A 268954-nucleotide genomic window follows, 5' to 3' on the forward strand; every position below is an offset into this window, starting at 1 on the left:
GTACGAGGAGATCCTCTACCCAGGGCTCAGGACAAAATGTTGATGGGTTTTTAAAAAATCTTATTAGAATCTTATGTATTTTACGTGTTTATCAGAAATCATGTAAATAAAATACTCTTCTTAAATAATAATACAAATTATCTACAAAAATTTCTACCTGCCAAAAAGATTCATTTAAAATGTTCCCTTTCAGGATTTTCACATCAACACATTAAGAGAAGAAAGGTTTTTCAGAGCATGAACCATCTTGATTTTGCATCTGTCCAAATGAAAACAGTGTCAGTAAATCTTTTGTGAAAAGCACAGAGAGGCTGTGAAGACAAAGAGATGAGTTGATCACAGATCTTAGACAGCATAAAATCAGTTTAGTCTTTAGAGAAATGACTATTAGTGATCTGATGTGATGGCGTGAACATGTAGGAACAGTTAATCATGTCAATGCATGGTTTCACTCACACTTTGCATAACTGTCATTTTTTCCAATGGGCACTCTTAAAAATAAAGGTGCTTCATGATGTCATAGAAGAACCCTTTATTCTAAATCAGGGGTGGGGAACGTTGATCCTGGAGGGCCTGTGTCCCTGCAGAGTTTAGCTCCAACCCTAATCAAACACACCTGAACAAACTAATCATCAAGGTCTTCAGGATACAGGTAGTTGTTTTTTTTCTTTTTTCTCAAGGTTGAAGCTAAACTCTGCAGGGACACAGGCCCTCCAGGATCAACGTTCCCCACCCCTGTTCTAAATGGTTCTATAAAGAACCCTTAACATCTAAAGAACCTTTTTGTTTGACAAAAGGTTCTTCAGATAATAAAAAGTTAAGAAAGAGATGGTTCTTTAGAGAACCTTTGACTGAATGGTTATTTGTGAAACCAAAAATGGTTATTCTATGGCATCGCTTGAAGAACCTTTTGTAGCACCTTTATTTTTAAGAGTGTGGTGCCTTTCTTCACACCACCACCTCTGGAAAATGCATCAAAACCACACTGAAATATCCAGAAGGTTCCTTGACTCTGGCGCTATCTTTAGGACTAGAGCAATTTTGTAGCTTGGTGTTTCTCTGCACCAAAAATAATATTTAGCACAGGAAGTTATGGGAAGAGTTTTTTTTATTATTATTTATAAAATAAATCAGGATGAGTTGAATATAAAATGCTTCCGATTCACAGACGGATATGCAAAATCTTGCAATGAAGTTGGATTAAAATAATTGCTTTACATAAATACCATATAAAAACAGAGACCTTGCAAGGACTCATGGAACCCCAGATCTTCCAGGTTTGTGTTTAATCGAGGATGAGCAGTACTAAAGATTATAAAGAAAGAACCTCAAAGCAGAACTACATGGCCACAAAGAAAAGCACAACAGTTTTTAAACTGATTTTAAGCCTGGCATGCATATACCTTACATCCTACGGATGCAAGAGTGAGCTGGCATGCTTCTCTGACATATTTTAGATTTCTGGTGGCAGAATTCTGGGGGGTTTCATGTGTGGCAGTCTCAAAAAATAACTCTCAGAAAAGTGGGTTAGTGCTTTTAATGTTCCTATGAAATTTTACAAATTGGTTCATTTGAAAAATTGGGAAAATATACAACAAGAGGACTTGATTAAAAAAAAACTTGATAGCAACCTGTGAATACTGAATTGTAAGGACGTTCTGACACATTGAGTGCACACAACAATATTCAGTAACCTAATGGCATCTGATGCTGGAATCAAGAAGCAAATGCCTCGTTTGAATATTAATAAAGCAATACTGGGAAAAATCAATGTTACAATTTACTAGCACTTTGAAGTCCCTGGACAGGTTTAAAATACAATTGACAGTGCTTTCAAAGATCAGATAAGGTGATTGGCAAAGAAAATCTTGCCACAAAATAACCTTTTGAAACTCCACACTTTTAAATGAAACCGCTTTCTTGAAAAAGTCAGTTACCTGTTGACCCAGCTGTACAGATGATTCTACACTTTTTTTCTGCTTAGAGAGCTGATGATAAAGCATGCAAATATTACAGAGTCTCTCTCTCCAGTCTGTGTACATTCTGACATCAAAGTAATGGTGCCATCTAAAATAAGATTCATAACGCTCTCTATTGTCAGTCCCTTGACTTAAGAATGTAGCCAGTGCCTTAATGCTGCTGAAGTCCTTTACATGAATGAATGACTCTGGTGAAATTGATAGTTCATAAATGTTCCTGGGTGGGCTGAGCACCACCGGCACACTCCCTGCCTAAAGCGAGTTTCTCCACAGCTTCTCTGTTATATACTGTAGTCTGTGGATATTGAGTTTTCAAAGGCAAGGTAGATTTAATGCACTAACAAATACCTTCAATAACGACCGCGGCTACAGGTAAGTGTAGTTCTCAGCAGAGCAGTGATCTTTTTTCACTTATATTATTACATTATAATTATTTTACAGGAACGACATGTAGAGAGCATGCACAGCTGTTGTAGCCTGTTGAAGTAATGTTATCTACAGCAAGGGGCTATAATATTTTAGGTCAATATTTTCCTAATGAGAACTTTATGATTGGTTTATAAAGGCTACTATGAGCTCTTTTCCCCCCCATTTTTATCACAAACTAAGGCAGTAAGTTCTATACTAAACGACATGTCAATCAATATTGCATCATATAGTTTATTTATTTAGTACCTGGAGATAACTTGAAAAAACAACAACATATAAACCATCTGTTTTCTCAATAGTGTTTTTATTGTCTTCATGTTTCATCAGTAAAAAAGTTTTTGCTTTTTATTCAGCTCAGCAACAGCGATAGCTGGATATTTTTGTCCAGATTTCCTGCATCTCATAAGTTATTACTTCTATGAGTCTGATTTTGGACTTTATGCGCGAGAGCACCCTCCAGCTTCGAGTATGAATGAAACATACACTGCATGAGAGTGCAGTCCTCATTTTGGATACAAATAAAACTAGGCCATGCATAGATTATCAAACTGTCTCTTTGAATTTAAATCTAGATTTAAATCTAGAAACTTCTGTGTGAACACACCAGCCCAAATAAAGTGCGGGGGACGAATTTACATTTTATTAAAATTAAATATTTATTAAATATAAAAAAGCAGCTAACATAGTTCTACACACAGCAATATAAACAAAGGTGTCTGTTCTCTTTCATTCTTGCTGTTTGATTGGGAAAAGTTTAAAGGAAGTCAAGGGGTCTTGTCTTTTTTTATCGGACTAAAAACTATTCATACTTTGAACTATTATTGTTACAGTATTTATTTAAAAAAACGTAAAGTGCATTAAAATAATTATAACAACACTGGTAAACCGGCTTATACTGATTTTCTGATCTTTCAAATTATACTTAATCCTGTTTTAATTACTATTCAAAAAATGTATAAATTCAGAAGAGGATTAGAATATAATTCTATTTTAAATAGAAACAGCAACAGTAGCCTAGTGTTTACAACAGCAAAGCCACCATACCCTGTAAACTCAATAAAAATAATAACAATATCAATAGTACAATTCAGTTTCTAATTCTAGAGTATTTAAGATGTCCAAAGAAAAAACGATCTTTAACTTTTAAACTTAAAATGCTCTTTTCTGTTTTGTGTTTCTTCTTCAAAACTGTGTCACAGCATTTGCTGCTGTATCAATAAAGATTTCAATACAAATATCAGCAAAGGAGCACAGCCCTATTAAAAGCTGTGTTACATGCAGACATGGGGACTTGTGACTTGGTGACTTGGACTCGAGTCGACTCGAGTCGCTTTTTTTATGACTTGTGACTTGACTTGACAAAAAATAAAATACTTGAGACTTGACTCGTACTTGGAAGTTAAAGACTCGGGACTTGACTTGACTTGAGACAGGATGACTTGAATGACTTGAGTGTTAATCACATTATGTTTTCAGTTTGAATATAAAATATATAAATTATTTTTTTTAAATAAAATTGATTACTCCGCTGGAGCGCAGGCTGAGAATCGCGTTGTCATGTCATGACATCATCAGTCATGCCCTCTCTACCTTACGCAGACCACGCCCACTTAGATCAGATATCACATTACATCAACATCTCAGCTTGAGGGGTACCGAGGGTCATCGCTTTTGTCGTCAATAATTCGCGCCTAAAACGCGTGGAAATCGCTAGTTGCGCCGCTTCCACGCCGCTTTTTTAGTAATTAAAGGTTGTAACAGAAATATAGATATAATCAATGAATATTTTAAATATAAGAACAAGTATAAGGACAATACGGAGATTTATACAGATGGGTCAAAGGACCTACAAACAGATGCGACAGGGTCTGCGGTATACATCCCTAAATATGAGATAGGAATTAGCAAAAGAACATCTGACAGCATAAATGTTTATGCAGTTGAATTATGTGCTATACTTGTTACATTAGAATGGATTGAACAATGCAGGGATATTAACATTCTAGTATGCAGTGACTCAGTATCAGCTCTTATGAGTATGAAGACTGGAAAAGCTAGTAGTCATCAAGAAATATTATATGAAATCTTGTTTTTAAATTCAAGGGTATGTAGACAAGGGAAAAATATAACATATATGTGGATACCAGCACATGTGGGCATACAGGGAAATGAGAAAGTTGATAAATTGGCAAAAAAGGCAACAAAAAAAGAACATGTTGACATGGAAATTAAATTGTCAAAATCAGAAGGGAAGAGTCTAGTGTGGAAAAAGATAATGGAAATATGGCAACATCAATGGGATCATGAAAGTAAAGGAAGACAACTATACATGATTCAAAATAAAGTAGGCAGTATAAGAGAGATGTCAAATAGAAGGACAGAACAAGTGGTAATAACAAGACTTAGGATTGGGCATTGTAAGTTAAGTGGAACTCTTCATATGTTAGGAAAACATCCCACAGGCCAATGCGATGAATGCCAAGAGGAAGAAACAGTTAGTCACATTTTTATGTCGTGCAGGAAATTTATAAAAGAAAGACAAGAGTTGAAATATAGCTTACAAGAAATTGGTATAGGACAGTACAATTTAAAAAGTATATTAGGATGTGGAAAGAGTGAGCAAGGAAAGAAATATTTGTTTTATTTTTTAAAGAGGACTGGATTGGAAAAAAGAATATAATAAAAAAGTGACATGGTAATAGACAACAGATGGCAGTAATGTAACATATTGGATACCAACTGCCTTAAAAACCCAAGGAAGAAGAAGAAGAAGTTGCGCCGCTTTCTCCTTGTTTGCAAAGCGCTCGGACAGTTGCGCCCCTGAGGCGTCGAGCGTGTCGCACCGCGTGCGCGTCGCGACCGCGTTGCTTCCATTGTGAGCGCGCATACCGGTGGCGCATACATGGTGGGATAGGCCACATCGTGCTCGGCTTGCAGACAAGACTCTCGAATCTTATATTTTGCAAGTGCAATACCTTGTAATAGAGGTAATGACTTACGGATGTACTCTGAGAGAGAGATTGTGTGTGTGACAGAGAGAGAGAGAGAGAGAGAGAAACACACTCGTGCTTCACCTGATGAAGGAAACCCAAACTGATTCTGACTCCAATCACAACCCCAACATTCAGAAACTAGTTGACAAAAATCTGAAGTATAATTATGATAAAAAATGAATTTGAGCTCCAAACCAAACTCCAGTGTTATTCGGCCCTAAACAGAACCACAAAACTGGCAAATTACTTATCACTCAAGCAATTAAAAGAAAGACAAATCCTTTAAAAATATCGACTCAGTGATCATGATTTGGAAATAGAGATTGGTAGACATAAAAGATCCTGGCTACCGAGAGAAGAGAGGCAAACACTGTGAGCTGAATCAAACAGAGGATGAGAAACACTTCCTTCTTGTCTGTCCCAAATAGAGCACTACAAGAGAAACATTCTTCTCACAGTTTGAAGCTTTGAATTGTTCATTCTTGTCTCTAAATGACTCAGAGAAACTACTCTATATACTTGGAGAGAATGAGACGGCAGTCACAATAGCTGCTAAATATTTATACACCATACACACCATACAAAAGGGATAATTTATTATATTCAACTGTTTTATTTGATATTCTTAATTGTATATAATTACTATTATTAATATTAGAAATATTATCTGCTGCTGCTATTTTTATTGTATTGTATTTTATTGTAATCATATTTTATTCTGTATCTAAATGCTAAATTTGGCAATACTGTAACTCAAATGTCATGCCAATAAAGCAACATGAACTTGAACTTGAGAGAGAGAGAGAGAGAGAGAGAAGAAATGTAAGAAAGTTTAATGTTGTATGTAAACTGTGTTTGAGGGGAAGTCGTGGCCTAATGGTTAGAGAGTCGGACTTGCAATCGAAGGGTTGTGAGTTCGAGTCTCGGGCCGGCAGGAATTGTGGGTGTGTGCATGTAAAGTTCTCTCTCCACCTTCAATACCATGACTTAGGTGCCGTTGAGCAAGGCATCGAACCCCCAACTGCTCCCCGGGCGCCGCAGCATAAATGGCTGCCCACTGCTCTGGGTGTGTGTTCACAGTGTGTGTGTGTGTTCACTGCTCTGTGTGTGTGCACTTCGGATGGGTTAAATGCAGAGCACAAATTCTGAGTATGGGTCACCATACTTGGCCAAATGTCATGTCATGTCACGTCGTTTGAGAGAGAGAGGGGGGGGGTGTTCAGAGAGGAGTCTGTTGGATGTTTAGCTGTTATTTGTTTTATGGACTCAATGTTGAAAATGTAAAACATTTCTGTTGGCAGAAGTGAAAAATAAATAATTTTATGAAGTTACAATTTTGTTTGATTCCATGATGTATTTTACTGAACATGAGTATTTACAATGCAAATCCAAATTATTTGAATTTACTGTTACTTATATCTTGTCTTTTAACTTTATTAAGATCAGATTCTGCAGGTAAAATTACAATAAAAAGGTGACTTGACTTACTACAGGACTTGACTTGACTTGACTTGACATAACTTGTGACTTGACTTGACTTGACTTGCCCAAGAAAAAAATACTTGGGACTTACTTGAGACTTGAAGGTTAAGACTTGAGACTTACTTGAGACTTGCACATGTGTGACTTGGTCCCATCTCTGGTTACATGTGCCTCTTTAATACTTTAAGCACCTGTCCCTCAAAGGTCTCTGCACGGCCCGGCCACTGTCATTGCCTCTGGAAATATTTATAATCCTTCAGTTAATGGTGTCCCACAGAGTTGCCCCACAACTAGCCTTGATGTGTGTCTAATGGGTGCTTTTACCATTAGACAATATTTGTTATATGTCATGTTTTTTTCTTTATAAATCGTGCTGCCTGTGGTAACTGGTCACTCGAGCTCTGTTTTTTCTCCACCGAACTGGTGAAACCAGTGCTATGCTACAGAGGGTGCTATTTGCTTTCCTCACTCAACTCTTTTCAAGGGTAACTAGCTAGAATTACATTCAGTACTCTGATCAAAGATCATAGACATGCAATCCACGACAGCCACAAAATAAAATGTAATCTCTGTGAAGTCTGTCCAGCTCGGTCCACATTACCTCAATCCCAGAAGTAAAGCTAAAGATGGTGAGGTTAAAATGTTCTCACATCGATGGAGTTTCTATAAATAGCCAGGCGTCGCAGAATGATGAGGATTCAGCAGCGCATCAGTAATCCACCTGAGGCAGCCGCTAGATTATCTTAAAAATCACATCTGATCTACCTGACACATCGGTCGCGCGCTCAATGCGCTCAAATTACTATAGAAATAATAGACGTTCGTTCGCTTGGCTGAAGCTGACAGGAGTATCTCCGCCCATTGCTCAATGAGATGCGAATATCTACATCTGCTGCTACCAAAAGAGCAGTTTGTTCACAAACCCAGCCATCTTAATTCAGGATGTTTGGCTTTGTCACACACCGGGGAGGGCAAAATGCAGACAGAGCGGAATCTCAAAACCACAACAACACTGTGATGAATATAGTATAATTTGCGACTTCATTCTCCAACTCGTCGAAAATGGGATTTCTACACCAGCTACACCTTCTCCTGTGGAAAAACGTGACTTTAAAGCGCAGAGGACCGGTAAGAGTGTTTCTGTTTACGTGTCGCGCGTATTTTTTATTTTAATTTAGGCCTTTTTGGGTTGAACACGTCGCGACAGATGCACGAGCAGGGCGTCAGTCACGTTGAGGTAACGTATTGCAAAACATTGAGCCTACAGGCGAAATTATATGGTACTCCGCTGACTTCAGTGATAGTGTTTCAACATGATCTGGCCTTTTAAATGTTACACAAATTCCACATCTTCTGAAACAGCGTGGGCGGAACAACTTAACTGAAAGGAAGTTGTGTTGTCAGTCGATCACCTGCTAACAGGTCGTTGCCTGAACAACCTGTTAGTTCGACTATAACCACACATCTCTAGCAAGTTGAGGTGCCGCTATACAACCAATTAGCTGGGTGATAGATTGTTACCTGCTTCTGATGTTAAGAAAAACTATCAGATTTATCCCTGAAGTGTGTATCAGTGTTTTCCTGTGTACTGAATCAAGCTCAACCCATTTTAACGCTCAGATGCACTTAAACAAATATGACATGCAAAATCTCTGGCTTATGACATGTCACTGGCCTTATAAGGAAACTATAAGGAAATATCATTCTGTTGCTTTAAGGACTGAAGTACTGCACAGCAGTCTTATACCAGATGACAAAAGAATATTCTTACTGAAAGAAAGTGTAATCATGTAGTTCTTTCATTTTTAGAATTGCATTAGTCCACACCACAACTATAACGACAATGGAGGAACACCGTTGTTGGAATCACTTTAACAATTATTATAAAAAATGTACAGCTTCAAAGAGCTTGACAAAACTGCAGTGTGCGTTTACAGTGTAATAAACAGAACATTATGGTGCATTGGGGTGGATGCAAATATGGTTATCTTTATGTATCTTTATAGATATCGTTCTTGAGGTGAACAGGCCTTTAGAGCAAACTGGCTCATAACTGGGAGTTTTTGTGAGTGATATATTGTATGACTAAATCTAGCAGCATTTTAAGAATGCTTGCCACTTAATCCTTATCTTTATCATATCAACTTTATGTGAATGTGAATCCAAATCTGGTGTTGAACAGAAGTGGGCTCTCAAGAACCTTGTCCTAACACTCAATTAGGAAATAAACCACAGTACATTGAGTAGAGTTTTGACCTTAAAAAGATACTTAATTACTAAGCATTGTGCCTATCTTTACAAGCCAGATACTTGCTGCTCTGTTATGTTATTTTTAGAAGCACCATTTTACAATACGTTTGCAGCAGACGTCAAGCTCCCTGGAGGTAAGGATCACCCTGTAAGAATAGTAACAGTTACGTCACTGGGCCAGTTTGATCACATAGGGCCAATTTCAGGGGGAGTTTGAAGACTTTGTAGATTGATGGGACTCTGGGAAGTGGCTAGTCAGCGAAAGTTTCAGCCTACTCTGTCCTTCAGATGCTAAATGAATGAGGTCCAGTGAGTTCAGCTCTCCACTGGCTGCCTGCCTTTATTGGTTACTCACTGCTGATATGTCAGTGGTAAATGCTGTCAGCCTTTTGTCAAGAAAGAGTGTGTGGTTCGATAGTGGTGGAGTGCAGGTGTGTTCAGAAGTTTGTCAGAGACAGTGCATCTATAAGAGATGTTTTTGCTGATTTTCTAATGTAGTTTTGATTTACTGGGCTGTTGATGGGGATGCAGTTGGTGGCTAACAGCTTTATTTAGGTCAGTTCCCCAATTCATGTTTGCTATCTAAGACTGATATGTTGATTTCATAGTGAGGATGCAGTTATATTCAAAGCACTCTCATAAAATCCCTCACAGCTAAATTACAGCTTGTTTGCTTCTCCATATCCCATTCAAAATATTTGATCAAGCATAAATGGGTATCCATACTAAAAAAAAAATATCTCTGAACCCAGCTCCTAAAATTAGAACTAAACAACCAAATCGCTCAGCTTAGATAAAGTAAAATAGTGCATTGACTTTACATGATACTTTGCTACAGTGAATTAAATTTAAATTTAAATGCTTATTTCTATCACTATGTTTGGTTATTTAAACTAGCAAGTTTTCCTAATTATTATGATTAGATTTCCCAGTGATTATGACTGTATTTGTGTGTTTTGTAACTTATGGAGCCCCACACATGGCATTCCGAAAAAAAATAGTAGGCTAAATCGTGTGCACTATTAACTATTTCGTTTCCTCGATTTATAAATTGTGCACACAATTTATAAATCGAGAGAACGAATTAGTAAATTGTGTGCACAATTTAGCAAATTGAGGGAACAAATTAGCCAAGTGTTCATTTTTTAGATAGAGACTCATTCTTTAATAAAAATCAGGCAATAAGGGCACGAATCATGGATTGGTCTGTGTTGTGTGATGCCAATGAGATGCTGTTACAATTGTTATTAATATTATTTATTTATATTTTGCCACATTTGTGACTGTTTTAGTCACAATAGACTGGGTAATTTTTTTTTTTACAAAGCGATTTCTCCACCTCAAACCCCATCAAAAATATAAAACACATTCCATAGTCTGTTTTATAAATTGTTTTATGGTCCCTGTTTGAAGATTAGATGAATATTAACCCAAAATTGGTCTTTTAATGCAACGGCTGCCTTTACCTTATGCCAAGTGCAACACAGACTGGCCTACTTCCTGCCTGCAAGCTTCAATCCCTGAACAATTGGTTGAGGCAGGGATGGGTAAAACTGTCTGCGTATCTATGGAGAAATAGATAGAAAGAGGGATAGATAGATAAAGCAAGTTCGAGAAAGAGTCAAGATACAGACAGCAGTCTGATAACCTGACAGTCAATGCGAGAGCGAATTATTGTAATGCCAGGTGTCTGAATTATGCATGCAGACTGTAAGTTAATGGAATCACAGTATGTGCTCTGTGAGCTGGTTTTATGCTGTGATCTCACTAGTAGTGAAATCACAAATGCAGATGCTCTACCATTCAATCATTCAGTTTATGTATGTGGAGATGATGGTGTTACACATTTATTTCCATTAAGAACATTTACTAAAACGCTAGCTAAATGTGGGCCTCAAATTTTCTAAGATGACATCATAGATTTGTGCAATAATTATATTTTATAATATATAAGATGTATTAACATAAGCGTTATAAGACACGTAAATATAAGATATGTAAATATGACATTTACTGTAGCATTACAGAAAGCCCTATTCCTTTTACATTATTGCATTAGATTCCTTTCAGTGCTGTGAGGAATATAGAGTACGTCAGTGCTCCTCTAGTTTGGCAGAAATGCAATCTGAGTTTGGCAAACTAATAAAGGGTTCCATTTTTGTGATGAAAATTAAATGGGAAGACTTAAATATTAAGTGTTCAAAGACTGTTGATTCAGCAAGCAATACATTTATGCTGCACTAGCGAGCACCTTTTGAGATTGAGCCTGTATCACTGGAAGACAAATCATATATGCAAGCACAAAATTATTCTATTACATTAAAGGAATTTCATTGAGAAGCAGTATGTTTTTGAGATCCATTGGATTGTAATTAGAAATGACATTGTGGAATGTGTTGTAATATGGTGATATGGCAGCAGAGAAATTACGGTCCTTGTATGGATATTTTTCATACTACTTTAATTATTTCTTCTCTTCTCAGTAATTTCTGCAATTAATTCAGCCCAACTTGCTTACAACTTCACTCTAAGTTTAGTTTGTACTTAATTGTAATATTGATTGAATAACAACACACAATATATTGGTAACATATATATAAAGTATTACTTTTCATTAAAATAATGTTGGATATTTAATAGTGCATGGCATGCTGATTTACCATATGTTAATATTTTCAGATAGATTTCTTTTGCTGCTTATTTAAAGAGAATCTTAAAAATCTCTAATAATTTAATAACATTGTAATCTTTAGCAAATTTCAAAATCAATATCCATTTTTCATGATGTACTTTGTTTTTATTCCTAAGTTCACTTGTAGTGTTTATATTTTTATTAGAAGTTTTAAATCTGTGCATTCCTAATTCCATGTCATCATAATATTTGCATATGCAATTTTTTTTAAGACCTGTTTGTTTACTAATTTATGATTATGGTTTTTCCTGTCCTGCATCTATTAAACCTACAGCACTTGTACACTGCAAAGAAACTGTCATTTTTAAACAAATTTTATGTAGAACCACAGCCTCCCACCTTTTCTAAAACTTTCGCCTGGTGAATTTGTGCACTGATATGTGCAAATCTAGTTTTTGTATTAGTTATACGTTTGCAAGAAGATTAATATGATTAGATGTAAAATGGTTTCTGTGGGAGTGCAGTAAACCAGTACATTAAACTGACGTGCACCGTAACATTTACTAGGATGATTTTGTGACGTGAATGCTGTTAACATTTTGTGTGATTATGGAGCTTTGTGACTCATCCACCAGTTGCATAAAGAAAAAGCGGCATTAAGGATAGCATAGATGTTCATGGACAGTTTACTGTAGATCATAGTGATCGGGTCAGTGGAAAGCCGTGTGTTGGAGCAATATTGATGACCATCAGTCTGCTTGTGAAGTAAGTGGGGCACTGAAAGTTCCTCGTTTCCAGTGATTGTTGTCCTGCTAGCCCAGCATAGCTCAGACAGCCTCCTGAATTATTGAGATCTCTCCGTACTCCTGGGAGAAAAGTGGCACCGAAGGAAGATTGGATTAAATAAACATGAGATGGAGGAGAAAAGGAATGAGGCAGAGAGTACTATAATGGTCAACCATTCTGGGGGAGCAGGATTTAGGTAGGAGAGAGTTGATGGATGGAAATGTCTTTTGTCAGTGCGGTGCTGACAAGCGAGAGTTAATGACATGAGTGCTGGAGTGAGAGAGGACTGTAATGAGGACAGGGCAGTGTGTTAAAAGAGGATCCAGTGAGAAAATAGAGGTTTTAGAAAGAGTGTGTTTGGAGAAGGTGATAGAGAGATGTGGAGGGGGCATGAAGACAAGATAGAAATGAAATGATGTAATACAGGAAAGAGGGATTGTGGATTACAGAACTGGCGAGGCAATGAGTTATACTTTACTTTGGCAACAAGATCAGCTAAATCCCTGATCTTTAAGCCTTTCAATGTGTGCCTGTCTTGAATGGAATTTAAGGCAGGGACGGTCCCTCTTAAATGATAATTATTGCAGCAGTGTTGACCTTGTAAATCCAAGCTCAGGCAGGGAGCCATAAATTGGGGCAGAGAGAGAGATGGAGAGAACTGGGTTAGTTTTGGAGATAAATACAAGTTTTCCACCAAAATAGTTCTTATTCTTATGCTGGAGCAAAGTGTCTGAACCTCATTCAGAACCGGCCTGTATTTCCACTGATTCGAGAGCTGAAAGATGATTTAGGCTAACTGTCTCAAACTACATAATGTACCCTTCACACAAGAAAATACCCGATGTCAATCCTTAAAGGGGTCCTAATTGTTCTCTTTCACGAAGTCTTGATTTTGTTTTGGGGGTGTACTGTAACAGGCTCTCATACTAGGTTGTTGGAAAAACACATTATTTTTCACATATTTTACATTATTACAACACCTCTCTCCTCATTCTGGCTTGAATAGTTCAAGTATCAAATAAAGGTCCACCTTCTGAAATACGAAATGTGCTGTGATTGGTTAGCTGGGCCAGTGTGTGTTGTGATTGGCAGCACTCTGCACCTCTCTGTCGGGAAATGTCTTGATCCTTATCATAGCCACCTGCGAGCTTCTGTGTAAATATTGCATCAAAATCAAATCAATTTGAGCGGGATTTCAACTCGGATAATTGTAACCACTCTAAGCTTGTCTGCCTTGACAACTCAGACTAACTCTCTATGCCTTCTCTAATGTAGCTCAACCAGGTCTCGTCCCATTTTTCGATATTTGTGATATCACAAAACTTGGAAAATATGCGTTGTAGTTCAAACGACTCATTTGTTGTAGTTTTTGAAAAGTATTTTTTGTTAAATAAATTAGATCTTTCTGCAGATCTGCAGATCTTTTTTATTCTCAAACAGCAACATTACAAACTAATTAAAGTTGAAAAAGTGAAAACGCATAATAGGACCCCTTTAACCATATTTCGTTATGCCATCACAAGCTACTTCTTGATGATTTAAGTTTTGATAGTAAACTAAAAACATAAAAAATCCACAAATGATTTTTGTTAATATCATAAAGTGAAACAGAACTGTTCTAAAGTTTGGGTTCTAAAGTCTCTTATGCTCACCAAGACTGCATGTATTTGATCAAAAAGTTACAAAAAAAATTATTACAATTTAAAACTCTTTTCTATTTTAACATTAACAAATTTAATTAATTTCTGAGATGGCAACATTGAATTTTCAGCAGCAATTTTCAGCAGCCACATGATCCATTAGAGATACATTTAATATGCTAATTTGGTGCTCAAGAAACATTTCTTGTTATCAGTGTTGAAAACAACTGCTTAGTAGTTTTGTGGGAAAATGATTAATTATTTTCCTGATTCTTAGATGAACAGTTTAAAAGAACAGCATTTATTTGACATGTTTTGTAACACCATATCTTTGCTGTCGCTTTTGGTCAGTTTAATGTGTCCTTGCTGAATGTTTGTCAGCTAAACACACATTGCATCTCCACATTAATGTGACATCTTTTAAATATCAATGAGAGAACAGGTTAAGTTATCTGTGTTTGTTACGAGCCCTTGCTCTTTCTCTTTTCCCTTCCTGAGTGCAGCTGCTAATTGGATGTGGGCGGAGACTATTACAAACACCTGAAGCCTCTACCTATTTAAGAACTGCTGGCACTTCAATGGCGACTTGCCCTGGGAACTCTGTTTTGTGTTTGTGTTTAGTCTTGTTTCGCATTCTCTTTTGTTTAAGGATGGTGAGTAGAGTGACTGCCTGTTTAGTTACCACAGAGTACATAGAAAGCATGGGTAAGTGAGCTGACCCGGAAGACTTTTGCTGTTTTCCAATTTTTTCTATATATTTTACCTGTATAATGAAACTTAAACTTTTGCCCTGGCCACTGTGGTGTTTGTTGCCTTTAGAATGGCTTTCTTATGTTGGTCCCTAAACAGGGTCGTAACAGTGTTCTAGTGTGTTTTGTCTCTGGCTTGTGACTTCAGTGGTTCAGTACACAACCTTTCTGTCTTTTCTGAGTTCTAAACCTATGGAATGATTCCATAATCGGTAGGGCTGCACGATGTGTCGTTTAAGCATCGATATCGCGATGTACGAATCCACGATAGTCCCATCGCAGGATGTGCGATGTAGGCTGTCGTAGTTGATCTGTATGGGCCAGAGAGAGAGAGAGAGAGAGAGAGAGAGCGCGCGCGCGAGAGAGAGCGAGCCCCGGCCGCACGCTCAACGTCTTCAAACAACACGAGCGCTGTCTTGCTCTCTCTCCCTCGCACATATTAAACAATTGACACGGTGTCGATGTTAAAATCATTTAAAATGAGAATGTAAGTGTGCTCACCACATTTTTGTTTGTAAGAAAAAAAATAGATTAGATTTCATATCGCAATATTATATCGCAGAAAAATAAAATATCGCAATGTAATTTTTTCCCAATATCGTGCAGCCCTACGGACATCAGGAGTCTACTTTGTGTTAATTTATAAAGGTAAATATCAAAACTAAACAAGTTGATTTGAGTTGATGTTCATGCTCTTAGCTCAAATATTACAGGAAGTTTAAGTAATTTATGCACTTAAATGTAATTTTATAGACTTGTTTTATAGACTTGCCTTACCCTACTGTGAACAGAAGTTAAAGTGAGGCACTATAGTAAGACAGTAATAGTATAGTAGTAAAAAGGAACACAAAAGGAACACCTATGATGTTTGTTACCATTGAGATCTCTATTAGTATATTAAGTTACTATTGAGACTATTTCATCTCATTCTTTTTGTTTAGTTAACACAATGAGGAAGTACAGTTACTTCAGATTTACCTTTTAACACTGAAATAATCGAAATAACCTTGAACTTGTGAAAATGGACAATTGTGCTATATACTGAAGATACAAAATATAAAATCTCTTACAAAATAAAATCTTTTAAATTTGTATTTTCCTTTTAACCTGTGTATACTGGGTTTAAATTCTCTTAAAAATCAATTAACGTTTTTTTTTTTAACCCCAGTTATCTTGTGTGACAGTTAATCATGACACAAAAAAATAATGAAGAATCCCAACCCTTTTTTCTTTGCTTCATTTCTTTTAAATGCTTCAAAATGCCACTCTCTTACTGTCACCCGCCCCAGTTCCTGGAAAATGAGAGAAATGAATCAAAGCCATCCTGTGTCAAGAAAGCATCTAATTGATCTGTTTTTGTGTTTGTGAGATTATGATGGATATCAAGAGTTTTTGTGTGTGTGTGTGTGTGTGTGTGTGTCTCCTAGTCCTGCTGTATGAGTCACCTGTTATCCATCTCAAAGAAAGAAAGTCTGCTTTTTAAGAGTGGATCTGTTTGCTTTCGTTGTAAAGCCAGATTCGGACAGTAATTGTTTCTCATGGGCATGTAAGCTATTTTCAGCATTTACATGAGTCGGTGATTTGATGACCGAAATCCAGAATGTCAGTGTTTTTCTCCCACTGTTACAACCCTGGCTCTAGGGATGCAACATAAAGGACACTACAACAAAGTTTGCCAATCAAAATTAAGTTTATTTAATATTAAAAGAAAAAAGGGGACTGTAGAAGCAGAAACACTACTGCTGCAGTGCTGGCTGCAAGACGACAGAGAGAGTGAGAGCATGTGTCCAAGACTTTAAGTGGCTCCCTTCAGGTGGCACCAATTAACCCATTGATTGCAGGTAAGCTACCAGGGAAACTGCAACAAATCACAGATTAGAACACTCCCACATAACACTCCCACCCTTAAAACATTGCTATGGAATAACATATGGCAAAGTCAACAAGTACATGAAATATAAACAAGCACTTACGACCTTGAGAAAGCATACGCCAAAACATTGTCCTTTCCAGGAATGTGGCAGACTGAAAGGTCATATCCCTGCAAGAACAGGCTCCATCGCATTAAGCGCTGGTTAGAGTTTCTCATACTATGGAGGAACACTAGGGGATTATGATCAGTGTCGCAATCAGTGAAACACTGGATGAAACATACACATCAAAATGGTTCAGAGCAAGAATAAGGGCCAAAGCTTCCTTTTCAAATGGTAGAATAGTGCTTCTGATGGATATCAAATTTCTTTGAACAATAGCACACAGGGTGCTCAACTTCCTCTGAATCATCTTGAAGAACTGCACCCACACCGAAGTCACTAGCGTCCACAGCTAGCTTGAAAGGTCTGTTAAAATCAGGGGCAGCAAGAATAGGAGAACTGCTCAACAAGGCCTTTAGATTGTCAAAGGCCACCTGGCATGACTCCGACCAAACAAAAGGAACCTTAGGACTAAGCAGGTTCGTTAAAGGTGTAGCAACAGTGGCATCCTGCCATACCCAGGAAACGTTTTAGTTCCCGCCGAGATGATGGTACAGCAAAGTTCACGATGGCCTCCACTTTTGCTCCCACTGGAGACACATGACCGTGGCCAACAACTTTACCCAAGTAAGTTACTGTGGCCTGCCCAAACTCGCACTTGGAGAGGTTCAATGTCAAATTTGCAGCCTTTAACCGTTTGAAAACATCCCTGAGCTGGGCCAAGTGTTGAGACCAGGTAGAACTATAAATAACTAAATCATCAAGGTAAGCCTCACATCCTGCAACTCCTTCCAACACCCTATTCACCAGACGCTGGAAAGTAGCAGGTGCATTTCGCATTCCAAATGCCATAACCTTATAATGACAGAAGTTGTCCGGCGTCACAAAAGCAGAGAACTCACGGGCTTGCTGGCTGAGTGGAACCTGCCAGTAGCCTTTTAAAAGATCTAACTTTGAAACAAAAGATGCAGAACCTACTTGGTCAATACAGTCGTCTAGCCGTGGAAGAGGATAGGAGTCAGGCTTAGTGATAGCATTTACCTTACGAAAATCGGTACAAAACCGAAACGAACCATCATGTTTCTCAACTAGTAAACATGGTGAACTCCAAGCACTAAAAGTCGGTTTAGCTATGTTATGTTCCAACATATACTCTACCTCTTTACGCAAAAGCTGCCGTTTAACAGGATTCACCCTATACGGGTGCTGCTTAATAGGGTTAGCTTGGCCTACATCAATGTCATGCTCTAACACATTGGTACAAGATGGAACATCAGAAAACAAGGCCAAGTCTTGACCAATTAACTGAATAATATCAGAGCGCTCAGAGAGATTTAGATACGACAACTGAATGTCTAAATCAGCCAAGATTTTAGAATTTGGCAATCTACTCTGAGCAATCTCAGAGACCGCAACACCTTCTACGGTCTCAGCAGATGGAGCATTCAGTGTAGCCAAGGCCTTGATCTCTGTAGACCCTGTTTGATTACGGTCAAAGTAAGCCTTGAGTAAATTCACATGACACAAGCGGATTTTCCTTTTACGATCTGGAGTCTTAACCAAGTAGTCACACTCACCAACTTTCCGATCAATGGTATATGGACCGCTATATTGAGCTCAGTATTGGTAAGAGCACCAGCACTTGGTCTCCTGAACAAAACACCCGATGTTTAGCCTTTCGATCATACCAAGTCTTCATCTTTTCCTGAGCTGCTTTCAAATTCTCTTTGGCCAGTTCACAAGCTCGGCTAAGCCTAAGACGAAAGTTAGACACATAGTCCAAAAGGTTAGTAGGAGTAGAATGCTCAACATCTAACCATTTCTCCTTTACCAATTTCAAGGGCCCCCTCACAGTGTGGCCAAACACAAGTTCAGCTGGACTGAAACCAAGGGATTCCTGAACCACCTCTCTAACTGCAAAGAGGAGTATAGGAATGCCATCATCATCCCAGTCTCTCTCAAACTCTTTGCAGTAGGTCTTCAGCATAGTCTTGAGAGTTTGATGGAATCTCTCAAGTGCACCTTGAGATTCTGGATGATACGCTGATGAAATATTATGCCGAATAGACATCTGCTTCAACACCTGGGAGAAAAGGCGAGACATAAAATTAGACCCTTGATCAGACTGAACAACTCTTGGTAGCCCAAACACTGAAAAACTTAATAAGGGCTTTGGAAATAGCAGGGGCTGTGACCTTGCGCAAAGGAACAGCTTCAGGAAATCTTGTAGCAGCACACATAATTGTGAGAAGATATTGATTACCTGACTTGGTACGAGAAAGAGGTCCAACACAATCAATCAAGACATGTTCAAATGGCTCTCCAATGGCAGGAATGGGATGTAATGGAGCTGCAGGAATAGACTGGTTGGGTTTGCCTACAACCTGACAAACATGACATGATCTACAATACTGAGCCACATCGGACCTCACCCCAGGCCAGAAGAAATGCCTTAACAAACGATCCAAAGTTTTCTTGACCCCCAAATGGCCAGACAGACAATGATCATGGGCAAGACACAATATGTAAGATCGATAAACTTCTGGAACCACCACTTGAAACACACTACTCCAGCCATCCCCACATGGTATTTTTGGATCGGTCCACTTTCTCATCAAAACCCAATCACTAACAAAATAGCCAGAAACAACATTTGATAGCACTTCGTCAGACACTAAATCTTCAAACATGGATGATAAAGTGGGATCTTGTTTTTGCTCAAGTATTAACTGTTCATGGGATGGAAACATCTTTCCACTCCCTGCCAAGTTCATGTCACCTTGGGCCATGAAAGTATCATAAAGTGGAATCACAGATTGACTGTTGAAAGGTTTGGCTTCAACTTGCCTCTTAGCAGACATAGCACGAGTAGTTGCACAGACAGGAAAAGTTTCTGGAAATGCCAATTCAAGTTCGTCTGGACCATCTGACTTGAGGACAGTAGAGGTTACTTCAGGGACAGCAAGAACTTTCCCACCAGCTAAATCATTCCCTAGAATAAAGGACACCCCATCTATGGGAATCTGGGAACTAAGTGCCACAACAACATTGCCAGAGATTAAATCTGATTGGAGATTAATGTTATGTAAAGGCATAGACAAAAATCCCCCACCAAAACGTTTAACAATTACCTCTGAACCTTGAGCTGACTTTTCATTGAAGGACAAGACATCACATCAAATCACAGATTGAAAAGCTCCAGTATCTCTCCAGATCTTGATAGCTTGCCTGTGTTCAGGGTCAGAAGACAGATGCACAAAACCATCCATCAGAAATGATGATGAGCCAGCTAACTCACCTTTCTTGCATGAAACATCAGCAACTGAAGATGTCAATGGAAGGCTTGGCACAGGGCTTACAAAGGCTACAGTCTTTGCAGACTTCTGTTTCTTACTTAGAACAGGACAATCTGCGATAAGATGGCCTGGTCTCTTACAATAAAAACAAGCCCTTTCTGAAATCAAACCGTCAGTAGTCATTTTATTGGAAGGTGATGAGGCAAGGGGCACAGACTCTACAAACCGAGACCTATTGTACTTAATCCGGTCCTGAAACTCAGCTTGTTTGTCACCAAAATGTACCTTATGGGTTAAGACAAACTCATCTGCCAAGATGGCAGCTTGTTCTAAAGTCACTGCCTTCTGCTCATTCAAATAAACAGAAACAGCCTCAGGCAGACAGTTTTTAAATTCCTCAAGCAAAATGAGTTGTCTAAGATGTTCCTTACTTTCCACCCTCTGAGATTTACACCACCGATCAAACAGATTCTCCTTCTGTTTTGCAAACTCAACATAAGTGTCGTGAGCAAGTTTTGTACAACCTCGAAAGCGCTGGCGGTAAGCTTCAGCAACCAACTCGTATGCCCTCAATATAGCTGCTTTAACCTCATCATAATTAGCACTCTTCTCAAGGCTTAGAGCGGAATAAGCTTCCTGAGCTTTACCTACCAAGATACTTTGTAAAAGCAAAGTCCACATAGTTCTAGGCCACTTTGATGTGGTTGCCACACGTTCAAAATGAGAAAAATATCTCTCAACATCTTTCTCAGAAAAAGGAGGTACTAACTTAATATGTCTACCAACATCAAATGGAGAAACATCACCTCTTGGAGTTAAAGCAGCCGCTTTTAATTCCAACTCTTTAAGAGACCGTTCATGTGCAAGAAGCATTTCTTTCTCTCTTAATTTTGTATTAACTTCTAGCTGTTTCTCCTGGAAAGCTAGCTCTCGGAGCCTAAGCTCAATTGCAGCTTCAGACAAAGGAGCAGTCATGGATTGTGGGGAAATCTGCTTAACTTTCAAGATACCATTGTCAATCAAAACACTTCTAATGATTTCCTTCACACTATCCTTCAGTCGTTTCTCACTACTTGTGATGGGAATATCATAATGAGAGGACAACTGCAAAAGTTGATCCTTTGTGAAAAACTCAAGTAACTCTTCTGAAGGTTGCTTTAGGAAGTCTTCTAAAGAAGCCATTACTAAACTCAACACTAACTACACTTAAGTAGTAACACTACTTCTTACATAGAAGTTCAGCAAACACAACAGGTCCAACAGCACACAGCTACAAAAATGACAAATAGCAGCAAAAATGCTCTCAAACAAAGCTTTAAACAAAGTAGAACTAACCCAACCACAGAAGATTACTCACCCCCAAACAATCACGAATATCTAAAGGCAATACTGGGCATTAGTCTACACTAAAGTCCACAAAGGAACTTCACACAACACTGCTAACACACTAAAGTTAGGATCATGGACCAAATAAACATTACAGTTCTTAAAAAAAATGTTTAACTCACCTAGCTTAAGTATTCCTCTTTCACTTCCATCAAAAAGTGAGCATGGTTGCTGAGCTCAAAACACATGAGATCCACCCGGATACCTGCCTAACACTTCTAACTCCTATCTATCTTCTGAGGTGTACCGGGCACGAGGCGACTTTAAAAGCAAAACCTCAGCAACTGTGAACCAATTAATCAATGGTCACAGTTCTGAAATGCTTACCCCCGACAGAGAACAAGTCTCCACCCAGAATAACCTCGAAAACAAAAAAGGAAAAAATAACAAGAGTGAACCGATGGAAGGATCGAATAATCAACCCAGCTGGAACTCTCACCCTTCCTAACCGGGAAAACTCATGCATATACTCAAAAATACTCAAACAACCATACTCACCAAATGATCTCAATCAAAGGGAACAAACGAATACAGTCCCCAAAATATCAAAAGAAAACCAATGCTTTTTACCAACCAAATTGGACGAGCCCCCATTATGTTACAACCCTGGCTCTAGGGATGCAACATAAAGGACACTACAACAAAGTTTGCCAATCAAAATTAAGTTTATTTAATATTAAAAGAAAAAAGGGGACTGTAGAAGCAGAAACACTACTGCTGGCTGCAAGACGAGAGAGAGAGTGAGAGCATGTGTCCAAGACTTTAAGTGGCTCCCTTCAGGTGGCACCTATTAACCCATTGATTGCAGGTAAGCTACCAGGAAAACTGCAACAAATCACAGATTAGAACACTCCCACATAACACCCACCACCTGCATAAAAATCCCTGGCCAAATTACCTACTGTTTTTTTGACAAACAGCAAGGTTATGTGGTAATGTAATTGATGACCAAATTCTCATCTCTGAATAAATCGATTAAAAATTCACTGTCATCCTTTTTGACCACTGCCGAACACCGTACGGTAACTGTTGCTGTAATTTGCATGCATATATTTTTTTTACTGATAAGCCATGGGGAAAGTGTGAGCTCTGTGACTGGCCTCTCACTCTCAAGAACACTTGCTCTGTTTCTCTTTTCCCACAGCTCAACTGCTCTTTCAACTCTTTTCTTCCTTTCTTCTTCCTGCTCTCATATTCTGTCTCTCTCCTACTTACCCTCCTCATAAGGATAAATAGTGTATTCTTATTGAAATGAGGTGCAGTTGCTCTCAGCCTGAGCTAATTTTGTCCTCATGTAAAGCAAATCAAGACATATTTAGCGCTTTGATAAACATGAAATATTAATCTATTATAAATGTACTTTTCACCTAAAGTATTTGATTTGTCATGCAAAGACCTCAGAGACAATAAGAAATTTTTAAATATTAGAAAGATGTTATTAAATATTAGCAGATCTTGTAAGCTTGAAAGTATTATTCTTCCCAGCCATCACACATCAAAAATGAGCTAATGAATCATGATATTCCTGGCTCATTCAAACTCTTCTGGCTACTTAAGTATCCATTTTGTTTCTGTGCTTTTCTCTGCAGAGCATGTTTATGTGCCAAGATGTTCTCCTTTCACAGCCTAGCAATCAGAATTAGAGAGAACAGTGGAAAAGAAGACTGCAGTTTCCCTTTAATCAAGTCAGATACAAAGTGAACATGCTGAATGAAATTAGTGGAGAAGAGAACATTTGAAGGAGGGAGATTACAGAGTCAGAAAAGAGAGAAATGTTATATGGAGGACAGTCTACTTTCAAGGGTTTGTAACTGATCCTGTCATCTTCATTCACAGTCAGTATCCTTTTTGTAAGATGATACATTTTCTCAGGATAGTCATGTTGGTGCAGGTGTAATGGGAGGACAATGGTAACCACACAGGAACACAGGCTGAAATTATTTAATCATAAATATAATACAAATAGTACTATTGTGAAATATTATTACAATTTAAAAGAACACTTTTCTATTTAAATATATTTTACAATGTAATGTACTCCTGTGATGGCAAAACTGAATTTTCAGTGATTACTCTAGTCTTCAGTGTCATAAATCATTTCAACCACAGCTTCAGCATCTATTTATAGTGTAGGGGGCGGGACAATTTAGAATCTAGAGAGCATTTGATTGGGCAGAATGTTTGACGGGAAGCTGAAGTGCAAGGTGATGTCATCAAAATCTTTGATCAGTATTAGCAGAATTGAGACTGTAAAGCTGCGACCCAAATGACATACTATGCACTCATACATTATATACGTGTTCACTATGCATTCAAGCATGTAGTTTATGAATTATAGGTTTATTTTATGAATTAAAGGTTATTTTGTCATTCTTAATCCGAGTCTGGTAGCCCCTCCCCCTTCGCTACTTAATTATAACTGCGACAGTTATGACCATGAAGTGTCCAACATTCCAAACTTTGTTGTTGTTTTTTTCCAGTTATTTAAGTGCATCATCCGAGTATTTAAAGTGCACTTTTTCTTTTGGGATTTTCAGTGTGAACGAACTACCTGCACAATTTATACAAAAAAAAACCCCATCATAGAATAGTGCGTAAGTACACCATTAAAATAAATGATGCTACTCTAATTAGGCTTACCTTTCTGTGGCATGAGGTTTAATTTGTGCCTATGACAGCTGCTGTTTTCACTGCTGTCTCCATCATGCACTTGCAGAGTCGGAAACAGCCTTGAGGGACTAATGTGTCAACAGCACAGATGTTCTAGACACAAACCAGAACAATGCAGTTGACTTCCCATAGGCAAAAAAATGATAGTTAGATCTGTCTTCTGCTGTCGACAGCTTACAGAGATACGATGGACATTGTTCATTTTTGTGAGTAGATACTAGGTCATTTTATTGAGGGTTTAGTATGTACGAAATGTATCCTACATGGATCAATACAGAAACTAAATAGATTAAAACTAAGTTTCAACAAAGTATTAAGAATCTTTCTTTACTTTTGCCTGTCACCTTTATTTGTTTCAAAATGGAAATAAGATTTGTTGAGTTGCTCCTACGTCCAAAATCCTGTTCTCATTGTGTTTGAATCCTGTGAGGACAGATGTATGATTGCACTTAGTGCAGCCTAGCCTATGCTCTGTAGGCCGTAGAGCCATTAGAATAAAAACTAATTACCAAAGGGAAAGGAGGTTTTGAAACTCTTCTGTCCTCCAAGAGACTCCTATTCTACATGAGACGATCTCAAGCTCTGCCTGATAGAGGGATTACCTCCGTCGGTGGTGTTGAATGATGGAGAAAGGGAAGGAATGTGCTTAAGGACAACAAGAGACCAAAATGGTCTGCAATCTCAAGAATGCCGTGTGGGAGAGACTAGGACAGACTTTTGTTTTACACAGAAATAAGGCCTTGAATTGGAGAAAGAAAAGGACAGAGTTGCTTGGATAGAAAAATAAAAATAAATTAACATGGATTGATTGTAGTAATTTTACAATAAATGTATATAATTAAAGTCTACTGTTTCATAGCCAACACGTGGCTTTTTGGCTAGGTTTAAAACCAGGAAAAGTGCACCTTTAGATAAGGCAACATAATAGATGCACTTGTGGTGATAGAAAAGCAAACTTAACATTTTTTAAGAGCTGCGGGATTGCTTATAATAAAAATTTAAATGCAAAATAAAAAAAGGCACGAGGGTCGACTGTTTCTTTCAGTGGTGAGTTTTAATTTAAAATGTTTCTGATAGCCTACTTTTAACGTAAGAAAAGGAAATAGAATAGGCTGTATTCTGTGTTTAAATGTGTTGGCACTTGCTTGAGCAACTTATACAGGCCTAGAAGTCAAATTCATGAATAATAGCCTACATTGTTTATAGCTATTTTTTGAGTTTATGAAACATTGTTACTGTACTGTGATAAAAGAGGATCACAATGCTGAAAAAGCATTTTCAGGAACAGCAACTGCAAACGTGTCCTGTGTGAAAGCATAATGAGTCTGTGCTGCTTCTGCACCACATACATAATGCACATGGACCACATACGCACTGCATTACATTTACATTTAATCATTTAGCAGACACTTTTATCCAAAGCGACTTACAAATGAGAACAATAGAAGCAGTCAGGTCAACAAGAGAACAACAACAGTATACAAGTGCCATGACAAGTCTCAGTTAGTCTAGTATAGAACGCATAGCCAGGTTTTTTTTGTTTTTTTTTTAATAAATGAAAAGACAAGAAAAGGAAAAGTGCTAGTATTAGTTGGTTAAGTGCTGTCGAAAAAGATGAGTCTTTAGATGTTTCTTGAAAATGAGTAAAGACTCTGAGTAAAGAATTGAGATTGGGAGGTCATTCCACCAGCTGGGCACAGTCCAGGAAAAGGTCTGTGAGAGTGACTTTGAACTTCTTTGGGATGGCACCACAAGGCGTCGTTCACTTGCAGAGCGCAAACTTCTGGAGGGCACATAAGATTTAACCAGTGAGTTTAGGTAAGTTGGTGCCGTGCCAGTGGTCGTCTTGTAGGCAAGCATCAGTACCTTGAATTTGATGCGAGCGGCTACTGGTAGCCAGTGTAACCTGATGAGGAGAGGAGTAACGTGAGCTTTTTTTGGCTCATTGAAGACAACCCTGCAGATGGAGTATGTGTGAAACAGGCATAAGGCAGTGCTACATTGTAGTTTATATACATTTAGGGGCAGTGCTTAGAAATCAAAAAGTCAAAACACCTAGGAGACAATCTTAAATCATGCAAATAAAGTATTCAGGTATAGCAACCTTCCCCATTTCACCAGTCCTAATCCAGTCACCATAAATATTTAAAGAATGGGACAGGGGCATCAAGAGTATTAACGACAAAAGGTGAGTGTTTCAGTAATCTGTCTTATTTGACTTACAATAAAACGAACAGGAACTGACTGGAACCTCTTTATACAAACTTTAACAGAAGCATTTATTTGATTTCATCCATAAATCCTAAATACAATGTATTTCGCCTTAGTTTTTCATATGATGTTATGTCACCTCAGAAAATGAAATAGGGATGCACAATATATTGGCCACCATATCGATATCGGCCAATAAATGTTAATTTTTCTGTTATAGTTACTGATAAAAGAATTTGGCCGATATCTTAGAGCCGATAAATAATGCATTATTTCCTGCAGAGACACTTCAGATGTGCACTGTTCACCATGATGGTTTTTCACTGCTTGAAATATCATTGGAAACACTTCTAAAATAATGTGATGGAATCTTTGTTCGCCCGTGTTTTAGCATGTTGTTAAGGGAAGAGCGCATCCACAACAGATCCACACGACTAGCACAGTTAAGTTCGCTTGTTCATTTGTATGTTGTAATATTGTGTTTATTTATGCATATAAATCAGATTTTCTCATATACAATGTGTTTGGTTAAGCTATAGCCTATAACCTATAGAGGGTTAATAGAGTGCTTCAGTTTACTGGTGATCATATTTAGCTCAGCACACGCAGCTTAAACAGCAACTTACAACATTAATAACTAAGATTGAGATTGCTATATATATATATATAACTGTTTAAATTTATTTCTTTAATGTTTTTCTTGTGGCCCGAACATAGTGAAAACAATGAGAAGAAACGTATTTCGTGTTGAACAGGTTGTTTTTGGAAATCGTGCATAAAATAAAGCTGTTCTTTTGTTTCATTGATAAAGTGTTACTGAAGTGTAAAAGTTTTATTTAGGCTATAGGCTTATAATTCATAAAATAGGATATAATAAACCTGTTTTAGAAAAAGACATTTTTTAAACATTTTCATTGAGGAGTAGGCTAAGCTAATAGCCTCATTTATTTTTTTCCTCACAGGCTGCGAGTCACAGCGTGTCAGTTATACGGTGATGCGCTATGAAATTGTTGCGAAGCAAATTAATTGTAATATTAATTTAATAATAAAAGTAACCTAATAATAATCATAACCAGAAAATAACAGGTCTACATTAATTGGAAATGCCAAATACTCTTAATAATGACAATATTTAATGATTTTGACAATATCTCTGGCTATAGTCCTTACATGATTGTCCTCTTTCAACACACTCCATCGTCTTATCGCCTTATTTATTTATTTTTTTACACGTAAGTAATGTTGTCCAGTAACTTGTTTCGATTAAGCATTATTTTATTTATTTGTAAGGCTGCTTTATGTTTGATTTATGTTGAAGTGTTTAATGCCTTTTAAAGGTGAGACTTTTTTGGTAATCAGGCTCTCAAAAATTATGTACAAATATGGATTTAGATTTATCGGCCAACATATCGGTTATCGGCTTTCATATTTAAGGAATTATCATTATCAGCCAAAATTTTCATATTGGGGTATCCCTAAAATGAAGAACATCAAAAGCTTACAGTCATCCTAAACTTGCCAAGGTACCAGCTCAATAACACCCTCCTCAAAATGCTGTCTAATTATCGCTATCAACAAAAATTGACAATTGGTTTGCTCTCTCTCCCATTCTTTTTCATAGTTAAATATATAGTTAGTTTCATAGGGCTCTGGGCCTTGAGCTGTGGTAAGAGTTACATATCTATTCATCTTCTCTCGGCTGTGCATAATTCATGATGGGATTGACATGCTGTCCTTCACCCTTTATCGTCTCTCCCTAAAAGGAAGTGGCACAGTTTGGTTCCGTTTTCCCCTTTCTAGAAAATATGCCCTTTCTCAACCTTACACCTGTCATAGTACAAAAGACTGAATGCCCACTGGAATTTCATGAATGGCTGCCTTATTTTGTATTCTCTTTTTCACTGTTTCTTGCTGTCGATGTCCATTTTCCCTCACACTGTGTAAAAAAAGTCAAGTTAAATTTATATAGCACATTATACAATACATATGGTTTCAAAGCAGCTTCACAGTTATAAAAGAAAGAAAATAACAGTATTAATGTTGAAAGTTCTTCAATTATGAAACAAATTTCAGAGGTTGGTTATGAAGTGAGTGAATAGAGTTCAACTATAAAGCAGCTCTACAGATGCTTATAGTGTCTATATTTAGCTTACATCAGTTCAGTGTCGATTCAGTTTAAAAGTGCAGAGTTTATTCAATTAAAAAGATTAATTGAGCTGTAAGCTCAGACAAAATATCATGATAATTTTCATTAAAGATATTCAAATATTTTAAGGAGAACAGACCTGAACATGTGTAGAGGTTCAATTAATGTAACAATTAATGGTAGCGGGGTCTGTCACAGTGAGCGCTGATGTTATGATAACGGCAAATTCTCTGACTGGACCCGCTTCAGTATTGTGGTTAGAGCAGTTTTTACCCATGTTTTGGTCATTAAAATGTTTCTTTATTATTGTTATTTTAACAATGTAGAAACCATAATGGCAGATTTGACTAAATTAACACTACTGTAAATGTATGAGTATGTGCAGTTGCAGTTTATTGCATCTATTATCGTGTGTCTTTTTAATTAGTTCCCACATCGCTGCTACCCACTTGTTTTATTTAATAGTGCATCCTTCACTTTGTTTAGAAATATTTCTATATGTTCTTTATTGCACTTCTTGGATGTTCATTAAACCGTTATTTGCATTGTGTATTATCTTGTTTTATGGGTGTGCTGAGTGACAGGAAGCTGTTGTAAAGGTAGTTAACAAATATAAAATACATCACCTACCAATGACCTGTACTTAACCCTTCCTCTCTCTCTCTCTCTCTGTCTCGCTCACAATCTCCAGCCTTCTGTTTAAATCCTGTTGACTCCCACTCTGTTTATTTCACATGCACAGTGATCCCACAGAGAGGGAAGTCTACATACAATTTTAAACACATGCATGTAGATGTCTTGTCTCATTCCACCTCTTTTCTGACTCCTGTATTCAGAAGCTTTTTATAGCCAATGGGTTCATCTGTAATGACTCTCTGCTCAGTCATTACACTGAGATGAATTAGCAACTGAAAGAACACCGAGGTTAATTAACCTTTAAATTAGGTGAGCCGTTTTCTGTAAAGCTGCCATCTACGTAACTGGCCTCCAGACACAGGCCCAGTGCATTTTAACATATACAGTGTGTAAATCTAACATACTGTATCATTTGTTTTACAGTATTTGTACATTTCCACTTTTCTGAGCAATTACATTTGTATATATTTTGTGTGTAATTTTTACATTTTATTTCCATTTTTCTGAGCAAATAATTGATAGCTTTGTTAATCAATTCTAAGCAGGTCTGTCAAAATAATTAGCTGTCACAAATTCGTAAGTGAAGCAGACACGCTTCATACTCAATAAGGTTAAGCACTGTCCTGCCTTTGTGAGTAAAAAGAAACCGGATCTCTGAATAGAGCCTAACGTCATAGTAGATGAAGAACAGAGGCTTTTGATGGTGTATTCTGCTAGTTTACTTTATTTGGTCCGTACCAAATACAATGTTAATTTCTTTTGTTAGTTTGGTGCGGTTCGCTTTCACAGAGCCAGAAATTGTTAACAAAACCACATGTGTGCTAAGGTCATCCATTAATTGGACACAAATTCTCAAGCATGGAAAAGCAGGAAGTTCGAGAACAGGCTAATCGTGGAGATTTTTCATAGTGCAATTGTTATAATTTTACTGATTTTCTGTTATCAAGTACAAATGCAAACAGATATAAAGAAAAACACCAACCCCTGCCCAATCAACATAATTTTTTTTGCTGTATTCACACATGCCAAAAAGATCCGCACCAAAGGGGAAAACGAAACCGAGTTTGTTTCAATCGAAGCAAACAAGACAGGCGTGAATACACCCTGAGTGTGATACCTTAAGCACTGCTGTGTGAGACGTGTGCAGGATCACAGGGTCAAGAGGAAAGAGGATCCCTTTTTTCCAGTGTCTATCGGAGTTCATACAATAATGGATAACATTAGGGATAACCCATTATTACAGTTCTGGGCCCTACCCATAAATGGGGATTTTGTCTAAATAAAGTCATGTCAATTCAGTTCACATCCAATGTATTTATATATTGCTTTTCAAAATGCCCATTGTTTCAGAGCAGCTCAATGAAAGTATACTGAATATATTATGATAAAGTTAGAAATACTTATCTATCCAACTTTATATAAAGAGCTGGGTGATATAGTTACATTTTGCAAGGAACTCAAAAAGACATTTACATCCGACCAGGAAACTTAGAACAGGGAACGCAAATATACAGGACAAGGAACACCTGGGACTAATAAAACAACATAGGATGCACCTGGGACAAATGAATACGCCGGGGACAGAAACTGGGTTACAGAGAGAAAAGCAAACACAAAACACGGAGCAGAGTCTGACAATAATATCATTTATAATAGGGCTGCACGATATTGGGAAAAAATGACATTGCGATATTATATTTTTCCTCGATATATATTGCGATATGAAATCTAATCTAATTTTTTCTTACAAACAAAAATGGGGTGAGCCCCATTACATTCTCATTTGAAATGATTTAAACATCAGAGTATTATTTAAATTAGAGTAAATTATTTGTTAGTAACTTTAGGATATGGTTTGAATTGTTAACATATTAACTAACATGAACTTACCACGAGCAATACTTTTGTTACTATATTTATTAATCTTTGTTTATCTTAGTTTATAAAATCACAGCTGTTCATTGTTTGGTAATGTTACTTCACAGTGCGTTAACTATGTTAACAAATACTGTACAACTTTTGATTTCAACAATGAAGGCTATAGCCTAAATGTTGAAATTAACAATGTTTTAGAAGTGCAGTTTAGTAATAGTAAATGTTAAATAATGTAGTTATTTAGTGTAATAAATAGAACATTATTGTAAAGTGTTACAGATTTTTTTTTTATACACCAATTCAGACGTCTCGTGAGACCAGTGTTGGACTGGTCAGTTGTTTAAACCATTCATTAAATTGAATCGGTTCAAAGGAATCATTAGTTCGCGAATCAGGTGTATGGCACGCGTTGTGTAATTATCTCTGCAGTTTAGGATAGTTTTTTTTTTTTTTTCAGCGCTCGTTTTGTATGAAGACAGTGAAGGTGAGCGTGGCCAGGGCTCGCTCGCTCTCTCTCTCTCTAAAGGAGCTGCACTGTGAAATGTACAAAGATCTTTGTTAGTGAAGAACAATACAAGTTACATTAGCAAGAAGTTGGAACCATTTCAACTTTAAAGCTTTCAGCTCTTAATGCACTTGTTAATCACTTTTGAATGTGCTGTTGTAATGAGATTTGAACAAATCCATAAATGTTTATTCAGCTTTCTTTGTCGGTGACTGACTGAAATGGGTTTAATTTTAGGATAAACTTTCATGATCTTCACTCAGAACTTGAAATATTATATCCGGGTATTATCTAGTCGAGTTATTCATATGAAAAACAAAGCATTGCATGTTGTATTGCGGTCCCTTGTCCTTTGTTGTTGTCCGGATGGAATGGTTTCTGTATAACCTGCTCGGGATGGAAATGCAGCAATGTCCCGGTGAGTCTCAGGAGAAATATGTCTATAGCCTGGAGCTGTTAGATATTAAAAGAGTAATCAATCCAGTGTGAATGACCACAAATCTGTTCTTCAAGCCCTGGCTGCCTGGAGTGTGAGGCTAGAGTTGAGGAACGAGAAACTGCATTACCTTTAAGATGAAGCACATTCAACACGCTTGCCATTAATACACCTTACTCATTTTAGTTCAGTTTATTTGTATTGCGCTGATTTATTTGTATTTTATTGGTACAGTTGCATTTGTCTAAAGCAGCTTTACGTAGTTTGTGGCCTAACGTCGAGGTCTTGCACTTACAAGCAGATACAGATAGAAGAACAGGGATGGGCCATAAAATGGCTAAAAGTGTTGCTAAAGTGATTGATTACTACATTACATACTGCATCAGTAATTATTCCAATAATTGTTAATAATAAATGTAACTTCATTTTCATTGGACAATGGTGCTATTGCTGCCATTTTAAGCAATAAATACACCCTCACTGAAACACGCAGACTTTCTGATCATGCACACTATAATAATTCCGAAACATACCCATTTCTAAAACACAGCTCACACAAACACAAATAGTGCTCTGTGTCTCGATCCCGGGTGTCTGTGGGGCCTGTTTGCATGCGCTGGTTAGTAGAATGTAATTATGAATTCTAAATTATGTTTTGTGCATGTGAGTTTTGTCTGATTATGCAGGCTCTGTTCATATGAGCTGTCTGGGGAGAGACGGCTTGAACGGAGGTTTATATGAGCTGTACTTCAGTTCTCGCACAGTAAAAACAATTACATTATCTCAAATTTACTTGACAGAAAACCTCATATCTCTAAGCATGCATTGTTATTGGAGGATAAGTGTTTTAGCTTGCATTATTTGCCTGTTGGTTGGTGATGGATGCTGTGCTTGGTGGACAGTGGCACAAAGATTTAATTCAGTCATTTGGTGAATGGAAAGTGTGTTTTAGCAGATAAAGTATAAAGAGGGGACAGCTGAAAGACACTGACTGGACGTTGGTCGTATGAATAAGATTCAGAAAGAGCTTTATTGCCAAGTGTGAGTACACACACATGGAATTTGTCTTGGTGACAGAATCTTCAGTACACAGTCAGGATGTGATAAGATACAGATAGATAACAAAATAAAAATAAGTGAGTAATAATAAATATGTAAAAAAAACAATAAACACCAGACAAAGAGACTGTAAACAGTATCTTGTATGTACAGATATATTGTATGTGCTATAGACAAATTATTCAAGGGAATGTGGATAGATGTAAGATATATATATACATATATGTATACAGTATATACATACGGTTAATAAATATAAGTATGACGCTGAAGACTGGAGAAATGGCTGCTGAAAATGCATCTTTGTCATCACATGAATAAATTACATTTTTTTATTTATTTTTATTTTTTTATATTACTGTTCTTAATGTATTTTTGATTAAATAAATGCAGCTTTGGTGAACACTTATAAAAACGTACAAAAATCTTACCAGTCTGTGAAGATGGTGATATCGGTTTTATACAATAGTTCTAGAAGTAAGTTAGAATTACCTCTAAAATGTACATGTTCGACAAATTTGACCAGTTCAATACATCAGGTAGTCCTCAAATTTAATTGGCTGAGCAGCATTCCAGGAGATGTTGAAATGGAGTCCAACAGCACAAAACATTTCACTGTTTATGTAGAAACTATGTTGCTATAACGTGTTCTGAAATCGGCTCAAAATATCAAGCTATATATATAAATATATATAGATATATATATATAAATATCAACATGTTTCATATCCTCCGACTGAGTGGAAAATCTAACCGTTGGCTATTCCACCATTTTATCTGAACATGGAAAAGCAGTTATAGTCTGAAGCTAAACCATCATACACTATAGTGACCCTCATACACTATGCAACGACTGTAAATCGGTGCAAAAATCTGGGTCGTGTAGTGTAACTGTTATTGCATATTTATATTAGACAAATTAGATTATTACCAAAACTAAAGACGTTTAAGGTTTCTCCACCGCAATAATCCATCACTTTCATAAGGTTGTTGAAAAAAACGGTTCGATTTCGATTTTGGTCTCCAATTATCATGAAAATACAAAAATCGAGATAAAATGATTATTGCGCCCCAATCCACCACCTTTTTATTATCGTTCCTCCATAAAAACCCAATTTCCCGTGCAAATCAGTAAAATCAGGTTACATGATATTTACATAATGGGACATGCTTTATTTATAAAAGTTTATTTATTCATGTTTTTAAAAGCGTGAAAGAGAACTTTCTCTGTTCCTCAGGAAGAGATATGCGCTTAGAGACGGATCAGAACACGGACATGTAAAGTCATCATTTAGCCCAAGGTGCGCGCCTAAACGCTCACCTTATACACGCACAAATGTGTCAAAATGCAGCTTAGTGATTCATGTATACCTTCGTCGGTCATGTAATAAATAAACGTAAAGAGTTGAGAATGAAAATACGTGTGTTAAGGTAATTTGGATCCATGTGGCTCTTAAAGTAACAGCGGGCTATTTTCCAGCTGCGACTGTGTGTTTATTAATCAAACAACAAAAGACAAATCTATAATCACACACTGCTCTTGATTGAAGGACTTTTGTAGCTTTAAGAAACAAAAAAAGTTTAATTCTTACAGTGAAGACTGCTGTTTTATTTTACATTTGATTATTAATTTCTGTAGTAGGCTGTAAACTGCTTGAGACTTGCATAAAATAAACATTAAAGCACAGTTTGTATCTTTTTATTCTATTGTATTTATCCTTTGCTTTTATTACTTAGTTTAATTATTTTCAATTATTTTCAATTATATTGTGGACTTTTTGTTTGTTTGTTTGAAATTTCGCTGGTCTCTACAATGTAGATGTCGTAGCAACCTTATTTACAGAAAATACATATTTGATATCTATCACTTTCTTTAAATAAATCACTCATATAAAGTTTTGGTCATATGGCCCCCTAATAATCGTGTTAAATAATCGTGATTACAGTATTGACCGAAATAATCGTGATTATGATTTTTGTCATAATCGAGCAGCCCTACTGTCATAACTCAATTATTGATTGTTTGCATGCCCTTTCTGTCTTCCACATTTAAATTATGTAAACATTTCTAGCAGAACAGTGGGTGATATATGACCAAAATCTTGTACCATGAGATGTGTCATGGTAAAGATATATATCAGAATAAAGTAGTTCGATCTGTAGAGCTGCAATGAAACAATGTGTATTGTGAAAAGCGCTATACAAATACACTTGACTTCACTTCAGAATAGGAGCAGTGCTCATAGGCAGACACAATAGCTCCATTCATAATAGATGAACAGACTCTAACATACAAATTATAATTTAAAACTGACTGTTAGTGAAGCAATCTTTCTTTGCCCCTTTAATAAGCCACAGGACTTTCTAAAAAGAAACAAGCAGTCTTTGGCTGGTGTTTACAACTCCCGTGCTCAGCACTGAGGGTCTCGTAAGCTAAGCTTTGTGTGCTGTGTCAGATGCGGCTTTGTGTATTGAGAGATGCATGTAAAAGGAGCTTCTTGTTTGTTGTGACCTTCAGAAATGGCAGAGATGGGGAGAATGTCTAGCAGCAAGAGAAAAACCTCTGCACCTTCTCTTGTCACTTGTCAACAGAGACAGGATGTGGGGTCAGTGTTGTTGTGGTGATGTTGCAGTGAAAGTCACATTGTGGTCAGGACAGGATGACCTTAGATACTGATCTGAGATCAGGCTCTCTCGGTCAAGCACAGATGGCAGCTGCAAGCATTCTTAGAGGGATGAAGAGTAAAAGGCTGATCTCAGTTCAGCTATAAATAACATCCTAAGCTATAACCCTGTGAGTTCCTAATCACAGTGTACACTTCAACCAAAAGCTTATTTCTCAGTAACTTCAGTTCAGATTTGTCCAAAGATGAGCCTCCTGCAGAGAGAGAGAGAGAGAGAGAGAGAGAGAGAGAGAGAGAGAGAGAGAGAGAGAGAGAGAGAGAGAGAGAGAGAGAGAGAGAGAGAGAGAGAGAGAGAGAGAGAGAGAGAGAGAGAGAGAGAGAGAGAGAGAGAGAGAGAGAGAGAACAAATAAGGAAGTAGTGGAAATAATTCAGGGGTAAATATTGGAAGATGCAGCTTTTTTCTGCTGTACTTTGCACACTTTAAAAACCGTGCCTAACAGCAGCCACCTGCTGTGGAGTGTGTGTGTGTGTGTGTGTGTGTGTGTGTCTATATACAATATCCTCCTTCACCTCTTTTAATAATTGTTGGAACGGGCTGTTTGGAAGCACTAGCAGGTGTGTTAGCCAACACACTAGCAAATATTGCACGTCAAGCAAACTCTCGAATTGGCCAGTCTGTTTTTACCAGATCAATCCCTGACACTGGACTCAATCAGAGTTCAACCTTGGGATTTTTTTCTTGCTTATCTTCTTGAGCCAACCAACAATTTTACTGACCTCATTATGAAAAAATGAAATGTATTTTTATATTTACTACTGTATTTTATTTGATCAAAAATGACTTCAGTCTTCAGTGTCACATGATCCTTCATTTATCTTTCTAATATGCTGATTTGGTGCTCAAGAAATATTAAAATAAAAAAAATCCAGAAAATACAAAAAAGCAATTTTTGTGGAAACTACACTACATTTCAGATATATTTTAATAGAAAGTTTAAACAAACTTGCCCCTGGTCCAGTGGGCTATTTTTATTGATGAGCCCTAGTTGAACTGTGTGACACTTCAGATGTTCAGTCAAAGAGGTTCAGACCAACCGTGAATTAACTATGCAGTATGTATATAACCACCAGCAGCCTCTGTGGCTAGTGTGGCTTTCATAACCTGTTTCTCTGTATGTTTATCTCTACAGTGGGTTCTTGCGTTTGAGATATTCATCCCCCTGGTGCTCTTCTTCATACTCCTGGGCTTGCGGCAGAAGAAGCCGGCCATTCCAGTGAAAGAAGGTAAGTTTCAACACAGTGCAGAGAGAGAAGAATATGAAGAAGAATATGAGTATGATGTGACGGAAAGAAAGGAAGGAAGAGTAAGTTGGCTCTTACCCCAGCCCAGCTCATTCTCGCCATCCAGAGGTCAGATTCCTTCAATTGTCACCTGGGGTTCCTAAGAAGTTCACATACCTACTGTACTGCAATAATGTTCTGTGTGCCTGAATTAGTTAGACTGGGTCCTTTAACCTTTATCAGTAAATAAATGGACAGTTCATTCAAAAGTAAAAATTCTGTCATCATTTGCCCACCCTCGTGTTGTTTTAAACCTGTGTGGGTTTTTTTCTTCTGCAGAAGACCAAAGGAAATACTTTGCAGAACGTCCTGGCCCTTCTTTTCTATGCAATTTGAAGATTTCAAACTCAAAAAAAAGCATCATAAAAGTAGTCCACAGTAACTTCTCCATTATATTCTGAAGCAATGAGATAGATTTGTGTGTTTAGTTTAGTTGTAGTTTGACTCCTAACCCTAAGGTTGTGGGTTCGAGTCTCGGGCCAGCAATACCACGACTGAGGTGCCCTTGAGCAAGGCATCGGACCCCTAACTGCTTCCCGGGCACTGCAGCGTAAATTGCTGCCCACTGCTCCGGGTGTGTGCTCACAGTGTGTGTGTGTGTGTGTGTGTGTGTTCACTGCTGTGTGTGTGCACTTTGGATGAGTTAAACACAGAGCACAAATTCTGAGTATGGGTCACCATACTTGGCTGTATGTCACGTCACTCTCACTTTTTTTTCACTTTTTAAATCTTATTCTAGCTCTTAAATCTTGTGCTCATTCATGTACATTCAGATTGCAGGTTTTACCAACTGTGAATGTTGAACTTTCGTTTGTATGGAAAAGGGAGAACATTCTGGCTTATATAACCTTTCGTGTTCCACTGAAGACAAGAAATACATACAGGTTTGGAACGACACAAAGATAATAAAATGATGACATATTTTTAATTTTTGGGGTGAACTATACTTTAAGTGTTGTTTGTGGTATATCATTTTTCTATATGGTTCATACAACTTTGCCAATCTGTCATTGATTGCAAAGATTTTTGGCTGTTAGACAGAGCTTTAGCCATGTAGTATTTTTTTATTCATAGAACATCCTCATTTGCATGTCATCACAATGTCTGTTATTTTCAGTGCTGAAATCATACCATGTTTTGTTTTATTTTTTTCTTCTTTCTGTCGTCTGTCCTCAATACTTTTGTATCTCTCTCTCTCTCTCTACTTCTGTCTTTCATTCTTTTTTTCCCTCACCATGCATGTTAACTGCATGCTGGACCAGTGTGTAAGTCAAAATGTTTTTTGTGTGTGTGTGTTGCTGAATTCTTTTGAGTTTGTGGGATCATTTCACTGTGTGTCCTTTAATTGTGAGTGGGTGTTTTTTCATGGATTCTATGTGGACTCTATTAAATGTGTTTAATGTGCTGCTGTTGTGTATTTGTCATATCAACTCTCATGCATCGATCTAATTCTAAAGGGGCACATATGACTCAATCAGTAATGACTGGAGACTGGAGCCTTCCCATATGTCAACATACATGCCAACAACGCATACACATGATGTATAAAAAAAAATAATAATAATAACATTGTGACATAACCAGGTGTGATGCATCAAGATTCCAGCAATATGAAATTTGTACATCTGCACTGAAGGCTCATGTAAGCACCAAAAGTTTAGAAATGCACTACTAGCATAAATCCTCCATTTCTTGGCATAAATGCATTAAAGTAACTGCTTATTATTGAAGACCAGTAATAATGCTTTTTTTTTTGTATTCCATAATAATGGCAAAATACAGTAACAACGTCAAAGTCTGACAAGCCCCTTTTTATTTAGTATTGTTTTACACTCCTGTTCAGACATTTGGAGTCAGTAAGAGTTCTTTTTATTAATACTTTTATTCAGCAAGCACGAGACTGACAGTAAAGACATTTATAATGTTATGAAAGATTTATATTTCTGAAGGATCATTTTACACTTTTGAAAACTTGGCTGCTAAAAAATCAACAAAACATTTGAAATTGTAAAAAAATTTCACAGTATCACATTGTCCAGAACCCCATTGCACCTAGAGTGTTTTTAAACATTAGTCACAGTGCTGTTCTTGTCATTATCATGGCTGATTTCAGAAACTAGGATTAGCATAGCTTTTATCGCTTGCCATTTTATTGCATCATGCCTGGTGTAAGAGGTTTAGGTGTTGGGCCCCCATATGTCTCTCTGAACACTAACATAATCCACAATCCACTGTGAATGAAAGATCTTTCTTACAACAACAAGTTATTCAAACACCTCGTCTTCACACATTTGTATTCCTCAACCAATAAGCTGTTATAATAATTGTCTGAGACTCTCGCGCTCTCTCACACACTTACTGAATTCATCCACTTACTGAGCCATCAGGTTATTTCCCTTGACTGATCTTTGCTCTTTTAATCCTCAACTGTGTTTGTGGAGCGGGAGCAGATGTCAGATATATAAAAGTTAGGAAACCGAGGCCATAAACACAGCTACCTCTTGTGAGCAGACAACCTGTCACTGGAACAGCAGAAATATAACATGCCTCAGTGTTAATGTCAATCGGGGTATGTTTTTTGCAGAGTCGTCAGATGCTGATGGCAAGCGGTGTTTAGCTAACGCTGCTGCTTCTGGGTGAAGTGACGTGGCATGTTGCGGCAGAGCTCTTTTCTTTTCTTTTTTTTATCATATAGGAAGCAAGTTAGTACTGTTGGGATATATATTGTTTTATTCAGCTGGGATGCATTAAGTTAATCAAAAGTGACAGTAAAGACATTTTATAATATTACAAATGATGAGAGTTTGGATTCTTCTTACAGTTAAAGATTTCGATTTCCAATAATTGCTCAATCAAGCAGCATAACTGTTTCCAACACTAATATGAAATGTTTCTTGAGCACCGAATTGAAATTAGAACATTTTCTGAAGGATCATGTCACACTGAAGACTGAAGGCTGGTAAAAAAAAATCAGCTTTGCCATCACTGGAATAAATTACATTTGAAAATATATTAAAATAGAAAAGTTTAAATAAAAAAATAAAAATAAAAAAACACTGACTGAATACTGAGCCGAAACTTTTGAATGGTAGTGTTTGCTGCTTTAAAAAGAACGGTTTATTTAGGCATTACCAAACTACACTTCCCATCATTCTCTGGACTGGAGCAATTTTCCCTTTGCTATAAAATATGAAATTTTCAGTGAGCATTTGAATCACTCACATCATGACGTAATTATAATCTCTGAACTCGTCCTGATCCACAGTTGTCACTCCTAAAGTGTTTTTGGCCTTTGAGAGACTAGTATGATCATTAACCCATCCCTGAGATTTGACTCCATATCAAGTGTACACAGGAGCAGCTTGCAGTGAGGAAGTGAGTCATCTAAACACCGTGTTCTAAAAGACGTGACTGGCGGCAGCATGTGGGTGTAGAATAACCAGGCAACACAGCAATACTAGTTTTTCTCTGCTTCAGTGACAGCTTGTCCAGTAAACCTCTGTGTGTGTGTGTGTGTGTGTGTGTGTGTGTGAGAAGTTTATCGGAGCGATCTGACATCTGAAACCCTCTCTGACCCTGTGTTTGCTCTCTGATATGTGACGGCTGCTACTTTTTCTCTTCCCATCTTTTAATCTCTCCCTAAATCTTTGATCCATGGACCCTGGGAAAATATCGTTGCCATTGTTTGTTCTATTATCCCACATCCTACGATCCCGCTCATTTATTAACATTCTCACATTCCATCCATACACTGCTCTGTTTTATGTTCCTCTCCAATTCTTCATCTGAACACAACTGCACCTTCGTCAAAACCATTTAAACATCTGTGCCATACTGGATTTCAATTTTCTGTCACCTCCATCCTCTCCGTCCCTCCATCCTGGTGGTCTGGTTTCCCCCGGTTCTGTCCAGCCTTCTACAGCGCGGCCCCTCTCACCTCGGCGGGCATCATTCCCATCATGCAGTCCTTGTGTCCGGATGGTCAGAGGGATGAGTTTGGCTTCCTGCAGTATAAAAACTCCACGTGAGTCCACCTACTGTACGCTCTGTTTCTGATTTTGTCCTCTCTCGATGACTAAGATGGGCTCTGATGGTTTCTGTTTTCATTATATGGTGTGTAGAGCAGTCACTATCACAACCTGTATTAGTGATCTTACGAGCTGTTTGATTGTGTAATGGATCTTATCTTTGTGCTTTGATATGATTTTATCTTTTGGTAGATTGATGTAACTATGACCTCTGCATGACATTTCTTGGGTTTTGAAAATCCTTGATCAGTTTTACTACAGGTGTTAGGGTTAGGGTTAGGGTTAGGGTTAGGCATGGCTATTCTCATACACCAGCCACACCAGCACAAAACTTTCACTCAGGGGTTTCTAGTCATTTGACAAATGATTACAAGGAAACAGCAAGTAACGCTCTGAATTAAACAGGACATTTTGAAGCAGAAAGACTGAAATAGTATTTCCTTTAATTTGTAACTTAGGAAAATCATCAGCATATCACATCTCCAAAAACCCTGTGTTATCAAAACAAAAAGTGTTTAAAATTGTTTTTATTTATTAATTAAAATATATAACCAGAAGAAATGTATCATTGGTGTGAGATATAAATATAGAATTTTGAAGTAAAATACATATATATGTTTTCCCCCTCTCATCTGTAATCAAAATTCTTTAAACGGTATAGGCCAGTTTGGACCACACTAGTCTAAGCTATATTTTTTATTTTCGGTTGGTTACTCTGCTCATATGATTTGCCCCTCTCTTCTTAGTATAGTCCTCTCTACTTATTTTTTGTCCTCCCGTTTTTCAGTGTGACTCAGCTGTTAGAAAGGATCAGCGAAGTCGTGGAGCAGAATCACTTGTTTACGTCAGACAGGTCCAGTCTGGGAGAGGAGCTGGAGTCACTGCAGCAGCACCTTGAAAGTCTGAGCTCAGCACAAGGCCCTCTAGAGAACCACTGCAACAATAGCCACGGTCAGGAAATACATGCATACATACATACCTACACCATCTTTGACCATAACCGTAGATGCAAATTAGAAATCAGAACACTACAGGTGAAGTTGAAGTTGGAGTTTCCTACCAAAATTCGATGTAACCTGCATATTTACATAGTTTAAACACATATGACTAAAAGACGTGCTAAATGATCACATTGATTGCTTTATACTGTACCTGCATATAGAATGTTGAACTCAAGAATCAATCATCTTACATTACCATTCAACTGAGGTTGGTAATATATATATATTTTTTAAGTTTTTGTAAGAGTCTCTTGCATTCTCAAAAATACAGTAAAAACTAATATTTTAAAATATTAAAAATAACTTTTGTCTTTATTAATAGATTTATTTTTGTAATGGCAAAGTAGCAGCCATTATTCTAGTCTTCAGTATCTTCGGTATCAGTCCTCAGAATGTTAAGTGATACTTAAAGAAATGTTCTTATATGCTGATTGGGTGTTCAAGAAATTTTGTACTGCTCAATATTTTAGTTGAAACCTAAATTATTTATTTATTAAATAATTTTTAACCTATTAATCTTTTTTTTCATTATTCTTTAATGAATAGCAAGCAAGTTCAAAATAGACATTTGTGTAACAATGTAAAAGTCTTTACTGTCATTTTTAGTCAATTTAATGCAACCCTGCTAAGTATTAATTTCTTAATACTTAAAAAAAAATACTGACCTCAAACATTTACAGGTGCATCTCAATAAATTAGAATGTCGTGAAAAAGTTCATTTATTTCAGTAATTAAACTCAAATAGTGAAACTCGTGTATTAAATAAATTCAGTGCACACAGACTGAAGTAGTTTAAGTCTTTGGTTCTGTTTATTGTGATGATTTTGGCTCACATTTAACAAAAAACCACCAATTCTCAAAATCTCAACAAATTAGAATATGGTGACATGCCAATCAGCTAATCAACTCAAAACACCTGCAAAGGTTTCCTGAGCCTTCAAAATGGTCTCTCAGATTGGTTCACTAGGCTTCACAATCATGGGGAAGTTGATCTGAAAGTTTTCCAGAAGATGATCATTGACACCCTTCACAAGGAGGGTAAGCCACAAACATTCATTGCCAAAGAAGCTGGCTGTTCACAGAGTGCTGTGTCCAAGCATGTTAACAGAAAGTGGAAGAAAAACGTGTGAAAGAAAAAGATGCACAACAACCGAGAGAACTGCAGCCTTATGTCAAACAAAATCGAATCAAGATTTTTAATGGACTTCACAAGGAGTAGACTGAGGCTGGGGTCAAGCCATCAAGAGCCACCACACACAGACGTGTCAAGGAATTAACTGAACCACAGACAACGTCAGAGGCGTCTTACCTGGGCTAAGGAGAATAACTGGACTGTTGCACAGTGGTCCAAAGTCATCTTTTCAGATGAGAGCAAGTTTTGTATTTCATTTGCAAACCAAGGCTTAGAGTCTGGAGAAAGGGTGGAGAAGCTCATAGCCCAAGTTACTTGAAGCCCAGTGTTAAGTTTCCACAGTCTGTGATGATTTGGGGTACAATGTCATCTGCTGGTGTTGGTCCATTTGAGTTTTTTGAAAACCAAAGTCACTGCACCTATTTACCAAGAAACTTTGGAGCCCTTCATGCTTCCTTCTGCTGACCAGCTTTTTGAAGATGCTGATTTCATTTTCCAGCAGGATTTTTCACCTGAAGTATTCTAATTTGTTGAGAGTGAATTGATGGGTTTTTGTTAAATGTGAGCTAAAATCATCACAATTAAAGGAACTAAAGACTTAAACTACTTCAGTCTGTGTGCATTGAATTTATTTACTACATGAGTTTCACAATTTGAGTTGAATTACTGAAATAAATGAACTTTTCCACGACATTCTAATTTATTGAGATGCACCTGTAAATGGTAGTGTACATTTGACAACTGCAGCAATTAAAAAATTATTTTGATGAAAAATTTAGTGTGCATGTCCCCGCTTTAGGTTTTACTGTGGGAAGTGTCCTCAGGAACCAGTCGATGTTCCAGCAGTTTCTGATCAGAAACCTTTCCCTGCCAAACGACACCGCCAGTCTGCTGCTCTCCTCCCCCATCAACCTGAAAGAGGTCTGTTTTCCCACCTCAACTTCCTTTTTCCTCCAACCCAGGTCAGACAGCAGTGCTTTTGAAGTCCAAATCATGACTCAGCGTCATGCTCCTCTGAGCTTTCTTCCTCTTTCATCCTCTTTGGAGTCTCATCTCGAGTTTGCAGCACCATTAATGATTCTGCTCCATGAAAACAGAGAGAGAAAATGTGAGATAGAATCTAATGCTTTAGGGCAGATGAGCTCCAGCGTAACACCCTCTAATGTGTTGGGATAACGTTCTGTAGTGTTGAGATTTTCTCTTGTGAGTTTCCGAATGAAATGTTAATTTTCCTGAGGGAGTTTTCTTTCTTCTTTTCTCTGGCTATTTTAAGCATATGTGTGAGACTGGAGTTTCTAAATCTGTGCTTGTGTATGTGTGTGTACTCTGTTCAGGTGTATAATCTCATCTTTGGGACGTATCCTAAAGTGGGCTCAAAGGTAGGAGAAAAAGATGAAGGACAGCATGAACTCCACAGTCCTGGAGAGAAGCTTGTACAGCTGGAGGTACAGAATGGCAAAAACACACACATTTCCTTGTGCATGCGTGTATATACATTACTGTTCAAAAGTTTGGGGTCAAATTTTGTATAACAGTAACTGCTAATTGAATAAATATAAAAATAAATGTGGTTTAAAAATAACAAACATTAGTTCTTTATTTCTTTAAAACATAAGTGCATACAATAAACCTACAGTAATGCAAGTCTCCAATAATATAATAATTCTCCCACACTTTACTTAATGCACTGCCAGTGCTGCTGCAGTACCTTTCTCATTCATATTTTATACTTGTTGAGCTGCTGTAAGCAACCTTTTTGAATACCACACACATAATGTACCTACTAATTGACAGATAGTCCTGAGAAACCACCTGTCTGTGTCCCAGCCCTTGTTTTTTTTTTTTTTTTTTTTTTTGTAGTATCAGCAACGCTTTCTGCCTGTAAATCATTTGCTCTGTTTTCTGATTTGTTGATATGTCTATGTGTTAGTGATTTTGGAGAGAGGTTGTGAGGTTGAGATATCGGATATCAGATTTTTATAATGCTTAATGGATGGAAAATGTTAAATATAATATGTGTTATACAATATTTATTTTGACAGCCATGAAAATTAAATCTGAAAACTAATACTTTTCATTTAGATTCAGTAGATGGTTAGGTGTGATCTCACAATGCATCATTGGTGTATAGCAAATTTGTATTTATTTATTTTATTTTATTTTATTTTTTTTTGTGGGGTGTGTTCATATCTTCATAAATTCTTAGGTTCCGGTTACATTTCATGATGCTGGGCCAAATGAAATCATTTATGCATATTAATGTCACACCAGTATTGTCAAGTTTGAGCATTTTTTAAATAATATAAAAAAATTTAATAAAAGTAAATTTAGACTGTTGATTATTTTCTTGTGCCAATTTGTTTTGCAAAGACATGGCATACTCAAAACGGGAACAAAACATCCCTGCTATGTATAGATAGTAGTATAGTTAGTCATTTGCTGTAAAGGACTTCAAATTAGGGCACGCAATTTCTTATAACCTTGCAATTATAAAACATACTCAGAAGCAGTTACTTGGAGGCTGGCATAGTCTGGAGGGTGGTCTGATTCAGAAGGCGTTGAGCGACCCCAGTAAAGCTGCTGGCCGTCAAGCGCTGCTCAGAGTCCTGTCCCAGGCTCTGGGGATCACTGGAGGTAGAGGAGGCCAAAAATTTGATCCTCAAGCTCTGCGTGAGATGGAGGTCAGTCTGCAACTTCACTTTTAAAAGCGTTTTAAATGTCTAATACATTTTTTTGCAATTTCATTCCGCAGAAATCATAATCGTCAGTTTAATGACGACACCTCATAAATCTTCTTAATTTTTTTTCAGGGAATTCTGTTGACTGGTGCAGTGCTTGAAACACTCACTTGTGGGGAAGGAGAGAACAGTGAGCTAAGCAAAATCCTATTGGTCCCTGAGAAACAACAAGCAGTTTTACAGGCCTATCGAACGACTGTTTGTGGTGGAAAGGCAGAGCACAGGGCCGAGCTGTTTAAGGAGATGAGTGAAGAATTGAGAGATCAGATTGATACACAGAGAGTCTTTGATCAGGTACATGGAAGAACAGCACATCTTCTTAAAGGGACACAACATGGTATTTGCATTTCATGTCTTAGGGGTTAATTTTGATTAAAGGTAACCTATACATGCATACATATACATAAAAAAATTAACAATTAATTAAATTATTTAATTTTCCAAAAATTACAACTGTCCAAGTTGTAGTGTAATTTATATTACACCAAACAATTGTGCCTTTTTTTTCTCTATAATATAAGTGTGTTTGTTGTAGCAGGTAGACCACAATGTCAGCGAAAAGCATGTTTGAGAAGTCTGAAAAAAGAAAAATCACTGATAATTGATTTTACTAGTGAGAACTTATTTCTAATTTTTTATTTAATTTTTAATAAAATCTATTTTATTAAATTATGCAAATATTGCCTACTTTTTTATAGTGTGTTTTAGAATATAGAAATGCTAACTGTGAAACTAGCTTTTAGAAAGGCACAGGAAACTGTAATTTATCACATTTATTATTGTTAAAATGTAATTTCCACTGTAATTTAAAAAAAGTCACAGAGTTCTGTTAAACACATGGAATTTGAGATGTGCTGGAAATTACACTGTGGTAGGAATTTTCATTACTTTCAGGAAAAAAAGACTTCTCCCATCTAGTAAGACATAAGTGGACAAATTAGTCTATTAAAAGTACAAAAAAAGTATTTAATACACTTTATAAGTCTCTAAAAGTAGTTGAAGAAACACTGATACTGTACATTTTACTGATTCCGATTAAGTATTTCTCCTCTTTCCTTTCTCTGTATGGCATTGTTTCCTGTCCTCCTTCCTCAGCTGCGTCTGGAGCAGTCTAACATGTCTGGTCTCTTGGATCAATCCCATCTCGGCGCTCTGCTGAAGAACCTGGCGGATGTAGAACGGCTCCTGAGGGATGTGGATTTGCTGTCAGGTCTGGCCAGACTGCTCCCTAAAGGGGCCTGTGCAGGCCACCAGCCTCCTCCTATAGCCAACACCACTTCCTGGAGCTCCAACACAACAACATGGGGTCTCAACACAACCGACAGCCCTGTGGAGGAAGGAGACAGATCCGCAAGAAATGAAGCCGAGGCTGAAAACCCTAAATCACAGTTTTCTGCCTTTGTTCAGCTGTGGGCAGGTCTTCAGCCCATTCTTTGTGGGAATAACAGGTGTGTGTATGAGTGTTACAATGCTTTAACTTTCTGAATTTCAAATATTTATTTATTTTTCAAAAATCTTTATTGTTTTATCAGGATTATTGAGCCAGAAGCTCTGAAACAGGGCAATATGAGTTCCCTGGGCTTTACCAGCAAAGAACAAAGAAATTTGGGATTACTTGTCCATCTCATGACTACAAATCCCAAAATCCTCTACTCTCCCATTGGCTCAGAGGTGGACAAGGTCATACAAAAGGTAAGTCCAGACAAGTCTAAGGTGTTTCAAGGCTGAAAAAAATAATGTAGCAACTGGGTTTGCAGCCCAAACTCTTCTGCAAAAAAAAAATGCTGCTTAATTAATCCTGAATCCAAATGACCTTCTAAAACTTTGTGCTGGGCATTGTTTCATTAGATTTAGGTTGTACACAATTAATAGAGAACCATTTGGGATAGCTGTAAAGATTTTGATCGGATTGTTTTTGTTTTCTCTTTAGGCTAATGAGACGTTTGCTTTTGTGGGGAATGTGACTCATTATGCCAGAGTGTGGCTCAACATCTCAGCTGAATTAAGGGCCTTCCTGGAGGAGGGTAAATTGCACAATCACCTGATGTGGCTCCAGCAGGTAACATTCTGTCTTTCAACTGCTAATTTAAGCGCTTTTAGTTTGAAAAGCACTTTGTTGTGCATGTGCTTGATGTCTTTTGTTTTGTCCATATGTCGTAGTTCATTGCAGACCTGAAGAGGCACCATGAACTGCTGAACGTCTCAGACAGTGAGCTGATGAACAGTCTGCTGGAAGAGAACTTCACCCTGCCAAACACAACCACACTACTGGAGCAGCTGCACACCATCGATAATGCTGCTTGTGGCTGGACAAATTTTATGTCAAAGGTCAGGAGAACAATTCAATTTAACTAGTTCTATCTTATATATCTTATATAAAAAAACTTGTGTAATGTATTTTGAGGTGGAATTCGAATGAACATGAAAACAACTATTTCATTATTTTAATTTCAACATTTTTCTAAAAACTAAAGCTTGTTTTAAATGCCTCAGGTCAGTGTGGATATCTTCAGAGGCTTCCCTGATGAAGAGAGCATTGTCAATTACACGCTGAACCAGGCCTACCAGGACAACGTCTCAGTCTTTGCAAGTGAGTAATCACTGGATCTCATAAAAGTTTTTGTGGAAAAAAAGTGATTGTAACAACTTGTTAAGTTCCCTCCCAAATCTAAACAAAGAAATAAAAAATTATATTTTGCTTAGAAAATGAAATAACAATTAAGCCATTTTTATGACTGATACAATTGGTTGTATACATGCTTGCATATTGGATGTGTACATATATATTCACACACACACATATACAGAAATATAGACATTTATAACATAGACATACATAAACAACAGACTATTTCATAATCGAAAACATAAAAAAAAATAAAGGGCTGCAAACCCATTTGTTTCGGCCACAAGTGCCTTCCTCAGTGTTCACTTTAAAAAGTTTCTATCATGAAAGAGCCAGTTGAAGGATTAAGTTTGCAGTTGATTTTTTTTTTTTTATAGATTTCAATTTGTCCATGCCAAAGAGCACCTTCAAACATATCTTACAGAACGTCTTAGCTTATCATAATATTCCTTGTTTTTTTATAAAAAATCATGCAACTGTACATTTTAGTAATATTTATTGTGATAATGAGAAGCATAATTGAAAATACGTTTAAATATATGCATTTATTGTGATGAGAATTTGGGGAGATAAAATTGTCCTGAAGATATCACAATGCAATGAAGGCTTAATTTGTTATGTGAACGATTTTTCATGTAAGTTTGGGGTGAAATATGACTCATTCACTCAGCTAATTCTTAACAAGGTTTGAGACACTGACTCATCCATTTACCTTAAAACTACATTTTCATGATTCATTTAGCCCTTAGTCATACCTTGTTAAAGCCAGTAGCCAGTAGCCAATAGCCATATGCTAATCTGTGCTTTCTCTCTAGGTGTGATTTTCCAGACCAATAAAGATGGATCTTTGCCACCCCATGTTATGTATAAGATTCGTCAGAACTCCAGCTTCACAGAGAAAACAAATGAAATCCGCCGAGCTTATTGGCGCCCTGGGCCGAACACGGGTGGCAAATTCTACTTCCTTTATGGTTTTGTTTGGATCCAAGGTATGATAAAAAGCAGGAATTTGTCTTTTCCCAAAAAATACAATTTGATGTTTTATTCAAAATGAAATATGTATGGCTTGGTGCAACAGTCAATAAAGTGCTGGCTTAGTGTTTCTGGAAGCTGCACTTATTTAAGAGCTCAGAAAAAGCAGGAGGATCAAAGCTTTCTCGCAGCGTAAAGCTGCTGTGTGTAAATTCAGCTTCAGCATGTTTACTTGATGGGGTGTTGGTTGCTGATTTTCCATGTTTCTTCCTCTTTTAGATATGATTGAGCGAGCAATCATTAATACGTTTGTGGGCCATGATGTTGTTGAGCCTGGAAACTACGTGCAGATGTTTCCCTATCCATGCTACACTAGAGACGAGTGAGAGTGGTCTTTACATTTTTGTATATTTTGTGTAAATTATTTTTTCCGTCTGACTGCTCATAGCCTAAAACACTGTGTTTAAGACATTGTGAATCGCAGATGTTCAGTTCCATTGCATTAATCGCAGATGTTCAGTTGCATCACGTTAATGTGTGTTATAAACATTATGGAGTGGTATCTGAATGATTTCGGAGCCAGAAAGAACACAGATGCTTATAAATAAATAAAAAAAGCATCCCTCGCTCCAGGTAAATTTGCAAAAGCTCTGCTTCCACTCCGCATTAAATTTGCAAATGACACAGCATTAGTCAGTTTTCAGGGGAAAGAAGACAATCATAAACTCATTTTAGGGCAGTTTACTATGTGCTGTGATGCTTCTGATGCCAAGCAGATGTGGGTATATTTTATGTGTGTGTTACTACTATTGGAGACAATACTGTGGGGGGAAAAGCAGCTGCAAGCTAACTTTTAGGTATACTTAAATCTAATCTAATCTAAGAACTTCTCCTAGATCAGCAGCATTCACTTTACCCAGAATTGGTTTCTACCTCAAGGTTGCAGGTTTAGGTTGCCAGTATATATATATATATATATATATATATATATATATATATATATATATATATATATATATATATATATATATATATATGGAGGTGAGGAGTTGTAACAGGTGTTTCCATTTGCAAACAGTTTCCTGTTTGTTATCGAGCACATGATGCCTCTGTGCATGGTCATATCCTGGGTCTACTCTGTGGCCATGATGATCCAGCATATCGTAGCAGAAAAGGAGCAAAGACTGAAAGAGGTGAGAGACTGAACTTTCTTTTAAAACAAACTAATTCCTTTGCTGAGAAACTTCAGAGAGATCAAGAGTGGTGCCCTGGTTGATGCAAGGTGTTTTTCCACAGGTGATGAAGATGATGGGCTTGAATAACGCAGTGCACTGGGTGGCCTGGTTCATCACAGGCTTTGTGCAGCTTTCGATCTCAGTGACAGCCCTCACTTTCATACTGAAATATGGCAAGGTCCTCCTCCACAGCGATCCCTTTATCATTTGGCTCTTCCTCACAGTTTATGCCATCGCCACCATCATGTTCTGGTACCGGAGCCATAATATGATTTTTACTTGCTCACTACCTGGTTTCATTTAATTTACATAGTTTTTCAACAAAGAAAAGTAGTCAAAAAGTTGTTAATGTTATGTAAATGTTCTTTCTTTTTGAGAAGTTTCCTAGTGTCTGTGTTGTACTCTAAAGCCAAACTGGCTTCAGCATGTGGAGGAATCATCTACTTTCTGAACTATGTGCCATACATGTACGTGGCCATAAGAGAAGAGGTGGCTCATGACAAAATCACTGCCTTTGAGAAGTGTATAGCGGTATGAAGACATCCCACGGATCCTTTTCATGTTCCATTTTGATAGTCTATTGATCTTCAGTAAACATTTCTCATAAGTGATTCTTCCTCTGTGTGTGTGCAGTCTTTAATGTCTACCACAGCATTCGGTCTGGGATCGAAGTACTTTGCACTGTATGAAGTTGCTGGGGTTGGAATCCAGTGGCGCACTATCAACCAGTCACCTGTAGAGGGCGATGACTTTAACCTCCTGTTGTCTATGGTTATGCTCACCATTGATGCCATTGTATATGGTGTGCTGACCTGGTATATAGAGGCTGTGCATCCAGGTAAGCTGCAGTGATGTCATTATTGTACAGTGCAAACAGTGCCCACTTTCTTCTTGCACAACATCAAGATTAAAGTATATGCTTTTGGTTTTTCCATAATGTTTTTTTTCCCTCAGGAATGTATGGACTGCCCAGGCCATGGTATTTTCCCTTGCAGAAATCCTATTGGTTGGGAAGTGGCCGCATTGAGACGTGGGAGTGGCCATGGGGTGGCAGCACCAGACTGAGCGTGATGGAGGAGGACCAAGCTTGTGCTATGGAACACAGACGCTCAGGTACACTTTGTTCCATATCCATCTATCCATCCTAGAGCTGTAATCGGGCCATAAAAGTTAGGCCTGACAGGACCCGAGCCTGACAAGTACGTTTTGATTGACAGCTTTTTAAAAGCCCGAACCCGTTTACAGCCCGACATTATTCAAATGTGCGCACACACACAGCTCTTTTGCCTTCTGTCAAGAATGAGTTATTTATACATGTTTTAACATAATTTATTCATAACTAACATAGATTGGACCACTTGGAAGTTGGAATAAAGAAATAAAATAATTCCTCTGTGACATCTTAACATCTCAGCACTCTAGACATAGGCTCATTTAACCTTTAAATAGACCAACGCACCAATAAAAACAAGTCTTTTTTTGAACAAATTAAATTAAGATAAATTTTTAATTAAGATGGGTATTTGGCAATAATGAAATTAGGATAAAGGCTTCGCCGGATTTGCTTTGCACTAGCAGATGATATTTAATAAAAGAATAATGCCAACATTAGCGTAAATACTCTGTCCACATTATGCATTTAAGACTCAATTAATATTTATTTATCATTTGAAAAACCTTTACTCAAAGAGATTAGGCTAAGCCTACATGTTTTTTGGAGGAAATGATTGAATCCACTGTAGATGTCTTCAGCGCGTTCCTGCACTCACTGATGGTGCGTCATTATTCACTAATTTTTCTCAATATAAACACGGTCAAAACTTTTCCACACCTCAGACTTTTTTTTTAGTTGCTGGTGCAACCAAAACGTAATCGCCAGAGGCAAGCCTCCGTTACAACTACTCAGAATCCATTTTCGCATCTTTCTCGCGCTAATCGAAACGCATCACATGACCGCTCGTTTACCTCGCAAACTGAAGCGCAAGCACGAGACTGACCCGAGCCAGCGTAAGATGATATAAATTAAGCCCGAACCCATCGGGTCCCGGCAAAGATCTTCAGCTCTAATCATCCATCGTATTATCAGCTTGCACTCTTTGTTAAAGTTAGCTATGTTTTGTGATTAAATGTAATTTGTTAAGCTATTTTTAGGCATGTTACTAAATTTATGTCTGTTTGTTGCTTAGAGGAAACTCGTGGAATTGAAGAAGAACCCAGTCACTTGCCGCTGGTGGTGTGCATAGACAAACTGACCAAAGTCTACAAGACAGGCAGCAAACTGGCCCTAAACAAGCTGAGTCTAAACCTGCATGAAAACCAGGTTGTCTCCTTCTTGGGACACAATGGGGCTGGCAAGACCACCACCATGTGAGTGTTAGGATATTGTGTTTCTTAATGTGTGTTAGGGTGGTTCTGGAACCATACTGTGCTTGTTATTGGCTGATAATGGCACACTACAACTGTAAAATTGGATGTATGTATGAAACTAATGTTTCCTGCAGAAAATGAATTTAGTATATAATGAATCTCTTATAGGTCTATACTCACGGGACTGTTTCCACCCACCTCTGGCTCTGCCACTATATACGGCCATGACATCCGCACAGAGATGGAGCGCATCAGGCAGAATTTGGGCATGTGTCCCCAGCACAACGTCCTGTTTGACAAGCTCAGTGTGGAGGAACACCTGTGGTTCTACTCGCGTCTGAAGGGCATGGCTGAAGAAGATATCCGGAAGGAGATGGACAAGTGGGTTTACACACTCATATTTTGCTAACACTTTCTCAATTGTACCCATACCTGAGTTCATCAAGGCTGTATGTTGGAATTCACAGGATGATAGAGGATCTCGAATTGTCTAACAAGCGTCACAGTCTGGTTCAGACTCTGTCTGGGGGGATGAAGAGAAAGTTGTCAGTGGCAATTGCGTTTGTAGGTGGGTCCCGGGCGGTGATTTTGGATGAACCCACTGCAGGAGTCGACCCGTATGCCCGCCGAGCAATCTGGGACCTCATTCTTAAATATAAACAAGGTGATCCTATCATTACTAATCACAAAAACAATACTGTTTAAAAGTTTGGGTTTGATAATCAGTTAACAAATATATGATCAGTCCCAATCTAGAATGTGTGTGTGTGAGCAGGTCGTACCATCCTGCTCTCCACTCACCACATGGATGAGGCGGATTTGCTGGGAGACCGAATTGCCATCATCTCTAATGGCAAACTCAAGTGCTGCGGTTCCCCCCTGTTCCTCAAGAGCACATATGGAGACGGCTACAAACTTACACTTGTCAAGAAACAGAGTGACTCACACACTGCAGGTATATGTGCAGATACGCGTCTTCTCATTGGTGGACTTGCACATTTTCAATTATTAATGTCAGAGATGGCATGTTGGCATTTTGAGTTTGAGTTTAGCTCACATCGTTTACCTGTCTGATTCCCTATTATTATATTAAAATATTATAAATAAGGGTTATTAAACTGAAACTATAATTTTTTTTATATATAATGCTGAAATAAAATCTAAATGTTAGATGATGAAAAACTTAAACTAAATGAAAATGTGAAATTTTGTCTTTGTAAACAACTGAAATAAGTTGATGCTGTAACATTAACTGGAAATATTTTTTAACTAAAATAAACTTAACTTGAAGGGGTCATATGATAAAAAGAACATTATTTTGTGTATTTGGTGTAATGAAATGTTCATGTGGTTTAAGGTTCAAAAAAGACATTATTTTCACATACTGTACATTATTGTTTCTCCTCTATGCCCCTTTCTGAAAAGCGTTAATTTTTACAAAGCTCATCGGTCTGTGATTAAAACCCATTGTAAACGAGGCATTTGCATTATCCCGTGGGGACATAATTACTGATTGTAATGACTTATACTGTCTTTAACATGTTGCGTTGCGTATCGCACAGTGTAAACAAAATAACATGTCTGCATTTGTGATCGGAGAATTGACAAACAACAAGTGCTGATTCACACCGCTCAAAACTCACTTTTGAATCATCAGTGTCAAATTCTTTAAATATAAAAAACTTACATGCTGAGAGTCAGAATAGCCGGCATTCTAGTCTAATCGTTGAACTGTTCTGGAGCATGTGTTGTAAATACAACTTAACCACTGATTTCTAGTTGTGTCCACTTTGGAAGGCCAAACAAAGTAGTTTGCTTTCACTACGGAACACAGCATCACTCACTGCGGGCTAGAGTGTGTAGAGGCCGGCTTTTTTGTGAGCAGAGGTGGGCTTGAGAACGGCCCGGCCAGCAGATTCGACGAAGGAGCGGCCGATGGTCTTGTGGCAACCATATGTGACGACCCAGGGCTGGACTACTCTTCGTCCACGGTGAAAGCCAATGAAACAGACCGTGTCTCCATAACACAGCGGGCGCGGCATTGACAATACTACAGCGAGAATAAAAGTTATGCCTTCTTTCTTTGCGTGAACATTTGGGCAGTGTTATGTAAATCTTCCCACATCATGATGAGAGATGTGGGGGCGTGTTAGAATGAGCCGTTTTAAGTAGGTGTGGTTGACTCTTTAACTTTTATAATGAATATCTCTTTGGATTTGAGACTTTAGTCTTTGCAACTTTACAGATCCTCTTTATGCACCAAGATCTTGTAACACTCCAAAGAGAAAGGAAAAATTTAAATCGAATCATATGAACCCTTTAAATAGTGAAAAAAATAATAAAAAAACAAGAAGAAACCTTAACACCACTACTAAAAAAGTATCTAAAATTAAAATGGAAATGGAAAATATAAAACTAAAAGCTAATTTTAAATATTAATAAAAATGATAATAGTTTATAAATAATAATAAAATAACATTATTCTAAATATATAAAATAATTTATTTAAATTTTTTTTATCTCAATATATTGGTAAATATCTGTTTTACACTGTAAAATACAGGTTGTTTTTGGGTTATCTCTGTATAAAGAATATATATATATATATATATATATATATATATGGTTCTTCTGTTCCTCATTTCATTTTTCAGATGAAAAATCTCCTAGTTTTTCTTCTGCCGTTTCATCTGCCATGACCCAACATCATGTTTCTGTTTGTTCTTAGATCAGTCAAGCCAGTCTTCGATATCTCCATGTTCAGAGAGCAGAGTGACACAGTTCATCCGTCAGTACGTTGCCTCCTGTCTGCTGGTGTCTGACTCCAACACTGAGCTCTCTTATGTCCTACCTTCTGAGGCTGTCAGGAAAGGCTGTTTCGAGAGGCTGTTTCAGGTACACACAAACATTTTAGACCACTGGAAAAACAATCCGATTTCAGTAAAATCTTTAGGAAATTGAATATGAGGCGTTTAGTGATGAGCACTTGTGTGGGGTGCATTTTCTTCAGGCTCTGGAACAGAGTTTGGACAGCTTGGCCTTGACCAGCTTTGGTGTAATGGACACCACACTGGAGGAGGTCTTTCTGAAGGTATCAGAAGAAGATCTGTCACTGGAGAACAGCGATGCAGGTTAGATGGTCAGATAGATCTGCTGAAGAATGCTGTAGACATGCATCTAAAGCCGTGAAATTTTATTTATTATTGTTTACATTTCATATGTATCCCTATCGTTTCCTCTGTCAGATATGAAGGACTCTCCTGGTGGAGCATCAACTGGGAAGCCTTCTAATCTGTTAGGAGGGTCGCAGTGTGAGGGGGCACCAGCTGCTGCTGTGATCCGCCCAGAGGTGGAGCTCAGTAACCTGATGATGTGCTCCGGGCTGAGCCCAAGCCAAGCGTCCCTACAATCCAGTTCTTCTCTGGGCTCAATAAGAGGGGATGAAGGGGGCCTTTATTCTGACTTCTATGGAGATTATTGCCCACTATTTGACAATGGCCCGGACCCTGATTCAGCCAGTCTCAGAGGTCAGGAAAATAGTATATAGATTATTATTATTTAATCAAATTAATTGAATGATTATTTTATGATATTTAGACCTTTATTAAATTAGACATTGTAACGGTATCATTGTGCTGTGTGATTTCTAAAAACTGACATTCAGAAGTGATTAGAACTGATCATTAGAAAGAAATTATTAACATAGTTAACTTTTTTTGTTGATTATAAACATATATTAACACACACGTTATTTAGTTTTTTTTCCACGTTATTTCTTTCCTTATAAAAAAAAACTAAATGCAATAACGTTTATTAAATATTGTTTAATGTTTTATCCAGTGAGAGCCATAATTCTCTACTATTATTATTATTATTTTATTATTTGTATCATTATTATTATTATTCAGTGTTGGTCATTTTATCTTATTAGCATACATTTTTATTCCGTTTTTATTATGGTCTGTAAGAGTTCTAAAAGGTCAACAAAAAAAATGAACAAAACTTATTAGACAGTTAAATATTAATTAATTGTTAATTACAGATAATTTGTATTCAATATTTGTAAATGTTTTATCAACTTTTGATGATTATTTAATAATCTTTTTATTATTATGTATTTAATTACTTGAAATGTGTAGACACTTTTCTTCATTAATAGCTCAGTTGGTAGTTTGTAGACTGTGAAGGAACAAACTAGTAAACCGCTCTTTTTATAGTTATACCTTTAAGGCTTTTAAAAAGAACATTTTGTGCATTCTAGTGCTGTTTGCCACCTCTGGTAATTTAAGGAGGAAGTCTGTCACAGACAAGTGCATCTCTGAAAGGCCTGGAGGTAACAGATAAAGATAAGATGCTTACCTACCACTCAGTGTACTATATACCCTCTGTGCTCCAGGTGAAGAGTCCTCTCCGGAGCGGACCATACAGGAGGGCCAGGGCAGCTTTAAGCTTGAGGGCTGGTGGCTGAAACTCCGGCAGTTTCACGGGCTGATAGTGAAAAGGTTTCACTGTGCGAAGAGGAACACCAAGGGCATTTTCTCACAGATCCTGCTGCCTGCATTCTTTGTCTGCGTGGCAATGACTGTAGCTCTATCTGTGCCTGAGATTGGTAAGAAGGACACAGAGCAGTTGAATTGTGATTGTTGTATGTGCTGTTTTTGTAGTGAATGTTAGAATATATAGATATATAAAGGTACATATTATGGTAAACAGTGTATATACCACAACATTATTGATGGACATTTTTTTATATACACTTCTGTTTCAAATTTTGGGATCAATAAGATTTTATACATCAAAGTATCATGGATAAATTAATAAGGAACATGGATAAGGAATGTTTCTTAAGCACCAAATTGGCATATTAAAATGATTTCTGAAGGAGCATGTGACACTGAAGACTGGAGTAATGACTGCTGAAAATTCAGCTTTGCATTCACAAGACTAAATGACATGGTTGCTTCAAATTGTAATAATTCACAATATTAAAAATTGTTATAAAATTTCCAAATATTTCTGTTTTTACTGTAGTTTTGATCAAATAAATGCAGCCTAGTTGACACTGAAAATATTTCATACCCCAAACTTTTGAACAGAAGTGTATACGATATACATTTTTATTTGTTTAATTAGATTTCATATTAAATATTTTTCCAATTAAAGTTACAGTACTACTAATGCTAAAGCTACTAACAAAGAACCACTAACTCTCAATTAAACTAATCTACTAGGCAATATCTTTTTAAAAATATAAGATATTATATAATTGAATCAGAGCAGTGTTTATCAGTTTATGATGCAGATCTTAATTAGACCTAAGTGAAGGATGTTCTAATGGTCTCTCTTTGGCTCTTAGGTGACCTCCCTCCCCTGATTCTTTCTCCATCTCAGTATCACAACTACACACAGCCTCGTGGAAACTTCATCCCTTATGCCAATGAAGACAGGCTTCAGTTCAGGTCAGCCACAAGGTCAATGTACAGCAAAATAACACTTTAAATATCTACAGGCTTCTTTTGCATTATTACACAGACGTTTTCGCTGTCAATCCCTATCAACCTTTCTTTGCCCCAGAAGTAAACTGTCTCCAGATTCCAGTCCACAGAGGATCGTTAACACCCTGCGTTTACCCTCTGGAGTTGGTGCGACGTGTGTATTGAAGACTCCCTTCAACAGCACTCTGGACCAACTGGCCCAATCCCTGAATCCATATGCCAACAACTCCAAAACCCTGGCAGCCCGCTACTTTGACTCTATGTGTCTGGATTCCTTCACACAGGGTGTGCCTTTGTCAAATTTTGTGCCCCCTCCACCATCTCCTGCCCCCTCAGATGACCCAGACCCACATTTTGAAGATGGTCTTTGGAACTACACTGCTGCTCCTCCCACTACCGTCCGAGGTCAGAGTTCACAGACTGGTGTATGGTTAAAAATGCTTGGGTTTGTTTCAACAAAGCTCAGCACAAAACTGATCAAATGTAGATACACCTGTACCTTCACTTTAAATTCACAATTTAAAATAACAGTTTCTTATTTTAATACATTTTAAAATATAATTAATTTCTATGATGGCAAAGCTGAATTTTCAGCAGTCATTACTCCCGTCTTCAGTGTCACATGATCCTTCAGAAATCATTCGAATATGTAGAATTGGTGCTCAAGAAGTGTTGAAAATAGTTGTACTGCTATATAATTTTTTGTTGTTATTTTTTTACATCTTACAGCAGTGTAAGAACAAAATAAATACCTAATACTATAATTAATATCTAAAAATTAATCCATCCATCCATCATCTTCCGCTTGTCCGGGGCCGGGTCACGGGGGCAACAGTCTAAGCAGAGACGCCCAGACTTCCCTCTCCCTAGCCACTTCTTCCAGCTCTTCCGGGGGGACCCCAAGGCGTTCCCAGGCCAGCCGGGAGACATAGTCCCTCCAGCGTGTCCTAGGTCTTCCCCGGGGCCTCCTCCCGGTGAGACGTGCCTGGAACACCTCCCTAGGAAGGCGTCCACGAGGCATCCGAAATAGATGCCCGAGCCACCTCAGCTGGCTCCTCTCGATGTGGAGGAGCAACGGCTCTACTCTGAGCTCCTCCTGAGTGACCGAGCTTCTCACCCTATCTCTAAGGGAGCGCCCAGCCACCCAACGGAGAAAGCTCATTTCGGCCGCCTGTATCCAGGATCTTGTCCTTTTGGTCATGACCCACAGCTCATGACCATAGGTGAGAGTAGGAACGTAGATTGACCGGTAAATCGAGAGCTTTGTCCTACAGCTCAGCTCCTTCTTAACCACGACAGACCGGTTCAGCGACCGCATTACTGCAAAAGCTGCACCGATCCGTCTGTCAATCTCACGTTCCATCCTTCCCTCACTCGTGAACAAGACCCCAAGATACCTGAACTCCTCCACTTGAGGCAGGAACTCTCCACCAACCTGAAGTGGGCAATCCACCCTTTTCCGACTGAGAACCATGGCCTTGGACTTGGAGGTGCTGATTCTCATACCAGCCGCTTCACACTCGGCTGCAAACCGTCCCAGTGCACGCTGAAGGTCCTGGTCGGAGGAGGCCAACACGACAACATCATCCGCAAAAAGCAGCGACGAAATCGCATGGTCCCCAAACCGGACACTCTCCGGCCCTTGGCTGCGCCTAGAAATTCTGTCCATAAAAATGGCCTCTCCTCGAACTGTCACCTTATCGTGGTGGAGAGGTTTGAGTACCCGAATGATCCTGGGAGCTATGTTGTCTGGGGCTATATGCTCCTGGTAGGGTCTACCAAGGCAAACAGGTCCTTGGTGACGGGCCAGACTAAGAACAGTTCACAAACCCCTCATGTTAACATTTACATCAAGGACCGAGACGTCCCCAGCATGGCGCAGGCGGGGCCCCACCCTGGAGCCAGGCCCGGGGTTGGGGCTCGTATGCGAGCGCCTGGTGGCCGGGCCTTCCCCCATGGGGCCCGGCCGGGCTCAGCCCGAAGGAGTGACGTGGGGCCGCCCTCCTGTGGGCTCACCACCTGCAGGAGGGAGCGTAAGGGGCCGGTGCATAGAGGATCGGGCGACAGTCGAAGGCGAGACCCCCGACGACCCGATCTCTGGACACGAAATCTGGCTAAAAATTAATATTTGGTTTAATTTAGCATTTTTTTAAATCAAATATATTGTAATTTTCTGGACTAAAATTAGATGTCATTCTAGTAACGGAGTAAAGTTAAATGAATATAACATGATAAAACTAAATTTAATAAAAAAATTCATCACAAGACAAAAAACTGACTACTGTTGTATGACTACAACAAAAGATAACATTCACTGGCAGCCAAGAGATATAAAAGGAATAAAAACTGTGATTGATACTGTAAGTTATGCACCTTTGGATATGATATTAGGAAAGACTGAAAATAACTCCTGTGCCGCACACCGGCTGACTATTGCTAAAAGTAAAAAATGTATTTCTTAGCATAATGTAGATTATTCTAAAACATCCTGGGTGCCGACTCTGTCTTTTTCCATTAAGATGTGTAATATGTATTCTTCCACTCATTTGTTATCGCACCTCTCACCTTGCTGTGTTCCCACAGAAATGGCAACGTCTCCCCCGACTCTGCCCTTGACCATCCGGGAGCCAGTACGCTGTATCTGCTCCATGCAGGGCACAGGCTTCTCCTGCCCCAGTGGAGTCGGGGGCCGACCGCCCCTTATGAAGGTAGTAACTGGAGACATCTTGGTGGACATCACAGGTCGCAATGTGTCAGAATATCTCCTGTACACCTCTGATCATCTCAGATTACACAGGTAATCTTCTGGAAGGCATATTTGAGTGAATTTCCTAATTGTTTTAATTCATTTCATAATTCATAAGTAACATAGTAACCAAGATGGCTGTTTTTCTACTGTACCTTTAAGATTTTATATAAAAAGTATTGCATGTGAAATGCTTACTCTGAATTGGTGGGTTTGCTGCCAAGCAATGCCAGCAAAGTGATGGAGCAGACCAATTTGCTGAATACTGAATATTTTGTAGTCCGAGTCAGAGTTGAAACTGATTATCAAAATAGAAAAGAATCTATGGTGATTTTGTTTCAACCCATTGGTTTTTAATTGAATGAAGGAAAAAAAAAAATAAATATATATATATATATATATATATATATATATGTATATATATATATATATATATATATATAAATAAATATACAGTGTGTGTGTGTATATATATATATATATATATAGTACAGACCAAAAGTTTTGACACACCTCTATATATATATATATATATATATATATATATGTATGTGTGTGTGTGTGTGTGTGTATATATATATATATATATATATATATATATATATATATATATATATATATATATATATATATATATATATATATATATATATATATATATATATTGCTGTTAATATTTATATATATATATATATATATATATAATATTTATTTATTTATTTATTTATTTTTTTATTTTTTAACAAGAACTCAAAAACTTCATGATTTTTGTCTTGTCCTGTAGATATGGAGGCTTTACTGTAGGAAACATTCAGAAATCTGTCCCAGCATCCTTTGGGAGAAAAACTCCACCCATGGTGCGCAAAATAGCAGTGAGGCGATCCTCACAGGCAAGTCAGAGCATCCTTACTCTTTATAGCTGATATATTGTTTTAGCTAATATTTCGTCCCAAGTTTAATGTTTTTGTCTTCCTCTAAAGGTGCTTTACAATAACAAAGGGTATCATAGTATGCCCACTTACCTAAATGTCCTGAACAATGCCATCCTCAGAGCCAATCTGCCCAGTAGTAAAGGAAACCCTGCTGCATATGGTGAGTCTGAATTAGCTGCAGGTAACTATCTAGGAAACACTGACTAAAAACTTTGATCGACTATGTCTTTACTCTAAAACTGTGCACATTTCATATTCATTCTATCATTTTCTTTCAGGAAAGATTGTTTAATTGCACTAAAAATATTGTTTGTGTTCACAGGCATCACAGTGACCAATCATCCAATGAACAGAACCAGTGCCAGTCTTTCCTTGGATTATCTGTAAGTCCTACTCTCCTCTCTTCTTCCTGTTCCAACGCTCGAGCACTCATAGCTTATTTCTGATTTCATATCCGCTCTTCATCTTCTTCTAGGCTTCAGGGCACTGATGTGGTTATTGCCATCTTCATCATAGTAGCCATGTCCTTTGTGCCAGCAAGCTTCGTGGTCTTCCTGGTAGCAGAAAAATCCACCAAAGCCAAACACCTGCAGTTTGTCAGTGGATGTGACCCTGTCACTTACTGGCTAGCAAACTACATATGGGACATGGTAAGATGAAGGAGAGACTATGTGGGATTTGGTTTTATTGAGGGCTGTTTTTTTCACACAGATTTCTTTTGTCCTTTCTTCGCTAGCTGAACTACCTGGTTCCAGCAACGTGCTGTGTCCTCATTTTGTTTGTATTTGACCTTCCTGCGTACACCTCACCTACAAATTTCCCAGCAGTGCTCTCTCTCTTCCTCCTCTATGGGTAAGCTCTTTCTGTATGAAGACTCAATCAGACAGTGTTACAGTAACTACAGTTTTTCTTTTCTTTTATCAGTTTTATTCAGGACTTAAAATAAACAATTCACTTTCTCTTTTTAGCTGGTCTATAACCCCCATTATGTATCCGGCCTCTTTCTGGTTTGAGGTGCCCAGCACTGCTTATGTTTTCCTCATAGTCATCAATCTCTTCATTGGCATAACAGCCACGGTGGCCACTTTCCTTCTACAGCTGTTCGAACATGACAAGGTAGGTCAGACAGAGAAGGTTTAATGTGTATAAACAGGGATTTTTTTGGTTATTTAAATAGGTAACTAATTTACCTTTATAACTATAGGGGAGCTACAAATATACTGTACATTTATTTGCAAATGTATTTTTTGATGTATTATTTTGATGGTTTGATGCTCTATTAAAGAAATGATTTCAATGATGGCCTGTCCCACATCAATGTTCTCGATCTTTTCGACTGTATTCAATTTTATAAATGATATACCTTTTATTTTTATGTTTTACCTCACAGGATCTGAAGTTGGTAAACAGCTATTTGAAGTCCTGTTTTCTCATCTTTCCTAACTATAACCTTGGTCATGGATTGATGGAGATGGCCTATAATGAGTATATCAATGAGTATTACGCCAAGATCGGTGTGTTTATGTGTTCTCCATCTCAAGGCCCTGTTGATGACTGTTCTTTGCTGTTTTCAGATGGTTAAATGCATTTTCTTCCCTGCAGGCCAGTTTGATAAGGTGAAGTCTCCATTTGAATGGGACATTGTGACACGGGGACTGGTGGCAATGACCATTGAGGGTTTCGTTGGCTTTCTCATTACAATTCTATGCCAGTACAACTTCCTCAGGAAAGCCCAGTGAGTGGCATATTGTATACAGTATGTGTGTGAGCGTATCAAATGAAAGTGTTCTAAAGGTCACCGTTTTGATCTGTTTGAAGGAGAATGCCTGTCAACAGTCAGCCAGTTGAGGATGATGATGTTGATGTGGCCTGTGAGAGACGCCGAGTGCTGAGGGGAGACGCTGACAGTGACATGCTGAAGATCGACAACCTAACCAAGGTCAGACACTCCATGACATTTGAAAACTTTCCCTTAACCCTGTCTGTCTGAGCTGAACGCATCGTTCTGTCCTCAAACGATCCTCAGAGCTTGTGTTTCCTCACAGGTGTACAAGTCTCGCAAGATGGGCCGGATCCTGGCGGTGGACCGCTTGTGTCTGGGGGTCCGTCCTGGGGAATGCTTCGGGCTGCTGGGAGTGAACGGGGCAGGGAAGACCACCACCTTCAAAATGCTGACAGGAGATGAGAGCACAACAGGGGGAGAGGCCTTTATTCAGGAACACAGGTGCTGAAATCTTTCTTCACCATTCTCTATTTTTTTGGCCAGAATATGTATAATTTATATATATATATGTATAATTTATATATATATATATAATACTAAGTATAAGTATTTTTTGGCAGAATGTAGAGTAAATCTTGAAATATGTTTATTGATTTTACCCTACTTGTAATTCTTAAAGCATAAACCTCCAACAAATGTTAATAAATAAGCACCATCTTATGCTATTTAGTTTTATTGAGGAAGTTTTGCTGTTATATGTTGCTATGCTAACAGCACTACTGATTATTTATCAGTGTTAAAAATACAAAGCATTTTTCGACAGAATATAGAATACGTTTTGAGTTCAAGTGATTGTTTTTTTACCCTATTGGTAATTTTATTAAGCATAAAACTCCAAAATGTTCTTATTACCACTTAACCCTAATACATTTCTGTGTTGTTTATTTAAAGCTTCTTTATATTTCCTTGTTGTTCTTTATTTTGTGTATATACTGGTAATGTGAATGGCTTGGTCAGTACAATTCTCTCATTGTCCTGCAGTATCTTGCGGGAGGTTTTCCACGTGCAGCAGAGCATTGGTTACTGTCCTCAGTTTGACGCTCTGTTTGATGAACTGACTGCTCGAGAACATCTGGAGCTGTACACACGCCTCCGCGGCATCCCCTGGAAAGATGAGGAACGGGTGAGCACACTCTGTGAAGTCACAAGGCATTCTGTAAAAGGTTCTGTAAAAAATGCACTTATCTGTGATAGTCAAGTGTGGATAAGAGCTCCTGAAAGCTCTCTTGAAATAAGTTTTAAAAATGTGCAAGAGCACTTAGCAATCTATAATTGTCAACTGCAGTTTGAATATCATTGCTCTTGCTGTTAAAAATAAATGATCACATTTTTATGTCTCGCTCTGAAGGTGGTTCAGTGGGCTCTGGAGAAGTTGGAGTTGTCCAAGTATGCTGACAAACCTGCTGGCACCTACAGTGGAGGCAACAAACGCAAACTCTCCACAGCTATTGCTCTGATTGGATACCCCTCACTCATCTTTCTGGTTAGATCTGCCTGTCACACTTTTCTTTCGTCCTGTTCCACACACACTGCTGCAAAACAAAATCATTTTTACATGACCTTGTCTGTTGTTTGTCATTATAGGATGAACCCACCACAGGTATGGACCCAAAGGCTCGTCGTTTCTTATGGAATCTGATTCTTGACATCATCAAGACCGGACGCTCTGTGGTGTTGACATCACACAGGTGTGGGAACTATATAAATCTTGTTTTCTGTTTAATTATTTGAATAGCACTGATATAATAATGCATTTGTTTGCAGTATGGAGGAGTGTGAAGCCTTGTGTACGAGACTAGGCATCATGGTTAACGGCAGGTTCAAGTGTCTGGGTAGCATCCAGCATCTCAAAAACAGGTTTGAAAAGTCTCAGCCACTCAAATGTGTGACGCAGGAGTGCAGTGCTCTTTTAAAATGTCAATTCACTTTTCTTTTCTCTTTTTTTTTCAGATTTGGGGATGGATACATGATAACAGTACGAACTAAGAACACCGCTAACATCAAGGAAGTGATACGGTTTTTCAACAGGAATTTTCCAGAGGCCATCCTAAAGGTAAGTTTAAGGACAAGAGTTTGACTGGAAATGTATATTACATATTTGCTGTGCATCAGCTCAGATTTCTCCAAAACAGATGGTCATAGTATACAAGTACATTTATGTTGTCAGTTTGGACTGTAATATATAAGATGATGAGTATTCTAAAATGCAAGCAGCTCTCGCAAGGTGTTTTTGTGCAGTGCTGACAAAACTAAGTGTACATGTGAGTATATTTTGAGCTTGCTTCACTTGCAGTTAAAAATTGTAAACTTCTGCATATTCTTTCACATAAGGAGAGGCACCACACAAAGATTCAGTACCAGCTGAAGTCTGAGAACATCTCTCTGGCTCAGGTCTTCAGCAGAATGGAGCAGGTGGTGGAGGTGCTGAGTATCGAAGATTATTCTGTCAGCCAGACAACTTTAGACAACGTAAGTATACATCAGTGACTTGAAGCATGTCATTATTAAAAGTGAATATTAGTTTACTTGGCTGAATTTACGTTCAATGATTCAGTTGGTCAAAATCTAAATGATTAACTAAATGTATGGAACATGAATCCAAAAAGTACAAACTGTAACAAGGAAAAGTAGTCATTTCTTCCTGTCTGTTCTTTTCTTAGGTATTTGTCAACTTTGCAAAAAAGCAAAGTGATAACTTAGAACAGCAAGAAAGTTCCCCATCTAGTGCTGGTCAGTCACCACTGCAGCATCTGCTCAGCATCCTCAGGCCTGGTCCTACTAACACAGAACTCAACGCCCTCGTAAGTGAAGAGCCAGAAGAACTTGAGACTGATGATGATGAAGGGCTGATCAGTTTTGAGGAAGAGAGGGTAAGACTTGGGACACAGGCACATATAAACTACATTTCGGTTGATTAGATAATTCAATTAAATCAGCTTGGCACGGTCTGCATAAGACTTATTACTCTTACTCTTAATACCAGCCCACTTGAGTTGTGATTTATAAAGACATCTATTATTAGAAAGCTTTCTTTTATTAAAAAATAAATAAATAAAATATGGAACAAATCAAGTGAGCTGCTTATGGATTCAGAATCAGGCTGTGGCTGCTGGAATGTCAAAAAAAGTAAAGTGAATAAAAAATGGATTCAAGTTTTTTATGAATCTCACAAGTTAACATTAACATTTGCAAAACAAAGGAAGACAAAAATGGGGCAAGATAAATATATATACTACATACTAAAAATACTACACTACAGGTCAAAGGTTAAGAGATTTTTCTTTTATGTTTTTGAAAGGAGATTCTTGTCCTCACGAAGGCTTCTTTTATTTGATCAAAAATAAATGAATATATAACAATAAATCCGTAATATTATTGCAATTTAAAATAACTGTTTTCTATTGTATTATATTTTGAAATGTAATTTATTCCTCAGATGAATTTCCAGCTGCCATTACTCCCGATTTCAATTTCACAACATCCTTAAATCATTCTAATTCTAATTATACGGTACTCAAGAAATATTTTCTATGATCAGAACTGAAATGGTTTTGCTGCTTTCTTTCAGGATTCTTGGATGAGTAAGAAGATCAAAAGAACAGCAGTTATTACAAGACTATTAAACAACCTTATTTAAATTTTTCTCTAATCATTTTCATTCTGCTTTCTCACAGGTGCAGTTGTCTTTTAATACAGACACTCTGTGTTGAAACATCTGTTCATCTCACAGCCGGAGAAATGGTAAAAAACGTGTCTGTATGGTGAAAGACATTAGTGTGTTTTTTCTAGCTGGAGAGGATCCATCTCTTTGGCCCAGTGAGTGGATTGTTCTTGTTTCCATTTGCACTTCAGGAGAGAACGGCTCTTCTGGGAACTCTAAACAGAGATGCGGACACAGTCGGTGCCTGAACTTGACTGGGCCTGAGAGGTACTCCGTCCACGGCCTCCCCTCCTGTGTTTCGGAGATGATGGTTTATGGAATCATGTATTACTGTACTTTATATTCAAGCCTGCTGGATGGGAATTAAAGAGAATGTATTTCTTAGATACGACCCGGCCGTGTGGTTTATTTTGATATCTCTCAAAATTTAAATATGGTCATACTATCTTTAAACTGATCACATGTTGAATTGTTTTAACTTTAGTGTTGCATAATCATCCCTCAAAGAATAGGACTTGTATGGGTTCAGCCTTTGCAACTTTTTCTTTCTATGACTGTTTATCCTCACGTTGAGGTGAAACCAATCTTTTTTTCTGTACTCGGACCTACTTTGTTTATTTGTACCTGCATTGAGTGAGCATGCTATAAAAGACAAGCCTGTTGTGTTGTGGGTTGAAGAAATTTTACTATGCTTACATGTGTTGAACAGACCTGTTGTTCTTGTTGAAAAATGCAAATGTACCTGTGCACTTTTATTAAAAATGTTAAATCGGACATTCAATAGTGAATGGCTTGTGACCGATTCAAAGGCCTTTAGTGGAACCGGACTGAACCAGCCCTGCTATGGAGATGTTTATGGTCTTGTGATTGAATGGCATAAGTTTTTTTTTTTTTGATGGTTGAATTCTGAAATTAATTTGAAGTTCGCCTCTGTGGTAAATTTCTGTTGCATTGTTGCTAATGGTTAAAAGCTGCATAAAACCAGATGTCAGTAGAAATATTCATAATAATTTTGATGCTATCACTGTGAAGCCAAAGGTGAACTTTGAATCACTGTTATAACAGATAGACAGAAATCAGGTCATTGCTCTTGATTATTGTATTTATGAGAACCCTTGAAATGTTTCTTGAATAGCAGGAGGTTTTGACTCTGTCGTTTGCACTGTAATGTTACACAAGTGTAAATGTTGCATTTTTTTGGTCTGAAATTAGTCGATTATATTTTTTGTTTGAAATGAAATTCTCCTTCATGTCAGTGATGTAGATGATGGTTAGGTCCTATCGCTCAGAGAAAGTCTAACCGTGCTTAATCTCTGACTCTTGCACAGTTGTCGGCACTTAATAATATAATGGTCTTATTTTTCTGACATTGCTGCATAAAAGAGTATGATCTATATTTTTGAGTTTAAAGAGAGGAAAGCATTTTCCTGTATGATGTCCAAAGGGAAATGAAGCATAGTTTTTGAAACGTGTAAATGAATTGTGACCAGCTATGTGAAAACTGACCTAATGAACACGTATTTACACAATGATCAAAAGTCTTGCTTTGATTATTAAGGCGTCTGGGCCACTTAGACTATATTTCCTGCTAATGGAGAAGAACCTCAACAGCCTAACTGAAGATCAGTGCAAGCTGCTTTTCACTTTGGAAATTTACAGTGCAGTGATTTAAGACACCAGCAAACTTGAGTGTGGTTCTGTATCATATAAAATAGCATTATGGATAAGGGGTGATTTAGTTTTATCTTTCTAGTCAGTGCTTTGGAATGTTATTTCAGTACATGTGAATATGATTTAATATTTATGAATGTTGTTATTATTTTTTTTTTTTATCCAGTAATACCTATGTTCAGGTGGATTCCCTTGTAACAAGATTGACTGGACCGTTTCAGCTTGTTTTCAATTACTTTTGCTGTTTCCATAATCTTGTGCTAACTGGGGTGAACTGATGTTTTTCATAACAGGGAGAAAAGAGAATCAATAAATTGTTAAATTGAATTTCTGACTGTTTTTATTATAAGTATTATTTGAGCCTACTGATTTAAATAATTTCAGTGAACACGATTATTTAAAAATACAATTTTTATTAGCAAAAAAATTAAGAAATCATTTAGCAATGTTATTAAATAAAGCCTTAAACGGATACATGATGATGTAAAACAGCTCATATTGTGATTTGTGTGCGAGTTGCATTTTAAAAACCGATAGTGTTGAGTTGGTTAAAAAGCTACAGTTCATGTGGTTGTGTTGACATCATTCATCGTCAAAGGCCACACCTGTTGCAGGTTTCTTTCTGTAAAATAAACCGAAATGGTCAGTGAGCAGAATACCCTCTGTAAGGTGTTGCCAGATTTTTGTTTTATTTATTCTGGAATGTAAAGTCAATTAAAATATTCACCTTTTGGTTCCTGGGTTGATGAGAGAATCCCCAGGAAAACGTTTTCTAACTGCTACTACTGGACCCTTATGCTGTTTCCTAGGTTCAAATTCTAAAACAAAAACATGTCATCACTCATTTTAAATGAGCTTAACTATTTTTTTACTTGTGATATAACTCTGATGTACAGTATACAGCTGGTACTGCTGTAATAAAATAAACTTAAAAAAAAACTCAAAAATATAATGTCATATTTTAGCATTTTAAATAAGAATGTTAATATAACAAAATAATTGTAAGACTTCTTAGGCCCCCCGGATGTTTAAACCAGTGATTTAAATCCATTTGACAACTAACAAGCTTAAAAGGTGCTGCCTTAACTTACCAGTACTCCTCTTCTGAGGGCTCTTGACTGGATTAAATGAGGATGTAGAACCTAAAAATGATAAAACAGTGAACATTTAGAAAAGCAAGGTTTTGTTACTTAAAATTTGAAAAAATGAGCGAGTATATTAATTGAAAACATCTTTGCTTGCCTTGACTTTCTAGCTGTTGCAGGCTGTCTGCCATTTTAAAAAGCAGATCCTTGACTTCTGTCTTTCCCTCGGAGTCAGTGAGTTTTAACAGTGACAGACTGAGGTCTGTGGGCTCCGCTCCTAAATGCAGCGCGGCACTGTCCTCCTGCAGCTTCACAAATGCTCTGCCAGCTTTGCACGCACATCTGTCCACATACACAAGAGACGGTTCTCAGAGAGGACACAAGATCTTGTCAACCAAGAAATCAGATTATTGATTTATTAATTGCTCATCAAGTTGCAACTCACTTGAGTTTGAAGGTATAATCCTCTGTGGATTTTAATGAAAACTTCTTAAACTGTAAAGAAATAAAAGCAGTGTATGATTGTTATAAAAGAAGAATATCTGTCATACAGAAAGACTCCATAAAAAAAAATAAAAACTCCTTACAAGCTGAGACAAATTCTCCTCTGAATGACATGTTTTCCAAACATCTTCACCATTGGTAAATCTACAGGATTTAGGACATCATGATATACATATATAGTTATATACAACCACAATATGTACAACTATAAACAATATATACAATGTATAATATTATGTATTATTGTTATTATTATGACAAATGTTGTAGTCAATTGTAATTTAATTTAGTGTTTTTATTGTTAACAAAAAAAACTTATATATATATATATATATATATATATATATATATATATATATATATATATAAACCGAAATATATCATTTATATATTTATATAACTGTTAGATAAAAAAAGTCTTAGCAACCACGTGAAGTAAATTTAAGTTGAGCAACTATAATTACAAAAACTAACTAAACTAAATTAAATTAAAGCTAAATATTAATATTTTAAATAATAATCAATTAAAAAAATGCGTAAAAATACTAAAATTAAAAAATATTAAAACATCAATAAAACATTATATGTAAATACTATAGCAGTATGTTCTACTAAAATAACCGTAGTGCAATTAACCTGAATTTATAATAATTACACATAAAATAAAACATGTAGACTATGTATTATTTAAAGTATTTTTAGATGGAATATAGCACATCAAACTACTGTCACTGTTTGACATTTCCTGTCTACTCACCCTATGCTTACGTCTCCTGCTGATCGCTTCTGCGTAAAAAACACATACTTGGACTGATCGTTTTTATCCAGCAGTGTGCAAAGGACAGATTTGGACTCGGAGTCTTGTTCCATACTGATTTAACGTAAAATTACATAAAAATTTAAAACTGCATGCTTCTCAGTCAGGAACCGCTCATCATAAACAGCAAGGGCACGATTTAAACGCTCAGCCAGTCAGACTTCAGCCACCCGGAAGTTCTTACTACATTCACGTCCTGTTTACCTCGTAAAAACGATAAAAGGCGAAGTTTCACGAAAATGTTTATGAACTGGAATGTATTATTTAGTTTAATTAATATTTGACACGTTTAAAATAAATGATATCAATTTAAATTTATAAATAAAATATTTACTGACAGCTGGTCTAGAGTGCTGCATGTATGTAATTTACGTGTCACAGACTGACACTTACAGCGTGATTATCCGTTCTAAGTTGCTTCATGTTATGCTGAGCCGCTTAAATGGGTTGGCAGTTTCGAACCCGAACCCTGCAAGTGTTTGACACGGAGTTAAGCGCTGATACCGTGGAGTGGTGCCCATTACCACAGTTCTCTCATGTTCTGGCTTGTGGGACCTACCAACTTCAAAAAGGCAATGATAAGATAACGCAAAAATATTGTTCGACTTTAGTTTGTGGAATTGTGTGGACTAAACTGGTCATTTTTAGATTGAAACGGTGTTTTCTATTTGCAGCAAACCGCATTAGACTCTACAGCCCCGAGCAGAATCGGTCGACTTTATCTGTTTGACTGTAATCCGCGCGCGTCGTTCATCCCTCCACTGACTGAGACTCAGCGGATAGACACTCCTGCTCTACTCGATCTCAAATGGTAAGTCAAGCTCACTGTTCATTCTGCTTAATACATTACATCACACACTCAGTATGTAAACTACTGTATTTTGTGCATTCTATTATGTGTATTGTTTATTGTATGTGATGACATTCATCAAAGTCCTTTCAGGACTTATAAACTGTCTCTGCATTCATCGATTTTCCAGACCGCTATGTAGGCCGAGGCAGAGAAAAGACCCTTGACAGATCGCCAGTAATGGTGTGGGTGCTGATTCAAATGCTTTATGTAACGGACCTGGCCAATACACGTGAATTTTGAGTGTTTCCATTTATTTGTATCTTATTTTATTTTTTTATTCTCAGGTGTCACGTGCCGATATCAGAGCGCCCAGTGTTGGGTTTGGCCACAGCAAGTGGAGAAATCCAGATGTACAAGCTTATGGAATCTCAGGTGACAAATCACACTCATGCTGCATGAGGAATTGCAAATTCAAGGACTGTTCTAGATGTAATAAAAGTCTAGAATCTCTTTTTACACCTATTATTATTTCAACTTACAATTACTAAAGAATGCCACTGAAATTATGTTGGAAATGTATAACCTGAACTCCTGAATGTACAGCCTAGTTATTTGAATTAATATCAAGCAATGTAAAAAAATAAATAAATAAAATGAATAAAAGGAAATATTATTTCAGTTTTTTTAAGCATTTTTAATTAAGTAAAAAAATAATTAATATTAAAGTGATCAATAATTAAAATATGTATAATATTGTTTATGGCATTTTATTAATTATTATTTTAAAAGAATAGTTCACCTAAAAACAGCAATTCTGTCATCATTTACTCACCCCCAAAGTTGTTTCAAATTTGTATGAATTGTTTTCATTTGCTGAAAAAAAATCAAGTACAGTACTGTGCAAAAGTCTTAGGCCACTAGAATTTCCACCAATAAATAGTTTTTTTATGTCAGTTATTTCTATCTTTTGGTGTAGTGTGTCAGTATTAAATATTAGTTTACATTTTTGCCACTAATTGTAATAATCCAGTGAGATTTTTGTTTGCACAAGGAGTCTGACAGCAGCCAGTGCTGCACACAGAGATCTGATCTAATCATCATCAGTCTGTCTGGAATGACATGAAGAAACATAAAAAACTGAGACAGACTCAGTCCAGAAGAGCAATGTCTCCAAAACACTTCAAGAAACCTATCTGCAAAGCTACCTAAAAAACAATGTGCAAGTGCACCTTGGACAAAAGCTTTTTTTTAACACATAGTGTGGTCACACCAAATGTTGGTTTAATTTAGTTAAGTTAATAGAAATTAATTAATATTATGTATTTATGGAATTATTTTAATGGCATCCTCACGTTACAGCATTTTTACACAAGTGCCTAAAACTTTGCACTGTACTGTAGCTTTGCAGGATTCTTGAAGCATTTTGCAGACATTGCTACAGTTCTTCTGGATTTATTCTGTCTCAGTTTGTTCTGTTTCATCATGTCATGATGGAATGGATGATGATGAGATCAGATCTCTGTGTGGCTGTTGTCAGACTCCTTGTGCATACATAAATCTCACTGGATTACAATTTATGGCAAAAAATAATGTTTGGAAATGTAAACTGATATTTCCTAATGACACACTACACTAAAAGATAGAAATAACTGACTTAAAAAAAAATTGTTGGTAAAAATAATAGTGGCCTAAGACTTTTGCACAGTACTGTATATTGTTATCCAAGCTGTTTCTGGTCCCCACTGACTTAATATTACCCCACTGTAATATTTTTTCATACTATGAAAGTCAATGGGGGCCGACAGCTGTTTGGTTACCCACATTCTTCAAAATATCTTCTTTTATATTCAACAGAAGAAAGAAACTTGTACAGGTTTGGAACAACCTGAGAGTGAGTAAATGATGTCAGAATTTAAGTTTTTGGGTGAATTATTCCTTTAAATATATTAATAATACTATATATATATTTTATGGTCAGAACCAGAAAATAACTTTTACAGATTATTTCAAAAGTAAACTTACAAAATCTTAAAATAATTTATTTTATGTAGTAATGTGTACTGCTCTATTGTTTTTCTAATGTATAATCTTCAATAAACTTAAATTGAAGTGTAAATTATAATTTAATTCTGAAGCCTCCTTGGAGGTTTGCTGAGGTACTCTGGTTGAGAACCACTGCTTTAAACACTGTAGGGATTGGACACTGTGTTAAGATGTTTTACTGCTGACTGTATTTGTACTTCATTAAGTGTCTTCTGCCTGTCTGGACTGTGTCTCCAGTAGCAGGGCACCTGTGTTCTGGAGTGTGAGTTGAGCACAGAGTTGGGTCCTGACAGACTGGCCTTGTCTTTAGACTGGTCCACAGGGAGAGGTGAGAGGTAAAGTGTGCTTGTCGTCGATGGATTGTTGATTTGGCATTGTATCGTCTCTGTATGTAATGGTTACTGTTGTGTTTTTGCAGCAGTGATGTGCGTGTGGTGTCCAGTGACTCGAGTGGCTCTCTCACAGTGCTGTCTCTGGGGGAAGCCAGTTTAACTGCTGTGTGTCAATGGAAAGCTCATGATTTCGAAGCCTGGATCTCAGCATTTAGTTACTGGGATACACAGATTGTTTATTCAGGTATGAGGGTAAAGAGCAAGCAAAAGGAACTGTTTGTAGAGCTGTTGCCTGTATTGTCATTGATTCAGTGTTGTTAATTTATATACTACTAAAATTATTTTGATTCTTTGTGACATTCATGGTGACTCTTATTCAGAATTTGTGCTCTGCATATAACCCATCCAAAGTGCACACATAAATAGCAGTGAACACACACCCAGAACAGTGGGCAGCCATTTATGCTGCGGTGCCCGGGGAGCAGTTGGGGGTTCAGTGCCTTGCTCAAGGGCACCTCAGTCGTGGTATTGCCGGCCTGAGACTCGAACCCACAAACCTAGGGTTAGGAGTCAAAAGCTCTAACCACTAGGCCACGACTTCCCATGTACAGAGAGTACAGCAGTGGGCCCAGCACGGAGCCTTGTGGGGAGCCAGTGTTGAGTGTAAGAGTGGTGGAGAGATGGGAGTCGTTCTTGACAGATTGTGGACGATATGTTAGAAAGTCCATAATCTATGTACAGATGTTAGTTGAAAGGCCAAGGTGTAGCAGTTTCCTGATCAGTATGTCTGGTAATATGGTGTTAAAAGAATAACCGTAATCGATGAAAATCATTTGAACATTGTCCATGGTTTTTGATTTGACCATCTTAACCTTTGTGTACCTGCTGTCCCAGGTGGTGATGACTGCAAACTTAAGGGCTGGGATCTGAGAATGGGTCCCTCTTCCCCTTTCTTCACCAGCAAGAGGTCAGACAATAGCTATGTTTTTGTTTTATCCACCAACATTACATTTAGTCTAAATTAAGTTACTGTTTAACTTCATTATGATTTATATGAAAGTTTCATGGTGTTTATTCAGTCATTGTGAGTAAATACTGCTCTCCTGTCACAGACACACTATGGGAGTATGCAGCATACACAGTAATCCTCATTGCGAGCACATACTAGCCACAGGAAGGTAAGTGCTGCTCCAACCCTTTGAACAACTTTTGAACAGCTGTGTAAATAATTATTGATATTGAATTCTACTCTTTATGCTTTGTTTTTCTCCCTAATATTCATGTTTGTAGAGGGACAAGATGCACCATGCCCAGTTCTGGCCTCTTATATTCTACACAACTCATTAGCATATGGAGCAGATTGGTCCAGACTCCCCTTAAGCAACTCCACACCCCCCCTCTCCTCAAGAACTTCCCCAAACCAGCATTGGGCTCACAGAATCTGGAGGTCATCTCAGGATCCAGTATGAATCGTCCACTGCCAGCTTTGACACCTCTTTGGAGGATGACTCGGGGCGGTACATACCCGAGCAGTGTTCATTACCAGAAAAAAGTTCAATTCCAGACCCCTTCACCAGCCCTGCTAGAGACTCCCAGTCTCTGTCCTGCCTAATGGCTACCTGCTCCTTCTTCGACCACATGATGCATGTGTGGAGATGGGACTGGAGCCCAGAGGAAAAACAGAAGCCGCCTGAACCCGTCCCCTCTTCCTGAGCATAGGCGATATTATGGGCTTTAAAAACCTTTTAAGTTGAGGTTATTTGGACCTGCACATTTCAATGCATTGTGTTGCTGAAACATCTTAGCATTCAGTATATGCAATTTTGAGATACTCTCTTTATTTCAACTTAGTGCCGTTTGTTTTGACTATATATTTTTGCTAGAAAATGTAAAGGACCTTTTCTAGTTTTACACTGAGAACCAGACAAAGACGTTTTATAACAAATAAACCATAACCATATTAATAATTACAAGTGTTTACATTCCTTTCTTTTGTAAAATTGTGTTTTTTCTGAGGTAGGGGTTTTAAATTTTTTAAATACCCCAAAATATGATTAAATCTTTGCAAGAGACCCCCATCCTCAAATTCAAGAGGCTTCTATATAGTTTCTACTTACGTTATGAAAAAAATGTATTATTATATATCCAAAATATCATTTGGACAATATTTAGTTTCTATTTAGGTACACCATTGTTTTCTTTTTCTAATCTCCATAGTACTGTTTATTAATTTACTCCATTTAATCAAAAGGTTTTTTTTTAAGTCTATTTTATATTTTAATGTTTTTATTATGTAATCTATGATCTAATGTATAATTATATATATTTTTAACACCATATGTCTAAAGTATTATTTGGAAAATCTTCAGTTTCTTGCAAGTTGCATAGTTATGTTTTCCTTATCATAGTGCTGTTATAGTACTATCATTATTTTATTTTTCTGTAAATATTTCCATTGACCCCAACCCCAATTTGAAAACCCCTACTTTACAAAATGATTCACTGGCAATATATCAGTTTTGCTAAGGGTTGGACAATTTTCATTCCAGTAGTTTTTAAGAATTTCCAGATTAAGAGCTAAATATGAATATGACACCCATTCATTGGAAAGTTTAAGAAAACATCACACACTTGTGAAGCAGAGAACACATCACACAGAGAAGCAGATCTGACTGAATTTGACATGGAGAACTTTCACCTGCTCTCTAAGTCCTGTTTATGCTGAAAAATGTGAGGTTGGTACCTTGTCCTGCCAACCTACAAGAGATATCATTTCCAAAATAAACAGTGCATAGAATTCAAGCTCCAGTGGTCTGGCAGTGCCGTTTGGCAGCTAATGTGTTCTGGGTCATTTTGAGCCTCTGACATATGGTGTTTGTGCAGCTGCAGCAAGGGGAAGGATTATTCCACCCAGGTGACATTGATGACAGTATCTTTGGGGTGCAGGATGGGGATCTTGATCTGTGCATCCATGAGAATGTAAGAGCCAAACAATATACCTCTTGTGAATCTATCCTACTGAAAATGGGTTGTTTTCTGTCTATTATATGGATTTATGACTAAGTGTATTTTTGTTTCTCTGGCTCAGGATGAGACTAAGGTTGTGGTGAAGCATATTTTTCCTGGAGACAGTGTTCACAGTCTTCTCAGCATCCTTGATGTCATAACTGTAAAACCTATCTGGCCTCTTTTTTGTCCGCTCAATATGCAAATGCCTGTAATCTGACCCCCTGTTTAGTAGCCATGGTAATTTCACTGAAGAAGCAGAACTTTTCTAATCTTGAGTCAGGAATTAAGAATTAAGAAGTTTCTGTAATGCAGCTGGACCCCATCCACTTTTATTAACTAACCATTCTCCAAAACCATTTCTGTGTGATTTATCTACTCATTTTCGTCTCTTATCCGTACGGTATCGCTCTGGTACTGGGAGGAGGGTGGGGGGCAGGTACAGAATTGCCCACAGCCCCTGTTTGCTCTGCCTCTTGTCAGTTAAACACTAGCCCCGCCCTTAATTCATGCCATTGGTTAATCCAGAAGTTCACTTCATGTCACTCAAGCAATGTTTTCAAAGCATCAGAGGACCAGTGTTCACACTCGTTCAGAAAGTCAACCAACAAATGACTGACTTTTAGTTTTTTCTGCACATTAAACAGTGATGAAATTGATTGTTTAATGAAAACTCCTCACTTTATCTTTAAAGTGCTTTATAAAAAGATACTAATATCACACAATGCACAAGTAATTACTCTAAGCCAATGTGTGAATATGGAAACACATCTGCAGAGGCTGCTCTCAGGTGGGCATCATTTGAGCACTGAGTGAGGTGGGGATCCCTGTGGATCTGATTGGTGGCACTTCCATCAGTTCTTTGATAGGAGCACTCTATGCTGAAGAGCAAAGCATCAGTCGTATTACGGTTAGGCCATGCCAGGGCCATGGTGAGACCTTTAGGCAATAAACACTAACATTCATACTGTACAGTACATGTAGAACCCTCGATTGAGTTTTCTTTATTTTTTTTGTGCACAACAGGATTTTGGACCTTATATTTGGGATTATAGGCCATGTTTGGATTGAAGCAATTGACAATGTTTTAGTGTTATTTTGCCTAATAAAAGTTCATAGTTGTCTGAATTCCTGGTTGATTGTTAAATACTAGATATCTACGTAGTACCTCGGATGATGAGGTTTTTTTTTCGGGTTTTTTTTTTACATGAGAGTTCATTGTATTACGACAACACAAATTATACGTGTTAAACTAGAGCTACATGAAATATCTGAACCTGCAGTGTCTTCCTCAAAAGTGGAGCAGTCATGGTAAAACTTATTTTCAGGACCTTGGACAAGGCCTTAAGATGGAACAACATATTTTCAATTCTGTGTTGGGGAATAATTTCTTAAAAATTATTCTGCAGCTGAAGAAAATAATTGCTTTTTGTTTTGATATCAACCATGAAGATATTGTGTTTAGAACAGTGGATTCCTCAACGTTTGTAACTCTAGTTGAAGTTTAGATGACTAGATACCCCATGTCATCTTGCTTAAGAAATTATAAAGTCAGTGTTTTCAAACTTTTTTTTTTGGTTGGCACGAGTTACTGTTTTTTTTATCTGGCGCTCCATGAGATCTCTTAAATTTGCTTTGATGGATGAATGAGTGGATTGATATTGAGGTGTCTCTCTTTTGTGCCTTTCACTTCCAGTGATCAGAATTAACTGAATAAAATCAGACTGGATCAGGGTTTCAGCCATCTCTAATTGCAGGTGCAGAGGTTTGAAAGGCAAGTCAATATGTTGTTTATAAGTTGTTAATGCCCTGTGTTGGGGGAGACTGCACAAAATTGCAGAAATTAAAAAAATAGTAAGATATTTTTGAGTCTCTAATGTTCACAAAGGCAACTGGAAATAATCAGTAAACCTCACACAGACTTCCATCTGTGGCTCACCGCGCCACTCATTAAAGACTTCCTCATCAAGACTTCCACAACTCACTAAACTGCGTTAGAGCTGCTTGGAGGTACAATCAAAGTCACACTCCTCTGCTTTATATTTATTTAAAAGGATTTAGGTTTAGGTGCTTCTCCTCCCTGCCTTAAAGTCGTAAAAGAGAGACTCCAATTGGGATGAAACTGAGCATAAAGGAAACACATTTTATGGTCTGTAATGATAAACTGATGTTCTTACCCAGCTTTCCGGAGTGTGCTAATGCTTCTGTAAAATTCAGTTCTGATAGAGGAGCGCAAGTCACACCAGATGCAAAGTGGGCAGTCTGATCCCGTTTACTGACTGCAGGCAGAACTTTTCCCTACAAATCGACCCTTCTTTGTATAAGCTACTGATCATTTAATACACTATATAGACTTCTGGAGCACAATGAAGTTAAGATTGTCAGCGCTCAACATCTGTCTTTTCATCACTGTTCAGTTTTCGTTATTTTCAGTCAGGAATTCACCGAAGTCTGCAGTTTATATCACTTCTGTGAGGAGGAATGCTTCATAAAGTTGTGAGGCTGATCTTTTCATGTCCAAACACATCACATTAAGTACCTAAAGAAAATCTGTATGGGTAGTTTACAAATATTGTATATCCATTAACCTTTTTTTCAGAATAAAGATTTTAAGATTAAAATATATGCAATGGGGCCAGAAAGTTTAGTAAAACTTTTAAGTGAATCTAATTTATAGTAATTTTTTGTGTTTGCAATAGCAAATTATAGACCTGCAGAACACTTTAAATGAAAAAAAAATGTTGGCATTGTCACAAATTTACTTTGTTTGTGACAATTACATAATTATTTTCCAGGTTTAAATTGATGTGGTCTCAGCTGGGAGCTCATTTGGCTCCCACTGTATATAGAAAATGTATAATATATTATACATTTTCATATACACTACTGGTCAAAAGATTTTTTTAAGCGTGTTTGTAAGTTCCTTATGCTCACCAACGCTGCATTTTTTTTTTTTTTTTTTGTAAAACAGTTATTTGTAAAATATTAATTGTGAATTATTGAAATAATTCCTATCCTGGCGGGGACTCTTCACAGGCGTAATGTTTTTTTTTATTGTACAAATTATACTTTCTATCGCCCTACACATAAACCTACCCCTCACAGAAAACTAAGTGCATTTTTACAATCTCAAACAAACTCATTCTGTATGATTTATAAGCTTCTGTACCCTTGAGTTTGTGTGTATTCAGGTTTAAGTCCCCAACAGTATAGAAAAAGCATGTAGACATACACACACACACATGCAGTGTACACTGTATATACCTGTTTTGACAATGTTACGTACCACTAGGAGGCAGCACACTCCAGACTAGTGTCTTGTGGAACCTCTGAGCTACAAAGAGAAGTGGAAGGCAAGTACATTCTCCTCTCTGTTTGTCTGAGGTCTGGACTCCTGCCAGCACAGCTCATGCACCCCGTCTCCTCCCGATCTCCCGATCCATGTCCAGCCCCTGATATATATCATCTCAGAGGATAGATCTTTGTATTAAGTCTTCTGTCTATTTGATTCCACATGACATTTCTAGCACCAGTGGGCCTTCAGAACCATGGGGGGATGGTACTAGTGGGAAAAAGAGGGGCTGCTTTGTGTTCACTTAATTACATTACTTAACATTTCTTTCTCTAGATTATGTTTCACGCAGGCATCTGTACCAGCTCCCATCCAAGGCTTCCCCCAGACACCTCACTCATGGTCCTGTTCAACAGAACATTCTCCAACAAAACCTCAAAGGAAAAAAGCACATCAGTCAGGTTAAGGGTGGACAGATTCTAACTTATGTGCCGTATATATACGTACAGGATATAGGTATGAGAGCATAAATTTTAAGAGGCTTGTCTTTTCATGTCCGATCTGCATATGTTTATGCTTCGATTTGGCATATGCCACATTTTTCATACATAACCTGTGGGTCACCTGAGGAATTCGACCCATTCTTATAGAACTTGATATATATTTCCTGCTTCCGAAGGCTCAGAGTTTGCACAAGAAAAAACAACAGTCTGTGGAATTTTTTTTTATTTTATCTGTATCAAATAGAGCAGAAAGGAACTTTTCCACCGGGGATATCTCCACCTTTTTTATACTAACTCTCCTCTTTTGTCTGAGTTTGGCTAAATTTTTGTTCTATCGATTAATTATGGCCAAGTGAGCCGATTCTTTATATTTAAGTGACACAAAGTCTTTCCAACACAATGTAGAGAACACACAGGCAACATTGCCAACACTAAGTTTAGAACAAAGTGCCCTCATTTCAGTAAATCCTTGTTTCAGGAAGTGCCAAGAAGTGCTCAATGTTTGCACCAGAAACTCAATTAACAATAGAGGTGACCACAAGGAGCGTTCATTGGGGGCACTTTTAAAAGTTTACACAATCATTTCAAGGCTATAAAGAGTATGTTTAACAACATAACAACAGATGAAAAGAAACAGGAAATAGAGGAAATCTTTAGTTGGAATGGCAAATAATCAAAAGGTGTCTTATAGAAATATTCCAGGTTCAGTATAAATTAAGCTTAATTTTCAGCATTTATAGTATAATGTTGAAAGGAAACATTATTGTATTGCGGCGAGGTACTTAGTGTAGAAGTGAACAGGGCCAATTGTTAATGGATTGCCAAGCAGAAACATTTTGTCTGCATAAACCACAAACCCTTTCTTACAACTGACTGTTTTACTCTGATGTCATCATAATACAGAAGAAAAGATCTAGTGCTACTGCCATTACAATGCAACTTTAAGGTAGTTGCTGTAAAGTTGGTCATTTTAGGGTTTTAGGCAATAGGTTTTTTAATAGGTTTTATAGGGTTTTAAAAATAGGACAAGCTTTACACAGAAATAATTAGCAAGTAATTTGTGTTTTTTCACACTAAAATCATGTTAACACATTGTTTGCTTCTCATGGCTATGCTTTTGAAGCAGTGAGTATTTTAACATTTATAGTTTGGTTCCATTGACTTTTATGTCACTATATCTCAAGTTGAAATTGCTTTAAAATTTTAAGTCGAATTTATTTTTATATAACTTTTCTTAATACACATAGTTTCAAATCAGCTTTGCAGAAAATCATGATGTTAATGATTGTTATTTCTTAATATCTTCTTCATGCCTTATAGTCACAATTGAGCAGATTAGAGCTGGGCAATATTTTTGGATTTAACGTTTTTTTTTACATTATAATGCCACATCAATGTCAAATGAGCTTTACATTTCTCAGTAGAGAGATAAAGACACTCTCACTGTAAATTTAATTTTTTTTGTTTCTATATTCTATATTCATATCTGGAAGTAGGATTAAAGCATTTTCAATAAAACATGGGATATGATGCACTAATATCTACACATTCTGCTAGTTCATTTTTTGCCCTTCATTTTAGTCAAAATGTAGTCAAACATGTCAAACTATGATGAGTGGCATCCCCTCAACACCTGCAGATCTTGGACACTTGTGTGATTGATGCCCCTGCTCCGTGCTTTGCTTATTTCTCTGGCTGTCAGGGGGTCCGCCGAGCGTAGTCACCTCGACCTCAGATACAGATGAGTGGGCTGGAGTCCGTCCTGCCTGCTGAGCCGGGTGTTTACCTTGGACGTGGACCACAGTTTTGCGGTTTTCAGAAACCCCTTAGTTCCCCTTTTTCACCAGGCAGAGGAGAGGTTAGAGTAAACCATGTTCCCGAGGTTCTCGTTCTGTATCGCTTTCTTCCCTTGCCCCGTTCTGGATGCTATCCAGACGTTAGACTGTGCTTTGTCTTCTGGAGGAGGTTTTCATGTTATGGCAGTGGAATGACTCATTAAGTCATCTGTAGTGTAAGCTTGAGAGGAGGCAAGACCAATGTGGAAAAGAATGCCTTAGCACCTATGATTATTTACCATTTATAATAGGGGTCCACCGAATAACTAATATAAAAAAAAACAAAATAACCCATAGAACTGTCAAACTCATTTGGAATGATCTTTAGTATAAAAGGTATTATAAGGTTCTTTATTGGCACCTGCACTCTCACAAATGTGAGAAACAAAATTTACCTTTTGGGCACAACAGCTTGTCATTGGGGCAATACCCTTACCCTAGTTATATCTATTCAAAGTAGTATACTTCAAGGTACTAATATGTAACTTTTAGGGATAGATAAGGGCAAAGTTGCCCCTTTAAGGGTACTGCAAGTGACAAGATGTTCGAAATCTTTAAGGGTAGATTTTTGACAGCATGGCTCCACTAATTTTTCCATTGCACAAAAGGTCCTTGGATTTGTAAACTGTTCTACATTTAAAAAAAAAAAGTTGTTTTGAACTGTTAGCTGAAAGGTGGAGTTTGTATAAATAAAAATTTTAAATATTTCTTCTAAGGTTTACAGTATATATCTATATATACTATCTATAGATATATATATATCTATATATCTACCATTACTTCATTAGAGGAGAGAAAATGAAACACTGTCAACTTAATGTAAAGTGAATGTTTTCCAGTTTATATATATATATATATATATATATATATATATATATATATATATATATATATATATTGCTTTGGCATGGGTACAGTAAATACATTTTTACAGCTCATTTATTTTTTCAATATTGATAGCATTTGTCAAGTGAGGAGACAAGTGAGGCTGAATTTGTTTATTAGCCATTCTGTCTCTTTTTCAGCTTTTTTTTTAAAAAGAGACCAGCATATTTATGTTTGTTTAATTTCGAAAAGTTTTCACTGGAAAAGCAGGGAAGGAGGAGTGCCGCATGTGTGAGAGGACAGAGGGAGAGGGAACTGGGCAGGGTGAAAAAAACTACACGGGCTGTGGGACTCAGGGCGACTATAAAACAGCTTTCTTGCCCATTGTGTTGATGTAGTCAAGAATATATACCGTACAGTACAGGGACGGAGAGGAGTGAGGCGGGACCGGTTTGTGTGGCTGCTGAAAAACGTTTGTCTTGCGGTTTGCGAGCAAACTTTGTGAGATTTATTTGTGGCGGGGTCTGCCGATGACAATCTTCTGAAATTTCAATTGTCGTATTTTGAGACACAACAGTGCTCATAAACAAGCCTTCTATTATTTTTATGCTCGAAAAAGAAACGGCAGTTCAGAAATTAGTCTTTCGAGTCGTATATCTGTTCTCTAGTCAACAGTTTCAACATAAGCGGGACAATATTAGGAGAGGTATTTTGCTGACTAGGTTCTCCGTATAGTTGACGCGGCTGAAATGCGGGCGCGTGACGGGCGCTCGGTGTCTGCGGTGCACCGGAGCTCCTTCCTCCTGTTGACGCTGCTGCTCATACTGTGGCTGACCTGCGTTCAGGGTACCTGGGGACCCGGGGTTTACCAATACCAGACCGGGACAACACTTCACAAAGATCAGTCCAAGAGGTAAGGTTTATATGACATGACATAAGTAACCTGTTGGACAGAAGCAAATCTAGTGAAACAGTTTTACGTTGATTCGAGTAATATTTCCAATTTATTTACACTTTAATTTTTTATCGATTGTTTGCAGTCAGTCAGGGGGTGGGAGTGGGGGGGAGGGGGGTAGGCTACGTATTTATACACAGTTTTTAAATATTTAAACAAGAGGCAACGTGTTCGTAAATAAAGAGCTGAGTTCAGTAAATTTATATTTCAATAATTGTTATCCACATTTCTAGTTGGAAAACCCAGTTTAGGTTTTCAGCAGTGTGAAAACCTAGTTGTAGCTTATTAGTAACAAGTTAGTAGACCATCTTGGGCCAGAATAAAACGGGGTAAACGTGGTGTTTTGTCAATTAACTAATGATCCGCTTGTAGAACAACCAGCTACCATGTTTCAAAACACAGATAACAGTTTAAGATGGACTGATTGATAAATTATTAATCAGTTTGTACTTCTACATAAATGCAATGCTTATCTCGCTGCTCTCCACCTAATGCGCCTCTTGTTGTGAGTCTGACAGTCTGTTTCCTCTTTCCTGAGATGGGGGAACACCCAACTCTCCTGTCAATACCTTTGTCCATGGTTTATTCCATTTAAAACATGCATTAGATAGATTGGTATCACTGTCTGGGCTTATTCAAACTTCAGCTCACCCATTCAAAAGGACAGAGAGCTTTTGAATATTTGCATATAAATGGAGTCTTGTTGCCTGATTTATATTTAGGCAAGTTTTTTGTAATAATAATTCAGAAGTAATCAGCAGGTTTTTTTATCAGAATAGCATCTTTTTAATTTCCCTCCTCTAGCTCTGGCTATGTGTGTGGTTGATTAGGCTTTTTCTTTTGAGACATAACAAGGGATGAACAAATACAATTAGACAAAACATCCAACATGTAAGCTCTTCCAGACTTCATCACCTTGACTGACCTGTGACCACAGCTTATGGCCTGGATCTGAACCTCATATCTTCATGTAAATATTTACTCTGTTTGGGTAAATGGCTTAGAGTTGTTGTGGGTGGGATGTGTGGTGGAGTGTCTCTGAAGTATGCAGGTGTGGAGTCGTCTTTGCTCTCTGGGCTGATGGTTTGCTCTCTCACCCCCTCCTCCTATCAGTCACTGATGAAACAGACGGTGTTTACTAAACACATGCAGCTGCGTTGTCTGAATGCTGTGAGAGGGAAGTTTATTGCACTGCTGTCTGATGATGCAGTAAGGGGAGGTCACAGACATTTTTGATTACTGAGAGCACTGATTACTGAGATGTGCAGTATAGCTGTTTATAGTTTTAAAAACAATGTGAAATACTCAAGAAGATGTAAATGCTTTGAATTGATTTGTTTATATATAAATGCTGTGTCTGACTAAAATTGTGACGTCTGACTGACAGACCTACAAAATGTGATTGTGGCTTGGCTTTGTGCAGCATTTATACACGTTAATCAGACAACAGCTGGCCTTGGCGTTGTGCTATTTCTTTGAAAGATGCACAACGTATTTAATCCTTCAAGTATTTGATTACACTTTATGTTGTGTATACTTTATACTGTAGTTCAGCTACACAGAATCTCACTGTACATCAGTTAAAACTGCATGTCGACGTACTGTATAGATGCCTGCATAATTTAGTTTCCCTCACTAGAGCACAGAGGAAAGGTTTATTCTGCTTTCTAAAGCATCACTGGGAGAGGGTGAACTGGCATATGAACCTTTGTCATAAATCATAATTAACCCCGATCCACATCCTAAACCTGAACCTAATCCATTTTGAACATAGCCAAGACAATGCCTGAAATGTAAATGTCCTGAGAAAAGCCCCTTAATAATATCTGTCTAATTAGGGGCCGAGTGCAGTTGGGGGTTAAGTCAGCAGCTATTTCCTGTTCTGCTCGGCTTCACAGCCCTGGAGAGCAGCGCTCAGGGTGGGAGTGTGAGACTTGGGGCCCCATAGGGACCTTCAACTGCTGACCCATCAACTTCATCCAGCATACCTCCACCTCTACCCTCATTCTGCCTCCACGAAAGCAGTGGCTCTTTGATGCTTAAGTGTTGCTCTGTGGGTTATACACATAAAATAGGGCCTATATGTTTGTTTACTTTATTTGTTTTTCTCTTCTGCATTGTAAGTGTATTGCAAATTGTAAAAAAGGCAGAGGAAATATTTGTTAGATTAGTTTTTGTCTCAAGAAAGAATTTAATATAAATTATATAAAGTTTGTAAATGTCATTCTTGAAAAATTCATGAGATATTAAGCTTTTTTCTTTTAGAAAAAAAATATTCTTAAGGAGAAAATGTCAGGCTTTGGCGTTATATGACTTTGTGGTGGTTCTCAAAGATTTCTTTTTCAAAAAACACTAATAAAAGTCACATCATGCATAATCATGACATGATTACTCAGTGGTATTACTTTATCCCCCTCAGACCTGAATTATGTTTCAAGTTTCTGAAAAATATAAAAGTACATTTTACCAGATCATGAGGCTTCTATAAATGAGACCGAATAAAAATATTACAAATTTCAATACTCTTTAATTGTAATTTTTTTTGTCCATTTCAATGGATGTCAGGTCAAAACAGGGGTACTTCATAAAAATGTACCATTATGAAATACAATAATAAACATAAAAATTGCTGGTCTATACTTTAAGCTTCTTCTCAAGGTCAAAAACTTGAATAACATTTCAGTATAATATTTCAACCTTAATTTTGAGGTTTTTGTTTTACAGATTGCATTGCACATTGTTTGTAACAAACAAAATATCTTAGAATCAATCAATATGGTCATTTTAGAGTCATTTTCTGTGTGCATCTCTCTTTCTTTTTATCAAACACTTGAACATTATATCATTTCAACTTTAATTGTAAGGTTTTTGCTTTATAGATTGCACATTTGTTTATTCATAACAAAATGAACCTAGGAATAAATCAAGTCACATTAGAGTCATTTCCTGTGTGCATCTTTGAAACAATTTCTCTGTGACACAAAGCAGTAGTGCACCTTGCACTTATCACAGAAGATGTGTGTTTTCCCAGAACAACCTTCCAATTTGCATCTTGTTGCTTCTTTTTTTGTATCATAATTTGGCAGGTGGTCCACCATATCTTTTTTGACTTCAAGAACTGGCCGGCATTCCCTTGCCCCTCTCTTTTGTCCAGCTTCATCATGTGTAGTTTGATAGGTACTGCTGCATTAGAATTGCTTGGCCTTCCTCGTTTTTTTAACCCTGTGGCTTCCCAGAACGCACAAGCACTTCGGCCACATTCATTTTGAATTCAAGGAGATCCATGATTTTCTGTGGCTGAGTTCCTTTGTATTCATTGTCCCCTGCGAAACTCAAGCCAGCTGTTCACTACAGCAACATCAAAAGCATGAGTAATCATGCGCAGTGGCCATTTGCGGGACTTGATATCAATCCTGTAAATGCTGATTAGCTGATCAAGCTTGTCCATCCCTCACATGCCCTTCAATCAGCATTACTGGACATGTGATTTTAGGAACAGATGTTTGAACCCACTGTCCATTCTTATGGACAGACACATTTGAAAAAATCCTGATTTAAAACGTGCAATTCTACAATCGATTTTAAACTTTAAATGATAAGTTCAATCCTTCTATTTTACATACAAACTATGAAATACTGGCAAACATATACATTTTTTTTTTAAATAAAACCATAGAAAATGCTTCTTGTTTCTGAGTTTGGAGTTAAGTGCTGCCATGCTTCTCTTTAATGTAGTGGGGGTTTTTTTTCTATCACCACATGCATAGTTTTACTGCCATTTGATTGGAAGACAAACGTCCAATCTCATGGACTGCAGGCTTTACACATGTATACACATGCTCTCACATGTTGTCAGATATAAATCAACATCATCACATGAAACTAAGATCAATCAGTCAAGGAATCGGTTTCACTGTGAGGATAGAGATACTTAGGGAAATATGCACTGATCATGGTCATGGTCATAAGTGTTTCTCTGTGCATATTCACTCATCCATAGCATCCGCTTCAGGGCTGTTTATCCTGTGAGGCTGGTCTTTAAATCCGACCCTGGAGAAGGACTGTCTCCCAACATGGCCTTTGACCTGTCCTTTGAACCATTCTTGAGCAAATCTCAGGGACAGAAGAGGGTTTCCTGCTCATTTCTGCTTTTCTTTGTTGTTCTTTCTGTCTTTTTTCTCTTTTAGTACTTTTTGATGCTTGCTTTCAGCAGCCCATTAATCTTATTCATCCCTCACTGCTTTATTGGATGTCATGAGTGCGGCCTAATTGGGTTATTTTACCCACCCCCCTCAGTGCATCCCAGGAGGGCTTCATTACTGACCCGATGATGAAATGCTCTCTTTCCAATCCTCTTTCCAGCTGCCAAAGTTTTCCATTGTCTTCTTGTTCAAACTTAATTTATTTGCCTCCAGAGTCAATAATCATTGTAGTATGTGCTACATTTCTGGAGTCAACATTTGCTTCTCATGCATTGTGTGTTGAAAGCTAGCATTCGTGCTTTAAATGAAGCGCACTGCTTTTCCTTTTGTCTGAAATGAGACAGTTCCACGATCTTTTCTCTGGATTGTAATGTATGCATGTGTGGGTTTTGCTGATTTTATTTAATGGCCTTGGCTTGTTTGCCAGCTCGCAGCGTGCTGAGTTGCACTCAGCCCAGCTCTGTGTGATTCCTGCCATCCCTTTTTATTTGAGTTATCTCTCCCTTACAGTCTCTGCTATGATCTCTGTGCTTTGCATATATATTTATGACAGTTGTTCCCAACTCTGGTCCTGGAGATGTATCCTTAATCAAACACACCTGATTCAGGTCATCGGCTCATTAGTAGAAACTCCAAGATCTGAAATGGGTGTGTCAGAGAAAGGAGATATACAAAATGTGCAGTGCTGGGGTGCCTCCAGGACCAGGGTTGGGAACCACTGATTTATGACATTTCTAGGGCCCTATGATTTCCGCGATGTAGAAAACGCGGATGGAATCGCGGAATCCAGTCATAAAAAAGAAATTTACAGTTTAACACGGAATGTCACGGAATTTGACAAATTGTGAATGAATTAATCAAAAGTTTGTTATTGCACTTACTTTAAATCGCGATATGAACTAATATCTGAAATATTAAACCGGAAAAGTCTATTTAAATATGAATCCTGCATGTTCTGCGTGTCTGTGTTAATGAATGGCACAGAAGCGCGGCTTCATTCATTACACACATGTAAGCGCGCTTGACGCTCACGGTGATTTCAGCTTCTGTCGTCTCACTAAATAAGGACGTAAACACATGAGGATCACCTCCAGAGCTGTTCTGAGAGTCACTTCATGAGCATTTGACCGGTTGATTTGAGTAAAACTAGCGTCATCACATACACAGAACTGTAAATGTATTTGCATCAATCCGTCAAAATAAAAGTCCGGTTTAGTTTAAATAAAAAAATACAAAAAAGTGTTTGCCATAAATATTCAGCAGAATGTACATAGTCTACTACTACTACTACTACTACTTTTACTACTACTTCTACTACTACTACTACTACTAAAAGAATCAAACATAAAAATTGTAAGGTTTAAACCACATCAACATTTCTTCCATGTTTTATTTTTAGTAGAAAATCCCCTTTGTTCACCAAAAAATTAAGTTTGCTTAATTTTCAATAATTAAAAGATATATTAAATTAATGTTTTATGCCTTCATTGATAACCAGAAAAAAGCAAATACACAACAGAATTTCTGAGGGGGAAAAACATTTCATAAGGCTATTTTAAGGAAAAAATTGAATAAATGTAAGTTGTTTTTATGCATTTAAATAATTAGACATGCTAAAACACAGAATTAGGTAACAATAAAACATATGGTGAATAAAAATAAAACATTTCATAGGTCCAGAAATATGTAATTTTTAAAAAACTTTTAATAAATTGATGTGAAAATGTAGAAGTTTTAGGATTTTAATGAATTAGACTTGCTTTTTGATTAATACAACTTAATTTAACCATGAAAAAGGAGTGGAGAAAAATGAAAACGGAAAAAAATGAATTTTGAAAAAAATAAAACGGAATTTGGGAAAAAATAAAATGGATTTCATAGGGCCCTACATTTCTGGTCCTATGTATGTATGTGAGGAAGAGAAAAGTATGCAAGTACTCATTTAGCAGATGCTTTTATTGAAAGCGATTCACAGTATACTCTTTATAGGGATTGTATAGAGTCCCAGTGGTGATTTCTAATGCATCATCTTTTGAAGGGTTTAAACCTACAGCCTCATTAACCACCACTCTGGAATGTGGCACGAAACTAACAATGTGATAGTTGTGTAAAGGATTAATTATATAGAAAGGTGGCTTTAAGACGGAATTTTGTTTGTTTATTTCTTTAAGCATCAGCCTGTCACTGGCCTTTATCAAGAGAAGTTTGATTGTTAATACAAGTCATAATTAATTAAATGTATTATTTATTTAGTTTAAATTGCACTAAATTTTGTTAGGCCTAATTTATTTATAGATTTTTGTTCTAAATTGCATTAAATTAATGTTATTTCTTTATTTATTCTTCTTCTTCTTTTTTTATTATTTCTTTATTTTTAAATAATTCTTAATGTGCTAATTTATTAGCATGGCTATTTATTTATTTAGTAATCAATTAATTAATTAATTTAGTAATTAATTAATTAATTTAGTAATTAATTAATTAATTAAAAAATTGCTCTATATTATTGTGGTAGATTGGTATTTTAAATGTTGCAAAACATACTAGAGCTGTCATGCTCACACTGACCCAAAAGCATATTTGTTTTTTTGGGGGGGGTTTTTTGAAGCATAATGAACCTTACAAAACCTATGTGACCCTGGACAACAAAGTGTAAATTTTTCATAATTGAGATTTATATATCATATATATCATATGCTTTCCATTGATGTACGGTTTATTAGAATCAGACAATGTTTGGCAGAGATTTACCTATTTGAAAATCTGGAATTTGAGGGTGCAAAAAAATGTTAAGTACTGAGAAAATCATCTTTAAAGATTTCCAAATGAATTCTTAGTAATGCATATTACTAATCAAAAATTAAGTTTTGATATATACACAGTAGAAAATTTACAAAATATCTTCACGGAACATGATCTTTACTTAATATCCTAATGATTTTTGCCATAAAAGAAAAATTGATAACTTTGAGCCATACAATGTTTTTTTGGCTATTGCTAAAAATATACCCCAGCGACTTAAGACTGGTTTTGTGGTCCAGGGTCACATATAGCCAAGTCAAATAATTTGCTATGAAAAATGCAAAATCTTTATATCTCACAATACTGAACTATTTTCAAGGCACAACAATAAGTGGAACTGTTATCAGAGTAAGAATTAGAGTGTGGGCTGATAACTGGGTTGCGTAATGAGCCCCTCATAAATGCTTTGTGAAGGAGAGATGTTAGATTACAGGAATAATGGTCTGTATGTACTGCTCTTCATCTTTTAACCCAAAGCAGAGTTTAGCCTGCTCCTCCATCTCTGTTCAGAAAGGGGGCTAAGGTTTATTTCCCACTGAAAGACCTTTGTGCTATATGTTCCTTATAAATCTTCTCATTAGTTCATATGGAGCTGGTCTGTGTCCAGAATGTTCTCACAAAGGTTCAGAGAATGCCATACACTGCATGCTGTTTGAAAATGGAGAGGTAATTTTGCATGGTTTTTAGGTAGATTTGTATTTTAGAGAGCTCATTGAAGTTACAGTTGGGCAAAGTACCAGATAAAGTCTGGATCAGATGAGATGAGAGTGGGGTGAATGACTCGAACAAATCACCCTGTTCACCAAACTGCTATTGTGATTGGGGGTAGTGTGGGAACTGTGTTCTGATGGCTGTGCCGCTCTAGATCTTTATCTGTCCATTGCTTGGACGTTTCCCATTTCATTTCAACGACCCATTTCTGTGTCCGTTCAACTTATATAGCAGATTTGCAAGCTAAAATTATGCTAAATGGACAGAATCACTGTAATGGGTTTCAGTCCGACTGAAATCACAGTGAAATATGGAAGCAATTATATGTGATAGTTTTTGCTCAGGTGTACATGATTTAGTGTGTTGGGAATATAATATAATGTGATATCATTTACATTTATTCATTCAGCTGACGCTTTTATCCAAAGCGACTTACAATTGCTATATATGTCAGAGGTCGCACACCTCTGGAGCAACTAGGGGTTAAGCGTCTTGCTCAGGGACACATTGGTGTCTCACAGTGGATTCAAACCCGGGTCTCTCACACCAAAGGCATATGAAAGTCTTATCCACTGACAAACTTCTTTGAAACACATATTATTTTGTTTGTTTGTTTGTTTTTTGGATGGAGTATTCAAGCTTTGAAGAGCATTTAATTGAATTTTATTGATTTGCATTTTTTTCTGTTTTCATTCTATTTCATTTCATTGAATTACATTGCATTTCTCTCAACCAATCGTTGCCTTCTGATTGTAAGGGTGTGTTTTGGTTGATTTTAATGCTGACAACAAAGGATATTGATGTAGGAACATGGCCTGCTTGGGTAAATTATGTGGAGTGAATTTAAAAAAAATGTTTTTATAGTTGTATTTATGGTAGAGTTTGAATGTGCATTTTTGTGTTTCCTAGAGAAGGACAAGTGTATGATTTGTGGTTTAAGGTTCAGTAACAAGCGGATCACAGAAATAGCTTCATGATCTTCAGCTGTAGCCAGACTAGCTTCTGTGTTTGTGAGTTCAGTCTGTGTGTGTTTGTTGGCTGGGCCGAAGCAGTTGAGCAGGCAGTGACCGGATAAGCCTGTGGTCACCCCAGTTCTATTCCCTCGTCTCAAACCACCTAAAATGCTTAGGCTTTGGAAATTTCAGGAATATTTGAGAGCTTGTTCTGTGGGCCAGTCTCTGCAACTCTGAAAGTCTGCCTGTGGTTCAACAACAGACACTAGAGCCCTGCATTTAAGCCCAAGCACTACGGGCCCGACTTTTTTGCACCCCTCGAGCCGGGCTTCGGGCCAATTTTCACGTCATAGTTCAGACGCGGGCCGGGTCTCCCTGTTTTAGACTTCTCCTTACTTTTATATTTTAGACATCCATCAATTAGTTGTGAAAAAAAAATTGCTGCGCTGGTGGAAACAACATGAGACCCTGCCACCACGACTGTCAAGAGTGACTCAACAGTGTTTATTGTCCCGTAGCAGCATCAGCAGCATGTACGGTGCGCACTGTCAGTACAGCTGAACAGTTCTGCATTCAAATACATGCAATAGGCTTCTGTTTGCAGCAAAGCACCGGCAAAAGTTATTACCATTAATGTGACGGGGGAAATAGAAAGGAGATATTTGAATTATTTACTAATAAATAGTGTTTTCTGAGTCTGTGTTCCAAGGATGAAGTTGCAATCCTGACTCGTCATCTTCTCATTAGATGCACCTTTAGAGAGAAGTGCATCTTTACGGATTATGGTTATAATGAAAGAGTGTGTTTTGCTTAATTTTTGTAATCCTTTTAAAGACGAGATGGCAGAACGCGCAATCATGTTTGTTTTCTTTATTTTATAAAATCACAATATTTTGTTATTATTGTGAGTGCACACAAATAAAAATAGACCCTTTGCTGTTACGTGTGATACATTACTCTTACCTTTATGAGCAAAAATGACAGTATATCCTCTGAAAAAAATGCAAGTGATCACGCTGGCGTCTCAATGTCCTGAAGCATCTTCGCACAAACTATTGGATATAGCGCACATTTATCTGGGTCTAATGTTTAAACATTGTTATATGCTTGAACTATTTTATATCTATAGATTTATTTTAGGCAAGTCGGGATGATTTGAGAAGGCTAAATTGATCAAAAATAGGCTCACTGTCTGGCGCTGGTTGCTTGGTCGTTACTTTAAAAAAAAAAACTAAAGCTTATATTTAACAAGCAAAAAATGCTCCAAATGTTTTTCAAAACGAAATATGATCACTTTGCTATTACATACCAAACTGAATTATTTTAATAGCTGCAACAGTAGTATAAGCTGTTCAAATCAGACACTAGAGCATCCTTTCATTCAGACACAGTGGAAGATCTGATCAGAATCAGTGTAGAGGGGCCAAGTCTGGAGGATTTTGATGCTAGAGAGAGTGTGGCCAGCTGGTTTAGCCAAGGCCAAAGATCAAGAAGGCCAAGCTACAGGAGTTGGCCATCCGAGGGGCATGTGCCTGCAATGGAGGATAGTCCCCTTTGAGACATTGAGCCATGAGATGTTCAGTTTGAATCCCTTAAAACACTTCATTTAGATTTTCTTTTTATTTCATTTATCTTTAAATTTCAGCTCAGTGAAGCACCTTAAGCACCAACACTTTTTCAGTAGGTTACCCTTCTTGTAGAACTGTGCTTCAAATAAAGAAATTTATGTTGACCAGATTGTTAGTTAATCATTTAGGCTACAAGTCAATATTGCCTATATGGACAGTGATAAAAAAAAAAGTGAAATTGTAAAACTGCGGTGTTAAATGCGATGCGGTCGAAAATTTGGGTGCACCTAACTTTTGTGCTGGTGCACCGAAGAAAAAAAAGTTAGACGAACCAGTGCAAAAAGTTAGTCTAGAGCCCTGGTGTTTGCATGTTGCTTCTGGTTGCACCTTCATACCAGTGATACAGTACATGATACATTTAATGGATTTTTATATAATGCAAATATATTATATTATTTATTTCTATAAATATATTGAAAATATTGAAAATGTTTAGTAAAGAATTTTTTTTAGTAATAATTTCTATTTCTATTTTTTTAAATAACAGTATTAACTGTAGAAATAATTATATTAAAGTATTAAATATAAAAATATTTATAGGTTAAAGACCAGTCAACCTCTTACCAATAACTAGTATTGATTTTACATAATTAAAATGTATTTCTTTGTATCATGCCATTCCATGAGTGTTTGAAAATGATGTCACAATATCATCAATCCCTAAAAATTCTACACACACAATGCCACAGACAGACAACCTTCAGTAATTCAGGCAGATTGATGCTGATTATTGAGCATGTAACGGTCCTCTGACCTATTTTCCTGGTGTGTGAGCTATGCATAAGCTGTGCCACTGATAATAACCACTGAAGTATAGTAGATATAATGACGTCCATATGTTCCACGTTTATTAACTCTCTTTGAATTCTGCTCCACATCTCTTTTACTTATGTTTGCTCAACTTGAGGCATAATGGTTCATACAAAGGTCTGTTTGAGGTGAATTTATCAATGGCTCTTTGTTTCAAGTCGTTCTGTGTAAAAATCATGAGGGAGCTCGGGGGGAAAGAGATCTGATTGGTGTTACTCTTCAAACCCACGTTTTCATTCCTTTCTTTTGTGACTTCTGGCATTTGCCGAGAATCTGGTCTTGGGCCGAGCAGCTTTGTTTTGGTTCTCCGTGTTACCTTCCCCCTCTCCTCTCCTCTCCTCTCCTCTCCTCTCCTCTCCTCTCCTCTCCTCTCCTCTCCTCTCCTCTCCTCTCCTCTCCTCTCCTCTCCTCTCCTCTCCTCTCCTCTGTCCTGCTTCTCACCAGGGCTGGATTTGCCACTGGATTCCCAATTAGAAAGTTCCACATTATGTAGGGCACATTTAATGATTACCGTGGCAAACATTACAGATGATTTTTGACTCCCATGCTTGTTTCTCTTGTTTGCATTTTTTGCTAAATAATGACTGAAACTGTATACCCTTGAGTGAGCTTCTATGTTACAAAGCTGGGCTGTCAGGATTTCATATGTACAGTCGTGGCCAAAAGTTTTGAGAATTACATATATATTAGTTTTCAAAAAGTTTGCTGCTAAACTGCTTTTAGATCTTTGTTTCAGTTGTTTCTGTGATGTACTGAAATATAATTACAAGCACTTCATATGTTTCAAAGGCTTTTATCGACAATTACATGACATTTATGCAAAGAGTCAGTATTTGCAGTGTTGGCCCTTCTTTTTCAGGACCTCTGCAATTCGACTGGGCATGCTCTCAATCAACTTCTGGGCCAAATCCTGACTGATAGCAACCCATTCTTAAGGCCTAAAAAAAAAAAAAAGTTTGGTTCCGGTTGGTTGTCAGTTGAGGTCATTGGTCGGTAGGGATTTTTTTTTTTTTTAATTTATTTTATTTTTTTCTCCAGTGGCAGTTTTACACACACACACACACACGCGCTGATTTTAAATGTGTGTACCGGTACTTTTACGACAGTGATTCTGTATTCCCGTTTAAAGTCTGTTGTTGCCATAGACACGCAAAACGCACACACACACACACAAAAAGCCTTCGCGGGAGTTTGACAGGCGATCTCATAGTAGATTAACATGGAAAATTTGAACTTGATTTGAACTTGAAAAACGGAGTGTACAGACATCTTTTTGTAGTCAAACAACATTCTTTGTTATGTTCATTTATGTGGTTTATTTGATTTTGATGCTATAAATTAACTAGAAGCAAGAGACGATCAGTTAGTTTTAACTGATGATCTAACTTACAGCGATCTGTTCGACACATTCAAGAGCCACAAAACGGTATTTATTGTTTACATTTCTTTAAAAAATGACCACATTTGAAAGGTGAAATAACCAAATGAGACTTTGTTTCATATTAAAAGTAAGCTGGTAATGTTAATGTCCTGTCTGTCAGCATGTTGTCAGTGCCCTCTCTGTTCCGCGATATATTGTTGACTCCCCCCGTGTTTCTCTTAATGTTACGATTTCCAAACCTTAAGTTATAGCTCACTTTAGGAATTGACAGTTAAAGGGTTTTGATGCAATACTTAATGGTTTTTAACGGATTACTTAAGTGTAAAACAGCATTTAAAGGAAACTGTAATTTAATTAACGATGTGTGAAAGACCGTTCTTCCCCAGTCGCACATAAATTGACAGGGTCGGTCGGAAACCGGAACCAAACAATTTTTTTTTTAGGCCTAATCACTTCTTGGAGTTTGTCAGAATTAGTGGGTTTTTGTTTGTCCACCCGCCTCTTGAGGATTGACCATAAGTTCTCAATAGGATTAAGATCTGGGGAGTTTTCAGGCCATGGACCCAAAATTTCAACATTCTGGTCCCCGAGCCACTTAGTTATCACTTTTGCCTTATGGCACGGTGCTACATCGTGCTGGAAAATGCATTGTTCTTCACCAAACTGTTGTGGAATTGTTGGAAGAAGTTGCTGTTGGATGGTGTTTTGGTACCATTCTGGTACCATTCTTTATTCATGGCTGTGTTTTTGGGCAGAATTGTGAGTGAGCCCACTCCATTGGATGAGAAGCAACCCCACACATGAATGGTGTCAGGATGCTTTACTGTTGGCATGATACAGGACTGATGGTAGCGCTCACCTATTCTTCTCCGGACAAGCCCTTTTCCAGATGCCCCAAACAATCGGAAAGGGGCTTCATTGGAGAATATGACTTTGCCCCGGTCCTCAGCAGTCCATTCACTATACTTTCTGCAGAAGATCAATCTTTCCCTGATGTTTTTTTTGGAGAGAAGTGGCTTCTTTGCTGCCCTTCTTGACACCAGGCCATCTTCCAAAAGTCTTGGCCTCACTGTGCGTGCAGATGCGCTCACACCTGCCTTCTGCCATTCCTGAGCAAGCTCTGCACTGGTGGCACTCCGATCCCGCAGCTGAATCCTCTTTAGGAGACCATCCTGGCGCTTGCTGGACTTTCTTGGACGCCCTGAAGCCTTCTTTACAAGAATTGAACCTCTTTCCTTGAAGTTCTTGATGATCCTATAAATTGTTGATTTAGGAGCAAACTTAGTAGCCACAATATCCTTGCCTGTGAAGCCATTTTAATGCAACGCAATGATGGCTGCATGCGTTTCTTTGCAGGTCACCATGGTAAACAATGGAAGAACAATGATTTCAAGCATCACCCTCCTTTTAACATGTCAAGTCAGCCATTCTAACCCAATCAGCCTGACATAATGATCTCCAGCCTTGTGCTCCTCAATATTCTCACCTGAGTTAACAAGACGATTACTGAAATGATCTCAGCAGGTCCTTTAATGACAGCAATGAAATGCAGTGGAAAGGTTTTTTTGGGATCAAGTTAATTTTCATGGCAAAGAAGGACTATGCAATTAATCTGATCACTCTTCATAACATTCTGGAGTATATGCAAATTGCTATTATAAAAACTTAAGCAGCAACTTATCCAATTTTCAATATTTATGTAATTCTCAAAACTTTTGGCCACGACTGTATGTATATGCAGGGGTGGGGAAAAAAATCAATAGGTTTGTATGATTATATATTATGTTGAGACTCGGATGCCAAGTATTGTGGGTCAGTGGTTGAGCATTGCGTTAGTAGTGCAAAAGATTGTTGGTTCAATTCCCAGGGAATACACATACTGGTTTAAAAAAAAAAATTATAAGTCGCTTGTAAATGAATAAAGTATTGATCTTTAATCAGGCTTTGAATTTTGTGTGGGATTGTGGATATTACACATAGTTTTTCTCATTCCCATGTATGAAAATTAGATTAAATCAATAATTTTTAATCTTTCTGACAAATGGTTTGAGGGAATAATATTTTCATATATTTTAATATTTACTATATGTATTTAAATATATATTTTTAATTGTAATATTTATATATTAATTGTCAGAGTGTGAAATCAAACTGCCTTGCATTATTGTGTAGGCTGTTGCACAACAGAAAAAAATAAACACACACAAAGATTTTTCATAGGCAATGTTCACAATATATATCACAATATATGTCACTATACACTCTCTCTCTCTCTCCTCTCTCTCTAGCTCTCTCCCTCTTTTTCTCTCTCTCTATATATACCATAGACTGTAAAAAAATATGGACGTAGTGTCCGTGACGTCACCCATAGACTCCTCAATAGCGGTTTTGAAGTGCAAATTGTGCAGAGCGGGCCGTCGCCATCTTGGCAGCGCGTCACCGCGCGACTCTCCCGGATAATCGAAAATGGGCAAAAAAGCGGGAGCTGATTGCTGAAGCCACGCCCACCTAGCGCGACGGCATTGTCAGCAGCGGCAATCCACCTGTCACTCAAGTGACCACGCCCTTAATTATGCAGAATTTTAAGTCTTAATATAATTTAAACGGAGTTTTAAAAAATTCACCCCCCTCACAGTTGTCATGAAGGGCAAAATTAGCAATATAGACCAAAATCATTTTTTGAACCAGCCTGTAAACATGTTTTTTTTTCTGCTGTAAAGTTGGGCATTTTAACATGGGGAGTCTATGGGATTGACTCCCTTTTGCAGCCAGCCTCAAGCGGCCATTCGATGAATTGCAGTTTTTGTCACTTCCTTATTGGCTTCACGAGAGAGAGCGCGAGGTTGCCGCTCGATATATATACAGTATTATATAAAGACCTCATGTTAAGCCCTTTTTTGAGTGGCTCAAAATGTTTCTGGACTTTTCCAGCTATGTGAAGTGAAGCCCTGATAAAAGCAGCACAAAAGAAGCCTCTGCTCTGGTTTTTGGCTCAAGTTTCTAAAAGCTGTCTTAAATCTAGATGAGGAGCCCACACGCTCACTCACACAGGACATCTTTCCCCTGCTTGTAGTCCTGCGAAAAGAGTAAAAATGGATGGATGTGTATCGCTAAAGAAAGACCGCAAAGTAAACAGCGCTGAAAAGGCTCTCCTGCCGGGCATACGGGTCATTTAACCTGCGTAAACATCATAAAGAGTTTTCAAAGAAGATGGTTAGACTGTTGAAGGATGGGCGTCCCATGAAACATTGATCACTTTTACAGTATGTGGGAGTTGGATTAGATCATTTTATGGTCTGTGTGTGTTAGTATTCTTATGTCATCAGAACCATCCAGTACAGGATAGAGGTCAATTAGATTGCTCTACTCTAATTCTCAAATTTCTCTCTCTCTCTGTTAGGAACTGGTGTCCGCAGACAGTGACTAAAACAGTGGCCTGTCAGGTGCAGAATGGCACCATTCTCCAGAGGGTCTATCAGACCTGCAGGTGGCCTCAGGGTTGCAATGGAGGAAGGTGAGTTTATTATCAACACACACTCACTACGTGTTTTATATCATTTTAGGGACCTCTGTTTCATACATGCAGCATGTGCATTGGCATTTTCCTGTTCAGTGGTTATGCGTTTGTAGGACACTGCTCCAAAAACATAACTAAAACTATTAAATGTTGCACTTATAAAGTTTTAATTTTACAGATCTAATAAACCCCAACATTTTTGCATAATATGCTGCAAGTGTGTAAGAAATTAGACAAAATGGCGCTGTTGATGGCTGCCTCGGTGTGGAGCACAGTTGTTTTAATGTTTTTGTTAGTTTGTCCTGTTTTAAGCTATATTTCTGCAATCAGGGTAAAGCTATATTTAACCAGGGACGAATTGGTGAACATTCAGCAGTAAACATAGGGTGACCATATGCGCCGTTCATACGGGACACGTCCCAGCCAGGATTTTAATATTGCCTAAAATATCCAGGTTTTGGCCATTTGCAATGTGCAGGTTGATCGTTGTGTAACATTCATGAGAGCTATAAAGAGCAGAGCAGACGGCTCCTTATGCTTTCGAATCGATCTGTTTGTTCGACTTGAAGCATTGTGGCACACTTTGTTTTTTGGATTTGTTCGCAGCGATGCTTCAAGTCAATCGAACGAACAAACATGTGCGCAGCCCCACGATTGGTCGATTATGTACAATACCTGCATGTTATTGGTTAAACTGCTCTGGATGTTTTAGGCAATATTAAAATCATGGCTGGGACGTGTCCCATATGAACGGCGCATATGGTCACCCTAAGTAAACATCACCAAATATTTCACCCGCTTTTGACTATTCTGGTGTTTTGTTGGGCAGTTGGCGGAGCAGCGGCACTGCTCAAGTACTTTTAGGGTGTACTCACACTAGCCAGTTTGAACCGTGCCCGAGTGCGTTTGACCACCAAAGTGCGGTTCGTTTGACTAGTGTGAGTGCTCCAAACCGTGCCCAGGCGTGGCTCGATTAGCCGGCCCTGGCCCGCTTGGAAGAGGTGGGCCAGAGCACAGTTCAGTTGGACTCGGGCGCGGTTCGCATGCAGTGTGAGCGCTAACCGTGCTGGAGCACGGAACAGGACGCGTGACGTCAAAGCAGCAAAGTCCTTGCTGCACTTCAGCTGGTACCTTGCAAATCTCCTCATACGAGCAGCACGATTACGTGAAAATTTTCAAAGCGCTATATAAATAAATAAAGGTGACTCCATTGTGTTCCGAGAGCGCCGCTCTTCCTGTTTATCCCGAAACCATCGCACCATAATGACGTAAGCGTGCTCCGGCACGAATGCTGAAACCCTATGTGAGTGCAGGCCAGAGGGGGAGTGGGGAGGGGGGACAATCGTACTAGGGCCCGGTTCATGGCAACCGTGCCTAGTGTGAGTACACCCTAAGACATGCAAGCGTGGGAAGCAAGCCGGCACGCTCGTCAAGCTCAGACAGCACGGCTTAAAAACGCTGCTGCCTAGTATGCACTATATTCCATCCCTCAGCACTGTGTTGAATCAACAACTGGCTAACAATTTGAATTAGTTCAATTGTAGGTTTGGAAAAACCCAGTCTCACACCCTACACGGGGGAAGTTGTGGCCTAATGGTTAAAGCCAGACTTGTAACCCAAAGGTTGCAAGTTTGAGTTTCATGCTGGCAGGGATTGTTAGGTGGGGGGAGTGAATGTAAAGCACTCTCTTCCACCTTCAATACCACGACTGAGGTGATTTTGAGCAAGCCACCGAACCCCCAACTGCACACCGGGCGCCACAGTATAGAAGGCTGCCCACTGGTCCGGGTGTGTGTTCACAGTGTGTGTGTTCACTGCTGTGTGTGTGCACTTAGGATTGGTTAAATGTAGAGTACTAATTCTGAGAATGGGTAACCATACTTGGCCACATGTCAGGCCATGTCACGTCACACCCATTCTGATCTTCTCTCCTTGGATCTGCTAATATCTTCAGCAACCCCCCTCTACCCCTTCCCACTCTTCGGGTCTGTGAAAGGGATGTGTGTCAGGTCTTCCGCAAACAAAAGAAAAGAAAATCACCAGGCTCAGGTGGCGTTACACCACCCTGTTTGAAATCCTGTGCTGACCAGCTGGCCCCTATCTTCACACAGATCTTCAACAGGACACTGGAGCTGTGCACCCTTCCTGCTTCAAATGCTCCACCATTATCTCCTGTCCAAATTAACCCAGCTCTCTGTGCCCACCTCCATCTGTCAGTGGATAACCAGCTTCCTGACAGACAGGTAGCAGCTAGTGAGGCTGGGAAAGTTCTCATCCAGCACCCGCACCATCAGCACTGACACCCCCCAAGGATGTGTGCTCTCACCACTGGTCGTTTCTCTATAAACCAGTGACTGCATCTCTAAAGACCCCTCTTTCAAGCTCCTGAAGTTTGCAGATCACACCACACTTATAGGCCTCATCCAGGATGGGGACGAGTCTGCTTACAGACAGGAGGTTAAAGAGCTGGCGTATGGTCCAGTTATAACAACATGGAGCTGAACATGCTTAAAACAGTGAAGATGATAGTGAACTTCAGGAGGATCAGCCCTGCACTCCCTCCACTCACCATCATGAACAGCACTGTGGCAACGGTGGAGTCATTCAGGTTCCTGGCCACCACTATCTCTCAGGACCTGAAGTGAGAGTTCCACAGTCTCCATTGACAAAAAGTCCCAGTCCCAGGCTGCACTTCCTTCACCAGCTAAGTAAATTAAATTTGTCACAGGAGCTGCTGATACATTTTTACTCTGCAGTGATTGAATCCATCCTCTGCACTTCTATAACTGGCTGGTTTAGCTCAGCTATAAAATCAGACCTTAGAAGATTGCAGCAGATAGTCTGGACTGCTGAGCAAATCACTGGTACAACCCTACCCACTCAGTTCTCTCAAGAACTGCACTCATCCAGAGTGAGTAAAAGAGCCGGCAAAATCATTCTGGACCCCTCACATCCAGGCCACTTCCTCTTTAAAATGTTGCTGTCTGGTTGGCGCTACAGAGCAATGAGCACCAAAACATCCAGGCATAAGAATAGTTTCTTCCCTCAGGCAATCGATCTCATGAACAGTTAACTTGTAAATAAACATATAATACTCAACACTATTTATACATTTATTTATTTTACACACCATACTTCTTATTCACATTTCCATGCATTTGTACATTTTATACCTGTACACACAAATACCATCTATTGTCTATTTTTATATATTGTCTATTTTTGTATATCTTTTTTATATTATTATTTCCTATTTACTTATTTTTACTATCTGTCTTGTCACTGTAATCTGATTGTGCAGTGGAAGCTTATGTCACAAAAAAACTTATTCCTTGTATGTGTAAACATACCTGGCAATAAAGCTCTGATTCTGATTCTGAAGTATACGCTCCTGTTAAAAAGTTTGAGTTTGGTATATATTTTTTTAAATGTTTGGAAAGTCATCTCTTATGCTCACCAAGGCTGCTTTTCTTTGTAAAGCAATTAGTTGTAAAAATAGTGTGAAATATTACACTTAAAAATAAAATAACTGTTTTCTATTTTAATATATTTTAAAATGTTTTATTCCAGTGATTGTAAAGTTGATTTTCCATCAGCCATTGCAGTGTCACATGATCCTTTAGAAATCCTTCTAATTTGCTTGTTTTCAGCTCAAGAAATAGTTCTTATTATGATCAATGTTGAAAACATTTGTGTTGTGTAATATTTTTGTGGAAACTGACTAAAATATAACCATAAGTCTTTGTAGAATATAAAATAATGATATTTTTTTACTGAATAAATAATATTATAGAATGAGAAAGCTACAATGCTAGCTTTATTGTGAAAATAAACTCTATAGTGTTTTTTTGTGTGAAAATGTAATAAAACTGTCTTACATTATATGTATGTGTGTTGCAGCTATCGCACTGTGGTCCGGCCATCCTATAAAGTTGTGTATCGCACCATCACCTCTCTGGAGTGGAAATGTTGTCCTGGATACAGCGGATCTCAGTGTGAAGAAGGTAGGACTGAATAGTGATGTTAGTTGCATCCCAATAAAGAACTAAAAACAGTTATGAAGAAGGAATCTCTATACAGTGCTTGTCTCTTTGTCAGCGCTGGGAAATCTTTCTCTGGGAAAAAAACTTTGTGTAAATTAAAAAACGTCAAACTACAGTCAAGCTACTGAAATGAGTTTTCACTCTAGGCCTCCGGCCTCCGCTAACTCAAGGCCACGGTGTGTGACGCTGTTTCATTGAGAAAGCGAAACTACTTTGTTTGGCCTTCCAAAAGAGGACAAAACTAGAAATCATGTTTTTATCACATTAGTAATGGGTTTTATGTTTATGTCTTGTCGCTCTGGCTGGACAGGGCATCACAACACATCACACGTTTGAGGTATTCGACCAATCACAACGCACTTGATAGCTGGCCAATCAGAGCACACCTCGCTTTTCAGACCGATGAGCCTTGTAAAAATTGACCCGTTTCAGAAGGCGGGAGGAGAAACAATAATGTACAGTATGTGGAAAATAATGTGTTTTTTTAACCTTAAACCGCATAAACACATTTCATTACACCAAATAATGTTTTAGCAGCATCATATGACCCCTTTAATGTTTATACAGGCTCACACAAGGAGACCACCGCACGACTAATGTCCTGCCCTGGCCATAGTTCACAACTGACTTTGACTTCTTCTCGTTCGATCCACTGTCTCTGTTTGTAAATCATGTCCCACTGTCAGGAGAGCAAATAGTGGAGAAGAGAAACAGGATGGATGGCTATTGTGAGATGGCGAAAGCATAAGTGTGTGTGAGTGAGCGTGTGATTTATGTGAGCGCGTGTCTCAGCTGTGTTTGCGTGCTGTTTCTGGCTGCTTTGCTCTGTGACTGCATGTGTGTGTGTGTGTGTGTGTGTGTGTGTTTGGCTGCATTTTCTGAGTGTCAGCCAGAGCCTCATTGTGAGTCCTGCTGGGAGTAACTGTTAGGACCAGCCAGCAGCCATGAGAGTCTTCTGTCCTCTCCAAAATGAACCAGGTCTTGTATGATCTGGCCAAAGTTGGGCTTTTTAAGCTGTTGTTTGAACCAGCTATACCCACTGACCCACTAGAGGTTTTTAAGTTCTGTTCGGACACTTTTAAGCACAGCTAAATGGTTTAATGTTGCCAGGGTGACAAGTCTTCATTTGACTGAACTATAATTTACTTTTATAGACAGGCTTGGCTTTTAATGTGCCCTCTAAATTGCTTTGAGGGATCTTAATGCTGTACTGTGTTTGTCATGTGGTTGTTTGTGTGTGTGCTAAAATGTCAAGTGGTAGCAGTATGCTAACTGTACTTACTACTTCCTGTCCTGTCAATTTTAAAATTGTATCATATATTGCTGCCACAATAACCTTTTCAATTTTTTACGTGCTTTCTTCTCGTTCCCATTTTTTGTTTGCTGTGGTGATGCTTTGATTAAATATTGTTCTTGTAAATACTTTCCAGCATTTCAGTAAAAAATTTAAAAAGGGTTTAGCCTAAATAAGAAGGTTTCGGGAAACGCAGGCTTGAGTCCTCTGACGTTACTAGGTGTTATAGATAAAATACACCACATAAAGTAGTATCCATGTTTAACTATACAGAGTAGTATTTTATTTTTTATTTCTGATTGGGCAGGCAAGTTGTAAATGTGCCCAGGCCCGCCCACAGCTCCACGCCTGAATGAAATGGGACAAATTTAATCTTGACAAACTACTATATATCATTATAAAGATCTAAGCCTCAAGCATCGACGACTGATCAATGTTTTTCAATGGAAAGGTTATAAAGAATGTATTTGCTAGATTTGTGTAAACAGTACACATTAAAACATGAAGAATAAAAACCCAGTACATACCAGATTCGTCGTAATAACAAGTCATAAACACATCCACAGCTGTAAATCCCGGTTAAGTCAGAAAGGTAAGGGTCCACTGAACGACATCTAATGGAGCACGTTTAGTTCAATGAAGCAATATGCATGATAATTCCTTTGTTTACGTTTAAATTCTTCAGGGACAGAATTGTTCGTGTCTGTTATGGAATTACTCAGAAACTGCGTCTTGGTGGTAAAAAAAAAATGGCATGGTTTTGTAGCGTACAGTGTCACAAACAGAATGAGACGATCCACCAAAACAAAGTGAAAGATAGGCAGAAGATTGTTAATTTGAATTCTGGCGTTCTCTCGTGACGGCTCGTGATGCGCTCTGACGCACCTGTCATCTGATGGAGGCGGAACTTAGTGATCGCCTTTTTCTTTATTTTTTTATTTTTCAACAGTTTTTATATATGTGTGAGTGTGTTTTATGTTGAATGTGCCTGTATCTGCATGATTACCATCTGTTTGAGTGCAAAGCAGCTCACTATTACTGTGTAATCACGGCTATCGATGTGAACGTCATCTGTATGAATAGAGTTAGAATTTTGACTTTATGGCGCAATTGAATTATTACCATCTCTATAACTGGCACATCAGCACGTGATAATTTAGTTATTATTACCAGAATTCAGTGTAAATGCTGCATTTCTACCAATCTCAGGATGTACTGTAATTGGCATACAAAGTTAAATCTTTTTAATTTTATTTATTCATTTTTCTTACTCAAATTATTCTTATTGTATCTTTCTAGTGCTCAAATAAATCACTTATATGATGTTTCTACGTTTCTAAGTGGGACTAGACATAGTATCAGAAAAATGGTTGCAGGAATCTCATTTTTTCATGTTATCTTCTTCAGATTTGAAATGGAAACTCTTGAGAAGTGTGACTTTCAAACAAAGTAAGGAACTGTTACAATTTTAAATTAGGTAGGGCAGTTTCAGCTGAGTCCCATAATGGGGGGTGCTGGCTAACAGGTTAATAAACATAACATAAATTCTGATGAATTGATGTTTATTCAGTGACTGCTCAGATGAATGTACTGAATTAATTTAGTTAATAGTCTATCAGACTGATTTAAGCAGTAACTTCTATTTTTGTGATTCTTTTTGAATGATTAATTAAAGAGAATTAAAGAGATGTCAGTCTCAAGTTCATCTTCAAAATGCAAATGAAGATATTTTTAAAGAGACCTGGGTGATTTTTGCTCCCATTTACATTTAATAGAATGAATGTACTGAAAATTTCAGGTCACCATTACACTGAAACTCTTACTCCTGTAACTCTTAAATTAAAGTCTTAAGGGTTTTTGGGTGAACTATTTCTGCTCTCAGATTCATAAAAAATATAATAATAATAAAAAAAAAACTGACCAGTTAGTAGAACTATTTTTTATAAGCTTTATTCTCTCATATATAGATGTACCGTCCAGACAACCCCCACATCATCTTGTTTTATAACACTGTCTGTCTCTCTCTGACTGTCTCTGTTTGTGTCTACTCTGGCTCCAGGTTGTTTTCATGCACACAGTATGGGTTGTAGTTTAAAATGTAAAGTGTAATCGCATCTCAGCGCAGTGATTCTGTGTTGTTGTAGGATCAGTTGTGTTCTGATGTGGGGTGTGTGGAATGAGGAAAGAGAAATATGGCTGCTTTGGTCAAACAATATCTTTTAAACATCACCTTCACTTTAAAGCAGCATTATTCAAGTAAGCCAAACAGAACTACTCCTTAGTGCAACAAAAACTACTATCTGCAGATAGCAGTTCCTCGATATATAGTATAATATATCATTGTTTTTTTTTTTTTTTGTCATGAGAAACACTTACATCTAGCAGAATATTATTATTTATTTATTTTTAAGTATATTGGTCTGTTTCTTTTCCTGTGGGATATTAATTGAAAGAGTTGAGTTGTGGATTAAGATATCTTTTGCTTTTGTCCATTTTTGGCCCAAACACTTTTTTTGCTCTCACACTTGCAATCTCTTGTTCTTTTCTCATTAGTTCTCCCTCTCTCATCGGCGTCGTCTGAACTAGTAAAAACATTACATCACCGATAAGACACATAAAAACATATTTGAAGTAAATGTCAAGGTTTTTTTATCTGAAGTGCATTTCATAAAAATCAGCGTCCCACCCTGTGTTCACTTTTACACACACATACTGTACACACAGATGTTTGAAGCTCTGTTAGTGAAGACCACTTCAAATCTTCTCATAAGTCATTGTTCTAGTACATGTTGAAAACTTTGGACAAACTACCATTCAAAGCGTTTCACACTAGTGTTTTTGAAAGAAGTCTCCTATGCTCATCTAGGCTGCATTTATTTGATCAACACAGAAAACAGTGATATTTTAAGTGAAGTGAAGTGACATTCAGCCAAGTATGGTGACCCATACTCAGAATTTGTGCTCTGCATTTAACCCATCCGAAATGCACACACACAGAGCAGTGAACACACACACACACACTGTGAGCACACACCCGGAGCAGTGGGCAGCCATTTATGCTGCGGCGCCCGGGGAGCAGTTGGGGGTTCGATGCCTTGCTCAAGGGCACCTAAGTCGTGGTATTGAAGGTGGAGAGAGAACTGTACATGCACTCCCCCCACCCACAATTCCTGCCGGCCCGGGACTCGAACTCACAACCTTTTGATTGGGAGTCCGACTCTCTAACCATTAGGCCACGACTTCCCACTTTTCCCACTTTTCCCACTTTTAAAATATTATTGCAATTTAAAATATCTGTATCATTGTAATATGCAGATTTGGTGCTCAAATCTAAAAACTGTTGTGCAGCTTAATATCTTGTGGAAACTGTAATCCTTTTTTTTTTTGATGAATGGAAAGGTCCGTTTTTATTTATTGGAAATAAATATATTTTGTAACATTAAAAATGTATTTTCCTTTGATCAATTGAATGCACCCTTAATGGATATCTTCTGTTAATCTGTATTCATTGGAAGCAGCAAAAATAACCCCGACGCCAACCCTGCACAATTTCTTTGATGATTTAAAAACCCAAAGATTAAATGCACTGAACAAATTACATCATGTATCATGCGGGGAAAATGAAATACTGTCTATGAAGGCTTTATGTCAAAATATTGTTCCGTCATATCTGCTTTCAGCCCAGTGTATTATTTCAACAAAGCTCCACAGAATATATTGTTGATAAGCGTAATGACCTAACACTTGTTAAATCATCATCTCGTTGCCTTAGTGTTTTTAGAAGAAGATTTCTCCACAGACCTTTAGTGTTTTACTTAAATAAATGATGAGGATTAAATTTGAGATGTTTATATTCATACACATTAACTCTTCACCCTACCCAACTGTGTGTGTGAGTGTGTGTGTGTGTGTGTGTGTGTGTGTGTGTGTGTGTGTGTGTGTGTGTGTGTCTGTCTGTGTGTGTCTGTGTGTGTGTCTGTGTGTGTGTGTGTGTGTGTGTGTGTGTGTGTGTGTGTGTGTGTGTGTGTCTGTCTGTGTGTGTCTGTGTGTGTGTCTGTGTCTGTGTGTGTGTGTGTGTGTGTGTGTGTGTGTGTGTGTGTGTGTGTGTGTGTGTGTGTGTGTGGGTGTGCATAAAAGAAACCGACTGACAGTCAGCAAATGATTGAGAGGAAGTGAACAGCTTGTGTGTTTGTCGTGTGAGAGGATGTGTTGTATTAGCACGCTTGTCTCAGAAGTGTGAAGGTCCCTGTATTAAACTCATTCAAATTAAGGCTGTGCGCTTTTGATGCACTAATTACCCGCTCAGCTTGCAGGCATGCGATGGCCGCTTTAAAGCCACAGAAATGTAATCTGTGTTTTCACAGCTCGGCTTATCGGGGGGTTCCACGCTAAGCTCTTACACTTCAAACTTCAGTTAGTTACACACACTCACTATGGAGGAAGTCAGCTGGGAGCGTTTTTTGCTCTCTTTTTTTAAGTTGTCCTTAATGACTTGGGAAAGGGCCAAAATCTCAGGCAGAGCCCCCTGCCTGTCTTTGTGTTAGCCAGTCAGCTTTGTGTTTATGCCCCTGAAGTGAGGAGTGTGTGAGCATGTTTAGATACAAGGTGTCAGGAAGTGCATTGTGCAGCTCTTGTGTCTGTGTACATTTGTACTTTGTGAATGTCAGTTAACATTCTGAACGAACATTCTGAACACACACTTTGAACGCATGTACATTTTACTTATTCAACTTTTCACATAAGAGTGCACACTTTCAACACACAATATGAACAAATTCTTAATGAGCATTGTAAATTGCCCATCAGCAGCCTATATTATATCTTTTACCCCACAAATCTTCCATCTGCATTACTGTAAACTTTGTAAGTTTAGATGTGTAAGCTGTTTGTAATTCTAAATTTGTACTGCCTGTCCTGTATATTGTATATTATTGCAATAATTCCCTTCTTTTCCTTTCTGTGCTCTGTGCTGTCCATTCCTTCCCAAGACAGTCTGTGGGATGACATAACCTACCGAACCTGCTGAAATGAGTGTAAAAGCTGTGCTCTGTATAAACCAAGAAATTTCAGGTTTAACAGGCCCTTCGCTTTGCAACCCACCACATAAACTCAAACAGGAAGTGCTGCGTCGCACAGAGCCCCACTGGAGGAAGTGAAGGTCTGGAAATGGAAAGAAACAAATGAGGAATTCACATATTTATCGAGGAAACATTCTATTTTTCTTCACGCTGAACTTGCAATTTTAAGCAGCTACCTGAGTTAAGCTCTTGTCTTTTAATCTTAATTCATAGAGTTTTATGATGATTTCAGTGAATAAACTACATAAATTACTACATAAGAGATTTTCAAACTGGGGTCTAGGGAATCCCAAGGAGCAACAGTAGGGTACCAGAGGCTGAAATTTATTTTTGTATTTTTTTATTTTGAGGGGGAAAAAAGCATGTTAACTTACAATAAAATCTAATTAAACAAAATTGACAAAAAAATTTTATATGCAGTTTATTTTATTCTATTTTCACTTTTAGTTTTTTTTTTCATTGTTTTCTTTAACCCAGTCACTGGAGTAAAGCAATGTTGTTGTTGTTGTTGTTGTTTTTTGTAAAATTGCAAAGCAAAAAACAAAATGTTTCTTTGTTTTATTCCTCATATCTTTTGAGATAACTGGTATCAGTCTCAGACAGGTTTGTTAAATATTTTGTCAGGTCTTCTTAGATAAATTGAAAACCTGTTTGAAGAGGTTGTTTCACATTAATAAGCAAGTCACAGTTTTCATGCAATAAGGGGAGGAAGAAAGAACTCTGAAGATAAAAAGCAACGTTTTGTCAAAGACATGAAAACAAATAATATGTAATATCATGCTTAATTTATTTGCAGGGCATTGGCATAAAAAAAATCGCTGCCATTTAATTTATTTTCTACCTGTTGTTTCTTGCCTTTTTTTCCATTGTTAAATGTATTGAAACAGAGGTTTGTTGCTACACATACATCATATATTGTTTGTGCTGTGTGTTTTGGTTTTATTGTTGTACTTTTATATGGCCTTGTAAAACTTAACTATGCATCTGCCACATGAAAAGGCAATGCAGTGTTTTATATTAGAAAGAAGATTAGAAAACCTGAAAACAGTTTCTTTGGCTCTTGTTTCCCACCTCTCTTTTCTCGCTCCTGTGGTCGTCTGGGACTGACTACCACAGACAACCACAAAAGTCTTCATCTGCGGCGAGCGCTTCTGATGTCATTCACATATTCAAATGATCTTGTGGTTGCCAAGAGCTCATTTAATCCTGATTAAGCAAATACACAAAACCCCTTGTTTCTTTCATGTCATTTGCAAACATTTGTAAGTATGTGTTGGTGTGTACATGCTGCATGTGTCTGGAACTGTGTGTGCTTACGTGGTGCTATAAAGATGGTTGTGATTAGGGAGGCCGATTTTGGATGAGCTTTACATAAACACATGCTTATAAGAGGCACGCTCTGCAGCAGCGCTGTAGAAACTCAGGATAAAAGGATTAAAAAGAAACCGGGTGACCGCAGGGGTTGTTGTGTTACAGTGGAACTGCAGTGATTGCAAATTGTGCATTGAGCACTGTCGGACTGCATCTATATTTTCTGTTTATAAATTATGTTTGGCTAAAAATGGTGTTGAGAGTTTTTTTTAGCATGTTGCTATGCAGTTTCTATGGAGTTTTAGGTAGTTGCTTACTGGTCCAGGTGAAAATAGCCCTTGTGCTATAGCCCACATCACATATAAATGCCTTAGTGCAAAGTTTTAAATGCAGTTGGAAAAGCACATTTTCAACCGACCAGTACAAATGATGAAAGTCAGCCGTTAGTGACTATGTGTCGATGTTAATCTGTTGTGTTGGGTTTTTAGCGACAGCATTTTTGCATTAAGAGATGATGGAGGTGCTGGTGCTCACAGAGAGATGATGGAGATGCAGTAGGCTGTGTGCATTAGAGTTTTCTGCCTGAGGTTTTGGCCAGGAATGTGCAGTGCTGACTTCATCTTAATAGACCAAATCTGTGTCTGAAAAGAGATCCATCATGAAATGCAGCAGGAAATTTTAAGTGAACTGAGTTAATCTGTGTGTGACTAACATAAAATGTGAATGTACCTGCGTAGTAATAATATCTTCAAATATAACTTGTGAAGGTGCCTTCTTGTCACTCTAAACCTATATAAGGCACATTTTTAATGTTGTCTTTTAACTAAACATAAAAATTATCTTTTGAATGGTAATGCATATTTAAGGGAGTCTATTATTTTTAGTAGCTTGTAGCTAACTACATTTTAGCTTGACTGTAGTTTAACTTGCATTAAAGTAGTTACAGTTTCAAATTAGCTTCCTTTTTACACACACTCACTCCCTACTGCAGTAGCCATTCTGTTAGTAAATCACTTTAATAGACTGTGTGTTGTGACATAATGTTTAATGTGTACTCCATCCTGCCACCAGCCAATGAGGAGGCTCGCTGAGAGTTGCCTGAGATGCCAGTGGATGGAACAGGAGAGAGGAGGCGGGGTTATTCATCACTGGTAGAATGATGACTGGGTCTGGTATTTGGGCTGGTTCCAGGTCGTCTGTCTTAAAATCTGCCTCACACACACACACACACACACACACACACACACACACCTGAAGTAGAGGACAGTGTGAGTGTGCTTTACAGAAGAGTCAGTGTGATAAAGGCTCCCCATCTCTTTTTCTCTGCATCACAATTTTTTTTCCCTCTCTGTCATCATGGAGAAATAGCATGATGAAGGATAAGCGAGTGAAAGGCTGGGGAAATCCAAAAATACACGTTTCCTACGACTGCTGCCAGGTATCAGAGCCGCAATAAGTCAATCAGCTCTCTCACTCTCTCTTTTTCCCTAACACTCTAAACTCATTGTCAAGGTTGACATTGTGTTCACTTTGGCAGAGGCTCCTAAAGGGTTTAGATTGCAGTACCGTCCGAGTCTCTGGTGAAAAATGGTTATTGTAGGGCACTTGGAATGAAAGAAAGGCAGAGAGAGAGAGGAGTAGCAACAAAGAAGATAGAGCTTTCAGTTTGCTGTGAGGAAGGGGAGGTTAATATAATCATGTTTTCTCAATATTATTGAAGAGTACAGACACCTTGCTATTATTTAGAAGGGTAATTTCATAAAAAAAACCTAATTTTTCTTGCTGTTTTTTAAAATGAAACTGTTTCACTATAAACACATACTGTAAGTTTTAGAATCCAAAACTCTAATTCAATAAGACTATCTGTTGAAACTAAGCTGTAAAAACAGCTCACTGCAAAACCCTTGGATCTACTGTGAGACAGTCAAATATATTAACATACTACAACTTACATTTGCATGTCTATTATTACGTCAAAGGTTTTGTTCCACTTGGCATGTAAAATTTGTGCCTGCAGAACTAAAGAGAAGGAATGATGAAGTGCCTTTTTTTCCTTATGATTTTTTATTTTATTTTTTATGTTTAATGTTATACATTGTTTAAAAATGTGTTTAAAAGTTCTTTGTGATTCATAGGTGTATGTGTACAGTATTGTAAAAAAAAAGCTTGGGGTCTGTAAGATTTTTTTCATGTTTTTGAAATAATTATCTTATGCTTATTTATGCTCATGCTCTTATTCTGCATCAAAAATAAACTTGTTTCTATTTTAATGTACTTTTAAAGTTTAAATCACATTAAAAGCTTAATTAGTACATTGTGAATTAATGATGATGTATTTATATACGGTCACCGTCACTCACAGCTGCTCGCATGTGTTCTGCGCACGAGCCACACGCAGCCCAACATTAAATCGGTTTACCGATCATCGACAGCTTAAACGATTGCATCTCTTATCGACAATTAACCGATCACCAATTAATCGTCTACATCCCTACTTGGAATTCTACACTTGTACAGGATGATGCCAATGGACTAATCCTAGGATTTATTATTGAAATTTTACTGAGGATCTTTCTACTGTTTGTTTGTCTTTCTCTCTCCCACATTAATCTGCTGATCTCTTTCACATGGCACTAGTGTCAGCAAGTTTGAATCTCATCTCCCACATATTGGCACCACACCCAGCTCTTCTTTTAAACATGCTTTTCTTGCACAAATTGGTGCTCCTTTTATCTCTCTTGTTGTTGTTGTTTTGGTGTAGAGGGTTGCTTGTGTCATTCCACCATGAAGAGAAGAATAAAATAGAGATGCTCCAGTGTGTGGCATGCCTGTGCAGAGAATGAAGAACTAGTTCAGTGCAAAAATGTTAAATCTCAGTGTCTGAAATGTGTATTGTGAAAATTCCACTTGAGTGCTAGACCTTACAGTTCGACCTCTTTCTCTGAGGTTGTCTGGTTCAGCTTTTTCTGGAGATTTTATAGGCTAGTGGTCCATCAAACCACAACCACAAAGTCTGACACCCTCAATGAGTCACATCAGATCTTCAGATAAAGTTCCTTCATCCACATTGCTCAGACATCCAGTAGCTTATTTCTGCATATATCATGTCTTCCCTAATAACAATAACCCAACAACCCACACACAATATATGGAAAAGACATTTTCCTGTAGAGACAGCATAATTTCATTTCCCATTTGCCCAAACTGTCTCATTATCTGGCCACTGGGTGAAGTCATTATTCATAAAGCCTAAAGGCATCTATAAGTTAGTTTGAAAGGCCTAACCACCCTGTTTTCTTAAAAGCTTTTATGAGTCAAGAGAGCCGACTGCCAGGAAGCTGATGAAATGAAAACTGCTGAGATATTATTTTCCTCTGTGCAATTATTCGGTATTACGGCCTAATGCTTCTATATTGCAGATTGAAGAGGTTTATTATGCATATAACAAAACTGTATTATTTTAGTTATTGTGAAATAAAACATTTTATCATAACATACCTATAAAAACACAATTTAATGGGTTAAATAATCTATATATATATATATATATATATATATATATATATATATATATATATATATATATATATATATATATATATATACAGTACAGACCAAAAGTTTGGACACACTTTCTCATTCAAAGAGTTTTCTTTATTTTCATGACTATGTAAATTGTAGAGTCACACTGAAGGCATCAAGGGCTATTTGACCAAGAAGGAGAGTGATGGGGTGCTGCGCCAGATGACCTGGCCTCCACAGTCACCGGACCTGAACCCAATCGAGATGGTTTAGGGGTGAACTGGACCGCAGACAGAAGGCAAAAGGGCCAACAAGTGCTAAGCATCTCTCGGGGAACTCCTTCAAGACTGTTGGAAGACCATTTCAGGTGACTACCTCTTGAAGCTCATCAAGAGAATGCCAAGAGTGTGCAAAGCAGTAATCAAAGCAAAAGGTGGCTACTTTGAAGAACCTACAATATGACATATTTTCAGTTGTTTCACACTTTTTTGTTATGTGTATAATTCCATATATAATTCCACATGTATTAATTAATAGTTTTGATGCCTTCAGTGTGAATCTACAATTTTCATAGTCATGAAAATAAAGAAAACTCTTTGAATGAGAAGGTGTGTCCAAACTTTTGGTCTGTACTGTATATATATAATAGATATCCCTTTTGATTTACGACTGAAGTCATGAACCAAGTCATATAATTATTGAATTTTATTAACCTTAGGGGTCAGTGTCTGCTAGCCACACTGTCTTGTAGTTTTAAAATAGTCTGCCATGTATTTTAAATCCCTCTCAGTGACTTGACCTCTGATGACCCTCCAGTTTGGCTCACACATGTATTTTGATCCTTACAAGAGAATCTAGGTGTGTTTTGATCCAGTATTCTCTCATATTGAGATCAGTGCTGTTTAATATTCTTTTCCTCTTGCATTTGAATACCCCCTCATTGCTTCGCTCACAGGGTTTCTTCTATATTCCCAGTCAATCCCATCTTTCATCCACCCCTATGTTAACACAAACACAAGGCTGTGTGGATGTTCTGTTAAAGGGGCTGCTTAAGATAAAGCTCAGATCTGTGGGAAGAGAGATGGTGGGAGTGTGGGAATCCATTTAAGTCTCTCCCACTCACTGGTCTGGTCTGCTTTTCGTCAGTAAACTTGTGTTTGGAGGGTGTCTGTATGTGCCTGTGTCATAGTGGGGACAGCTGAGGGGTAATATTCAGTCTAATTATTTTCATTATATGGAAACAGACAGGCAGATGGGACAAACAGGAATGACAAGGTGATGATATGCTGCCCTGTCAGGGTTGAATGGATGAAGCTTCTTTTAGCAGGAATGTTAAAGGTCTGAAGGATTTAGTTCTGCTGGCTGAAACTGAACCCTCTGTTGCAGTAGCACTATCAAATGCTCTATAAATAGCCTTTGTGAGTGACTCTTAAACTTCAGAGAAACAGAAAAAGTGCCTTGAAGTATGTGTGTGTGTGTGTGTGTGTGTATTATAGTAGATATTTGACTTTCTTTTTCATAAACTCAAAAGAATGTGATGATACATTGACGAATGCTTCTGTTTTGTATATTTGTAGGTTTGGGAGTAGCGTTTTTTTAGTTTTTTTTTTAGTTTTTTTTATGGGGGGGGGGTAATTTTATTCAGCAAGGACTCATTAAACTATTATAATGTTACAGGCTAAACTGATTGCTTTTCTTTTGAATGTTCTATTCATTAAAGAATCCTGAAAAAAATATATCACAGTTTCCACAAAAAAATAATAATAATAAATCAGCATTGATAATAATAAAAAATTGTTTCTTGAATTTCTTTATAGCTTTGGTAGAAATGAATAATTACATTAAATTAAATTAATTAATTTCTACTTTTAAATATATTTTTAACTATTTTAATCATTGTATTTTAACATTAAAATAGAAAACAATTATTTTAAATTCTAATATTGTTTCAGTTTATTTCTGTTTTTACTGTATTTATTATCAAATAAGAGACTTTTTTTCTTAAAACATGAAAAAAATATTTTGAATAATATTGCTCATATGAAGAAAGTCAGTGGGGTTTAAAACAGCATTTGACCCCACTGGACTTTCATTGTATGAACATAAAAAACATTGAAACATTTTATTAAATGACATTTTATGTTCCATTGAAGAAAGAAAGTCATACAAGTTTGGAATGACATGAGAACTTTTCACTAGATATATCCCTTTAACAGTAGCGATATTGACATTTATTAAAAATTTATTGGAATTTTAAAGAGGATGACAGGGAAGGTGGGGGGACAGAATCAGGAAATGATGCCAACAAGCTTGTAGAACCTATTCAGTATGTCACAGAATTATATATATGCACATGGATAAAAATGTCCCTAAATTAATAAATGTAATATTGTGAACTATAGTTGAAACTATTCATTGAAGTGTGTCTCAGCTGTCCAGTTGTGACCACTAACCATATCAGATGAGAATACTACGTGATAACAGAGTCACCCCGCAGGGGTCCTTTGTTGCTGAAGAACTGACCATGTACATCCACCTGAGATGCAGACCAAATGCAGGCATGGAGTGAAACAAGAAGGAGAGAAAGACAAAGATGAAGAGAACAAGGTTAGATGAGGTCAGATAAGAGATAATTACACCTGTCTAGATAACACTGAAAACAAGAGGCTGCATGTGTCTGTCCTGATAGCAAAAAGAGTGGGGAGAGATAAGAAGCCTGTCCTAGTGATAACAAGCGCTCTTCTCACACACATACAGAGTTCATTCAGCTCAGAGCACTTACAACCTCAGTATTGTCTTGTTCCTACTCATCTCTGAGTGCCTGTCAGTCATGCCAGTAGCCTAGAGAGTTGTAAAGGGACTGACCTCAGTGATCTTCTTATCATTTTATGTTTAGATTCCTGATAAACTAATATAAAGAGAAACAGCTGGATTCTGCTAGGTCAGATGGACCTCATTGATCTTACATAATAGGGCCTTTTGCACTGCGGGAACCTTTTCATAGTACCAGAACTAATTGTGGGCTACAATTACTACCCACTTTTGGCCGTTTTTGCACCGCCAGAACTGGGTGCGATTTTAGTATCGTACTGCCTTTTTCGAGAACCAAATTAGCTCCTACTCCGGAGCTGGGTCTAACCAGCACAACTGGTACTCACTGTGACGTAAGTAGACACTGATTGGCCAGACGCGTTTGAAAACACCCTCACCCACCATGAATAAAAACGCTGTGTGAACATACTGTAAACATTGTGTCAACTTATTTCACAAGTATGCTGAACAACGATAGATGGACAAATGCTGATGTTGCACAACTGGTTTAGCAAAACATCAGCAGAGTTCAAAAGTGAACTTTTGTGTGTGTTTTTTTGCTTTAGAATATGTTTGGTTCTGTAAACTTTAATTATGAATTTTCAGTCCTGAACATTATCAAATCACTTTCATTAAGTTCAAATAGCTAAGCGTTGCCTTGGTAATTTTATCACTTTTTGTATGTAAAATGACAGTCCTGTGTTAGATGTACTGTCCATGTACAGTATGACAAATTTATGTTCATTGCATTTGGCAGATACTTGTATCCTAAGCATCTTGCATTTTAGTTATACATTTATTGTTTTACAGGAACAAATAGCTAAAACGTTTCTTCTTATTATTTTTTTTTATGAATTATCTGACAAGACTGTCATAACCACAGACTTTTTAAGCAATTAAAAATTACATTTTATTTTATTTCTGAGATGATTATTGGGTAACAATGGCTAGATAAAACATACTGAGGTCCTATAGCTTGTATTTCATTCTGAAAATTGTTATATAGGGTTTTCTTGAGTGTTGCATTCTGTAGTATGTGCTTGGTAGGCAGTGTTGGGAAGGTTACTTTGGAAATGTAATAGGTTACAGATTACAAGTTACCCTGTTTAAAATGTAATAGTAGTGTATCTTTTTCAATTACTTTATTAAAGTAATGTAACTAATTACTTTTGAGTACTTTTTGATTACTTTTCTAAATTTGTGAAAATTAAATAATAATAAATAAAAGCATATATATCAATTCAAATACAGTTATCTAATAAGCATGTGTCATATTCTGTATAATAAACTCCTGAAACATACAATACAATACTCTACAATACTACAATATGTTTATAGAAAAATCCTAATACTGTACACGAGTCATGTTTTTCCCTTACAAAAATTGACTATGCTTTTATTAGCCTATATAAAAATAAAATAACCTTGTTTTGTTTTTTATTTTGCAAATGGATTTGTATTTATTTTTGAATAAATAAATTTGTAAAATAATTTTACATTTTTGGTTACCACAGTTAAACAATAGTAAACATTTTCTCTGGATTTATAGTAAAATAATAAAACGTTAATAATAACGTTTATAATAATGATGTCCTTTAAATAGTATTTTGAGTGATGACTAATGAGCAACTTGCTGCTGCTTGATCAAATAAATAAAAAAACAAAGACAAAAAAGCATCTTTACAGATGAAACTGACCTGAAACCCTGAACACTACTTCTTCTTCTCTGCTCCAGCTGTGCGCTTCCACACTCCACTCTATTCTCTCTCTCTCTCTCTCTCTCTCTCTCTCTCTCTCTCTCTCGCATTGATTAATCTGAGTCTGATCCAAACCGTTTGGCGGAGGCATGGAGAGCGCGCGAGTCATGACTAACACTTCATGACTTAGAGATTTAATTATTAAATGGCGGATTCGCAAATGATCGCTTTAGTACATTCGGGAGGCAATTATACAATAATAATATTAAAATAGAGGACCAAATCGGCTGCCAGGCCACCGGGAATTGTCCCGGTTCTCCCGGTGTCCAGTCCGCGCCTGATTTCCACAGACAGGCAGAACGTGCAGGAGTCATATATTTAATTTTTGGAGCTTAATATTGACAGACACTAGTCCATGTCATGTTTTGATTCAAGTGTACTGGCCTACTTTTGATTTAGTCATCCAAAATGTGGCATATTCCGTCCGCGTTAGGCATTTAGTTTTTATGACTGGATTCTACGAACCAGACTGTATTTCCGCATCCCGGAAATGATTAGGGCGTATGTCTCAGAATAGTCAGTGCAATTTGGGAAAGAAATCAGTTAAATCTGTATGTGGATGTGTGTAAATATTCAAATGTAATCCCTTTTGTAATCGTTAAAAATTTCATAAGTAACTGTAATTTAATTACTCATTTTTTCTTAGTAACTGTAACTAATTACAGTTACATTAATTTTGTAATTAAATTACGTAATGCCGTTACATGTAACTAGTTACTCCCCAACACTGTTGGTAGGCTTCTATACTTTCTCTATGTCTATGATCATCATGCTTTCGCCAGGTGTTATTTTAGTGTTAGGCTCGAAACTCTGAGCTGAAGCACACAGTTCAGATGACGTGTCAGAATTCCTGCACGCAAGGATCAAGCTCTGTAAGAATGCCTGTGTGTGAGTGTGGGCATATGTGTGTGCCATTTCAAAGGATGTGGTTCTGACATTATCTTTGACCTCTAGAAATAAGACGTCTTTAATCTAGAGAAATGCACAGAATGTACAGCATTCAGAAATCCATTCAGGACCTGATTATAAAAGCAGCTGCAGCTCTTTGTTTCAAGCCCTGTAATGTCTTGGCTTTGTGTGTGAGTGTTTAATTGGATTTTTACTGACTTAAACACGAGGAAGCAGTGAGGTATGATTCCTCATGTGACTTACTATGGGCAGCCACAACCACAAAGGACACTGCAACTGCTCCTGTAATGGTCTATGGCCCCCCTGAAGTTCACCGACCACTTAGACTCTCTTTAACTCTGACTTTGAAACTAATTATATACACACTGGAACGCACACATGCACAGACACACTAAATGTCTTTGGTTGACTGGGTAAGTGGGGAACAAATCTTCTCGTGCCCATTGTGGAAGTTAGCTTTGGCATTTAAAGTATTACATAGTGAAAGGTCCTTTTTAAGAATATATTTTAAATGGAGTGACAGTGATTCTTGACTGGGTATGTTTCCGTTTAATGAAAAATATGAATAAGCGAGGATTGTGGATGTCTAAGGACAGAGGCCAAGTGAGAATGATTTGTCAGTTATTGTTAGTCGTTCCTAATAGTCAAATCATCCTAACATTTCCAAACGGCAGCATTTTTTTATCACACTTGGACAGTAATACTGATCTTAACATTATCCTGAGTGAAATGCTAAGCTGGCATATGCAGAAAGAGATCTTCGGAATAACTGACATCTCGGAAAATAAGTTACTTGTGTTCTGAAGCACAATTAAAGCACTTTTATGTCATGCTTTCAAAAACATTTGTCTTTATTACTCAGCTGTCCCCAGCTTACTCAGCTTACTCTTTGCAAGATGGCTAGCGTGTTGTCTGTACAGTATCAGTTTTGGGTCTACACAGCATATATCTGTTCCATTTCAAAGTTCATTATATTACTACTGCTGTTTAGTTGCACATAGTTTTTATTTTTATTTATTTATTTATTTTTGTTAAAAAGACTGTGTTGTTTATACTGTCTGCACACCATTATTATCCAGAAGGACTAATAACCAAATGCTTTCCAAATCTTCTAGACTGTTTTCTCACCTTATTTCGAAAGACTGTGGAACACTATTTTTCTACAGAGATTGCGTTTTAAGAGTGTTTTCACTCTCAAGGGCAGCTATTTAATCTTTGCTTTAAAATACCTTTTGACCTTTGGCAGACTGACCCAAAACGCTCCTCTCAGTCCCATTTAGGCCTTTTGTAGCATAAACTTGCTGAGTAAAAGTCAGATTTTCCAAACACTTCCAAAGCAGATTATTGAAATTCCATCATGTGAATCCAACTTTGTTTTGGAAAGGAAATGATTTGAAATTGAGAGAAAGATTTTGTGGAGTTAGATGCCAAAAATTGGATCATATGCTGCTCTGTGGCCTAAAGCAAAAGTATTATTTCAAAGAGTTAAATGAGGCAGAGGAAGGCTCTTTCCACAGAGTTTGATGAGTGAGAGTGCATTCATAAGCACATTAATGCAGGTTTATGATCTGTGATTAAGACAGGAGATGCTGCGAGGAATATTGGAACATGCGTTTTGTGTTGGCAGGGAGAACTGGAATGATATAGTTCCTGGACTTGCTGCACTAGTTATGGTGTTGCCGTGGTAGCACTGTTTTTGTAGTGGACCTCAAAATGTTTTTGTTATTTTTGGGGGGTTAAAGGTAGGATGAGATTTGGACATCTGTGCTGCGCTCATACGGCCGGCAGGTCTTGTTAAAAATAATGCTGGACTTACAATGCAGCTGGTTGCCAAAAATACTTTGTGAATTTGGTCTGAACTCTAACTCTAGTTAACTCAGTAAAACCTCCGCAGAGTGCTCTAGATTTAGTGAAATCATTTTGGTTAAGATCTTTTTTTCTTGTGGAACAAGCAGATTCCTCAGAATATCTGAGTCTGTGTCATTTGTTTTGACTTGTGGTTCAGAAGGATGTGCCACATTTGCAATAGTACATCTGACCTTGATCTTCACACAAACCACAAAATTTCTTCTATTCTATTCTTTAATTAGAACAATAAGCCACTTGAGGTTATATCCCTTAGCTGTGGTTAAATCACTATAACACGCAACCTTGTGTGGCTTATTGCTTTTTATATAACAAATAAGGCATCAATAAAGTATACATTCTGGATATTCCAGATATTAATATCAATAAATGTCTTTTTTTTTTTTTAATTGTTGCCTTTTATCATATTTTCCTTGTCACGATTTATTTGTATATTTATTTCTATCAGTATCAGTCAGTGTTGAATATATATCTGTATGTTTTGGATGTTGTGCAAGATTATTTTTACATTTAGATTATCAAAGCAGTCAAAACTAAATTTAATCTGTAAAAACATAAATAATTGAAAAGCACTATAAAAATGAATCTTTCGAAATATCACAATGAAAAACCATTTTTCATGCTGTTCATTATAATATTATATTTTGTAGTGTTTACTTTTAATTTATTTTTAACTTTAAATATAATTTTTATATTCTTCTCTTAGCTGTTTTTTAGTTATAAAATGAAGAAAATAACTGATCAGTATCAGCCAGAATTTTTATATCATTCAGCCCTAGAATAAACAATTATTTTACCAAGTAATCGTTCATAAGCCTGACAGTTCATTAAACTGTGTAGGCTGTTTTTGGTTGTTAAGCAACAAAGCAACTTAAATAAGATTACTATTTCTGGCACAATAGGACAATTGCAGCTCCTTCTTCTCATTTAAAGTCTGTATTGGTGGTACACAGTGGTGGACGAAGTACACAAATCAAGTACTTGAGTAAAAGTACAGATACGTATAATAAAATATTACTCCAGTAAAAGTACTCCTTTTTCAATTTTACTTGAGTGAAAGTACAAAAGTACTCGATTTTTCTTTACTTAAGTAAAAAAGTACTGATAGATCAATTTATTTTGCAATTTTATATAGACTACTTAATTTAATTTTATATTAGCACATATCTTTTATAATCCTACTGCCAGGGGCGTCATTCACGTCAGCCGATAACTCGAGCTGTGTGCTAATACAAGACAACACTTTGAGACCGCACGTTACCACAATAAAACAGAACATGGAGTGCGAGTGTCCGGTCCCCGACACGAAACCGAAACTCAGCAAAACATGAGTGCCGGGATCCAAACACCACGCTCCAACAAGATACAGGACACGCAGACAAGAGTGCACGGCTTGATCAGTCTCGAAGCCGCGCGCTCACATGAAAACAGTGACATGAGGAGAGTATCAGGGCTCTGTCACAAAACCATGAATAACACTTGACTGAAGTGACAGAACTCTGACACAAAGTTAATGTGAATAAAAATATTGCAAGTTAGGCTACTAATATTTTGTTTTAATAAACCGTTCTATAAAAAAAAGTATACATTTTTCTGACTATTATATATGGCTTTACAGGTTTACAGCAGCATTTATTATCAAAGAACAGCCTAGTTCAAGCACTCTCAAAAACTCCCATTAAAATCACTGAAGCTATTTACACCATGAAATTAATTTCTTACAGATTCGTACACACATTTGCACATTGTTGTTTGAGAAATCGCCAGAAAGAGGTATTCAGTCAGCGAGCGAGTGAAGAAAACCGACATTTCAGCAATGACTCATCTGAACACTATGGAGTCAATATACTGTAATGCTGTCTGTATATGCAAAAGAATAATGTTTTGCAAACGAAAATAAAGTTTTGCAAACAAAAATTAAATTATTGAGAAAAACAAATGTGCTTTTTGCAAACAAAAATAAAGAATTGCAAAAGAAAAATGAAGTATTGCGAGAAAAAATTAAGTTTTGCATGGCGGTTTTTCAAATAGGCAACATAATATATATTCAATAAAATAAAATAAAAAATAGGCTATCCAAAGCTCACAGTCATTGACTTTTACTAAAATTATGTTATTTACAATCTCCTGTTGTAAAAAAACAAACAAAAAAAGTAAAAAAATAAATAAAATATATATATATATATATATATATATATATTTTAGATAAAACCATAAAACCTGTCCGTTATATAAACGCCATCGGGTCAAATTTATGTGTGCTTAAAATAAAATGACAATATCGACAATATCGTTTGCTGGTGTGGACGCTAATATCGTTATCTTTATAGTTATATTTATAGTTATTATTCTCATTGTGAACGGGCCTTAATTTGTGAATGAATCGATTTAAAAGATTCATTGAAAGAATCAGTTTGTTCTTTAATCAGACTTGAATCAGGAGCATGTGATATAAGGAGTAACGATATGTTTTATGAAATGTAGTGCAGCAAAAAGTAAGATCTTATGTTTTGGAATGTAGTAAAGTAAACGTTACTTAAAATAAAACTACTCCAGTAAAGTACCGATACTTGAAAAATGATTGTAAAATAATTGTACTTGAAGTAAAGCTTCTCCGTTTCTGACCACCACTGGTACGTGCTACTATTAGGCTCTCCTTTACTTTTTAAGACTCGGTCATTTCTTGCATGCTGAGGAGCTGATTTTGTGAGGTGCAATATGTGGCAGGCGTTGTTTTCCTGTGCTTGTTTTGTGAATCTCCTGTGGTGGTGTATCCACTGAGCTGAGAGGTTTTTAATGACTGCGGAGAGTTTGGAGTGGTTGGTGTGGGTAACTGAGATGATCCCTCCCTGCCTGTCTCCCTCACAAACAACATTCTGTGGTTCAGACAGAACCTTTTTTTGGTAGTGCCCACTGTTGTTTCTTTTAGGAGACAATTGGAAGGAGAGGGGGTGTCGGCTACTGAATTGCAGAAGTGAAAGAGTTTAAGGAAACTCTTTGAGACGAGTAAGGCACAAGTGAGATGACATGGGTTCACGTCTGGCATGAGGTCAGCCGAGGTCATGAGACAAAGACATGAAAAGGGATTGGGTTTTATGATGGGAGGAAGATCTGTATGTTTTGTGTTTCTGCCTAACAAAGAAGGACAAGTGGTCCAGCCTTCTTTCTGTTCAACATCTGTTTTTTAGCGTGGGAGGAAGTGTCAAAGAACCAAGAGGCGGTTCCGCATTGTGGAACGTCTCATCTCAGGAGTTTACAGTACGGCTGGTCTGTGGCCTACATGGTTACACATGCTCACGGGGCTTATTTCAGATCTTCCACAGACACCACATGACTGTTTGTCTCCTGTAGAAAAGTGTTTCCAGCTTGTACACTTTAAAATGTGTTTCCACACAGAGGCCAAAGGATATCAAAGCAGATTGCAGACAGCCTCTTCTTTTAGAATCTTTTTGAGAGAACAGGCTTAAGTGGTTTCAAAACCTGACACTCTTATTCAGGAAACCGCTTTTTAGACTCCATTTATTAGTATTCGTAGCATGCCTGCCATCCAAGAATTGCAATAAGTTTTGTGCTTTGTTGCTTTTCATCAGAAATAAATTGTCAGCTTTCAAATTTTGCTTTCAAATGTTTTCACAAAATACAAACTATAAACGTGTTTTTTCAGCCACAGAAAGACGCCAGTAAAACGCAAAATGTCACTTAAAGTCACATTTACCTCAGGAAAGACATTCATTGTACATAAACTTGATAGTCAGCTATAAAAAATAACTCTAGAGAGAAGCATTGTATTACATTTATTATATTTTACTTAACCTTGATTAAATCCATCATGGGAATGTGCAGGGAGGCTTCAGATTTAAAAACGCAGACTTGTTAGGAAATGTTTACTCAATAAAATCATGGCGCGGTGACTTCACATGTTATGATGTCTTAAGCTATTCAGTTCTATATTAGTAGTTGTATTCATTGTGGCATGAACGTCATCTCAGATAGAGCTATAACTGCGGGAGAATGTATCTTAGTTGCAGCTGATCGTGGTGCAACAGGTGAAAATATTTATTGTAATGCTGGACGTTGCAAAGCCCAGCGTAGGACTTACACCCAGCTTTTTTACATCTAGCTGGTGCAACTGACCCCAGGAGTGAAATTAAAAAGTGACGCAAATTGCTAAATCAAAACCATACAAAAGTACTATTTACTCTTAGTGTGTAAAGTTGCTACTGCATTTAGGCTGAATTAGGGCAAATGTATAGCAAAGAGTGCGAAGAGGGAGAATTTAGAGTTAGTTCCCTGTAAAATTTTAAGGGCTGTTTCCAAGTGCACATCTGGATGCTAATGACAGGCACACATTTAGAGGAGGGGCAATTAACTGGTGCAGGATGAGTAACGCTTTTCACACAGAAGACTGTGAAACACTCATGTCTGAATTCTTTGTAGTATTTGAATGTCAAGATGGGCTCCAATTCTGGTCTAATCTTCAAGTCCCATTGCATCATGGGTAACCTGTGCTCATTTCTATAGTTTTGTCTTGCAGCAGTGTGATGTATAGTGTGATTCAATATGACATGTGTGGGTTTGTGTGAAGCCAGACTAAAGTATGTGTTTGTGTGATCATGAGGGAATGTTGACTGATGAGGAGAGATGTATGTATGTAGGAGGTGAGCTCGTCCCCCTCCCCTTCATTTCTCTCCATCACTCCCCCTCTCCGTCTGTTCTAGCTAGGCTTTGGTCTGTTCCAAGACCCCCAAGGCTGCACCAAGTATTCATCGTATGTTTTGGGCCAGGTGTGTGCTTCTCTTTCTCTATTTTTGTCTTGAGAAATGAAAATTCTGTCGTCATTTACTCGCCTCATGTCATTCCAAACCTGTATTACATTCTTTTTTCCCTCTGTGGAACATAAAAGAAATAATTTTTTGTCCTTGCAAAGAATGTCAATGGGGTCTATTGTTGTGTGGGACCCTCATGACTATGTAGGTTAATATCCATGCTGCTCAAGATTGAATATAATGGACATCAGCAGTTACTTTCGACCTTGAGCTACGGACCTTATTTTGAATAACTTAGAAACAATGTCGTCTGTGTGGAACAGAAAAAGAGAGAGACATGAGGACCTTTCCCCACTCTGTCTTAAAACACAGAGACTGCTTTCTCAGCACAAGTAACTCCCTGTAGACTCGACATTCAATAGGGCGGATCTTATGAAAAGAGAGCGAACATGACTTAAAATTCTCCATCCCTCACACAGACCCCCACGCAGACGTACACACCCTCCTCACCTGCTTTCATCACTACCACCTGGTCTCTAATGAGCTTCTGGTGCTGAGGGCAGCAATCTTTGCTGACAGAGATGAATGGAGACTTATTTTTCCTTTTTTATTTTGTCCTGTTCATCTACAGATGTGTGCTTTTTCTTTTTTCTCCTCTCAACTATACTCAGATTTTAAATAGGTTAAATAAAGTCTCTGTTTAGTTTGAAGCCAGTTGGACTCTAAACCCATTTAAAAAGCACTAAACCTTTAAGATGTGTAATCACCACAGCAAAGTATTGTCTTTGTAAATGGACTTGTTTCGGATGTGGTCTTGTTTTAGATCAGCTTATGGATCTAGACTCTCAAAGCTGATTGAAGTTCAGTATTAGGAGTATGAGTGAAGAGGAATAACATAATCATCACTTTCCATAATCATTTTATACTCAGTTTGTCTTACAATGCAGACAGTGGCACTTGATTCTATAAATGTGAGACCATAACCACCCTGAGGAAAATGCAAAAATTATACAATAAAATGTATAATAAAGAATGTACATTTTAGTGTATAATTTAATATTTATTTTATTTGCAAAGTACATTTTCTTTAAAAACTAGATAATATAATTATACAAGAAACTCTCATATTTTTATTTGCTAAATAACAATTTCATGTTTTTGAGCACATATTAGTTTAGTAGATTTTTTTCCCTGTTATTATCAAGGTATACTTTTCCTGTTATTTCAGTAGGTAATAAATCACTGCTCTTGAGCATGAACTTTCTGTGCCATCCTGTGACCATGTGCCTAGGTTTATTTTTATTTTGAGAGGAGAATTAAGGGCTGACCTTGGGCCATTAATAGTTTCAGGGCTAAGCAAGGAACAATATTTCTGTGAGTTATAGTGGCCTGCTGCATACCCATAATTCTCCAGGCACACTACATTTCCTCAGCTGCTTGAATGAAAGATCAATAGCGTCATCATTCTAATCCCCACAACCTGAGACTGAAGATAATGATCTCTGTACAACGACTCTCTTTCTGACCATTATTTAGTAAGGTGAAGCGTGTATGAGATTAGTGCAACATTAATACCAATGGTTGGTTTAATGTGCAATGGAGAGTTTGTCTAAATAAGTGCCCCCACACTTAACTTTACACATTTGTATTCCTACAACTCAATCCTCAGACACACACACAAATGCTGGGGACTTCCTTCCACAAACTTCTCTAATTGTATAGAAGCTAATAAACAGGAAAACCTCCCAGGATAAATACTCCCACACTTCATGCCGTTCCTGAAAGCAAAAAGAGAATCCACTGTCTTGTTTTTCAGTGCTGGGGATACTCTTTCCCCTCTGTGATATTTTAGTCAGATGAACTTGCTGATAAACTTGTACACATTTTCCAAGCATCTTAACAGGAAGTGATCTCACAATGGTGTTAAGAGCACTCAACCTTTGAACTGTCTGCCATGCAGACACAAACACACACACACACACACACATTCACATGCACCACTTTTGACCTCTCATAGCTGAGAGAGTTAGGTTTTATCACATTCTCTGATGTCACCAACCCCTCTGCTCCTTAAAGACTAAGAAGGACCTTGGTTATTAAAAACCTGCTAAAAAAAAAAAAAGACTGCTCCCACCAACATACATCCACACACACTCAGAGGTGAGAGGTCAATCTTACATACATTTGCAGGTTGATGTGACTCGTAAGGTGCACTCGTAAGGGAAAGTATATTAATATTAATAGAAGGGATATTACAAACCTGGGGGTGGTTGAACTCTCACTCAGCTCAGGATTCTTATGTTGAATGTGAATGAGATATATTCAGTTCACATATTTCAGTTTAAATAGAGATTTAGGGATAGTTGTTAAAGGGATAATTCACACAAAAATGAAAATTCTCTTATCATCTCATCCCTGTTTTAAATCCACATGCAAAAGAAGATATTTTGTGGAATATCAGGCTGTTCTTTCCCATAAAGCAACAATAAACAGCAAGTTCTAAAAATGACCATAAAGTAAATCAAAACTGCTGCAGTTTTGTTCTTTTTGGACAAACGTTTTGACAGCCCCTACATGCATTTTTTGTATGGAAGAGAGCGGTGTGGACAATGTTCAAAATGTCTCTTTTTGTGTTCCACAGAAAGACTCATCTAGTGCCACTGCTGGGAGATGGAAAGCTGTTAGCAGTTGCATGTGGTTCGCTTAGTTTGTGTAGTGTTGCTTTTGGAAAAAGGTGGAAAGGTCTATATTTTAAAATCACAGGGACATTTGGAACAATACACAATCATCGTTAAGAGCGATGTATTATGGGAAATTTCCTTTCTGTCTCCTCCGCACACACAAAAAGTAAATCAAAAGAGGTTCCTATAGGGAACATTTATCCAAGGTTTCACGGTTTAACTGCAAAACCGTTACCACCTCCTTCTCTCTGCTGATGAGGTCTGGTTAATACAAAATATTTAATCTTTCTCTTTGAATTCTGTTTTGATTTACCCCCCAAGGTAGCTAAAAAAAATCTTTCTTACATCTTGACTTATTCATGTGAACCCATTACATTTGCACTCAGAGACTCCAAGACCAGGATTCCTGACCCAGGTCTGAGAGCAAGGCAGGTGCCACTTCATTGGTTCTGGTTCTGCTGCTGCTGTGGTTTAGCTACGTCAGAGCGGCTCCGCAGACTTCCTGTCCCTAGTCGGTAATAAAGCACTGAACTGGGTCAGTTGTTTATGTCTGGAGCACCTAAGCTAGCCACAGACTGCCTAATGTAAGATACGCTTGCTGAAGTAATCTGAAACAGGTCAGTCCATGGAGTATTAAAACTTCTTATACCTTAAAAAAGACACAGAAGAAGAGAAAGAGTGAGAGGAATTGGGGAAAAGCGAATTCAGGTCCATTTGAACAGCACAAGGAAACCATTGTTTTTAAATGTGAGCCCTTTTTTTCCTGTCTGCCAAAAGTAACCCTTCTTTCTCAAGATCGTTATGAAGATAAACAGTTAATGTAAGGCAAAACTGAACATATAAGACCTAAAGATGCATTTCTCATATGAATAGCAATTCCTGGATCCTCCTTCCACATTTCTATCCTGTATCCATTTGTGACCCTCGTGCCAGGGTTCTGTGTGGGCTTACCTCTGGCCCCTCTGTGCCTTTCCTGTCTCTGCAGATATGAAGCAGCATCATTAATGCTTTTCAGAGTGTAACTATCCCAATACACAGCAAAAGCCAGGAGTTAAATATGAACTGCTGCTTGGCTTTAAATTCGATCTGATCATACATATTCTGAAAAACAATGGTTGGTTTTTTACAAAGTGAGCATAGTTTGTTGTTGGTCAGTTGTATATTGGGATATTGCATGATTATTCATGATTATTTGTTCACCTAAAGTGGCCTCAAAGTACAATATTAGCATTTGCATAGATTTTCATTGAATAGGAAAACAGTATCAAACTTACAAAATATCTTGTTTTATCTGCAAAAATATTCACCTAAACGTAATTTATTTTTCTACTCTTTTTTTTTTTTTTTTTATAACCCAAGTTCACACAAATCTAGCAAAGTAACCACAAGTGTTTTGCCATCACATTGACTGTGGACACGTTCAACTAACGTTAACCAGTACATGTCCAAATATGTTTTTGTTTTAAATTTGAACAGTATATGTATTGTGTTACTTTATGATTGGAAACCTAACAAACTTCTGTAAATTTTTTACTTGGGGAAAATGTATAGTAATTTTAAAAAATGTCAGGGTATATAGATTTTTTTTTTCACGTTTCTCATATGCTCACCAAAGTGGCATTTTTTCATATGCATTTCTTAATATGCCTAAAATTTGAACAGTAGTGATATTCATTTATTTACAAGTGTGATATCACTGTCCAAAAAAAAAAAAAAAAAAGTTTTGGAGACTGTTTAATATTCATTTTTTTGGTTTAGTCTTTTTTTTTGGAGGGGGGGTATTCTCTTCATTTTTTCAATGTAATCTCTGTATGCAGGATCATCGAGTAACCTGGTTGCCCAGGAGGCTGTAAGAAAACAGGCTGCACTTCTGAAAGCTGCTTCTAAAACAGGAGAACATATCTCAAGTAAGAACCAAACCTCTAATCTCCATTATCACCTTAAAATATGTTCCACTTCAGCAATGAAAAAGCCTAATTAGGACAAAAGCATTCATAAAACACCTTTAAAGGAACTTGTCCATCTGGAACTGTTGCACCCTTAGGCATTAGTTGCAAGACTTAATGATGAAACTGACTTGTTACAGTAAACTGTTACTTGTGTTTGCATGCACAGTTCTTTTAAACTGATTATTTTCAGACTGATTCCTGATTAGTATCTCAGCATGCACATTTAGTTTATTCTTCATCAAAATGTATAAGTGCTAAAGAAATCCATTCTGCAGAAAACTTTATAAACAACACCACTATATTTAAAGAGAACTCGCCTTGGAAAGTCCACTTTGAAAGCTGTTATTGATCTATTTGATTATGACATGTATTTGTCCCCCACCTCTCTCTTCCTATTGTCCCTCTCTCTCAGACTGTCTGAATTGCAGTCGTATCACAGCCCTCACAGATCGTGTTAGCTCTCTGGAGGCCAAGGTAAAGTCACATCTTTCACTTTGACCTTCTTTCAGGGAGGAATTCACTAAGAATGAATTGCATCCATTGATAGCTTTATTTATTTATACCTCAGTGTTTTAAGATGCTCTGTCCTCATCACTCCAGTATTCCTTTATCACTGAAACAATCCCCATTTAACACAGTTTAATCAATCACCCTTTGTTCCTTCTCTGTCTCTCTGTCTTCCAGGTTCAGCTTCTTACCACCCCTGCCTCCACCTCTCTTCGACAGATGCCATTAAAAAATGAACCTGACTCCTCCTTCCTGATGGGGGCACCACCAGCCAAAGGTTCTCCTGGGGCCCAGGGTCCCGCAGGTATATTTATCACTTTGTGTTACAGAATAAAGTGCAGTTTTAGTAGTGGTGTTTGCTTTAGGACTACATGTGAAGCACACAGTTGTAAGAAAAAATAATGAGGACATTGAAGATTTGTTGTTTGATGTTTATTGCAGCATTGCAGTGACAAAGTACATGTAGTACCTTGGGTTCAACAGATTGGGAATGAACATTTTCCGTTAACTACACTTAATGTAATTTAAGTTCCTCGTGTCGTAACAGCTGTGATCTGTATGTTAATGAAGTTCTAACACCCCATTATCTGAGGCTACATACACACGAAGCCAGAGCTTTCCCTATCCAATCTTTTTTCCCCCACGTCTCAAGATATATCTGGGTTCACACGAAACCACAAAACTGGCACAAAACAATGTAGTATACATGCCAGACTAGCATGTGGCGCTGTAATTCTGCCACAGAGATACACTAAAACGGAGAAGAAGACTTGGACTATGCGCGTAAACCTTGTGCGTGGTATACAAACGGACATAGAACAATATATTTATTTATCTGTGTTAATGTTAGCAGTGACGTAGCAGTGTCTGACTAGGGGCGAGACGTGGGTTAATGACGTCATCGTTTCAGAAAATATACGGATTCGCTGTCCACGTGAAAACACAAGGGTGGACGGATCCTTAAAATGCCGGATTTGTGTGGACAAAACACCTATACGATACAATATTTATGTATATACATCTAAAAGCGTCTCCGTGTGGATGGGGCCTGAGATGGTTCTCGTTGTCCCACACCCATTCCCGTTCAACAATTTGTCACCATTTGTTCTGGATGTGATCATCCCAAATGATCTAGAAATAACATAATCTCTGACTTTCATCTTTATAATAATTAAGCCAATTTGGAAAATGTGCACAATCAAGCATCTATTGTGGAGTGGAATCTGGGTCGGGGCAGACTATAGTTTCTTACACAGTCCTGTTCCATTGATTTTAATGGAGCAAAGATTGATGTTCATTGGACAAAAGGCCACTCTTCCTGTAGTTCAGTGCCAAAGTCAAGGGTTCAAAGCCATGCATTTGGCCAATGGCTAAAATCACATCATTTTGCAGTGTATTCTTAATGGGAGTTTAGCACTGGATCCATTTACATCTAGTTATGGATAAAACTTTATTAGCCAATAAGCATGTGGAGAAAATCCCATTCCCTATAACAATAATGATAATCCCAGAACCCACCCACATTTTCATTTATCTCCTAGTACAGTTGTTTGGGATTACACTGTGGAGTGATTTTAAAAAGTGTGTGAGTGTTGGATGATGTGAGCACTGATGGTTGTGGGTGTTTTTTGGATGTTTGCCATGGTGCATGTGGCTTTGAATTGCACCAATTCATTTCCAGTTGCCATAGAGATGTAGAACAGAGACATTAAAGAGGCTTGTGAGGATTTGAAGGGGCTAATTGTATAGTAAAAACTGTAGGACTGCACTTGGCATTGTGTCACAGATGTCATTTCCACCAGCCAAACTGTGACCGCAGACTTTTTAAGCAGCCTTTGTTCTGGAAATATTTCCCCGTGCAAGTATTTAAACAAAATTGAAGATAAGGACTCCCAAATAGGATAAGCTCCTTCCTAAAATATAAATCATCTATTCTTCAAAGTCACGTGATCCTTCAGGAATCAGTCTGATATGCTGATTTGGTGCTCAAGAAACAGCTCTTTTCATCATCAATGTTGAAAGTTGTGCAGCTTAATATTTTTATGGAAGTCATGTTAAAAAAAATGCATGGTTCTTTGATGAATAGAAAATTTTAAAGAAAAGCTTTTATTTGAGCAATTCTATATGTCCTTGCTTGAATGAAGTGTGATATTATGCAAAATTAATTAACTAGCTTTTATATTGATATTTTACTGCAGCCAAAATATTAAAATACTGTCTGGAAAATGTGAAAAAACTTTTATTTTTACTATCTACACTCAGAGTAATATAAGATGTATAAGCAATCTAAAGAAGATTCTAAGAATAGAAAACAACAACGGTAACCCTTCTCTGATCAGTGGATCTCTCTTTAGGATCATGCACAGTGTAGTTCTCCCATTTAAGGCCTCTTATTTCTCCATATGAAGGCATCAAATCACACTCTGTGAAAATGAGGAATCTCTGTCAGTTTGTGTGTGTCAGCAATATATGCATCCTTCATGCAGCAAGACATTCTCTTTAATGGTTAATACCTGCTCCTTAATTCCCCTTAACCACTCCATAGCTATCCCTCGCTGTCACTGCTCAATCCTAAAAAAGAGATTAAAAGGCGGGTCCCTAGAGATTTCAGAAATGACTTACCAGACTGTTAAGTAAAATTCTGAAAGCCCTTATCTCACTTATCCAGTGTTCCTTCTCTCTGTGCTGACTTGGCAGAACTATTCAACAAATTCAGTTCATTAAATAGATCTGCTGTCCAACAGTTCTCCACCTTAGCGCAAATTCAATGCTCTATCCGTTCAAAATATCACAGCTGTGGAGGATTGTGGTGGAAGGATGAGGCACAAATTACCCTTGAGAGGATTATTTCCATGTGCTGGTTACACAGATGGAGAATGTGAAAAGAAATCTGGTGCTTCCGTGGCAGGAATGAGCATTTGTGTGGAGCTCTTACATTGTGTGTGATGCTGTGTGCAGGGTTCACTATAATGCACACTTATTGTTTTAGTCTGATTGAAATAGAAAAAGTGGATGCAAATTAGACATATGCAGGTATTCGTTATTGCAGAATATTGCAGTAATGAGCATGCAATGTATTGTAATCAAGGGCATTTCAAAATATGGAATAGTTCTAGGTACATTATTTTCCAAACTGATTACCTTTTTAAAATGCACAGTTACTTTTTGTTTTCATCAACATGTAAATGCATGTGTGTGTTCATGACCAGATGCTTGATGGAAGACAAACATGAGGAGATTTGATTTTATCAGAGTCTTTCTGGGGGAGAATAACATGAGTGACTGTGTAAATATATGAAAGTGAAAGTGAAAGTGACGTGACATTCAGCCAAGTATGGTGACCCATACTCAGAATTCGTGCTCTGCATTTAACCCATCCAAAGTGCACACACATCGATGTATCAGTTCATAAATAATTTCTTTAGGGAATCCTGTCTCTGCAGTGATGTCACAGTTGATCTCACATGATAAGTTCAGTGTTATTTAGACTGTGTCTGCCAAAAGGCACATCAGCGATCCACAGATTTTTATCAGGCTGTGGGACTGTTCCAATGGCAGGCCTGGAGGATGCTTTAGTGTAGAAGACTGACTTTTTTACAGACTAGAGTAGAGAGTGCTTTAAGATCTGAAGAATCCTTATACTTCCTGTGTAACAGTAAATTTGTGTGTGTTTGTCCCAGGTCCACAGGGCGAGAGAGGCCAGGATGGCTTACCTGGTAAAGAGGGTGAGTTGTTTCATGTCTTTTCACTGTTCAGTCCAAACTAAAATACACCCTCAAACACACACATGCACACTTCTGCACACTCACATTAGAGGTCTGCTGCCCAACCTTGATTTATTCATTCTGTTTTTAAGGACTAGAACCTTTCTAAAAGCAGCAGGTTTCCCGTGATCACACATGCATAAAACAAGAAATGATGGAGATTTTCTTAAAGAGATAATTCACCCCAAAAAATTCAATTCATAATTTAATCACTCTAATTTCAAAACTTTAATGACTTTCTTATGTGGAACTCAAAAGAATACACTGTGTATTGATAAAATATCTTTTTAAACAGTTCAAGTATTTTCAAAATCTTATTTTGTGTTCTGCAATAGAAAGAAATTCATACAGGTTTGAAACAACATGAGGGTCAATAATAAATAAAATAAATAAAAGATGACAAAATTTACATTTTTGGGTGAACTATCCCTTTAAGTAGGTCTTCATCATTTCCTGTTTTATCTTCCTTTTAAGTGCTATTTTATGAAGCATTTTATGCCTTTGTTAGTGGAATGTAATAATTGCTATCACCAATGCGTAGCGTAGCCAAGTGTAAAATATAGTCATTTTCACAATTTGGGTCTACTCACCCTGAAAGGGAAAAAGAAGAGCACTAATTCTCACATTACATTATGTTCTCTGTGTCTGTAGGTAAAGCAGGGTCTCGAGGTCTACCAGGCACCAAAGGTGATGCGGGCAGCAGAGGTCCAACTGGGGCTCCAGGGTCTAAAGGAACATCTGGTCTTCCAGGTACTTTAAACAAATCAAGCCAACAATACTATCACAAGATTCTGAGGTCTAAATCACTCTGTGACTCAAGACAAACATCGTGGCAGAGTAGCTGAGTTTCCTCATTGGAATATATTTAGAGAAGTTTAGCATTACATCACTTGCTCACCAGTGAGTCCTCTGCAGTGAATGGGTGCCATCAGAATGAGAGTCCAAACAGCTGATAAAAACATCTCAATGATCCACAACTAATCCACAGGACTTAAGTCCATCAATTAAAGTCCTGTTAAGTGAAAAACTGCATGATTGTAAGAAACTTCAAACAGTTGCTTTCGGCTAAAATATGAGTTCTCTGTCCATTATATGGTTTCATCCAGTAAAAAAAAAAAAGTCTTCCTAATCAGGAAAAAAAAATATGCACAGGTAAAGCACCATTTACAAGCAAGTCCAAACTGTTATAAACAAATTATGTCAGTGGATTTGATGTGAAAGGTAAAAAATAGGAACAACTGTTTTCACTGAAGGAAGCTTTATTGTCAGTTATGGGCTGGTAATTTGGCTAGAAATTATGCTTTAAAGTTAAAAAGGCCTTGATGGATTTGTTATTAGAAACATGCAGTTTTTCACTTCTGGGTGAACTTATAATTTTTGTTCTCATCTTAGTCTTAGATCAAAAGTTTTCTTCGTATATCAGTTTTATATAATTGCATCCACTAGCAAAAGAGCCCTGATTTCTTGTGGACTGCACACCTGTGACTTGCAAGAGACTGTGACTTGTAAGAGACACTATATGGAGGCATGCTGAGTTAGCATTGAGCCCCAAGACCTCTTGCCAAAATATTTGTGCTTGGACCAAACTATAAAAAATAATTTTTTGTTCACAGCATTTACTGCTGTGCTGGGGCTTGCCTAAAAGACACACACACATCATCTAGCATACGTATCACTTACCCCAAGACTCAGAAATAATATGGAATTTAGATAGCATATATAAAACATGGCCACAGTTATGAAGGGTCTTTTACCAGAGCCATGACTGACTGAAGGGGCTTTAAATGACCTTAGGGTCTTTACCCAGGCCCTATGAATCCAATCTAAATTGAACATGAAATATGTATAAAATACTTGCTTCTTATTTCTTCCATATGTTTGCCTATGTATTGTTTTCCTTGGATTTGCCTTTTTCTTTACGCCTTCATGTCATGCACAATGAACTGTACCAGACTGCTGTATTCTCTCAAGATAGGTATGTTTACATAAAGCAAGGTAGATCTGTAGGAGAATAACGTCATGGTATATGGGTAGCTGACATGACACACTTTGGGATAGTTGACATGTCATGTGGTGTGACAAGTTGTACTTCATCTAAAACTTTTTCAATAGCATTTTGATAATTCTTCTATAATTATTTTATATACAATTTTACAACTGAGAGACTACATAGATTTTGTACTTTTGAATTTCGTACACTTGTAAGGCTGTTGATTTACACATGCTGTCTGGATTGTTTCAGTGATCAATTGTCTACAGGTATTATTAAATTTAATTTAATTAAATTGATGCATTTAGCAGACTCTTTTATCCAAAGCGACTTACAGTGCATTCAGGCTTAGATGTTTTACCTAACGTGTTCCCTGGGAATCGAACCCACAACCTTGCACTGCTAACGCAATGCTCTACCACTTGAGCCACAGGAACATAATGCAAATAAAGCAATAATAAGATAATAATAAGCCCAATTTACATAGAAAGAAGGTATGTTTATGGTGAAAAGATTGACAGTACTCATGACACAACAGTACTTCAGTACATGTAGCACCTATTTAAGCTTGGTTTATGAATAATAAGTAACTGTTTTTACACTGCAAATATTACTCAATTGTTTAGTGAATTTGCCCCCGGAAAATGAAAACTGGTAACTCAATTTAAAGGGAATTTTATTTTATGGAGAGACTGATGAGAAATTGTGTGATATGTACACAGGGAAGTCAGAGGAGAGGAATAGTAAAGAAGAGACAGGAACAGAGAAAAGAAACAAAGACAGGCAGATTAAACTCTTGTTGACATAGCTTTTCTTTCCTTCATTTTTTCCTGCTTAATCAAAACTAACAGTCAACAAGGAACCAACTGGATGGATCTTGTGTAGATGCACGTTCACACACACATACACACACACATACACACACACACACACACACACACACACACACACACACACACACACACACACAGAGATCCAGACAGAGAGCTGTATGAATCAGTGCAGTCACCGGCCAGGATTAAATTTATTTAAACACACCAGAGTCGCTAATATGCTCCGGCATTTAGCAGTGTTTATTTGAGATTTCCCAGCTTTCCGTTAGAGCCCAGCCCATGGCCATTATGAGCCCCCTCCTGTTAATTACAGCCCACACACACAGTAACACACAAATACACACCACTCTCCTATCCGTCTTATTAACCCATTTCCTAGAACATGTATCGAAACCAAATACCTCATTCAAACTCAATCTGCACTCTCTTTTACTTCCTCTCCTTCTCTTTGGGACATTAAACATCCCATAACTTCCTTGGAATCCTTTTATCATATACTGTAGTTGCTCAACATAGTGTGCAAAAACACTCTATACAATCTCCTATTTCCTGTAAGCTTTCTTTTGATTTGGACATGAGTGCCTTATAATTGACTACTCAGGGGAAAGATTGTTTGAAAGGTAGCACTTTGTGTGTGTGTGTGTGTGTGTGTGTGTGTGTGTGTGTGTGTGTGTGTGTGTGTGTGTTTGTTGATCTTCCTCATACTTCACTTTTTTTTTTTACACTTTCTCCTCAGGTCCGCAGGGACCATCGGGCCTCCCAGGAGAGAGGGGCCTCCCTGGGCCACCCGGCCCTCCTGGGCCCCCCGGACCACCAGCCCCTGTTCCTGAACAAGATGGTATGAAAACTTATCATTAAAGGGGCTTAAATGATAATGTACAGTCATCCGGTCATTATCACAAAATAAAAAACAGAACCCAGAGTGATTAGGTCTTGTATCATCCTAAAGGGGTTTATTTCGCAATAATGACTGACTGGTTTTACTTTTATACACTTACTACTCTATCATTTAAACGTTTTGGGGCAGTAAGATTTTAGTTTAATTGATTTTTAAAGAAATTAATATTTTTATGCAACAAGACTTCTTAAACTCATGAAGAGTTTGAAGAGAATACAGTACTCAATACTCAAACGTTTGAAGGTGGTAAGATTTTTCATTGGCAACTTATCAAATAACAAAATAAATGGCCATGAAATGCTGCTTTAAATTGAAATTATTTTATGTAAGAAGAAACAGACCACTGTGTGATAGGAGAAATGTAGGAAATCATTCCCTGGAAAGGCAGTCAGTTATTCAGTCTTGTGGTTATTATACAAAAGTATTTGTCCACAGGATGCTACAGTTGACCAATCAGAATCAAGTATCCTGGAAAGCTGTTTTTGGACCATTTTCTCTCTCTCTCTTTCTCTCTCTGTCTGGCTTCAGGAACTAGGTTTGCTCTTCTCTCCCATGTAGCTCTTCAGATTTTTCACACCTTTAGAATCGAGCTGTGAGGGAAATTGCTAGTGCAGAACCAGATGGATGCATGTGGACAGACACTCATATAAACAAGTCATGGGATAGTCGATTCAAATTCATCTATTTTTTCGGTTAATACTTCCTGATTGTGCAGTGATGGGAAGCTTCAAATGAATCCAAAATTAATTTGAATATAAAAAGAGGAATGGATAAAGGATTTAGTCTTAGGGGGATCTTAGGGGCATCTCTTCTCTCATTCCCACTTTTTTCCTTCCACACCGTTGATTAAAATGGCAGGTTTCAAGAGGTAACGCAGGTTAGCAGGGGCGTCGGACTGGGGGTAAAACCAGTACTGATTACCAGGGCCCCAAAGGAAGAGAGGGCCCTTGAAAAGTCTGGAATATGTTTTATTTACCTGGATATTTTCATGGGCATCAGGACTGCCTATGCATAGGGCCCGGGATTTTAAGACTCAATAGTCACATGCTGGGAAAAAGACCTGTCTGTCTGCTGCTGATGTCACTCAACCACTTCCAGATGTGCACAGCCAAAACAGCAGGGTAGAGTGGGAGAAGTGAGTGTATGTGTACTGTCTTGAGACTTACACTAAGTTAAACTATAAGCATGAGGGAGTGTTTTAGAATAGAAGCAATAATATTTTAGTGTGTGTGTCGTCACTCTCAAAGAGGACTGGCCCGTGTAGAGAACTGACTATTCCCTCTGCTCAGTTTTATATCTGCTCTCTGTTGGAGAGGACACATGCCTTCCCAGACCTCATAAAGTTTGAGAATTTTTAATTTAGGGGCCTTAGAACTTTATAACTCAGTTAAGGCTGTTATTCCCATGATTCTACCTTCAAAGTAATCAGGACAATTAAAGGATCCGCAAGAGGCTTCTATAGAAAAATCTCTTTATTTGAGTTTCCTGTCTTGGTCTGAGCTCTGGGATGTCCTGCAGCCACCAACACTACAGAAGCAAACTCACCTGCTGGTGGGGACAGACAGACAGATGGGAATCTGGCATTGTAATATCAAAGGCTGAATCAGTACTCAGCCTGTCCACAGACCCACTGTGAGAACATTGCCAAGTATGAATTCAGCAATAAAAAAAGAGTCAAGCATTTTTTGTATTGTTCTGTATTTTGTTTTTATTGGTTGATTTTATAAATGTATAAAATGTATGTTGTGATTTTCATTGTTTTGGGCAGAGGGGTAACAAAGGGGGAAATTACAGCCCACACAGAAACACAGACACAGAAAGCCATTAGGCTGTGGTAACAAAAAAGAAAACCGCTGGCTTGTAATTTTATAGCATTTTTGCGATTTAATTCGCTTTTCGTGACAGAAAAAAAAACTGCATGTCAAAATGCCATAACCAATATTATAATTTATGGTGCGCTAATATTTAACAACCTGCTAGAAATGACATCACCGTTTTTTCTTGTATAAACAGCGCCGTCTACAGGCAAGTAACCATAATGATGCTTTGCATCAGATCCTGGTCACTCTGATTGAGATACATTACTTTTTTATTTATTTTTTTGTTACAGGCCTGGAAAAAGACAGTCTGCTTTATAATAACTTCCCCAACCTCCGAATGACCCCTTCACATGGACCACCAGGTCCACCTGGACCCACCGGTCAGTGAATTAGAATGATTTTTTTCTCTTGGTTTTTTAAATGTAATAAAGTTTAGATTATCGAGACACTACTGGCACACTGTGAAGCAGTTTTGACTCAGTTTTTTTTTTTGTATAAAGCGGTATATAAATGAAGGTGACTTGACTTTTTTTTTTTTAAGTGTTTTTCACTATTGCACATTTATACAATGGATGATTACTAAGTTTAAAGCTTTTGAAAGACTGATTCAAAAACATAAAATAAACATCTGATGAATTTATGCTGAATGTAATATATGATTATATGAATTTAATTTAAGTAATTTTATTTATACAAATATTTACTTAACATTCAGGCAAATTTACATTAAATCTGCATAGTATGTACAGAACCTTAGTGAATCTGCCTTAATTTAATTGTTTTTCCCTGTAAATTTCTTAACATGAGATGTGCCAACTCATTGTTACTTCACTTTTGTAACATTTCATCTATTAATTCTTGCACATATTGGAATATTTTACTTTTCTACACACTGTAAACTGAATATAAAAAATATCACACAACTAAGCAACCATCTGATTCATGAGAATGCTCATCTGTAACTAATTTAATACTATTTGCATGGCAACTCAGCAAGTATTAAAGCTATTCTGCAAGAACCAGACAAATGTCACTAAATTTCTGCTTTTGCAGACCAACGTCAGGCTTTTGTCCTGTCTAAATTAATTCTTAATTTTATCAAAGAATTTAAGCAAAGTCTTAAAGCCATAAATTGTTAAATAATGCTTGCTGGGTGTTAAATTTCAGTTAGAGGTTCTTGCATCATTTCAGACAATCACATATCCAATTTCAAAATGACTTTATTGAGTTACTTCTAATTGTCAGTTGTCCTTGTTTAATATTAAAACATGTTTTCCCTAGGCAGCGTCCATCAGGTATACTGATATCACTCAAATGTGATATTTCAGTTGCAGAAACTTGAATGGTCAGAATGGACAATTTTTATCATTCTATCATTTGAATATCAAGCTGGCATCGCAATGTTGTTGTTTCGAGCTGCATCATGAAACATGTCAGTGGAATGCCATAAAGTGAGATCATGAAGTGTTTTATTCAAATATGTTAACTTTGTCTTTTGCAGGTCCTCCAGGACCAATGGGACCTAGTGGACCACCAGGCCCTATGGGGCAAACTGTAAGTTATAGACTATTCCTTATGTGAGTGTGTGAATGTGTGTACTAATCAAATGATCTTTGTCTCATGTAATCAGGGAATGCCGGGACCTCCTGGTTTGCAAGGCCCTGTGGGTCCAAAGGGCGAACGAGGCGAAAGAGTGAGTGCACAAGCATAAACCTACCCAGAGTGCAATGCTGCATGAATATATTGTGCAATTCTCACCCCTTAATTGACCTCCACAGGGACCTCTTGGATATCCAGGAGAGAGAGGGTTCAAAGGAGAGCCGGTAAGACACACACCTTCCACCTGATCCAAGAAAGTAGACCATATGACTTTGTCACAAGTCTTCTGAAGCTCTACATTAAGTCTGTGTGAGAAATAGATCATTATTGGCACTTTTTCTTCCTAGGGAGTGCCGGGAACCAAAGGAGAGCCAGGGGAGAAAGGTCTTCCGGTAAGACAAACCCATCAGGAGTCCTGTTAGTCTCACACTCACTCCCTGCTCCTGCTAAACCTTTACAGGAGGGAGTGTGGGAGAGAAATGATCAGTCCCTGAGCCTCACAAGTGTAGGGAAAATGTCATTCACGTAAAATCTTTTTAAATGCATTGATTTTAATGTAGCGATAATCTCTTTCCTTATACCTGCTTATCGTTGTTCTAGAGCGATTTAAACGTAAGAGATTTTGACATCTTCCATGACGTTTATGTCGTTCTTGGTTTTAGGTTTTCATTGCTCATCCTGCCATTCATCTGTGTTTTAACATCAATGATCATGTTAAATCAATCAGTGGAATTTTCATCTTGAGAAATGGGTGCAGACTGATTTTCTCAGTTTAAATTTGTGAAAAATCAAAGCAAAATTAAAGAGCAAATGAAAACTCCACTGAAAAGATTTGCTCCACAAAAATGCTGTTCATTGCTTACTTAGAGTACTCACTGTTAGCACATTATGTGTCTTGTTTTTTTTGTGCACTGGTATTGTTTCCATATGTTTTTGAACAAGAGGTTGCTCTTTATAGTTGATCTGAGACCAGTTTTTGGCTCCTCCTTGTCTAAAGGTGGTTTAGGGGTTTGTCAACTAGTCTCAGGTTAGCACACAAGGGTATAATTTCTTCAGAATGTGCAGTGATGTTGTTGATTTTGATTGGTTGGTGGTTGGGCTGTCTCTGAGTGTTTCCCCTGTCCTCTAAATCTGATTCCTTTTCGTTACTGTCTCCATGGCTGCCTTTCACAGCCACCAGTCTCTTAGCTACCAATTCTGGCATATACCCAACACACAGGAAAGTTAAATCTCTGCTTTGTTGTGGTGTTATGACAATTAAGATTTAACATTAACATTTTACTATTGATATAACCTTTATGTGTACACCATTGTAAATTTATGAATCTGGTTTGTCCAGAAACCAATCAGCTGGGTCAAAACACCAGTGGGAGAGAAATAAGAACAAACATCTTTGCAAGACTGTAAGGTGTGTGTTGTGTATATGCTCCAATTGAGCATTTGCAGGGATTTGGTGTGTGGATGGATGGATACAGCTATCCCTAAGTGTCCCACAATGCATTGCTGCATGACCCCATCTCATTGCACTACTTGTATTCTTCCTTTTTGCCTCCTTAACTTACATCTAACCATTCGATTTGAGTTCATAGAATTGAGCGATTACTAGTCAAACAAATGTTCTGTTTAATTGCATTACATTTTCATACTCAACCTATTGTGAAAGGCTTGAAAATCCTCGTAGTTCACAACAAATTGATGTATAGCTTTGTGCAAGGCCAGCTGAACCCAGAAAATCTGTGTTATTAATCATAAGACAGATCATTCCATTATATGTGTAGCTTCTCTGCTGTATGTTGAATCCTTAAATAACATGTACAACCCGAATTCCGGAAAAGTTGGGACGTTTTTTAAATTTTAATAAAATGAAAACTAAAGGAATTTCAAATCACATGAGCCAATATTTTATTCACAATAGAACATAGATAACGTAGCAAATGTTTAAACTGAGAAATTTTACACTTTTATCCACTTAATTAGCTCATTTAAAATTTAATGCCTGCTACAGGTCTCAAAAAAGTTGGCACGGGGGCAACAAATGGCTAAAAAAGCAAGCAGTTTTGAAAAGATTCAGCTGGGAGAACATCTAGTGATTAATTAAGTTAATTGATATCAGGTCTGTAACATGATTAGCTATAAAAGCTTTGTCTTAGAGAAGCAGAGTCTCTCAGAAGTAAAGATGGGCAGAGGCTCTCCAATCTGTGAAAGACTGCGTAAAAAAATTGTGGAAAACTTTAAAAACAATGTTCCTCAACGTCAAATTGCAAAGGCTTTGCAAATCTCATCATCTACAATGCATAACATCATCAAAAGATTCAGAGAAACTGGAGAAATCTCTGTGCGTAAGGGACAAGGCCGGAGACCTTTATTGGATGCCCGTGGTCTTCGGGCTCTCAGACGACACTGCATCACTCATCGGCATGATTGTGTCAATGACATTACTAAATGGGCCCAGGAATACTTTCAGAAACCACTGTCGGTAAACACAATCCGCCGTGCCATCAGCAGATGCCAACTAAATCTCTATCATGCAAAAAGGAAGCCATATGTGAACATGGTCCAGAAGCGCCGTCGTGTCCTGTGGGCCAAGGCTCATTTAAAATGGACTATTTCAAAGTGGAATAGTGTTTAATGGTCAGACGAGTCCAAATTTGACATTCTTGTTGGAAATCACGGACGCCGTGTCCTCCGGGCTAAAGAGGAGGGAGACCTTCCAGCATGTTATCAGCGTTCAGTTCAAAAGCCAGCATCTCTGATGGTATGGGGGTGCATAAGTGCATACGGTATGGGCAGCTTGCATGTTTTGGAAGGCTCTGTGAATGCTGAAAGGTATATAAAGGTTTTAGAGCAACATATGCTTCCCTCCAAACAACGTCTATTTCAGGGAAGGCCTTGTTTATTTCAGCAGGACAATGCAAAACCACATACTGCAGCTATAACAACAGCATGGCTTCGTCGTAGAAGAGTCCGGGTGCTAACCTGGCCTGCCTGCAGTCCAGATCTTTCACCTATAGAGAACATTTGGCGCATCATTAAATGAAAAATACGTCAAAGACGACCACGAACTCTTCAGCAGCTGGAAATCTATATAAGGCAAGAATGGGACCAAATTCCAACAGCAAAACTCCAGCAACTCATAGCCTCAATGCCCAGACGTCTTCAAACTGTTTTGAAAAGAAAAGGAGATGCTATACCAATGGTAAACATGCCCCGTCCCAACTATTTTGAGACCTGTAGCAGAAATCAAAATTGAAATGAGCTCATTTTTTGCATAAAATTGTAAACTTTCTCAGTTTAAACATTTGCTATGTTATCTATGTTCTATTGTGAATAAAATATTGGCTCATGTGATTTGAAAGTCTTTTAGTTTTCATTTTATTAAAATTTAAAAACGTCCCAACTTTTCCGGAATTCGGGTTGTATAAAGATCATACAATTATTTGAAGATTAATCTCTTCACATTAATCAACATGAGGCCAAGCGCTCGCATAATACCTTGGAGAAAGATTCTGGACCATAGCCATACTTACATCCCTTAATGAATATGGTATTTTAATATAATATTATATATTGTTTGCCATTTTATTTGGCTAGATGAACAGCCTGCTGCTCTCACAGGCAGTCATTTTTACATTTTCATCACTCTTTCCTGAGTTTTTCTAACGTGTGCTTGAGCTTGGGACTGTTGTTTAGAATGTCTGTTATGTGACCAGTTTCTTTACACTGTTCAAGAAATGCCCACCAAAGCCACATAACTAAGCATTTCAGCAGATTTGTTTGTAAAATAGCACAGAGGTTTTCCGTTAGATCTGTTTTTGATGTCCAAGTATACTGATTCTTTGTAGGGCTGATTTCCCTATTCATAAATCCTATTCCTAATAACGGCATTCTAAAAACAAAACCATGGTTACGTTAACACTGAAATTTGACAAACAAATGACTTATGTGCTGATTATTTTTAGTGAATCCAAAATGTACTGTGTATCATGGAGACTTAGGAGTCAGATCTTTTTAATTAATATCAAACATACAACACGATCAGTAACATGTGATTTACGAACAAATGACTCCTATGAGCCGGTTCTTTATAATGGATCTAAATTGTGCAGCATGATCAGTGTATCCCTATTCCTGATATGAACAACAAGCCATTTTAACATGAATCAGTCTGGAAAACTGCCCTGTATAATTTACAGTATCAAGAGACAGAATTTCTTGAATATGTAAATGAAATCCAGATTATGAGTGAAGTGAATTCGGAAATCTTAATTGATATCCAACCGTAATTCCTTGAACTTTACATGGTCAAAATTCATTTGGTATTTTATATGTGTCATATGTAAATGATTTACTGGCTCTGATTGGACACCAGTATTTGATAGACATGTTTCCAATTTAAACTTGTTATGGTGGCTTTGGTGTAAGAGCATCTTGTACCTTGAGATGAGCAGACTAAAGACTAAAGAAGTGTGTCTACATCAACTGAGTAGAAAAGTTGTCTAGATGACTCTAACAGCTCTTTAGTTTGAACAAAGCTGCTCATCTCTTGTTCTTTCAGTAACATAGTCTAAGTATACTGGGAATGTTAAATGCATGTTTAAATCTAAAATGATTGAACATTTGGTCTTGATTTGCTCTAAGGACCCTTTGGCCTGGCATCAGAAAAAAAAGCATGCTCTTTTGTAAAAACAGCTAAATCTGATGTGTAAGTTAACCAGAGTTTTGTAGTGAATGGAGCTGAGAACTTAACCTGCTAACTATGGTAATGGATTGAGATGAATCTAATTGATTAACAGAATGAATATGCATCTTGGCAAGCGCTTTTGTTTGGCTTGTGCCTGATACCTTGACGGCTGTATCTATCTCCACAGGGGGATGGGATACACCAAATCCGTGAGGCCCTGAAGATCTTAGCTGAGAGGGTTTTAATCCTCGAGACTATGATCGGTATCCATGGTGAGTAGGAGGCCAGAAGTAGATTAGGTCCATTTAAAAGGACTTAGAATCAGGGGTCAGAGATTTCAGTGCATCTTTTACCCCACAACATCTTTGGAAAGTGAGTGAAGAGCAAAGTGTGGCGGAGGACAGGGGGCCAAGTACTCAACCTGCCATCCACAAGGCCAACCCCCCCACCATGCTTGTCAAAAACTCTTGATCTTTGATAGGACTTTAATTTGAAGAAGTTCCAAGACTTGCAAGCTGACTTAGAGCTGCTGGCTCGCAGGGTGCAGCTGCTGGAGGCGATCATCTGGCCAGGTAATGCCCGCCTCCCCTCGTCTAGCAAGTCACTCTCCTGCCATCTCCTGGCCAGTTAGAAGATCAGCACACAGGAAGGATTATATATAAAAAATTAAAAAAAAAGGCACTCCATCCTGGGCCAGACTCCGGCAGTGTTTCCCAGTTACTAGTCTCTCATTAAGTTGATTTTAATTATACACAACCACTAGGTATTTACTACATGCTTTACCATACATATTGACTTACAGTATGCTATATTTACAATGGAGGTAAAGCTGCTGCAACAACCCGGTTTCAGTGCCTCTCTCAAACATGCAGTGTGATGATGGGAACCGCAGTAAATCACCCCAATAGTTCATGAACCAGCATCCCTTGAATTACTATTAAAGATTTAATGCACTTTCTTCCTGTGATTGAAGACCCATCATTACCTACCAAAACAAAGCAAAACAGACAAAAAGTCAAAAATGACTTGGTTGAAATGAGCTATGATTTCTTATTTGTCAAATAAGGAAATTGAGTGAGTGAAAAAAAGTGAAGTGACATTCAGCCAAGTATGGTGACCCATACTCAGAATTTTTGGTATTGAAGGTGGAGAGAGAACTGTACATGCACTCCCCCCACCCACAATTCCTGCCGGCCCGGGACTCGAACTCACAACCTTTGATTTGGAGTCCGACTCTCTAACCATTAGGCCACGACTTCCCCAATTGCTGCTTGATAAAGAAGCAATTGCTGAGAAGTTATATAAACCAGGGTGTTCTAGTGATCATGATCGAATTTCTGCCATATATTCATGCATTTTGTAAGAATATTTATTCATGTTTGGGGGGAAAAAATATATTTTGTTGACTGTCTTACTGTCCCATACAAAGTTTCCCTTACAGTAGTACAATACAGTCCAAACTTAATTGACTGTATTGTACTAAAGAAAAAACTAAAATATATTTGTTATTTTTATTTTTAAAAATTTAAGTTTCCCATATAGTTGATTGAAACTTTTAAATGGACCTAATATAAATAATAATAATAATTTGTAGAGTATCATTTATTAAGTTATATTAATAGTATTAAGTATTTTGTTTTCATCAAAGTTTTCTTTAGAGTTGATTAAGCCTTACAGATGGACTTTGCTGTGCTTAACAATAATCAGTAATATTTAAATATATTTCGAGTCATGTTTAGAGTCATGTTTCGGACATCAGTGCTCACAACAGTATAACTCTTTATGCAATTTTTCATGTATATCTTTTTTAATTACCATCGATAGTTCCTACATTTTAAATTATTGTCACAATTTATTTTTGCAACAGTTTAGTCAGTCTGGAGCTCTCTTACCACCCTTCATCATCTCAATATGGTATAACTTGATCTCCATAATATCTCTATATGCATCTTTAGAATGAACTCAAACAGTGGACTATTATTCATCTACTGTCTTGATGCCACTTACAAATTTCAGCACTTAGCAGCCTTAACTCTCTCTTCCTTCACCAGAACCAGATCTAGGATCAGGAGATGGCTTCTTTGGCACACCGTCTCCAGATGCCTACCGGATTAAGAGGGCTAGAATGTCATCTTTCCGAGTCAATTCTCCCTTAATCACTGCTGAGACCAAGGTTCGAGGGAAGTAGTCTGCATATTCCAAAGAGCGAAGCTCTTCATCATCCATAAATCAGCTTCACTGGCAACAACTACACAAGTCTCCTGAGACACACACATTCTACAGATCCAACCGCTTTGGAATATTCTGGTTAATCAAGAAGGGGGAGACACCTCAGGGAAGACCAACTAGTGCTGTATAAATGAACCACCTCTAATGGGACTCACAGGTTCCTAGCACCTCTCCTCTGGCAAATTATTGTGGTTTGCCGACATGTTGTGTCACGCTTGTGGCATAACCCAATGAAAATAATTAGTCTCAGAAGAAATTTGTTAACCTGTTGTAAGATGCTCATTTTACATGAAAAGGAAACATGTTTTAAAATATGATTTACAGAAACAGTATTGGTGCTTTTGGGGAAGAAGGATGCAAAATGTGATGAAGATAAAGTTTTTAGAAGAGCATCAAACCATATTATTAGTCTTTCCAGCTGCTGCTCATAGTAAATACAGCAAATGTACTGTATGACAAAAATGCACAAAATGATTCTGCTATTCAGCCAAACACCACACTTTCCCCTCTGATAAAAAAAATGATTTCATATTCCATTCCTTGGATTAAATGCACTATGTAGATAGAGAATCGCCTTGTTTTTTTAAAGGGAAAAGACAACTGAAGGACATAAACATGTATAGACAATTAATTGTAACTATTGGAATTAGAGAAAACAAATTGTTTCAATGTTTTTTTTTTTTTTTTGAGCATGATTTTAAGTGGTTCTGACTCCAATTTTAGGATTCTCCTCTAGTTCAGGACAACAATTATTAAGTAACCTCAAAAGAAATAAAATAAAAATGTATAATTGTGTGAGGAGATTGAATCATAACACAGACAAAAATCTGACTGGAGCACAAGGGGGAAGTGTGAAAACTACTCATAAAACTTAAATTCTGTTTTGTATATTGTGACGAGTGGGGAGGGGCCGAGGACCAGGCCTGGGCTTCTCTCGTCCTTCACTGTCGTCGCTCCAGTTTTATATCCTTCCATCTCCTCCATGGGCCTCGAGACCGGTGGGACGAACAGGTGTAGTTCATCTCCAATCACTCCCCCGGCCTCGCTCCCATGTCCCTCGGCCCCGCCCCACTCGTCACATATATCATGCATGTCTTTCCATCACAGTTATGTGCACATGCATAGGACTGGTTTCCTTCCTCAATACTTTTTCATGTCTTTGTATTCCCATATAAATATTGTTGTATTAATTATTTATAGATTAGCAATTGATGTTTTCCTTATTCTGTATACTAATCCATGTAACATCACCTGTATTTTCCATTTCTAGCCTCCTTGTGTGGATTAGCCTTACCAATTGGTGTTAAAACAAAATAAACTTTGTGTGTTTCTATTTTTAAGACAATCTATGTTTTTTATCAATGCACAATACTACCTGAACATTTAATTTATAATATTTTAATGAAGAATATTCTGTCTTCTGTAATATTCTGAATATTCAAGATACCTTGACTAAAATGCTGACAGTCTGCTTATGTGGATTTAATGACAGCATATCCGTGGAGATGTTTCTTGGAACATCCATGTCTCATCCACTGGGGACAGTAACATATTCATCCACATCCACTGTATATTGTTTTTCCATTCTTTGGACTCCATAATATGAATATATAATTTTCCACACTACCCATAATCCAATTGATTTTTAAATACACTGCATCAGTTCACCATGAAGATTTATGCCTTTCTGAAAGTAATAGTTCACCAAAAAAATAAAATGTACTGAAATTTACTCACCCTTAAGTTGTCTAAGATGTAAAGGAGTCTGTTTCTTCTTTGGAACAGTTTTGGAGAAATTTAGCGTAACATTACTTGCTCAATAGTGGAGTGAATGAGTTCAAATAAAACAGGAATTCATACAATTTAACGTCTTGTTAAACGAAAAGCAAATCCATCCAATTTTCATGTTTTTTTGAAAACATATAGCTTCACAAGATGTTAATTGTTGGACTGGAATTACGTGGATGCCAAGTGATGTTTTTATCAGCTGTTTGGATTCTCATTCTGACGGCACCCATTCATTGCAGAGGATCCATTGGTGAGCAAATTGTCAATTGTCCATTGGTGAGCAAAAAAAGTCAATCGAAGCCAAAACAGTTTGGTTAACATTCTTCATTTTTGGGTGGACTTTCCCTTTAACCACAATTTCTGTTAATAAAAATGTATAAAAAAACCTTGAAATATATTGAAAATAGCGTTGAATAATGAATGGACATCATTCTTTGATTTTTTGAGTCAAAAAAGTTTAGAAAAGATACAGTTGAGTCCCAGGCAAATGGCATAAAGGTGCAGTAGGCCAGGAGCACTGAGAAAAAGGAAGAGGTTGAGGATCAAGGGGAGCCAAGGCAAGAACCAGACAGGAACAAAGCGCAGGACTCTTCTCTACTTCACCTGCTGACTGAGCTGTGAGCAGGGCAAGGTGGGTAGCTGAGTATCCACTGACCCTGCTGGCTTCATCCCCGGTAATAAAGAGAAAGAGGGCATAAATAGGAGGAAGGAGCACAGTGGAGATAAAAGAGAGGGTTAGAAAGAAAAGTGCCCCATCTTCTCTTCTGACAGGGCCCGATCCACAGCAGCAGTGTAAGGTTGTAGAGAAATGAGGTTATCTTTTCATTACTGAAGGCGTAGAACATGAAATCTGCAATACAAAAGAAACATCAGGAACTGAATGTTTAGAATTTAGAATCATAGTCCTATGCATTGCTTACCAAAAAATACAGGAAAATCCCCGGCTGGTCCTAAATTTAGAATGGCGTGAATACCATAGAGCCAATTCGAAAAATTAATATTACTATTAAAAATGTTGAGCCAAACCAAATTCATGCCGAAAAGACATGGTCAAGCATTGTCAGAAAACTGAAGGACGCATCACTTTCTGGGTTGCTATAGTAAATGTCTAGATACAGGGTATAAGTACCATTATGTATGTATTCATGTTTTCAGTTTCACTTCATTGCCAGCTTACGACGCTAGCATATCGAGGTCTGTTTAACAGACACTTCAACAAACGATGAGTGTGCTTACTATAAGGTACAAAAATATCCCATTTATTTTATAGCTTCACCATGTTCATATTTGCTTGCTCATACTTTTATTGTGACAGCGAATAACTTCCTCTTACGGGCAAGCGCAATGGTGGGGTGGTTAACGTTACTCGAATATGTTTTATAAAATGTTATAAATTTATATTTATGGATTTGCTCAACTATATAACACTGTTTTATTCCAATTATCAATTGATCGACACAATTGTATAGATAACCAGGCAAATAACATTTTAACAATAACAAGCAGAAACTTAAATCCGCCGCCCTCTACACTTGGTGTGTTGGTACGTTCCATATTGACTTCACGCCTGCGCGACTCACAGTCGTGCACACTGCGTACGTTCTCCAACGGAAAAATGGCGTCAGTCACGAGTAAGGTTTTTTTTTCTTCCTTAGTTTGTTGTTTACGTTTTGTTTTGAATTTCAGTACTTTGCGATTGCTAGAAATTACCACAATTGATATAAATGTTAAATAATCTTAAGAATTTGGGAGTTTTTGTATAACCCAACAGTCCTCGAGCACGCGGCCTCGGTTTGTGTTTTTAGGTCAGAGTGTTCGGTTGAAGCTAACGAATCGTTAACTCGACCCCACCGGTTTTAAAACTAATTTTATAGTATTCTAAGAGCAAAAAAAAAATCACAAGAGCAGGAAATAACTTTTATTCTAAAAAGTTTATTCGTTCTTTAAGTGCCTAAAACCAAAGATCGTTGTTTCGTACTTGCCTAAACATTAGCTAACGTTAGCAGGCGTGGTTTAAAAACAGCGGGATAGAGAGCGCAGCCACCGCGACGGACACGGTTAAGTGTTTAGTGTTCACTCTTGCTTTGTTGAGCTTTGTAAAATAAACTTGCACCTGATATTTCTTGCAAGTCTTGTTTTGATGGCATTTCGTCGTCAGTTTTTAGTTAAAGTAACGTTCGACTCTTACGTTTGAATCGTAAACGTTCAAATGCATGGTTTTCTAAACGTATCATGTTTTCCTAACTAAAATGTTAGTGTGTTGTTTAATATCACGGACACCTGTTTCTTGTGAATGCTTAAACACTTTAAACGACTAATACGGTCTTGTTGATTTAAGCGTTGTTCTAACTGAATGGCTGGGATTCAGCAGGGGCTGTATTCATTGTCTGTGAGGTGTTTGCTCAAGTCATGCTTGCGTCTCCCATCGTTTTTAGGCTATAATAAAACACTAGATGTGCAGTCAGTGTGCATCTTTTTTCCTGATATTATACATCTTTAACAGTGTTTGCTGTAATTCTAACTTTATGCAATTTACTTCCCTGTAGATTATAGCAGCTACAACCAGGCTGGTGCTCAGCAGTCGTAAGTCCACCTTCATAAACGTGCTGTATTAACACAATGCTTACTTGTCATTATTAAAATAATAAATAAAAACAATACATTAAATGCTAATTTTACACAGGTATGGCACCGCATACACCACCCCTCCTCCTCAGGGCTATGCACAGACTGCACAGGTAAGCCTAACACTTTACAGTTCAACTAGTGTAGCAGTCCAGGTTGTCATATCTAATGATGATTTGTGTAAAAGAAAAGTGACCTGTAATTCAACAATTTTGTGACAGGGTTATTCTCAGCAAGATTATGCCTCGTATGCTCAACCCGCTGCTGCAACTGATTCCACCTACAGTCAGGCAGCGCCCTCTGCTGGAGCGTATGCACAACAGCAGTATGCATCCTCATATGCACAAGCAGCAACAACTGCAGCAGCAGCAGCAGCCGCGGCGCCAGGTCTGCAGGCAAATCTTATTCACTATAACGCCAGTATTTCCCTGTTAGTCATAGTGACTGGAGCATGACTGCACAACTTTAAAATGCTCCAGAAGTAAAGCAGTAGTTCACCCAAAAATGAAAAACTGTTTAAAGTTTACTCTCCCCTCAGGCCATCCCAAGATGTAGGTAAATTTTTCTTAATCTGAACATATTGAGAAATGTAACTTTACACCACTTGATCAACAATTAATCCTCTGCAGTGAGTGGGTGCTGTCAGAATGAGTTTAAACGGCTGATAGACAACCCAGAAGTAATCCATTCGACTCAAGTCCATCGATTTGTCTTGAAGCAAAAAAAGTGCATGTTTATAAGAACAAAATCCATTGTCCTCTCGCATCAAAAACCACCAGAATATGTTTACAACTTTTTTCTTCATTTTCTTTGTAAATGGTGCTTCATCTGTGTATATTTCTCTCCTGATTAAGACAGGATGATTTTTTTTCCCCACTGGAGGGTGATGTATTATAAATGAATGACCTGTATTTTAGCTGTAACCAATGGTTTGAAATAGGGCTGGGCGATTTTTCAGATTTTATTAATTCAAATTGAATGTTTTGTAATGATGAAATGTGTACATTTAAGGAATTGTGTTTTTAAATTTTTTATATATATATAAATATTACTAAACATTAGAATTAGACACTGACAATATGGCTGTGTCAACAGTAAAGAGAAAGTGATCCAACAGCATGTCGGCACACATGATTAACTGCTCACATGTCGTGTTCTTTGAAGGACCACAAGTCAAATGTCACTAGGTGCCATTTGCACAGAATTCTCTTTTGTGTTGACAGATGTGACGCAGGCAGTGGAATAGGAGAAAATGCAGGAAGATGGGAGTGCCGTATTTTTAAAATGCAGCTTCATGCATGAGGTGCTGCAATAGATGCAAGCACAACAGTCGGACAGGTCCATGTTTACATAGGAAAAACCAGTGGAAGAGCAGCAGTCGAATAAAAGCCTGTAAAGTAGTAGTATGTGCAACTAGTTCATGTCTGCATCATGGTAAAAAGCTAAAAGCTGCTGTACGTTGTTTTTACGGAACATTTATAGCCTAGTTAAATCAACTGGTGTTTTGGGTTGGATCACAATTTATATAATTATAGAATATTGAAAAGGTTGTCTTAAAATTAATTCATATAAGCAGAGGGGGGTGCTGCCAGTAAGACAACAGAACACAATGTCTCGCGTGCACACTGTAGACTTGCATGGCATAAAAAAAAGACTTGTAGCATATAACAGTTACAGTAACTTGGGACAATGTCAAATGAGTATTTTGTTGACCACAAACACCCCTAACTGGGTTAGAGGTATGGCTGTGCTGCTCCGTATGTGTGATTAGTGAATCTTGAAAAGGAAAGTAACATGCGTGCGTTTAAAAGCGATCTAAATGCCTCCCATATTAAAAACTGCTCCCTGGTGCCTGCAGTTTATATACAGTATTAATTACCCAATGATATAATTGCAAGAGAAGATATTAAAGCATTTTATCGTATCTGTTCCCTTAAAAGAGGGACTGAACATCCCCCCCCCCCCCCCCCATTTTAGTACTGGTTAGTCCTCACCACAGTTTTAAATAATGCCAAAAAAAAGTGGGTGTGGTGCTGAGCGGAAGAGGGGAGACCGACAGAGATGGCACACACAGCTTCATGTTCAGACAGTTTCGTTTCGCTTTCAGAGTTATAAAACACATTCACACCCATTTGCATTCTGTATCGAAAACATGTATATTTAAATGCGCTGTTAGACCTTTGATAAATTAAGGCTTATTCTGTGGCTTTTATATAAGCCTTTTGATGTGTTGTCACAGAGCTGTAAAAACGGCTCTGTTCAGCAAGTGAATGAATCGCGTTTGTGCTGAACTCTTATTACAAAGGCAAAACAAACTCTTCGATCCATGAACGTTTTTGTTAATGTTCGCAATGTCATCTCTCAGTCTGAAACGTCTGTCATGACAAATCAACACAGGTTGTTGTGAATAATTACCGTATTTTTCGGACTATAAGTCGCACCCGAGTATAAGTCACATCAGTCCAAAAATACGTCATGAGGAAAAAAAATTACATAAGTCGCACCGGACTATAAGTTGCATTTATTTAGAACCAAGAACCAAGAGAAAACATTACCGTCTACAGCATAGACAGTAAAAGAAATGGACACAGCGACCCCATTAGAACTCGTATCTATGGGCTTCTCTCTTGACGTCTCCCCGATTGCCTGCGAGCTTCTCCTCCTGTCTGTACGGTAATTTCTCTACTGTGCGGCAGAGAGTCGAGTGGTTATGATGCAATCGTTAGCCTATTTTTACAAAAACTGTTTCTACGGGGCCATGATGTAACATAGAAGGTAATGGAGCCCTTTATACATTGTCGTGTATCTTTAGAAATAATGGACAAATGGAGTCTTTAAACGCCTCAGATGTAAAGTTATTCGCTGTCAAAGTGAAGCCAAAATGAATGGGAGTCAAGGAAATGCTAACAGAAGTGAAGTTCTGCTACAAGATGGCGGCACGCGGCCGACTTCAACTTCCGGTCGACTTCCTTCCCGCCTGCTCTACAGCCGCGACAGGGCGCTCTATGCTGCTCAGTGTAGACTACAGGAGCACTGAGAAGCATCTCTTGCAGCATAGAGCGCCCTCTCGCGGCTGTAGATGGTAATGTTTTCTCTGGGTTCATTACTCCTGGTTCATGTCAAATTAATTTTGATAAATAAGTCGCACCTGACTATAAGTCGCCGGACCAGCCAAACTATGAAAAAAAAAAAGTGCGACTTATAGTCTGGAAAATATGGTAAGCGAAGCGTCTTCTCATAAGATAAGAATAAGCAGTCTCATTGATAAATTAATAGACACTGACACATCATCAATGTACTATAGTCCATTACCAATTCACAAATCATGACATCAACACAATGTAGATTTTAAACACGGACAATGAAAATGGAACAAAAAAGCTTAAAATTAACCAGTTTTCTCCAACAGTTAAAATTATCAGGTGCTAACATTTTCTTCTATGATGTGCAACACAAACACCTCTGCTAAAATCTCAGAAAAACGAACTTGTTTTTGTACTAGTATCTAGCTACAACTGCACACACTAGCTGGGGGCTATTTTCAGGTTCTGCGTAATATCACTGCGTCTGCTGCTATCCATGGCACAGCAAAGTTCCTTGATTTATTACGCCGGAATGAGAGTATAGTTCCTAGCCATATCGGCCTAGAAAATTGTAACTCTTCACTTTCCGTCGGTATCAGTACATGATGTAAATACAAAAGAGTAAAGTTTTAAATGGGGGGAAAAATATAGAAACTCTTTTGTCATTTTCGTGCAAGATGTTAACGGTTTAATAAGATTCATTGCTAAGCTAAAAGTGCTTCTGCCAGACCCAGAATGCTGAATGGATTTGAAAACGGTAAAACTTAAATGTAGCTCTAAGGGAGCTGGAAAATGAGCGTTTTTTTTTTTTTTTTTTTTTTTTTTAAAGTGGAGTGTTCCTCTAAGGATTTAGAAAGGCTCTGTAAAGAGGAGTGGATCAAAATCCTTCCTGAGACAAAAAAAAGTGCACTTATTCAAGTCCTTCGCTGACTGTGCAGATTTAAATCTAGTGGTTCTGTTGTCTTGTGTCACAGGTAGTGGCTATTTTCTCTGGCCAATCAGTGATCAGCAGAGTTGACATGTCACGTTTTGGTAACTGTACGGTTGCTTGGAACCTCACTTGAGGTGGTACTGAAAGTACCAGGTACTTTAACAAATAAAAAAACTCCTAAAAAGTGAACCATGCCTTACCATGCACTGTGGGAAGAGTGCCATAAGTGGGCAAACTTACAAAATCAGCAGGGGATCATATAAATATTTTCCCCACTGTAAATGTTGACAACTTAATGTGTGATGCACTAAAAATAGAAATAACATTTTGAGGTTAACTAGTCAAAAATCGAATCAGTCAAAAGTCCTGAAAAAAAAATTTAGATTTTATTTTGTGCCATACCACCCAGCCCTAGTTTGAGGTTAAGAATATTTTGATAGAATTTACAACCCTGCATAATTTCACTTCGCAAGAACATTATTTGATGGGCTGAATGTTTGGATTTTATTTATTTTTTTATATCGGATGTTTAAAAAAAAAACTCATTCTGATGGCACCTATTCAGTGCAGAGGATCCACTGGTTAATGTAATCGTTACATTTCTCAATCTGATTTACTAGAGGGGGAAAACTCCTCTACATCTTGGATGGGATGAGTAAATATTCAGATAATTTTCTTTTCTTTTTTGGGTGCACTATTCCTTTTATTGCACAATTTTCTACACTTCATTGTGATTTTTGTTTGATTCTCAGAGAAATGCAAAGACCAGCAAGCTTTGAGGAAATTTGCAAGCACTGCAAAGTTGTTCTGGTGTATTACAGTTAAAATGACCTGAAAAAGTAGATTTATTGCAAAAACCTTGAATTTGAAAATGTTGACAATTGTGGCTTTAATACTTCCCACGCCTTTCTTTGTTAGGCTTAGAAATTCCTTCCTCCTTAAGTGCACCATTTCACGTCATGCTGTGTTCTCATAACTGTTAAATCATTATTCTTCCTTTCAGCTGCGTATGGAACTGCACAGCCAGGAGCTTATAGTCAGCCTGCGCAGAATTACGGGGCCAGCAGCTACAGCACCTCCACTGCGGCCCCTGCTGCCCAGGCCTCCTATGGCTCCCAGCCCGGATACTCCACCCAGGCGGCCTATTCTGGCTACAGCCAGCAGCCTGCTGCCTCTGCTCCTCAGAGGTAACTGCACCGTCTCCTAGAGCAGCGGTTCTCAATTCCAGTCCTCGCGCCCCACTGCTCTGCATATTTTGCACGTTTCTCTTTAACACACCTGATTCAGATAATCAGCTCGTTAGAAATGAACTCTGTGCATGAACTGTGTTCCAATTGTTCATTGCTCCCTGCTCCCTGAGCAGGGGAAATCTGTTGAAGTTTACCTCACATCGAAACATTCATTCACTGATTTGTGCTGTGCAGCATCTTTAAACATGGACAACTGTGACATCATATACCTCTGTAAATCAGTACAATTTAAATTCAAGTCTTGCACACTTCAATGCACTTTGATTGGAACATATAGCTACGTTTGCTTCGAACTGGAATCATGGCTGAATATCCTGTGTCCACTTCGCAGGCCACGTATGTTCGAATAGAACAAATGTCTGTAGTGCTAAGAGAAACGTTCAAAATGTGCAGAGCAGTGGGGCGTGAGGACTGCAATTGAGAACCGCTGTCCTAGAGCATCTAAAGAGTCTAAAGGCCATTTTAATTGAAGCGTTCCCATGCAAATCACACTTGTTTCTTTCTGTAGTAAGTGTATAAGTTCAAAGAGGTTGTTAAAATACTGATATTTCTAATATGCTAAAATACTGATATTTCTAATATGCTAATTTGATGCTGAAGAAAGATTTCATATTATCAATGTTGAAAACCATTGTGTTGCTCCATATCTTTCTGGGAACGGTTTTGAATATGAAGTTCAAAAGGACCGCATTTATTAACAATTTTGTAACAAAGTCTTTACTGTCTGTTTTGATCAATTTAATGTGTCCTTTTAAACCATATGGTGTGTGCATCTTTTTTTTTTGGTATTCCTTTTATTTTGCAGCTATAGTGCAAGTGGCCAGCCGGCCTACAACCAAGGTGCTTATTCCCAGCCTGGAGCTTATTCTCAGTCTCAGGGTGGGTACCAGGCTCAGCAGCCGGGCTATGGGCAACAGCAGCAGAGCAGCTACGGCCAGGGACAGCCACCTCAGCAGCACCAGCAAGGCCCAACTGCTGCCTACCCTCCTCAGGGGAACAGTTCTTATGGTCAACCACCATACGGCCAGCAGAGTGCATCACAAAACGAATACAACCAGCAAAGTGCTTATAGTAAGGGTGCTTTTATTTATTTATTTTTTTTTTTCGATGTTTTTTCTTAATTTTTTAGTAAATTTCTTATTGAATTAAGGCCATATGCTTAATGTGTGATCTCTTCTGTAGACAGTTACAGTCAGGGTGGTGTGAGCGGAGGCTACCCAGGGTCACAGCAGCGGGGTGGATACCCAGGAGATTCCGGCAGAGGTGGTTATGATCGTGGAGGTCCTCGTGGGCGTGGGGGTATGGGCCGCGGAGGCATGGGGTAAGTTTAGACTTTAATGTAACTAACTGTTCTTTGCTCTCCTGCTCACTATTTTCACTGAGCGGAATCACTCCGCACAAGCAGGGTTTATGTGAACAGATGTCTAAGAAGAGTGGATTTATGTAGTTCATTCAACCTTGTATTTAATTTGTAGAGGTTTCCATAATACCACAAAGGTATTGTTGCAGGGATATTTTGTTTGGTCTTGCATATTACAAAACGTTATTGGTACGATTACATTTTTGGAGGGGCATTTAATACTTTTATGCTTTATTCTAAGACTGAGGAATTCGTTTATTTGATCTTGCAAAGCTCAGCTTACTGGTCTTTGCCTTTTCTTTATTATGCTTATTTCAAGTGTGGCTGTGTCAAAGTTTTGAGGTTTTGTTTGGTGTCAAGGTCTCTTATTTTAAACCTATTTCTTTCGATGCAGTAAGCTGCCTACCAAATTTAAAATCTTTTGGTTTTTCAAATGCTGTATGAGGATCTGTACTGCTGTAGAGTTTGAATGGGGGGGGGGGAGATTAGCGCAAACGCATCATTCTTGGAAAAATGAGTAGTTTACGGTGTAATTTTATAGCAGCAGACGGTGGCACACAATCATGGGCATTTAAGTTGTGTTCTTATTAACGGTTTAAATTCTGAATGGAACTTTTGTCAATTGAAAGTATGCAGAAATTTATCCGGTTTCAAAATGGTGAATGTAAGCAGAAGGGTTGGTTTGACATTGAAAGAAAGTTGTTCTTTTAAATAAAATGGTTGGAGTAACTTTAAACAGGATCCTTGAATAGTTAATGGACACACAAACATTTAAATGCTTTGTTGGTAATCAGAGATATGAGTTTAGTTATGCATAAACAGTTTTTCAAACACTTCTCAGTAGGTTGGTTTTGTTAACCCATTAAACTAGTAAGAAATCACTGACTCCAAATGAAAACGGAAAATCACGTTTTTTTCTGGTCCAACTGAATTCATATTTCAAGGGACGGTGAGCATGCTATTAAACATTTCTGATATTTACATTTTATACAATTTCATGTACTTAAAATTTTGCATTTGTGAACTGTTTTCTCATTTCAAAGGTCTTGTTTTAACATTCTTTGTCACATTTATACGCTGCAGGTTTCAGAGATCGATGTAAGAACAGCAGTACTTATTCTTTAAGTACCTTTTTCCATTTCAAAGGCGACAGCTCAAAGAACCATGGGGAATTTTCTTTTGTTTTTATTTAGCTAATGTTTGGATCATATTTTCTTTTACCAGCCTATGTGATTTCTTTATTTTTATATATACTTATCAACCTTTGTATATATTTGTCATTTTGTACTATATAATTTTGTGTACTTTTGTTCAGTGCTGATGTTTTGTTGGTAGTTAAAGGGATTTTTTCCACAACAGGATTGCTGTATTTAAATTTGCCTCAACATTCATTTTATATTGGGTGTAGCCCAAAGCATGAGGCACCAAGCTAACTTAACAATTCTTCCCATTTAAAAAAAAAAAAAGGTTTACAAAAGGGAATGTATTTCTGGTCCTATGTGATGTCTTTTTAAATTGGTGCGATCAAACTGTTAAATATCTTCTTATAAAATGTTATAAGTCATGAAGCAGCCAAGTTAGTTACTGAAATACACTGTACATTTTTCACATGGGGCATTTGCAAAGTTAGAGGGAAATATTGTGTTCATTTCCTACTCAAGTCCTATGGTTGGAGACTAAAAGGAATATCGCCTTCATATCTTCATGTTTAGCATCGCTGGAGACAGAGGGGGCTTCAATAAGCCTGGTGGTAAGTTCCTAAAGCGTATTCCATTGGCTAGTCCACTCGTGTTAATTTAGAGGCCATTCACGCCTATGTGTCCTTAAGAGATTCCATTTGGTGTGCCACTTTTTTTTAACCAAAAAAAAAAAAAAAAAAAAAAGTGTCCTAATGGTTTATATTTGGATTTCTTCAAAAGTTGAGATGTGTCCTTTGACAGAAGCATCTTTTAATTCTGCATTTTTTGTTTTTGTTTTCATTTCATTGAGAATCTATTGTGGTCAAGGGTAATCCTGAAAATGGTCATCTTCTCAATGTACTTAATACTGCTCGCAGGTTTTTTGTCTTGACAGATGGGCAGATTTGCTTCTAAGATGTGATGTCATGGCCTAATAGTGTTTCTTGTCTTTCTCTTCTTTGATCCATGGATACCCAGAAGGCATGAGGGGTGGAATGGATCGTGACATGGGTATGTGTTGTAAATGACTCCTCCGCCATTTAATATTTGTAAGTTTTGACAATTTTGGTATTTAAAAAAAAACAGAATTAATCAAGGATGCAGTCATTTGTACAAAAGGGACAAAGACTTCACATTTGTTATGGTGTGGTTAAGCAGCAGCAATTACTATTCAACTTTAATGTTTCTTGAGCACAAAATCAGCATATTTAAAATGAATTCTGAAGGCTCGTGTAACACTGAGACTGTAGTAATGGCTTCTGAAAGTTCAGCTTTGCCATTACAATGATACATTTTATTTTTGAAAGATTAAAATGGAAAACTGGTATTTTCAATTGTAATTTCAAATATTGCCATTCTTACTATATTTGATCAAGTAAAATGCATCCTTGTAGTAGAGTGAGAGGATTCTTTAAAGGCTTTTTTTTTTTTGAACCATTGTGCAAGTTGAATGTATATGAAATTGTTAAATTTGAGTCTCTCCCATTACAACAGGACGTCCAGGAGAGCAGGACTCTGAGAACAGCACCATCTACATCACAGGCCTCACTGAGAATGCAACTCTACCAGAGATGGCAGACTTCTTCAAACACTGTGGAGCCATACGGGTGAGAAGCCAAATAACTAGATTCATTCTAAATAACCGCAGTCTTTTCTCAAAATTCAGCTATTGTGATAGTTGACAGTTTTCTTGATCCTTTTTGGTTTCAGATAAATCGGCGTTTGAACCAACCAGCCATAAACATCTATACCGATAAAGACTCTGGCAAACCAAAGGGAGATGCCACACTGTCCTATGAGGAGCCTGCCATTGCCAAAGCCGCTGTCGAATACTTTGATGGTTAGTTTCTTACTTTTTTTTTTTTTTTTTTTTTTTTTTAAATCTTTTAACTTGTTACATTTAACTTGGAATGGTCACATTCAGATTTCTTGAGCTGTCAGTTCTTTGACATTATTCTGCCTGTTTCACTCGAGATCATTTTCACTTTTAAACACGTTCTCGATCATTTACCTGCTGCTCATACCTCAGGTAAGGAATTCCAAGGCCGGAGGCTAAAGGTGGCTATGGCTCGCCGGAAACCTATGATGGGAGGTATGAGAGGAGGAATGCCAATGAGAGGTGGCCCTGGGATGGACCGTGGAGGTATGTTGAATCCTCAAACCAGCAGGAATCCTTCAAGTAAGTAGAGGGTCTTTCTGTATTGTAATAGTGATTTTGTTTTATATGCTACCAGGAATGGGAAGAGGAGGAGAGAGAGGTGGTTTCCCCCCCCGTGGAGGCCCTCGAGGTGGAATGGGTTGGAATGGTCCTCCTGGAGGCAATGTGCAGAAGAGAGCTGGAGACTGGGAGTGTCCCAGTCCGTGAGTGATGCTTAACTGTTTAAGCAAACAATTTGAGGCCTCTATTTTGCAATACATGAGACCTGTTGAATAAGCATGAAAGATTAATGTATGTTTCTGGCTGTCTACCTCAAATCTCATTACAGTGGATGTGGAAATCAGAACTTCTCCTGGAGAACGGAGTGTAACCAATGTAAAGCTCCAAAACCTGAAGGCCTTGGAGGTCCGTCCTTCCCTCCTGGAGGTACACGCAGATTAACAGTTTTCTCTCATCAGCTGATCTTTAAGTGTCTGTGACTGAGATTTGTGTTGTGTAATAGAAAAAGCATGATTTGTTTTAACTGTATATTCAGGTGGTGATCGTGGCAGGGGTGGAATGAGGGGCGGCAGGGGAATGGATCGTGGTGGTCCGGGGGGCATGCGTGGAGGCTGGGGAGGGGATCGCGGTGGCTTTAGAGGAGGCCGTGGTGGTATGGACCGGGGTGGATTCAGAGGAGGTAGGGGTGGTCCTCCCATGGACAGAGGGGGCAGGAGAGGCATGGGACCCCCAGGCAAGATGGATATGAGGTGAGCTTCACTTACTGTGGGTATAACAGGATAAATGTAATCCGCTTGTCTGTGTGGTGTTTCATGTACTTGATGCATATTTTCTTTTATTTAACAGGGATCATCGTCAGGAGCGCAGAGACAGACCCTACTGAGATCGTGCATCAAGCAAAAGGAAATTTACAGAGAAATTTTAGTCATTTTTATTTATGATTCCATATTTATACATGGAGATCTTTTTGTTTGCTTTTTGTTTTTAATTTCAGTAACACTTTGTGGTTTTAGTTGAACCTTTAGTTTTTTTTTTTTTGTATGCAGTAATGGTCTTTTTTCCTTTTAAGATACTCGGTTGCCCTGTAGTCAGCGTTTTTGGGGATGTCAGTCTTTTGTCTCTCTATGTAACTGTACTTTTGAACTTTTTTTTAAAAAAAAAATAAACTTTTCCACCTCCATTGTTTAGGTTTTTTTGTATACTTTTAATTTTTATAGCTTTCTGTAGCTGGCAGCAATTATTACTTTATACAGTCGTGGCCAAAAGTTTTGAGAATTACATAAATATTAGTTTTCAAAAAGTTTGCTGCCAAACTGCTTTTAGATCTTTGTTTCAGTGATGTACTGAAATATAATTACAAGCACTTCATACGTTTCAAAGGCTTTTACATGACAATTACATGACATTTATGCAAAGAGTCAGTATTTGCAGTGTTGGCCCTTCTTTTTCAGGACCTCTGCAATTCGACTGGGCATGCTCTCAATCAACTTCTGGGCCAAACCCTGACTGATAGCAACCCATTCTTTCATAATCACTTCTTGGAGTTTGTCAGAATTAGTGGGTTTTTGTTTGTCCACCCGCCTCTTGAGGATTGACCACAAGTTCTCAATGGGATTAAGATCTGGGGAGTTTCCAGGCCATGGACCCAAAATTTCAACCTTCTGGTCCCCAGCCTCTTAGTTATCACTTTTGCCTTGTGGCACAGTGCTCCATCGTGCTGGAAAATGCATTGTTCTTCACCAAACTGTTGTTGGATTGTTGGAAGAAGTTGCTGTTGGATGGTGTTTTGGTACCATTCTTTATTCATGGCTGTGTTTTTGGGCAGAATTGTGAGTGAGCCCACTCCCTTGGATGAGAAGCAACCCCACACATGAATGGTGTCAGGATGCTTTACTGTTGGCAGGACACAGGACTGATGGTAGCGCTCACCTATTCTTCTCCGGGCAAGCCTTTTTCCAGATGCCCCAAACAATCGGATAGGGGCTTCATCGGAGAATATGACTTTGCCCCAGTCCTCAGCAGTCCATTCACTATACTTTCTGCACAAGATTAATCTGTCCCTGATGTTTTTTTTTGGAGAGAAGTGGCTTCTTTGCTGCCCTTCTTGACACCAGGTCATCTTCCAAAAGTCTTGGCCTCACTGTGCGTGCAGATGCGCTCACACCTGCCTGCTGCCATTCCTGAGCAAGCTCTGCACTGGTGGCACTCCGATCCCGCAGCTGAATCCTCTTTAGGAGACGATCCAGGCCCTTGCTGGACTTTCTTGGGCGCCCTGAAGCCTACTTTACATGAATTGAACCTCTTTCCTTGAAGTTCTTGATGATCCTATAAATTGTTGATTTAGGTGCAATCTTAGTAGCCACAATATCCTTGCCTGTCAAGCCATTTTATGCAACGCAATGATGGCTGCACGCGTTTCTTTGCAGGTCACCATGGTTAATGGAAGAACAATGATTCCAAGCATCACCCTCCTTTTAACATGTCAAGTCTGCCATTCTAACCCAATTAGCCTGACATAATGATCTCCAGCCTTGTGCTCGTCAACATTCTCACCTGAGTTAACAAGACGATTACTGAAATGATCTCAGCAGGTCCTTTAATGACAGCAATGAAATGCAGTGGAAAGGTTTTTTTGGGATTAAGTTATGCACTATGCAATTCATCTGATCACTCCTCATAACATTCTGGAGTATATGCAAATTGCTATTATAAAAACCTAAGCAGCAACTTTTCCAATTTCCAATATTTATGTAATTCTCAAAACTTTTGGCCACGACTGTACATGCGGTCTAATGTCTTTAAATTAGTTAATGGGGTTATATGTCCACTTGTTGCTTTAAGCTCTTAAAGCTTTTCTAAAGGACGTTTCAAAACAGTAATGTAACATTTGTTTAAATCTAATAAAATGCCCAACCCATTTAAATGGCTGCAATTCAGTTATTTAGCCATTAGGTGTCTCATTTGTTTTTGTTTCCATCACTACCATGTGCATGATTGAGCAGATTTATCTGCGGAGTACAAAGTAAAATGATGCCAGTTCTGTTATCAGAGCACGACTAAGCCTCCATTCGCACTTGATGAACACTGATTTGTCTGAATTTTTAGTGTAATAAGTAATTCAATTTTTTCTTGTCATTTTCAAGAATTCGGTATTACAATGTAAAGCTGTTCAATCTCTAGCTGTGTAGAATGTTTATTTTAAGACATTCGTAAATACTGCAGCATGTTTTCTGATCTGATGTTCAACTTGAGTTGAAACAGTGGATTGGTGTGAAACTAGAAACAGTTATCAACATTTTACTTCATATTGCAAAGCATCTGGCACGTGTTCAAGAGCCTCATGTTGAATCGTTGCTATTAATTGAAGTGTTGTCAGGAACTGGCAGGATGATGCTTTGAAGCCTTACAAAAACCATCTTAATTTTTTAATTGAATGACATATAATTTGAATAAACCAAAGTTAGTTCTCAGTCAGAATATTTCAGTGCATAGAATGGCATAGGGTTTCATTTAAATTTCATTTTTTGGCCTTTTTATCTGACATCTAGGAGCCAAATGCTCATTTGCTAGAGAGCTGTGGAATGAACTGGCTTTGTGCATGCGTTCACAGATAAGCTGATTCACCCAGGCCTCGAAGAATGATCTCATTCCTCTCGATGTGAGTCCTCCCCTCCAACTAGCTCTTAAAGAAACAATGGACACTTCAAATCAAAGTAAGGGCCTCCCTTTGGCTGCATGGCTGCTGTTGAAATCACACAGTGCTGTAGTCCTGACCAAGCTATTGAAGAGCACACTGCCTGACGTTAAGCAACAAGAGCAGGAAATAGAAAATAGAAACATTTCCACTTATACTCCGATCTCATGTTATGGGATCATGCAGACAAGAAAGTGTGATGAAAGCTCAACAATGCACAATTGTAATGTGTTATGGTTGGTCTGATGTTATATTTAGAAGAGAGTGGGAGTGATTTAAATCTGCAGTTGGACTGTTTGGTGACGCACTGAAAAACATCAAGCCGAAAGTGATTTAAAATAGGATGACTCTGAGGATGGGATTTAGACACTTGATCCTTCCTCATATGGATCATTTCTGATCTGCTATTACAACACTTTAGGAAGACACTTTCGGAAGGATTATAGTAAACCATGACGTCTAAATACTCATATTTCGAGTCCTTTTCCTCTTTTTTTATCGTCTTAGCGTGCCATAGTGTGGCATTGACCTAAGATTAAGAGTTGAGTTTCTGAAGACAGACCATCAGTTGTCCTACAGCCAATGAACTGGTTGTTTAAAGGAGACAAATGAGTGATGGTTAACATCATGATGATGTCTGCATGTGTGTCTTTTGTCTATTCAGAATGGACCCTTTCATTTGCTGATGACCAAGATCATTGACAAAGTAGTGTGAATGAGCCTTAACTAAAGGTTTGGAGCTCTAACAGGAACAGAGCTTGGTGGATAACCATATTAATTTAATTTGACCGTCATAATTGATGTTTGGCAAAATAATTTTTTGACGATGTCCGGTTCGCAAACGAATCGTTCGATTTAACCGGTTCTTAGTGAACCGGTTGAACCAGTTCACCAAATCGGACTGAATCGTTTGAAACGTTTCGAGTTACCAGTAAACGCTAATCCAAAAATTGTTTAAATTATTCACTTTTTTTACCGTGGCTGACACTCCCTCTGATTCGAAATAAACCAATATCCCGGAGTAATTCATTTACTCAAACAGTACACTTACTGAACTGCCGTGAAGAGAGAACTGAAGATGAACACGAGCAGAGCAGCATGTGCAGCGAGCCGAATACCGAGCGCAAACGCCCACTGCTGGAGCAGTTCTCGAGTCAAGAACCGGTTGTATCATCGGTACACTTATTTGACCTAAAACCGTTTCTCTCCGAGCAAACATATTACATGATCAAGACTTTTTTTATTTTTATTTTATTTTTTTTACAAGCGGGAAGCAATCACGGGCTGCCTGTTCCCAAAATGCAAATTGGATATGATGACAAAATAAACATCCTCGTTTCTATAGTATTTTCGCTCGACTGCAAAACAAAAAATGAGTTTAAATAAACATGATCGGTATCAACCGAATGTCAGATGCAAATTTGAACATTTTGGCCATTGGCAGCGACTTGGGCGTTTGAAAGAAAATGGCATGCACAGGGATAACGTTGCCGTTGATCCTGTAATGAGATGTAACTCAATGCCACTGCGGCTCAACGAGTTATGACGGAGGCTGCGCATAGGACGGTCGGATCATTTCCAACTGACGAAGATTATATTAAAGTGTCCCAGTAGACCGGGGCTGCCTTCCTGCCTCAATCGGCCATGCGTCCTCCCAACTGGTGTGAACGAATAAATAAACGAGGCATCGCGGAACGCTGTTAGTCAGGGCGGATGTTCCTCATACACAAAGATAGCGAGAGGGATAGTATGTCGCCGAGCTGTCATGTACTGATAATTGTCCTGTTTCTGTTTCGGTCCGGACCTCCACGGGGGGATGAGCAATTGCTATGTGGTCATTGAAGGAGGCGGGTATCTCACAGACATCCGGATTCCATCGCGGAATCCCACACCTCTACCGCGGCGCGCTGGCGAGTCAAAGCGGCCCGCTTTAGGAGCTCCTACCGCGCGTCGTTATGCCATTCCTAACGCTGTTTATGGAGGATTACTGTACGAGACAGTCGTGCGTCATTTCGTGCCTTGATTGATACACGTTTTCCCATAATATGGCCGATCAGAGCAACATTCAATCCGCCGCCTCCAAAAGCATCAGGCCGTTCAAGTCCAGCGAGGAATACCTGTATGCCATGAAGGAGGATCTGGCTGAATGGCTGAACACGCTGTACGACCTGGACATCACCGCGGACACTTTTATGGAGGGTCTGGAGACCGGCTGCGCGCTCTGCCGGCATGCCAACAACGTGAATCGCGCCGCCCACGACTTCAAGACGAAGTATCCAGATGCGGCGCTTTTGTTGCGGATACCCAGCAAGGACGTGGTCTTCCAGTCGAGGAACGTCATACCGGGATCGTTTTTGGCCAGAGACAACGTGTCGAACTTCATCGGCTGGTGCAGGCAGGAGCTCTGGATCAAAGATGTGCTCATGTTCGAGACCAACGACCTGGTAGAGAGGTGTAACGAGAAGAACTTCGTGCTGTGCCTGCTGGAGGTGGCTCGCCGGGGGGCCAAATTTGGCATGCTGGCCCCCATGTTGATTCAACTCGAGGAGGAGATCGAGGAGGAGATACGGGACCAGGAGAACCTGTCGGAGGCTCTGGGGGAGTCGCAGAGCCCGCCGAGCAGGACGTACAGCCGCAAGGAGAGCATCGGCGAGCCCGATCCAGAGCTGCTGGCCCGCTGGCAGCAGCAGCAGAAGAGAGTCCTGCTGGATATGCGCAAACTGGACGAGCTGGTGAGTTTGACAGCTGTCAACACACTCATTCGGGCTCATTATAGTAACAACCAGTGGGTTATTATTATAGGGAGCTGTTGGTTTATTCTTAATCTGGTAATACAGACTACAGATTGATAGGATTCAGAACATGTTGCATTTCAATAGTTAAAACATCCTACATGTCAAAACTCCAGAAATGGATGTGTTGTGCAAAGTGCAGGATTGATGTTGATTTCTGGTGTCAGTGGTTAGTTTGTTGTGTTAAACTGTGTGTTTATATGGACCAGATATTACATGTAGGTTATCGCTGCTTGCTTCTTCAGCACTCTTACAGTGCTTCTACGTACTGCAGATATTAGTCAAATTTTGACTTGCACTAAATTCAACTATTACCTTAGATGGCTCTACATCCCAAATGTAGAGCTTAGGAAGAACAACCTCATTGAACTCATTTTTAAAACATGGGACAAAGCATATATTTTGACAACTTCATCTACCATTAGTTTGTTAAATTGGAACATTTAACTTTGAACGCTATAATACCAGTGCAGTGAATACAAATCTATCTATTTCCATTTTCTTCTCATTTGATATAGATAATTCTACAGGTATTCTATAAGAATAGATTACAAATTCATTTAAAAATTAAAAATAAAAACCGTCCTTCACTGTTAAGTTTCTTTTTTCAATATTTCACTTGCCATGAGTTGATTAAAGATACCCAGGCATGTTTTATTGTTTTTCAAGTAATTGTAACTTATATTATAACCATGTGTCAATCCTCTTATAAATAATGAGGGAAATTAGTTTGAAACATCTGAATTCATTCATTGAAGTCAATGCCAGATTTGTAAATATTTATAATTTTGATTTTCTCATGGTTTTGACTCATATTGCGTGAAAACATATTTTGTGAGAAAACGTAGGAAGTTTTATCCAGACGTGTCTCTGACCCTGTAGAAAATAGATAGCTTTTATTTGTTCAGTTTTGTAGCCTGTTTTGTCCCAGTGATTCAGTGCTTGACATTATCTGGTCTTGTGAGTGGATCTTTGTGTGTGTGCAGAATGAAAGGTCAGAAAGTGTGTGATTTGTATTGGTGTGTGACATCAGAGTAAGCTCATTTTCTTTTACCCTGGTCATGTGTAATGCAGTCTGTCCATGGCATATCTCACGTGTGTTCTTGAGGGTGAAAGGTTGTTCCTTTAGGATCAGAAATATTGGATCCTGGTCTGTGCTAGGAAGTTAGTGAGACAGTTGAGTATTTAAATACAGAGTGACTGATGGACACGTCCTTCTTATTTGATTAAGCTTCTTTGCCACAGCCGGAAGCACAAATATTGCAGTTTTCAGAGATGCTTCTTCAGTTTGCATTGTGCTATTGCCAGTCCTGATAATCTGCTCTCATCCAATTATGTTGACATTATAAATATGTTGAAGTTACAAATACTTGGGAACATCAGGGGGGAATTTGCAATCTCCCACAAGCACTGACTGGTGCACAGGGACTTAATTTGACTGCGTCCCAGTTACTGTGTGCCGCTGGGCAGCTGTGGTTATTATTATTTCCCTCTCTTCACTCCATTTAGGCTCTGATCAGCAATGGAAATTTCACTACTTAAAACCGCCAAACTGTCAACAGTAGTCAGCCCTTATGGGCGTGTAAGCACCTTTTTTTCCTGAGTGAGAACTGCTAGCATCAGCTAGAGTTCAGGTAGGGTGAAGAAACTATATCTATATCAGGAATTCATTCCATTCAGGTTGTTAGAATTTTGTTACTGAATGTAAGCCTAATGTTAAAGTATACTGACAGTGATTTAACTGGCGCAGTAGACACTTTGATTGGTCCCTTTTTATGGCTGTCTGGATCATCTAACACAGCTGCTCATCTTATCTCACAAGCAGTGTTGCAGAACAGAGCAGCTGGCTTTGTCCTGCAGAGACGGTGGATTCAGTGACAGGCAGCAAGTCCAAACATTAGTTCCCTCTGAAGAAGCTTCAGAACATACTGGAGCACACAACAGAATTTGTGTAATCAAACACTCTCTCTCGTCTTGTCTACTTTAAAGTTTGCCCTGTTAGTTTAACTCTGTAATTATGCGATTTCTCAAAGCCTTTGGTCTCTGACAGGCAAGTTCAGACAAATCTTTTTGATTCATTTCCAGTTCACCTCGTTGCCACATTTGAGAAATGTGTCATGCAGCCACTTATGACTGATTTGTGGGTAAAGTACACTTCCACACAAATACATTCAGACTTCCTATAATATATATTATGTGGACGTTCTTTGTGTTTTCTTTCTTTCTTTTTTTTGCTTTTCATCATGAGATTTGCTTTCACGCTTTCTTGATGTACACAATAACACACTGTAACGAATTCAAGTAAACAAAAAAAATTACTATACTATATCAGTAGTGTTTGAATTAGTTGATGATGTAACTTATTTTTAAAAATGTTATATGTATAAGTCCATATTGGAAATATATCACAGGCAATATTTGATATTTAATAGTGCATGTTCCTTTTCACTAGTTTTTACATTTGGATTACGATTTGATGTCATGTAAGACTTACTTCAAGTTAATATTTAATAACACTGTTGTTAAATGTAATCTTTAGCAAGTCCATTTAACTTTTGGGTGAACTATTCTTTTAATACGATATTTAATATAACCGAATCTGTCTGAAATTGGCAACTCACATTACGGTCTATAATTCTAAATCTATGTGGCCTTGATTACAAAGTTATTTTTTCACAGATATACAAATCCAGAGTGCTGTCCATGGAAATTATGAATGTGTGGTGTAATCCAGTCTACTTATTTGTATCTTTTGGATTTAGTTTGAGGATTTTAGCTTGGTCACTTGGTTACTTTAGATTTTAGTACTAATATACACAAACATCAAAGTCACTTTACAAATGAAAGATTCATGATTGTGAAGTAAAACAATGACCATGTGGATTATTCTGCTTTGATCTTGTATTTCTTAAAAAGAGATTTCTATGGAGACAGGATAGAAGACTTTTGCAGATGTGGTTGGATTTTGTATTGGTAATCCTATTCATCCCTGTGGAATATAAAAGGATAGTTTTGATCCTCACCTTCTATTAGTTCCTCACACATACTCAGACAGTCACACACACATATCCTTCATAACAAGAGGGTTTAATATTCTGAAATAACATTCATGCAGCATGAGGAAAAGCAGAAGTCTCTCTGAGATGAGTGTATTTGAATTACGCAGCTATAGTTCCTCTTGATTTTCTTAGTTACAGAAACACTGATGTACACACATACTCCTCTGCACCTCTCCCTCTAATGCTGCCTTACTCCTCTGTGGTAGGTTTGGCTGGGATTTTCCACTGTTGGACTGCATGGGGGGAGACAGAGCAGCTTCTTCCCCCTGTGTAATGTTATTTAGTACAGTCTATTTCTGCAAAAATGTCTGGTCGCAAAAATATATTTGAATAGCCACTTTAATGCTGTAGAACCGAATAGAAAGATGAGAGAGAGAGAGAGTTTTGCTCTGTCAGTTATCTCAGCTCAGATTTGTTTGTGTAACGTCTGTTTTTGACACACTGTCTCACTATGCATTACATCACTAATCATGTAGTTGCACATACTCTTGGCTACTCAGAATGCTTTAAATAGAAATGCAATATAACATACACTACTGTTCAAAAGTTTGGGGCTCGTAGGATTTTTATTTTAAAAAATCTCTGCTGCTCACCACTGCATTTACTTGACCAAAATAAATTGACAAATATACAAATAATGAAAAATTATTGTATTTTATTTATTTTTAATAATTGTTTTCCTTCAGAAATTATTCAGTTCAATCAAAATGTTGCTGTTGTTTTACCGATAAAATGGCATCAAGGCATATGACCAGAAGGATCCTCTACAATTTCTAAGTCATCAGTGCCATTATATCTACATTTACATTTATCAGACGTTTTTATCCAAAGCGACTTACAATTGCTATATATGTCAGAGGTCACATGCCTCTGGAGCAACTACGGGTTAAGTGTCTTGCTCAGGGACACATTGGTGTCTCACAGTGGATTCGAACCCGGGTCTCTCACACCAAAGGCATGTGACTTATCCACTGTGCCAACACCACCCACCCAGGGCTGTTCAGGGCTCTCTGTTCTCTTCCTTTCTCCCCCTCTCTCTTTCCCTACACCCCGAGGCCTCGACTTCTGCTTCATGGTTTTGTCAATAATGCACAGCCCCAATATTCTCTCTCTCTCTCTCTCTCTCTCTCTCTCTCTCTCTCTCTCTCTCTCTCTCTCTCTCTCTCTTTGTTCCTCAGACACGCATGTGCATGTGTACAGTACACATACACACAGTCCCTGCCCAGAGCTAAAGAGAAAAGGAAAGAGAGAGAACACACTTCTTGAGGGTGCAGTGCAGTAATGTTGCCCTTCTCATTATGATCCAGACATGAATAATAGCTCAAATCATGTGGTTTGTTGAGAAGTGTGCTGTTACATTGCTGAAAGATTGGTTGTTGCCTAGTGGTCAGTAAAACAGGGAAATTTCCCCATAGAGTTACTTTAAAGAAGAGACCTGGGCCATGTCTAAGAACCAGAATATAAGAATATGACATGTTTGTGGGCTCTTTTGACTTGTACCATTAAGCAACCACAAAGGAAACCACCTAGCAACCACTCAGATCATCTTAGCAACCATCTAGCAATACCCTAGTATTGCAAGCACTACAGTGATGTTTTGCAGAAAATGTAAAAATATTATCCTGCTGGAACTGCTCTCAGGATTTTAACCACACGTATGCTGTCTCACGCTTGTTGAGCTCATGGGTCAAAATTGAGAGATTTATGGAGGTAACTGCAATCCCCTAAAGGCTGAAGGGAACATGAGGACAGGGAGAGAGGGAGGGAGACATAGCCTGTGAGGTAGAGGTCAATCGAAGGACAGTGATAGCGAGAGGGAGGCTGAAATCAAAGAGAGGTGGGCTCGAGGGAAAACAGAAAGCTTTGCAGCAAAAGATTGAAAAAAAAATTGAAAAATGCAGAGTTCAATAGAGAGAGTAAATGAAAGATGTGTGGGGGTGAGAGTGAAAGAAAAGAAGAAATAGGAGCAGAGAGAGAACTGAACAGAGGTGAGCTGAGGACAGAATAACGAGAACAAGATGGATGGAAAATAAAGAGAGCAGCGGAAAGAGCCAAATGGCAAGGTTGTTATCATTGTGCATTTTCAAATTAGCTTTCTTTACAAACTGTTTTCAGATTCATTTCACAGTTTAGTTTCAATTTTTTTTTTATTTTATTAAAATCTTTGTACACACTTTTTTCAGGATGAATAGACAGTGTGAAATAAAAGCATTAATCCATCTTTGCTGAATAAAAGTGTTAATTTCTTTCTTTCTGTGTATATATAGTCTCGGCTTAGTCTCCTTTTGAGAAATTATATTTAGCAAACTATAATAAATATAGCAACTGACAGGGAAGGAAAGACAATCTGCATTTAAATAGGAACCACAGTCATTGCTGCACATTGCACAAAAAGTACATTTGTAAGAGAAATAAGAGTCCTCTGCTATTTTCTACCAGTCAGGCCATTCTTAAAAATATTCTTGTTTGCCGTAACCCGACCGACCCTGTCAATTTAGCACCGACTCAATTTTTGTTTTTTTTTTGTTTTTAGTCCGACCGACTTGCCGATTGTAAATTTTCGTTAAGACCGACCAATTATTTTTTTACTCTTCAAACAACTAATACAAACGCAATAAAATACTATTAATTATATTTAAGTATTGTAAATATATAAATTGCCTTGGCCTACATACAAATGAAGGCTATCTTCTTTAATTAAAAAAGAACCCCTTGACATCATCTGTGTTTACACCATTGACTAAAAAAATATGGACGTAGTGTCCGTGACGTCACCCATAGACTCCTCAATAGCGGTTTTGAAGCGCAAAGTGTGCAGAGCGGGCCGTCGCCATCTTGGCAGCACGTCACCGCGCGACTCTCCGAGATAATCGAAAATGGGCAAAAAGGCGGGAGCTGATTGCTGAAGCCACGCCCACCTAGCGCGACGGCATTGTCAGCAGCGGCAATCCACCTGTCACTCAAGTGACCACGCCCTTAATTATGCAGAATTTTAAGTCTTAATATAATTTAAACGGATGAGTTTTAAAAAAATTCACCCCCCTCACAGTTGTCATGAAGGGCAAAATTAGCTATATAGACCAAAATAATTGTTTGAACCAGGCTGTAAACATGTTTTTTTCCTGCTGTAAAGTTGGGCATTTTAACATGGGGAGTCTATGGGACTGACTCCTTTTTGCAGCCAGCCTCAAGCGGCCAGTCGATGAATTGCAGTTTTAGTCACTTCCTTATTGGCCTCACGAGAGAGAGCGCGAGGTTGCCACTCGGTTTACACGGATGTCACACTGTGGCCTGTGCGTTCGCTTCGTCTCATACTCTCACTCACTGTCAGAGTCAACAGTTTGCGCTTGGTAATGATGGCTGCGGCTGCAGTAAACTAAATGTTCGCGGTCACTGTTCAAAGTCATAAGGGTTCGGGCACCATAATACATCTAAAAACATTCATTAAAACAGCTCGACACCGCTTTAACTTGGCACAGAGTTCTGGAAAAACTGTGCCCAGATCTTTTCCCATCCCTTCTCCTCTCTAGTCTAAAACCGTGACCGTGTCGACTGTCACTTTATGTTCGAAAATCTATTGCACGAATCAAGCACGAATCAACCAACACAAGTTTCGAAAACGAAAATAAGAAAATGATTTTAACGACCTTTTCTCGGAGCGCGTCCAGGTTTTTTTTTTTTTTTTTTGAACAGGCGTCACACAGCAACTGCAGCTTCGGACAAACACGCATAACAGCAAATAATACTTCTGCACAATGTTTCTCTTTTTACAACAGAAATGTGAATTCAGCCGGTATTCAGTCTCATACAGTTTCGGGCTTGAATCGCCTAGGGCTGTCAAAATAGCTGAAAAAACTAAATTCGAATTTTTTACTTAAATATGATCAAAATTCGAATTGTATTCTAATTTTAAATGCATAATTTCAGTTAGGGTGAATAAAAGCTTTTTGCTTCTCTTCTGAGGCGCAAAATATTACTGGATGTTTATTCAAAGCATTAGAATACATGACTGTGAAAAAAACATAATATTTAAAATAATGTTTATGAACCAATTATTATTAATTAAGTTGCTTAAAGAACTATAAACAAAACAGCATCATGTATGCTTGCATTGTTAAATAAATAAAAAGGGCGGAAAACCAGTCACACAGGATACATTTTTTCATTTAAAAACATGAGATGCGGGAAATATGCGTTCTGAGTGAACGGCTTGGTTTCAGTTTTGATGTAAACAAGATCTTCTCCACATTGATTTTTTTTTTTTTTTTTAAGTGGCTATGCGATTTTTTTGTTGTTGTTGAAATTTAATCATAAATACAGCCATGTTGAAGCCTGCAGTAAATGTTTTGCATTATGGCACTCCACTCTGCTTATTGTTTTTCGAAAATGTTGCACTCCTGTTTGTCATTTTGCACGTAACTTCACGCCATTAAATCATCAGAAATATTGGTCTTAACCAATATAGTGAATCTTTACATTCCTCCTGCCTGTTGTCCGTGGATTTACCTATGTTTGGTGTTATTTGCCGTTTAGACATGCAAAATCGATTTTACAATCGATTCAATGGACACTTGTCACTCAAATCAAACAGGATTTTTTTCACAAAAGTGACAACCCAAGAACCCAAGAAAGCAAAGTAAACGTTCTCTCATTTGTAGGTTGCATTGATACGTAGCGGTGTATGCAAGTAAAACAGTACCTAATTTTTTTCTCACCTGAAATTCATGCAATAAACATGTTTTTGACAAAGATTTAAATTTGTTTGTGGTCTATATAGCCTGCATCAAAATGAGGTTTGCAATAATGCGCCCGAAGGCACAGGTTGAAGACCCAGTCAGTGACGTCACGATATGCTAATTTGTTTAAATTCATACCGACGTCATCACCATCACAAAAATGTACTTTTTTTTTTTTACATTGAAACTTGAAAAAAAAAATATAGACCGACCTACCGACCCTATTTTTTTTTTTTTTTTTAAATTACTGTTACTGCAAACCAAAATATTTTTAAGGATGGCCTCATTGCGGTTCCATCTCTGATATCTGTATCAGTAACCTTACTGGCATCACACACTATAGACCGCCTCTGGGATGTCCTCTCCCACACAGGTCACGTTATTCCAGCATGTGAAGAGGGTTTGATGGCTATTACAGCTATTTTTGTGTTTTATTTCAGGTAGCGTTTTAACCACTGTTTTTAGCTTTTCGTGTACTTGCATTAATTGTGTTCTTTGGTTATCATATTATTTGTTAGAAATTAGCTTTAGCAAAATAAAGCCTGCTCAAGCCTTCTAACTTTCACTATCAAACCAAGCTTCACCCTGTGACTTAGTTTGCGTTTACGACAATACCCCTGCCTTAAGCTTCACTACATGTATTCAAAAAAGAGCAGGAGACAGTTAGCCAGAAGTGCCTGTACTGTACAGACTGCTAGACCTGCCTTTAATGGATTTTACACCAGAGAGAGAGAGAGAGAGAGAGAGAGAGAGAGACGGAAAAGTAGGTCATGGCAGTTTGTGCTGGGTCAGAATCACACAAGCTGAGGCTTTGCTATGAGACAAAGTCTCTCACTAACTCTCTCTCTCCTACATGAAAGTATTTCCCATATGAACTTATCTTTAGTCTTTTCTCTTTTTATGGTCATGGTTATTTTATATTTTGGCTGCCATAGGTCATCTTTCTGTGGTGGGCTGCAGTACTCATCTATTAACAGAACTAGCGGAGTGGGCCGTATATGCCATTTCGTACAGCACCTGTCTATGCTCAGCTTTTGTTTGTGTGCACTAGTGGTCAACTGATATATTTGCCATTTTTCATATATCGTTTTTCTGCTCGGCCGATGTGTTTCATTTTGACGGTGCACCAGCCTTTTGTTTTGATGATGCTAAAAACATCTGTGCCTGAGTTCACAGTTGTTATTGTTAGCAATTCTGTCTAATACAGATAGAAGTCTGTCTAATAATCAGATAGAACGGTTAAACAAAGGTATTAAAATCTATACAAAAAGTATTTTAACGATAGCTTTTATATTATTAGGAACAGAAGTGCAAACATTATAATACTTTCTCGTTTGCCGTCAGCATTAAGTAAATATGCATTTATTTCATTTAAACAAATCTTTGAATGACTGATGAATATTTAATTTCACAAACCTTGCAAACTTAGTTGAATCCAGCTTTTAGATCTTATGAAGTGTGCATTTCTATCCTGCATGATCACTGTGTGACAGTCGGCCGTGTGAATTGAATGCTCTAAACTTTAAACTAGTGATTTGAAATTATGCTTTGCTTTATGCATTTACCCACTGTCATATTAATGTAATTTTTCTGTGTGCTGTATGTAAAATGAGTGTTACCCTTGTTTTAATTGAAAAATAAAGCTCTGTTGGTGGCTGATGGAATCACAGCATGGATGCCGTTCCTATGACATTATGCATTTGAATTACCTGCAAGTATGGTGATACGAACTGTTGTGTTTTGAACAAGTACTATGCATACATTATTTTGTATACATTTTAACTATATATATATATATATATATATATATATTATATAAGCACACACCACACATTTGCATTTTCATTTTAAAACTTTTGCTACGGTAACGCTTGTCATTTACACTACACCAGTGTTTTTGACTCTTGTAAACTGAGACTTTCGAAAACACTGCAGAGTCGGACCCAGTTTTAGTTTAAATACTCCGGGGTTGCGTTTCAGTGTAAACGGACCAAAACGGAGACTTTTGAAAACAATGGCTGCCCACATGCGCTCAATGTATCCTTGATGATCGTGTAAACAGTAACATCATGCTCACTGTTGTTCCTGCAAGAATGGTCATGTGACATGTGTTTTCAGTTGTGTAGTGAAGACGGAGAATGCTTCTGAAATACAGTGAAAACGCAAGTGTAGATGAGGATCGTTTTCATTTTAAAACGCTGTTTTACATGCATTAGTGTAAACAGGGCCTTGATGTGTAAAATGTCTGTCAAAGTGAAAGAAATACTTAAAATTTATAAATTACTTTAAAAATGTCTTTGGAACTGAAGGGAAGTTATTCACAGTGGTGTCATTTTTTCTGTTATACTTCATTTTGGTACCTTTTGCCTCAAAATATTTTTTTTCCCATATAAATAAATATAAACAGAAATTAGATTTTTTTTTCTTCGAGAATAAAGAGTTATAATTATTAATAGTTGTAGTTATTAATGTGAATAGCATTGCTTGGATAATTTAGTCTTATGAGAATTTGATGCAAAATGTTGAAGTCTCAATTGTCCATTTGGTCTTGTTGTTTACTCACACGCTGAATTAATAAAACAGCCACTGACTTTCCACTGCAATTGACACTACAATTGAGTTAAATATTTAAATAACTCAATGACCTCTATATGTTTTTGTCCCTCATGGCCAGTTATAGTTTTTCCGTGACCCAATTTTATTATGGCTGAGATATGAAAATGTATTACATAACCTGTGCAGTAGATTGTGGGACAAAAGAGAGAGGAAGACCGTGTCAAAAGTTATATACTGCAGCTGGAGAGGTTTTATGCAAGGTACAGTTTAGGTCATGTGAAGTTTTATAACATTTATGTACCAGAAGGTCACCTGATGTATCCGGGTACTTATATAAAGTTATAGCTCAGTTTATCTCCCTAAGCGTCAGTTTCATCATAATAAGGCCTCAAACTAAAGGACAAGTGTGTGATAGTCTTATGCTGAAACCTGTGAGGAGAGCTTTCAGTCTGTAGTTCTCCTGACAGGACACATATTTAGCTTTGCCCTTGGGCACAAGCCACAACAAGCCTTTATAGTGCACTGGAGACTAACCTTCAGATTTCACCAGTTTACAAAATGGCTTACTTGACTAAAAGGAAACAATCCTGTCATGGTAACTTAGTCTTTTCATTTATCTTAAGTTTATCTTAAGCCCTATTGCCCAGTTATTCTAAGCAGCTGGTTTGTCTGGTTAGGTCTCTCTGTTCATGTGTATGTGTGGAAATTTCATTGGTGTTTTGATTTTTGATGGTAGAGCGATGGTCCTTAAGGATGACAAATTAGATAAGAGATGACAGATCTGTGAGAATGTTGGCTATGTGCGCATTCCCACATGCTTTCCCCTCTCTCTGTAGAAGTATGTTATTCTTTTGTGATACAATCACCCAATCACAGATCACTGCTCGCTTGTCCTTGTTAAAAATCCTTCTTTTTTTTCTGTAGTCCTTCCAAACCTGTATGACTGACTGTATGATCTTTCTTCTACAGTAACAAAATATATATTTTGAAATATATGTCTTATTGTTTCCATTTTATGCATACAAAGTAAATCAATGGGGTTCCATTGGACCCCATTGAATTTCCTTTTAGAATTTTATTTTTGAGTAAACCATGCCTTTAAGTGAAATGAAGTCTCTTCTTCTTTTGGTTGTCTAGAATGTTTTAGACCTGTAAGTGACCCAGATTATGGAATGACATTGAATGGAATGATCTTTTTTCATTGTTATGTGTGTGTGATGTTGATCTTAGGTTGGTTTCAGCTGATACAGCTCAGTTGAGCTTAATTCACCCCCATTGGAGATGTTTCTGCTGTGCCAGATACCCGCTGAAGCAGTGTGTTAAATACAAGCCATGATTGTTTTTAGGCTGGAACCCACCCAGTATCTATCTCCTGATGGAATCAGATATAAACCTCTCAGCAAACAGATATTTTATACTTGTCCGACTGAAACAACAATCTTTTTTCTGAAAAGGATTTTTTTTTCTGTGCTCCAACAGTACTATACTGTTTAAATATTATTATTATTCAGTACAATTTATCTACTGAATGTGATATAAGACATTTTGAGAAACTCCTGCCCTTACAACAATTTGCCATGGGACACATGGATATTTCGCCAAAATGTATTGGTATCAGTCATCACTGTTTTATAAAAAAAGATCTTTTAATCTGGCAGCGTTTGTAAGTGTGAATACATGTCTACCACTATTTTTCACCATTTGAGAGTGTCTGTCTGTTTCCATGGATCTCTTCTGAGATACTTAGTCGCGCAATTACTGAGAAACAAATCAGCTATTCCAAAACAATCCACACCCATGCCCTTTTTATATCTAAACCCGGAAGAGACACTCACTTCTTACCCATCTGACCTTCTGCATGTCACCTCTGTCAAAGCATGTGTGAGTGTTTGTATGTGTATCAGGTACCCTGCAATTATCAGAGACCCAGATACAGCTCACTATCTCTCAGATGCTCCATTTCCCCATCTCCATCTCCAGGCTGACCGCCGCCGGCGCTGTATCTTTGATGCTGGCTCTCACAGTCTTTTAGTGGTGCTGTGTTAGTAGTAAAGGAAGCAGGGTGATAAACAGAGTTTTCCCTCCAGACATATGCTCAGGCAAAAAAGCAGCACAGATGTCAGCACCCGGGATGATCTGCTTTTGGAACCAAAAACACAACAAAGATGAAATCTGAAACCACAAGTAAAGTTCATGTTGCAATTCCTTAAAAACAACACCCTTTCTTTTAGTGTTCATTCAGAATTTATTTATTAGGCTTGTCCCAATTAGAAAGCACATTTAAAACCAACCCAAGGTTGACCAAAGTGCTGTATAGGGCAGTATAATCAAAAGAGAAGACACAAACTTCAGTACTAAAAGCCACAGTAAGTAAATAAGTTTTAAGCTTAAATTTAAAAACAAAAAGAGATGTTGCAGTTCTAATAGCTGATGGTAGGCTTTTCAGAAGTTTAGGGCCTGCTATTGGAAAAGCTCAGTATAGTGAGCAATCCAGGATCCCTGGACCTAAGTGATCTTGATGGCCTGTAAGGACGTAGCAAGTCAGAACGCTAAATCATTAATGATTTAAAAACAAAAATTACATTTTTGAAATCTATTCTCAATTAAATGGGCAGCCAGTGCAAGAAATATAAAACGGGTGATTCGTTCAGATTTACAACTGCCTTTCAACATCCTAGCAGCAGCATTCTACACCATTTGTAAATGATCAGTGGATGAGTGGTTGACTCCATAAAGAGTTAATTACAGTAATCTGGGCATGATGAAATAAAGGTATAAATGACTGTTTCAAAGCTTTTTTTTCAAAGAGGTTTAAATTTAGCAAGGCGTTGTAAATGAAAAAAAAGCATGATTTAACCACAGCATTCATTTGTTTATCAAACTTGAGTCCTTAGTCAAAGCAAAAGCCTAGGTTTTTAGCGCAAGTGAAGTTAGATCGCAGAGGTCCAAATTACAGGAGTCAAACAAATCACTTGGTCCCAACATTACTACCTCAATTACCTCATTCAAGGTCAAAAAATGTAGGGTTAGCCATAGTTTCATCTAAATAATACATCATAACATAATAAGTTACATTTAAAAAAGTGGGGTGGAAAAGTCTGTTATAATATTTTTTCCAATTTATTATAAATTATAAAATAGGCACAAAAGTGCCTATGTGAAAAGTTGGGTTGAAAAACATGAAATTTGAAATATACATTTCAGAATGTTTTAACATTTAGTATATCCTTTTGGCTTTTAATGACTGTAGTGCAGAATCAAATTATTTCTTTTATGTAGCTTTGTTAGTTTCAGTTGACAATGAATCCATGAATCACTGATTCAAAACCAGTTTTAGAACTATTGTTTCTTTTAGAAATCACATTGAACAGTATGAATCAGATTTAATGTCAGATGTGATAAATATGTTAACAGTGTTCATTTAATTTGTCACTTAAGTTAATGTGTCAGCTTTGTCAGCCCTGTTCATTATCATATTTACTCACTCCCAGCTGGCGTCTCCTCTCCTGCCGTCTCACTCCTTCCCCTCCGTCAGGTGTTCAACTCTTTCTGTCTGCCAGTATTTTTTTGCCGTCTCACTCCTTCCCCTCCGTCAGGTGTTCAACTCTTTCTGTCTGCCAGTATTTTTTTGCCGTCTCACTCCTTCCCCTCCGTCAGGTGTTCAACTCTTTCTGTCTGCCAGTATTTTTTTCCCAGGAGATGCCTGCATCCATAACACAGAGAGAGGTCTGATAACTGCAGTCATATGACTCTTGTCTAGGGATGCACCGAAATGAACATTTTTGGCCGAAGTTAAACAAAATGAAACACTGGGCCGAAAGCCGAATACCGAACACAATTTTTCGCACCCCCCACATGTAGAACTAGTTTGCCCTTATTTTTTTTCTTCACCATTGCATAAATGAAATAGCCAAAATGTGCTTTTTACGGTTTTGTCCAGATTTTCAAGTAAAAAAATCAATAACAAAACAACAATTTAAAAATATTTACTTAGTGAATTTTTTTTTACATTCTAGAAGACATTATACTAATTAATAGAGCTGATGTAGGGTAATTATCATTATTATCGTCCTATTTTTTTATTTTATTTTACAGAACAACAGTAAAATTACAATACTAACATTTATGAATGTTGATGGAGTTGTTGCTTTTTCTCAGCTTTTATTTAATTTTATTTAATTGAAGCCCATTTATAATTTTAAGTTTCTAGTAATTCTTAGTGTCTGACAGCTATTTAAAAATGTTGCTAAAAGAAACACTCAGCATAGTAGTAATGCAGAGCTCTCTTTATTTTCTGCACAGAGCCACATTTCCACACAGCAAAACTGCTTTGTGAAGGTACAACATGAGTTTGCTTGTGTAAGATATTAGTAAGAAAACTTGTGCGCAGTGTTGATGACTTTAATGGAAGCATTTTGGTTTTGTCACGTCATTTGTTTGTAGTATAGATATGATGTAATGGAAAAAAATCATAAAGATCTCGAGGGGGAAAATAGCTTTGACCTAACAGTTGCCAGAGAAATCTTTAAGGTGGTCACTGCTTGCAGTCTTTCCAGAACAGATGTCTAGACAAAGAGAGTGAAGCATGAGAGAGGCAAAACACAGCAAGAGAGTCCCTGATTACTTTAGAGAGAACAGCAGAGAGAGTGAGAATGTATTACAGCTCATTCTGGTTCTGTGGTAATTGTCAAACACATGCTAACTAAATAGTCATGACGATGGGTCTAATTATAGAATATTCCAGCTTTAACCCTCTAATCTTCCAAACAGGCCAATGATGTGGAAAATTAAAATTATTCATGGGCAATTCTAGAGCCTCCAAGTTCAACTACAGTCAATCAAGTCTCACTGACTGTGTGTGCCAATAAATCATCTCCATCATGCCAGTAGTCTGCTGGCTCCTGTCTCTCATCTGTGGGAACTCAACTGAATTTGTTTGTATAGGAAATAAGGATGAGTTTCCCATGTGTTTGCACACACAGTCCAATGGAATAGCAAAGTGTACAGTCAGTCTAACTTTCCCACACTTGTAACACTGAAGAAAAAGCATTTTAGACTATATGCAGGTGAATCTGGCAAAGAAAATTTGCTGTACATACTGTATAAATTTGCATTACATAATGTAAATAATAAATAAAATATTGTTGCATTAAAAAACAAATACATTTTACATTAATGATGTTAATGTACCGTTTTCTTATTGAAGACTTTAAGTGTATGTTTGTATAGGACTCAAATGGTTTTAGAGACAAATGAGGCCAGGTGATTAAACAGTAAGTAATGTGAGAAATAACCATAGACTACATATACATCTTAGCTGCCTCTAATGACATGTAATCTCTATAGTAATCTTAAAATTATAGAGATTAAATTTAACCTGCTTACAAACCTTTTGAACTTGAGCATTAAATGTAAGTTAGAATCAGTCAGTATTCTCAGATATTTATATAAAGGCACTAACTGCAGCCTCACCCCTGACACGTAAACATCCGGCTCTTTAATACTACTGTTACACTTAGAGAAAAACATACACGGTCTTGGACACATTTAGTTTTAGTAAGGAATTTTCTTTTAGCCATGCTGACACATTAACCATTGAATTCATGAGTTCATTTGCAACTTGTGCTAGACTATTACCTCATTATATTATATATTTTATATATATAGCAAAAAGCAACTGACCCAAGATAGATCCTTGCAGAACACCAGTTGGTGTACCTAAATCATTGGATTAGTGATTTTGTACTCTAACACACTGACATCTGAAATATCTGATAGATATTACTCTTATCCAGTTAAATTTGTAATAAGAAATTAAAACAAGATAACTTAGACTTAAGGATATGATTAACGGTGTCCAAGGCTTTCTTTAAATCAAGGAACACGGCTCCAACTACACCACCTTTACCTCAAAAAGTTTTAATATTTTCTATAAAAAAGCATTTTGCAGTTTCCATTGAGTATTTTACTCTAAAATCAAACTTCATTGGATGCAATAAAAATGAACTACTACTCAAGTAACTTCTAATAACCTTAGAAACAGTGGGTAAGATACTAATTGGCATATAATTATCAATAGAAAGGGGATTACCACTCTTTGAGCATAACAACATCCGTGCCATATTTATCTTTTGCTCTAGATGATTTAAGAGATTTATTGTTCACATAACATCAGAATCACTAACAGGTATTATTCTAAAAACAGGCTCCACTGTTGTAACTGGAGACATTAGTATATGCAGGCTGAAAACAATGAGTAATTGTTTCTACCATGATTCTAAAATGATGATTAAAAATCTCTACCACCTCAGCTTGATCGTTTATTGATTTTCCTTTTACTTTAAGTTCTAGAATTTTCTTATCTTTATTTTGTTTTCTTGTAAATTTTTTAAATGATTCACAAATTATTCCAGGATTGCCTCTTGCTTTTTCAAACATAGTAATGAAAAAATGTGTTTTAGCTTCATAATTTCTTTACCACAGAGTTCCTTACCATAGTAAATCAATATCTATCATTACTCAATTTAGTTTTAAGTGAGATTTTTGAAGCATGATCCCTTTCTTTCATCAAATTCAGAATATCTACATTTATCCATGGGACCATATTTTTTTTCTTTCTATGATTTAAATTTACAGGTATAATCAGTAAAAATATTTTCTAAGTATGGTATCTTTAACATGATTAGGAATAGTAGCATACAACATTCCATGTAAGTTCCTGAATAATATATGTTTTGAAGATCAGTTATCAACAAGTCTAGTGTTTTTTTTTTTCAAGGACCATGGTACCATGGCCAAAAATCCTTAGTAATGCAGTGTTAATTGTAAACCTTTTTTTGTTGGTTTAATCAAACACAGTTATATTGTTAATAAAAATACTTGGAAAATATGATGTTTCTTTACATACTTTTCCCCTTATAATAGATGATATATAGATAATTTATTTTTCTTATATACTTTTTTTGTGTGATCGCTATATTGGTTAAAGTAGTTATTATTCATACAGGCCTGTGTTTATCTTTTGCAAGCATCATACTATGTATTTGGCCTCCTAATATCACTGAATATACAAATATACCATTGGCATCTTTGTTGCCCATTTGTTATGTGATTAAGTGTTTGTTTGATTCGCAAATTTTTAACCATGATAGTCTACATATTGTATGATAGTGTTTAATAAGATTTTGTATTGTGTTTTGTAGGTTCGGGAGATTCTGGGCCATTGCTCCTGTCCATCACAGTTCCCCATGACCAAAGTCTCAGAAGGGAAGTACAAAGTCGGAGACTCCAGCGCACTCATCTTTATCAGGGTACATCTGTAATTGACTCACCAGTTACTCATTCACCTGTCTATTCTGTCAAACATTAGGCAGCAATAGGCACTGTCTTTTTCTTTCTTTCTTTATCACTTAAAGCTGTAGTTTGTCTTTTTTCCTTTAAAAAGGATGCTTTAAATGCGTTAAATGCTTTCTCTTAGCTATAAGTTGACTCAAACAATGCCAATCACTGGGAAAACAATTTTTATTTGGTGAAGCAAGGGGCACAAAATGATACAGCTCAATTTCTGCCATTACAAAGTTTTAGTACAAATGCTGGTGTCACACCCATAGACATCAAGCCATCGATTCTGTTATATTTGTTTTGAATCTGTGCTGCTATATCATTGGAATCTTTAACATTCCCAGAATAGAGGCCAAACTATAACAATTATAGCTCCATAATAAGTGATCCCAAGGTTTGAATGGTGTTTACACAGTTGCCAGGCTAACCTATTCAAGCACCCACACCCCATTCATCCTGCAGACAGAAATGGAGACTTATGTCATTTCCTGTCCTCTACCGAGCTCTCTGGATATATCTGTGCATGTGTGTGTGGGCTGGTGTATAGGTATTTACATGCACTTTATGCATGCATCTGTGTCTTTTTAATAGGGTGTTGGGTCAACATATTTTCACTCTCAGCTGTAGGAAACTTTAGATGAAATTGTATCTTCGTCCAGTGCAGCAGGGCTGAATCAATTAAACTGGATTTAGCCTCACTCTCCACCGCATTCACTGCAACCCTATATCCCTCTCTTTCTCTGTCTTCATCTGTCTTGATTTGCTCAGTTTTTCCTGTATATGAGGTTTTTTTCCTATCGGGTGTGTGTGTGTGTGTGTGTGCATGCTTTTTTTGCAAGACGTGGGTGCAACTTAGCTGGTGCTGCTAGATTGAACCTTTTTATTTACAGAGACTATAATTATACATAGACCCATAGACCCACAAATTAAAACTAAAAGACACAGCGTGAGGTGAAGGAGCTAGTAAGGTGAAAAGCAAAGAAAATGTATCTTCTGGACAGACACTTTGTTTAGATGCTCAGTGCTCATTTTGATGTTGGTAAACTGAAAGAGAACCTCACGAAATTGCTAAAACCCCTGTCGATGAAGACCATGCCACAAAAGAACATTTCTCTTTGTTTACTGTTTATTATAATTATGGTTTCAGCATGTTTCCATAGCAATGCATGGGCTGAATCCCAAGTGCTTTTTAAAGGGCAGCTGAGTTAAGCTGCCAAAGAGTGCAGCATTCCCATTGGCCAGCGTAGAGGTACAATCAAAGTCAATTGTTACATTAAAGCCTAGTGTAACAACTAAATCTATCTGCTGCAGTCATATTTATCTAAATACATACTTGAGCTGTTAAAAATAGTAACACATAACAATATTTGCAGAGAAAATCCCTCAAATGATAATAATTCAAAGGCACTGTACCATGTAAAAGTGTGTGGTTGTAAAAAAAAAAAAAAAAGAGTCTGTTCTGTGATATTGTGAAATATTATTATGATTTTTAAATAAACTTTTTATTTTGATATATTTGAAAATGTTATTTATTCCTATGATGACAAAGTTGAATTTTCAGCAGCCATTACAAAACAATATACAAAAAAAAGCTGTAGGAGCTGAATAAAAAGGTACAGCCCATATGCAATACATTAAGCAATCACACTAGCCAATTTGTTCAAGACTTAGCTTTGATAAATGCATCTTGACTCTCGAGACCCCTGCATTCTGTTCCACTCTAGAGATTTTTAAGCTCCTTACCGATTTTGTGCTGCCTTCTTTTAGTAAGTGTGGTTTGGCTAGGTGTGTTGTATTAGCAGCTGGGTGTAGGCTGACTGCTGTCTTGTGGAACGTTATGTCTAGGTGATACTTCAAGATGGAATTTAACCAACGTTAGGAAAATTCCTCATTGGAGAGTTTTAATACGCTTTAGGGGGCAGGTAGCCATTGTGTATGGCTACTTCCTGTCATCCTTATGTAGGAAAGACATACAAAACAAGCAGAGAACTGTGCAGAAGAATTACAGGATTAGATACAGTTTAGTTTAAGGTTAAAAAGGAGACCTTGTGTAAGTTTGTGCAGGTGGGCATAGTGCCAGCCAGCAGATTTGCTCGCTTTTCATGGCAACAGCACACAGATACTCACCATATGATTATTACTTACCATGTGCTCAGCAGATGGAGTTTAGCAATGATGGAACTTTAAAGAGCTCTGCTGCAACAGGTTCGGAGTACATGTGAAAGATAGCGTTTTCCTGACTGAGCGTTTTTGATAAAGGAATCAGTAGCAGTCTCTTATCCTACATTTCTCTCTAAAGAGACAGGGCTTGAAGCAAAAGTAGAGCTGTTTTCGATGCTAAACCTTCTCTATTCCCCTCTCTCTGAATACCAGCTGAGAGGGGGTTGAATGAAAAGAGTGTGTCAGTGCCTGATGTTTTTTTGTTCTCTCTCCAGCTCTGTCTAGTGTGTTGTCATGATAATGAAGGCGAATGGAGGCTGCAGTGAGGTGGATGGAGAAAGTGTTGGTGGGCAGCTCTGTTAAATAGCGTTATAAGACACGGGGGTTGAGATAATAATATTTAACTGACTGACATGGTTTTCCACCTGTATTATTAGTGGTGTTTGAAGATAAGAGTGAGACACAGGGTCCACAACCGATCTAAAGTATCCAGATAGAAATTTGTTACCATGCTCAATGTGAAAGTGCCCAAGCAACATTGCTCAAACAAGTTACCCCGTGTATCATTAGCCTTCGGGGTGGGCTTATTTTGGCATGAGCCAGTGAGAAATCACCCATAACTCCCTAGCCATAAACTAGCATCACCTTAGGAACCACTCACAATGGAATACTCTTTGTGGAAGTGACTTTTGCATAGGCAAGCAATTATTATTATTAATTATTCTTCAGAAAAATCTAATTTGTTAGCTTGTTTCACAGCTCTGCATGTGTCACATTTACAAATAGACAAAATAAATTGATAAATTGATCAGTTTGATTTTGATACAGTTCCTTGGAGATCTTGCCTCTACTGATTCTTTCATTGTACTGAACAACAAATGATATCATACCTTAAAAGTGTACGCTGATGTTTTTGTTTCAGAGCTCTGAGACTTAATCTTTTATTACATCATACTCTGTTTTGTACTTTTCCATTTGGCAAAACTTCTGTTATCTACCGCTGAATAATCAGTCTTCAGGCTGGATCTTTTAACCAGCTGTTTGGTATTCAGGGCTCCAGTCCTGAATATAAATTTTTGATTTTCTAAAATTCTTTGATCAGCTGTATAAAAGATTTCTAACAAAATTTGGGAATTTGTTATTATATGTCCAATATTTTGGTTGTGCATGTTATTGTATGTTTAAAAGGTGTTAACATCAGTCTCTGTGTAGGTGTTACGGACTCATGTGATGGTGCGCGTGGGTGGAGGTTGGGACACACTTGAGCATTACCTCGACAAACACGATCCCTGTCGCTGCGCAGCTTTCGGTGAGATTAGCTTTCCACTTGTGTCATTTCCTGTTTCTGAACTATGGGAATACTTGGAATTTTTCGACACTACTACATGTTTCTCACGTTGATTGTTTTCTTTGTTACAATAAAAAAACAAGTTGTGTAAATTTTTGTTTCTATTTTTTTGTGGTTATTATTATTCTAGTGTTTTGTGGTTATTAATTTCTAAACAAAAAAACTTACTAGCTCCAAACATTTGGTAATATATTACACATAAAATGCCTTTTCATAAGCAAGCCTTTTCATAATAAGTCTTACCATAACCATTGTACATTAATATTAGGTTTAAAAACACTTATGATTTTGAAGTTTCTCATCTTTTTTTCTTGTGAATATTAAAAAAGCTGTCTGATGCCTTTTTTGACCTCAACAGCTCACCGGTATCAGCAGGCTAAAGCGAGTGGCCAGGGTCCTCACAGTAAGAGCTCCAGCACTCACTCGTCCCGCTCCACAAGCCCAGGACCTCACTGGCGCAATGAGAGCATGGCACCCTACAAAACCCCCGATAGGCGCTCTTTGGACCCTGTGTTGGGCACCATAGCACATTCCTCTCCATCACGGTCTGGCAGGTCGCACCATGCAGCTGTACCTGTAGAGATGGAGACTAACACAGGGCGACCCACGACACTGCTGCCTCGACCGCCACGGGACAGATCAGAACCACGCCACTTGAATCCTCTCAGGTCAGTGAAGGTGTGTTTGGGTGTTTAGCAGCGTGTGTGTGTGTGCCTGTTTAGAGCTCTTTGGAAAGCATCTGAAGTACCCAAAACAGAAGTACCTAAAAGTCTCACGTGAATAAAAAAAAAAAGTGAATGTAAAAGTCACCAAAAAAATGTCTTTGGATGTAAGAAGTGTAAACATGACTAATCTTGTAAACACAACATTAATAATTTCTAAATATACATTTTAAGAAGGGACTTTCATTTCATTATGGTTTTGTTTTGTTGCCAAACCAAAGCCAATACCTTCACTATACAAAAACATATGAATAGTGATGATAAGATAGGAAATAAATAAAATAAAACAAAGAAAATATGTAATTCACAGAATCACTGTATATGAAATGGGTGCACTCTTTTTACATGAAGAAATAAAGCTTGAAGCGTTATGACTGGGACACATGCAGTGTTTTGTCTGTATAGATCCTTCAGGGTGTCTGCCATTTGCTCACACTGACCTAGTTAACTCAACACAAATTATAGAACTCTGCTTGTGCACTGTACCTCCACAATGAGCTGCATCTTAAGACAACAGTGCACATGAACACACACACACACAGAGATTATTGCAAGCAGATTTGAACTAATCACATGTGACATTGTCCTGACTCTATTCTCTTCTTGTCCAGTTTGTGACTCCCCCTTGTGTTAGAAAAAATTATTTCATTTTACAAGGAGACAGTGTTCTCACTGCCTAATTATGCAAGTGATAACATGTTTTGGATACATTTATTTGGATATGTTTTTTTAGTCAGTATTTCCTGAGCAAATGGACAATTATATATTTGTTTCTTTCTTTCTTTTACAACTTCCTGAAATAAATTTTGAAACATGACTGTATAAACACTTCATGCATCACTGCACACTTAGAGCAATGAACAAATGACTCCTAAACATCCTGAAGTTTCAAAAGGTGCTTCATTATTTCCATCACATGGTATATTTACATGTCCGTGTGTGCAGACAGGACATTGTATAACTGGACCATGAACAGCTCGCTGCTTTACCTTGGCTGTGTGCCTCGGTTTCCATAGGCTAACTAATGATGAAGGCCAAGCGTCAGAGCAGCACTCTTTAACACTTGCACTCCCAGAGCTGCAGGTGAGGCAGACTGGCTTACTGAAGATTAGGATAATCTCACTCCCCACAGTCTGTCACTGAAGAAACAGGTCAGAACAGGGTTAATGCAGGTCCTATTATAGAACCAGGGTGTCATGGTGTGTGTTTTACACTTTCTTGTCTAAATAAGAGTGTTTATTTGAATAAAATCAAATGAGGGCAGAATAGGCTACCACTTTCACTTTCAAGTGTATCTTAAGATCTGGAAGTTCTAAGTTTAAGAAATGATTTTAAAGCAGTGTTTCTATTCATAAGCACACTCTGTTTTTAGTGTTTTGTCTCTAGTTTACACAAGCCAGTTTAAGGTTAAAGGAAAGAAGGACGGTGTCAGTTTCATTCTTAAGAATTTAAGAGGTAGTGCATGTAAGAAAGTGTCTGTGTGTATGTGTTTGATAATGCCAGAGGATGAGTAATCCCTCTCTCTTCCTTCCTATTTGATGGTTTTCTTTAATCCCAAAACTTGGCTGCTGAGAATACAGCCTTGCATGCATTTCCCTGCATGCTTGGTAAAAGTGACAAGTATCACATAAAATCATGGAGATTATGGAAGTTGTGTGGATTAGTAATTCTAACCAAGAATACCAAGAAAAAAATTAAAGGCCTTTAAGGTGGCGTGTATGTAACACATTCAAAAATATCATAAAAATAAGATGTTTATGTGTGTATATAATCACATACATCCCAAAATCCATCTTAATCTTAATTGTTCTCTCTTTTCTCTTACACACAGGAATAAGGAATCTCTTCTTCGGACTCGCAGGCTATCAGGAGATAGTGACTCTTCTACAGCCTCGTCTAAAGGTGGAGGAGGAAGCCCAGGAGGAGGTCGCATCTCTCTGGGTACACGGCATGCTCATAGAGACGACGTGGTTCTACTGGTGAACCGTAAGGAAGGGAAACACATTATTGAGCGTCCTGGAGTGGGAGCACAGATTCCAGCCCTGAGAACCCTTCAGACCCGTGCCCGTAGTGCTTCCAGAGAGCGCCCTGCACCACAGTCCACCTCAGTTTTGAAACCTACTCTACCACAGGTCCCAACAGAGGTACATCGAACTCCCCGCACAGAGAGAGGCAGATCACTGGGACCCGAAGGTCGTAGGAAGCTGCTGGCTCCACGCTCTCTCAGCCATGGCAAGACTCCTAGAGGCCGATTGGGTGACGTCCGCTCTGGATCATCACCTAGAGACCCTCATTCTTTTCCAGTAGATCGGAGAGAGGAACTAAGACCCAAGCACATGCCCGCAGCATCCTCAAAAACAAATGGAAGTTTGCCCAGAAGTCAAGCATCTTCCTCTGCCTCTAACTCACCAGTGAAAAGCTGTGCCAGCAGTAGTCCTGCGAAAAAGGGGATGGTAGCGCCACACCCCCCTGCGCCTTTGTCGCCTTCCACTGGCAGTCGAAAGCTGCTTCCTCCTGTCACACAACCAGGGCGCAGCTCTCCGCATTCTTCCTCACGATCAAGTCATCACCACCCACCACGTTCCCCTCGATCTGCACACAATTCTCGTCCCATAGGGAGAGACCAAAAAGGTTTGGCAAATCCCAACAAACAAGAACAGGATAGCCAGGGAGACAGTGGTATTTTTAGTTTACACCTGCTGGCAAGTCTGGACCCTCAAAAGGAGCAAGACCTATATCGTAGCTTTGAAGCGGAGTTTCTGGCCAACACGCAACAAACCAAATCTGTGCAGGGTAAAGCATTCACTGGAAGTGAACTGAGGTCGCTACAGCCCCCTGGATCCCAACAAGGTTCAAGGGTGCTCCCAACCTCTTCGGGTGACACTAATGTTACAGACTCTGCTTACTCTTCTTCTAACTCTTCAACATCTTCTCTTAATCTCAGGGGTAAGGGGGGAATCCTGCCGGATTTGCGAGAGTCTAAATGGACTAATCCTCGCACCTGTGCACTCGAGGACCCTCCTGCACTGCTCCACAGCCAGATTCGTGGAGGTCTCCCCAATGGAGGGCTTTTGGAGGGAGAGCGATGGGGAGGTAGAGGAGGAGGTCTTCGTAAGCTCCCTGCCATCTCCAGCTCCACAGAGGAAGGAGAGGCCTCAAATCCAGGCCTATCCAGGTCAGTGTGCCTGCCCAAAAACATCAACGGGAGCCAACAGGAGGTGCTGATGGAGAGCCAGCAGGACCTGGTGGAATGGGCTGGGGTGGAGAGAGACTTGCAACAAATTACCAAACATCAGCTGGATCTGCTATATGACAATGCTGACCTGCCACTTCCTGAGACATTTCCCTCCCCTCCACCACCTCTAGATGACTGTTCTTACCAGGACTCTTCCAGTGAGAGCTCCTCCATGTGCTTGAGTCTGAGTGAGCCTCCATCTGAAGGGTCCTGCACTCCTCCTCTATTGCTGGCCAATGGGGATATGGATGACACAGTCGTCCTCCGTGCCAAGAAAGGTCAAAAGGTGCCCTCCATCTACAAGCACAAGTTGCAGTCACGGATAAGACCCCGCACTGACAACAGACCTGAGAACAGTCCGTCGCGCATCCCTACACCTGTACGATACAGAAATCATTGTCAGCAGTCTCCTGCCGTTTCCTCTCCCCTCCAGACCTCACCTCAGTCCCCACATTTAAACAATCACCAACCCTCACACAAAGCTCTGCATCAGGCCTTTGCTGAGCTCATCCAACCACAGCAGCGTTCCCCAGCTCTGGGCTCTAGAGAGTGTGCCTATTCTTCAGAGTCCAGCCCAGACAATGAGGCCTGGATGTAGTGAATGATAATGTACACAGGCAACTGACTTGGTCTGTATTCATTCGCTCAGCCTACACAGCTTTATAGTCAGATTAGAGAAAGGAGTGGTGAAAAAAAAGAACATTTGTAAGACGTATACAACATGTAGCAGGATGCTGGAATCCTTACTGTCATTTCACTGGAGACATAAATGTGTCCTAAAGAGGCTAAGAGCATAAAACGCCATTCTGGACATCTTGGAACAACATGGCCTGTTGTGAATTAAATCTTAGAGCTACTTTACATGCACCATCTGAGAGGTTTAATTTTGTTTGAGTCATCTTTTTTTTCTGTTTGAGAAAGTAAATTACTGCATTTCCCTTCAGAGTTTTATAGGTTTTAATGCTTCTTATTAATATCCACATGACCTGTTTTTGAATTAATTCCAGCTGGTTTAGTAAAGTATTCATTTGTGAAGGTTGGAACGAAGTGTCAAAATCTTATTTTAATCAGGGAATTGTAATATACAGAGTATACTGTGTACTGTAGGATAAGAGCTGTAGAATCAGTAAAGCGAAAAAGATGCTTGATTTATTTTGGTGTAATTTTATGTACAAGACAAACGCCTAAATGACGTTTTGACCATACTTGTGAAATCCAAATGATTGAAATTGGAAATACAATTAAGTGACTGTACTGTTGTTTTAGCCCAGAATAAATAGGACAGCATATCAGCTTGTTGAATCTGTTCAAGGAATCTTCTCAGAAACATTTATGAGAAGACATAATTCACACATCATCTGCTTAATATCACATTGGCAGAGATAATGTAAAATATGTTGATTTTCTTAAATGTGCGGTAGTGTAATGTAAATATAAATATTATTAATTGACTTTAATATGAATGTACAAAAGGTATGCTGTTTATTTCAGTATGGCAATTCTGCCTTAGCTATGCAATGTTAATATTGAATGTTGCCTTGACAAATTTTCTTGCCTTAAAGTATGGAAGTTGTGTATGTGAAGTAGAGATGAAGAGATTGTGTGTGTGTGTGCATCTGGGTGGTTCAGTCTGAGTGTGTGTGAGGTAGGCAATGTTTGATATACTTGATGGATCCTGTGTTTTGTCAACTCTGAGACAATCGCACATTTTTAAGGTCACGGTAACGACAAGATCCTGCTTTATCAGCGTTCCTCTGTTTAAAGTAAATTGCTTGATTTTATCTACAAGTGAGAAATGAAGGACATAAGATAGTGCCATATTAAACACCCAATAGGATGTTTTTTCAAAATATGGAAATCATTACATACTATGTATAGATATGGAAATCATTCAGGAAATCAGGCCTGTTTATTGTGAAAGCCATATTGAGTCCAAAAATGTTTATAACGTAGTGATATTCTCCACTGTCGTCGTCGTCATCAACACAGTAGACGTTACATTTCTTTTAAAGTTTTATTATGGCGCCACCAAGTGGTTGAATATGATTATGAATTGTTTTTGTTTTTATTTTATTTTTTGTTTTTTTCCAAACAGATCTAGTAGACCATTGCATAAAATATGGGAAAATGTTGACTCTACTTAAATGAATTACACTACACATTGGTTTGGCATTTGATTGATTATTTATATTAAATGAGTAAGTTATTAGGCCTTGATAATTACTTGTGGGTGAACTGTTTTATCATAAAGGGGCAATGTTGTATGTTTCTGAATGAATGGATGAAATGTTTACTTTTGGTATGTTCTCTTTTGGAGGCTTTATACAGAACTCTCATGTATCTATGAACTCATTTTTTATTGAGAGATGTTTTAGTGAATCAAAAAAAGACTTTATGGAAAAGGACTGCAACCATATTATTACTGTTTGCATGGCAATCAACACTCCACAGCGCCTCTTGTATAAAAACTGCAATAGAATGGATCAACACTCATTGTTTCTATGTTCATTACCATTTAAACATCTGTTGTAACACTTTAGGACATTGTTAAATTTCTCGCATATGTATAAATAAGTACAAAGTAGAGCTTTCTGCGGTCTTTCAAACTAATGAATAAATGGTTGCTGTGCCTAATTCACAATTTAGTCAAACACGTTCACACACTACACATTCACTTATTACAGTATCTATTGAACTGCCATACATTTGTACAGTTAACTCATTTTGAGCTCCAGTCATATTTATTCTGTTCTGATTTCCAAAAAAAGAAAATGTTTCTTTTCTCATTATGCGTTTCTAATCACATTTATACTTTTAAAAAATTATTTATTGCATGGATGGGTTGTGTTTATTATTGATTATTGACATCAGAACTACAAGCATGTAGATTCACGTTTTATTTACTTGAGTTAACCCATCTGATTTGCATTATGCAAATATGATGTTCAGATGTGATCTACAAAATGCATGTTGAATCTATGTCATGCTCTGGTTTCAGTAAATGAAAAGGCTGTTGGATGATTTGAAATCTGAATGTGTATTAATTTACTTTTAATGTCTGCAGTTCGTTTGGCGGATTGTTTTTTCTTTAACGTTGACAGTGAAATGTAAGGTCTTGACATTATGGAATTGTCTTTGTTGAATAGCAATATCGCAAGACCAACATTCCACTGTTCCTTGAAAACCAATTGCTGTTCATTTAATTATTGTAATAAAAGATGTTTTGGATGAAAGGCTTTGTAATTCTTCATTGGTGTGGAATGTAGACAAACATGTGATGGATACAATGACCTAGTATTTAAAAATATATAGGCTATCAAAATAATTTAGAGAACGTCATATAAGACATTAGTTGTTGTTTTGTTGTGATATTGTTATTTGAGGATATAACATAATAAGACCTAGCCTTTAGGAAGTTTTGCTTTTTATTAGGCGCGAAATTTGTAGGTTATCCTGTAATTTATGATAACATAACTATATCATAACATCTGAGTCGTATGTTTAAATGAATTCAAACCGAAAAACCAATGAAGATTTTACTGTAACCTTATTGCACTCAACTGCGGAGACGGAAGTGTGAATCATATGATGACAGATCACGTAAGGTGGGAGGGAAGGAAGAAGGCCGACTTCTACATACTAACTCTTCACTTCGGTAAGTAGCATTTCTCGGTTTACGTGAGGTACGGTGACTCGTTTCTATTTATCTATGGCTTTGTGCGCTGCACGGTTGAACGGTAATGCAGTCCGCTAGATTAAAGGCTTAACTGTGCGCTCCCATAAACCCTGATTAAGAAGGTCATGAAGCTTTAGCTCGCGAGCCGTTAGCATTCAGCTAACACACCATCGACTATATACATCTCCGCGAGCAGGTTCATTCATCCGCCAAAAATGGAGTGGGCAAGTCAGCTCTGTGTGAGTGAAGGGCCAATTCGCTCTCGGGATTATAAGAATGACCTGTAGATGAATGTTGTTTGAAAATATCGGATTCGGGGCGTAATAAATGTGTTTTGCTAGTTAACTCTGTGGGTAACCTAACGTTACATTGAAGCGGCTGTGGCTAGTATTACTGTCACCTGCTGCAGTCACCGCTGCGCCACGTATAGATTTAATCAGTTGTGATGTGAGGGTTGTCGGTAACCATTTAAGATCAAACGCTGCATCACGCTAACAGTCGTTCGGTGGAGTCTGACAGTTGACAGCTAACTTTATCTGTACGTTACTGCGCTAATGTTAGCTGGGAGTCGGACGCCGCCTTACAGGTTGACGAGATAGATTATTATTCTCGTAAAAAAATGAACCGGTTGAAATGGATGTATGTATTTTTTATGTGCAGATAAAGATGTGCACTGTTCCATATATTTTTGTTTATTACTTTAATATGGGCCCCTGCCAACGTTTTCAGTTTTTTAACCTTTGGATTTAGTTTACCACTGCTAAGCTTTGTAAATCTTTGTTACAAAAACTAATCTGTTTACACACACACACACACACACACACACACACACTCCAGGCTTCAGTGTCATATCATCCTTTCAAAATGTTGGCTTAATAATACAGTGGAAAACATGATGCATTTTTTTCAGAATTCTTTGGTGAATAGAACGTTCAAACGAACCGTATTTATTTGAAATAGATATATATATAGAGAGAGAGAGAGAGAGAGAAAGAGAGAGTTATTGTTATTGATTCAATAAATTACTAATTATTATAAGCAAGCAGTGTAGTTAACATGGTGCATTTTTTTTCGAAGGGGTGTAATGATATTGTAGTGATTTTAGTATGTTTGTTAATGACATACAACAAGCAGACCTTGATCAATGATTTGTGGATGTGGAGAGACCGTGGACTGGTAATGTTGCCTTACTAAATTACTGTGTGTAAGTTTTGTTAGACATTATTCAAGGGTCTTTTAGACAGGTGTGAACATAGACAAGTGCTGTTTCTTGGATGATAATAATAATACAGTTTGTTTGGAAATGCTTAACAGGGATACACAGTTCATTCAGGCACACAGATCACAATTCTACAGCTTCTTTATAGTAGCTGTCAGAATGAAAATTCCTTGTGTTGTTAAGTAATAAGGGAAGAAGAAAGGAGAAGAAGAAATTGCACATGGCTGTTTTTGTCCTCTTAATCTTAATTTCAATCTGTATCATTTTGTTGATTTTAATTGAAGTGTGAAATTAGGTACAGTAGCACTGTTATGCTGTTTATTTATTTATTTTTTAATATTGCCAATATGGTATTGGTTTTGGACTTAAACAAATAGTGGGTGAATGTAAGCAAAAGTGTCCATTAATGCGGAGTTAACATGATAAAGTCAGTAGTATTCAACTGGTCAAGATCTTAACATGTTAGCCCTCTGAATTGACCCACTTGATTTATAATAAGCTCTTTTTTCACAAGTACTATAAATAAATACAAACACACATATGCACGCATACCTTTTGCGTTTGTCGTCAATCATTTTCTTTTTTTTTGTATATAACTCTTTTATTCAGCAATGATTTATCAAAAGTAACAGTAAAGACTTAAACATTATTGCATAATATTTCAATTAAATACTGTTCTTCAGAACTTCCTATTAATCAAAAATCCTGACAAAAAAAGTGTCTTATATATTTCAACAGAAATATTAAGCAGCACTGTTTTTTCAACGTTGCAATTTTATTACGGGATATTCAGCATGGAAGACAATTTTATAAATTGAAATAATATTTTACAATATTATGGTTTTACTGTTTTTTGACCTAATAAATGGATTCTTGATAGGTACAGGATACTTCTTTTAAAAAGATAAAGATAACATCATTTTCTGACAGAAAGAGAACATGAAGCTTTAACGAGGTGTTTTTGTGCAATATTTTCCCCACTCCACAATCTGTAAGAAACATCAGGGAAGGTATCAGCAGGACGGTACCTTCTACACTTTTCTTAAGGGCTTAGGAATCTATTTTTATTCTACAGGAGAACCGAGGCTTGGGATCCAAGATGACAGACTCCAAATATTTCACCACGACCAAGAAAGGTCTGACGGTTTCCTTTCTTTCTTTTTTTTAAGATATAGCTGTTTTGGGATTAGTATATTACTTAATGTCAAAGAGATTTAGACATTGACTGTGTCTGTTCTGTTCTGGCCAGTGCAGATCATCAAGTGAACTGCACCATTACACTTTAAAATACTGTTAAATCGATCAGCCCTTTGCTACATGTTCCTGCTCTGTTTACTTCTGTAGAACCTAGTACACTAATGGAGTCTAATATTGCACAGTTTTATTTAGCTGCTGCAGTCTAAATGAGATTTGGAGTCTCTAGCTTTATTTGGATAAGGCACTTGCAGACACATGATTGTGCCAGAACAGAGAATTTTACCTGAAAATGGAGCTGCACACATTACTTGGTCAAAGCTAAGAAAAACACTTTACACAGAATTATGACCAAATTGTTGTTTTTTCTTTTATTACATGAGGCAAACAACTCCTCTAATACTGGCTGTCTAGACATGCACTGTTTTTCTTGCACATTATTTTCACACTCTAGTCTTGGAATCTAAAAGTCATGAATTGTTGTGTGTGGGACCCTTCAGGGGAGATCTTTGAGCTGAAGGCAGAGCTCAACAGTGATAAGAAAGAGAAGAAGAAGGAGGCAGTGAAGAAGGTCATTGCGTCTATGACAGTGGGAAAAGATGTCAGGTAAGACCAGCCATTTTCAACGTGATGGTTTTTCACAGTTAAGTATACAGCATTTGTGTGAATGGCTCGCTCTTTTATATGCTACTGCACAGTATATTTTCATTTGGACGGTATGAGTTTGTGGAGTTCTGATTAATATTTTTGTTCCCAGTGCTCTGTTTCCCGATGTTGTGAACTGCATGCAGACGGATAATCTTGAGCTGAAGAAGTTGGTCTATCTGTACTTGATGAATTATGCCAAGAGCCAGCCAGACATGGCCATTATGGCAGTCAACACCTTTGTGAAGGTAGAGTTCAGACACATAGCTTTATTGTAAGACATTTTTTGTGTATTTTTAATATTTTATCATACAACTTGCACAGACAACAGATAAAGATTATTGGATATTCATTTACTTTCCAATTAAAACTTTATATATATGAATTATAAAACAAACTCCGACATTCAGACAGATGAAACCCGCACTCTGGACTCTGAAGTTCTTAAAAGGTAAGACATTAGCCTGGAAACAGCAGAGAAACTCTCATCTCTCATAGTACTAGAAAAATAAGTCTTTATTATAGGATAGTACAGTCTGCATTGCTGTCTCTCCATCAACAGTAATGAGTTTAGTTTTGGTTGGCTTCCCAGTTCCCACACACCTTAGAATGGAACCAGGGACACATTAAGAATGCCTAAAGATAAAGACTAAAGTGATAGGGTCTTTTTGATGGCCGGACCTCGGCTTACCGCTAGCCATAATCTGTGCCCTCTGAGCACTTGTAAAACGGCTTTGAGAAATCTCTTTTATATCTTGGCTTCTGAGTGTGATTTAGGATAAACCTAAATATCTGGGGGGTTTTATGATGATGTGTTTTATGACTTTTTTTTTTTTTTTAAATCAATTATTATCAATAATGAAAATCATCGACAACAATTCTCATTATCCATTAGTTGGGTCTGCCCACAGTGCACAAACTACTCATAGACTGGTACAACTGCAGCCGGTCGCATTAAATTACAGCTCTGAATAACGCATTTCTATGGACAAAATGCATCTAAAAATATTGGAGGAAACCAAATGAGCTCCTGCAGGAAAAGTATGTCATCCAAGCTGCCCAAAACATTATAAATCTTTATTTCAAGGTTCAAGCTGATGCATTAATGTAATGGCTTGCCTGTCAGGTGCTTTTACACTTTCAGTTAACGGTCATATCCTTATCTGTAAATGTCACAAATTCACGCAAGCCTTTCCTTTTTTGCATAAAAGCCCACGCTGACATTCTGCGTTAAGTTGAAATCTTTGCTGAAAGAGCATTATATAGATAGAACACGGAGAGGCGAGGGAGATAATATTCAGCGCAAAAACTTTCATTGTGCTGAAATATCAGTTGTTTAACATTTATATTTAGGTTTAAAAGTCAACATGCAGTGTTGGTAATTTATGAGAGTAGGTACTGTGAAGGGACAGCAGCATGTAATTGTCTGAATATAAATGTCAGACGCTTTTACAGTATAAAGAAATGACAGTAAGAGGAGACTGACTCTAATCAAAGTGCATGCGACGCGTGTTCCTGCAGAACATTACTGTGATTTCATTTGTCTTTATTGTTTTAATTTTTGATCTACAGATTTAAACTATATTCACTATATAATCTACAGTGATTAACAAATTTATAATTTAATTATTCCTGTTATCTGTAAAAGAAGAGCAGAAAAAACTTTAGTTTTTTTTTTAATTCAGATACACAATTAGTCAAAAAGTACATAAACAATGCCAGCAAGCATGTGAGTTGTTATCAAAGGCAAAGGAGGCCATTTTTCTTATTATGTGAATAAATACTTTTAAGTTGTTTCAGTTTATTATTTGTCCACAAATTACAATAAAATTTTATAGAGAATACATATTAATTAATGACATTTTGATGTTTGAAAGTCTATAGGTTGACTTAAATTCAGATATAAATGTAATTATAAAAATAAACAAATAATTATCGATTTTCAAATATTGCACCTGTCAAACATAGTCTATTTTGCTGTCAATACTGTTGACGGTGTCCTTTATCAGTAGGCTTTATATATATGCTTAACATGAAGTATAGATATTGTGTCTGTCGGCGGCCTCCCTCTATGTCACCTACAGTAGCAGCAGCGTGCCAGCACCGCGTCAGGCACGATTCTGGTGTGTAAAGACACAGAGAAAACAACGCAACTACCACGCAGCAGAAACGCCACGCTCACGCCATGCAGCCAGTGTGTCACCGGCCTTAGGCATATGCCCAGTCTGCTCTGTTCTCGCACTCCACTTAGGCGCGCTGCATCCTGATTGGTTCAGTTAACATACTGCAGGAGGCCGGGGCCATGGAAAATCGTGCTATAAAGCGATTTAGAAATCGCGCACACTCAAATCGCAATTTTATTTCGATTTCGATTAATCGCACAGCCCTAATGCACACATAAACAAACTAATAAATATATTGATCAATCGATGCAGTAAATTGATAAAAAGTGGCAGTAAAAATGCAAAATCTTTCTATTTCAATTCAAGTCAAGGGTTGGGCGGGGGGCTGAGGTTCAGATAAATGCTGTTTGCATTCATCACACAATCCTGCAGTAAATATATTTATATGTGAATGTATTTTCATAAAAATAGTAAATGGCACAAGTTTTCAACATTAATAATAAGAAATGTTTCTGTTGTATTTTAAAAAAATCTTACTGACCCCAAACTTTTGAAAATGTCTATATTTTAATACTAATGTGTGTTGGTGATGTGTTCTTTCCTGCAGGATTGTGAGGACCCAAACCCTCTGATCCGTGCACTGGCTGTGCGCACCATGGGCTGCATCCGAGTGGACAAGATCACCGAGTACCTGTGTGAACCTCTAAGGAAGTGTCTGAAAGACGAAGACCCTTACGTAAGGAAGACTGCTGCAGTTTGTGTCGCCAAGCTGCATGACATTAACGCCCAGCTGGTGGAAGACCAGGGCTTCCTGGACACCCTGAAAGACCTGATCTCTGACTCCAACCCCATGGTGAGGCATCATAACCCAAACTAGTCAAATATAAACTAACATAGAATATAAAATCTAAGTCCTGGTTAGATGCTGGCAATATTCTAAAGAATATTAGATAAATATCCCTGAGTGCATTTAGTTCTTACACTAATTCACTGCACATGCACTTATGTTTGTTTTAAGGGCATCCGTGGGCTTGCTAGTGTGATTTAGCTCTCTCCTAGTCTCCATGGTGTGTAATTACATGCTATTGTTGTGCGAAACTCGAGACTATTCACACACAAGTGACGTGATGTGACATACAACCAAAGTTTGGTGACCCATACTCAGAATTTGTGCTCTGCATTTAACCCATCCAAAGTGCACACACACAGCAGTGAACAGTGAGCAGTGAGCAGCTTAACCTTACGAAGACAGAACTCCTGGTGATTCCAGCTCACCCATTGCTTCATCACAACTTCTCTATACAGCTGGGCTCATCAACCATTACTCCTTCGAGGACAGCCAGAAACCTAGGAGTTGTGATGGATCATTAGTTAAGTTTCACAGACCACATTGCTACAACGACCCGGTCCTGCAGGTTTGCCTTATACAACATTAGGAAGATTAGACCCTTCCTGTCAGAGGAAGCCACCCAACTTCTTGTCCAAGCTCTTGTTCTCTCCAGACTGGACTATTTTAATGCTCTCCTGGCGGGCCTTCCTGCATGTACTGTCAAGCCTCTGCAATTGATCCAGAATGCAGCAGCAAGGGTTGTCTTCAATGAGCCAAAAAAAGCTCACGTTACTCCTCTCCTCATCAGGTTACACTGGCTACCAGTAGCCGCTCGCATCAAATTCAAGGTACTGATGCTTGCCTACAAGACGACCACTGGCACGGCACCAACTTACCTAAACTCACTGGTTAAATCTTATGTGCCCTCCAGAAGTTTGCGCTCTGCAAGTGAACGACGCCTTGTGGTGCCATCCCAAAGAAGTTCAAAGTCATTCTCACAGACCTTTTCCTGGTCTGTCCCCAGCTGGTGGAATGACCTCCCAATCTCAATTCGTACAGCTGAGTCTTTACTCATTTTCAAGAAACATCTAAAGACTCATCTTTTTCGACAGCACTTAACCAACTAATACTAGCACTTTTCCTTTTCTTGTCTTTTCATTTGTTAAAAAAAAAACAAAAAAAACCTGGCTATGCGTTCTATACTAGACTAACTGAGACTTGTCATGGCACTTGTATACTGTTGTTGTTCTCTTGTTGACCTGACTGCTTCTATTGTTCTCATTTGTAAGTCGCTTTGGACAAAAGCGTCTGCTAAATGATTAAATGTAATTGTGAACACACACATACACACACACACACACACACACACACACACACCTGGAGCAGTGGGCAGCCATTTATGCACCCGGGGGTTCGGTGCCTTGCTCAAGGACACCTCAGTCGTGGTATTGCCGGCCCGAGACTCGAACCCACAACCTTACGGTTAGGAGTCATACTCTCTAACCACTAGGCCACGACTTCCCCACAATACCACTGTATTAAGTTTAACGCCTCTTTTCTTTTCTTTTTCTCCATTAGGTGGTAGCAAATGCAGTAGCTGCTCTGTCTGAGATAGCAGAGTCTCATCCTAACAGCAACCTTCTGGACCTGAACCCTCAGACAGTCAATAAGCTCCTGACAGCCCTTAATGAATGCACTGAGTGGGGCCAGATCTTCATCCTCGACTGCCTGGCCAACTACATGCCCCGTGACGATCGTGAGTCACAGAGGTCAGAGGGCAATGTTATTTCATCACTCCTGTGTGGTGCACTCTAAACGGTTTCTCTAATGAAGTCTACATAATTTATTGACATTAGCTAATCTAGTGTAGGACTTACTGTTTACATTGATTACTTGAACTGAGTTTAATTAAATCAGAGTTGGCTTTGAATCACTGTTGATTCAGTTTGGGATTTCAAGAAACAACATAGGATTGTTCAAAGGTAGATTGTTGTTATTTGTACAGTCTGTGTTATTTATATATATATATATATACTTTATTTATTTTTTAACAGCCCTAATACAGCAAATGTTAAACTACACAGCCTGTCTTCGCCCTTAAAGATTTTTTTCCTCTGCCTTGTTGAAGCATGTTTCTCTCTCCTCCCACAGTATCTGTGAGCGTGTAACTCCACGGCTGTCCCACGCTAACTCTGCCGTGGTTCTGTCTGCTGTGAAGGTTCTGATGAAGTTCATGGAGATGCTTCCAAAAGATCTAGACTATTATGGCACTCTTCTGAAGAAACTTGCTCCTCCGTTGGTAACGCTGCTCTCAGCTGAACCTGAACTGCAGTATGTTGCCCTGAGAAACATTAACCTCATCGTACAGAAACGGTAGGTGCAGAGCTAAGGTTGATCAATTTGTTAATATTAAGTGATTACGGTTTAGTTTTCTCATAAAATGTATGCACAAATTTATGTTTTTTTTTTGTAAATAAACTTAATTCTAATTTTTTCCATTTCATTTTTATACTGTGTTTTTACCAGCCCTGAAATTCTGAAGCATGAGATGAAGGTTTTCTTTGTGAAATATAATGACCCAATCTATGTCAAGCTGGAGAAGCTGGATATCATGATCCGCCTGGCGTCTCAGGCCAACATTGCTCAGGTGAATGAAACGCCACATATACAGTACAACTACCCTTGACTAATGTGAAACAAGATCTCTGCATGATCATTTATGTTCATACATTTTTCTGTATTTTCTGTTTTTCACACTACCCAGCATACAGTTGGGTCCAAAAGTCTGAGACTACTAGTGAAAATACATCTGTGTTAATATAAATCAGCATGAATTTGAGAATGGCTGTGTATTTGGTTTGTTCTTCCTTTGCATTAATGACAGCAGCAAAATATATTTATGGTCTGCCTAATTTTTAATGTCATTTTTTTGTCTTGACAAATTTAAAGGGACTTTTTTATTAAGTATAATTCATTCTTTTTATATTTTGTACCTAAAATTTGTATTTATTGAATGTTAAATCTTTGTCTGTGTTATATTAACATCACTAACTTTTGGACCCTACTGTGTATCACATTAAGATTTTTCATGAATGCTTATGAGAGTATGTGTTAAATTTCTGTGTTTGGGTGGTGTAGGTGCTGGCTGAGCTGAAGGAATATGCCACTGAAGTGGACGTGGACTTTGTGCGTAAAGCTGTTCGAGCCATTGGCCGCTGTGCAATTAAAGTAGAGGTGAGCTGGCCTGACCTTGATTAGGATAACATTAGTATTACCGCATTTTTCGGACTATAAGTCGCACCTGAGTATAAGTCGCATCAGTCTAAAAATACGTTATGATGAGGAAAAAAACTTATATAAGTCGCACTGGACTATAAGTCGCATTTATTTAGAACGTTTTCTCTTGGTTCATTTCTCTTGGTTCATTTCTCTCGGTTCATGTCAAATTAATTTTGATAAATAAGTTGCACCTGACTATAAGTCGCAGGACCAGCCAAACTATGAAAAAAAGTGTGACTTATAGTCCGGAAAATACGGTAACTTAATTAACACTGGCAGTTTGACGAGTGTTCATTTTAATTGTTAAGTTCAGCGCTCCCAATGAAATGGTTCAACCTGATGTGAAACAAAAGCCAACTTCTTATTTGGTCAACTGATTTCTAGATGCCATTATACTTAAGCAGATCAGCTGATCTCTCTTCTGTCTCTGTTACAGCAATCAGCAGAGCGTTGTGTCAGCACACTGCTTGACCTCATTCAGACCAAGGTCAATTATGTGGTGCAGGAAGCCATTGTGGTCATCAAGGACATCTTCCGCAAGTACCCCAACAAGTAGGTTTCTCTGTGTGTATTGTACAAATTCCCATTGTCACTAAAGCTGCTTCTCTCCTTCTCTCTCTAAACTGCATCCTATTTCTGTTTGGCTAAGGTTCATTATCCAGATGTTAGGGGTTCACTGTCCTGACACAACCTCTGTTCAACCATGCCTTTCATATTGAATGTATTGTAGAAGAATTCAATAAAGATACCCTGAACCCAACCTTTCCCCCGACTATGCCATTTTTCTCTTTGTGTTGATTCACTGTTGGTTTTTTCTTGTATTCTCAGGTATGAGAGCGTGATTGCCACTCTGTGTGAGAACTTGGACTCTCTTGATGAGCCCGAGGCACGTGCAGCCATGATCTGGATTGTGGGAGAGTATGCAGAGAGGATCGACAATGCAGATGAGCTACTGGAGAGCTTCCTGGAAGGCTTCCATGATGAGAGCACACAGGTGAAGTGCCTTTCAGATTGCTTTAGTAAAACCCTCTTTGAGAAATAAGTAATGCTGTATTAAGCAGACTTGCATTATTCATGCAGTGTATTAACTTGCATCTATTTACAGAAAAAAACTATAACTGTGTAATAGAATGACGTTTTGCTGTGAAATCGAAATTGGTTTCTTTACTGAACTACTGAAATTTTGATGTCATTACAATAATACGATACTACCCTTGTGAATAATGCAATAAACATACATGAGCTTGTCTCTTGGAAAATCATGTTACAGGTTTTGTCCCTGTGTTAATGTTTTTTTCACGCCTCTCTTTCAGGTGCAACTGCAGTTGCTGACAGCTATTGTGAAGTTGTTCCTGAAGAAACCCACTGAGACCCAGGAGCTCGTGCAACAAGTGCTCAGTCTCGCCACACAGGTAAGGCTGGGTATCGATTCAGATGTTCCAGATCGATTCAATTTCGATTCACAAGCTCTCAGATCGATTCGATTTCGATTCTCGATTCGATTTTCTATACTCGATTCTTGATTCAACTCAATGAATATAGATTTAATACAAATACTATATTTATAAAAAAAAAAGAACATTGAACATAAGTTTACAAGTGGGTAATTAATAAAAAGAAATTAAGAGTCACAAACCTTTATATTAAACTCTTTTATTTTAGGTACACTTGGGTACATTAAAACACAACCCATCTCTAATTTTTAAATGCATACAAAATAATAAAATTAAATTAACTTTGATGCAAGATGAAAAATTAAATTAAAATTGACTGTTAATTAACTTGTGGCCTGTGTTTACCTATTATGAAAATAAACAATAGCAGAACACTGACTACATTTTATGGTTCATGATGTTAAAGAACATTTCATAACGTCTCAGACAACTGTACATTTGTGGCTACTGTGGCTTAATTATAAACACTATCGTTAACTCATATTTACCCTAGTAAAAACATGGTACATTTTAGTACGATCGAAGATACAAAAATTCTACTAGAACAGACTTGTATATGTGCATTCCCAGAAGAGATGAGAAATGGATTCGTGTTCAGCACCACAAAAAGAGCATAAGGTGTCAATAGCAGGAAACATCTTTTTTAAAGCTTCACAGGATAGAAAAGATGAAGTAATTTGTAAGACACATCCTTAATCTTATTGGTTATTAAGTATTTAGATGACAAAGTCCACACAAATTAATTAATAATTATTTATTACCGTCGACTGTGAGTGGCGTCACTTCCCAATGCAAACACGCCCAATAAAATGGCCCCACCCCTGTCACTTGATTGACAGGTTTCCGTGTAGACGTTGGAAATTCAAATGCAAAAGGTATTGCGATTCCATTTGAGTTTTGGCAGTTTACATGCACAGTGCAGAGAGAGTGAAAAGGCAAATGTGGTAATTAATATTGCTATTTAAATATGACAGGCTCATAGCTCGTAAGATATGGGAAACACAATTGCAAACGGACTTTGCATTTCCATTTTAAATTTGGCAGACACTGTGCGTTCACTTAATCGAAAATGAAAACGGTAATGCGCGATTTGCATTTGCGTTTGGATTATGTCACATTTTATGCGTCCAGAAATTGAAAACGCAATTGCAAATACAATTTGCAATTCCTTTTGAATAAAGTCTGCAATATCATTCCATACCTATACTTGCTCACACCTTCAAGGGCACTCTCTGGAGGTGTTGCCATCCTCAAATGGCAGATCTCTAAACCAAGGCCGTTTGGCTTTATGATTCACTCCAAAGAAAATGAGATATTCAAAAAATTTGTTACTCAACACCCTGTTATGCTTATTCTTTTTTGCATAATGCTGTAATTGCTTTTTGTAACTGCAGGCAGATGATACGAGGATTAACAAACCACAAAAAATGGAAGACTTCTAGTTAGTAAAAATGTATCAAATGAATGTCAAGTGAACAGGAAGCAAAAGATGATGATTATAAAAGCTTCAGGAGTTCGAGTGATTAGTGTCCTGCTCCTCTGAGTCTATTACACTACATGACCTGCTTTGTTTTATTATATTATATATGTGCATATGTACATATTTGTGGCATAATGCAATATAAATTATAAAGCATTCTGATGGTCCCCAACAATTTGGGTTCAAGCCTGTGTGCCAGAGTTTTGAAACCCTGCACCAGATCAGGTTTATGACAGGTTTATTATTAAACATTTATATTTTTGTTAATGGTAGCTTTCTTCCTCTGTGGCATTTAAGAATTTAATTCGCTATTAACATTTTTTCTTAAATTTCATCTTCATTTTAATGAAGCAATATCAGTACTTAAATTCCAAAATTTCCAAAGATCTTTTAGTGTATGCCGTTTTCTTTTGATGTGTGAACAAAGCTTCACTAACATTGTAATTCTACTCCATCTAATAACTGCAATGAGCTTTGTTACTTTTAATGTGAAAGTATCATCTTTCAAATTTTGTATGTTTTATCACAAAATCCAAACAATGAATACTGATTTGATGCTCTTTAATGTGACTTGAAAGATCACTGTAGCCACCTTAGTTCAAGTGGCAGCACGGAGCACATGTGAACGATCATCTTTTCCTCTTTACTACTAGTTATAGCATTAAAATAAACATTAACATATGTGAACATCAAATGTTGAAAGAGTACAGCGTATGGAAATGTCTCATGTAATAATCCATTCAGTGTTTCAACTGAAGAAAGATGTCAAGAAACAGCTTGTAAACAATGTCACATAATGTTGCGTTTAAATCAGGAAGGCCGTTCAATGGCCATAGCTCAACTGTCCACTAAAAAAAAAAAAATACTTTGACTGTAAGTGATGTCTCATTTATTGTATGTTTGAATAAATCTAAAGCCACAGTTTTAAACGATTATAATTCATTAATGAATTGGAATAGAAACCTTAGTATAGGCCCTTTCATTAAAAAGTTGATCAAAACTGCCTTGTGTAAAAACATTTTATTGAAGTATTTATTATTATATCTAAAAATAAATAGCCATTTAATTTGGAATCTGTTGTTAATTTATATCTTTATTTTTATAGTAATGTACCAACTTACAGGGTTCCCTGCATAGTTTACAACATTAGAGATTTTCCTTTATAAAAACTGACATGCATTGTACCTCATACATACCCCACCCAGTCTAAACATAATCAAATCAAGCTTGTGAATCTGATTTTAATTCATTCATGAAATCCGTGTCAATAACCAGTCTTATGAAGCAATCACTCATGTCTCTTCAGTAGATTCGGATTAAACTGCTTTAATATGATTTACTTTGTTTTTATGTATCTTTGGAAACTTGAAAATGTTGATTACTGACTAGATTAATGTTTATGTGCATCCGCTAGGGAGCATGTATATGTCTGTGTTAATATTCATTTATATTCAGAGAAGCTGTGAGCTTGTGCTGTCAGACTGGGATCAGAGATTGAATCTTGTCATTAACTTTGAGGTTCAGTGTCTCAGGCTGTACTCGTCGCCAGGGTTCTGTCAGAACTGTTGCTGGCATACCACTTGATCTCATCACAGATTAATTGGTGCTCAGAAGGAGTTTTGCGTTATTTACACAAGACTCTGTCCTTCAGATTAGTTTTTGTGAAAAGAACCAGTCACCTCATTTTCTTTTTCTTCCTCCAAGATGATATACTCTCACATCATGAATAGTGTATGAATCCCTTAGGTTCTCTATTGGGTTCTTACTTTTCCTGTATTTTTCTCTTTTTTTAAATTTTGTAGGATTCTGATAATCCCGATTTGCGTGACCGTGGCTACATCTACTGGCGTCTGCTCTCCACAGACCCTGTGGCAGCAAAAGAGGTAGTGCTGGCCGAGAAGCCTCTGATATCAGAGGAGACGGACCTGATTGAGCCCACCCTGCTGGAAGAGCTTATCTGCCACATTGGTACTCTGGCCTCAGTCTACCACAAACCTCCAAGTGCTTTTGTAGAGGGCAGCCGTGGCGTTCAGCACAAGAGAATTCCGGCTCGTGCTGGCTCGTGAGTTTCTGTTTACGTGTGTGTGTGTGTGTGTGTGTGCGCGCGCGCGCGCGTGTGTGTGTATGCTTGTGTGTGTATAGATTTTTTTTTTTTTTTATTATTATAATTTGATAATTTCTCTCCCTCAGTGGGGAAAGTGCCGAGAGCTCTGATGTTGGCCAGTCTGGACCTTCTGAAGCTCCACCTGCTGTCATTCCATCACAAGGTGATCTCCTAGGTGACCTGCTGAACCTGGATCTGGCCCCACCCACTGCCACTGTCCCTTCAGTGCAGCCATCTATGCAGATGGGAGCCATGGACCTACTGGGAGGAGGTCTGGATAGTCTGGTATGTTTTTCTCCTGCCACCTTTCACTTTGCTACAAACATAATCAGCTCGCAGTGGTGAAATTAGATTAATTTAAAGAAAAAGTGTAATTACTAGAATGAGTATACCCATCTGTTCTGTGTGTGGGTATGCATGCATGCCTTCTGGTAATGTGTGTCTGCCATATTGTAGGATATTTATTTTGAGTTAGCGTTGACCTGAAAAGGATCCAGATCTACTTCAATAAATTGAGCTAATCTAAGTGGATTCTGTTCCCAGATCAGCCCCCTCCTTCTTAAAAACACATCCAAAGTCCCTTAACCAGTGTAATTGTGTCTGAGAAATCACAGATGGTCTTGCATAATTACAGTTAACTTTCCTTGCCTGCATTTCCCCTCTGGTCTTCTCTTTCCCTTTTTTGACTCTTGGTTCTTTCTTTTTCTTTTTTCTTTTTTTCTCTCTCTCTTATCCTTATGCTACACTTGCAGATGGGCGATGACTCAGATACGGTAATTAAACTAAGTGAAAGAGGAAGCAGACACTTTCATATCATGTCATTTTATTAGTCCAACCTGGGGATCTGTTGGTATGTGTATCCGATGTACTCTCTGTACTCGATGTACTCATCGGCTACTGCAGTCTACCTTGTACATTTACAGCCCTAACATTTTTATTTACAACCACTTGCAACTGTTGTTGACATCAGTAAAATGTCTTGTATAATCAGTCCTGGGCTTGTTGCGACCACATGTTATTTTTCTTGGAGTTATGTCAAATATTTTTAGTAACTGTAAAGTTCATGAATGTTTATAGTTTTAGAAATCCCCAGCATCATTCCCCTCATTTCTTCCTCTTTCATCCATTTCTCATTCCTGTATCAGCCGGGTGGGAGGACAGAGGTGCAGTCTCCACAACCATCTTCTGATTATAGGGCGAGAGAGGTCTGTTTGGGTGTTCTCTCCCCTTTATAGAGTAGTCCCTGTTGCCCAACATAAACTGGTTTTAGATCAGCATAAGAGCACCTTTCCTCCTTTTTGTTTCAGTGTTTGTTTTTAGCAGTAGTTGTTGTCACACAAAAGTAGGCACATCTCATACAGAAGGTTTAGTATGTTGAAAGTAGGAGCGGGCGATAAGAGTAATTTTTTTTGCCACAATAATTCTATATATCACATTAAAGTTATTTTTGTTATTTTATTTTATCTTTGCTATTAAAAGTAAGCTTTTTTTTCAGGTGAAGTATATCTGTTTAACAATAGCATTCAACTAAGAAATACAAAAAAAAAAAAAAGAATCAAATGTAAAATTAAACACTAATATAATAATAGCAGAATATTTATCGATTGACATTTATATTTCCCAACCCTGGTTGAGCTTAAAGACTAAAGAAACCGTTTATAGTACAGCTAACATATTCCTTAGCAGCTGATTGACTTGTTTTCACCCACTGAGCTAGTTCCCCCTTCATCAACCTCTTCATAATTATCCGCATCTTTCCTGCCTACTGATCCTTACACTCATTTGTTTGTCCTCTCTCTGTTCCCAGCTGGGAGGAGACATTGGCGGAAGCCCTTCGGTAAGTTAGAGAAAGATTCTTAACAAAGTTCACCCAGACTTTGATGAATGTGCTTAGGGTTTGCCTTCATTAATCAAAGAGCTGTTAAATTCCTCCATGTTTTTTATCTTAGTTCATTTGTCTTTTTCATGATGGTCTTGTAACAGTTGTAATGGCTTGTAATACTCATCTCCCTCTGCTCAGATGGGTTTGGGGGCGGCCCCAGCAGCCATGCCTGCCTCTCTCGGCGCTGCTCCTGCTGTTGGAGGTGGATTGGGAGACCTTTTTGACCTCGGTGGAGGTGTTGGCATGCCAACAGGATCCTACGTTGCTCCTAAAACTGTAAGTATAGAATCAGTCAATACTCTAAATAAAAAACTTTGGTTATGTCTTCAGCAGTCTTTTATAAGCTGGTTCCCAGCTGTAAGTCAATTTGTAATACGGCAGTGTTTCCTGGACTCTTACTGGGTGTGCACATAAAATGTGCTGTGGTGTTCAGTAATGGACTCTGGAGTCCAACAGAATGCAGAGCACATTTTTAATTATATATATAAAAAAACGGCTTAGGAATGCAACTCGCATAGAATGAGAATCTTTCTTAACCTCACACGCTCAACCTTTTTATCTGTGGGTTCAGATGTGGTTACTGGCAATGAAGGCTAAAGGGCTGGAGATTTCTGGGACGTTTGCCCGACGCGGTGGGATCATTCAAATGGATCTGTCTCTTACCAACAAAGCCATGAGTGTTATGACTGACTTCGCCATTCAGTTCAACAGGAACAGGTGAGTCCGGTGGCAGACCAGGAGACTGTTTTGGAGGTCTCTTCAAGGTTTGCTCTTCTCTCTGCTGTATCTTTACCGCTTGCTAATCAGTTTGGAAGCCTGCCTGGAAAAAGTATCATTCATTTATACTGTTTTGTCAGTGGGATCATTTAAGGACATGCTGATATTCTAAAGAGACTTAAATGTGTTTTCAAGCCAATTGAGGTCTTCTTTATAGAAAACTACCTCTCGTTTAGAAAAGCCTGAAAGTAAAATGCTGTAATATATTCTACTTCGATCTTACAATACAAGGGCAACAAGCAGGTCATATCCTTATGTATGTATTGATTTATAGAACGGTGCTTTCTGACACAAATCTGGCAGCCGCAGAGTGTTGCTATGCAATTGCTAAGGTGACTTAGTTGCCCAATTGAAAGTGCACACGTCAAAGTATCTGTGATATTCTTGTTTCTAGGTCCCTCTGTTTGTAAATCTGCATTAAATGTACAGATTGTAAGCAAACAAACAAAAATGTTCAATTACTGAGCCAAATATTGGTTACATTTACATTTAATCATTTAGCAGACGCTTTTATCCAAAGCGACTTACAAATGAGAACAATTGTTTTGTCTTAACTGTGTCTTAACTGGTGATGCAACCAAAAGTATTTGGCAAAAAAAAAAAAAAAACGTTTTGGAGGCCAAACTCATTGACCAAAACTTGTCTAATGACACATTTTGACTGTGGCTGTCTCTTTTGCAGCATGGATTAGCTACAGCACGTCAACATATAATCAGTCACATATCACCATGACCAAAAATAATGCTAGAGTATGAAAAATGTGTTTGGCTGATACATTGGGAGGTGGCTCATTGCAGAAAAAATTTACTATGACTGGTGTTTCACCTGTGAATATGACTAAGCATACATAAATTAAATGGCCTACATTTACCCTGTATTTCTCTGTTTTTCTGTAGTTTTGGTCTCGCCCCTGCTGGGCCTCTGCAGGTTCTGACTCCTCTGAGCCCCAATCAGACCATTGACGTTAGTCTCCCTCTCAGCACGAGCGGCCCTGTCATGAAAATGGAACCTCTCAACAATCTGCAGGTTATATATCCACTGCCTTTCTGCAGCGTTGTATTTCATGTGCAGTATGAAATGAATGTTGTGCTGTTAAAGGGGTCATCTCTTTTGACTATACTATAAAATCATCCTGTAAGTTCCAGAACTCAAAACTTTCTTGATAGTCTAAAAACAGCTTATATGGAAGCCAATCTGCCAAAATTATTTGCTATTTCAGGATGCTAAAATCTTGATAGTCGACCTTGGAGAACAGTACAAAATAAAAAAGTCAGTTCATGACCACTTTAAGCAATAAAGCAAGCCCCAGATGAGCATTATTAGCAGAGGCTGCAGCCCAAAAAAAGCCACTTCAGAGTCAGAGAAAGTAGGGACATTAAGTGTGTGTGGTTAACAATGGATGCAACTGCTCAAAAGAGCTTTCGTAAAATAAAAAAAAATAATCTCTCTTCCTTCTCCATCCATGTCCGTTTCTGTCCTTTATTGATCAGGGTTGTAGGTCTGTAGCAATACAGCAATAGGTCTGAATTAGTTGTGCCTGATTATCTCTCAGTGGAGTCATTCATGTTGCTCTCCAATGAATGCATTGGGAAATATACCACAAAGCCCACAGACTACAATAGGAAGGCATAGGCATTATGGACTAGTGCAATCACTAATTGGTAGTAATTAAACCGGGAGAAGATTGTGTTGAGCTTCAGGGACGGTTTTGGTTTGGGTGAAGCAAATTCAAAAATATAGGAAGGAGGGTTTTCTCTTTTCTTCTCTCTCAGAGCCCTAAAGGAGATTAATAGAAGATTGTGCTTCAGTCTTAAGGTTTTATAGAGCCCTACAGGCTTCATCTAATGGCATTTTCTAATTAAGTGCGAGCATTGAGCTTTCCTGGAGAAAGATTAGTGAGTGTTGTGTTCAGAAGGCATATGTTAGATTAAATGATTAATCATAAATGTGTCTCTTTCATTTTCAACTCCTCATTTTCTGTGCCTTTCGTTGAAGTCATCAGCAGGGGTTTTAGTGTCTAAGAGAGCTGTATGATAATAATTCTAGGATTTGTCCGCAGTGTTCTCTCTAATTGTTTTTATCTTGCTGAGCAAAACTTTTCTCTATTGGGAGGAAATTTCAGCCACCGGAGCAAAAACATTCTTTATACCTGACCTGTACAGCGCACACACAGAAAAGTGCACAACTTTTAACTTTAATGTGCTATTTATTTTTTATTTTACCCTTGGTGTAACTAAATTCTGCACATTTTAGGTTACCTGTGAAAATTATTTTTTACAGTGCTGTTACCCAAAAAATTCTTTATTTTATTTTTTTTCATATAAAAATTAATGCAGAACAGTTCATTCTTGATAATAATATAATATGAAATAATTACAAAAAACTATAATTATAATTATAATATAATATAAAAACAAAGTGGAGCATTTAAACTAATATCTGTAAGCTAAACGTGAATTCTGATGTAGTTTCCTAAACATCCCCTTAAAGTAGGGTTTGCACACTACTACACCTGTCTGCGACTGTAAATGTCTTGGAATTTTGTTACTCTACTGTGCTTATCATCTGCTATTTCCACCACTTAATCTTTAAAGCATGATGAAATTTTATTTCACATGTCATTACGTTTGCGTTGGCTCATGTGTTGAGATATTACTATTACTATGAAACCTGTAAACCACGTTCTAACTCTATAGTGACACCAAAACTACAGTGGTTTGCCCGAGCATCATTTCACATTTACTGGAATTCAATCAAATGGTTTCTCAAATCATTTTTGCGTCTGTCCTGTGCTCCACATATTTTTTCTTCTGTGTGGTTGCGTTGTAAGAAGTGCACATCCGTGCATGCATGCAGCTTAAGGAGAACATTGTTAATCATTGTGAATCACAGGAGGTAACATGAATTTTATCTCCATTTTTCCAGGACTGATGTAACAATATGTCTGGATATCAGGCAGCTCAAATCTTCAGGACATTCATTTGATCTGGACGTGCTTTGGATTACCATGCATTTACAATTTTTGCAGGCATTGATTACAATGGCTGATACTTTCAGTCCCAGAGAGGCTTGTGGCATTATTAATTTCACACGTGGCTGCCAATAATAGATCATTTATTTATTGAAGTGGCATCACAGGAAGTGAATGTTACTTGTAGACTGAATGAAAGGTTTTTTTTTCTTCATTGTCATAATTCACAAGGCCAGTAATACTGTTGATAAATCTTAACAGAAGAGGGACAGATTGTAATACATGATGTTTTGGTTTAATTCTTGACAATTACACAAGTTTGATTGATTTCACATCTTATTTCATCAGTACAGTCTTTCTTCATATTATTTTGCCTGGTGGTTCAATATAGTATTTCTAACTGCAGTTAGACAAGTAAGGGAGGGATGAAGTCGGTATGTGCAGCTCGGAGCAGTTTGGCTGGATGAATTATTCAGAAGTGGAGTGTAGCACATCTGGATGTGTGTGTGGGACTGTCTGTCCCTCTCTGAGGTTGTGTAGTCTCTGTTCTGATGGATGCTGTGCACCTGCTGTCAGCTTTCATAAAAGCTGCCCTGGGTGCTTTTCAATTCCTCATGCTCGCAAAAGATTTACAGCCATAATCAGATGAAAAAAATATATATATTATAAATATAATATATATATATATATATATATTTATTTATTTATTTATTTATTTGCTTATTTATTTATTTGCTTACTTATTTATTTACTTATTTATTTTTTTGCTGCAAACTTACAAATGCACCAAATGGAAAAACTAATTAATGATTGGTTGTATTTGTTTTAAGCACTTTTTTTGACTTTTTTTTTATTTCTTGCTGATTTTTTAAATTCATTCCAATGCAAAAATTAATTATGTTGTTTTTTGGGGCAAGAAACCAACTTTTTACATTTATACAATAACAATAATATAGACAATCAGTAATATATAATATATCTGATACACTAGGATGGGTGTTTTTTGAGTCTGATTATCCAAGACAGATACACTCACTCTGTTTTCTCAAACTGTCAGTGGACATCGTCCATCCTCTTAGTGAAGCACTGCCTTTGAGGCATTTGTGCATGTTTGAAGTTCACATACTGGCATGCAAAAATGAACTCCACGCACAGAAGCTGAACCCAACCTTTGCAAAGCCACAGTGGATCTTAAACAAAAGAATAGAGAGAGAGACAGTGAGAAGCAAAAGGTCAAAGAAAGAGGTTATCAAAGGACCATATTTCCCTGCTATCATCAGGTGTGTGTGTGTGTGTATGCCATTCTTTAAAAAAACTGGAGAAAAAGATGGCCATTAATTTAGGCTGAAAAGGACTGAATTCTGTCAGCTCTTAACAGAGTTTGAGAGACTTGTCCTCAGCCACAATGTCTTAAATCACAGTCCTAATGTGTTTCCCTCTCTCTTTTTCGATGTTGCAGGTAGCTGTGAAGAATAACATTGACGTGTTCTACTTCAGCTGCCAGTATCCCTTCAGCCTGCTCTTTGTAGAGGATGGAAAGATGGGTGAGTGTGAGTTTATGTGCACCTCGGTCATAAGCCTTACGTCCATCCTTATTTTTTGTGTGTTGTTAGGGTTTTATTTTTGAAGTTTTGACTTATGTGCACAAGAGTATGAGCACACCTACCAGATCTGTGTCCAAATGAGTGTGTAAAAAAAGAATGTTGGTGTTTATGTGGAGATGTGAGTGTGAGAGAGACTCCTGTAGCTGTGTCCGAAACAATACTGTAAGGTTGGAAAAAAATTTAATCCGTATGGGTCGTTTTTCATTCTTTTTATATATATATATATATATATATATATATATATATATACACAGATTGGCCATCTTTACAGCTCAATATATGTTGTTGTAAATCTTTAGACAAGACAATATGGTGCTTGAAAAACCAGTCTAAAAGTGTCCTTGTTGTGGGGTGCCTTTATTCAAAAACATCTGTCTAGCAGCAAGACAACCTTCTGTTTCAGATACAGCTAAACATCAATCTTCTTTTTTTTCCCCCACTGGTGTCTTCTCTCATGAACTCCTTTCGTCCCTCTGCTTCTCAGATCGTCAGGTGTTCCTGGCCACCTGGAAAGACATTCCAAATGAAAACGAGGCACATTTCCAAATCAAAGATATCCACCTCAACTCAGGTGAGAGGAATAGATATGAGCTGTGCATGAGTGAATTGGGTAAAGTGTGTGGAGGTTGATGGGCATGAATGAAATGAAGATAATGAAACAAATAGGCAAAGATGGGATGGAGGAAAGTGCTCTACCTTTATCAGTGCTTTGGATTATATTGACTGTCACACTATCAGACTTACAAAAGCACACACTGTCCTGTTGAGGTCTTTCTCTGAAGAGCAGTGCTGATCTGGTGGCATGTCTGGGTGTAATTAACTCGAGGCAGGTTTGCATAAGGCCATCCTTAAAAATATTCTTGTTTGCCGTAACCCGACCGACCCTGTCAATTTAGCACCGACTCAATTTATTTTTTTTTTTTTTGCTTTTAGTCCGACCGACTTGCCGATTGTAAATTTGCGTTAAGACCGACCAATTATTTTTTTTTACTCTTCAAACAACTAATACAAACGCAATAAAATACTATTAATTATATTTAAGTAAGTATTGTAAATATATAAATTGCCTTGGCCTACATTCAAAGGAAGGCTATCTTCTTTAATTAAAAAAAAAAACTCTTGACGTCATCTGTGTTTACACGGATGTCACACTGTGACCTGTGCGTTCGCTTCGTCTCATACTCTCACTCACTGTCAGAGTCAACGGTTCGCGCTTGGTAATGATGGCTGCGGCTGCAGTAAACTAAATGTTCGCGGTCACTGTTCAAAGTCATACGGGTTCGGGCACCATAATACATCTAAAAACATTCATTAAAACAGCTCGACACCGCTTTTACTTGGCACAGAGTTCTGGAAAAACTGTGCCCAGATCTTTTCCCATCCCTTCTCCTCTCTAGTCTAAAACCGTGACCGTGTCGACTGTCACTTTATGTTCGAAAATCTATTGCACGAATCAAGCACGAATCAACCAACACAAGTTTCGAAAACGAAAATAAGAAAATGATTTTAACGACCTTTTCTCGGAGCGCGTCCAGGTTTTTTTTTTTTTTGAACAGGCGTCACACAGCAACTGCAGCTTCGGACAAACACGCATAACAGCAAATAATACTTCTGCACAATGTTTCTTTTTACAACAGAAATGTGAATTCAGCCGGTATTCAGTCTCATACAGTTTCGGGCTTGAATCGCCTAGGGCTGTCAAAATAGCTGAAAAAACTAAATTCGAATTTTTTACTTAAATATGATCAAAATTCGAATTGTATTCTAATTTTAAATGCATAATTTCAGTTAGGGTGAATAAAAGCTTTTTGCATCTCTTCTGAGGCTCAAGATAGCGCATCGAGCAAAATATTACTGCATGTTTATTCAAAGCATTAGAATACATGACTGTGACAAAAACATAATATTTAAAATAATGTTTATGAACCAATTATTATTAAGTTGCTTAAAGAACTATAAACAAAACAGCATCATGTATGCATGCATTGTTAAATAAATAAAAAGGGCGGAAAACCAGTCACACAGGATACATTTTTTCATTTAAAAACATGAGATGCGCGAAATATGCGTTCTGAGTGAACGGCCTGGTTTCAGTTTTGATGTAAACAAGATCTTCTCCACATTGATCTCCACATTGAAGTGGCTTCAACTGGATAGGCTAACATAACCTTATAATGCAATGACACATATATTGTCATCGCATCTCGTGCGCGTACACGAGGTGAAAGATGAGAAAGCAGATACTGCGTGTCGAGCTTGTCCGCCTTTGAAAGTTGTGTAGACACAGCTGTGCGCGCGGCGAGATGGAATGGAACACGTACCGGGGCTCATAAGGCAGCTTCCTTAATGCACACCTAAAATTCATATGCGCATTCGAATGTGGATTTTTATTTTAAATTCGACGAATATTCAAAAAAATATTTTTTTTGATAGCCTAAGAAAATCGTCTATGCGATTTTTTTTGTTGTTGTTGTTGAAATTTAATCTTAAACACAGCAATGTTGAAGCCTGCAGTAGGCCTAAATGTTTTGCATTATGACAGTCCACTCTGCTTATTGTTTTTCGAAAATGTTGGCACTCCTGTTTGTCATTTTGCACGTAACTTCACGCCAATAAATCATCAGAAATATTGGTCTTTACCAATATATTGAATCTTTACATTCCTCCTGCCTGTTGTCCGTGGATTTACCTATATTTGGTGTTATTTGCCGTATAAAACTTTAGACATGCAAAATCGATTTTACAATCTATTCAATGAACACTCGTCATTCAAATCAAACAGGATTTTTTTTCACAAAAGTGACAACCCAAGAAAGCAATGTAAACGTTCTGTCATTTGTAGGTTGCATTGACACGTAGCGGTGGATGCAAGTAAAACAGTAGCCTACCTCATTTTTTTTCTCACCTGAAATTCATGCAATAAACATGTTTTTGACAAAGATTTAAATTTGTTTGTGGTCTATATAGCCTGCATCAAAATGAGGTTTGCAATGATGCGCCCGAAGGCACGGGTTGAAGACCCAGTCAGTGATGTCACGATATGCTAATTTGTTTAAATTCATACCGACGTCATCACCATCACAAAAATTTACTTTTTTTTTTACATTGAAACTTGAAAAAAAAAAAATAGACAGACCTACCGACCCTTTTTTTTTTTTTTTAATTACTGTTACTGCAAACCAAAATATTTTTAAGGATGGCCTAAAATAATAAAAAATATTTTAATAAAAATAAAATAGTGAATCACACAGGCATGAACATGCACACACACTCTTGTTGATATTGCTAATGAATGCACAGTGGGTGTCTTCGGTATTATTATTTTGACTCTCCCTCTTTTCTCTACGAGGCTTGGTTTTTAATATAGGTGTTTGCTGCATTGTTATATATACATTTCCTGTTCTATAGCAAAATATTTAATTGTTAGCAAAGATTTGAGCTTGCAATTAAATGAATATGACGAGAAAGTAAGTCAGAGCAGCACAAAATAATATATAGACTGTAAAGAGACAACACAACTTTACTGTGTGTACTTCATCAGTAAGAGTTTTTTAAGATACATTTTTTTAATATAAATGCTGTTTTGAATTTTTCATTTATAAAAGAATCCTGAAAAAAGTGATCAAATGCTTCCTTGGTGAACGTAAAAGTCTTTTTAAAAAACATTTAATAATTGACCTAACACAAACTTTTGAATGGTAGTCTACTAGTCACATCTGATTCACAAAATAATGTTGTGAGATGGTTCTTTTCAGTGAATTGGTGAATCCATGTATTAGTGTTGCACGGTGCACCGATACTTCAAAAGTATCGCGATTCTCGGAAATTAAAAACGTCACAATTCCTAAATTTATTAGTATCGATACTTCAAAGAATGACTGCGTTCCAGATTTGTAAGAGACGTATTTCATGTTGGTGTGTGCACCGCATGCTTCCAGTGCCTCCCTATAGACGTCTGTGTTTTTTCTCCTCACGCAAGCAGCAAAAAAGCACTACAGCCAGATGGCTGCATTAGTGGCCTTACTAAACTGATTTGGCTTTACTAAAATGTGTGCATAATCGCATTAAATAGTTTAAATAAGTTGTTCAGATGAGCAAAGCACGAGGTTTTCTTGCATAATTAACATTTTAATTGTTTGGTCAGACAGTTCATATATAATGTTCACATTAATCTGGGAGTTATGTTCTGTATGCTAAATATGAAAACGAGCATATCTGCACAGCACCTATAACTGCGTTTTGTATCTGCTGATTGCTGATCGAGATTTACATGCTTGGCTCACTGACCCTGTACACTCATTCATTTCATTCATAAACGAGATGTAGCAGTTCATTCAGCTCATTCAAGAATGAGAAGATCTCTCGATCTCGTTCCGTGAAGGGCGTATGGGTTCACCTAAAAGATTCTTTCATGGACGAATCATCACTAGTGCAATTTCATATAGCCTATATTAAATATTTGGAATATATATTTTCATATTTTGTTAGGTTCTTTGATAAGGTTACAATACGAAGGTCTAAGTAGCAACGGATCTTCCGTGATGTTCCCGATGTGCGGGTCGGGTGGGTAAAGAAATGTTCATTTATTTGCGGGCTGGGGCGGGCCAAATAATTTCATAAAAGCGGGACCTGCGGGTTGGAAAAAAACCTCTAGGCAGCATGTGTGAGCACAAGTGATACTGTGGCCGCCGGTCCACGACTGGTAGAAAAAGATGACGCTCATTAAAGCTCACTGGCTGAGTTTTCTCCTCTGAAAGGAAAGGTTGCACAACTGAAAGAATAAGTTACAATATCTGAGATATTGCTGCTAAATTGTATTTATTTATTTATTTTTACTTGAATGCCATTGCTTAAATTGATATTATTTATCTTTTGACATTTAATCTTCTGAGTTCAGAAACATTGTTTAATATAATCGCTGTTCATATTTTTATTTAAAGTTCAGAATCAAGATACATTTATTACTCTTATGTTTCTTATGATAACTGAGATAATGCTGCTAAATTTATTCTTTCTTTACCTTGAATGTCATTGCTCTATTTTTTTTTTAATATTTTGATATTTCATATTTTGTTCAAATGTTTAATATATATGCTGTTCATATGTTCATTTATTAGTGTGTTATATGATTAGAATGTTGTCCCGGTTTTAAAATAAAGCACAGCAATGATATTTGAGTGTGTATTTTCCCTTTTCAGGAAAAGTATCGAAAAAGTATCTCAGTTCTTGACTAGGTATCGGTATCGAAACAATAATTTTGGTATCATGACAACACTACCATGTTTCCACATTTAAATCAGTGGATATCAAATTAACATCTCACTTTCTGAAGTGCAGATCAATACTTCTGTTCTGTGAAAAAATAGGCTACTTAGACATTCCACCTAAGTTTTTTGATTCATGGAAGAATGACAATAGTAAATTTAAATAACATGAAGTTGAAAATTTGTTGTTTTTTGAGCAAACATTTCTTTTAAATCAGACTAATTACTGAATGGTATGTCAATGTGTAGTAAAAATATGCATTTGCAGGTTGCCATGGAGACTCAATCAGGTTCAGTTTTAATTCAGAAAACCTGTTATGTGTGTCTGAGGTTTGTTAATGAGTAACTTCTCTCTCTCACAGACGTGGCCAGCAACAAGCTGCAAGGCAGTAATATCTTCACCATTGCCAAGAGAACAGTGGAGGGGCAGGACATGCTGTACCAGTCTGTCAAACTCACAAACGGCATCTGGGTGCTGGCAGAAATGCGCATACAGACCGGCAACCCCAACTACACGGTAAATGGAAACAAAGAGACATGAAGAATGTTGTAGTGGCTTTTACAGAGATGTGAAGACACTTAACAAAGTGCCACTCGAACACACATACACACGGCTACATGTGACAGAGTGTGTTTCACACAACGGCTCTCGTGTTATTTCATAATGAATCATGCGGGAGAAAGATCTGTGTGTTTGTGTGCATGTGTGAGAGAAGAAACCGATCAATGGGGAAAGCTGAATGGGTGCTAGGTTGGAGACCTAGCTATTGTGTTTAGAGAGAAAGAGTGTTTGGCAAATCCTGTGAGGGTGATGATAAGGAAAGAAGATTGTAAAGAAAGATGTCAATCCTCCTTTCAGTCCTTTCTCTGTTTGGTTTGTGAGATTTGCCATTATCACTCAACCTAATGTGGAGTGTATGTTTCTTCTCCCTCATGTTCCCTTTCACATTTCCCACATGAATCATGCTTCAAACACAATTGTAGGGAACCATTTCTTCTCTTAGATCTCAAGTGTACTGGACCTAGAATTGACTTGCATACTTAAGATGTAAGTTATAAGCTATACGGGGCACCATTTCTGTAGGAAACGCTGACACACAACACATCTGTATAGGTCTGTTAATCTTCCATCTCTTGGCTCACATCGTAATAGCCACTTTAAGAGACCTGTTATTCACCTCTCAGGCGCACACTCCATGTATCATGGTTGTTTTGTTCCTGGCTGTTGTTGTAGTATATAAACAGTATCTGTCTGAAAGGACAGAAAAATGTGGCTATACTGTGAACTGTTATGTTGTTGTATTTTTCTAAATATCTAGCAATGTTTCCATTAGTCAAGAGGCATTTATTTGTCATTTGCATAGTTAACACTGGGGAAAACTGGGCATTGAAATGCTTGTGACGAGGCTCAGACATACAGTGACAATAACAAGACATAAGACATAGACGTACATGGAGAGCACTGAGGTTTTTGAGTGACTACAGTGCCCATAGACAGAAAGACATGGACAGAGCATTATATACAAATAAGTGGAAGTAACAGGTACAATAAAGGTAATCAGTGTTTAGAGTTATAGTGTACATAAGACGTCCTGAGGTAATATTATGATTACTGGGGTAGAACGGTGACTAAAATGTCTTTGTAGAGTGACGTAGAGCTACATGGAGGAAAACTTAAAGTGGCAGTGCAGATGCAATAAATAAACTTAAGAGCAGCACACATTCAGATGTATTCCTGAGTAGAGCAATGTCCAAAAGTCATTGTGGAGAGTCACAGAGTAACATGAAGGAATATTTAAAAAAGTGGCAGTGCAAGTACAATGAAAGTAAACATAAGAGCAGCATGTATTCCGGTGTTTTTTTTTTTTTTTTTTTTTGTTTGTTTTTTGTTTTTTTTTAGCTAGAAAGCTCTACAATTTGTCACTGTTCGTCGTCCCTATAGCAATCATGCATCCAATTGCATGGCGCGGTTCCCCTTTAAATGCTGCGAGCTTCTGATGTTAGGGATCTGTTAAAGCATTTCCCCACAAGCCTTTGTGCAGCACCCCGCTGTTTCTAGTCTTCCTGTCATCCCACCATCTCATCTGTTTTTGATTACATTCTGCCCCATTGTTGCAACCTACTGTTATATCTCTTAGAGTCTTAGAGCCACACCATCCATTCTTCCTTAATTCTGTGGTTCATGCTCACCACCCACCTGTGCAGTATCTCTCTCTTTCTTTATCTCTCACTTCATCTCTCGAGTCAAATTATAGAACAATGCAACTGTTAATAAAACGCCTCTGCATAGAGGAAACTGATGCCACAAAGCAAGTCAGCACCAATGTCATCACGTCTATGTTTGTGCACCCACCACATTCTGCATGAAGCTAAGACAAAAATCCTCCAAATCTAACAACTAATGAAAGCTTGAAGTGGAGTAGGCCTGCATTTGATAAGGACATGCCAACTCATTCTTAAATGTTTTCAGCATAAGTCTAAATCATACTGGTGAGGAGTTAAATGATCTTTAATGAGCACTTTACACTGTTCCCTAAACTGAATATTGATCTTTGCTTTTTTAAATCTGTGTACAGTGTATTGCATATTCATTTTTTTTTAAATAAGTGTTTAAAACCTTTATAATTTTAATATATAATACCATTCAGTAACTCTGGGGTCAGTAACTCATATACCTACATATAAATCAGTATATGTCAATTGAATACACCAATATAGTCTGATTGACTGTGATTCTATTCTATTATAAAGCATTTCTACCTTGAAATAAATATATTCAAATACTTGTCATTGGAAACGTTCCATCATCTTTAGCGGACACAGTGTTAGGAATCTCAAACTTTGTGTGTGTAGACACGAATCTTTCTTTCGACTTGTGGGAGCCTCACAATCGCTGTGGAAAGCTGCAGGGTGATCTCATAGAAGCCCAGAGAGAACTCTTGGATATACATCCTCTCCCTCATGCTCCTCTCTTTCCCTTTCGCACTCACGATGTCGTATTGCACAGTACCCACAGGCTTTCTGATTATCCTCTGTATGATTGCTCCGTGAGAAGCCTCAAGTCTGCTGCAGCACTCACTTGACAAAAGAGGAAGCAGGTGTTGTAGTAGATAGAGGTCTCCTCTGGTGTCGACCTCTCCAAGCACAGTGGCTCCTCTGACATTAGTCTGCATTTATTTGTCTATTACTCTGTTGGTGCCATATGAGATCCTTTTAGGAGGAGCAGCATTTTATGTGGCTCGCAGCAAGTAAACACAGCTGCTTATGAATGACTACAGGTGGTTAGTTGAAACTGTTTTTCAAAAAGGGCTAAAGGCAGAAAAATTCAACACCTTTCAAATGTTTGGGAAGATTTTTTGAAATAAGTATCTAATGCTCACCAAGGCTGCATTTATTAGATCCAAAATACAATAAAACCATAATATTGTGAAATGTTACAGTCTAAATTAACTGTTTTCTATATAACAGATTTTAAAATGTAATTTATTCCTGTGATGGAAAAGCTGAATTTTCTGCAGCCGTTACTCCAGTCTTCAGTGTCACATGATCCTTTAGAAATCATTCTAATATGCTCATTAGGTGCTGAAGAAACATCAAGGTTGTAAACAGTTGTGCATCTAAATATTTTTGAGAAAACAATTATGCAAGTTTCTTTGAAGTTCAAAAGAACAGCATTTATTTGAAATGGAAATATTTTAGAACATTATAAATGCATTTACTGGCTGTCCTTACTGACCACAAATATTTAAACAGTGGTGTACTTTTCTATTTATATGATACATATATACGATATATATGCTTGGATGAAAGTACTGTTGTGCTTTCAGACTTGAAATGAATCTTATGACTTCCTCAGCTAATAAAAAGGCAAAAACTGGAAGCGGTAGTCATAAAGTTGAAGCTTGTTTTGATCTTCATGGCAGTGTTTGTAATTTTGTGTTTGTGTGGTTGTTCTTGGCAGAGTGAAGGAGATTTATATTAGTGTGTTGGAAGACTTTCAGCATTACTAGTATTTATTAGATTTTCTCACATTCATTTTCTTCGCTTTGCAGTTTCTCAATTTTCTAAGCATGCCCTCAAAATCTTCAGTTCTTAATAATTTTGTGAAATTGATGTTTGATATTTGCCCATGTCTCTGTAATTTTTTTCTAATCTCCATTTCTCTGTTTCTTTCCGCAGCTGTCAATAAAATGCAGAGCGCCAGAGGTGTGTCAGTTTGTGTACCTGTGCTATGAGTTGGTGCTGAAGAACTGAAGTGGGGGGAAACTGCAGTTCCCAGGCATCATTTGGGTGACTGAAACTTGATTGGACCAGTCAGAGAAAGAACCCTCGCTGTCTTGCATTTCCCTCAGACTGTGCTTCAGCATTGACTGAATCCCAAGGAATTTTTCTTCATTATTTTGTCCATTCCCAACACCCTTCTTTATCCCTCATGCAACCCTTCAAATATTACAGTTACTCTCAGTTAAGGGTGGTCTCTCTTCTAAAATACAACAAACAAATATAAAAATACCATCTTGATTTCACATGTGCTGGTGTTGTTCTCAGCAATTTTCTTTGCTACAGTTTATCCTAAATGTTTTTTTCCCCCTCATGAGGTCAAGCAACATGCGCAGAAGATCTCAGAGTTTTAGACCTGCCTGAATTCGTCATCCATCCAGTAGTAGGAAGGGTGTGTTTACTACAGTTTACTACAGTTGAAAACTGCTGATTCAGTCTTAATAATTGGACAATGGGTCGCTGGCTTTGTATTCACACAAACCGTTGTGTGAATGCTTGTGGTTAAAATTATTTATTTTTTTCTGTATTGTTAAAGCTCTCTCCGGTCTTTCCTCAGTAATTTAAGTCTCCTAAAATCTCTCTTAAGGCAATGCTTTGTGTTTATCCAGAAGCACTACACAATTGCTGGGTAAACTTTTTCTTTGTCTTCAAAATATCTCTGTATTTGGGGATGATTAAGTTTGCAGTCATGTTTTGCTATTAAGCTGGATTTATTTTTAGTTACTACTGTCTTTTATGTGCAGTTTATCAGCTGTGTGTGTGTGTGTGTGTGTGTGTGTGTGTGTGTGTGTGTGTGTGTGTGTGTGTGTGTGTGTGTGTGTGTGTGTGTTGTTGCAAGCAAGATAAACTGTTGGTTCTGTGAGGGGGACTTGATTCCTAAGATCATCCTGCAGAAAAGTAATACTTTTTAGTATGAATATCTTTTCAATCACTCTGAATGCAATGCATCAGATATCTCCTGCTTTGCAAAACAACTTGTTCACTGAACGTTTCTTCTCTCGTTCTTTATGGGTCAGGGAAATGTGGTTAAACTTCTATGTCCACTGTGATGTTTAATTTTCTTGTTAAACCATGTTGACAAGGTGGACAGTACTCTCTCAAGCCTAATGTAAAATACCACCACACAAACACTGCTGACATGACACACATAATGGTGTGTGTGTGTGTGTGTGTGTGTGTGTGTGTGTGTGTGTGTGTGTGTGTGTGTGTGTGTGTGTGTGTGTGTGTGTGTGTGTGTGTGTGTGTGTGTGTGTGTGTGTGTGTGTGTGTGTGTGTGTGTGTGTGTGTGTGTGTGTGTGTGTGTACACTTAGAAGTTCCCCAATAACAATGATTGTTTTTCTTTTAATCATAGTTTGTTGATTCTGTATGCGTTATATAATGTGGGTTTAGACGTAGGGGTGACTACAAGGAGCTGTCCAGTAAAGAAATTTGCTTTACTTTTTGTTGGATTCTGTCATGAATGCATCATCTGTTAAAGAAATGTAAAAAAGTATATTACCCATTGATTTAAATTGTATTTATTTCATCCTGATTTCAAGAAAGAATAAAAAGTCTTAAACCCTTGGCTTAAATAACATGGACTGTCCAAAAAATGCTTCAGTAATGTGTAATCCCTCGCAAGATGTATGGAAGTCATTATATTTTAATACTTTGAGTATTGAGCACTCTTAACTGCTTCAGTTACAGTCCTAACTCCTTGTATATTGGTTTATTCAGTATGACTCAAACAGGCAGCATGCTGCAAATGAACTCATTTAAACTAGACTTCCAAATATCACCTTTTTGTAGTAAATGTGGAATTCTGATGGGCACAAGTTGAACCCGTTTCTCATCTAATGACATTTTCTCGAGTGAAACAAATAGGCTACCTTACTGGGGTTGCAAAGGTTTCAGGAAATGCCATTTATTGTGATCTGCAGGCATGCATCATCCAGTTTTTCACTTAAACAGTAGGTAAATGTGAATATTCATAATTGGTTGTGTAGTTCTGTTCCCTGTTCTTTTTGGATGCTATGATGGACAGGATCATATCCACTTTATGAATCCTTGCTGAGCTCATGTTTAAGCATAATTTTCTTTCTGTTGTGTCCTGTGGGGATAGAATTACAGGGTAATGTAGAATATTAAAGGAGCTGGGGGCAGCATGTGTATCCAACCATATGCCAAGATTGAAACTCAATTTTGAAGTTTATGGCAAGCAATCCAAGGAAGACAGGGGGCTTCAGTTGCTCTTTGTACTAATGAACTCAGCTTGATTTGGATGTTATAGCACTCATGATTGATGTTTAATGGATATTGTTGTAATATAGTGTGCATTGATAATCTGAGATATGTCTCCCAGTCCTTATTTGTCAGGTTCAATAATGGCCTGAAGTTCTGATAGAGGGAGAAAAATCACAATTTTAAATGTGGACTGAGAGGACAAAAATTAGATTACAGGTCATGCTATTTTGATACCCATGCACTTCTATCATCCAAATGAGCATGGAGAAATTAAAAACTCTGGATTAGAGACATTGTGACTGTGTTCCCGCAGACCATTAAATAAGAACATAAATTAATCGCACAACATTATGTACCTACTCTTTTGTGTATAGATTCATGCATTTTTCTAGCAAACATAAGTGGATTTGTGATATTTTCAAAAGCGGTTTTTGAAACTCTTGAGGGTGGATTGGACCGGGTTTCTCTGGCTAGTGAGCAGGGAGCGGAAATTGAAAACATATTTTAAAAAATTCCGGAGTGGAATTACAGTGTAGAGATTGCAGAACGCTTTGAATGGAATGGGAATTCTCTTCAGCTCCGCGCCACTCAAACAAGCAGTTCCCGTCCCAGACCGACTTTCAGTTATTAATTTGTTTTTTTCGTATATATATGAATTAACTTGACAATTGTAGATTTTTTTTCTTTAAACTTTACTCGATATGTTTTAATCAAATGTTAGACAACAGTTTCGTAAGAAAATAACAAAAGCGCTGTTGTACGGAATATCAATGCTTCCGCTTGTTTACTAAACAAGCAACACTCATCATTCCTGGTTGAGCTAGATAGTCGAAAGCTACATTTTCATCCTCCAATGATGCAAGTAATTTCTGGATATGACGTAGCTGTTTATAGCCAGTAAACATTGGCGCAAGCCTAATAAACGATGCGCGCGCGTCAAGTTGAATCAGGAGGGTTAGGCTATGAGTGCTTCATGTGTAGCTTCAGCGACGACGAGAGGTCTGTGCGGATACACGCCACCAACAGTCTCACGGAGTTTAACGATGGACCTTTGCGCAGACTGCATTTGGCTTGCGGTGAGGTGCACGGTGAAGCGAGCACTCTTGCGCTCGCGCGGCACGCACTGCTGAGATGATGTGGGAAGGTATGCGAGGTTACGAGGAGAAAGGATCAATGGTAACCTCGAGATCCAAGAGCACACGTTATTCCTAGAGCTGCCGGATGGATGCTGTTGGAAAATGACAGGTTTCAGAACACTGTGGGCTGGAGCATTGAGGACTGTTCTCCAAAGGAATGCAGAAAAGACAGCGCATCTGCCGCAGTGAATGAAGTTGGTTTGTTGATCCATTCATTGACTGATAATACTAACGGTATACTTCACCAAAAGAGATAACGAAATATATCAGAAGACAATAGACCTCTGTACGAACTCTTATTCATTTAAACATCCGCGAAGAGCGTTTTCATTGTCAGAGCGAATTTAAGCACAAAAAGGCGCATGGTAACAATTCATATTATTGTTTTGATTTGTTGAGCAGTTTTCCAAGTGTCTCGATCGGGAGCGGTGGTCAGTCCTGATCGGCGCGGGATGGTCGAGACGCTGAGCATCGCCGTCATCGGAGCGCCTGGAGTCGGGAAAACTTCTATCATCCGCCAGTTTATTTGCAATGACTTCTCCGAGACTTACACCCCCACCCAAACTAGATACATGTACAGACCCTCGGTCATTCTTAACGGTGTTATGTACGACCTGAAGATTTTGGATGTCCCGCCAATTTCCTCCTTTCCTTCAAGCCCGAGTCAGGTAGGCTACAGTAGAACTGTAAAGCGTGCATGTTGTTTGTGTAGCAATGCATCAGTGTAATAGGCTACTACTAATAATAATGATGATGGATTATAGGCTACGTTATTTAAAGCACATCAAATGTAGAATAAACTCTCTAATGTATATAACAGATAAAAGAAAAGGTGAAATATTTTACTGTATAAAGTAGGCTACATGTATTGTTGGAAATATATAGATTTTAACCGTAAGTCATAGTAATTTTAAACATTTTCATACCAAAACAAATTCATTTTACAGTATTTACTATCATTGCCGCGTGCAGGGTTTGAAAATGAGTGAAGGCTGGGTGGGGTTAAGAATTGTGCTATAATAACTAAATACAACTAACACTTTAAAAGAGACAGATATGTAGATGTTTGTGAAAGATGTTTTATGTGTTTTGGAGGGATGAACACTGTTAAATTATACCGTATTTATTGCATCAAAATGTGTTAATAGCCTACTTTACTATAGGTAAGCGGTGGATAATTTTATCAGTTGTTTATTATTCATGCAAAAATACATAATGCTGTTATTGTTTTCATTAATTACCATTGCTATATTGATGATAACTTTGTCTAGTACACCTATTCTTAACCATAGGGCCGCGGCCCACGCTTAGGCCGTGAGCGCCACCTGGAGGGCCGCAAAAAACTTTAAGTTTTTCACCTGTGGGCCGCGAGGGCCGCAGGACCAAACAAGTTATCAATTGAAGACACCAGAATGACCACTGTTACCCATGAGACAGTTACAATACACCATCCCACCACTAGTGGCAGTAATGCCTCAGTTGTTTAACAAACGCTAATAAGCACAGTATTGCCAGATGTACGATAATTATCGTATTTGTACGATAATTTTTACCTCTGTACGATGTACGATCAATAATGAAAAAAATCCCTTAATGTACGATAATTTCAGAATTCTATGAAAATTTAAATGAGGGTAGTTGCAGTCATATGGCTTCTTTACTCATACACGAAATCGGCTCATTACAGATACTCTAAATGCGTTTGTGTGCACCTCAGGGTGTGTTAAGAATGTAGGAGAATGCCCTGCTTTAAAGCCAACGAGCACTACTAGTTGCGGTCCATGACAGCAAGAACCCCTTCAACATCTGGCAACACGCAGGATTCCGATGACAGCGGCTCAGATGTGGGGTTAACTGCACCACGCAGCAACAACTAAATTCCTTCTTCACTGGACGCGACAAAGCAAGTGTTAAAAATAATTTTAATATGATTTAATATGCGCCGCGACGCAGACAGTCACTGAAAATAATGGGATAGTATTTTGTCTCACTGCTTCCGTCCAACAATACGCCTTGTTATCTATTGTGGTAATTTGCAGGTTGTGTCAAAATGTTGTTGGTTTAGAATAGATAAATAACTCTTTTGACTCGTGTACGATAATTTTCTTCCAGATACGATAATTTTGAACTTCTGGTACGATACTTGGACATTTCCAATCTGGCAACACAGAATAAGCAGAAGAAGACACCAGACGCTCTGCGGCACTTTTCAAAAGCGTCCCAGAAGTAGCTTTCCGCACTGCTTCGCTAAAGATAGGCGCCTAGTCTATTTCTGACGCACCCCGCGTCCAAACCGCACAGAAAATACAAAATAGAGGTGAAAAAAATAATGTGCATTTCAAAATAAACACCCTGTGCAGACTCCCAATCGTATTTCACATTACTATATTAATGCGGCCAGAAATAGATGACAAGAGGTTCATCCTTAAAGTTGAAAAACCTCACATTATTATATGACACCACAGATCCTTTTTACAAGGACAATTAAAAAAAGGAAGTGGTGTGGAGTTTAACTGCAGGAGTTGCATGACTGGAATAAACATTATTAAACCGAACAAAATATTAACATTTAGCCAACCATGTTAGATCACACAGAAATCAAGAAAAACAATGTTGGACCATAGGCTGTAGTGTTGGACAGGCAAATCACGTGGTCTCGCGAATCCTACCGCTGTGCTTCTGATCCGCCTGTACCGAGTCTATTTTTGCTGTGCTGCACGCGCTGAATTACGGCTGTTTCACACATACTCTGTCTGAAGTGCGTATGCGTTGCATATTTTTTTACACACCCAGTGCGTTTATATTTTTTCACGCAGCCAGTGTGTTTATATTTTTTCATTTGCACTTTATTTAAATTTTCATTTACAACTCATTTAATTTGAAAAATATTATTTTGAATTTATTTTAGCAAAACATTTTATTGTTTTTATTTATTTTATATAAATGCTATTTTTTTGTAAGTAAAATCTGTCAAATCTTACTGAGTTTTTTGTGTTAATATGCCTGACTTGAGCCTTTTAATTTTGTTCTTGATGCAGATTGATTTGTTCCTTGAATTGCTGTGTGTTTGACATCTTGTTGTAAGTGCAGGTTTATATACACATGAATAATAAACTGTTAAACTGCAAGTGGATTTCATTTAGTTATTGAATACAAATCAAACCAAGGCTGAGATCAATAAACAAATACAGTGCTAATATTTGATTGGGCCCTGGGGCACTTTGTACTGTAAAATTTGGGCCCTGACATCAAAAGGGTTAAGAACCCCTGGTCTAGTGCTCTTATGAATGTTTTTATCATGACTTTAGCCTATACTGAATGAAACAGCATAGACTTCTTCATGGCTAGAGTTTGCATATTTCATTTCATTCTCTTACCTAATTGCTCTGCAGGTCTGTGTACTATTAAATGCTAGTGTTCTTGATAGCACTGATAATGTTTCTGATAGATAATATCATGATGATTTTTGTGTTTGCCTTACCGAATGTGGTATCCTTTCAGCAATAACCTGTTTGTGGGCTTTTTTTTTTTTTGATTGCTGCCGGTTTAAGCACCACAGTGTTGCCAGATATACAGCTATGACAAACAAAAAATAAATAAACTGCAACTTCTCACTTTATTAACTTTCTAAAGTGTCAAACTAAGTGGAAAAGACAAGTCCAAAGATGCTTATAATAGCCGGATCTGCACCCGCGCCCTCACTCACAACTCTCTCTCGAGCCTCGTTCACTCCGCCAGCTTCTCGCAGCGTCATTTTCATCGTTTTCATACCACGTCATCTTTCTTCATCATTTTCATGCTACGGATGCTAAACATTCTTGCAACTGTCTTAATTGAGTTCTACATGAATACACTCATAGTTTTAAACAGCAAATTAGAAATGCAGAGAACAAATTTTATTTTGAACATGAAAAAATTTACCAAGGTCCGGGCCTCAGTGACCTGATAGTTTCCTATAATAAATTTTACAAAGACATATATTGTCTTATTAAATGCAGCAATTTTAATGTTCTTGCATTAGAAGTTCTATGATTGTAAAATCGTACAATTTGTCACGTGATTTGAGTGCACGCACACAATTCTTCTGTAATGAAAAACGATTGAAGCATGTCTGAGGTCACTATTGCTCACACATCGTACATTTGTCAGTATTAATGAAGGAAATGTAAGTTAAGGCACAGTGAACATTTTTCTTTATTGAATTTATTAATACTAATTTCCTTTCATTATTGAAAATTTCCTGTCAAAAATAAGGCACTTTATAATGTTAGTGACCACTGTAGCCTTATATTGTACGGCATTATCAGGAGTCTGTTATTTTAATGGAATATGTTATTTCTTAATCCATCAATTTGACCTTGCACAACCAAACTGTCTCTGGGATGTCATTATTCAAATTCCCACTTTTCCAGTCTTGGTAAAAACGTGTCCTTTTGTTCTTGTGAACTTTCTACATTACTGCTAAATTGAACTGAAACTTGAACAGATCCATTAATAGACCGAGATTCCTGAGGAATTATAGTGTATTGCTTCAGAGGGAGAGGGGCTTTCCTCTACAAAAAAGATCTCATTTGGAGTAGTTGCTATGGCAACATGGCTTGAACTGAGCATATGAAAGCTGTCAAAAAAAAAATTCTCTCCCCCTCTTTCCTCCCCCACCTCTCACTCTCTTTTCTCTATCTCCCCCTCATCTCTCTCTCTTTCTCTGTGACACACACACTATTAGGCTTCCTCTTCCTCTTAATTTGTCTTGGCATTTAAAGTACCCCTCCAATTATTCTTGTGGGAAGATCCTCAAATTTCCATTGTTTTGGAATAATCCAGGACCCCAGAACATCTGTTTTGTTATGAAAGTGGCATAAGACATATTTTAACAAATTATCTTCAGATGTTTTGGCATCACATGAGATTTCTGTTTAAACCAAAAACATATTAATCAACTGCTGCATGAAATTATTGCAGTGTATTGCACAGAGATCTACCTCTGTCACAGGTTTAGTTCTAATCCTGCATGTAGTTAACTGTCTGTAATATTAACGGCAACACAAAAAGCTTATTAGTCGTTTCGTGGGTTTCACTGGAGTAGAAAATAAACACTCCAGGAAGGTAGATGATCTTTATAACAAGGTAAACAATGAATTTGCACTTTCAAAATTCACATTAGATTTAATGGTATTCATTTTGACTTATCTAAAGCCATTTACAAATCAGACTAATTCAAGCAGAAGCAATAAATCCAAGTAGTGCTACTATGTTAGCGTAGTACAATTCTAGATCCTTACAAATCCTTACAAGTCCAGACAAATAATTTCTGCTCACCTCCTAATACACTCAGGGCATTTACATACGAGACATGACTAAGCATCTGTGGTCTCTTCCGAGCAAACGGCTAAAACCCCAGAACACTGCCTTGAAGGAATGGGATAAAATTCACTTTTGACCTTTTTAAGATTTAAGGCTGACACAAATTCAACTAAATTCTCCCAAACTCCCTTTAGGTTTGTCAACATCTGAAAGACTGAGAGGTTTTCAGAGTGTAAAATCATTTGTTCTGTGTAAAATCTTGGATGGTGAGCCATTTTCTCGACTTATTTTCCCTGGCAGTATTTCAGAGTAAATTCCCTGCATCGTGACCACTTTGCATCTAGAAGACACACCAAGATAAAGACCACCAAGGTCGTATCGGCAACACATGATTCGGTTGATTGTTGCCGGGTTCTTTATTAACCAATAAGAAGTAGAGTGTTGGCACCAGTGAAAACACAATGAGAAAGAATGGAGACGAGTGTCTTGAATTGAGAAATAAAAAAAGTGCTCGTTATGGTGGTGTCATGACGTCCCCATGGGGAATCAGAGAGGTGTTAGTGGTTCTGATGTCATGTCAGCAAAATGGATTGTAGAAATCATGAACATGCTGTGCTGAGGTACGGAGGGGGCATTGCTTTCAGAGCTCAGAGCACATTAAGACACTGTAATCTACTTGAGCCTGAGCACGCTGCAGCTAAATGATCATTGAGCACATAGAGGAGGTGTGTGTGTGGATACATCTTTATTCGAATGCTTCTGGCTTCTTTTGACAGGTGCAAGTGTAGTGTTATATGCAGACATTTAAGAAATAAAAATAAACAATAAATAAACTCAAAAGGTCAAAGTATCTGAAATCAAAAAACAGTTTTAAACAATATTAAACAGTTGTAGACATGAAAGTATAAATTATTTTAACCATTAGCAAATTCATAAATATAAAAAGCAACTGAATTAGCTTAAACCCAGATACTAATAAAAGCTTTTAGACTATATAAGAAAGTTTCCATTTCTTTAACAATGAGAAAATTCATAGAAATATTCATTACTTTTTTATTATTATTATTTTATTCTATTTTATTTTATATTAAATTATATTATTATACATTAAATCTATAATGGAATGTAAATTTAATTTATTTAATTTACATTACAGTTTAATTTATATTATTTTTTTATGCTTAGCTACGTAACTACGGCTACATTGAAAACAAGTTTTAACTCAATTTCACAATTAATTAATAAAAACAAATGGCAGTGGCATTGAATTAAACATGAAATTTTGGCATTTCTGAAAGTGTTTTTTATTTATTTATTTACAACAATTTTCTTTTAAAATGTAAAAAAAAAACAATGACAATGAATGTAGACAACATTTCAAATGATACATTCAACACTGCTTACTTATACTGTCATATTCCATGCTAAAAGTTCTGTGAGCTGAAAATTCTAAATCCTCCCCTAATGCATCATGGTTCAGTGAAATATGTCCTATATCTCTGTATATTGGAATGCAATAGTATCACCGAACACCCACTGATATTCATTGTACAGACAACTGTGAATAATAATCATTGACTGCTTGGCAACTTTGGTGACTGAATGTCGCAGTTTGTTCGCATGAGGCCATGGCAGATGGAGCAGATCAAAAGCCAGCATGATTCAGGATTTCCTGTTACTGCCAGCCTCTCTTTCTCGCTCTTGTTCTCTCTCAGTTATGACAACAGAGATCTCAGTGACACGTTCCCCCGCTTCTACAGCAGTTGCTTGATCATGTAATGGTCCTCAGAATGTGATAGAATTCACTTTGCCCAGAGCCATGCACTTCCTCCTGAACTATGTTTCTCACCTCTAGCTGAGGAGAAAATGTGCTCGTACCACTTTTGGTTGTTCTTTTAGCCAGTGAAGTTGAGGAATATTAACTTTGGGTTTCGATTTTCCTGCTCTGTGGCCTGACACGAGTCACACAACACATTCTCAGTGGCTGTAGGATCTCTTTTTATTCAGCTCTGGTTTGTCACTCAATGCCTTTGCCAATGTTACACTGACAACTTACATTTTGGAAATACTCTTCATTGACATTGAATCTTATATTCTTTCCTTCTTTTTATATGGCCCTCATTTTTTTCTTTGAACTACTCCATCTCTTTCAATCCCCTGAATAAGGGTGATTTGTTATGTAAAGGATCATTTTGTTACTTACAAAATAACCGGATCAATCTATCACTTATCAATAAGTGATAATTGTCTAACCAGTTGAGATTCACACAGATTTTCTGCATAAACTCACTCACGCAGAGCTTTAACAGCTTTTTATCCGCTCTTTTAAAAAGTGTTAAACACACACACACACACACAAAAAACCTTACATAAAGATGGAATGAAATATTCTAGCGAGTGACTCTTCTCGAGACAACATTCATTTCATCTGCCTTTAAAAGTTCACAACTCGGCTGTCTCAAAGACAGATGTTCTCATTATTGTTTTTTATGCCTGAAAACTGTTCTGTCTAATTTAGGATGCATTGTCATACATCACAGTGTCAGTGAGTAGTAAAAAGAAACCAACAAAATAAATCTTGCTGTGGACCTCAGCATAAAATGAAGAAATATAGTTTAGTAATTACAGTATACTATCAATTATCAGGGATTGAGCCAGAAATAAAGATGATGCATAGTGAACAAGCAGTTTAGTTGCCTGACATGTAATCATTTAACTAAGACATGCTATCTGAATTAGTGCTTTTCTGGATTATTTCCACGTCTACATTTGGCACCACTAGCACCTGACTGTTTTGTAGATGAATGAATGTTGTGCTGAAAGTATGATTTTGTTTTGCCGTCAGTAATGAATATACAGGTGGCTTAGAGAGAACAATGCAGCAGTATTATGTGAAAAAAATCAATGCATTATGTATTGTATTTGAAGCTAAAAAGCATGTTGGTGTACTCCTTGATTCAAACTGTATGAATTATTCTAATAGGCTCAATATAATGTACATTTTTGCATTTTTTTTTTCAATTTATATATTTAAGGATTATATATATATATATAATTTATACATTTTATGTTTAAAAAAATTATTCTATTTTAAAATAAAAAAATTCAAATCTGTTTAATACAGAACTTTTTTATCTTATTTAATAGAATTCAAGTCTTTATTATTGAACATATTTAAAAAAAATTCTAAATAACTAAAAATAGAAAGAAAGACATTTCTAGAACTATCAATTAAGTATCTAACTGATGGAGCTCCATGGTCCCGAATAGACGTGCCTTGCTGCTCCTGTTTTAGCCTAACAATAGTATCTGTCCAAGCTGTCCATTTCAGGATATAACAAACATACTATATGAATGGAATAGATCACATTTATTTGCAAACTCACTTGTCAGCTTTCAGCAGCATAGCTACTCATTCAGCATTTTCTGGAGGACATCTTCCAAAGTTCCAAAGATTTTTGTTTAAAGTGGATACCTTCCTTGCTCAGAGGAAAATGTTGAATTATGATGAAAGTGAATCTGAATGTGTCCTCTCTCTAACTCACACTCACAGGGAATAACAGAACTGAGGCTTGACAAGGGGAGAAAGAGAGAGAGAAGCTTCTATTTTTAGCTTTCATGGGGATGGTAGCGCATCTAAAATATCTAACAGGCACACTGAGGGAGCATTTATGTAAGAACAGTGCTCAGCAGAAAAGACAGAAATCTTTGAGGCTCAGGTTTAATTGAAAGGAATTTGTCTTGCGCTCTAGTGCCATAGTTAATGCTCAATCCCGATACAGACAATTGCTTCAATCTACCAATGATCACTGAGCTAGAACTCCATCAAATCTCATAGAATGTTGAGTTTGTGCTTAATAAGGTCTGAGAACCGTCAGAATCCCTGGTGGAGATGGAGGGCAAGGCGTCTGCTTGTGATGTGCAGGAAATTAAAAAAGGACAAAAGCAAAAAAGAGATGGGGAAAAAAGGACAGAGACCTGTTCACCATCTATGGACTGGTTTAAACCCAAACACACGGACTGCCTCTCCTCCTTTATTGTATTTATTTATTTGGTTTTACAGATAATCGGGCGGAAAATGGAGAGTGTGGTGAGAGTGAAGAAAGTGATCACTCACATAAAAATGTGCCTTAAGAAGTGTTTTTCTGTCCATATAATAAGAGTAAGTGAAGTCCTTCTGCAGTTTCAGACCCATCATTCCTGACACCTTGTTTTGTGTTCCAAAGAAAGGTAGTCATGCAGGTTTGGAATGACTTGAGGGCAGGTACATTAAATGATGATATCATTTCATTTTTGAGTGAACTATCCCTTTAAATATCCTTCCCCCTTCCATCTGTTATGATCTACAATATGTCAGTGCATTTCTTTGCACACCTGATTGCTTTCATTATCACTAATGTGCAAGCGTGCACAAGCGAATCTCAGTGTGAAATCAGAGTGGTCATCTCTGAGTGGTAAATATTAGCAGTGAACTGCTTTTCTAACATCGGTAGAGGATGAAGGTCATTATTCCTCTGTCAAGATGAATGTGCAACCACTGTCTTTGCTACAGTAGACATCGATTTTCTTTACAAGCAAGATCAGCTTGTGACGAATGGCTTCAATTTGACTCGATCTGTCTTCTGTCCCCAGCACACACACAAATGTAGATCACAATCGATATGGCAATTAAACAACAAACTGGAATTTCACCACATGCAAGCTCTGTCTAGTTCAGTCACTGATTCTTTAGAGTTTAGTTATTAGGGATGTGCTGTGGTTAGTCCTGTGAACGCGTACAACACATGTGTATCAGTATATTGGATCTGTGCTTTCAGTCATTTCAAAGAAAAAAAAAATCTCTCACTGCTCTTGACTGAACAACTTTTTGCACAGAAGCCTGTTGCCATGTCATAAGATTACTGATCTCATGTTTAATTGATTTTTTAAAAATATTTTTTTATTTATTTTTCTTTATATCGTCTATCTTTTTATATATATATATATATATATATATATATACGTAAAACAATTTAATACGAGAAAATAAGAGCAATACAGCATAATGAACATTTATTTTCATACAATATTAAATAAAAACTAGTCTGAAGCATAACATCCAAATGTTTTCTGAAAAAGAGAGTTCTGATCAAATAATTTATGCAACCTATGTCATTTATCAAATAATTTAATTATCTAATGTCATGGTATTGGTTTGGCATGATATACTAGATCCAAAGATGTAAATGAATATTGGAATTGATATTCAGTTCATATCCTAAGAGCTTTATTGAGTAGATAGGAGGGGAAAGAGAGAGAGAGAGAGAGAGAGAGAGAGAGAGAGAGAGAGAGAGCAGATGAGGTCAGTGTGTCACGGCTGCCTCTTTCAGATATCCCCCATTCAGCAGTGTGGGTAATTACTGGAGGTAAATCATTACTATATAACAGCTGTAACCTTATATTCTGCCCCACTCTAAAAAAAAAATTGTAAAAAAGCAGTGTAATTTCACATACAGTAAATTGCATTATTTTCCTTACTTGTTTATGTTTTTCCTGTGATTAAAATTATACATTCAGTTATATGGGCCCTGATCACCACTGGAGAATTAATGCTTCATTAATTAAAAAAAAAAACAATTTTTTGGGACAATTTTTTTTTGGTTGGAACAGCTTTTTTAATAGCAAAATGGTTTTATCCATAATCTAAAGGGGGTTGCACACTGGACAACAAGTGCAACACACACACACACACACATAAAATTCCCATTGTTTTCTATGAGTGTACACACCGGTGAAATAGATCGCCCTTTCTCTATACATTTGCTCTGTTTTTTAAAACACAAAACTTTAAACTCAGTGATGCCACTTTGTTACTTCTTGAAGAGAACATTTGCCTATTTGGTGTGATTAGATTAACTATTTACCGGTGAGTTGTCCTAGATGTGGCGTTGCGCGACTGCATTATGAAAGTTAGGAAATTTGTCCTTAAAATAGGTACCAGCATTCTTACTAATGAGCTATCCTTCCATATACACCTCTCCAGCTCAACGTGTTGTTCCATGGTGGATGTATGAACAAAGTCAAGAGATGCCTGGAGATCCTTAGCTGTTATCTTGGATTTCAATAAATCATGCTGACCTATTTCTTTACAAACTTCTTAACACATTAGCCAAGATAGGTATATCCCAGCCTGCCTAGTATATATCACTGCATTGCAATTTTCTCACCATATGCCAAATCTAGTAAAAATGTTAAACATCCTACCTCCTAAATATAAATGACTGAAGAAACGAGGCACAAAATAATGTCTTCCTCTGGCAGGATGGAGAGGTGTTGTGCAGATTTCAGCAAGCATGTACAATCAGTGGCACTCTAGAAGCTGCAAGAAGTTGTGATAAAGCCAACAGGTCCCATGGGGCTTCCCTAAACCTGAAGATTTCTGCTGAACCAGGATGCAGAGGAGGCTTACATCCTTTACTGCAGTGCACTGCAGTCTGCATGTTAGTGGATGACAGCGCAACCCACATCCTCTCTGGAGTATTTTTGAATGCAGAATACATTAAAGTTAAAGTGCTTCAGTGTCTGCAGTGAGATTCGTTTTTTTTTTTTCTAAGTTACTCTCTGCTAGTGTAGTGACTTTGGAACAAACTTCAAATGAACTAATAGAGAAGGTTCTGTAGACGTGCTGACTGATTGGCCGGCTGTGTGGAAGTTTTGATTAACAGCTAGAGCTGTCGCACTGCTACACCTATTCTGTCTCCTACTCTGTTCTGAGGTAATAAACTGTGGAGCTTTGGCACACAGGTGGAAATTCGTTAGACTGAGAAAATTGATGGTCGTAGAAGCTGCACACCCGCCCCGAATGCTTCCCATGACAGAAAAAGTTCATAAGACATACTATTCTGTGAGTGTGCTAAGGAAAAATTCAACCTCATTCCTCACAAATGCAACTCTGACAGCCATCTATGCACTTGTACACATCTTACATGACTCAAAAGAGCTAAGAACTTCTGTCAGCAGAAGGAAACATAAATAAGTTGGCAACTTGGGTCATTTTTTTTTATCATAAAGAATCGATTTCTGTTTAATGGAGCTACATGCTTTAATTGGGAAAACCAAAATCATTCAGGGGTAAATTGCACTGATGTACCTATTGTACATAACTACATGAGTGAGAACAAGCAGATCTTTGTAACAATACTTGAGCATCATTTTTGTCTTTTTGTATAAATGTTAGTGTCCAATAAGCTAAGCATGTAGTTTAAGTTTAAGTGATTGAGAAACAGCCAGGCTAGTGTTATAAAACAGCAGGGAGGGGTTCATATGTTTGCATGCCACACACTGAGGACTAGACAATGTAGCAGAATATGTCCTGTGCTAGTAATGTTAAAGGATTTAGACTGAACATTCAGAAATGCTGAATATAGATTGTCTTGGTAAGACTGTCTGATTATTTTTTTCCTCACTTTTTTTTTTTTTTGGTTTAGATTTTAAAGGGCTACCTGCTTTTTTTAATGGGAAAAAAATCTGTTTTCTTTTTAGTAGTTATGTTTCATCAAGGAAAAATTAATAAACCCTTACAAACGATGTCTTAGCTATTCCCCTCATTTGTTGAATGTTTTATACATCACTTGTGTCTGACATCCCAAACCAAATGTGCCACATTTGAAACACCATGGCGCCATCAACTGGTGAACAATCTTTTCTCTCGCACAGAGAGAGGCGTATCAAAACGTTTGAACACCGAATTTGCCTCATTTTTCAGGGATGCAAACATCGCGCTTTTCGGCGCCTCCCGTTTTTTTCACATCAGTTTGGGTGACTTGGGTCTGATTATAATTTCTCAAAGTCATCTGAAGCAATTCCATAGCTTAATGTTATGGACAGAAGACTATTTACATCATTAAATTAAAGTTTACGGAAACCTTGTTTTCCCTCCTCTGCGGCTGTCAATCATTCTCCGTTCAGTATTCAAATAGCGCGCACCTCGTCCATTTACAGCAGGATGCATGGAAAAACTCTCTCCAATATTATATACTCACATTATAATGCTTGATCTGTAGATAAAAAGGCTGTGGATTTGCATAAAATGACTTTATTTTGTGTATTTGTATTTTATGTTTGTTGCTGTTTTTAAAAGACTCGCTTGTGCCTGTTATATCACACACATGTTTTAAAAGCCGTAAACTTTTAAAATCACTTTGTGAGCTCAGTTTTGAAGCGTTTCATATTATCATGGTTTTGCGCACTGAAAGATTATTAAAAGCTTATTATATTTTTAGCCTGCACAATACATTTAAAATAAGCATAATTTAATTGTATATTATTTCTGTGTAGTGTCTAGTGTAAGCATTATAAATATATACACTTCTGAATTCTTGACATTCATATATAAATATTAAATTTTGAAATGTATGATTGCCTGATTGAATTTTATAAGAGTACTAATAGTAATTTGTTTTTATTAACAAGTTTAGATTGTGTAAAATTACTGTGTAGATTTTTTCAAGAATTACTTGTTGTATTTATTTGCATTACATTTAAATAAAATATGTTGCCATTTTTAATGTGCCCCTCTGGTTAAACACTGGCCCCTCCTTGGCCCCCCTAGTAAAATTTGTCTAGAGCCGCCACTGCTGCACTGAAAACTTAAAGTACCACCAGAAGTGTCACTAAGCATAGCGTTATACTAATGGCATCTGTGCGTCAGATGTGATGTCACTTATGTTTCAACTGCCTCTCGATGGAGTTGTTTTTTTTTTTTGTTTTTTTTCCAGCTTCATAAATCTAATCTTAACAAGGTGAACAAAATAAGAGACAGGAAAAGATCCTAAAGCCTCTCGATGGAGTTATTGCAGAGGGCTTCGAGCGGAGACATCTGCTCCGCTTATATTTTAATCCAGTTTCTTGGCGATGGTAGGTCAAGGCCATCTTTATTTATATAGAACATTTAAACAACATGAATGTTGACCAAGGTGCTCACAGTAACACAATGCTAAAAATACAGAGTTTAAAATTTTAATAAACAGCTTAACCCATAAAACCAAATAAAACTATACCAACATATCCAACACGTACCTGAGAAAAGAGATACATTTTCAATGAGGATGGTAGAATTATTTTCACTGACCGAATTTACTGGAAAATGTTTTTTTTTTGTCTGAAACTCAAGTTAGCCTACTATTCACTATTAATAGCAGTGGAGCTAATAGAGTCCAACAGCACGTGCTATTGATTACATGTATATTTGCATTTGCATAATTTTAAATGACTATAGCATTAAGCATTTTAAATACTCTTTATTACTGAGCGCGTTTTGTATTACTCGATACGTATCCTACTACCTATGTTTGTAATTCATATGAACAGTGTAGAGTAAAAAGTGACTGACTGGATGAAAATGATGAGCGTAAATAGTGCGCGGGTGATTTGGAGCAGCGCTCTCCTCTCGCGCCTGTGGTCGTCGCTCCTGCTCTCTGCTCTTCGTCTCTCTGTTATCGGAGAGAGAAAGAGAGGAGAGAGAGTGCGCTGTATCTCTCTCCACCTCCTCCTCTGGTAGTCCGTCCATCTCAGAGCAGCGGCGGTGAGTTTTATGGGGAGAGTGGCCGCTCCCTGCAGCGGCTCCGGCAGGATCGTGTCCTTTCTCACCGCAGTTCGGTGCTTATCCTGTAAACAGCAGCAGCAGCGGCAGCGGCGACGACATCATCAGTCTGCGGCAGTGGACCGGGGCAGCAGGAGGATGAGCGAGCAGGGCAAGAGTGCTGCGTCCACGCCAGCGAGCGGGACACCAGCCCCGGGCTCGGACACGTACAAAGGCTGGCTCTTTAAATGGACTAACTATATCAAAGGTTACCAGCGCAGATGGTTCGTGCTCAGCAATGGACTGCTGTCCTATTACAGGTAAATAATACGCGTTCCACACGCACCTGTGTTGATGTCATTCATTTATTACAAGAATGCAATATTTGGGCTATACTGAGTTATGTTAATGTACTGTGGTGTGGACGACCAGTGTTAGGGATCTGTCATGTCAATGCAGATCATGAGAGCTGTCAAACACATGCGGACACTGCACTTCATGAGCGCGTCTCTAGTGTGGACAGACGCTAGTCCACCTCAAAACCCCCGCTTCACTTTATCACCGTGCCTTTCTTTTAAACCAGGTTAAATATCATTACGAGCGGATAAACGCATGTGTCGCTCACTGAATGAGAGTTTTCAATAGCGCGTCAGCTAGCGCTCATGCTAATGTCAACTGATATTCTCATACAGCGAGCTGTGACGTTTATGAGAGAGCCGTTGCACTTTAATATCTGACAACCGACTTTTGCGTGTGTATGTGGGCGTGTCTGACAAGTTTAAGTTTAATCCTGCAGTCTATGGTTTAATCATATTTTTAGCTTTTTTAAATTATTATTATTATTATTATTTAGTTTTTTGGAGAGCTTGGTAGTTATTTTTTCCCCGGTCCATATTCAGATACGTCAGCTTACACGCAACAATCCCTGACATTTACCATGGTAACCAGCTTCCCTTAAAATATATTAAAAAGAATGAACGACAATCACATACCCCCCCCCCCCCCCCCCCCCGTCTGTATAACAGCAGAACTACACTCATACATTTTGTGTGTGTGTGTGTGTGTAACAGCATCTCGAATGTCAGGGGCTGAGACATCTGATGTGAAGCTCATGCATGCAGTGATACAGTATCTCTTTAAAATTTAAACCTCTTTCACATATGTCACCTGTGAGCTCGGTCTGTAACACCTGTTGTTATAGAGGCCCTTGGTAAATGGTAATCATGTTTCATTTCTTCCTTTGTGTCAGGAAGACAGGTGGATCACATGAGGTAACTGTCATCAAACCTATTTACGACTGTCTTTTAATTGCTTCATTCATTTAATGATTTAGTCATGCAGTAATATTGCCCATTGAAATGTGTAAGTGGTTGCTCATTATGCAACTAATAGGACGATATACATACAGGAAAATTATAATATCTGTTCCTTTTAGCTATAAAGATTATAATTGTCATAAAGTATCCTGCTGCTGGTGATTATCTGAAATATTGTATAGCAGTGCCCTTGAGATTATCAGTCATTGAACTTGTTAGCAGACTTTCTTGCCCAAAACTGAGCATGTTGAAAATATTGCCCATCTACATTGTTTCCAACAAGTGCACGCTGGACTTTCTCCAAGTAGAAGGAGGAGGAAATGGACTTCCTGGACACATCTATGGAAGAAATCGTACTGCTCATTATCACAACTCTAAACTCTAAATGCAAAACTGACCTTAAAGCCCTTGTAAGTTTAAGAGCATCATATGTGTTCATTCTAGAATATGGATTTGTGTTAGCTGGAACAGCCTGAAAAAAATTAAGGTAAAGAAGCAGAATGTATGATAAATTTGTTGTCAGATTGTATTGCTTATTTGTAAGAAATTGTAACATAATATTGAAGCATCATTCAACAAATAGTTTTGAAGATGGGAAGATTCAAGTCAGAAACATGAGATTAAACTAGTATAAAGTAAACAAATCATATATATAATGTGAACTTTAAACCCAAACAATGACATCAGAATTCAGAATATTTATTTCAATCACTTTTTTTATAAATGGCATCACAACTAAATGTAAAGTAAAACTGTGAAAGTTACACCATAAGTAACACCATGATACACTACAGACTTGATTTCCACTCACTGATCTCTCTATATAGAAAATACAGTTTTATGTGAAAGTTTGGGTACCCTTTGCAGAATCTGTGAAAATGTGAATAATTTGAACAAAATAAGAGAGATCATACAAAATTCATGTTATTTTTTATTTAGTCCTGTCCTGAGTAAGATATTCTACATAAAAGATGTTTACTGTACATATAACCCACAATACAAAACAATAGCTGAAATTATTAAAATAACCGTCTTCAAACGTTTGGGAACCCTTGGTTCTTCATGTGTAGTTACCTGGATGATACACGACTGTTTTTAGTTTTGTGATGGTTGTTCATGAGCCCCTTGTTTGTTCTGAACTGTTAAACTGAGCACTGTTCTTCAGAAAAATCCTCCATGTCCTGCAGATGCTTAGTTTTCCAGCATCTTTTGCATATTTTAACCCTTTCCTGCAGTGACTGTATGAATTTGAGATCCATCTTTTCACACTGAGAACAATTGAGGGACTCAAACACAACTATTAAAAAAGGTTCAAACATTCACTGATGCCTCAGAAGGAAACACAATGCATAAAAACCCGGGGGATGACAACTTTTGGAATTTGAAGATCAAGGTAAATTGTACTTAATTTGTCTTCCTGGAAACATGCAAGTATCATCCGTTGCTTCCAAAGCACAGCTCTAAATGAAAATATTATTATGATTTTTTTTTTTACAAAATAAGAAAGTTTCCTTCTGACTTGTTTTATGTGCCCTTCAAGTGGAGTTGGAAATAGAGGGAAGTCAGCATAAGGGACTTTAATATTATCCTGAAACATTAAGTCTTCATTCTTCAAAATTATACCTACCAGCTAAAACATGAATGCAACAAGGCATACTGAAGATATTCAGGAAGTGTGTTTGAGAGCCTTTGTGTTATCAGAGCTGTATTGTACACAAACTGTGACCTAGAACGAATTGTTATCAGATGGTCACGAGGATCATCATGATAGTGTCATGGAGTAGATCTGTAGTCAAGCGGCTAATGACATAAGGGCAGAGGCTCTTGTAAGAGCACTGAAGCAATGCCCAGCAATCTGTATCTCTACTGGGCAGACCCTGCGGACCTCCTGACACTTCACACAGTGGGCCACAGGGTTTCTTCCCGCTCTGGAGAGTCTGAATGGAAAGCAACACTCTGCTGACTGTGAAAGAGAAGAAGCATGTCTCTTGCTGCTCTCCTCTATTAATAGTCTATGATGGTGGAAGGTGATTGCAGTGGTGTAAAGCTAGATCTGCTGTTATCGGAGAGCTGCACACATAGCCAATACAATGGAGTGTCTGGATAACGTGCTGTGCTAATGTCTGCCAAGTCAACCTGCCAAATAAGCTGTTGGGGAGCCAGGAAGAGCAACAGTAAATGTCTAAATATGTTTTAGAGCCAATGTATGATAACAGTCAATAGAGTATTATTGAAATACTATATACAAGTATTTCGTATATAGGAAGTATTTTATATAGGAAGACCTTTTAGGTTGTAGTTGAGAGACTTCTGGACTCTTATTTACTGGTCAGCATGGGGAATGAGATGGTCTGTGATGTGATTAAGATGTGAATCTGTATCTCTGGCCTGAGCATGTGCACTTCACAGCAGCACTGCTCAAATACAGGAGATGTACAGTGGATATAGAAAATAAACAACCCTCTTTAAAATAAACAGATTTTGTTGCTTTGCAGCCTGAAATGAAGATGGACACAGTTTTTGTTTTATCCAGCCATATTTACTCATTGCAACTTATAACATCCAAGTGAAAGATATAACACCAACATAAAACAAAAAACAGAATTGGAAACAGGATCACCCCCTTGTGTCAGTATTTTGTTGAACCAGCTTTTGCTTTAATTACAGCCTTTAGTATGTTGGGATGTGTCTCTACTAACTTTACACATCTAGACTTTGAAATATTTGCCCACTCTTCTTTGCAGACCTGCTGAAGTTCAGTTCAATTTGATAGTGACTGTTTGTGGACTGCAGTCTTCAAGTCATTCCACAGATTTTCAGTGGGGTTTAAATCTGGCTCTGACAGGGCATGCAAGGACATTCACCTTTTTCTCCTTCAACCACTGTGTGCTCAGTTTTGTTGTGTGCTTTGGGTCATTGTCGTGTTGGAAAGTAAACCTTCTTTGTATTGATAAATTTCTAGCTGAGGGCAGCAGATTTTTCCTCAATAATTTGAACGTATTTTGCCCTATACATTTTTCCTTCAATCCTGACAGTGCTCCAGTCCCTGCTGCAGAGAAATAGCATCTACAGTGCTGTTATTTGGATGGTGAGCTGAACTGGATTTCCGACAGATAATATGGTTTGTTGTTGAGGCCAAATCATTTAATTTTAGTCTCATCTGCCTCAAAATCTCCAAGGTGCTTTTTGGCAAAGCTTAGTTGTGACTGCATATACGTTGCACTTATAAATTGAGTAAATACAGCTGGATAAAACAAAAACAGTGTCCATCTTCATTTCAGACTGCAAAGCAACAAAATGTGAATGTTTCACAGTGGGTGATTCTTTTCTATACTATTTCTATATATGTATTTAGAGTGCATATTTTATGCCTAAATTTGTATTAGTCCATTACTGGTCAATGCATTTGAGTGAGTCGAGTGAATGGAAAGATTTGAATCTTTTAAGCAAATATGCTTCTTGCTGCTAAATATGCTCAATTACAACATACTCAGCACTTAAATACAGAGATCAGCTGACACGTACTCTCTGGTGGCCTCTGTATCAGCAACTTCTTATTTTCAGTTGATATCAGTCTAACGGTCCCCAAGCAGGCATTTTATAAAAATAAAAGCATACTAAAACTTTGTGCAGTTGAGTGAATACAACCTTATATTGATATAACACAATTCAAAAGTGTTTCATGTCAATCCTTCTGTTCCTTGTATCGATATTTGTACCTATTTGTAATTTAAGTACACTATACCATTATAAAATGTGGGGTCGGTAGGATTTGATTTGATGTTTTCAAAAGAAGTCTCCTATGGTCACTAAGGCTACATTTATTTAATCATAAATACTGTAAAACCAGAATATTGTGACATTTATTGCAATGAAAAATAATAGTTTTGTATTTTAATATGTTTTAAAGTGTAAATTGATGTGATTGCAAAGCTGAATTCTCAGCTGCCATTCACCCAGTCTTCAATGCCTCATGATCCTTCAGAAATCATTCTAATTAAGAAACATTTCTTCTTTTCAATAATAATGTCTTTGTGGAAACTGTTATAAATGTTTTTAGGATTCTTTTATTAATAGAAAGTTTAAAAACATAATTTATTTAAAATAATTATTTATTAATTATTCATTTAAAATATACATCTGCAACACTTTGATCAATTTAATTCACCCTTTCTGAATACAAGTATTATTATTATGTTTTGTCTTATTTTATTTATTCCAAACAAAGTGTACTTTTATTTTTGCATTTTTGGTGTGTGTTTTCTTTTTTTGGTTTTGGCCAAGAATGTTCTTTTCAGTGCATCATTAGTCTTCATATAATTTCCTGTGGTTCAATTAGTGAAGAAGCAGGTTGTTAAAATAAGCTGAGTGGTAGATGAGAAAATACTGGGAGCTAATGCCCTGCTGTACTAAGCTCAATAAAGAGGAGATTTTCTACTTCTGTGACAAGGCTCATGCTTTTTTTCCTTAAGCAGGTCAGTTGCTAGTTCATATTTGTACTTTAATTAAAGTAAAACAGTAATGTTATATCACAACTTATTTTATCACAATCCAAATAAGATATTATGGTGCATCAAAATGCATTCAGTCTGTTTTGCCTTGCCTTCCTGTACTTCTCCTTCCATCTCTCTTAGAGAGGATCTCTGAGCTGATGTGTGTATGAGTCATTCGAGCGTCCAGCGAGTCTGTTTCTGACACACTAAGTCACTGGGCCTTGGGTTGAGATGATGCTGCTGATCACTCTATACTCACATACACACCTCTTCATCTCTCTGGGCTGGATCGAACTGATCTTTCTGTCATATAGACTTTATTACTAAGAGACACATTAATCAATATCTGTTCAATCACTAATCAATGTTCACTTCTGAAGAACTCGGTTCCCTGTATTGCTGTCAGTACACTGTGAAGGAAATGCGGAGGCTTTCTATAGGACACACCGTGGATGTGTGTGTTCTGCTGATGTGTTAGTTTTACAGAGAGTAATATAACTCCCAGCACCATCACCACACACAGTTCTGTCATCTGCAGCACTAAAACATGTTAAAGTGTAATGGCCTGTGTAAATTGCACTTGGTCACAGCACATCCCCCTCCTCTTCCAACTAGGGATGAGTCACATATCTACCCCTCCTGTGTTTTTCTTCTTAAACACGTCCTCTCTGCCTGGTTCCCTCTATGCATAGGCCTGATTGATTTCTTAACAGACTTTTCTCCTGTCTTTAATGTCTATTGTGCTTATTGCAATCAGTTGTAATGGTAATCTGTTTTAGTCAGTTAATGAAGAATGTATTAGTAAAAGAGGGAAAGCTAATAAACTTGCCTGGATATGATTGTCAGTAGCTGAATGTTTTTTTTTTTTAATTATGGATATTCTTCTGATTAGGATGTTATTTGAAGCAGATAATGAAGACTGAAAAAATAACCTTAGAAACACCCTGGCAACATCTTAGAATGCCCTAGCAACCACAAATGTGCTACAACAACTCAGAACATGGCTTATTTTCTATGCATATTTTCTGTTTTACTGCCTGATTTCATTAAAAATATATATATTTTTTTTCTTTAAATTTGCAATGTATCGGAAGTAGCGACATATAGTTTCTTCCATATCTTCCATGACATACATCTGAGTGATTATCAAAAAAAGGAAAAATGTCCATATTGTGATGTACAGCCAAGTAAAAAGAAAGGAATAAATTTGGAATGGGACTCAATCGACTCGGTTGTTGATTGAACAGAGGCAGATCCTAAAGTGAACTTGTCTTCCTGTCAGTTTTGAGAAACCGGCCAGGTCTTAGTGGACTAAATGATTGGAGAAGTCCAGCATAGCTCACCAGGGAGAAGTCAGACGTTTCACTGGAAGATCGAGTTATGAGATTTTGATTAAAAATGAAAAAAAGATACATATTAATGAATTGTTAAAAACAAGACCATTAAGATCCATTTAGATGGTAAATTAGGGTGAATTGCCATTACATTCCAACTTTAAAAACTGGCAAAACAATATTATACTGACTTAAGCCATGAGATAAAAAATTAATCAGTAATCAAATTGCCCATTATATTTCATATAGCATATTAGCCACATTTTCTGTTTTGGGGCATTTCTAACTCCCAGAAAATGCTTAACTTTCTTTAGCAACGAGTGATTACATTCCATTCTGCTGAGAAGAATGCAGTCACATGATCTGAGAGGAGGTTGTGTCCCTCGAGGGTTTATGGGAGGTTAACTGAGAGAAGGGTGTTTTGGAATGTCATTCAAACTCTTTGCATGGTGTGTTTGCTGACACTTGCACACTTCCTACAGTCATTTTTGAACTCTGAATACATTTCACAGTTTGAGTAATCATCAGTCATTGCTGAGTGTGTTTCCCTCTTGGTTTTTGCAGCAGTAGGCATGTTTTATGAGCACTGCAGAGCAACCCCTCTCTTGCTCATCTCCAGGGGTAAGTATGAGATTGGGAGTGTGCTGCAATAGTGTTAAGAATGGGAAAACAACAACAAAAACTTATATAGAGGGATAGTAGTATATAGTATATAGAGAAGAATTTTATTTTCTAAATGATAAGTGATAGTGCTAATGTGTTCCTCTCAAGTAAATACGACACTTTAGCGAGGCCAAGTTACAGCTAGAAAGGTAGGAGCTGCTGCTCTTTCGACCACTCAGAATATGGTCAGTAAAATTAGTTTAAAATAAATAATTTTTTGTGTAAGTATGCATCAAATTGATCAAAAGTGACAGTCAAACATTTATAAAGTTAGAAAAGATTTGTATTTCAAATAAATGTTGTTCTTTTGAACTTTATATTTCTCACAGAATGACTGTTTTCAACATTAAGCTGTTTTCACATTGATAATCAAATAAGAAATCTTTCTGCAGCAAATTAGAATTATTTCCGCAGGATCATGTGACACTGAAGACAGGAGTAAACAACTGCTAAAAAATCAGCTAAAACAAAACAAAACTTTTGACCAGTAGTGCACATTGAATTGAGAATGGGGCATGCAACCCTAGCAATGCTCAAGAAACCACTCAGAATATTCTATTTCTATTTTTTTTTCTTTCATCTCATCCCTCATCTGATATTTCTTTTTGTCATTGCATTACTTTCCCATACCTTTTTCTCAGTCTTCTTTCTGTCTCTTTTCCTACCTCTCTCTCTACCCGCAGGTTTTAATGACATCTCGCTCCCTCTCCCTTTTTTCTCCACATGGTAGTTCATTACCATGGCTTCGTGTTCTCAGTTCTAATTCACTTTGAACCGTTTGAATCCAGTCTGTCCCCTGCAGAGTGGGTGAAGCTTTTTTAAGATTTTTACCCCTCCACACCTCCTACCCCCAACTTTCTCTCTCTCCCATCTGCTCTCGCTTTTGTAGGGTTTGAGTTTACAATCTAAGCTCAATCTAAGAGTTTTTTTTTCGTGATGTGGTTTGTCTCTGAGCTGAATGTGCATATCTCCCTCCCCCTAGTGACTCAGTCACCTGAGTTTGGATTCAGTCAATTACTTGGTTTGCTTGAATGTCAGACCATCATCCCTCAGAAGGCCTGATAAATGTAGCCAACAGACGTTGGACTCTACACTTTCAACACAGACAGACACTCACACACATGGTAAAGAGACAATAGTGTCCGGTATCTTGAAAGAGAGAAATACGTTTTTCTTATTCAGGTTTCCTATTATGCGCGGATATGTTTTAAATCCCCTTTCTCACACAGATTTTTCAGTTTCAAAGTAGGCTGCTTTACTGAAATGATTATTCTTCATTGGAAACATCTTGCTAGGTGCAAACATTGACAGAAATGTTCTTAGAAAAATTGGTATTACCATGAACTGCCCTAAAATATACTGCATTCGTTTTTTTAGAAGAAGATGTACAATTGTGGTTTTTAAACTTGGTTTAAACAATGGTTTCATGCACTTGGCAGACAATAATATAAGACAAAACACAGCAACTGTGTTTTTGCATTCAAATGAACAACCAGTTGGTAATCATACAGATTTAAATTTCACAAGCTTTAAGCACACAAAACTTGCTTTATTTTAAGATTGACATCACTGAAAGTAATGATAACTTGAAGTTTAAACGAGTCAGATGCAGTGTTGGGGAAAGTAAATTTTAAAAGTATTGCATTACAATATTGTGATACTCCATTTAAAAGTAACTAATTGCATTACTTCGTTACTTTTTATTGAAAGTAATTTATGATGTTAGTTTTGCATTCGTTTTTTTCACCTGAGCTGGGGTTGCTTATGTATTTTAATAACATAAAACCCAAAAGTTATATTTTTAGCAGCTATAAAGGCCATTTCACAAGTAACTTGCATTACTTAATGCATTACATAATGCATTACCCTCAACACTAGTCAGTTTTTAACTCAGTAACCACTCTTGACTGATTCAGACAGACTCATTCAGTGAAATATTCGTCAGACTTATTTAAACTGGTACCTTGTGAGTGTTTTTGAGTTTTTCCTTAAAAGTACCACTTAGTAATTTGCTCTTGAACTGGTTTGCACTGGTAATGTATGCGATTTTTCGTTTCTTTCCAAACCACTTAAGCACAAATCCCATCCCACAGCTAATTTCATTGTTCAACTCACACAAACTAAGAAAAGTTCAAACTTCATTGATTCAGTTCAAAGTACAGAAAGATAGATCTCATGAGTCACAACAGTAATGCCATCTATGAGGATGTGCTACCAAACACTAAGTTTAAGGTACAGGTTAAAGGTTGGTATTTGTTTCAGCATTGTGTAGGCTAATTGCATATTTGATTGACATTACCAATGAAATGACGCTTTGATTTTGACGACCAATGAAATCTTTAGAACCGTCTGGGTGAATTTGCGCTTAACTGGTTTGAGAAAAAAATCTTACTGATTATGCTTTTGATTCACTATAAATAATGACCTTACATGAATAATTTGTGAATTAGACGAACATGGTTGTGCTGTATGTTTTCTTTTGCGTGCAGCTCATGAGAAAATTTCAGAAGAAAGAAATGATTGTATTTTTAACATTTTATTGATTTCTAATATTCTACCACATAACACACACACACACACACACACACACGTTTCACATTAAATACAGACCATTTAATTCCCACAAACACAGTGTATATGTGTGTCAGAGATGTCTGACCGGCTCTGAATGAGTGGAATGCTTCTCACAGATTCTCTGAGAGGTCAGAGCTTTGACATTTCATTACAAATGTGCAACATGTACTGGGTAACCAGAGCAGAAACACACAGAAACAAGGTTCTGGCTCTCTGTGTGTCCCCACTTTCTGTCTTCTCTCTGTCACTTCATGCCTTTTACTGTCCCATTTCCATCACTTTAACATTTTCATTGAAACTCTTTTTCATTTTTTCTTGAGTCAGCAAAGCCTCATTGGCGTGACAGAGTTTGAATCAGTGTTTCATAAGCAGCTGAGTGAGGAATCTGTCTTTATTCCTTTATCCCTGTTTTTCTTGGGCTGTGTTTTGTGAGGATTTAGGCTTTTGTTAGGCCCCTGCTCAAGGCTTGTTTACATTAGAGCTTGTTAGAATGTCCTGACAGACTCTGCTATCCTTCTATCTGTCTCTCTCTCTGTCTGTCACTCTAACTATCACTCTATTTATCTATTTATCGTTCTATGCATAATTTTGACTATCATTCTATCATTCTTTCTCTGTTTATATACTTCTACAATCTCATCTCTAGGTTTTTGATGTGATTTCTAATTTTGTTTTATATTAATATGAATTATTAAACATGCAGTATTTATGAGATCATTTTAATCAAGACATTAATATAGAGAGGACTATTTGTACTTTTAATTTTTTTTGTTAGTTTAAATGAACTGAATCTTATTTGTCAACTACCTTTTTCCTCAAGTTCATTGAATTAAAAACAAGAATGACATTTTTTCTGTGCTGACAATCTTATAATGGCATGCTGCAGGCTGACTGATCTTCTCTAGTGATCCATCAGTTTGTCAGTAAACGAGATCCTTGTGAAACCTTTATGAGTTCAGGGGTGTTGTAGAAAACGGTACTTGTAGAGATAATTAAACGCTAGTTTTGCATTCATTGTTCTCCATATTTCTCTTTTGTTTGTTTGAGAAATGTCATGTTTCCATAAGGATAGGCAGTTGTTTCCTCAGTAGTTTCTTTGCTGTTTGATAGTCGGTACTGTAAGGCCTCTTCCAGAACTCTCTGTCAGGATTTACATCACGCTCTGTTCTCTTCTCTCTGGCTGTGACACTGGCTGATTTGTTTGAGTTTTGTTGTTTTGGCCAGCTGACACACAGTAGCCATGTTAACCTCCATTCTCTGCCCACTCAGTATGCATCTGTGTGTAGTAATGTAACGCTCACAGGTGCTCAGTGTTTCCTTCTCTCACACATCATTCTCTCTAGATAAGACGTACAGCTATCTTGCATCATGTGTATATACTTATGTCATACTGAAAAGTTAACCATTGTGGTATCTTTCGTCAAGGTTTGACAAACTGAACATTTGATTTTAATGATTTAACAAAATTAATAATCACCTTATCTTTCTCTCTCTTCTTCTCATTGTTCCCTGTGTCTGTCTTTCTGTGATTTTTGTTTTCTTTCTCTTGCATGTCTTTTTATTATCATGTACTAACACCTCCCGCTCGTTTCCTGGCCTCCATGTTTTGGTTGCTCCTTCTGTCTTCATCACTCTTGACAGGACGCAGGCAGAGATGGCCCATACGTGTCGCGGCACCATCAACCTGGCCACAGCACACATCGACACCGAAGACGCCTGCAATATTGTCCTGAGCAGTGGGGGGCGCACTTACCATCTGAAAGCCAGCACAGAGGTGGAGAGGCAGAGATGGGTCACAGCACTGGAGCTGGCCAAGGCCAAAGCTATCCGAATGATGAACAATCAGTCCGGTAAGAGCGGGAAGACCGATGAACATAGATTTATTTATTTTATTTTATTTGAGGTTGTGCTTTTAAGCTGAAATGGATCATTTCAACACTGATTTGACAAAACTTTATTTTGAGCTTTTAAAATGTATTGTTCATGAAATTAATTGGCACAGTGATTCATCTGCAATTAACATATAACATCAGTCCTCTTCAATAAACACTAATGTGAAGTTTTCTGGCAACAATAGGTAATTTTAAAGTTCCTTTTGTAGCAAGTGAGGACACTCATCTTACACTCATGACACTCATGAAAGTGTTACTTTGTAACTGAACTGCTATAGAAATGTTCATCTGGATCCAAGTTTTTTCTCTGCTTAGAACTGACAACAAGGTTTTGAATGGAAAATGTCTGTGCTTTTAGACAAAGGCCCCATAGTTATCAGTCTGGTAAGGTGACTGGGTTTCTTGTATCATGTTTGCAGGGTTGGTGTGTAGTTCAGAGTTTGCAGGAAAATGCAGGGCTCAGCAATAAGATTTTTTTTTCTTTCTTCCTGTTGGCACAGTCAGTAGATCAAATGTACTTGCACTGTCATTAGATTTTCACTGGCCCCACCACAAAAATTCGTAGGACTATTTTTATTTAAAAAAGAAAGAAAATAAATGTAATGAAATTAAGCAATTAGAAGTGGTAATTAACCAGCTATAATGTATCCATGACAGATTTTAACTCATGGATGCATGTTGTCTTAAGAAACAATGGCGCACAATGATTTGCCATTTTCAGCCTATTCTAAATTCCAAAACAAAACATAATAATAAAATTAAAAAGATTTAAGCTTTACCTGGATAACATTATCCTGATAATGTATTTAAATGATCAGAATTTAACAATGTTCAATGTATCAAAGAAACCCAAATATTGAAATTTGAATAGAATTTCAAAAATTAAACCTTCATCTGGTGTGAAACTTTCTCAGGCTGTTCAGGCGGTCCTTGTTGTTGAGCCCTGGAATGATTTCATTTGGACTGCACATGCTCAGACATTTGTTTTTAGTTTGCGGTTACTGCTGTGGGTCACTGCATTACTTCTGAGAGGTCAAATCTCTCTTTCCACTAAAGATGCCTTTGACCTGAAAAGTGAGCTGTCAAATGGATGATATTAGTCTTTGGCCTGAATCTCAGTATACTGTAGATCTATTCATGCTTCTCATTAACTGAATGCTGAAATATGCTTGATGAGATGGTACCTCTGGGTTTCAGGACTGCAAGTAGCAAGATTTTATTGCTTATGTTTATGTAAAAGTGCTATTCAAATTTTGGCATTCCAGTTATGGCCTCTAGAAGACATGTTTACATGGACTGCAAGACTCCAGCTATTTACTACTGTCAAACTGAAAGTTGGATATAAACATAACGAAGACAACATTCATTAACCAACAACCTCAAATGCAAATGGAAATATGAATTTACTCATTTTGAGAATCTCAGGTATTTTTTGAATATGAAGTCAGTGTAAATATATCCAGTGCCTGCTTTTTTGCAGCTTTCTTTTTCATGATAGACAAGGCACTATTTGGTCATTAATTCAGTAAAGCTGTTGCTGCAAGTGTTTAGAGATACATGGTCACTTCCTTTTAATTAAAAATCTGCAAAGAAAATAATCATTCTTGTTCCAGGGCTCCCTAATACTTTAATTAAACTCTTAAGTCTGGCTCTAAATGTTGTCATCGAAAGCTATATGAATCACTCAGTGTGTTGTCTGTTAGTTCTTTGGCAGTACTCGGGTGGTCAGAGTGGGTCAGCACGTTCACCATGTTACAGTACTGTCCTATATTTGAGAGCCGAGGCGCTCATCTCCTGTGACACACACACACACAGCTGTCATTGCTCTGTGAGCTCCTGAAGCAGATGGCTTCTGCTTTTGGGTAAAACTTGTGTTTTATGTACTCATACCACCAGACGTTAATCATGCATGTACTTTAACACTGAAAGAATGTTTTGCTTTATTTTATGAACATGAATGAGTGTTGAATTTATTTACATTTATTCATAAATACATTTATTTATGTATTGAACTTTTTGTTCAGTTATTTATTCAGTTGTTTGTGTGTTGTACATGCCATTGTACTTAGCATGTTTATAAATTGATAACTGACAGTTAAAAAATATATATTTTATAATAAATATTTTATGTTTTAAGATTTTTTATTTTGTTTTTCAGATTTCTAAGATTTTTTTTTTTTTTACACAAAGGAATATAGCTAAAATTTGTATTCGTCATCCTAAAAGTGGGATAACATGGGGTAAAAAAGTTTCTGCTGTTAATAGGTTCACCACAAGGGGGCAGGTGTGCTCATTTTGGCACGTGATTTCAGTTCTCGTGAGAACCTAGCCAGCACTCACATGACAACAGAGCTCGTTTTTATTTCTCTCTCTGATGTCTCTTGTATGTCAGACTCTGGTCCATGTGAAACCCTGGCTGTACTCCAGACCCCTCTCTTCATTCCATTCCAGATGCTGCCCACTCTTTCCTCTCACACTCAAACAAACCCAAGCTTTCTATTTTTGTGGAGCTGTTGCATTCTGTGTTCTCTTTATGCGAGTGGTTATGTGTGTCCATTACAGATTTATTTATCTGTGGAGTTGAATGGCAGACAGAACGCTGATGTTGTGTGTGTGTTTGTGGTCAGTCCACCTGAACTCTCTTAAACTGGAATGATTCATTCCCATTATCTCTGTGCCTTGTATTAGCATAAATGGCCAGTAACCAATCATGTTCAGAACATTTAATATTAACGTCCAGTAAAATCACTCTGAAACCTCCCAAGCTTTCACCAGCTAATTAAATGAATTTACATTGAGAAGTATTATAGCAGTCCTCACAATTAATTGACCCTTACAATAGATCATACAGCTAACATAATTCCATAATACATTAGAAAATTAAAGTAGATATTCTACCATTCAGAAGTTTGGGGTTTGTCATTTATTTGTTAAGAAATTAAATAAAAACAGTAAAATTGCTAAATATTATTACAATTTAAAGGAACCATTTTTATTGTAATATATGTATAATAGAGGAATAAAATGTCATTTTCCACTGTAATGGCAAAGCTGAATTTTCAGCAGTCATTACTTTAATCTTCTGTGTCACATGATCCTTCAGAAATCATTCTAATATGCTTATTTGGCACTTAAGAAATATTTCTTATTTTAATCAATGTTGAATTGTCAATGTTAATCAATGTTGATACATGTTTTTGTATTTATTATATTATATCACAAATATTGATGACCTTCTAAACTGCTCATGTGAAAATTAAGATTAAGATTCAGTTAGATACTACTAAACAGGAACCAAAAGATCTCAAGTTTGATTTGGTCTAGACAAGATTTTAAGTGGAAAATGTGGTTGCCTTTGTCAGCCTGAGCTGTGCTGGTATATGATGATGTCAGAGAGTGATCTTCTGAAGGAAGTGAGAGACACAGAGAAGTGGGTCAGACTCACATAATTGATCTCAAGCTTTTAGATCAACACCATGAGCTCTAGAAGCCTCACTTAGAACAGTATCTATTTTTGCACCAGTATTTTTATCTGCATTCCCCACCTGTCTGTCACTCTCTCTCTCTCTCTCTCTCTCTCTCTCTCTCTCTCTCTCTCTCTCTCTGCCTTAGAGTCCCAGCAGACCCAGCTCACTCTGTTTGTTTTCACACATAGTCTGAGTCACTCTGACAGCGGCTGATCCAGTGTCTGGTTGTCAGGGTGGTGGGAGGGGGTGTCATGGTGATGTGATCCTGCATAGACTGAAATACTAATTCGCCAATGCCAAGGTCATGGGATTTAATCCCCAGGGAGGGAACACATATGACAAATGTATAGATTGAAGGCTTTGTACGTTTCTTCAGATATAAGCATATGCCAGATTAATAAGTCATCACCCACTAAACCTGTTTGTCACCTGCTTCATGTAAACATGTAGTTCATAGTGTTATATCATGAAAATGCCAGCAGGTGGCAGGCCATTCCTGACCACAAGAGTATGACCACAATAGCTAGAGTTTAGCGTTATCCTTAATCAAACACTCTAGAAAAATCCTCTAGGACTGGAATTGCCCTCCTATATTAGATATTAAAGTTAATGGGTTTTTAGTGGGCAAGCATCCCTATTATTATTGCTCACATAGCGGGTTTCTCATGCACACAGCTCCTCCACCCTGCTATGGATATAAATAATGATGCAATTTTTTTTCTTTTTGCAAACCATAGTCCTATCTAGATACCAAGGGCTGGTTGCATAAACTCAGTCACTATGTTAAGACTTAAGTCTAAGTGTCTTAAGAACTAGTCTGACCAACTAGCAGTTATTCAAGAGGTAAATAAACTTCATTTTCAGATTCAGATAAGACCAATCTGTGGTTCTGTATAACGGATGTAAATGAAGTTATGTTCACCCTCAAAGAACAAAAATTAGATGAGAGATCAGTTGTGAGACTAGTCTTAAGTATTTTGCAACCAACCACAGAAACTGAAGGTTTTTTTTTTTTGTTTTTTTTACTTGGGTCAGTAACAACCACCCAAAACAATTTGTTACTGCATGGCAACATGCTGTTAACCACCTATAACACAATATAGCACCAATAAGATTTTAAAACGATCAGCACATTCACAAATTCATATGACATTACCTTCACACTGTTGAAATTGAAGCCGGAAGACAGAAGATTATGAGTGCAGTGCTGAAAAGAGACGGATCTACATCAGGTCTGTAAACCACTCACCACTTTAGCAACCACATAGCAACACCCTGGCATTGTGGTGAGTTTTTCAAGATCAGAAAATGTGGGAAAATTAAGGTCGAAGGGTTATTTTTCAACTAATAATCTGGGTGCACTTTATTTGGATTTGTAAGGGCAAACATTGCTTACATTGGTTAGTTCTCAAATTACTGTTGGGATAAAATGCTCATTGACCTTTTATTCACCTCTGTTTTCAGTCATCCTCAGTTTTCATTTCTTCCTTGTGCTCTCCTTCTATTTTCAGTATGAGCTGTTTAACAGCGTAACATTGAGCTTATTTAGAGTCTAATGAAGGTTGATAGACATGGATGTGGTTTTTCAGCTTCCTATCTGTCACACTTCAGGGAGAGTGGAGCTGAATGATCAGTTCTGGTATGTACACTTATTACCCAGCATTCCTCAGTGGGCACATCACAAGGCAAGAAAGGAGTGCATCACATCCCTGTCATCATTTCAAACCCACCGCAACACGCCATGCCCAACATGTGGACAGCACATTCTCATTTAGACCTTCATATTAATTTCTCACATTCTCATTATCGCTCTCCATTCCTCTGTCCATGGTGCTGAAGTCTGTTCTTTGAGCAAAGTGTCAGCGATTAATTGGCGACCGTTCCCTGGTGTTCACTCTCTCTCTTTCTTTCCTTGCTCTTATTTTCCCACCTATCTTACTGGCTGCCATCTCTCCCCCTCCCAGTCATTCTACCTCTCCTCTTTCTCTGTAAGCTCATTCATTTTCTCTGAGTATAGACCCGAGCAGAGAACCGACACAAGTGACCACTTCTTTTTTTATGAGGGTGAGCTCATAGTCACGCTCCCTTACTCTCTCTCTCTCTCTCTCTCTCTCTCGTTCTTTCATTTGGCTCCGGCTGGTTTCTTAACTGTGGAGTGAATCTCTATGCCAGCAGAGAGGAGAAGGAGGAGGAGAGCTCTCTCCTGTGTGTAAGTAATATTATAACATGTGTCCGGTCCAGCTGATAGAAGCTCAGGATTGTGTTGTGGATTACATGAGTTGGTTTTTCCTAGATAGTTTGTCATACCCAATGTATGGTGGATATATCTGTATGATATATTGAATTAAATACCTTATAAGATATGTGAAGAATTTTTCTGCTATGGTTCAGTAGACTTTGAGTTTT

At 37.7% G+C, this 268954-nt stretch overlaps 7 protein-coding genes, 2 long non-coding RNA genes and 1 pseudogene across 16 annotated transcripts in view; 7 read left to right on the forward strand and 3 right to left on the reverse strand.

Moving 5' to 3' along the window:
- Positions 1–7405: 7405 nt before the first annotated feature.
- On the forward strand, positions 7406–68476 carry LOC132139783 (ATP-binding cassette sub-family A member 2-like). Of its 4 annotated transcripts, none has more exons than XM_059548397.1 (49): positions 7406–8011; positions 36949–37042; positions 41012–41123; positions 41915–42078; positions 44060–44181; positions 44595–44705; positions 45765–45941; positions 46071–46292; positions 47094–47446; positions 47531–47690; positions 47929–48057; positions 48159–48326; positions 48492–48588; positions 49440–49613; positions 49876–49978; positions 50675–50789; positions 50893–51083; positions 51212–51362; positions 51465–51669; positions 51786–51944; positions 53018–53198; positions 53367–53579; positions 53666–53862; positions 53974–54153; positions 55927–56093; positions 56209–56329; positions 56444–56725; positions 57595–57807; positions 58555–58669; positions 58773–59098; positions 61277–61490; positions 62224–62329; positions 62420–62531; positions 62694–62754; positions 62847–63021; positions 63108–63223; positions 63340–63487; positions 63762–63885; positions 63974–64106; positions 64190–64310; positions 64417–64595; positions 65136–65277; positions 65503–65637; positions 65739–65842; positions 65919–66011; positions 66105–66207; positions 66486–66623; positions 66815–67024; positions 67829–68476. In XM_059548397.1, exons 1-49 carry the CDS (start codon positions 7946–7948, stop codon positions 67862–67864), a joined length of 7518 nt encoding a protein of 2505 aa, XP_059404380.1. In that variant the 5' UTR covers positions 7406–7945; the 3' UTR covers positions 67865–68476. The 4 variants fall into 4 exon arrangements, with proteins under 4 accessions (XP_059404380.1, XP_059404383.1, XP_059404382.1 ...); XM_059548400.1 differs by having other exon boundaries at positions 58555–58657; positions 58776–59098; XM_059548399.1 differs by having other exon boundaries at positions 7407–8011; positions 58555–58657.
- Positions 68477–69884: 1408 nt separating this feature from the next.
- Positions 69885–71972, reverse strand: LOC132139784 (protein PAXX-like). The gene is made up of 7 exons (XM_059548401.1): positions 71833–71972; positions 71159–71219; positions 71017–71066; positions 70729–70913; positions 70578–70628; positions 70214–70304; positions 69885–70108 (listed from the first exon to the last, which is right to left on the reverse strand). The coding sequence occupies exons 1-7, from the start codon at positions 71943–71945 to the stop codon at positions 70069–70071; spliced, it is 591 nt and encodes a 196-aa protein (XP_059404384.1). The 5' UTR covers positions 71946–71972; the 3' UTR covers positions 69885–70068.
- A 362-nt stretch (positions 71973–72334) lies between these two features.
- LOC132139785 (diphthine methyltransferase-like) lies at positions 72335–77033 on the forward strand (annotated as a pseudogene).
- Positions 77034–84995: 7962 nt separating this feature from the next.
- Positions 84996–152512, forward strand: LOC132139786 (EMI domain-containing protein 1-like). Of its 4 annotated transcripts, XR_009433660.1 has the most exons (17): positions 84996–85434; positions 101364–101477; positions 105381–105484; positions 133336–133425; positions 133880–133941; positions 134152–134278; positions 137655–137699; positions 138390–138488; positions 141298–141399; positions 143570–143659; positions 144781–144833; positions 144910–144972; positions 145058–145102; positions 145226–145270; positions 149747–149831; positions 150041–150131; positions 151611–151646. XR_009433660.1 is itself a non-coding variant. In XM_059548403.1 (16 exons), the coding sequence occupies exons 1-16, from the start codon at positions 85271–85273 to the stop codon at positions 151745–151747; spliced, it is 1425 nt and encodes a 474-aa protein (XP_059404386.1). In that variant the 5' UTR covers positions 84996–85270; the 3' UTR covers positions 151748–152512. The 4 variants fall into 4 exon arrangements, 3 of the variants coding, with proteins under 3 accessions (XP_059404386.1, XP_059404385.1, XP_059404387.1); XM_059548403.1 differs by lacking the exon at positions 150041–150131 and having other exon boundaries at positions 151611–152512; XM_059548402.1 differs by lacking the exon at positions 149747–149831 and having other exon boundaries at positions 151611–152512.
- Positions 152364–153010, reverse strand: LOC132139787 (uncharacterized). Its single transcript, XR_009433661.1, has 2 exons — positions 152861–153010; positions 152364–152666 (listed from the first exon to the last, which is right to left on the reverse strand). It is a non-coding gene; the product is annotated as an uncharacterized LOC132139787 (long non-coding RNA).
- A 2130-nt stretch (positions 153011–155140) lies between these two features.
- On the forward strand, positions 155141–167341 carry LOC132139788 (RNA-binding protein EWS-like). The gene is made up of 16 exons (XM_059548405.1): positions 155141–155207; positions 156123–156159; positions 156260–156314; positions 156423–156588; positions 161219–161402; positions 162271–162536; positions 162648–162786; positions 164538–164575; positions 164982–165014; positions 165498–165610; positions 165714–165843; positions 166033–166146; positions 166238–166364; positions 166490–166587; positions 166697–166910; positions 167008–167341. The coding sequence occupies exons 1-16, from the start codon at positions 155192–155194 to the stop codon at positions 167042–167044; spliced, it is 1767 nt and encodes a 588-aa protein (XP_059404388.1). The 5' UTR covers positions 155141–155191; the 3' UTR covers positions 167045–167341.
- Positions 167126–169329, reverse strand: LOC132139789 (uncharacterized). The gene is made up of 3 exons (XR_009433662.1): positions 169026–169329; positions 168936–168988; positions 167126–167404 (listed from the first exon to the last, which is right to left on the reverse strand). It is a non-coding gene; the product is annotated as an uncharacterized LOC132139789 (long non-coding RNA).
- A 1781-nt stretch (positions 169330–171110) lies between these two features.
- LOC132139790 (GAS2-like protein 1) lies at positions 171111–199184 on the forward strand. The gene is made up of 5 exons (XM_059548406.1): positions 171111–172587; positions 190201–190308; positions 193712–193808; positions 194206–194515; positions 196401–199184. Exons 1-5 carry the CDS (start codon positions 171901–171903, stop codon positions 198400–198402), a joined length of 3204 nt encoding a protein of 1067 aa, XP_059404389.1. The 5' UTR covers positions 171111–171900; the 3' UTR covers positions 198403–199184.
- A 2309-nt stretch (positions 199185–201493) lies between these two features.
- LOC132139791 (AP-1 complex subunit beta-1-like) lies at positions 201494–234079 on the forward strand. Its single transcript, XM_059548407.1, has 25 exons — positions 201494–201719; positions 203775–203835; positions 204394–204499; positions 204651–204786; positions 207269–207514; positions 209069–209259; positions 209642–209863; positions 210017–210137; positions 210629–210724; positions 211206–211321; positions 211598–211763; positions 212083–212181; positions 215506–215765; positions 215894–216092; positions 216560–216580; positions 216953–217012; positions 217615–217644; positions 217828–217965; positions 218261–218406; positions 219363–219492; positions 222897–222981; positions 223526–223612; positions 228668–228822; positions 232485–233771; positions 233898–234079. The coding sequence occupies exons 1-24, from the start codon at positions 201696–201698 to the stop codon at positions 232557–232559; spliced, it is 2970 nt and encodes a 989-aa protein (XP_059404390.1). The 5' UTR covers positions 201494–201695; the 3' UTR covers positions 232560–233771; positions 233898–234079.
- Positions 234080–250713: 16634 nt separating this feature from the next.
- Positions 250714–268954, forward strand: part of LOC132139796 (oxysterol-binding protein 2-like) — a 49657-nt gene continuing 31416 nt past the window's right edge. Inside the window, exons 1-2 of one of the 2 annotated variants that reach the window (XM_059548411.1) lie at positions 250714–251129; positions 262831–263039. In XM_059548411.1, coding sequence (XP_059404394.1) covers positions 250822–251129; positions 262831–263039 — 517 coding nt within the window. In that variant the 5' untranslated portion in view covers positions 250714–250821. The remainder of the gene's footprint in view (positions 251130–262830; positions 263040–268954) is intronic. The other variant, XM_059548412.1, reaches the window with a different exon arrangement.

This window comes from Carassius carassius, chromosome 4 (genome assembly GCF_963082965.1).
Source record: "Carassius carassius chromosome 4, fCarCar2.1, whole genome shotgun sequence".
NCBI classification, from domain to species: domain Eukaryota; kingdom Metazoa; phylum Chordata; class Actinopteri; order Cypriniformes; family Cyprinidae; genus Carassius; species Carassius carassius.

Excerpts from the sequence above, each read along its gene's own strand:
- LOC132139788 (XM_059548405.1), top strand. Across the intron at positions 156,160-156,259 it reads CAGGCTGGTGCTCAGCAGTC|GTATGGCACCGCATACACCA; the intron begins GTAAGTCCACCT and ends AATTTTACACAG. Across the intron at positions 165,844-166,032 it reads CGCTGTCGAATACTTTGATG|GTAAGGAATTCCAAGGCCGG; the intron begins GTTAGTTTCTTA and ends CTCATACCTCAG.
- LOC132139791 (XM_059548407.1), top strand. The coding sequence starts at position 201,696 with ATGGAGTGGGCAAGTCAGCTCTGT. Across the intron at positions 204,500-204,650 it reads ACAGTGGGAAAAGATGTCAG|TGCTCTGTTTCCCGATGTTG; the intron begins GTAAGACCAGCC and ends TTTTGTTCCCAG. Across the intron at positions 210,725-211,205 it reads GCTGTGCAATTAAAGTAGAG|CAATCAGCAGAGCGTTGTGT; the intron begins GTGAGCTGGCCT and ends TCTCTGTTACAG.
- LOC132139790 (XM_059548406.1), top strand. The coding sequence starts at position 171,901 with ATGGCCGATCAGAGCAACATTCAATCCGCCGCCTCCAAAAGCATCAGG. Across the intron at positions 172,588-190,200 it reads TGCGCAAACTGGACGAGCTG|GTTCGGGAGATTCTGGGCCA; the intron begins GTGAGTTTGACA and ends TGTGTTTTGTAG. Across the intron at positions 194,516-196,400 it reads CGCCACTTGAATCCTCTCAG|GAATAAGGAATCTCTTCTTC; the intron begins GTCAGTGAAGGT and ends TCTTACACACAG.
- LOC132139783 (XM_059548397.1), top strand. The coding sequence starts at position 7,946 with ATGGGATTTCTACACCAGCTACACCTTCTCCTGTGGAAAAACGTGACT. Across the intron at positions 47,691-47,928 it reads TGGACAAGGTCATACAAAAG|GCTAATGAGACGTTTGCTTT; the intron begins GTAAGTCCAGAC and ends TTTTCTCTTTAG. Across the intron at positions 62,532-62,693 it reads AGGAAACCCTGCTGCATATG|GCATCACAGTGACCAATCAT; the intron begins GTGAGTCTGAAT and ends TTGTGTTCACAG.
- LOC132139786 (XM_059548402.1), top strand. The coding sequence starts at position 85,271 with ATGCGGGCGCGTGACGGGCGCTCGGTGTCTGCGGTGCACCGGAGCTCC. Across the intron at positions 101,478-105,380 it reads CAGGGTTGCAATGGAGGAAG|CTATCGCACTGTGGTCCGGC; the intron begins GTGAGTTTATTA and ends TGTGTGTTGCAG. Across the intron at positions 144,973-145,057 it reads AGGGCGAACGAGGCGAAAGA|GGACCTCTTGGATATCCAGG; the intron begins GTGAGTGCACAA and ends TGACCTCCACAG.
- LOC132139784 (XM_059548401.1), bottom strand. The coding sequence starts at position 71,945 with ATGGAACAAGACTCCGAGTCCAAATCTGTCCTTTGCACACTGCTGGAT. Across the intron at positions 71,220-71,832 it reads GCAGGAGACGTAAGCATAGG|ATTTACCAATGGTGAAGATG; the intron begins GTGAGTAGACAG and ends TAAATCCTGTAG. Across the intron at positions 70,629-70,728 it reads GCAACAGCTAGAAAGTCAAG|GTTCTACATCCTCATTTAAT; the intron begins GCAAGCAAAGAT and ends TATCATTTTTAG.